This window comes from Poecile atricapillus, chromosome 2, assembly GCF_030490865.1.
Source record: "Poecile atricapillus isolate bPoeAtr1 chromosome 2, bPoeAtr1.hap1, whole genome shotgun sequence".
In the NCBI taxonomy this organism is placed as follows: Eukaryota; Metazoa; Chordata; class Aves; order Passeriformes; family Paridae; genus Poecile; species Poecile atricapillus.
In genome coordinates this window covers 29,320,512-29,601,994 of record NC_081250.1, presented here as the reverse complement: position 1 = coordinate 29,601,994, position 281,483 = coordinate 29,320,512, and the positions used below count along the sequence as shown (strand labels likewise).

The 281,483-nt window shown below is 37.6% G+C and overlaps 2 protein-coding genes and 1 long non-coding RNA gene across 5 annotated transcripts; all 3 read left to right on the top strand.

Moving 5' to 3' along the window:
• The first annotated feature begins 22,485 nt into the window (after positions 1 to 22,485).
• Positions 22,486 to 26,403, top strand: SOSTDC1 (sclerostin domain containing 1). Its single transcript, XM_058832485.1, has 2 exons — positions 22,486 to 22,859; positions 25,082 to 26,403. The coding sequence occupies exons 1-2, from the start codon at positions 22,538 to 22,540 to the stop codon at positions 25,495 to 25,497; spliced, it is 738 nt and encodes a 245-aa protein (XP_058688468.1). The 5' UTR covers positions 22,486 to 22,537; the 3' UTR covers positions 25,498 to 26,403.
• Positions 26,404 to 40,090: 13,687 nt separating this feature from the next.
• CRPPA (CDP-L-ribitol pyrophosphorylase A) lies at positions 40,091 to 148,147 on the top strand. 3 transcript variants are annotated; one of them, XM_058833144.1, is made up of 11 exons: positions 40,097 to 40,502; positions 47,350 to 47,629; positions 65,035 to 65,184; positions 79,008 to 79,112; positions 84,153 to 84,198; positions 93,896 to 93,993; positions 97,919 to 98,008; positions 98,761 to 98,853; positions 103,100 to 103,228; positions 145,671 to 145,805; positions 146,522 to 148,147. In XM_058833144.1, exons 1-10 carry the CDS (start codon positions 40,342 to 40,344, stop codon positions 145,773 to 145,775), a joined length of 1,257 nt encoding a protein of 418 aa, XP_058689127.1. In that variant the 5' UTR covers positions 40,097 to 40,341; the 3' UTR covers positions 145,776 to 145,805; positions 146,522 to 148,147. The 3 variants fall into 3 exon arrangements, with proteins under 3 accessions (XP_058689128.1, XP_058689127.1, XP_058689126.1); XM_058833143.1 differs by having other exon boundaries at positions 40,098 to 40,502; positions 145,671 to 148,147; XM_058833145.1 differs by lacking the exon at positions 65,035 to 65,184 and having other exon boundaries at positions 40,091 to 40,502; positions 145,671 to 148,147.
• A 106,926-nt stretch (positions 148,148 to 255,073) lies between these two features.
• Positions 255,074 to 264,297, top strand: LOC131576543 (uncharacterized). The gene is made up of 3 exons (XR_009277003.1): positions 255,074 to 255,159; positions 260,050 to 260,130; positions 264,093 to 264,297. It is a non-coding gene; the product is annotated as an uncharacterized LOC131576543 (long non-coding RNA).
• Positions 264,298 to 281,483: the final 17,186 nt, after the last annotated feature.

Here is a 281,483-nt window from a genome sequence, read left to right as displayed (position 1 = left end):
TTTGAAAGATATTTTAATAAAATAGTTTTTAAGAACTTTTAAAATACTTGAGTGCATACAGTGAAGTTTGAGTCTGAGAATAATTCTTTGAAGTGCCTGACAATGGGTATGTTATAATCGATTCAGCATTCTTGCTTGACTGGGATGTTCACAGGTTATAGTGATAATTCCCATGTTCCCTCAGAAATGTTTAAATAGCTTTTTATTCCAAATTTTGACTGAGAAGCAGGACATTTTTCAGACAAAGAACATACTCTTCCCTCAGCCTGTGCTATGGCACAGTGGATGTGGTCACTCTTGAAAGGTGTCTCCATATTTAACACTAACTTTTGAGACAGAATTTTTAAATGAGAACATTGTTTTTTTCATCTCAGTCTCACAAACTAAGAACTTACTTTATATCTCATTTTGTAAGGGCAGACAGCTTACTCTAAGAACATTTAAGAAAAACTGGAAATTGAATTGAATCCAAGTCCATACTGTGAGAATGTATTTTCATATTTAGATGACAAAGGCACAACTTACACAAATAAGGAATTTTAATTAAAAAATGCTGTCAAAATCCTAACTATTTGGACTGGTTTTGATTTCATACATAAAAGAGTCTTAATTTTATAGAAAAGATGATGAGACCATGTATTATTCAAAGTTTTCCATTTTCAATATAAATATTGTGATCTTGTCCAACAGTGAGTGGATTGTATTCATTTTAGCAATATTCAAAACGCAATCAACCATAGATTATGAATGCCTTTAGACAGTGTGCAATGGTGCATAAAACCAATCAATTATCTTTTTTGACTAGGCTTATCTGGCACTGAGACTGGAAACCTGTCTTATTGTGAATTGTATGCACCTCAAAAATACATAGAAACCATTTTCTTGTTTCTGTTTGCTTAATTAGTATACATGACATTCCTAGTTGATCTGGGCATGGGAATCGTTACCATCCAATTTTCACATGTGTCCTAGTTCTGTGAAATTTATCCAGGAATTAAATAAACCCAGTTTATCACCCCTTAGAACCTTGTTGTATGTATCTCCTTGTCTCAATCTCATGAGATACCTCACCATATTATTAATTTATGTGTGCAGCATGGAACTCATGGTTGTGTAGCATGCCTACCATGAGATTTTTGCTGTATTTTGAACCCCACAGGGAAATAAACAACTAAATGTGTTTGCATTACAGTTTCCTGAATAATTACTTGAATTATTCCACCAGTATAGGTCAGTTTGGATCTTTGCCACCACTGCTATTTGTAATTCAGATTAGAAATAGGCAATTGTGCCAAACTGTGCATCCTGTCAATGTGCTCATATGAAACTCAGCAGCACCATCAGGGCATTTCCTTGAATGCTATAAAGTGGCCTCCCACAGAGGAATAAAGGAGCCAAAGAAAGATACTATATTCTTCGGCTTCCCACACATCACTCTGCTTTATCCAAAATGCAACCCCCCCTTTCTTCTTGGTTAACTAAGCCATTTGTTTAAGACTTGATTCCAATCAATATTTCATTTCACCGTTATATTAAAAATGGCACTTGCCATTTTATCACAACTGTAAGGCATGGAAGTTTTCTCCACATTCCTTTCTATGTGTTGCATTTAGAGGTTGCTCTCTTCAATCATGCTATTACTGCTTTGACAGTTTAGTCATTGTTATTCATGAGGACTTCTTGATGCTTATCTGCAAGTTGTTCAAAGAAGATCACACAGCGATGACCCTGAAATGAGAATGAATGAGGCCTTTGTGTTCTATAAATCTGTAACAGTCAGCACAATGCTTGCATTTTTCTCCTGAGAGAAAAAAAAGATAGCTACCTGTGGCCATAAGCCTCTGTGCTTGTACATAATACCTGGTACTAATGTAAAATTAAATCTCTAGCAGATGAGGTGGAAAAAGCCCCCCTCAAATGAAAGTGGAAAGTATCCAGTCGAAGTTGCTAGAGCAGAAGAAATACTGAGTGTCAGAGAAGGAAACGAATATACATTATTCAGAGTCTTTGAGCAACACTTTAAAGACATTCCAGGAGAGCCAGTAGATAATTTAAAGAGCTGTAGATATAGATAAATGATAGTTAAAGATAACTAAAGGAATAAGCAAATAGCACACTGGAGGAAAGTGTAAGTATTACTGAAGCACAGCTAAATATATCAGCCTGCTATATAAATAATAGAGCCTGTTTAAATACTAAATCTTAATTTAATGAAAGCATTACATATAAAATAGTTGTTGGAAATTAGTGAGGAGGAAAGTCAAACTGTATTCTCCAGAAGTAATTTTTGGACCTATATGAATAAACAATAGGGAAAATTACCTGTCTGGCTAGAAAAGCAACTATCAGGTTGATACTATGAAAAGCTTCAGTTTTCTTTTTGTCAATATAGCACTTGAATTACAAAGTTGATGAGAAACTCTCAGAAAATTAAAAAAGGTCTTGTCATTCTGTATAAAACATATAGCTTTAAGAGGAACTTAATATGGAATTCAGCAGCTACCTTTTGTGGAGAGACTAAAAAGATTGGGAGTCTTCAGCAGTGAAAAGAGAAGGTGGGGAAGAGAAGTGATGACGTCATGAAAATTCTGGATAAGGTAGAAGCAAAATTTCTGTTCATTCCATCCTATAATATGAGAATTTGAAAATAATAGAAATCAGCCTAAAACAAAATTTAAAAAGCATTTATCTAAACAGAAAGTAGTGGACTTCTGGCACTTGCTATCACATGGGATTTCAGGACATCAAGAGGTTCCAAAAGGAATTAGACAAATGGATGGACAATATTACAATAGGATGAGGATGTACCTCTGACAGCCCTGACAACACAACAGTGTGTGCCATGGAAAGAGAAAGAGGGCTGGACCTCTGAGAACAGCTGAGTTTGTTAATCTCTGAATAGCTTTTCCTATTGACACTGATGATGACAGAAAAGTTGGCTGGATTGATCTGACCCAGTAAAACCTTTCTTATATTCTTAAAATTAAATTAAGACCTTTAGATAAATGTAAGGATTAATCTGTTAGGCATAATTAATCCTAAAAGTGAATGTAAAGCTTGAATAGTTCAGCCTGCTGTTAAAATAACTTAAGAAATCCATGTTACTTATCTTGGCCTCATAAAAGTCACAATTTGGCTTGCCTAATAAAAATAATTTCAGTAAATTATGTCCTCCCTTTACAGGAGTACTGCTGCTTTCTGAATAGTAAGAATTTGTGGTTACTTTGTTTTACAAATTTATACAACTTGTGTGTGTTAAGATTCTTTATTATATCATATAATGGGAAAGTACTACAAGGTTGCATACGCTTACAAATTTACAGCCAAACTTAACCTAGAAACCAGCATACAGAAATGTATTATAGCTTTTTAGAAAGATAGTAGTGTTGATAATATTTCCCAACACTGCTGCAATGTGGAAAAGTCCAGGCTATTTAACTTATTTGTTGGCACAAAAAGGGGTGATTGTGTGAGGTTTTGCTGAGGATGAGCTCACAACAGATCTGCAAATTTTCAGCACATCAGCTATAATTATACACAGATGCAATCCTGTCTCCAATTTTTTTTTAATATATATTAAGAAAGACACCCTATCTCCCTTTGCTTGCTTCATGAGAAATACAAACATAGCAGACAAAATGCATTTTTCAGACAAATGTATAACATACATAGTCAACAATGCTGTCTTCAAAATTCTTCAAAATTTTTTTTTTTTTGGCTACTGGTAAGTTCAGTAGAATACCCTGCTTCTAAGGAAATCTCTCAAAACATTCGTCCTATGACACCAAGGGTCAAAAAAAAGCGCATATTCTAGAAATTAATTGTTCTGAACTATGGCTAAAGAGAAAAGTTTTGATCCAGGGCTTATTCCTAGCTACTACATTACACACATTAGGTACATGCAATGAATCCTTGAGCATAGAAGGGTCTGCCCCAGTTGTGTTTCCATTTTACAGTTCACTTCGCTGGATGGGCTGAAATTTTCAGTCAGATTCACAAAGCCCATCTAGGTAATATCTGCTCTGCAGGTAGGTTGAGGTGAGTCACATGAATGATGTGTGCTTTTGTGAGCAGTGCAGGCTAATGGGAAACACATGGCATGAGTTAGTGCTGAGAATTTAACAGCCACATCACACATTTCAGGAAGGTATTTCTGGGATAGGTAGACAGACAGACAGGCAGACAGACAGACAGACAGACAGACAGACAGACAGACAGACAGACAGACAGATAGATAGATAGATAGATAGATAGATAGATAGATAGATAGATAGATAGATAGATAGATAGATAGATAGATAAATAGACAGATAGACAGACAGACAGACAGACAGACAGCCTGGATCTGTGGCTGGAGAATATTAGGGTGTGTTTTTGGAGCATATCTTGTGGATCAATCTTATCTATAAGCTACCTGGTTTCTATGCTTTGAGATTGCTTTATGATATGAATAAAAGCATGATAAATACTGCAGAAGCACAGGCTAAAATATCAGTCATTGCTGCTGTGGGTATCATCAACATTTGAAATTAGTTACATTTCAATACTTTAAGCACAAAGGTCTTTGACTGACTAAATTACTTAGAGGCCATGCTTGTATAGGATTTTCATGAGAATACTGCTCCTTACCATTAGCATGAGACTAATGATGGCTACAAAACTGTAAGATATCTGAGAAAAACCAAATTCTGTATTTGCTTGCAAATATAAACATTTATTTTAAATACATTTATCCACCTCCTGGATGACCCACAACATCCTTTAGGACCCACCTGAAGGGATGAGGAACAGTTGTGTGCATATTTCACATATACCAAGCAGATTCTTGAAATTCACAAACATTTTTTGATACTTGAATGCTTGAGGACAAATTTTACAAGTTTATTGAATTGCCATATCTGGAAAAAAAACCCATGGTAAACAGTGTTCTTTATTGCTGCATTATATTTTCCCCGTTTTCATCTTTCAACAAGCAATGGAGACAGGAAGATCTCAAGTGTCCATATTTTATTAGAACTGAAGAAATTCTGCATGGTTTAGAGAATATTGACACTGAATTAATCAATTCAAACTGGTTTAGGAAAAGACCAGGCTTATATAAATATAAAATATTCAACAGTCTACTAAATGACAAAATTTTGAAAAAGTGAGGCCACTAAAAAGTGGAATAATAGATCCTTTTAAATAACAACTCAATAGTGGAAGAATGTTGCCCATACCCATCTGTGTCCCAGACAGAGTGAAGGAGATGGTTTATCTCCTGCCAGGACAAAAGCCAGCACAAAAGGAAGATCTTACAATAGAGCATTCTGGTGAATCTTCACTTATGGTACCCCATGGAGTGTGTAATAACAATGAGAAAGGAACTGTGACAGACTGAAAAAAATTCTCAGAAAACCACAAGATGAGAATTGAAGGTTTTGTGCTGAATGGAGCTGTAGGTGTGTATTTGAGTGCAATCTGGTTGTGTTTATGAAAGAATACCAGATCACTTTAAATTCCCTACTAGCAAAACAGTAAGTCAGTAAAAACCAAATAGAAAATAAAAATAGAATCTAGGGTTCCTGTAGTGTGTCCTTCATTATGTATATGTCAGCTAAACTAAACTGTTGCCAAAGCCAATTTCTTTGTTGGACAAGTAGATACATAGTCATGGGTAAAAGAAGGCTGACTCCATACCACGTAGATCCCACACTCCCAGTTGTGATTGATTTAGTTAATTTTGAAGAGCGTCAATATTTCTTTGCCTGGTGTACTCTCCAGCATCTGCTCTGGATGAGGAGGTAGGTTCTGGAGCTATCATGGTTCAGGAAGTGGATTTACCGTTTCATGGCCTCAGTCTGCCCCTGCCCTGTGCAATCCTCCCAACAGACATCCCCCCAGCACAGCTCTACGCCTTGGCCTCATCTGTCTTTTAGCCACTTCTCAAGCATCATGATTTGTGGGGAGTGACCTCCTATGTAGAGAACTGGCCCAGAATGACAAATAAATATCAGTTCCACAAAAAGAAAAAAACCCAAAACCACCCAATCAAACTACCAAGGGCAAAACAAATAAAAAGGAAAACCCCAAAAACTCCGGCTTCTTTTGGCTTTAAGTCATAGATTTCTATGAAATGGTTGAGGTAGAACTCATAATTTGGTATAAAGTGCTTAGTGATGATGTGCAGCTACTTGCCACCCTATGTAATAGTAAGCTCCATCCTTTTTTTCACTATATTCTATCTTTGATTTTCTAATTAGTTCTCAATCCTTTTGTTAAATCATTGTATATTAGTAGAATTTTGGTTTTTTTTATTTCCCAGCGACGTCTATAGCACTTATGAAACATGAAGAGCAGTTACATGTACCCTTACATGGTTTAAAATGTAAAATGGTTTAAAATGTTCACTGCCTTTATTCATTGGTATGCACCTGAACTGTCATACTCTGGTATGTGGGGCAGCAGTATAATTGCTAAGGCCTTCTGCAGATTCATGTGTTTGCCTGATGAAATACAGAAGAAATATAAAAATATACCTCTAGGGGATGGAAATTTTGGTCAGAAACCACAGTGCTCGCCTAAACATGTAACCTTGGTCCCAGTTCACATCAAATGACACCAACCTTCATCCCACAAGTTCTAGGAAGGCATTTGTTTCATGTCCATGAAAGCACCAACTTCCCCATTTGTGCACAGCTTTAGAATTGAAGACAATGTCTGTATAACTTATTCGTAAACTAGTACAGTTCAGTGAGATCAGTCTAATGAATCTGGAATTTATACTGCAAGATGATTTGAGAGAGAATACAAAATTGGACTGTGCGGGTACAAATTACCAGCATCCAGTGAAAAATCACAACCAGCTTGAAACAGGCCTAGTTCTTGTTATAAGATCTTTTAGAAAACCCAAAAAAAAGAGGCAAGGGGGGGTCCACCTCAACTAATTAATTTTCTAGAAGTACTTATCTGCAGGATGAAGCAAAGTTTGTGAAAGGTCAAGACAGATATAACTACTTTTATCAAGGTATTTACCACTGCTCAGAATTTGACAGCACTGTTCTTATATGAGGTTTTTGTCATGAATGCCTTGATGTTTTGTACTCTGTGTATAGCAGGCCTCATACCATATTCTTAGAGACAAAAATAACTCCTTTGTGTTCAGCTGATTGAGCTTGGCATTGTCTGAGAGACTGAACAGTGATAAATGAGAGAAATAAAAGAAGACTTAGAGATCTCTGAAACCTAGTGTGCCTATACCTTTACAAGGGAAAGTTCTAGGTAGTGTTATAGCTGAGAAGTCTTTGTGGTCAAAAAAAGAAATCCCAAACCTTCAGGCTATAGATAAGATATGTATTTTTAAAAACAAGGGAGAAGGTCCAGATTAGCAGAAGGGATGGATTCCACATCTCTGAAGAAGTCTTCCTTCACATTTCAGTGTCTTTCTGAAACACATGATTTAGTCAAATACAGATAATGAAGTTCAGTAGAAAAGAACCTGGATGTATTGTATAAAATCACCTGGCAATATCCTCAGCCCTCCAATCTTAACAAACCCTTGAGAAATGAAGTAAAATTGTATCTATGCTCTGTTTACTCTTCCATTTAAGAAAGAATAACAAATAACATTTCAATACTTTTTATGTGTAGGCCAAGTATTTTGCCATATCTTTAGCCTTTAGAATTAATAATTTACATATATTTTTGTGGCTTTCATGATCTCAGATTCTTGGGCTATAATGAAAAATGGTGCTTTGTTTTAGTGACTGTCTTTTTCAGATAAATGTCCAGCTGATAGAAAATAAACCATCCTCATGAACCACCTAAAGTGCACAGGTGATTTTCTTTGGCTCTTTTAAAGATTTCATCTGAAATCAATTTTCCATTTTTTATGTTTCTCCTACAAACACAAAATCAGAAACAAGAAAAATTTGCATTCCATAGACTTACAAAAAGAATACTTCTCTTATGTTTTTCTAAAGAGTTATCCCTGAAACAAAGGTATAATATAAAAGACTTAACAATTTGTGACAGAGACCAACACACACAACTTGACCAGTAGACCACATATGGAAAGCTAAAAATGTTTTAATGAATAATAGGTCCCAAAAAGCAACGTCACTTGTAATCATTACTTTCTTTTAAAATTAAGTTGGTCCAATTTTAAGAGAATTCTACCTAAAACAAGAAGGAAGGAAGGAAGGAAGTGGCGGAAGGAAGTGGCGGAAGGAAGTGGTGGAAGGAAGGAAGGAAGTGGCAGAAGGAAGGAAGTGGCGGAAGGAAGGAAGTGGCGGAAGGAAGTGGCGGAAGGAAGGAAGGAAGTGGCGGAAGGAAGTGGCGGAAGGAAGGAAGTGGAGGAAGGAAGGAAGGAAGGAAGGAAGGAAGGAAGGAAGGAAGGAAGGAAGGAAGGAAGGAAGGAAGGAAGGAAGGAAGGAAGGAAGGAAGGAAGGAAGGAAGGAAGGAAGGAAGGAAGGAAGGAAGGAAGGAAGGAAGGAAGGAAGGAAGGAAGGAAGGAAGGAAGGAAGGAAGGAAGGAAGGAAGGAAGGAAGGAAGGAAGGAAGGAAGGAAGGAAGGAAGGAAGGAAGGAAGGAAGGAAGGAAGGAAGGAAGGAAGGAAGGAAGGAAGGAAGGAAGGAAGGAAGGAAGGAAGGAAGGAAGGAAGGAAGGAAGGAAGGAAGGAAGGAAGGAAGGAAGGAAGGAAGGAAGGAAGGAAGGAAGGAAGGAAGGAAGGAAGGAAGGAAGGAAGGAAGGAAGGAAGGAAGGAAGGAAGGAAGGAAGGAAGGAAGGAAGGAAGGAAGGAAGAAAGGAAGGAAGGAAGAAAGAAAAAGAAAGGAAGAAAGAAAGAAAGAAAGAAAGAAAGAAAGAAAGAAAGAAAGAAAGAAAGAAAGAAAGAAAGAAAGAAAGAAAGAAAGAAAGAAAGAAAGAAAGAAAGAAAGAAAGAAAGAAAGAGAAAGAAAGAAGATTACAGTTTACTTTTTGAAAGGGAAGAAGAAAATGTGTATTTTAAAGTGTTTTCTATACATGTTTATTATCTGTACCATATGAGTTGTGGTTTGTCCCTAAGTGTTTTATTGATAATTTACATAAAATGCTTGGATGAGGATGGGCCCTCTGGCAGGAGTAAGCTAGCATGGAGTACACAAACCAAAAATCTCTTTGGATGAAATACATTTTTAGTGTCTTGAGACTTTTGCCTCAATACACAAAAGTGCCGTTTCAATTTGATTTAGTATTTCTAGTGGCATGTATTAAACCTTTACTTTTTGAGTTTTAACTAACAGCATTTCAGCATTTCAAGCTACTCTTCAGCAAGCTAGATCCTGCCTTACTTATGCACAATTGCAGTTGAACTGTGTGAGAGTTCCTGCTTCTAAAGAAGCACACATTTCAGTCCTGACTTGTGTCGAGCATTTTTGGATCTTCCAAAATACTTGATGCCAAAATACAATGCTACATGACAGTTCTGCAAGCAAAGAAAAAAAGCACTCACTACATCCTCCATTTTAATTCCACTCTCACAAAAAAGCCTGTGATTTTAATATATATATTCACCCAATATTATTACTTGTATTAGTTGCTTGCATGAAGTACTTATTTTCTTTCAAAGTTACTGCTATGTTTAGATTTTTTTTTTTTTTTAGCAGAGCATATCAATCAGGCAAATGAATACTAGTGACACTCAGTTCACTCTTCTGTAGGAGAGGACTTGTGCTTGTCTGCAGCCTCACTAAGGCTTTGTACCTAACAACTGTCTAATCTGCATGCAAAACATAGGAACCATTATCCAGATATATCTGTCAAGGAAAGCCTAACACTCAAAGCATTAGCTTTAAGACATGCAGACTTTTACTGTTCCAATCCCAACCAAATAATTTCACTGCTTCTACCTTCCCAGGTACTTAGTGGACAATTAAAATATACAATCAGTTCAGTATTTTGAAAAATCCAGGATCCTGGCCATTTCATGTAAATAAAAAGTGTAGTATTCATTCAACAGTGATAGAATTTTAGTCTAGTGTCCACAGCCAAAACTTCTGTAGTACAAGGTATATGTTGTGCCTCCATGTCTGGTTGTTGCTCCCCATGCAGTTTAGTCATATTTAGGTGATTTCGATTGAATGCAGTTTTCAAAATCTGTTGGGACTTTTCAGGATGAAAAGCACTTTATAAATGTAAAATATTTTATTACAGCTGTCTCCAAGAGAGTAGCTGTATTTATCTGAACGCTCAGAGAGAAAATTTACAGAAATTTATTAGAAACTTGAATTTCATTTCCAAACCACACTCACTAGAGATTCAAACTATTTGTCTTGAATTGTACCTGTCAAATTTTGATTACATGAAATTCCCCCTCCCCATTTAAAAGAGAGAGATTGACCACAGTCATACTGCAGACATTAAAGCAACCTGCATTATTAGGTTTTCTCCACATTCCAATCTATCTGCCTTAGGGTATTAAACCCTACTTTCATCTCCGTGAGGTTCAGTATTGCCAAATCCAAGCCATAAGGGCCATGTCTAGACTACAAACTGAAGAGTGGGTTTGACTGCACATATGGGCACCCTAAGCCACATGTCCCACAATTTTTCCATCTCTACTTTCGTACATAGCCCACTCACAGCTTGGTTTTAAATAATTTACACTGTTACAAAGAAAACCAACCTCCCAGTGCTAGCTGATGAACATTACTATGATTGATTTTGCCTGGGTGCAGGCCAGGCAGGCTGCCTAAACAAAAGCTGGGCCCACACAAAGCCACTGAATATAATCAACGTTTCTGAGAGTAGTGAGAGTTTTTCCACCTCCTGGCACTCATCTAAATAACACCTCTGTATTAGTTAAAGGGTTTGTGGTGTGAATTATGGGAGAGTTAGATCTTGAGAATATTCTGAGATCCACACATGCCTGACAGTAGAGATGCAAATCCTAGACATAAAAAGCATTGTAATGGTCCCAAAATCATGAGATTAGATTGAGGAGATATTTTCAAGTACACCGCCATCTTTTGATGCTGGAGCCCAAACCAATTAAGGTTCAGGATACAGTCCGAACTTTGACCATGCAAAGATTATGTGTGCCACAAAGCTGAAGGCTAGATTTGGAGAGCAAACTCAGTGTTTCTGCTCCTCAGATGGTAATGAGGTAATAAGGCAAACAATAACTGACTTCAATCCTCTGCAACACCCCTAGCCAAAAAGGACCTTAATAGCCAAGAGTAATCCTAAAGTATGATTACATTAAGCACCCTCTGTATTCCTGGGACTGCCTTCCTTCCTTTAATCTTTCTGTGTGGGATAATTAAGATATTTTCAAGTTCTTTCAGGTATTGTAGTTTCACAAAGTACGCTAAGTCTTATGTGGTGATGTGGTAATAAGTCACTGCTGCATTACCTATTGTATCAAAATAAAGAACAGTTAGTGATACAAAAAGGACCAAATGGGAATGAGAGGATTCCTAAGCCTCTCTTTCAAGGACAGTCGCAGATTTTTTTATAGTGGCATTACTGCATGTGGCATGAGGTTGAAATTGGAGCCTCAGTGTTGAATGTCCATAGGAAGCAATGCATACTGGGGGGAAGGATATGATACAGTCACGAATGACCTCAAAATAGACTACACTTCTCACAGGAAGAATGAATGAAGTCTTCCCTCAGATGTTTGGAATGAATACTTGGGAAGGACTGCCGTCACATAATTAGCACATGTGCTGACATTAGTGTCATGGAGTTACTTTACCTTTAAGGAAAGTTGGAGTTGCTGGGGACTGCCTGCAGTCTTTCTCATGACCAATTATTGGTCATTGCTGAGAATTGACAGCAGTTTTAGCCATTGAAAAGTGAGATCAACTTGTGAACCCCACCTTAAAGTGTACAACCAGAACTCTGTTGCTCTTTTTGTTTTCTGGCTGTGAAAGGAAGCAGAGCTTCGGCCTCTCGCTCTCTGCCCGGCCACGTGGCCGGGCGGGGGCCGGGCTGGGCCTACCGCATCTCCCGGCCGGGAGATGGGGCCTGTGGGAGTTTGCTCCGAGCCAAGCCGGGCCAGGCCGGTTCCTGGCTTGGCTGCAGGTTTTGCCGTGATGGAATTTACCAGAAAACTGCTGAGTAAAGAAGGAGAAGAGCTCTAAGCCTGCTGCAAGCAGAGACGGTGACTATGCTCTCCAGAGCAGCTATGAGGAACTTTTCATCGCAGATGGCTCCAGCTCCTGTTCAGCAGAGATCACCGAACCATCTACAAAAGCTTGGGCAGGATTTTAACTCTTTCTTATCCAGATGAGACTTGCGGATTAATCTTTTTATCCAGAGAGAGAAAAGGAGAGTGATCAACATGAAAAGAGACTTTATAAACTACTAGTGGCAAGAAAGAAAAGAAACTTCAAGAAAGGTAGAGAATTAAGAAGATGCTTTAATTAAGCTGAAATATCTTTCTGTTAAAACTATGGGAATGGACAATGAAGTCCTGAAAAGAACTCCTTTAATTCATGATGGAGTATGGGGAGGAATAGAGTGTTCAAAGTGTAAATTTGAGTAAAAAGTAGAGTAATTGTGGTATAGTGAAGTGCTGGGAGATTTGAAGCCTTGAGAGGCAATGAGAAAACTGTTTTCTAGTGAAGCTCACAAAAACAGATGAAGAATACTTTTTGCCTTTGACTAGCTTATCCTTAAAAATACTATCCCTAAACATCATGACCCATAACACATTTCAGAGTGATGTAGAATGGGAAGAGTGGGCTTTGATAACAGCAGCTCTGGGCAGCTGATATCAAGGAAACAGAAAACTATAACAAAAATAGTTTTCTTGTGAGAAACTCCATAAATTAACAGAAAGGAACTTCTGTTTCTTTACAGAAACTGATGAAAAGACTGTAGAAAGAATTGAGATTGTTTAAACCATCAAAATTATAAAGTTTTTGTCTCTGTTGTCATGTGAACAAAAGAATGGTGAGCAGTGAGAAATGAAAAGGTTTTTCTAAAAGTTTATTCTGGTGTTCTTATTCTTGTAGTTTGTCAAACTTTCTTTATTCCTTTTAAGTTTTATGCCTGGTTTGCTCTTGTTTTAATCCATATCTCACAGCAAGAAATAAATAATTCTTTTTTCCCCTTTTTGTTAATTACTGGTTCAAAACCATGACAATTAGTAATAAACTTTAAGTAATGGAAACAATGAAAATATGTAAACTATTTTAATAAGCTGGATAAATCAAAATTTTTATAACCATGCTATTCATATATATGATATTTATTTTTAAGATGGAAATGTGAATCTACTGCTAATTGAGAAAAAGCTGATTGCTGCATATAAACAATTAAAGTTCACATTGGTCTTTGAGTACAAACTGGTTACCTAAGAGCTTTCTGGGCTGCTGGTGATGTGCCGTTGCTGTATTTATATTTTAGACACTGAAATTTCATGTGGCACCTATTGGAAAGATGTTTTGAGTTATTTTAAATATTTTTGTATTTTTTATACACAGATCATCAGAACATGGCCAGCTACTCCCTTGGTGAGTGTTTTACTGCATGGAGGCTCTAAACACCTCACCCTGTGAGGTGATTGAAGGATTTCCATTGACTTCAGCAAGGTTCAGACTGGATCCCAAATGCTGAAGCAAAAAGCATGCATGGATCTTCCTGGTGACAATTTAGAAAACAAATTATCTAACTTTAACAGTTTGGGGGTTTTTTAAAGTGTTTTCTGGAGTTTACAATAAAATGTATTTCATGGCCGGACATTCCTCTATCCTTAGTAGACATGATATCCTTTTGGTTTTGTCTATACTTGTTGATTGAATTAATCATAATAAAATAATAAGCTTCCTTACTTTATAACAGAGAAAGTCATTAATGAATAAATTCACTCCAGCACTTCAGTTGTAGTTATTTTCTTAACAGATCTTATACTGATACTATGTCTACAAGAATTATGGATTGGGTTGACCAGAACAAAAGAGTTTGTTTTGCGTAAGAGATCATCTTTTCTGTTCTTTATATTACAAGTTAGACAGAGCAAAAGATATTTATTCTATGCACAATATATAAGAGGATTTCTCCATGTAAATGTGGTACAGTCCAAGTAAGAAGCAGCCGTGAAAGTTTATATCAACTAGAAAAACTTTTAGAAAAATGTGAAACTTTATATCAGCTAGAGAGGGCAAAACCTCAAAGCTCAGGCAGGCATTTGAGCTATAATATTTACTGGCATCTTCTACACCTAAAAAATACAATAACTGTGCTATAACTTCTTTTACTTATAGAAGTAATTTTAAGCTAGCTTTCCATTATGTGATTTGCATAAAGAAAGAAAGCCATCATCAATGTGTTTCTTCACTGTTATAAGGAGCTCGACAGCAACAGGTACTTTCATGGAATCATAGAAACCTGTAAAATTATTTTCAAAAATTATTTTATATAAATAGGTCCAAAATGCATTGCCATCTACTAGTTAAGAGAATCTCCTCAGAATATGAAATTTATAAAATACGTCCCCAAATTGCCTCCTGGACCTGCCTGATCTACTGGCTCTCTATCTGACATTGGGCAAGTATGCAGCTTTTATATAAAAATACATAAAAATGCTTTTACTCCCTTAAAAGTTCAATTGGTGCAAAAACGTCTCTAGAGAGATATGCTCCTCTCCTGGTTGCTAAATGTGCTTCCCACACAGAGGAACCAGGTGGACAGACACGGGAATGCCAAGCAGTTGTTATCACACCTCTCACGCTCCAACAATTGCCAGAGTTTGCAATGGAAAAAGAAAAGGATGGAGTTGGCATGGGGCGCTAATTCCATTCAGCTGTGCAAGAAGCGGATGAAAATGAGCATCTGTGAGGTAAAACTCTGAAGGGAGGCTGGAAGACAAGATTTCATGATCCTACGCTCCTAAGAGGTAGCAAAGACAGCATGCAATGAGAAAAACAGAAATTAAACAAAATATCATCTCTTATTGGATGTTTATACCAAGGTGGCTTGATACATCCAGCCCTACAAAGGAAATGGGCATCTCCAAGACTTACAGGAGGCCAGTCTGGTTACCATCAGGGAAGAATCAGACCAGGAATTTTCACCTGCAGAATTTTTCATTTACAGTAAAAATTGTTTTGTTGTTCTAATTAGGCAGGCATGAATATGTGGGGTGAGAGCTACATTTTAGATGAAAACTCCAAGAAGGAAGGACACTACTCTGGTTTTCTTCGGAATGAAAATTCATTGGAAATATTCCTCCTGAAAAACAAACTCAGATGTTGACAGTTATGAAAGCTTTATTTTTCTAGCATTTCCATGCTAGGATACATTTTAGAAAAGCTACCCTTTGAAAAGCTCTGAAGAATTGCAGAAAGGCCAAGTGAACAAACAGAATGTTCTGACATTTCCTTTCTTGAATACTGTTTATAAGTCATCTAAACCAGTTTGTCATTCCAAAGACAAAAGACTGAAGTCCCAAAATAAATGTCACTCACAACAACCATGCTTTGCATTGGAAAAAGAATGTCTTCATTGCCTGAAGGTTACTGACATAAATAGAGTCAAGGTTTTGAATATTGTGTAACATGCATTTGTTGTTGAGCCTGTTTAGTTCCTGGACAGCAATGTGAGGTGCAACGGTGACAAGAGCTACTGTTATGCCCAGTTTTGAGCAGTATAGACAAAGTTTAATCTTTTGAGATGTAGTAATTTTAAAATAATAATTGCTGATTATCTCTGCTGACAGCAGCTTCATTGTTTTGTAACCATATAACTTTAACTACATTTTAATTCAAAGTGCTAATCTGTTTTTATCATATTGATACATAGAGAATTAGATGAAAACTGAAATCCCACTGCACTTCAGGCTAGGGGATTATTTTGCTTAAAACTCTGTGATTAAGCAGGTACAGCTAATAATTATTTATTACCATGAAGGCATACTAAGTGGCTTCTAGATGAGATAAATAATCCTTTAAAACCTAAGGCAGGGATTATCCTATTGCTGGTGAACTGCCACTATTAAAAGTCAAGATTAATCAAAGAAAAAATAAAATTAGTAACATCTGGCTAGATTTTCTCTCTTTACTCTTCTGTAAGGAGTCTCAGCATGTGAAGATTTTTTTTCTGACTTGAAGAAAAGATTTTGAAATCTTGACATTTATAGCTGCAAAGAATTGCCATTCTTGTTCTTCCCTGAAGTGTTTTGATATTAAATTTTACATAGAACCTGCAGAATGGGTGGAATGTACTGAATATTCATTCCCACCTCTCAACTTCATGTCAATAACTTTTTTCACACTCTTCACCAAACAGACTGCGCATGTGTTTCTATGTGTTATATTTGTGAGTGACATGACTCAACTGCAACAACAAAATGTTCTCACTATAAAAATGCCTAAAAAAATATTAGGCACTTAGCCGTAGAATTTTGGAAACTTGACTCCCAGTGTGCATTTTGCCACTCTATTAGTTAAGGTTTTGTAGTCAAGATAAGTTTTATTAAGATTTAGTTCAGTAAAAATATAATTTTAAAAGAGATTCTAGAGCATTCCACTGACATCTCAATCAGCTCTTCCTGTTATGTTTTCTTTTTACATGTGAATTCAAGGTAATGAAAATTGCCAGAAAGGAAGTCTGGAATGGGCTGTAGTGTCTGTGTAGTCATATGATACTTGGTTCTGTGTCTTAATTTCATGCAGACTGATTCATTCATTTATTGCATGAAACAATTTGGGACTTAAAAAAAAACCCAAGATGACTGAGACTAACTTTTGATCAGAAGGAAATACTCTCAGTAGCTGAGAGTAAAAACCAACACATCAAGATAGATCCTTTAGGAGAGAGACAGATTTCTATTTTAATTAAGGTTCCTAGTGTTTAAAATTGTGTCTGGGGTGATAATGTGAAAACATTTGTTGGATTATAGCAGATCCCACATCTGCAAATACGAAATTCTCAGTAGTGTACAAATGCACTATCATATTGGATGGATTAATTTTAATAAAATAGGCTCTATACACTTTGATCAACCACACTGTGGTTCACGGGTGAAACCCTGATACTGAGTGTGTGGTAAACCTGTGAATTTTTTGTGCAGGATGGGCCATTTCTGTTTCTTGGCAGGGAAAAGGATTACACAGTATTACAATTATTAAAATTCTAATTTGGGGCCAGGTTTTGCCCTCAGGAACTTCCTTAATTTCAGCAGGGAGTTCTGCATGTTTATCTGATTGAAGAATTTGGACACTATCATTCTTGGTGAAGAATGATAGTTTTTTCTTTAACAAGAATGTGCACTAGTCAAATCTAAAATCTGAATGTAGCAAGGATAAGTTTCCTACCAGGAGACAAATGTCAGTAACTGTTCTGTTTTGATAACGCAAAGCTATTTCCTTGTAAAGGGAGTGGGAGATGGAGCAGAAGGAAGGAAAGAGGGATCTTCTTCCAGATAGCTTGTAGGCTTGTTTTTAAATTATGACTTTGGATCTAACAACAGGTTTGGCAAGTGTTTGCCTAGGAAATCCTGACACTGCGCCAGATTTTCTTAGCTGGTTTGTAGTAGAGTGTGCATTTTTTAAATACACTGTAATCATTTCAGACCACATAATTAGAAACACAAAGCAGTTTACTGAAACATAGTGATATATTAAGAGTTCGGTTAATTACACATAAAGAAACAAGTCAGACTTCAAAACCTTTACTCAGTTTCTGTTTTATTTGCAACTGGGGCATGCTGATGGGACTTTGCCTGTTTAACATTGAGTAGGAGTTTCAGAATTTTAACCTGAGGGTAAAATTTTCAAAGCATTTAAGTGACTGGCTCACTGAAAATCAATAGGACTTACACTCCTTAGGGCAACACTTCACAAAATATGCAGATACCAAAGTCCAGTTCACTTCAGTGTCTATGTGTAGTTAAAAAAAAAAAATAAAAAAATCCATCTTTCCTGTACTAAAATTCCTTAAAATAGAAATGTTACATTTCAGTGTCATCTAAGAGTTTCTGAAAATGTTATCACAAATGGACAGGCTATTATTCTCTTTTTTTTTTTTTTTTTTTTTTTTCCATTTGTAAAATGTTTTGGTACTCTTTCTTCTTCAACACATGCAGAAATCATAAATGTGTTTTGTATGATAAGCCACATTGTCTTCAAACTTGTCTTAAAATCTTACTGAAAAATTCCCCCTTTTCAGTCTATTCAATGTCTTTTTTGATAAAAGTGATAATTCACCTCCTTTGAAGCCACAGCCTGACCTAAATTATTTTGTTTACATTATGTATAAGAGCAAGCAGAAAAAAATAAAATTGTAATATGGCATCTTAGGGAGATGAAGAAGATACAAATCAGAACTGATTAGTAATTCTTATGAATGAGAATATATGTTATATTTTCCATTGAATCTCTCAAATGTAATTTACTGAGAAAATTAAAAAGTGTCAGTATAGAAAACCTCAGTATTCAAAAAATCGTTGGTTTTAGAATTTGCAGCATGGGTATCTTGGTTCTCTAACATGTTTTCTGTATGAGTTTTAAAACTATGCTAACTTGTTGCACAACAGATTACAAGTTCTCAACAGTTGCATTTATTACAATTTTACCTCACTTTCAGACAAGTTCTCTTATCAAGCTCCAAATCACATTTTAGGCAGCTTTGAAGTACATTACTAATATACTTATTGCTTAACAGAAAATAGCCTGACAGTCCTTTCTGTTTTAAGGTGCAAAGTAATAAATGTCAGTTTATTTTTTGCAATCTTTTATCTGAGCCTGTGCTTACTCTCAAAGTATCTGGCTTTGAAACAAGTCAGAAGTGCAGTACTCTAATGGTCTTCTTCTTGGAACTAACAATATGAAGTACAAACGCAAATTTTGAAGCTTTCTTTCCATGATACCTTCATTCTACTTCTGGACATTTTCTGTCATTATTAAAACTGGGCAGGTCTAAGTTTTATGAAAAATTGAGGGTTCCTCTTTTTTTTTTTTTTTTTGTGCATGTTCAGTGATCGTGTGGTTTTCAAGGCTCTCTGGCAGTCATTTGTACTTGTCAGTGCATACTCTTCTATTCCCTGTGGCTGTTTTGTGCTGCTAGACAGGTGTGTGCACTCTGCACAAAACTTTGCCCTTTGGACATCATTAGAGTGTCTAAGAAACATGGAGAAATGGGATCCTGACAGACTTATAAATGACCATGAAGAAGGGAATTCTCTTTTGGGATCTTTATGGAACTTATGCCTTGTATTATTCCACATCCACTGAGAGAGCATGATTTTTCCATCACAGAAAATGCAAAAAGCAAGATTTAAGGTGCAGATAACTCTGAATACCATTCTCTCTGAAGAGTGATGGATGGCTTTACCACTATGTTTAGGTTCACTCAGAAGCAAGGCTGTTAAGATAGGAAGAGCAGTTAAGTTGAAAAAATGTGTAGTTAAATGTAGCACTTTATCCCTGGGTACAGATACAAACATTTAAATTAATCTGGTTAATGGGTTTCTGCCCTGTGTCTTCCCCACAGTCACTTTTCAAGCATCTGAATAAACAAGGGCCTTTGTACCATGCCAAGCAGCAGAACGAATCTCTCTTCTATCTTTGGGAGCAGTGAAATCCAGATTCCTGGACCCTTCACACTGAGCACTCAACCTCTCCAGACACTCAGGTATAGTCAGTATGCCCTGGCTAATCTTAAGTATCATAATGGAAGATAAAGGAAGAGAGAATTTACAGCCTAGGACTCAAAGCACATAGAGTTTTATAGATCAATAAGAACATCCTGAGTTATGCCCCGGGGCAAAAAGGAAGCCAGTGCAGACTTCAAAGACCTTGTGTAATATATTCCTTATGGCCAATATTACAGATTAAGCAGAGCAATGTTCAACACAAGCCATCAAATCTGACTAGAATGAGAGCAGACTATACACTGTGTAAGTCTGCTTTGGAGGCTAAGAGGATAACTTAGAGCCTTCACCTTTGAGAACTTATCACAACATCTAACTAATGATAGCAAAATATATTTTAAGTCTGGGAACTCATTCTGAGTTAAGCAACAAGAAACAGCTTCTGATTCTAAAGTTCACCGAAGAAGAATAACCAAATTTATCAGATCAGAATTCCTTCAAGCAACTTCTAATCTCTCTCAGGGAGACTCAGAAAAAGTGAAAGACTACAAGCTCTAGGTTTGATAAAGAAAGTAAAAATCAAATTAACTGACAGAAGCTTCAGAAGCCTGCTTACCTTTCAAAGTAGTGAGGCTGACAGTACTGCCCAAGAAACTGATATCACAGTACTTTAGTACAATATTTGTAACAAGTGGAAAACACAAATAAAATTAAAACTATGTCTACTCTGTGTCTAGTGCACTGAAAAATGAGGTAATCTGTATTATCTTTCCTGTGGCAAATTCAGGGCCAAAATTTTCCTTACAAAGGCTGTAAGAGGCTTCTCTTGTGGTTTTCCTTCTTTAAGTGACAAGACCAAGAGATGTAAGCGACAAACCTAATGGTTTCACCTAGACTAAATTTGAAAGGATGATCGTTAGCTTTCATTGAAAGCTGAAAAGGTTGAGGCCTAGCAAGCTCCTTGTAGATCCAGCCCTAAAATGACTCCAAAGTCCCATTAATTTTCCCTGTGAGAAGATTATAAGCCTTATTTCAAAGAAAACAGCTTTCAAGGAAACCTCTGACTTTCTTAAGACTTGTCTAATGTGGGAAAATCTCTCTCCTAGGAAGAAGTCCCCTGACTGATATACATAGGTATTGCAGATAACTGGAAAATTGATTCCATGCTTTTAATTACAGTGCCTCAGTTCAGCACAGAGACTATCCTGCAGGGAAGGTGAGATGTGTAAAGATCTGTGAATATGAAAAAAATGAAGTAGGACTTGAACGTCACTGCTGTTGAAAAAAAAAAAAGCTCAAATATTAATGATCTGTAAAGTTCATATTTTTTTATTATTTGCCTAAGAAAAATTATTTTTTAAGGGAATGTAAAATGCACATCTTTGCTTTTGGGGTTAGATTAGATGCTCCATGAGAGTGGAACTTGAAGCTTTGTAAAGAGTTTGCAGTGATCCCACTCCTCCGTACATTACCTTGCTGAAAGATCTCACTCTGCCTTGCAACATTCTTGTTATTCCAGAACTGGGTTGGGCTAGTCATAATAGATGCAGGCAATCAACTCAACTTCCCCACACACAGCTCTACCAGTAAAACTCACTTCACCTTGCAACACTCCTGTTTTTCCTGTGTCCTTTAAGCAAAAGTTATCAGTTTGGCACTCACAGTGGAGGTGTCCTTACTCCTGCTGAAATCCAGGATAACTTTCTTAGTGATGCAAGAGGAAAGTATTGCTGATATAGACAAAAGTGTGACTAGGTGCTTGTGACTAGGTGAAACAAAGTTGTCTTCTCTGAATGACAGATTTTGATCCTGGCAATAGATGTAACTAACCTGAGTTCCACTTATGATTTTATTACAGCAATAAAATCCAGTGTGACTTTAGATATCAACTCAGTTACAAAGAGTGTGAGATTACAGTCTAACCTTTACATAATATGGCCTTCTGCAAGGCTGTGCTTTTTCCCAAGAAAAAGGTTTCCTTTCTAGTTAGAACACCAGAATTTCCAATGTTGATCACTGGTTTTTTATCTATTTTGAAAATCTATAGAGCATTCACCATGATGGAGACAAGCATTGGCCCACTGGAAACATCTCAGTTTACACTGGTGTGTGTATCTGGGGCATGCAATTTTATGTAAAATCAAGTAAGTGCATGACACAACAAAAAAGTATACCAAAGTAAGGATTATTCTTCCAAAATTTTGAAAAAAGATTTGCGTGTTTTCTCTTTGTTTCCTTTATCACATGAAATAACACATTAAAATATAAGAATGCTCTAGGCAATGTACAAAACTAAAAAAGACTAGTTTGGTGAATGAGCATGGTGAGAGGCTATGAATATGGATACGTTTGTACTAAGCAGCCTAGAGGAGATACTTTTTATGTGTGGTGATACAGAAATACATACTTATAACTCTGCACATCAGGGAGAGAATATTCCCCTAAACCAAGTAATTTCCCTTGCAGTACTCCCTGTTGATCAAAGCTGCATAATTTAAAGCATCTAGAGGCAGCTTTAAATTATTCACAATATTTTTTTTTAAATAGTTTTGGTATATTGCAGACAGTATTTGTGTAACTAGCAGTCTTCTGTAAGTTCTATAAATTTTTGCATCTTTATAGAGCGCATCTCAGTTTGAGATGAGGGTACATAACTTTGCATAAATTGGGCAGGAGAGACTCATTCTGACACCGTGTTGGTCACATCACGAGGAAGTGTCAGGCACACAGGACCAAGGGAATGGCAGGGCAGAACCGGCAGTCTCTAGGTCTCAGCCTGAATGCTGCTGTGTGCTGGTTCCTAAGAGTTTTCTGATACCCTCAAAAGCCCCAAATAGGAATCCTGCAATTAGTGCATCTAACTCCTCCTTTACTGCAGTCTTCTCTCCTATTGGTGAAAGGTCTTCGCAGCTCATGTAGGGACCCCACCCCTTTTGTGGGTTTTCATTCTGAAGCTATCCACAACTTTACACCTGAATGAATGCCAAACCTCTCTGAATATATAAAGGAAACCTCCAAGAGCAATTTCAGTTACACAGAAGAAGCAGAAGGAAAAGATTTCATCCAGCTCTGTCAGACAGAGACTGAACCAGCCATGCTTCTCCCTGCCATTCACTTCTATGGCTTTCTCCTGGCTTGCATCTTCACGAGAAGCTACTTGGCTTTCAAGAACGATGCCACAGAGATACTTTATTCTCACGTCGTTAAACCCGCTGCGGCGAGCCCAAGCAGCAGCAACAGCACGTTGAATCAAGCTCGGAACGGAGGCAGGCACTACACCAGCACTGGATCCGACCGTAACAGTGAGTATCCCATCGGCGGCACTTCCACCGCAGCCGTGGGCGGCAGCCCCGCCTGGCCCGGGCCCGGGAGCCGGGAGAGGGAGCGGAGCCCGGCCGGAGCCGCGCATCCCGTGGCAGCACCCCGGCCCCCCCGCCCGAGCGCGGCGCTCCAGGGAAGCGGCGCCTGGGGGAAGCCGGGCCACGGGAAGATGCTGCTGGTTCCGGGCCGGGATCTGCCTCGCCGGGCGGCCCCGAGCCAGCCGCCCTCCCACCCCCGTGCTGGGAAGTCCTGTAGGACCGGCTCTCTCGGGCAGGTTACTTCCTGAGGGAGGTTCATCCAGGAATGTCGGGTTCTATGGCATCTATCCGGCAGGGAATCGAGATTAAAAAAAATGAGAGAGAGGCATTTCCAAAGAGCTCGTTTTTTTGACTCACCCCCAGTGCTGGCAGGGGAGGTGTCTGGGCTACTTTTCAACTGCAGTAAAAAACTCTGAATTTTGTTCCCGCTGTTTCGTTTTACTTCCTGCTGTAGCATTTACCCGCTTAACACCTCCAGCAAAAGTAAACAAATCAGCTCGTAATTTACCTATGATCTCTGCTCTAACTTGCCTTTTATATATCCAGTCTTTTGCTTCTGAGTTGGATGTATGTATGTCAGATACATGGGGATCTGGAAACCTGCTCACTTTATCTGTTCCCTCCCCTGCACACCGCCTTAAAATGAAAGAAATCCAGATAGAGAAACAGACACAAACCAACCCGCCCACAGCAACTTGATAAAAATAGTTATCCCTGGAAAGTGAAGGCAACAAGTGACACCGATACCTTTCAGCTAAGCCAGGTGTGTCAGCTTCTGTGAATGCTAAGGGTTTAAATGCACAGGAAACATCTCATCATTATGAGATTACTGGAACAGCCCAGTAGGTATTCATTGTCACGGAGCTGTCACTGGTGAAAAGCTGACCCAGGGAAGACAGAAAAACAGAAGAAAAGACAAACTCAGATCTGTTACCAGCTGCTTCCAGGTACATTCCTGAGTGCAGCTGCAGGAAGGCAAGCTTGAATCTTTTCTGCAAAGCAGGCAGTAGAGCACCCCTGTCATTTGTCCCTGAGATCAGCCTGCAGATTTACAGTCCCTCTGCCTGCCCACCCTGACGCACAGAGGACAGGGTGAAGTAATCTTGATGCAGTGCCTTAGTTCAGAGCTTGCTCCCAAAAATCCAAGTAGAAACAGAAGCAGCCTGTAGCTGTAATATGTAGATATACCTTCAAAGCCTTTTATGATTCACTCTAAAATGTTTCTAGTAATTACTTCTATTTTAAAAGCGTTAGTTAATTGCATTGTGTGTAGAATCTGTGCCGTAATTGTCCTTCGGAGAGAGAGAGAGCACAGCCAGTAAAGATTGCTTATTAAAATTAAGCACACTGTGGGCGTTTATTTCAAAGTGTAATTACTGAAATAAACAGTTGTGTTTATTGCAGGGTGCAGAGCTGCACATACAGACAGGTACAAACATGTCTGTATGAGGAGCTTTGCATGTTGATGCTATCAGCTGCCTGAGAGAATTTGCAGGATCCTCTATGTTACATATAATATATAGACTACTACAGTTACAAAGATGGTGTTCTCTTGAGGGCAAAACGACCCCCCTGAAATTGTAACTGCTAGTCATTCTAACTTCATAAGCAGATCCTATGTACCACCATTCTGTGGTAACTTCAGATGTTACCACTTCTTCAGTGTCTGCTCGGAGCCACAGAGTTCATGGGGTACTGTAACCGTGTAATGAGAAGAGACACACTATTTGAAATTAATTTAAAAGCATTTCAACTGTTTCCAAAGCAGTGTTTCCCCCCTTACTAATGATCCAACATAATTGTTGTAAACATCACAGAGTAGATTCGCTAGACTGAGAACAAGCAGGAAACATTTCTTCCCTTGGGGCATTTTTTCTCTTCTAAAAGGTATGTCCCTGAGAAGAAGGATAGAGAATAAAATTGCCTCTTCTACCACAATTGCTGAAGTGCATGTCATTAGGATTTCTTTATGCTGTGGTATTATCCAGCGATACCATCAGCACTTGAGGCCCTTGTGTTGAGGGACACAACAGCAAAGAGATGTCCTGTAAAGATTACAGCCTACTTTAACTTCTGCAAAACATACCTGGTTAATGTGAAAATGACTGATTAAGGAAATCACTCCACTCTGAATCTCAGTGTTTCTTGTTCTGTGCATTCTGCAGATCGAGTTCAAGTTGGTTGTCGAGAACTGAGATCCACCAAGTACATCTCAGATGGCCAATGCACCAGCATTAATCCCCTCAAAGAACTGGTGTGTGCTGGTGAATGCCTCCCTTTGCCACTGCTCCCCAACTGGATTGGAGGAGGTTATGGAACCAAGTACTGGAGCAGGCGGAGCTCGCAGGAGTGGAGATGTGTCAACGACAAAACTCGCACTCAGAGGATTCAGCTTCAGTGCCAGGATGGAAGTATAAGAACCTACAAAATAACTGTGGTCACAGCCTGCAAGTGCAAGCGATACACCAGGCAGCACAATGAGTCCAGCCACAACTTTGAGGGAACCTCTCAAGCAAAACCCATCCAACACCACAAAGAAAGGAAAAGAGCCAGTAAATCCAGCAAACATAGTACAAGTTAGAAGTCAGACATTCTCTGCTCTCTCATCTCCCTCTCCTTGTGCCAAAATTGAACTCACCTGTAACCATTTGCTTTACCATTCTGACTGCTTAAAGACAAGTCTGCCATTGCTGTGTTCTCAGTTGACACTACATGATTATTGCTTTGACCAAAATCAAAAAAGGGCATTCTCAGCATATGGACCTTTTGGGTGATTTTCCAAATGCTCAAGATGGGGAATAATGCAAGCCTTCCAAAACCACACTATAAACTTTTACAATTTCTCCAGCTATGGAAGCAAAGAAAATTTGCCAAGAGTATTCATCAAAGTCAATTTTGTAAATGATGCTTTTTTGTGTGTTTTTCTGAGAACAGTTATCACATCTATTGCCTTTTATACCATGTTTTATGATCTCCTCACAACAGCTTAAAAATACAACACCTTGTATCTGCTTTCAGATTAATTCTAAGAAAAAGTGCTTTGCATGCTCACCTTTCTCTTATCTCAGTATACCAAAAATTAAAATATGCATGGCAGCAATCAAAAAGTAAAGCTGAACAAACTATTTATTTGTTGTTGTAATTATTTAATGAGCTTTTATGTGTGTTATTTCCCTTCAAAATTTCCTTATGTTTATAGCTTTTCATATGTATCAAAGTATTTTCCTATGATTTGGGGCTGAATTACAACATACATTTTGTAGATAATGTAAAATAGACATTTTAGCATTTACATATATATATTTTAATTTTGAACATTCATAGACTTAGGTGTTATTTTGACATAGCATCATAAAAACTGTATTTTTCATTCTTCATCTTGTATTATTTTTTGTTTAAAAAGTGTGCAATCAAAGGACAGATATGACTTCCTTTCAAATTCATTGGTTTCTTTTTTTTTTTTACAAAAATAAACACTGCTAAAAAAAATGGTATTGTCTGGCTCTTTGTATGAATATGCACACATGTCAACTAGTCACAACACTTAAACTTAAAAAAGGGAAAATATTATTTGGTTTAAAAGAGTCTATCCATGAAATTTAACATTGAAACAATCTTTGTCAATGTAAAAATCTTATATGACCATTTAACAGATGGTGCTTATTAATGGTCCAAGTCAGGTTCTTATTTAAGAGTTCTCAAGTTCTACATTTCAGAAAAAGTGTACATTTGAGAAATTTTACAAGCTAGTGAGACACTGCTATTTTTTTTCTTTTCATTAGTAATGATCATGTCAGAATAATGGTATAAATTACATATGGTTTCATTTATTTATAGAACCAATAAAGTCCTGCACATATATTCACAATTTCATACAGAATGTATCAGAAAATTAGTAATTAATCTACTTTTCAACACATAGTGTATAAATCAGGTGTTCTTAATCTTTCAAGCTATATTTAAACACTGGGCAAGATTTCTTCATGAGATTCTGCTGTTCTTAAATCATTAACTTTTACAATCCATTTGCACCCAAAGTAAAAATTACACAAGAGGAGAATAATGAAAAATCTTGCCTGATAAGGACTCACCCAAGTTCTCTTTGACCTTCTTTTTATCTCATCCTATTTTGCATTTTAATTCCAAAAGATTAATCATTAAGTTCTTGGCAGAGATCTTGGTCATTAATGTAGAATTGTTTGAAAATCACTGCTGCTGCCTGCCTTGACTTAATGAATCCTAATTTTTATTGACAAAAAGTAGTGATTTTTCCTCAAAGTTACTTTCAAGAATTCACTTTAAAATTTGCCATATGTAAAAGAGAGATGCACTTTTAATTCAATTTTAAGTGATCCACATGGTAGTACAGCTAAAAGCCCCCACTGCATTAATGAACTAGTTGTTTCAAGCTCAGTTTTGACTGTGAGAATATCAAAATGATGAGAACAGAGACCATTTGTACTTAAATTCTCTGAACTCAAAGGTGCTTCTTTTAAGCATAAAAAGAGAGATGATGAATAAAGGAGTCAGCAGGGAGAGAACTGAAATGACATTGCTGCTAGGCATATCAGTTCAGCAGACTTAGAGTTTTACTATTTCTTTTTTTTTTTTTTTTTTTAACAGACAGTATAGTCTTGCTCAATCATTTCATGACATAAAATTTTTTCCCAAATGCCAAACATCTATCTGTCTATCTTTAAATTTCTATCCAGCTACTTATTCAAGATGATAAAACACAAAATACTGAGATAATGGACCAAAATATATCTAATTTCAATCCAAATAGACTCTAAAAATCAGTAAAGCTGTTCTACATATTCTGTGTTTAACTTCCAGAAATAAGAAGGGTGAAAAAACTGCACATCTTGCTTGTAACTCTTCCTCAGTGAAGTTGGACTGTAGGAACAAAATACCTGCTTAATATCAGTTTACATTTACAAATAGGGATATTAACTTCTAGATTGTCTTTTTATGCAGAAATACCCAAAGGGGAATAATCTGATACATTTCTGCTAAAATGACTTTGTGAAATTTTGTTGGACATGCTATAGAAAGACCATGGGACACATTTCTAAGTGTGGCATATTTGAGAGAACATGAGGGAGGCCAGTGGGAGCTGTGTCCATCAGAAGCAACTTAATTATGACATGCCACCTGAGTTAGCTGAGGTCTCTGGCCATGACTGGCCTTTTGTGGGAGAGGTCTGCAGGAAAGCAGCACAAGAAATATGGTAATGTAGAATTTTCTGAAGGAATACTGTTATTCTGTGATGCAACTTGTAGTTCTGAATGCTTCAGTGGCCTACACAATCTGCTTTCTGTTTCATCCTGTTACATGTGAACTCACAGGGGTCTAGCCAAGGATCAAGACAAAAGGCATCACACAAGTACATCTAACTAGTTTCTTGTGGAGAATCTCCAGCATGTAAAGTTGCAGTGGGTAGGATATGGGCCATTGCTTTTGTGGAAGTCAGTGGCCAAAGTTTCTCAAAACTCAGTGAAATGGTATTGTTTAAACTGAAATAGTTTTAGATATGATACACCTCAAGTTTGCTTCTGAGTTAAATGGAAAGACAAACATGCTAAAATTTTATCTAAAATATTAAGTCAAATAGATACAAGAAGTATGTAAATGTATTGAAAAAGTACAGTGTAGAGGCAGATTAGGCATTTTTTCATACATTAGACTATAAATAGTCTAGATTTATTACACTAAAATTATATAGAAGTTGACTTTCTCAATAATGTTCAATCATATAGGCAGATAAGAATTCCAAATGCTTTCTTAAAAAGTGTTTCAAACATCTAAAAAGTAACCTAATAATTTTACAATTTCTTTTACTTGCTTCTTTAGAAAACTAAAAGTGAATAAATTAGAAATAATCTGTTAATCTGCCATCACTATTTCATTACTTTTGAGCTGATGAAATCTGCTCCCAGCTAAGGGGTAAATTGTTTTATAATGAGTGGAAATCAATTTTCCTTAGACATCACTAGAAACAAACTTAGCCAGATGCTGATTGTTTTGATAGCATGGAGGCACTCAGAGGCACACTTCTTAGAGGCAGTGGTAGATAGTATGTGTCATTAAGACATTTATCAACTGTGGAAGTCATAAGGGCCTGACATTTGCAAGCTAGACTAGAAAGGCCCTTGTGAAGCTTATTTATTCAGTTGTTTAATAATAGTAACAAATCTGGTGCTCTCGCCTCTCCAGCAGCCTTGGAATCAAAACTACCCAATCCATGCTCAGTCAGTTTGTTTGGAAATAAACCAGACATTTGAATAACACCCTTCAAAATGCCTAACAGATTTCTGCTAGTAAATCACTTTAGTCCTTCTAACCTTGACCTTTATATCCTTCCTGAAGAAGTACAACATTAATCAAGAAAGGACTGTTCAATACATTCCACTGTGAGAGTCTTGTTGCTACAGTATTAACCTGGAGGTGTTCAGTTGAAAATTATAAGGAATCCTTAGAGTTGGAAGGTATCCTATTCTCATGATGTATTTCCTTTCCTGGAGGCCAGGCAAGGGGCTTTGATTTTAAGTTCATTGACATACATATAAACATCGCTCCAGGCTAAACCTGAAAATTCTCTAGAGATTTATGAGCTAAGCAGACATTCTGTCACTGGATTTGCTGAATTTGCCTGAACGCCGCCCCCGCGACAAAAAGCCTGTCCATGCATCTTTCTGAAAGACATCCAGTCTTTCAGCTCACTCCTTCTATCAGTTATGTGGACTGACACACTCGAAAATTGTGATTTACAAGATATATTGCCTACCAGTGAGTTAATAACGAAACATCTACCTCACTCAGTACTTCCATGACAATACTCTTATTTTTAATTAATGCTTATTGAACCACATGCCATGAAAATAAGTAGTCTCTACTAATTGCAGAGAGAAATCTTTAGAAACACTGGACTGTAATTCCATTTTGGGAGTTTGCATTTTCTTACATCGCTTTGGTTTGATCTGATAGTGAAAGAGGTGGTGTTATATTACCTGAAGTTCAGGCCTTCTTAATGCTTCTTTACAACCACAAAGAAATACATAGGATGTCTTAATAGAAACGAAAATATGGGCAACTTCTTTAATAGGGATGTTTGTGGAATATGGTATGTCTTGAATGTAATGTAAAATAAAATAAAATAAAATAAAGGAAAAGAAAGAGAAGAGAAAAGAGAAGAGAAAAGAGAAGAGAAGAGAAGAGAAGAGAAGAGAAGAGAAGAGAAGAGAAGAGAAGAGAAGAGAAGAGAAGAGAAGAGAAGAGAAGAGAAGAGAAGAGAAGAGAAGAGAAGAGAAGAGAAGAGAAGAGAAGAGAAGAGAAGAGAAGAGGTCAGCTATCAGAAAAGAAGCCTAAATTGAAATCCCCTGAAATGATAATATAGATAATATATTACCATTATAGTTTACTAAACTGCAGTGGTAACTTCTGTCAAAAAGTGATTTTTACTGCCATCTGCTTAAGTTAAAAATAGTAAATCACCAAAAAATGTTTTGAACATTGTCTATTCCTTGCACCCTGCTCTATTTTAATAGTTGTACAATAGTGTATAATTGTCTCATTGTTTAAATTCTTAGCTGTTCTGAACTATATTACTACATCACACGTGCTTTTTGATACATAAATATTTAAAATCTCTTTTTAGAATGTCTGGATGCATTATTTTTTAATTTTGACTACTAAGAAGAAAAACAATGCTCTGACTTGGCTTAGAAGTTCCACATTTGATTTGTTTTGTTAGTCCCAGTGAGAAGTGACTTAGTGAAGAAGCTGTAAAGCAACTTAATAAAAGCATAAACCATTCTGTGAAGTCTGATGTTTGGCTGGCTAAAGGAGAGCTATCCAGGCACAGTCATTAAAGTTCTTTTATATAAAACAGTGGAGAGTTTTAGAGAGAGAGGGCCTAAGGAGAAAAGAACTTGCCTAGCCCTACCACAAGAACAGCCAGTGAGAAATGCAGTGACTATGCAAAGCTTTAAAACACTGCAGCACAGACTTTGTTTTAATTGCAACTGAAGAAAGTTTAAACATATGTTGCTTGTTAGATTATTATTTTATTTATTTGCTTATTTATTTATTCATTTACTTTGGGATGGGTTGGATAAAGCCCTTTTAGTTTCCCTATGGCCATTAAGTTGGGATGGAGAACAGAGGTCTGAGTATTTCTAAAATGTAAATCTGCAAAAACTTTGGTTTTAGCAAGGAACACTTGCTTTTGGTGGCTTTTCTTTTTCTTCATTGAAAAAGCCTGCTGAAACTTTTGCTTTTGTGCATCTTTATTGCAATTTTTAGGACAGTAGCCAGAACAGCTTATAGCACCTGGGAACTGGTTGTATCACTGCACTGCATCTTTTGTTTTCAGATATTGAAATGCCTGAACCTGAGTACGTCTAGAAGAGAAGATGGATCAAAATAAGGGAACAAAATGGCACGTGGAGGACAGCATGTGCTGTGTTCATTTTCTTCTGATCCTCACAACTTTTCATGAGACTTCAAAAGACTTGCTCTGTCTGCAGATTTCCAAGCCCAACAGCCCATGAACATTGCTACCCCTGGGATATAGCAGGCAGTAAAGTCTAAATACACATGGTAGAAAATAATTTCTGACTGCCTCTGTGCCTTCACTTCCCATGCAAAGGAAAGAATGCACAGCACAGTGTGTCTGTTCCACACTTGAAGCAGGTAAGTCAGTGAGACTTTAGAACCTGCCATCTTCACAGAAACGCACATTTCACTGCAGAGTTCATATCTTCTGGTGGGTGACCACAGCCTCCTATTTCTGAGGAGGATGAATACTGCCTAAGCTGACAAGATCAATGTACAGGTTTCTTAGAAAGCTATCAGTCTGCCACACACCTGGACTTCCTTGTTGAAGAATTTCTCAAAATCCTGCTTACCACCTACATAAAATATATCAAATACCATATACATGTATAAAATTACAGTAATCTGATTTTGTGAACAAGACCATCAAGAATACACTAGTAAGTTATACATAAAACCTCTTCTAGGTGTTACGCAACTACTGTCCCCATATTTTCTTTTGATCTTTTTTGTAATCAGTTATGAATCTTGACATCTCTCCCAGAAGAAAATGTTTGCAACATCTTTTGCCAAGAATAAAGTAAATATTAAGGATTTCCATTTTTATTTGCTTAAATTAATACTCCTAGGCATACGTCCTCCATAAAAGCCTACGTTATACAGACCATTCAAGCCACTGTCTGAATCTTAATAACATAGTACTTTGTGGTACTCTTTATCTACTCAAATTCTGTGGTCCCTTGCAAATCTGTTTGTTTCTGCCCTTCCCTTTGAAACTTCTGGCTCTAGCAAAATCAAATCCTCTTTCCCATGGTGTTTCAATGACCAGGCTCATTTCTTTCCAGTATTTACATTACTTGTCCCACAATTCTTTTCTGTACACCAGCCTCCCAACCTCCCACCCCACCACACACACAGAAGGATGCATTACTTAATCCATTTTCTGAAGCATTCAGTACTGAAGAAAACAACATATGAAAAAAAAAAAACCCAATAGTATTGGCACAGGTAAGTTCCAGGAAGAATTTTTAAAGTAAAATGAGCTGGACTGCAGGAAAATAGTAGCAGGATACAGAGCATTTTTCATCAGGTAGTTGGTTTGCATCCAGCTACATTAGTATGTTTAACCTTTGATGCTCAGGAGTGTATGCTAAATAAGCCAAGTGTCTGCGTAATTGTTGGATGACAGGTAGCCACATTGCTGCAGCTGGGAAAAATCTTGATCTTTCTAAAAATTGAACAGGAACAAAGGATTGACCCTTTCCAATCTGACATTTTCATGCTAGAATTGCATAAGTCAGCAAAGATTGAGGCAAAACATTAGGACAAGACAAGCGTTTTTAGGGGCTACCATCCTGCATGTTCTGCTCACTATAAAGCAACTGTTTGGAAAGAGAAAAAAGATTCACAAACCCTACCACAAGGCAGACTGCATTTTAAGGCACTTCCCATTACCACCTACCAAAAGGGTTAGAAAATAACACAAAAAATCAAAAGAAGAGGAGAAAAATAACTACTTGCACACAATTATTTTGTCTAATGTATACCATATAAATACGCAATGAAGACTAAGTCCAGTTTTTGTGTTGGATAGTACCTTGTCTTGCCCACTGCAATTTCAGTCCCCAATGGAATAGTTAGGACCAGTCTTCATTTAATGAGTAAAAACTGATGGAATCCTTCCTGTATGAACTCTGGCAAACTGACTTCATCTATATTCCTTAGACATAGGGCCAATGAATAACATTCCTGGTATTCTTAAAGTAAGGACCATTATTAACATGACAAACGATGCAGAAACAATGCTTTCAGTGCAGCAAATAAATAGTAAAACCTATACACCTGTACATATCAAATCTGCCAATTTTCATTTGTTATTTGATTATCTCTATAACTTGAAGTTTGGTGAATTGTTTCATATTCCTTCACAAACGTTCCATGGAAATAACACAGAAGATGGTAAAGAATAAGCATGACAATATGCACACACTAAAATGAAAAGAAATTTTCAGAGTCATGAAAATCCCAACTTTATTCCAAATCTAACTTCAACTCTTATATATTTTCTAATGTTTCATTACATCATTCTTTATCACTGGCATCTTGACATCTGTGGCTCAACACCACTTACTTAACCAGTTCACAGACTATCTCTGCTTTGAATCATCTTGGGGAAAGGAAACTAACATTAGTCTTTTCTCAGAGGTAACTGTTTCTTCAGTCATGACTGAACATCTGTCAAAATCAAACATTTCTCTTTTTACTAACATGATAGGGCACTATCCTAATGGCTAGTGCCGACTCTTATGTCACAGTGACAGTGGAAAACAGCCATAGGGATTTCCATCCTTCAACTTGCACGTCTTCATTAGTGTCACCAACCAGCGCACTCCAACAGCCAAAGACCCTAAAGCACAATACCTATACACAGCACTAACCATGGTGATGTTAAAGCTGAGCAGATAGACCTACCCAAACCTGGCATTACTGAACATCTGACCAACACACCTAGAACCTACAAAGACCGTTCCAGAGCCAAGTGTCTAAGACTAGTCAAACATTTCTAATGAAAAATTACAAGGCCTCCATCTCATCGCCTACTTGCCAAAGCACTCCCCAAAGCATTAGCAGTCTTTTTATAAGTCTTTAACATTTCTGGATTTCACAAATTCTCCTGCAGTCAGGGATTTTCACTCTCATGAATTATTGGATTACATACTATAGGGTAATTATCTTATCTTTAAATTCTTTTACTTTGTGTACACAAAATACTAATTAGTTCCTGAAATAACCTTAGATATCCCAGAAGCCTAGAGGATTATCAGGTAGAGAGTGGATAAAGCTTCAGGGGAAATATAACATTTTAGGGTGAAGCTTTAAAGTGTGTGCCAAACACCAAAATCAATGTTTGTCGATTTTTTCTAGCACTTGCACAGCTCACAAGCAAGATGCTTCCTCTGTGTATCAAGTATTCATAGAAGAAATATGTCTACAAAAACCATGTAAAACAATGTCAAAAGGGTTTGCACATGTAAAGCACACAGGACACAACAGGTGAAATACAATGCATGTTTTTCAACGTATCTACAGTAACATGCAAGCATGAAAACACTCCTGTGTGTTCAAAGACCACATTCCCTTTACATTTCTAGCATTAATATTCCCTATTTACACTTCAACTATTAAAAAAATTATATATTTTGCAGAATTGCCTGTGAAGGAAACAGCATTTAGAATTCCCCTTAGGGACCTGATCTATAGGTGGGTCTATGCACACTGTATATAAGGCACGTAAGCAGTCTTTGATATTTGATAGTCAACATTCACATCATTTAGGTTATGCATGTGTATAACTCCCTTGCTGTACATGCTGTTTTGATCTCAGTTCCACATACCAATAGGAGCAAATCAATAGCACAACACTTTATCTAAGTATTCCACACATCTATAGCATCTTTCATCTAAGAATCTCAGACCAAGAAATAAACCTTTGCAGTCATATTTGTAGAAATACAAATATAAATATATACTAATGTGAAATAAGATAAGATTTCCCTGAAGGTGCTAAATATGCTTTGGAGGGAAAATATTTTTGCTCTTTTCAACACTGCCCCATCTATTATACTGCCTCAAGCTCTGTGTTTCCTATGACAATATATTGACTTAGAAACCACTGTCACCACAGAGCAAATACTTCAAGGCAGCTGCTGTGCAACAAAAATTGAAATAGTGAAGACGTAAGTCAGTCTAAAAGGACCATGTGGATGGCTGATCAGCCCTCAGACTCAGGCAACAGCTAGAAAATTGTGAAGAGCATAAAATAAAGTTGGCACATGATTATTTTTTCTAATGATCATTCAGAACTGAAATAAAATATCTGGAAAAAAATAAGCATGCTTTCCATGAAGCCTAAGGCTTCGAGATCTTGTGCAAAGTGCTACAAATAGCAACAGACATGTCAGATAAAAAGTGAAATTCTATCCTTTGGGGGACTTCCTAATCTCTTTAGATAGGCAAGGAACCTGTGTCTATTTCTGTAAACCATGACTCCTATGATTTGAGACAGTTATTGGCGACTTCAGGACAGGGAGAGCCAAGATTGCTATCCTACTTGAACACAAAAACTGTCTGAAGAGAACTGAAATTCCACTTCCTTCCTTACAGCTCTGGATGTTCATTTTATGGCTTGCCACCACTGAAGTAATAATTTATATAGCTGGATAAAATTAGTGAAATACAATCCTGCAAACACAAGGTTCTGGTTAAAAGCCTGCACAACTGCTCAGAATGCTACAGATACCATGTTAGCTTCAAGAAGGGCTCTCAGATTTGCAATATTTTTATCTTTATGTTGGCTTTCAGACATCTTCCATCTCCACAGTATATTGTGGGGTTTTTGTAATTTTGCTTTTACAATTTACTTTAACTTGCAAAAAAGTCCCCATTACATCTCTTTTAAAACACACATTAGTGAACCTTGCTGCTGGTCAGGAAAAGGCAAATTCATCATATTTTGCCTGCATTAAAAATAAAGTGCTTCAAGAGTTTTGAAAAAAGGACAACTTCTCAGCTATACCACATCTACAGAAGACTCAATTGCAATTTTAAATTAAGAAATTTTATTCTTTTCTAATTTTTGCACAAAAACCTTTCAGAATGTTATCTACCACTCCCATAACTGAATGTTCTCTGAAAACCCTATTGTGAGTTTCAGTCGTAGAAAGAGATGATTTTTTTCTCCCAGCAGCCAAATTGTCAGGTGAATTTCACTACTGTAATTTGATTCCAATTTGAACATATCTTCTTTCTTCAATAAAAAAAAAAGGAAAAAACTCCCACTTTTCAAACATATGATTGGCATATTTACTGCATAATTGCAAACTGCAACTGTGGTTTCAGATGTTATACCCATGCACAGAAATGAGAGATTTGCCTGCTCTTTACTTGCTTGGAGTAAATGCTGCCTATCCCTTTTTATCTAGCCAAAAAACTGTGCAAAATTGTTCTTCCAATATGTGTGAATTTACATTTTACCCACTTCTAATATATGAGCATGCATATATATGCACAGCAACTAAAATATTAGATTGATTCAATACAAACTGTATAATGGAAAGGGACTGAAGATAAATTATGTATTCACAAAGCATCGCTGCATTCACAAAGTGCTTCACTGCATGTTACTAACAAATGAGTATTAAAAAAATGTAAACCCCCAAATCCCAGTTTTCTTAACTCATGGTAAAACATAATATAAATAGATAAAAATGTTAAATATGCTCTTCCTTCCATATCATTGTCTAAGAAAACAAAAAACAAAAAACAAACAAAAAAAAAGAGAAATAGCAGTAACAAGTTCAGTATAACCAAAAACCCCAAAATCTGATGGGCTTCTGGAAAAATAACCAAGGTCTATCAACACAAGACAAGAATCTTCTGACTCCATAGCGACTGTGGAAAGCACGAACACTGCTGAAACATTTGATGTTCAAGTGCAGCTAAAAGCAGCTTCAAAGTGTTTTTTGGCTGGATTGTAAAATCTCACCATAATATACAACAGATTTGATGACACTGAAGTCTGCATCCACCAAAGTCCATCCATCAAACATCATTTATTCCAGATTGATCAAGTGTAATATCCCTAGCACAGTAAGAAAAATGAACTTTGGAGCAAGAACAGAACCAAATTGGCACATGTTCCTTCACAGAAGTTAGTACTGATGAGTGAAATGAAGTGGGGTAACACTGGCTGGACAAGAAAGAAGGTACTGGGCACAACATATTGTGGGTGTAGGTGAAGACATGTAAAACTATAACGTCAAGAAGGAAGAGGAAAACAGTTCTGAAGGCTGTTTAAGTGTTGGGAATGTCTTACTTACCTACTCCTCAGAACTCATGTACAGTGTGAGAAGCCATGGAACTAAAAAGAACTTATTTTTTTCCTTATAGAAAAGCAAACAAGAGGGGTAGTTTTTATGAATGAATGCATGAAGACCTGAGACAGGAATTCAGCATATGTTACACTGAAAAAAACCGAAAAATGGGAATGCTGCAGAATAAGTTGCCATGAACTCATTTGTATAGAACTGCAGGAGAAAAAATCAGAAACCAAGATGACTGTGGATACTGGAGGTGCCTAGCATAAGAAGAAAAACTACTTTTGGGCATCTAATAATAATGAAGTGATGCTGACTCAAAGTTGGAAGTCCCTAAAAAAGACAACAGAGAAATATATGACATCAGTCAGGAATTAGGTAGTGAAATACTTTTCAAGAAAACAAAATACAAGATCTGCTAAAAAAAGAACATGAACAGTTTAATACAGTTGTTGAGGCAATGGATTTTTTAAAAAAATCCCACATGCTAAACTGTCCTGAAGACAAAAAGACCAACACCTGTTGGGAGGAAGGCAGTTCAATTTCTAGATAATTCCTTATCTGGTGAAAAGTCTCCATTTCAAAAGTTTGACACCTCTGCATGTAAAGTGCCTGTGCTGTGCATGACTTTCCTGCTACTGCAGGTATCAAGAATACCTGTGAAGTCTTGCCTTTGCTAGGAGGGATCACTTCACTCCTATTGTATGACTCCTACTTATGATACCTCTACAAGCCTATATGATCATTTTACTCCAGCCCACGGCTGGCACTGGCAAAGCAGCCCAGCTGGCTCATAAACTTTCATGCTTATTCCTCAGAAAGGTCTCTGTATGTGCTTTTCTTAGCTTCTTCTTAACAGAACTGAGACAAACCTGAATATCTATAAATAAGCTATCTTCTTAGAGATATAAAGAAATTTTGCAGACCCTAAACACTTTGATCATTTTATGTGGTAACTGACAATGGTCAAATAAGAGATTTTTAAGCTTCAAGCATTAGCTTGAACCTGTGTGAAACTAAGTCACACAACTTTCTCACTCTGGCCTGAGAAATCATGAGGAATCCAAACAGTCCTTAGAAAAGAAAAACAACCTTCACAGGGTGTTGTTTGTCACCTTGTTGTTTACTTGCAAGAAATGGTCAAGAGGTAGTATTCCTAACTGTCCAATGATGGTGATGTGTTAGTTTCATAACCAATGAGAGTTTTACCTTTTTGGACCTTCTTGGAACTGTCTATAAAATAAAATCTGAAAGAATAAAACTTGCTCTCTTTTGAAACCAAAGCTAGAAAGTCTGTGTTGTCACTTCATGGTTCCTAATACAGTGTGACAATTTTAGGATAGCCTGCATATAAGACACTGAATTTTTCCTAAACACAATGTCAAAGAGGCAAGGGCCAGGGCCCTGAGTGCACCCACCTTCAGTCTTGGATGACTGAGTTAAGGAGTCTAACTTGTCAAGTACAAATACAGCTCTTCCACTGGTAAGAGCTGTTATGAAAAAGCTAGAATAAACCCTCTTCTCAGCCCTCCTTTCCTTGTTTTGCTTTGGGAGCTAATTTTAAGCTTTCTTTACTGTTGGCCTCCTATGTCTGTACCTGGTCTGATTCCTCCCTGATCTTGACCTGCACCCACTGGCTCAACTTCCTGGCTTGCCCTGGCACCTGCACTAAGGTCTTGACAGGTGATCACCAGACTGTGCCTCCAGACCCTCACAGTGAGTTGACTACCATTGAGTTTTACCTGTGGGTGCTGGCTCATAGTGAACATGAGCCAGGTGCCCAAGAAGGCAAATGGCATGTTGGCTCATACCAGAAACAGGGTAGCCAGCAGGACCAGAAGAGTGGTAGTCTTGCTACACTTGGCACTGGTGAGGCCACATCTAGAGTGCTGTGCCTTGTTTTGGACCCCTCACTTCAAAAAAGACATTGAGGTGCTGGAGAGAGAAGCAACGGGCTGAGGAAGGGTTTGAAGTCCTGTGAGGAGCGGCTGAGGGAGCTGAGGCTGCTTAGCCTGGAGAAAAGGAGGCTCAGAGGGGAGACATCACTCTACACTGCCCAAAGGAGGCAGGAGTCAGGTGGGAATCGGCCTCTTCTCCCAGGTAGCAAGGAACAGAAAAGAAAATAGCCTCAAGTTGCACTAGGGGAGGTTTATGTCAGATATTAGGAAAAATTTCTTCACTGAAAGGGCTGACATTAAACAGGATGCCCAGGTAAGTAGTGGAGTCGCGATCCCTGGAAGTGTTCCAAAGGTGTAGGGATGTAGCATTTAGGATGTAAATGTAATTTAACATTTAATGTTAAATGTAGTTTAACAGTGAATACGGCCATGCTGGGTTAACGATTGGACTCAATTACTTAAGAAGTCTTCCAACCTTAACAATTCCAGTACGATCCTATTCCAATCTCCCCCTCCTAGAATGAAGAGAAACAATCACCACATTTCAGCAGCTGTCCCCAGCCAGACTCTTGGACTCTCACGAAGACGCAGGGCCCACGGCTCGGGCTGCTCTTTCCCCGGCGTCACCCGAGCTCTGCTTATTTTCTCACTGGGACAGGATCGCGAGTCCCGTTCCGCGGCTCCCCCGCTCCCGGCGGGACAGGGCGGGACGCGCCTCGCCCGCCCCTCAGCGCGGCCCCGCCCCGCCCGCCCCGAGCCACCCGCGTGCCGGGCATTTAAAGGGCCCATGGCGGCCGTGCCCGGGCGGTGCTGCTGTGTGCCCACTCCTGCCGTCCCGCGCTGCCCCGGGCGCTCCCTGCCGCGGTCCGGCCATTCCCGCGGGGCCGCCGGGACCCGGGGGGGCTTTTGCGGAGGCTCACGTAGCGCGGGGGGGGGAGAGCGGTAGGGCCCAGTGCGCGCCGGGGGCAGGCGAGCGGGCGGGCGCTGGATTCTTTGGATCGCGGACGTCGTGGGCGAATAAAACAGGCGGGCGGGCGGTTGCGCTGTTCCTGCCGCGGGGGGCGCGGAGCGGAGCCGCCGCCGGGCCCGGCGCAGATGGAGCCCCGCAGCAGCGGCGTCGCGCCCGGCGGAGTGTCGGTGTCGGCCGTGCTGCCGGCGGGCGGGAGCGGGGAGCGCCTGGGCGGTGCCACCCCCAAGCAGTTCTGCGCCGTGCAGGGGAGGCCTCTCGTCAGCTACGCGGTGCGGGCCATGGAGAGGTAACGAGCCTGGCGCCGCTCGGCTCCCGACCGCGCCCCGCGGTCTCCTGCCGGCCTTTCCCGAGCTCTGGAGAGCCGCTGGCAGTCCCCGCTGCCCTCGCCTCAGGCCCTGGGCACTAGGGCGGGTCTAGTTTGCGTTGCGGTGTCTCTCGTCCCTCCCCGCCTGGTCAAACCGGGAAGGGAATGAGGTGTGTCTCATGGGCCCCCTCACCTGGGAAGAAGTTCCGGGCGGGAGTTGGGCACTTCCCCCAGCCCAGCCTGGCTCTAGTACCCCCATCTCGGCTGGCTCTCCGCCCTCCTTCCCCAGCACTGTCCATGCTTCGAGGCTGTGCCGTATTCCTTGGCTACTGGAGAGCATCTGTTCGAGGCCCCTCAGCCTCGAAGCTCGAGGGTTTGTGTAGCTGCAGTGGCTGCTTTGGTGAGCTATGAGCCCACCGCAGCTGTTGGAGACGGTCACAGGACTACCCATCAGCCCTGAAAAGAGAGCTGTTCTGCCATTGCCATTGCAGATGGTCTTTATAATGTCCAAGGGCTTTGAAAAGTGATCCACTCCTCATAATAGGATGAGTGAACTCACTGATGTACAGCATTGCGTTATGCTCCACTCTTGCCCATGGTAAAACACCTTGCATCAGCAGGAAATTTGAAAGAAAAATGTTTTAAGTTATAGTTGCTGGACTAGAAGCTAACGGCTTATGTAGTATAAATGTGCACATGTAACTTTCCCACGTTTATGTTGTAGTGATACCACAACGAGAAATGGGTACAAATTGAAGTTGGGACATTGAGGTTAGGTATTAGGAAGAAATTCTTTACTGTTAGGTGGTGAGGAACTGGAACAGGTTTCCCAGGGAGGTTGTGGATGCTCTAGCCCAGGGGCCCAGGTAGCATTCAAGGCCAGGTTGGACAAGGCCTTGAGCAATCTGGTCTTGTGGGAAGTGTCCCTGCCCGTGCCAGGAGGTTGGGGCTAAATGATCTTTAGGGTGCCTTCCAACCCTTAACATTCTATGATTCTATGTTGGAGCAAAGGATTAAAGTAATGGGATTTCTTAGCAGCCAGGCTTTTCCTTTCCATAAGGCTGTTGAGTTCTAGGCATGTGATTGACAGTTAATATATTACTGTCAAATGTTAACATAATGTAGGTTTTGCATCTAGTGTCACTTGAAACACCCCAGGTAGGAACAGAGTGTCAAGGGAATTCTCGATGTGTTTCAGTAACCTTTAGATTTTTAGAGAGAATAAATGGGGAGGAGTGGAGATTGGTGAAAGAAATAAAATTGCCAGAATCTCCTGAAGTTCTTAACACATGGAAATCTGTACAACTTCAAAACTGACTCTTTTTCCATTCCCACCCAGAGAGGCTTCCCTCAGGTCGCTTGTTACTTTATGAAAGAAATACTGCTTGTTTTCTTTATTTAATTTTCATTAATTCAGCCATTTCATTAAAGCAGCCAGTTGCAAAGCTAAGCACATCAGTAAGCAAAGCATCCAATCCAAAGCTTGCCACAGCTGTAATTTCTGCCAAAATGTCATGGGAATCTACAGAGAATAATTATATTCTCACTCAGTGTATTGGAGACCTGGAAAAGAGAACAGAGTGAGGTTTGGGAAGGAAATGTTATGCATCTAAAAAAAAAAATTAAAATAAATATTTTTACTGCCAGTAAGCACTGAAAAAATAGCCATACTTTGAGCAACAGTATTATATTTGTCCTAAAGCTACAGAAAATTAGGTTGATTTTGAGTTGTACAGTTCAACCAAGTTGATTGTGAGAGTAACAACATGGTGCATTCGCTTTGGAGTGCAGTAGCCCCTGCCAGTGCTCTGTCAAGCAGAACTTCCTGCTGCCTCTGCTGAATTGGAGTGTTGATTGGTATAGATGTGTATGAGGAGCTGGGAACAGACTCCAAAGCTTGGGATGGCTTTCATTTTCATCTCAACACTTTTACTTCTGGCTCTGAAACTGCGAAGTATGTACCTTGTTCTTACTTTGCGTGTATGCAGGCACAAGCATGTAATATTGAGGAACTGCACTTTATCATGCAATCTACCCATAAATGGCAGATTTTGTGTGTAGCTTGATACTATCCTCTCATATTGTTTAGCTGATGGGTCATTGAATCATTAGCCTGTAATAACTTCTGTTGAACTGGACATCTTGACTGTGTGTGGCTATTTTGGAACTTTTCTAACTCTAGAAAAGAGGTAGCAGTGTACAGACAAATACATGAGCAATTCAAGGATGTGCAGCTGCTTTGCATGTGCTTTTCAAAGATCAGTAGCAAAAGATTTTTATGCTGTTCAGCTGAACGTAGTGAGACTCTTAAATATCAGTGTGGAAAAACCAGCAGATGAGACAAGAACAGACTTGAATGAATAAGCATTGCATCCTGTTGTATAGGATAATAGCATGTAGAACACTGGCCTGCCAGTAATAATCACAGATGATACCCTGAGGAAGAAGAGATGAAGAAAACTAGGGTAAGGAGAAATCGTTGGTTTTAATTGCCAATGCAGTGGCACTGATAGGAAGGTCAGGCCCTACCTTCAGGCTAAAATTAAAGTGTGTTAGAAAACTTAAATGTCTCTTTTTCCCATTGGATTTGTTCCTGCTTTTGTTGAACTATGCAAGGCTTTTGCAACAAGTTCAACTGACTTAGAATGGCATTCCTTGTTTTTGCTTCTGTAACAACTAGCAGAGTTTTTCTGTCATTCGTTTGTTTTGGTTTTTTTTCTGTGTATGCATATTTGTTAGAATAGAACCTTTTCTATTCTTTTTCTGAAACAGGGAAGAATCTTAGTTCTGTATGCACATGTGCATGCATATTTTACTAAATCTGTAGAAAGGAGAACAAACTAAGGTAAAGATTGATTTAAAAATTGTTGTGAAATAAATATGCTGCTGCTATTCTTGCTGTGCTCATATTTCACCAGTTGTTGCAAGTATCATGAGTAGTTATAAAAGAGGAAAGCAGAGTTTATATCTTCACTGGCAGAATTAAAATTTTCCATAATGGTTTCAGACAGCTTTGTTTTCTTTGTTGTATCTCTAAACAGGGGGAGGTCTCTTAAAATTCCCTGGGGAAGCTCCCAAAGGAGCACCTCTTTGGAAGTGTCTTGCACAGTTATTTGCCAAATATTTTTCTCCATTGACTGATGCATATTCACTGGCTGTATAAGTCACAAAGTTACAGTTTTGTTAAATGGATCATCTCTGATACTTCTTTTTGTCCAGTTGTCATTAGGTTTTTTAATTTTTTTTTTTTTTTTTTTGCTTTAATAGTTTATTAAAAAATAGTTACAGCAAATTTTCTGGTGGTATCTTTTTTATCATGTCTGACTCATAAGGAGCATTTTATTTCTGGAAAACATTGAATGGTTTCTGTACATGAGATCCTCCAAACTTTCTTAATATACCATAAAAGCTTCCTTTTTCCAGTTTTGTACTGTAAGAGATAATTTGTATTAATATATTTTTTCATATATCAATAAATTAATAACAATGCTTTTATGGAGCAAAAAGAAGTTATGCTTGCATTCTGCAACTGGGATTTTGTCCTTGTTGCCTCTTATTCTCATTTGGTTTTTCATAATGTTAGCAAAAGTAATATAATGATTTATCTTACACCTCTGAAAGTTTTTGTGACAGTGAAAGATCCTGTCTAACACTGCTAAAGCCATCTCAGCAGCGACTGCCTGGTTCTGGCCTTGTTTTGCTGGTCTCAGTAGGTTATATTGAATAGGTTTTTTTAGTGGCAGAGTGAGAGTTGCAAGAGATTGATTAAGCCTTATATCATATTTCAGCACTGGTTTCTGTGTGAGTGAACTGGTAGAGGGTTAAATCTGGGTCACATTTGTACCTCAGCATGCCATTTAGGTGATACAGTTTCAAAGTGGGTTTGTTTCATTTCCTCTGCAGCCTGTGTTTTGAAGAAATAGCTTAATCTGTTGCTGAGGTAATGAGCTCCCCTACTTTCAGTTCTTGCTCAGCTAGTAGAAATGTTTGTACTTCTGAAATTTACTGGAACGATACTATTTTTACTAGGCAGTAAGTCTATATGTAGGTGATGACGAGAAGGATAGCTGCAGGAAACAAACATATAGTCCTTTTCTGCCTCATTGTTTGCTTTCTGCTAGTATTGGGCTCCTCCCAAGGCAGTTGTAAAGTGATTGTAACTGGGTTTGTCTTTTTATTTCGTAGAGTCAGACTTGATTTTCCACTTTAGAACCTTGGCCTGTGTTGTATGGAAGCACTACAGTTTTGTGCTGTTAAAGCACATTGGGGTACAGCATTGTGATCTTTTTCATGCATTGTGCTGATTCTTTCGGAAGGTTGATCCAATATTACAGTTATAAAATTGAAATGGTGTTTGAAATGGTGTTTCAAAACTGGATTTGAGCATGTCCTGAGCAGATTACTATTTTTGTATGAAATCTTTCTGAAGGAAAGGATATGGGAAATCCTTTCTGAAGGAAAGGAAGTTGAAGGAGGGGAAAAAAGATTTATTTACTACCAGATTGGGTGTATACTGATATCCATCTAGTTCTTTAAAACACTTTGCAACATTTCCATAACCAGATCTGCAGAAGAGATAGCGAATTTTCGTGGTGCACAGCTTTCATTCATTAAAATTTGTAGCACACTTTACTGGATTAGTACTTTTCATGAGTTTTAGTGGGACAAAACCCAAGCTGTTCTGTATGTAATCTAGACAATACCTTTATGCTCTTACATGAATATGTTACATCCCTAAATCCCAGCTCTAATTATAGAATGTGGGTCCGGAATGAGTTTAAGGAGGACACACTCAAGTTTACAAATGTGTTTATGCAGACACAGGGTGGAGCTGTGACCGCATCCTGTCACTTTCTGGTTGTAATCTGGCCTCAGTGATTGTACCACTGGAGGCCTTGAGCTATTCCACCCTCTCTGTGCAGAGATTTATCACAGGCTGGCCAGTACTTGTGTTCTCTTCCCTGCTTCTCAGAAGATGCTGCATACTACCCAGTTGCCGCATAATCTGTTTCATTTGACTCCAGAAATGGCAATGTCAGTGCTCTTCTTACACAGTCACAGTGACTGTGCAGACTGTCCAGTTTCTGGGTACTATGTAAGGCTACAGTCTTTCTGCAAATTGAAATGCAGAGCTCTTGTTCTCATTTAGTGTGAAATAGCTCTTCCTGAATTTTGCTTTCTTAAATGACTGACTCTCAGCATTTAGTGAGTGACAAGTTGAAATGAAACTTGAAACCACATGACTTCAGATTTTACATTTGAGCAACTTCAATACTAAAAGAATGCTGAGGATATGTTGGTTTGGCTGTGTTTTCCTCCTTTGCTAATAGGAAAATGAGCATAAGGACAAGTATTTTTCTTTTGAAGAATGCTAATAGCACTTTATTTTATTTTAAATAGTTGTTTTCCAATTCTTTGAAATAGTTTTCCATAGATTATTATTAATTACAACCCCCCCATAACCCCAATACATAAAGTGGAAGATGCTCTGCTATTTAACGTAGTTCTAGTTTGTAACACAGCTTAATTTGCTTTTGAAGTAAGAATAGTTTCCAGGCAATGCCTTCTAGTGTGTCATTGCAGAAAATCAGTATTTTGAGCCTGTGTATTTCTGAACTGTAAATTTTGTACTACTATTTTCAAACTGGAAATATTTAGTTCTTAGTACCTTTGCTCTTCTTCTGTTCTTCCGCTTTCTTCTTCTTCTTCTGAGATATTAGTTTCAGCAGCTTTACTAGTTTTAGTTGAGACAGTGTATCATACTTGTCTCTCTCCCTAGTTGGATGTATAAGCTACACATGGGTAATTTTAACATAGTAGTTTGGTTTTTTTTAATCATTGCTCATCTGATGAGTTCCTTGTCTGGCATGCTAAAACACTCTTCTGACATCTGTGGAGACACAGAAAGGGAACACAATTATTTTTTTAATGTTCTCTACATAGGCATGTAGAAAATAGGACACTACAATGGATTTGAATTATGGTGTTTCTGTTTTGAAGTACAGTATGCCACATATGACTAGAATTTGTATTCTTAGATACTTTGACAGAAGTATGATTTCAGCCTAGCTTCGGTTGTGATTGGTTTTAATTCTTGTGGTCTGTGGGTCATTCACTTCCACCCCCAAAACCCATCAGTTCTAGAGCTAGACTGATACCAACAGTAAAATCTTGGAGATCTCTAAAAGTGTATTTTTGATATGGTATTCTTTACTAGGACGGCTATGTTTTTACATTTTTCTAGCTTCCTACGGCAGAAACCTTTGTGTTTGTAAATGTGTATATTTTTTTTTAATTACAGGTATAATGTTTCCTGTCAATATTAAAGTGTTACAGTTCTCATTCATTACCATTCTGTCAATTACTGTTCATGCCTGTCTTGATAGTGATCTTTGTTTCAGACTTTTTCTTGATTGTCTTATTCTCTTGTACACTGTGTGCTTCACTGGAACATGGAGTATTCCAGGCCACAGGATTTAACAATTTATTAAAAACTGTCACTGTTTGATTTAGAAGTTCTGTTTGAAGTTAGGAATAATGCTGGAATAAGAAATGTTTTCAAGGCTTTTGAAGAGTTATCAGAATGTGCCCCTCTGCAAAGTGGTTGTTGGAAGCAAGTCCCTTCCAAGAACTCCAGTGTTATTGGTCTAAATATTCTGTTATAGCTCTCCCTTAAGGAGTAGAGTACAAAAACACAGACTTGGGTTTATTGAGAGGTGCTTTATTTAGCCATCTTGAATTTTTGTTATGAATTTCTCTTTTTCTTATATCTCCACTTTTATTTAGTCATTCATGTCTACTTTCTTTGGTTTTGTACTGATTTTTCTAGGATAAATTGGATATCTGACATTATTGTGGTGGTCTCTCCTGAAAATATCGAAACAATGAAGACTATAATTGAAAAATATGGCCACAAAAGAGTTACAGTAGTAAAAGGTGGAATAACTCGTCACCGGTCGATATTCAATGGACTGAAAGTATTTGCAGAGGATGAATTTTCCTGCCATTTGCTCCAGAAGCCAGAAGTAGTGATTATCCATGACGCTGTGAGGCCTTTTGTTGAAGAAGATATTGTTTCAAAAGTGGTTATGGCTGCTAAAGAACATGGGGTATGTACTATACAGCAATGTAACTCTTTATACTGTACAGCTTAAAATAGTGATTGATAAATTGGAATTTTCTAACAATTTTATTAATGTGTGATGAGGTTTTTTTTAAGTAGAACAGATCCAGATTCCCTATTATGCAGAGATGTCAGGTGGGGAGGTTGACATTTTTAAATGCTGCAGGTATTATTTTCTAAGAGAATAATTGTTTCCATAGAGACTGTCAGTGAGAGATTGAAGCAATCAGCAATTTGTTAGTTGAAAGGTGGGTTATGTAATGATAGTTTACCTTTTTTTTCCATGCAGAATTATCACTCAATGCTAGAGCAGTTCTGTTAGTGATTACTAATAATAGCCAAAGAGTGTGTGCACTGCATTGGTTGACTTGCAGACTTTGTGCTTTCGTCTCAAACTTATATGCAAATCCTGAATAAGCAGCAAAGGAGCTGTATCTGTATTAATACTAAATTGTTCTAGAAACTGCAAGCATTGCAAACTGCTGGGAAACAGGGTAGGGGGAAGCCTCCAGCTGTAGGTTGGATAGTCTCCTCTTTTAACACTGCATCTGATGGCTGATCACAGAAACCAAAAAGATTTCTGAGAAAATAAGTAGTGTATGAAGGGGAAGAGTTGGTAGAAGTTGTGTTATGCAAGTAGAAGGATAGAAGAGGAATGCACTGGCAATAAGAGGAACTGGTAGATGAACTGCCTAAGTCAGAGATACACGAAATCATGACTTAGCCACAGTCTTGTTTGCAAAATGTGTTATCTTTAATTTGTTCTTGAATTCTCCATGAATAATATTCATACTACTTCCCTGCTTCAAGAACATGGTTTGTTTGCTATCATTAGTGATAGCAGATTGTTTGGGTACTAGAAAACTAGGAAAATGTACCACTGTTTTTCTTTTCCAGAAAATGTGGTAGAAGATAATTTACAGGTGGTTCACAACTTTGACAGTGGAACAATGAGTCTGAAAAATGAACCGTGGCGTTTCCACAGTGCTCCTACATCTTCATAGTGTATAAGGGGAATATATAGCTTGTTAAAATATTTATTATGAAAGTCAAATTATGTCAAGTTTCTCAGAACATTATGTTGCAAATCTTAATATTTTGTACCTCTTCTTAGTAGGCCTGTAGTTTTGTAGATAGGCGTAATAGGAAATGGCAATAAAATAGAAACTCTGCACAATAGTTTTCAGTGATCTAGAACATAGGTTTCCAGGTATTGAAACTTAAATTCTGTTAGGCCAAAAACTTGTTAAAATTATTTCTTATATAACACAAAATAACACTTCAGAATTGATTCTCTGCCAAAGACTTTAAAATAAATCCTCTTTGTAAATCAGTTCCAAATGTGCTTCTTTGAGAGTGGTAGAAAAATAGAGTTAATTGTACTGGTTTGGGGTTGAAATGGGAATAACTTTTCTGAATGTGCTTGTGTTGTCTTTGCACGTTAAGGTATATCATATCTCATTTGAATTTAACTTGTTCACTTTTTCTTGAAAGTTTTGTGATTTTAGTATAATATTTTCTCCTGATTTTCTTTTTAATTGGGTGTAAGGTATTTAAAGTAAAAAATTAGGGGGAACCAAGGCAATCTCCATGGACCTTCTCAAGTCAGTGTATTTTAGTTCACCTGAACTTCTGACCGGTAAATATTTCCTAACCTGGGTCACTGAAGTGTCATTTGATCTCAAAAAGTTGATTGTATACATGTATAATAGTCTATTCCATTGCATAACATTTCTCTGAAATGTGTGTAGTGATCATTTGCTCTGTGGTGGCTTTCTTCATTGGCTGAGATGCACTGACTTCAGCAAGTCTGGGCCATCAGAGAGATGTGTGCTCAAAGTCTTGAAGAGCTTGGTGCTATTGATATTACCTGACAAAGTAATTGAATTAAGGAACATGAGAAGAATTTTATTTTATGTAATAAATTGGAAAACTACCAAGAGACAGGTGGGTGTTTCCAGAGAACTACAGAATTCTGAAGAACTAAATAGAAAGTTATGACTTTCTCAAAACTGGTATGCATGATTTTGAATATCAGAAAAAAATTGATCGAGAGCAGCTATGATGTTGAGTTCTTCCTATGGTCAAATTATTTGCATATCTAAAAGGATGTCAGTTCTTCAATCTTTCAGTACAAAAAGTATTTACTTCCTCTTTTTGTAGAAAGGTACAAAACCTAGCAGAAACATTATATTAAATGACTTGTGATAGTAGGGGTAATGCTGTATTGTTATATGTCTGCATACCATATAGATAACATAATTATGAGATGCTTTAATGTTCTTTAAAATGGCAATTGATCAAATAAGTTATTTCACTTCTAGCTGCCAATTGTCAGACAAATAAACTGCTTTATTACACTTACTAATCAGTTTGTTATTTGCCTGTGGGAATAAAAATGTGTACCTTTACCAGAACTAATAAATTATGCCTTAAACCCCCCAAACAACTCCTTGATTATGTCAAAATATTACTTTGTAACCAATTAAATTCCATTTATGTTTTTGGGGTAATTTTGCAATTAAAATTATATGTTTCTAGAAACAAATTCTTTACAGCTAGTAAAAATTGGGAAATGTGGAAGCTTCAAGAGGCATCAGTCCAAAGCCTCTAGCAATATATCATTGCCAACATTGCATTTTAAACAACATAACTAAAATGAAAAATGAAAAAGAAATCAGGAAGGTGGGAGGGAACTTGTCAGTTCTGCTATTGAAAGTTTACAAAAAGAAGACACATCCAAAGACTTTTTTTTCTCTAGTTAACATAAACTAGATTTGAAAGTACAGTATGTTATGTTGAAAGGACTAAGTCAAAATGGCATTCTTAAAAGTCGGTTTCTGGAAACTGTCTAACATCATTACTTTATTCTGAGCTTTAGCAATGACCTGAACAAAGCTTACATGCCAATGCAGCTGTACAGTGCTGCATAGTCTCTTGGACTCCTAGTCACAGAGGCAGTCGGTCAAAATAATAACCCCAGACGGAAAACACTATGTGTTGTGCTCAGTCTGTTCCTCTCGTGCTGCCATTATTGTTTGTACTGTAGTGGAAGGCTGGAGCAGAAGGCATGGACCCCTGTGGATCCTGTTCTTTCACCCACTTATTTTGCTATCTATGCTTGCTGAGTTACATTAGCAAAACTTGGTGGGTGGCAAACCACAAACCACCTCTTTTTCTTCACTGGCAGTAAAGGGAGACTTGAGTGGATAAATAAGATGATCTGGTGTGGTGTACTTGAATGAGGACAGAATGCTGGAGTGGTTCTGGCCCATCTGACCTTTCTTTGCATTTTTTCTCTTGGAACAATTAACTTTTTCTTATCTCCTATGGTTTTGCCATATATAGAATATTTTACACATGGTCTTTGTCCTCTTAGTTATATTTGAAGACTGATTTTAGCCAGCTGCAAAGGCTGCATCAGTGACAAGACTGTTTTTGATTCATATTTATACACTGGGTCATCTGAAGTTATCCTCTACCTGTATTCTCAGAAGTTTTGCTTTCATTGTATGCTTGGTGCTTTGTTGGGCTGTCCCTGTCCTGTCAGACCCTGTGCAAAAACAGAATTGAGAACTGATGGCATATTACTATTATCATCTTAACATGAATGGAATAAGTTTTGTACTTTAGGAGAGTGATTAATGTAAATGTAAAAATAATTATTAATGAATTGTAAGGGTGTTATTCATCAGTTTGAGAACAAAATAACATTTTAAGGCCTACATGCTCTTAGCCTATTAAGTCACATAGAGGATAGGGAGGGGATTAGAGAGCACTATTACAGCTTTACCAAGGGCAAGTCCTGCTCAACCAACCTAGTGGCCTTCTATGATGGAGTCGCTTCATGAGTGGCCCAAGGAAGAGCTATTAATGTTGCCTTTCTGGTCTTCTCTAAGGTCTTCGACACAGTCATCCACAATCTCCTTCTCTCTAAACTGGAGAAAGAAGGATGTGATGGGTGAACTGGTCAGTGGGGTAGGAATTGGTTGGGATGGCTGCATTGAGAGGGTAATGGTTAAAACTTCAATACCCAGCTGGAGATTAGTGACAAGTGGTGTCCCTCAGGAGTTCATACTGGGACCAATACTCTTTAATTCCTCACTAATGCAGACACATAGGGATCAGGTGCACCCTGAGCAAATATATAGATGGCACCAAGGTGAGTGGTGTGGTTGATATGGGGGGTGAGTGCCATGCACAGGGACCTGGACGAGCTCAAGCTGTGGTCCTGTGTGAACACAGGTTCAACATGGCCAAGTGCAAGCTCCTGTATCAGTTAAGGCTAGGGGATGAGAGGATACTTCAGAAAAGGACTTGGGGTACTTGTGTATGAAAAGCTGGTCATGAGCTGACCGTATGTACTTACTGCCAGAAAGCCAGCTGTGTTCTGGGCCAGGAGAGCTGTGGCCAGCAGTCCAGAGAGGTGTTTGTGCCCCTCTACTCCACTTTTGTGAGAACCCACCTGGAGTACTGCATCTGGCACTGGGGGCTTAAGCCCAGAAAGGATGAAAGAAAGATGTGGACCTATTGGAGCAGGTCCAGCGGAGGGCCACAGAAATGATCAGTTGTATTAAACATCTGTGATGAAAGACTGAGAGAGTTAGGGTTGATTAGCCTGGACAAGAGAGCTCCAGAGGGACCTTCTTGAGGCCTCTCAGTAATTGAAGGGGTCTTACGTGAAAGATAGGAACAAACTTTCTAGCAGGGTCTGTTGAAATAGGACTAGTGGCAATGATTTTAAACTAAAAAAGAGTAGATTCAGACTAGATAGAGATAAATATTTTTTTTTACAGTGGGGGTGGTGAAGCACAGGAAGAGTTTTCCCAAGGAGATGATAGATGCCCCATCCCTTCAAACAGTCAAGGTCTGATTGAACGAGGCTGAGCAACCTGATTTTACTCAGAGTTTAAGGCATCCGTGTTCATTGCATCAGGGTTGGACAACGTGACCCTTAAAGGTTCCATACAACCCAAACTATTTTATGATTCTACATTATTGTAAAGATCGGGGCACCTCAGAAACCCTGAATGTGAGAAGAAATAAAGTGTGGTTTTGCTGTTGTACAAAAAACAGTTATACAATGCATTTTTCCTTTTTAATGGATAACTATCAAAAGCATAGTGATGTTTCCATAGCTTATGGCATTTTTTGGTCCCATAGAAATTAAAATCTTCTTAGCCAAGTTGTCAATTGTTTTCTGTGTTGAATGGAGAACTAATGCATTGTTAGTAAATACTTGTAGTCTAAGTCCTAACGAGATGTAATGTTTGATGGTGGGAGGGCATGGTAAGTGGAAAAACAGCTCTGTCATTTCCCAGTCTCAATTTGAGTACTTTAGATGTTTCACCACCTTTATTATGAAGGATGCTACTCACCCAACTGAAATACATAAATCATAGACAGAAACTTAATCTCCCTGTTTTCTTGGCAGCATTTGTGTGTTGTACTAACAGAACCAGCCTAGTACTAATACAACTGGTATTTTTAAAAGGTGGCTTAATCTACCACTTTTTAGTTTCTAGAAGTCTACATACATTATTTTTTGCCTTCCTTTTTTTTTTTTTTTAATCAATAGGGTTAGTTTATTCTGAAAATAAATTCTGAACATAATTCCCTGTACTTAAATGGTTGTTGGGGTCATTTTTATGTAATGTCTATAAAATATTCCCCTTTAAATTTAGAGAAACTACATATATGGTACGCCTGTTTACTTGAGGCTAGTTAAAATCTCAATGCCTTATCTGAGAAAACAATATTACGTTTGGGAAATGAAGGAGCCTTTAGCAACGGTAAGTCTATTGAGCACTCAGATTTCTTCTTCCTGTAGCAGATAAAAGGTTTAGAGAGTAGTTCCTTAAAATAAGGGAAATCTTGTCCAGCATGTGTGAGAAGCTGAATAAAGGCTTGGATCATTCTAGCAACTTCTACATGGCAAGATCTGGAAGAGGTTCTTGGCCATACCTCTCTGACTAAGCATTAGTCATGTAAATTTTGCTCCTTTTCACCAAATGTTGCATTGAAAAGGAAGATAGTTTTCAAGCAGAAATGTTCCCAGCTGTATTTTGACTGAGTTTGTAATCTGGGTGGTTGTGGCATGGACAACACCAGCCCTGCAGGTTAGGTGAGGCTTCTGAAAGCCAACTTGGCCTGTAATTGTTTGCTGGACTGGTTCTGTGCTTATCCTCCTATTTCCAAGAAGTAAGTGGCCTGTAGTACAGAAAGAACTAAAAAAGCTTTGAGGAGCCCTGGAGTGTGTAGGAGAGAATTTGTGAGGTATCAAATCCACACATACAGGTATTAAAGTCACTATTTGAGCGAAACTGACGTGGTAAGGTGAAACGATCCATTTTACAAGGCCCTTGATAACAGAAAGTGTTAGATGAAGCCTGTATAAAGAGGTGACTTGAAATTTTGAATTCAATGGACTGTAAGGGAAAGAAACTTGAGACCAAGGTTTCCTGTAAGGAGAGGCATAGGCAGTTCTGAGAGGAGCAGCTGAGCAAGCTCACGAGGCAAAGACATTTGATAAGCAAGTGCAGAGTTGCTTAGGGCACTGTGTGACCACAAACTGTAGTGCCTGTGGGGTTTGGTTGTTCAGGACTGTATGCGTGGGAAAGGAGTTATTAATTAAACATTGCAGTTTTGCATTTGGTTGATTAAATTGTGCAAGAGTCTTCCTACAAAACGTTGTGATTTTTTTTCTTCTTCATAAAATGATGCAAATCATGTGTTAAATGGTATGCAGTGGATCAGTAGCCTTCACATCATGATATTGATTTTGTAATGATCTGTTGCTGCATGTTGTCTGCAGGTAAAATATTCTTCTTTAAGTATAAACCCCCTAAAAACAATTTCAGTTCCTGTGGCAGTTGCATCAAGATTTCTGCTCCACTGAATTCAAGTACTAACTCATCCTTATATTGATTTACTGGAATATGCAAAATCCGTTATGGCAGAGTGCATGCTCACTGATAGCTTTTTGCAATGGAAAATTTTTGGGGGTATGAAAGATGTCTTGCTGACTGTAAATTTGGCTTCATTACTTGTTAATGCAATGTAATACTATGCAGTCAAAGTAAAATAAACAGTCTTGTTAATTTTAGTGGCAAAATTTATTTTGTTTTTGTGTTTCATTAATTTCTTAGAGCAGATGTTTTGTTTAAATTTTGCCACCTAGGTTTGCAGTATAGCACAAGTTAGAATAAAAAAGTGCTGGTAGCTCATCTTACTGTCAGTTATGTTGAATGAATTCCAGAATGTAAAGCTGTAAGGATGATTTAAAATGCTTCAAAAAATATTGAAAACTGATGGTGGGTTACTGGCCATATGATTTGCTTTGAAATATTTGAATTGCTGAGACCAAATTATACATGTTATAGAATCCACTGTAATTGTGTATAATGTACAGTTATTGCTGACAACTGAAAAGAATAAGTAGATAGTAAATAAGTCTTGAAACTCTGCACCAGCAAGCGCTGCTCTTTAGGTGAGGGATGCCAAATGTGGTATGTATCATATACTTAATATAGATCTTTAGTAGCATTATACAGACTCTATGCCAAACTTTAAAATATTTTTTTAAAATGTATCTAGAAGGAAAAAAAACCCAAAAAACCTTGGTAAATGAGAGCATGTTCCATAAACATTTCCAGTTCTTGCACTGTGACCAAAAAAAAAAAAGATGTTTAATATGTTGACTAAGGTGGTAAGAACTTTTCTGGCTGATAATAGGACAAAATATATTTTAGGTAATGTACTGTGCTATGGTATCTGTGGAAAACACTAACTTTCTTGACCGTTCTTGAATTCTCACAAGGAATGCACAGATAAAGAATGCACTAGAAGAAATTGTATATAACTTGTATGACACATTAAAATGTATATATTGGTCTAATCCTGTGAACTTTTGCAATTTTATGCTTTATTGTTTTAAAAATTTAAGTCAGTAATTCATGATACAAGAGCAACATAAATGGCATTCTCATGACTTTGCTTTTTTTAAAAAATACAATTTTAACATGAAATCAAATGTTCACATAAATGTTGTGTCATTGTTTGCACTCTTCTCTTTCCCTTAGTGCATTTGTATTTGGTTTTGCTTCTTATGGTGCATTTTTGAGCTTGTTTTCAGTGCTGTGTGTTGAAAAATTGCAACCTGTGATACATTTCTTTCAGCTTCTTTCCTCTACTTTAAAAGCAAACATATATATATATATATAGTTTATGTATTCCTATTGTTCTGTCTTTTTGAGGGGAATATTTTCTATTTTCTCTGAGAAATCTTATTTGTTCCACAGAATAACATTTAGAATTTAGCATGTGGTTGATAAGATTGAAACAATATTTACAGACACTAGAAGTAAATGCTTGAAATACAAAAGAACAGAAATTATGTAAACTAAAAAAGAACATGTGCCATCTTAATTTTTGAGCAACAGTTGCTGTTATCTTCCTTAGTTTGTTCTTGCTAATTGGGGCTCTGACATGTCTTGATGTACATGCGCTATCCCCAGTTACTCAGATAGTATATTCTGATAAAGGTGACCTCATTAGAAGAAATGTTTTCTTTTTCTTAAACAGTGTCATAAATATACATTACATTTGTTTAAGGCATCCTATGTCTTTGAAGTCATTTCAATGTACAACATAGTGTCAGCTCATTAACATTGGATCAAAGAGTATATTAAATTTCTGATTAAACATCCCCTCTCTTTCAGCTAGGAATAAACACAATTATAACTTCTTCCTTCCTGGTGTTGGTTTAAGATTAACATGTGCCCAATTTTAGTGAGTTTGACTGTTGCTTCCAGCCAGCTGGGTAAACAGACTTTTAAGGAAATTAGGTGAAGTTTAGCATACAAGCCTTTTTTCCTAGTGTTCAAAACTCCTTACATGTGTTCTAATTAACCTTCTTTTTGTCTAGCTGTTGATTAGGTTTAATATCTGTGTAAGAGTAGGCCTGTTTAACATTTTAACCAGTTCTGTCCTTGGGCAATTAAAATCTGCCAGTGAAATGTGTCAAGATAGCTGAAATTGCATTGGCTGGTGATACTGCCTCTGTAAAAGAAATTCAAGTGCTCACTAATGAGAATCAAACATGCCGTAGCCATAAGGATTATGAATTTTGTTTTTTTTTTTCCCCCAAAAAATTCAGAATAAGGGAATTTAGGATTTATTCTCTTTGTTAAAGAATATTCAGGCAGAAGATGCCCTTGCAGAAAGAAGGTAATCCTTTTTCTTCAGACTTAGTTTCTGATGGATGCACAGCCCATGTTGTAGATTGTGCTTGTTTGTCAGTAGAAGGAATAGGTAGAAGGAATCCTGGCTCCACCACAGCACAGTCATGTAAGTTATGTCTATGCTACATGGGAGAGTCTGGGTGTGAGTGTGGGTGAAAGTATGTGATGCCCTGCACTCAAATTTATGTTTCTGCATGCTAATGAGAGTATCTCTACCTTTATTGTGGTGCACTGCTCTTCACTGAGTCATCTTGCTTGTCCTGTAGTCCTGACTGTCTCCATGCTGTATCTGGTCCTTCAAGAGAAGTGTGCAGCTGGTTTGGGGAGTCTTTTGGACACAGCATTTACAGAATGAGTTACGGGGGCAGAGGGTGACAGGTTTGAATTGAAACCATGTAACCAAGCTGCTACCTTGCCTTGCTATCCAGAAAGTAGGTGGTTTCTGGGTGAAGAATGAGGTTATGAACTCTGAGGACTATGTGCAGGCTTGTATTAGTTCAGTTTGGAAGCTTGGCTAGTTTGGGCTTGAAGAAGTGTTCACACCTAAGTTTAGAAAACTTTGCTCGCATAGCTGAATAGTTGTTTTCAACTGCCCTTCTGTATAGGCATGATGGTTTATGGTTTGTGTCATGACTTTGTTTCTGCCTCCATCTTGTCCACTGAAATAGAGTTGTTTTGCTAGGATTTTTGTAGATTGAAGAAGGAAATACCCTAAATCTTCCACCTCTGCACTGGAATCATAAAACTTCTCATAGATTAAGACTTTTGGTTATAGTAGTCCTAGATAAGAGCTGGATACAAAATACAGAAAATTAAAAACAAAAAAAAAAGAAACATAAGAAGATAAAGTTAAGATATGGTATTTTAATGCTATACCTTACATGTACATTAGAAGTAATTCTATAATTGCTTTATTTTTCAAAAATGGTTATATGCCTTTCTTTTATTAGATATAGAAGAAATCTGAAAAGAACATCCTCTTAAATATATGAAATATTTTAATCCTATAATTAAGTTTTTGAGTTCTGCTTTGAAGGTTCTGTTTGATAAATTTGAAATAAGAGATCTTTCAGTAGAGACAATTCTTCTAACTTAATGGTAATTATTGAGTGTGGCTGAAGTATGCTGATTACTGTAGATACAATTAGTTTGAATGCAAATGTCTGAACAGAAATACAGGTTTCTACCTGTTTCATGCATCAGAGATACTGTGTTTATTTCTGTATTTTTTTTTTGTACTGTGATGGCTGTGAATGCCCTTCCTGGAAAGTAGTCTGATCCATATAAAAGAGTACTTTCCCTGTAGTAACATGTGGAAACAGTTTGATGGAATAAAATGAGAAGAAATTAATCATAGTTATTCTGACCTTCTTCTGCTGGTTCATAGCCAGACCTAATTTAGACTGAAATCCTTATGAGATGGTAGTGTTTGGAAACATATAAATAGTCTTTCACCCAACAAAAAACATTCCAGGACATATTTGTAAACTGTTAGATACCTAGCTTGTCTAAATTAACATTGATTGTTATTGTTATGTAGTTCACCAGTGTCCTAATGCAATCCTTGCCTTCATGGAAAAGCAAGATAAAATTGCTTGTAGGTTTACCAAGTTCACAATTATAAAACTGACTTTAATGGTGTTCCAGGATGGATATAGTTGTCCTACTAAGTGTGACAAGCTCCACCATCTCCAGCATACAGTTTCAAAGAAGTTACCTACTTTGAAATTATGAAAATGTATTTCTAATGTACTTCTATTTTCAGTGTATATATGCAAGCCAAATTTATTTTTTCTAAGGCAAGGTGGCTAAATTATTTGTGAGTTTTGCTTTAGTTCTATTTTACTTGTCAGAGTTGAAAACAAGTCTGAATAAAGAATTAAAATTTATAAATATGAATATTGAGAAAACAGGTAAAAGCTTAAGAATAGGAATGTTCTTTTAAACTTAGCATTCAAAGGCTTGCTTTGCTATGTCTCATATCAGGCCTATTCCTAAGTAATATTCAAACATTGAATTGTTAGTTGGGATGATTAAAATATTAAATAAATAAAATACAAAATATACACTTACTGCTACTAGACAGCTGAGAAGATGGCATAGGGAAAATGAATTTCAGGGGAGACAGAGGCTATGAATGGAGAAGAAAAGTATTGTTGGTGTAATTGAAATGTGAAAAGAGGTCACGTTAGAGAGATGGAAGGCTTTGCTCATTTATGACTAGATTCTGTAAAGCTTTAGGCTGTCATTCCCACTAACTTAATTTTGAGGGTTCCAGGCTGGCTGTGTGAGTGGACTTTGTGGGTCTGCATTAGTACTTGGGGCTTACTGGGGACAAGGTAAGTATGGCAAAGATATAGCATACTTTTATTTTAGTATGCCAGCCTGGAGGATCTGTGGTGGTCTGAGCTTGTTACCACACTGTTCTAAAACAAAAGGTATAGTAGCTCTGACATTTTTTTCTAAGGATTTTGTTGCACTACAACTTTTTTTTTCTTCCTAGTCCATGTCATTCAACTTGTTGATACTTGCAGCTATTTAGCATTGTTCTGTTTCAATATTGGCTACCCAAAATGACCAAATCAGTGATGTGTGCTGGTTTTTCATGCTCCTTTGGAGGTTTTGGCTCTTGGATAACTTGTTCTTTGTGTGTTGTGCTGTAGGTGGGGAGTGTGGTCTTGGCTGAATGCTACACTGCGTTTTGGATATCTCTAAGCTGGAGAATTTGTTGCTCGTGATAAAAGCTTCATCTCCCTCCCTAATCCTTATAAAAAATTTAATGGTTCTGTTTGGATTTTACTACCTAATATTACCTTGTTATAAATAAAATGACAGTTTTAATTATTTATGAATATTCAGAAAAAAGTAAGTTATGTTATGTTAGCCAAGTTGTTATGTTGTGTGTTAGCTTCTGTGATCTAAAAATTCATATTTAATTTTGTAATAAAAGATGTCATTAATACTGTTTGAATTCAGCAGTCCTTGAACTGATTGTGTTGTCTGATATTAAAGTTCACCCTGGTTAAGGATTCACTGAATACACATTTAAACTTCTTGTTAGAGTGGAAGTATGATAAACTGAGAAGAATATGTTACTATTTAGTGAAAAGGTGGGTTAGTACAACTTAGATCCACTGAAAACACGTGTGATGCCTTGTCATACTGACCTTCCTCATGCACTTCATTCTCTGCTTTTTTTCAGTCACCATTGAATCTTTAATTCTTGAATTCATGTTGTGGTCTAGGCACTTATGCAAAAAAATGAACACAAGACTTAGAAACTTTTTGTAAATATTTTTGATTTGTGCAGTTTAAAATGGGTCATAAAAGACACCTGTTGTTTCTAAAAGCATCTGGAGGTGGATTCAGTTTCACCATATCAATAGATGAGCTTGCTTCTGAGTGACAGGAGTCTCTCACTTGCCCTGAAGTTGATAGAATTCTGCATTCTTAGGACATTTTTGGCATTGTTTTAAGGAAGTCATAGATTAGAAGGTTGTTTTTTCTTCCAATATTTTGTCTGCCAAAGAAAACTAACCAGTTAGTGGTATTTGTTTCAATGTCTGTTATGCTATGAAGCAGTATTTTAAGAGCTTGGTCACTCATATATGGATACTTAAACTGATTTATTTAACAAAATATGCAAAAATGGGGGAAAGAAATGCATTTCCTGGACACGCCAAGGTTAGTGCTTGACTGTGTTTGAAGGAGAGCAGCTTGAAGGCTGTAAAGTGGACATTTAAAGAAATTAAATTTAATTATCTGTTGAGTATCCACTTCACATTCAGGAAGGGTGTATGGTACATTTTCTGTATGACTTTGAAGGCAAACCTACTTGAGGTCTGGCTCAAAATTATTAGAAATTGGAAGACAAATGCTCTTGAGTAGGGAAATGTCAGTATAAGACCCATGAACTTGCTGTAGACTCACAGGATTTGTATTTTGTGCTATGGTAATTCAAAGTGCAAAAAAGATTTTTAGAACTACAGTGACATTAGCAGGTACTTGTAATTTTAAATGAGGATAGGTTTTCTTTGTTTTATTAATTTTTAAGTTCATGTCTGAACCTCGCCTGAGAGCCGGGCCAGATACTTGTGCATTCCTGACATAAAGAGCAAGTCAATGCTTCTCAAATTAGAACAAATAAAATTCAAATACCCGAAACTCAGTATATACTCTCTTTTCCTAATATGGAAATATTTTTTTTTGTTACTGATTTTTAATCACAAAAACCAACATGGAAATCCCTTGCAAAGATTAAAATGCTTGCTGTTGTAACTGAATAGATGTGGTCTAGCTAAATGATTGTGTTCTTCACTTACACCCCACAATTACCAGGGAAAAAAGTCCCTTTAGCTGCAATACTGCCTTATTGTATTATTGTCCCTACTGTGCCCTAATATTTAAGTTTCTGAATAAAAAAATATAGTCTGTAGTCCTGTCTTAAATTCCTAAATTCCCCATTCAGTTAATTGCAAAGCTGCTAGGTGGTATTCAGAAAACCTTTGTGCTTTTCAGAGTGGAGGTTTGTGCTAACCAGAAAGAAGTACTGCAGAATGAGCCATACGTCTTAAAAGTGTGTCCCTCTTTGGCCTATATATAAGACAAAACTCACAGTGCAATTATTTTGATTTTACATGCCAGATGTTATGCCTAGACCATGAATGAAGATACAATGAGCCAGTTTTGGAAGCAGAAGCACGTGTGGTGGGGTCTGTGTAAGCCAGCATGGGTTTGGCAGCTCTGTTGGCTTATACCAGCTCAGGGATGTTGCCAGCAGTATTGCAGATGCAAAGTTTCCTGTGTTTGGGACTGAGCTCTCTTTTGCCATATGAAAACAGTGCAGGGCCACAGGCCAGTGTTTTCATTTGCATGGTCCCAATTTCACACAGTCTGAAAGTGACCTTAGGAATTAATGTAGTTCATGCATCACTGGGGTGGTAAATGCAGCCTGTGTTGGATTTCATCATCTGGTTGAGAGAGCCCACGTGTGTTTGTGAGATAAAGGTCCTGCTGAAAGTGAGCCAAACAGACAATCAGTTTCTGTATCAGGATTTTAAGGTATTTATTCAGTGCTGCACCTTAGCAAGTATGCTCAAGTTCAGCTTTTGGGGCTTTTGGACTGCAGCTCTTTATCATATGAAGGTTTTCTGAGCAGTTGAAACTTCTTGGCTTTGCTAACTACCAGAGCTCTTCATTCTGCTTTCAGTCACAGACTGAGTTGTCCTTTTCTGGAGTAAAAGATGAGGCTTTCTTTTGAAACCAAATGACTTATTATCCTGTTTCTGCACACACAGAATTTCTCTCCTTTGCATGATTGGAAGTCAGCCATGACTCTTATTCTTTGTATTAAGTTTCATATTTTCAATCAGTGTCAGGTATTGTTTGAGTGGACCTGCTGCAGAAAAAAATCTTATTGTGCCCAACTTGTGATTTCTTATTGAAGTGGCAGGAAGAGAGAAGGAAATCTCAGCCTGCCATGCGGGACTGTTATGAGGTATTGTAAAAGAAAACTGAATTTGTTTCAAAAATGCACTTGTTAAATGTTAAGTGCTGTGAAGCTTTCAATTACATGAGAAGTTAATTGCAGAGTTAAAAAAAAAATGTTGCATTTGGGTTTAGTAGAAATTAGGTCTTTCTGAATTGTTTGGAAGAGCTAGGCCTCGTCAGAGCAGGAGTTGTGGTTCAGTATTGTCACAAAGATACCAATACAGATATTCATAATTTTTTATTGTGCAATAAACCAGATGGCAAGAAAACAATGTGTTTCAGAGTTCTTTTAAGAACATTATTCTGAGTATTCAATTTTATTTAGAATTGCAGTTTGGTTTTGTGTTCCTCAGAGTGCATGTTTCACTTGTGAGATTTGGTTACGCAAGTCACATTGTATTCTTCCAGCCTGTTTTATGCTGAAAATGTAACATGACAGGATTGTTAAAAACTCTAATAAAATAATGGATCAGCCTAAGGAATCCTCTTTTGCTAAATGGCTTTCTGGAATGGTAACTGGTCCAGAAAAAAAAAATTCAAATATATAGTTAATTACAGAAAAACTCTGGGTAGCATGCTGCTCTCTCTCTTTTCCCATGACCTTCTAATTTTACAATTTTGTGTGTGAGTGTGTGTGTGACCAATTAAGTCACACTTAAAGACCCAATTAAAATATGATGGCAGAGCAAAGTAACATAGTCCAAATGCCCAGCAGCTGGGATATAGATGTAATAATCCATGTCCTTGAATCACAGGAAATAGAGAGGGGACAAATTGCAGATAATTTAGTCTCTCTACTTCTGCTATGCACAGCTTTTACTCTAAGTACATCTGTTAAATTTACACCTCATTTAATACACTGACATATTACTAAAATTATAGTGGTGTTTAGTTTTCTCAGTTTGTCTTTTCTATTACAGAAATAAAATTGATTCTGCCTAGGACAGAAAGGTGGCCTAGATGACTTCTTGAGATTCTTTGCAGATAATTCTTATGTGATTACATAAATTCTACTGATCTTTCTGTACCACATTTTGCCTTTGAATGATAGTGTTTTGCTCCATGTAGTTTTTATATAGGTATCTCTTTCCATGTATTAGTAAGAAAAAGTGCTTTTCAGGTTTTTAGAAGGTAGTTCAGACATTTCTTTTTTCACATGTATCTTTTCAATCTTTTCCTTCACCCTGCCCTAGTTGGTCATGCATATCAGAACTCTTTGGGCATGAGAAATTGGTTCACATCTCTGTATTCATTCTGTAAAAAAATGAACTGAGAAACTGTAGTTTAGAGCTCATAAAGTGCTCAACACCCTGACTGCATTCAGCTTCGTTTTATTTTTTAGTAGTGTAAAAGGGGGAGGGAAGAGAACTTGTTCTTTCTCTTCTGAGAGGGAAAAACTTTTTTCATCTTTTTCTGCCATTTTATGATAATCTGAGGTCAGAAATCTAAGAATGGACAGGACTCGTGTATTAGGGCAGGATTTGCCAACAGAGATAAGTAAAATCGCTCATATATGATAAGGGACCTTTTTTTTTCTGTGTCAAAATTCACTAAACCTCAGAAAATCTGTAGCTGCAGTAAAAAGTGTGAGAATTCACCACTGGAAATGATTTTCTAGGTACACTGTTTTAAGATATTGGATAATTCCACATATTTTCAAACAGCATCAATTATTCTTTTTTTATTATTCTTAAAAATTGATAATAAGCAGTACAGTGTGAAGATGCTGTTCTCAGTGGTTAGCATTGGTGGGGAGCATGCTTTTTCTCTGTGACTTGGTAAGTGTTCTGCCACTATTCTTTTCTTCATTCTTGTATGGACCACTCTTGTCCCAGTTCTCTTAAGCTACATCAAAAGCACATGAGTGTTTGATAAGTTACTGATGAAGTGGATAACTTTCTGGTATCAAAATGCCTAAAGCCACATGGGAGAGTTCTGTTTCAGAGATGCCACAGATCCTTAATACTATATATTGATTAAAAAAATCAAAAGTATATGTTTAATTGGTTTCAAGTCTAAGCAAAACTAAAACTGAAATATAAGCTTTTAAATATCTGTTCTGCAGCACAGTGCTGCTGGATATTAAGTACTTTCAGATGTATGTGCTGTGGTCCCTCTGATTTCATTGGTGTGATTACGTGGTAGTGTACCGGGTGAATTCAACACAGAGGAACAGGCTCAATTTTATGAAACTTTTCTGGTAGCTTAGTTCTGATGAGTTTAGATCTGTTTAGATCAAGTTGAGATCTGTGAAAGCAATAGGTGATGTGGATTGTCAAGACTTCTCAGGTGTGTCTGCTTCTGTTTGCTCTCTGAATAGGCCTAGAACTGTCCTTATAGAAACTGCTGACTATGTATAGAGAAGAAAGTCTGAAGAATGAACGTCTCCGATCCGTGCATGTATTTGCAGTAGATGTCTATGAAGGGCTTAAGATTTCTTTATTTTTTTTTAATAAATTGTCCCTCCAGGTATTCTTATACAATCTTCCATTGCTACATTAATCTTCAAAGTCTCATGCAGACTAAGTAGTATAACTTATGGATTATGAGAAATAGAAAAGAAAGAAGGAAAAAAATAAATTTCAAGCTTTTTCAACTAAAGCTTTGTGGTATAAATTAATATTGATAACATTTAGGTCTCTCGTGGTTTGTTCCACAGGCAGCAGGAGCAATCCGTCCTTTAGTTTCTACTGTTATTGCCTCTGCTGCTGATGGCTGCTTGGACCACTCACTGGAACGTGCCAGGTACAGAGCGAGTGAAATGCCTCAGGCTTTCTTGTTTGATATAATCTATGAAGCCTACCAACAGGTGAGACATTAAGACCTTCTTTCCATTTGCTTCAGTTAAAAAGAAAAAAAGGTAACTTTATTTCTCTTCTTTCAAAGAAGAGAGCTTCAACACCTATTTCAGATCACATCAAACTGTATGCATACTACTTCTGAGTCTTTAAAAAAATCTTATCATTCTAATTTATTTGAATTTTTGATTAGTTAACTTTTGAATACAAGAGGAGGTGATGGGTATAAATGGATGGAAAGAAAAATTTGCTTTAATTTTTTATTGTGCATTAAATAAATTACTTAACTGAGTGAGTTTATATGTTTGAAATTAGGTATCTATATAAACTATGTGTTGTTGACTGAGAATATCAAAGGGTTTTGGATGCACAGTGTAATAATGACATTTTGTAGTAATTTAGTGAGATACAGGCTGTTCTAAAATACTGAGGTAATATAACTTGCTGCATCTTGTTTCTTGTTGCATGTGTATTATACATACTTTGACTAGAGACTGAAAATAACATTTACTTGTCTCGATTGTAATTTTTCATTTTTTCCTAATATGGTGCTTTGAAATGAACTTTATTCAGGAAAATTAAAACTGTGGGTAATGTATTAAACCTTGACTTTTTTGCTTTAATTTGCCCTGAAGACTGCTTTCATTTGCTCCACCCTGCATTCACAGTTTGTTGGAAATATTCCAGCCTTTCCCCTTAACACTACTTCCTTTTCATTCATCACCTTGTGGAAATTGCCTGTCCTCCAGGTATCTTCCAGACTGACTGGAAGCAGAGCATTTCTTCATTTGTCACTTGGAAGGAATTATTTTTCATGTTAATTCTGACAGTCATGCTTCCCCATCAGTCTTTCAATTCTAAACAAGCCCAAGTTTCTGATACTCACTCTCAGAGAGTACAAAGCTTAGAAGTCACTAACAATAGAAAAATGTGAGGACAGGCAATAAAGAAGCTGTTATTTAATTGTTCAGTAATTGTTTTCCTTAGAAATGTTGGCACAAAACCATGTCATATCCTTTATGCTTGATACTTGAAGATACTAGATGCTGACGATGAAGAGCTATCCAAAATTAAGAGCTACTCAAGTGATTTGACTAGCTTCAACCTTTTTGTTTCTGATAGGAAGCAGGGGATTGTTCTTAGTATATGACACACAGCTGATACTTCTGAGATTCTACCTTGAATGTAGTGGGTATACTCATAAGAAATGCAGCCTCTATGTGCATAAGAACACATCTCAAGAGACAGCTGCTACTGTTGGTTATACAATCCTTCTCGATGTGTATCTTGAATCTTTTGGCAAATTGCATGTTTATGTGTTGTTTCTTGCAACCACTTCATCCCCCATCCCCTGAAGAACCCAGTACTTTTCCTACTGTGTTTGCTTATAATTTGCAAATATGGTAGAGCTGTCAAATACATAAAAAGCTCTTGCCTTAAATGCCTCCATCAAAAGACAACTATATACGCTACTCTGAATAGAGTTTTTTCTCACATATGCATTCCATCAGTCTTCCTTTTTGTATTCCTGCTCTTTCAAGAACAAGCCACCAAAGTTGTTAGAAGCAACCAAGGCTATGGTTTCTTGTCCCCAGTTTCCTTTGCTTTGGCTAAATTCTGGTCATTTTAATACTCTGTGCCTGGACCCTTGGGAAGTATAACACTTTGCTAAAATCTCTCAACTCATATTGTTTCCTAATTATTTATGTTTCAATGGTGTCTAGCTGTCCAAGTCAAGGATTAAGACCCTATTGTTCTGGGAACTGTACAAACAAATAAAAAAAGACAGATAATCGTTGTCCTGAAAAATCTAGTCAAGCTACTGTAGGACAGATTTTTGTAGAAATGGATGCAGCTTATGGTACATCCTAAATATTAACATATTCATAATCAATTCCCACAGCCTGGTGAAGGTAATTATCATTGTACAAATGAACAAGGAAGAGAAAATAATTTTGTTACTCATGTTGCAAACCATTCATGAAGCTGGAAATGGAATTCATTTTGGCTGACTCTGCCTGGGATCATGATCCCATGCCTGGGTATTTTATACAGTTGTGACCTTTATGCAACAGTAGTGTGGAGAAAAACAACAGTCAAACATGCATTCCTTGGAAAGAAACTGTCCATTTGAATTAATGCTTCGAGTAACACAGGCTTTTCAGCTACACTGTGGATAATGTGGAATAGTGCTTTTAAACTCCATCTCTATTTAAATGCACTGTCTGATGTGAGTAGATAGGTTTAGAGTATTTACTTCCAGATGTGTTTGTGAATATAAGATCTCTAAATATATTGACCACAAAGTTGCAAAATTCAGTTAAAGGTCAGTTATCTGACCCATACAGGTTTGCTATCTGCAGTCTTTTTTCTCTTCCTGTCTGGCTGCAGTCTGGGCAGAGCTGACTAGAGATCCTTCTCCTTTTATTGCTATTTTAAATTTATCTAGAATTAGAATAGTGTAAGGTATTAACACTATTAAAATATGAAAAAATATATTATGTATGATCTTTACCAAGTTAGTAATTTTCCATTTCTTGCTCAAATGAAAAAAGGATAGTAATGATTTGGGGAAAAATATGTGCCCTGTTGAATCTCCTCTAATTAATTTTATATACAAATACCAAAGATTGTTTTCTAATAATATCATGAAATGTACGTGTACTACAGGGAATCCCCTTTACATTTAGGTCCAGAAATCCAGGACAGATTTTGAGGAATTCAGCCAGATTGTTCACCTGCATTTAATTGTGATGCATTTAATTTAGTTTTCAGTCTTACATCTTCCCTGTTGCCTAAAACATGTATTCCAAACAAATCTTTGTTCAGATATATGTTACTTTCTGATTTAACTGTTATGGTGTCAAGACTTTTGACTTCATAACTATTAACTTTCAAATTTGTACAATTTATATGATTTATAAAATCTTTAAGAGTTACAACTTTTGTTTGTATGGTGTGTATCTGGCTCAGGGTGGACAAGTGACCAGTGCAAACAACTGCAAGGTGAGATAGAACTGTACTTGTAGTGTGTGTGTGGATCTTGCAGGTGGGAGGCTTTATGTTAGCCAGGGGTTTTCCTTGGGATTTTAGGTAAAAGGATGTATAAATTTGGTAAGGGGATAAATGTGATGTTGCATCACTGCTCTTAGATCTGTTACATCATAATTTTTGAGTTCTCAGTTTCTGCACAATGTAATGAACAACAGTAAATTGACAAATTTAAAAAAAATTAAAATCAAAAATACAACTAGCAAAACCTCTGGAAAAGTTGTAAAAAAATGGCAGAATCCATGACTTACTTCAATTCTGAACTACCTGGGACAAAATCAGCCAATTTAATTTTTTAAAAATTATTATTTATTTTATGTAATAAATTTCTTATCTTAAAAAATATCTGTTTCTTTTATGTTTTTATTAATCCTAAGGAAAATTAGGAAAGTTTAAGTGTTAATTGAAAATCCACCCTTTCCAAAGATAGCAAATAATGGACAGATTCCTTAGACCAGACTTGTTCGTTTTTGCTTAAGGTAGTTTCATGTTTCTGTTCCACTTCTTAATTTAAATAGGAACAAATGTGAAGTATGATACTGCAAGCCTGGGAGGAGGTGGGTGGGGGAGACTTCACTTACCAGAAGTCAAGTGTTCCCTGGAGCAGTACCTTTTAAAAGAATTAGAGTATCAGGAAGTCAGGTAGACTACAATTTTCCTTTAATCAGAATAGGCTGAGACTGATTTCTGTAATACTTGTTTTTGATATATTGTAAAATGCACAAAGATCTCTAAGTTGGTTTTTTTTTTTGTCCTTAACACAAAGCATCTTGTTTTGTCACATCATATGTTCTGTACAAAGTAACACAACCACACTATATAAAGGCTGAAATACTCAAAGCATTGGACATTTGAAATATATCTGCTAAAGCAAGAAATGTAGCAGGAACATTTAAAAAGCTTTACCCTTGCATGATCTGGAAGAGAAACAACCAGAAATGGAAGCAGAAGAGGAGTGGTAGGTAGAGGATACTGACCAGCTTCTATGTCAAATATGCAAACAGACGGCCCTGGTAAGATGATGCAGTGGTTAAGGAGTTGTCAGCATGAATGTGGGGAATACCAGAGAGTTGCTCACAAGTGCCACCAGGCCAGGGAAGCTGAGAACCTTGAGAGAGGGAATAGCTATAAACACCTGGAAAAAGAGCAGGACATGTTAGGATGCTATTCTGCAGGAATCCTTCATACTTGGGAAGTATCGCAAAGTCTGGTCACTAATTCAAAATTAAGGGATAGCTTTTTAAGAATCTTATTAAAAAATACACTTTTTTCCTGATGATCATTTATACAGTATCTTACAATTTTCCTCAAGATTTGTGCATGTGGAAATTTGCTGCAAGAACTGCACACTTTTTGGGGAGGGTAGGGTGTTTGCATTACTTATATAGTTACTTTAATCATCTGTTGATAGTAGACCTTTTGCAGAGTATGGAAGTTTATATTTAGCTAATGAGAACAATGAAGCTGAAGTAAAAAAAAAAAAAATAGGAACAGGAAGCAGGAATACTCATTGAAGGAGAATGAGCTTCAACATGTTTAGAGACATTTCTCTGATTCATGTCTATATCTGTCCTTACAGATATCCACACAGATCAGACTGCTCTTAGGGATTCTGTCTAATCTGTGTAGAAAATATGTAGAAATTAGTACTTTTTAGGACTACACTATATTAGTGTATCTGTTCATAGCCAACATTAACCACTCCTTGAGTATAACATTTATTTATGGGCCATTACAGCATCTGCCTGCATAGGAGGGAATGGCTATATATAAACTTAGTAATGACAAGATGCAAAACAATAGTGTGTCAAAGAGAATCATGCAAATACTTTGATGCTGAATTCTGGGAGGCAGATGTTCTTCCACTCCCCAAAAAAATCATTGCAAGATGTCCACAAATTGCGTGGAGATGGGGAGAAGAGATAGTCTGTGAACTGTCCAACCTGGTCATTAGTAGAAGAAAAGGAAATCCCAAAATGGTTCTTCTCTAACAAGCCTCTGGAAATGTCCAGGGAAGATTTTTCCAGAGTGAGAAAGGAAGTTGGCTATTGTTAGGGCCATTGTAAAAGTATTTGCTCAAAGTATTGTCTTTTCTGTATGTAAATAATAGGGACTGTATTCCATGTGGATTTTGTAAACTTCTAAAGTACTTTTTGAAAGGGCACAACATTACTGGGATTCTTTTTCAAACATGTGTGAAGCATTTTAATATCCTCTGTAGCAGAGAAGTGGAGTCAGCTGTAGGAATTTAGCAATATGTTGGCATAGGTCAGGCAAAGTCCTTCGAGGCAAAATGTCTAGACTGATTTGGGGATTTTCCTGTGGCTTCATTCTTTGTTAAAAACATCAATGTCTGTCAAATGATTATTACCAGGAGCAACAAGTGATTAGATTAACGGTAGCAGACAAATTGTTGACTAAAACCTTGGCAACTTTGGGAGAAAGGGTCAGATTCTGAAAAAGGACTGAAGGATCAAGATATAAGTGATTTAATTCTAGTGCTGGAATCCCGAAAAAAACATTGCTCATGCCCTTGCCAAGACTTAAGATATCTGAATCTTCAAGGCACCTCAACCTTTATTTTTAACATTCATCAGACATGAAACTTTGTGTATTTCAAGGCATGTAAGTTGTCACTAAGGCTGACCAACTTAATATTTTATCTCCTGTAAGCATTCACTTGGAGGTAATTTTTTTTTTTCTGATTCTATTCCATCATGAATTACTGATGTAGGTCAGAGTTGTTAATTTTTGTAGTGTAAAAGCACTGAAAAAGAGATCACCGTTGTTTTAAACATATGACAAATAGCATATAAAATATATGGGCTTTATCATAAGTTGTACTGGTTGTTTCTTGGCCTTTTTCTTTTTTAAAAAAGCATCAGGAGTCTTATTATTAAGTGTATTGTTGTAAGGATGATCATTTAACCTCATTCAAATGGATTTTGCAGTTTCTGTATGCTCTGTGTATGTGTAGGAAGGTCCACTTCCTTTTCCAGACCCCCAGGCTCTGGTTGCCCACTTTACTTTTGTAGTCTCTAGTTATATATTCTGGTCTTATAAATATATACCATGTAACATCATTATTGTATTTGTCCTAATTCTGCATTCCAGTTTGTGTCTATAGGTTTTCTTCCTTCTCATTAAAGGTATTCTGAAATACTCAATCAAGAAGTGATTAATGAATTAGGCAAGAGCTGGCTAGACTAATATTAATCTTGTAGTATGATTTGTATGAAGATAGTACTACAAATAAATGTTCTTTGTATGGAATCTAAAGGCAGCATTCTTCCATCTGCCTATATAACAGTTAATTAGTGTAACCACCTACCTGGTTGGTCCAAGTAAGCTGGATACTCAGCTGAATAGTTTTTCAAATTCCTAGCCCTAATTTTAGTTATCTGTGTAGTACTTGTATGAACATGGCAAATATCTGTGACTTTTTCCATGTACAACCTAAGCACATGAAATAACAAAAGGAAGCCTTTCTGATTTGTTTGTAGGTCATTAGAATTTTAGATATGATGATTTGACAAGGAAAACTGTGTACTCTTAAATGTTAGAAGAAAATCTATTTCTTTTTACATGAGAAATTTCACATTATTAATAGCACCCTTTCATTGTTGTGGTCCATTTCAGCTATGATTTTATGACTCGTTTTAGTCACATTTAAAAGACTTGGAACTTCAATAGAACCTGAATTCTGTTACATTTAATGCACATTGAAAGCTGGTAATTTTTTTTCTTGTTTTGATGCAAAATTGCTACAGCGCTTATTTTAATAATGCAGTTTTGTAGAGGTTCTGCCTTTCTCCATTCATTGTCAGGCTGATGCATGCAGACTGTTGTTTAACTAGAGGGTTGTCAGCCTCACCTAAATGAATATCCTAATTTGTATAGTCTGCAGGTTGTAGCTCTGAGACTTTTTCCAAAGAGATCTTATTTCATTGGCATCTTTTTACCCTGACAACTTTGCCCTGAGGAGCAGGGAGGAATAAATAATTTTTCCTATCCTTAAAGCCTACCCAATTCTAAAGAGTAAATATGCTAAAAGAAATTTTCAGGGTAAATATGCTAAAAGAAATTTTGTCAGTAGTGCTTTCTTTTATTCAAAAAGTGAAGCTAGATTGGTGGTCTGGAGAAAACTCTGCTAGTTTAGATAGCTCTGTACTTGATTAGTTCTTTGGCACAATGGTAGAGCCAGGATATTGTCTGAATCCCCACCTTGCCCTAATTAAATTCTGCCACAAGAATGTTTGGAGAAATTCAAATGCCTTGCACAAGAAAAAAAGGGTTTTTGCTAATGGGATAATTACTTCCATTTTATGTCACTCCTCGTCATGTAGCATCTCAAAGAACTTTGCAAATTCACATATTAGCTCTTGGAACTGTTTCCTGCAGTGGTGCAAAGCTTCCACTCCATGGATGAAGTTTGGCATCTCTATGGCAGTGAAAAGGCATTTTGTCATCAGACATAATTTGGAAGGTGTATGTTAAGGAGACACAGTGCAAATATTCAAGTTGGAAGTTAGATTGGATTATGAGAATACTGTTGTGTTACTGGATTTACCCTGGTAAATGTCCTGTATCCATGAGAATCACCTGTTCAGCACAGGCTCAGAAAATGCTGAATACCGAGTGAGGGTCCTGGTATCCCGCATATGGGAGACCACCCACCTAAATTGTTATTTGTTGCTTGTTCTGAGATGGTAACAAAGAAGACAAGGTAGTGAAGCTAGAAGTTTTAATCTCTTGTTACTGGCAGTTTGGTTTATTGAAAGGTAAGGAAAAGGACAATTTATATTCTTGCATAATTCAAGAGGTGATTTTTCTGAAGTAAATTGTTCCAAGAGTGAATAATCTTATTTGTTAAAAAAAAAAAAAAAATTAAAAATGCATTGTAGCTTGGCCTAAATTTGGCTCACCTCTGCTTCCAACCTCGATTAAATTATCTGTTGGTTTCTTAATTTTATGACGTGATGTATTTAGAAATCTCTTTATTGGGAGAATGTGAACAATTACTTCTTCAGATTTTCTTTGAATAACCTAAATAATCTTTATTTTCTACATTAGGGCAAAATTTTTCTCTTTTCTCTTTCCCAACCCTTTCCCAAGTATTTTTCCAATTTGCAAGATAATTTAAAAAGTGCAAACAATGAGTGTTTTGACTACTACTCTTGTACATAGAATATTATCATTTTCTTATTTCTTCATGTTGTAACTAAAATATGAGTATTTAGTGTACTTGGAAGCAACATGAACCAAAATATTCAAATGACAAATCAGGAAGTGTTCAGGGGTCTAATGGTGGATTGCCAGGAGATCATGGCATATATGGAAGAGGCACTTGCAGTTACTGCATTCAAAGGTGTTGGGATATGGATACAGATCTGTATAAAAACAGGCTTGCTTAATTCTGTTGGGGATTAAAATGCTCTTCTCTTCACTACTACTGCATCTGGATATATGTCACAGCAGTCTTAATAATTAACTACAGTAAAAATAGTTTCAGAGATGAGATAAGCTGGTTTTGCGTTGATCTCAGTGTTTCCTCATTCACGTTTCCTCCTTCTGTTTGCTGCTTCTGCTGTCTCTCATTTGGCATATTGATGTAGGCTGAGTGCTTGCTGCAAATCCACTGTTGGATTCAGCATTTTTTTTGTTTCAGGGGTAACGAGTGTGGCAAAAAATCTTTATAAAATATGATAAAAATAGGCCAATTCAGGTTCAGTGAGAGCTTGTGTCTACTTCTTTTCTTAACTCAGTAAAATGTTCCTGATGTTGAATGTTCATGATGTACTCTGGCACTTCAGCAGTGGAAACTTGGTTTTCCAGGATCTGGAAAAGCCCTAAAGCTCTGCTATTGTTGATTAGTTATGCATTTTAAGTGCAAGTGTTCTGATATTGTTACTGAGTGGATTTACATGGGAGAATAAAATGGAGACACTGCTGACACTTGAAAAAGTGCTGAAGATTACCCATTCAAGGGTTAGAGAAGTGTAAATGCTGGCTCTCCACACAGGCTTTAAAGATACCTGTGTAAAGGAGCATCTCTGAAAATTTTCTTTCAGTTAATGCGTAAAAGAATATTATTTTGTATCATTATAAACTTTGGAATGACAAAAAGATAAGAAAATAACAGTATTGAACCTTTTTTTTATCTGTGCTGGATGTGTTGTATGGTTACCAGTTCCCATATAAAGGTACAGTAAATTAGTGTTCAAAGTATTATATTGGAAATAAGTAAGCATATGGACTATTATTAAATACCAGGGAGACACAGGCTGCATAGGTGCTCTTTTCTCTAACCTCTTATTCTATGTTTAGATACAAGGAACCTTACATTTTAGGAAGTAGTACTATTTTTCAATATGTTTTCAGACTAATTTGGGGGAAAGAGGAGGAAGACTTTGTGTAATGCTAAAATCTGTACCTCATTCAACTCATAGCACTTTATTCAAACATCCACTCTTGGAGAACAAGCAAAAAAAAACACCCACAAAAAAGACTCCCCAAAACTACCTATTCGAATGCCTTTGAATATTCAACAGTACAAAAGCATTTGTAAGTAACATATTCACTTCTGTGTCATTTAAAGAGCTAAACTATTATGTTTTCTTTCTTTTGTGAATATGTTTTGTGCCAGTATTTCCAGCTGTTTCCATCATTTCAAATCTGTGGTCTGAAACTTAAACTATGTCTATTGTTTCACAAAGCTATGTGTGTATGTCAAGTTCAGTTAACTGTACACTGTCAAACTTATGTTAAAAAGGCTTTCAGTAATAAAGGGGCTTTAGAAAGAGTAGGAGTTTTAAACGTATTTTTTACTGTAAATTTAATCTAGATGTACACTGAATTACACACAGAAGACTTAGGATAAGAATGGTTGTATACCTGGGTCAGTAAGAATTTTCTTCACAAACATTCTGGAATTTTTGTAGAATCATAGAATATCCTGAGTTGGAAGGGACCATAAGGATCACCGAATCCAACTCCTTGTCCTGCAGAGGACATCCCCAGTAGTCCCACCACCTAAGAGCACTGCCCAAATGTTTCTTGAACTCTGCGACGCTTGGTGCTGGATCACTTCCTTGGGGAGCCTGCTCCTTCCCTCTGGATGGAGAACTGCTTCCTAATATCCAAGCTAAACTTCCACTGATACAATTTCAGGCCATTCCCTCAGGTCCTGTCATGGACCACCAAAGAGGAGAGATCAGTCTGCCCCTCTGCTTCCTCAGGTAAGGAAGTTGTAATTGCAATGAGGTCTCCCTTCAGTCTCCTCCAGGCTGAACAGACCAAGTGACCTCAGACATTGTGTATATGGCTTCCCCTCAAGGGCCTTCAGCATCTTTGTTGCCCTCCTTTGGACACTAATAGTTTAGTGTCCTTTTTATATTGAGGCGCCCTAACACTGCCCCCAGAACTTGAGGTGAGGCCACCCCAGCGCAGAGCAGAGAGGGACAATCCCTGCCCTTGACCTTGGCTGGTGATGCTGTGCCTGATGCAGGACCTTTTTTATACATGCTGTCTAATAATGCTTAATTTGTTAACTGAATTTCTTAGGGCAATATATATAGAAGCTGTTGAATTCTGTACTTTAAATACAGATTTAAAATTTCACATGTGAAGATGTTTAGCATGAGATGGTATATAAACAGCTGGCCTTGTGCTGCTACTTCATTTCATTGTTCTCCTCTGACATCAGTGTATCAGACTTGGAGAACAGTACACTCTGACAATATGTTTAGGTTGAAACAATTATGGATAATTAGAGTGGTAAATGTCATGATATACAAGTGTTAGTGAAATATGGGTTTAATTATTACTTTGCTTTGTATCATATTTCATCCCTTGCAACAAGCAATATGCTCAAGATGCCTTAGCTCATTTATGGAACTTCTCCACTCCCTACTGATTATCTGTGATTAATACCTTGCTAAAAAGTTAGAATTGCTTAGTTTTGTCCTAGTTGTATTAATTATCCTCTATTTTAAAATGTTACCTAATTTTATTTCAAAGTAAATTCTTTCATAGCTAAATTTCTTTCTGAAATTCTCTCTTCCATTCTGAAGCAAAAAAACTTACAAAACCCAACCAACCAACCAACAACAACAACAACACTTTTTTTTTTAATCTGTCTGTTATTCACATTAGTGGAAAATAATTTGTGTTCTACCAGAAAAGTTTCCTGAAAAACAAAGTGAAAGAAGGAAACATTTTGGTAATAAATATTGGGAATTGAAAGTTACTTGGCCATTTCTGGTTTTACTGGCACTTTATCTCTTTACTTCTTTACTTCTGAGACTGCTGCATTTTTATGTGTTTTTGGAGATGATAGTTCCGTATTCCTTTATCTTTTTAATTGACCTTTTTTGTATCCTGTTTATTTAAATTTCTGCCTGATTTGAAAATGTTCCAAAGTGTTTTTTGAAACCCCTTTATTTTTAAGTTATTCTATGTTCTTGTGTCCATTTTGTTTTGTAACACAAGCTAAAAAACTGTAAAGAACAATAACATTTAAACTACTTTTCTAAGTTGGCTGACAAACTATTATGGCAGAATTTACTGATTTAAATAATATAAAAGTGACAGCCATGTTTTTTTTCTAGGATGTCTGTGCTTATGAGTATTGCAATTCAGGTGTGTAATGCCAATAGATTCCTTCAATTTCAGTGATATGTTAGAAAACAAGAATAGAAGCTAAAAATTTTCTTTATCTGTTTTAATAAACTTCCTCAGGAACTTAATAAAAAGAAAGGCAGGTTGTATTGCAGTACTCTCTTTTGGTTCTTTAATCCACTAAAAATTTTACATGCTTGACAATTTCGGTTTCTCAAATTGGAGGGGACTGGAAATTACTGAGCTAATATAATTATCTTTGAAACATGAATTTGTAGACACATGGTTAAATTTGACACCAGATAGTAGAATTGTTTGTAAAGGAAAGCTTATGTATTGCAGAGCTAACTGTCATTCTTTAAGGATTTCATTGGCATCTTGTTTGAGGTTGATTGAGGTGATAACAACATTAAGTGCATTAATAAGATGTTCTACAGAAGCTTTTGCTGAAGACCCTTAAAGGAAACTTAAAGATTTGGGATAAGAGAAAGGACTTACCAGAGCAGATTATTTGTTAGAAGGTAAACAAGGTCAAGTGCATGACCAATTTTCATTGCAGTAAATCACCACTGGAGTTTCATGATGGTCTGTACTGAGACCTGTGCAGTTATTTTGTTCATAAAAAATTTGGAACAGAAAGTGGAGGTACCCATTTTTTTTCTGTGTAGTAAAGATGAGTGCTAACAGAGAAGGTTTGTAGAAAGATATGATAAAATTCCTAGGTAAGTGTAGATAAATGGAGGGCAAAAGGGTTGATCAAAGTTTTTAAGTAGTTTCCACACATGAAATGACTGAATAGATACTGATCTCTTTATCTGTGGAAAGATGTGAGAAGAAATGTGGTGCAGCATTTCTGAAGGATTGAGAAGGTGTTTTTTGTGTCAGAATAACAGAGCATGTGATGAAAAGAGTGATGGATGAGATACTCCCTGCTACAGTTGTTAAAAAAATACTGCTATTCACAAAAATAATTGGGTGAATTTAGGATTCCTGTAATTCACTGAGTGCTGTTAAGGCAGTCACTTCTGGTTGAGCATGTCCCTCAGGGACTTTTTATTATAGGGATTTCTAAAGCCAGAATAATAGCTTTATATGAGGCAAAGTGAGCATTCTGGGAATGCTCATTTTTCATACCATTGCCTTGTTCTTTCTTACTTATTGTTGATAATTCACTCTGAAATAGAGACTGGATAGTGTGGTAGCCAGCCTGTAAACTTCTCAAATGCCTCTTTTTTAAATAAAAGATGCTATCTTAAGTTATCCTTGTTACATGGAATTTATGTTTCTGGATGGACTGGTAATTTAGCAATATGAAAATAGAATAGAGCTTTCTTATCTTAGTTAGGCTAATTAATCTTGAGGATGTCCTGACTGATAAGCTCCCAGTTACTGCTTTGCTAACTATGTTTTGGCTCAGAAAATTCTTCTCCTTACTCAGTTTTTCATTAATGAGGTTCTTATAATCAGTATCAATAGGAAGTCGAACTGCTTGGAAAGGGTGTGTCAAGAGAATAATATCTTTTCTAGATGACTAAAAGGTAGATAAACCTTTGTTTGTTGTGTGGTTTTTTTTGGTTTTGTTATTTTTTTAAATCTGTAAGGATCGTGGAACAGCATGAGACTGCTATTTTCTGTGCAGCTAAGTGGAGAAAAAGATGGAGGGAATCAAGAGGGATACAGAGGTTCCTGGTTACTACCATCCCCTTTTTGATTCTGCAATAACCAAAACAGCATTTGAAGAGTCATGTTTCCACATCTGTTAAATTTTTCTGGTACTCTGAAGGTTGGTCACTGGAAAGTCAGTGGTGTCTATTGTTGAGGCATCTCAACTCCATCAAGATTTTTTTTATACATGTAACTTCTCATTAATGTATTTAACAATGTAAAGGTTTAGCAAGGTATTTGCAGCACCTAACTTAATTAATCTGTGCTTATAAAGTTTTTATTTACTTCTATAGGACTTTGCTGAATAGCTGCAATTTGACATAAGCTGCTTGGAACTATTTTATTTCTGATCCATGCTGAACCTATGTGCATAATACAGATGTATTAGTGTGGATAGGACTGTTGAGATGTAAGGTTTAATTAATGAAAGAAAATGTGTTATTGCTTAGAAGTACCTAAGACTAATTTAGGATATTTTTTTTGTTTTTAATTACTACAGTGTACAGACTATGACCTGGATTATGGAACGGAATGTTTGCATCTGGCTCTGAAATACTGTAAAACAAATGCCAAACTTGTTGAAGGAACAGCTGACCTTTGGAAGGTAAAGACAATAATAATATCTAGTTTTATATATATATATATATAATTTAAAATTAATAAAATTTGCATACTACCATAAAAATTCAGATGTATTTTCAGTTGTAATTTAGGCTTTTCTATTTCATTTTTCAGAATTGGTTTTGTCTGAGCTCTTTCTAGAGCTCATTGTTGTAGAGAGACCTGGGCAGTTAATACTTGAGGTAATCAATAAAGACTGAATTTTCCTGTAAATAGGAAAAACATGCAGGTATTTGAATGACCTCAGAATCTGGAAAACTATAAATCTGTAATCTGCAAAACAAAGAATTCTCTTTTATGAGATGACCTTTCTCCTGGTATTTCTATCTCGCTTGTCTGTTTTCCTCCACTTTTCCTATAAGGACATCACTTATTTTTTCTGATGCCAAATACCTGGCTATCAACAAGTTGACTTTTAGAGTTGTTCATTACATTCAGTAACACTGTAATATTTAAGACCTCTTAAAATAATGTTTTAATTTTTTCTAAACATAATTTATCTTGTCTGGTAATCTGGTAGGTTCCTGATGACTAGCAAAGCAGCTGTGTGTACAGGGGCCAAAGTATATGTCCCTTCTACTTCAAAGTACCACATATCACTGTTTAGAATGGTGAGACATTTGTTTTTAGTAGCTGTTGTTTCAAGCACTTTAAATTTTTTTTATATTTTAGTTTATTTACCATATTGAAGGATCTGGAAGCAGCTCAAATCACTGCATCTGTCTTTGACAGTAAATTTCTTCAATGAGACATTATTTCTATTGGTATAACCATAAATATCACAAAGAAAGGCAATTTCCTTAATGTGTGACAGTTTAACAACAAAATTTACTTGTGCATTGGTTGCATACAGAACTTCTTTTGATATCTTGTTGGGAATATACAGTTTTTCTGAAACAGTATATGGTCTGTTTTCCTATTTAGTCTTCTGAGGGACAGATAATGTCATAGATATTTCATATCATATACCAAGAACTGATGTTCTCTCAATGGCTCCAGTCTTATTTTTCAGCATAAAGCAAAAAGATATTCCATCCAGATAAAGAAGAACTGAAATAAATAATTGTTGTTCAGTTGAGGTTTCAGAGGATGTGTAAAAGAAGGACTGCAGTAAATTTACATTTTCTAAAGTTTGAGTATTAAAAACCAGTTTCATCCTATGTGGACCTTGAATCTTTAAAGAACAGATAAGATACTCATAAAAATTCAGTTTATGCATGACGTGCACAACCTATATAACATTAAATGACTCAAAGCTGTGGGAAAAAGTTGTGTGTGTTTATATATTATGCTCTTGAATTAACACAAATTATTATACCTGAGCACTTGTACATTAGGAAAAGTAACATTTCAAAGTCATTGTTGGAGCTAAAGCAGGAGATATTTTGTTTATTTTCTGGGAACAAATGACAAAATTAAAATCATTCTTTGTAGTAAAAACAACCAAGTAATTCAAATTACTTCAGTGTTATAAATATTTATAAGTTCTGTTTTAAAGATAGTTCTTATATAGCTGTTTGTAGGATATTTGGGATCAGGATGTCACTAAAAAGAAACAAATTCAGAAACAGATTTTCAGTTTCTCTGTATTTGATACCTTGGTAGTAAAATTTTCTTAAATATTCTGGGGCAATATTATCTTGAAATGTAAAATCAACTAACAGAATGTATTTGTTGTACTCTGATATATCTGTGTGAATTGTAGTTAAAAAATTCAGTATAATAACACGTTTTTAAAAATCAAGACAGATTTATAGACAATGTTGAAAGAGTGCAAAATCCTCACTATTTCTAAAAAGCAACAGATTATTTTCTAATCCAACAAAAGTATCCCATGCAAAGGAGATCTGTACAATGTCTTAGTGTAAGGGGGAAAAACTTAATTAAACTGAAATGCAGTACATTTGTGTATGTGTGTGATCATAACTTCGTTGTATTTGTTTTGTAACAAGTTGTATTTTTGAATTTAATGTACATTTTTTTTAAGTCTGAGCCATTCATCAAGCTAAATCAGTTTTTAAACATCACATGGAAGTAATTTTGGGGAATAATTTCTAAAACAACATCTTCCTAGGTACTGAAAACTTTTAGTCTGACAATTAACAAAAAAGGCACACAGGAAAACAAGCCCATCTGATGATTTTTGGGGCTTTATTAAGAAGTACAATAGATTGTCTATTATACAGAAAAGTAGAGATATTTAATAAGTAAAACTGTTCTGCCTCTGCTATAAGCAGGTCATGTTTTCATGTTCTGTGACTGTGAGGTATTTATGTTGAGTTTTAATATTTGGCCTGGTGATATTCTGGATTGCAGCAATAACATTCTGAAAATCTTGGGCCATCAGATGTTCAAGAGAACAAAATGGAAATTAATATTGTTGCGTGAAAAATGAGAATTTGAGTCATTGGGAGCCTGTGAGTTTGATATTGATCAACAAAACAAAAGGGTGTGCTGCTACAGGCAAAACTTGATCAATAAAGAGTCATATGATTAAAGCAATTAATGTCAACCAACATGGAATTTACTTATTTTGTGAAATTGACTTCAGGACTTTATTACAACACTGTAATCTTGGCTGATAAAGATGGTAGTGGTGACACAACATAAAACTGGAAAAAGTTTGACTTGTTACTACATAACATCTTAATTAAAAATAGGATGACTGTAATTGTACTAGTTCTTATTAAATAGATGAAAAATTAGATAATTGATATATTTCAAACGATGATTCTCCTCATGTCTCACCAGTTTCTGCAGAAACTCTTACTGTCTCTAAGGTATTTAACAGTTGTCTGATAAAGTTTGCAGACAAAGATAATATTTTTTTTATTAAAAAAATATAATTGATCAGAAGCAATTTATAAATAAGGATTACTTAGCAAATATTTTAAACTAAGCGTATGCTTTTCATTGCAGCCAAATATGTAATAATAAGCACACTGATTTTAGAAACAAATGAAGTATAGGTTATATTTAATGAATTGTTCCTGGGAGGCAGTGACTTGAATGTGGTGTAAGAATCACAGAGGATAGAAGATTCCACTGTGTGGGCAAGATACCATTTGTCAGCATGGGCAGAGAAACAAGAATATGAAATTAGGAAAGATATGTTCTAGTATTACAAATGCATCTAGAATGCTATGGAGAACTCTGAGCTCGAGATCTGTGCAACTCTTATAAATAAATTCCCTATAAATAGGGAACTTCCAGGGAATTGAATTTAGCATCTTAGTGAAATTGAAAGAGGTGTAGAGAAACTCTCCCTCCTTAACTGGTAAGGGGTGGTCACAGATGGTATCTGGAAGGGTTTTCCAGTGAGCTCTGCAATTTTCATGACACTTACAGGAGCTTGTGTCTGAAATTACGTTATAGGAACAAAGATTATGAAGAAGCACATATGAAGCATGTGATATGGTCTTCAATGATTTATTTCTCTAGGAAACAAAGCGTTTGCTGATGTCTGTCTCAGAATTTCAGAAGAGATTTTTTTAAAGGTTCATTCTTTTTATTCTCCTGTGCTGTTTTCTTAGACTGCAGCTACCATATTTTAGATCAGGCTTTTTAAAAGTACTTCTGCGCCTCAGAGACTGTAAATGTTAGAGTGTGAGACCATTTCTGACAGACTCTAGTCTTGTTTCTTGAAAGGTTTTGGGATTATAATCTGTTATACTTTACTGAAAGTTCACTATAAAGGACCTCTAGAATCTGGTGAATAGAAAGAAACTTTGCAGCAAAGTCAGTCACTCAACTGGTCACTCTATCCTTAAATCTAATTTCAGGACAATGATTCTTCCCAAGAGTAAGTAGAAATGTAAATGTCTGTATGTAATCTCAGACTCCTAAGATTTATCAGGATAGATTAATTCTCTGGCTACATCTCCTCTGGGACAAACTCTAGGGAAGTTAGTTAGTTTTTATTTGTAAAATAATATAATGCATTGGGGAAATCACACAATGTTATTCATCTGTATCTGACTATAATACAGAGCTTAGTTTATGACATTTAAAGGAAAGTGTTTACAAGAATCATTTTGTTAAAATCAAATAATCACTTACTTGGAAACTAAGATGTTGATACTGTTAGTAGTGTCCTGCTGTAAGATTTACCTTGTAGCACTAAAGCTTTTGGAATCCTGTTCAGTTCATTTAAAAAAAAAAAAAAAATTATTCAGACTCTAGAAAAAAAATTCAGAAAGTCCAGTAAAATTTTATTTGGCATAAAATGAATTTACAGTAAAAGCAAATATAAATATTTAAGAATCATGTCAGTTCAAGTCACTGCTGATCATTGTGAAGATATTGCTACCAAAGACTGTTAATGTCTTGGGTAGATGCTGACTTTAATTTTCTGTTATTTGCAAAGCCTATTATTGTGACTGTCAGCCACTATGAGGGTACAAAGACACATATGAAGGGTGTTTTTGCAAGTACCAAGTAAATATTCAGCATCTTATTTTTCATCTAACTTTATCTGATTAATGTCTTCAAGAAGAATTTGATGTTAATTAATTCTCTGAAAGCTCACACAGTCTACTTGTAGTCTCACTGACTCTGACTGGTTAATTGGGCTCTCATTAACAGTAATAACTTGCACTACTGAAAAATTGCACCTATATTAGTAAAAGCAAGAACAAGGTTTCTCCCTGGCTGTCATTTTTATGATCCCAAGTTCTGTTAAAAATTAGTCTATTTGCAATAAGATTAGATCAGAATGGATGTGTAAAAAAATAGATGCATTATCATGTTATTATGATTTTTCAAAGGATTTAAAATACTTTCAGGTTTCAAATGAGTTCTAGGCAGCTCTAAGTGTATGGAAAAGGGGTTTTCTCAAGTCTCCAGTAGTTTCTGCAACCTCTGTTCTCATAAATTGCCAGTGATATTTTACCAAAATTAAGAAATTGACAATATACTTGTTTATGGTGTTTAAAATGTAAAGAATTGCCTTTAGGGCATTGTTTTATTAGTTTTACATTCCTTCCTGCTGTGTTAAATCTAATAAGGCTTGTCTGTCCTTTAGGTGACCTACAAGCGGGATCTGTATGCAGCTGAATCAATCATTAAGGGTAAGTGTTTGTCCTTGTGACTTCAGTTTGCATATTCCCCATTGTAATTAAGTATTTTGTGTGTGATTGTTCGAAATGTCTTTAAGAAAAGTTATATGATGGATAAAATGTGCTTAGGCAAGTTGTTTTAGCTTGTTTACAAGAATCTTTGTATGAGGCATATTTGTCTTTATTTACTTCTCTCAGAATACAGAACCTTATAAAAAGCTGTGTATATTACAGTCAAATAGAGATTAATTTTGAGGGACCTTATAATGAATAAAAAATTAATTTTTTTCTTTAATTTGCAGGTCAGTTCTGAATATGTTCCATCTTTCTATTCTATGTAGTAGAGTAAAAATTAAATATTAACTCTTGAGGGCTCTTCACTGTTTTACATAAGGGCAGTTGTTGCCTAAATTGATATAGCAGTTATGTGATATTAAGGTATTTCATTGATTTATAAATATTTTCTTGAACAGTTGGTTAACCTCTTTTTTCTGGTAGCAGTGGTTTCATACCAGTTTAAGAGTGGATTTATCTAGGTGGACTCACTCTAAAAACAATGTAGGAAAGGAAGAATTCTCAAATACTATATAATGAGATGGTTATTGTAAAGTGATAGGCAGTGATTCAGGGGACCCTTGCCTGACTCCTTGTTGAGAACTGAGGGATAAAACCCCAGAAACAGTTGAAGAGAAAGTGACTTCGCTTTGGATTAAAAACTCCTTTCCAGAGAAAAGAATGCAGTTTCTATGTAAGAAAATCAGAGCAAAGCCTGTGTGCTATTGTGGCATGGTGGGTGACTGGCTAGTTGCTCACTCTCATTATTACAGTGGGCAAATATTTAATGTTGGATGTATTGTTAGAACTACCTAACTGAATTCTTCAGGCACAAATCAAAAAGATAGATCTGGGAAGTCTGGAAATTTCTGGTTCTGACAGGTGATGGGCTCTCATTTTCATAGCTAGAAGCCTGGGATTTTTGAAAATCCTACTTTTTGTAGGATTCTTAGAAGTTCCACATTCATAGCTTTCAGACTTAGGATTTCCAAACATTTTGAAGGAAAGAAGGTGGCAGGGAGTAGTTGACATGAATTTACAAACCAGAAATTATGCTTTACCAACACAATAGCCTTCTAAAATGAAATGTGTAGTTTGGTAGATGAGAGGAAGGCAATGGATATGGTTGGCGTGATTTCAGCATGGCTTTTTTCACTAACTCCCATGACATTCTCATTGACAGTCTGATGAAGCAGAGACTAGAAAAGTGGATGTGGATTGATACTGGCTGAACTGTCAGGCTCAAAAGAGCAAAGTCCAGTTGGAGCCCAGTCATTAGTGGTCTACCCTCAGGGTCTATGACAAAAATCTTCGCTAATGGTCTGAATGAGAGGACAGAGCACCCTCAGCAAGACAACAGATAATGTGGTATTAGGAGGAGTAGTTGACAGGCTGCCGAAATGGGTAAACAGGAGTCTCATGGATTCAGCAAGGGGAAATGCAGCTCCTGCCCTTGGGGAGCATCAATACAGGCTGGGGACTGACCAGCTGGAAGGCAGCTCTGCAGAAAAGGCCCTGGGAGGTCTTCGTGGACAAGAAATTGAACAGTAGGTGGCAACACACCCCTAAATTGAGCGGGGTCTGTCAACATGCCCTTATGGCAAAGAAGGCCAGCAGCTCCCTGGACTACAGTCAGCAGAGCATTTACCAGCAGGCTGAGGACAGTGATTCTTCCTCTATGTTCAGCGCTGGTGAGCTCACATCTGGAGTGCTGGGTCCACTTCTGTGTTTCCGCATCAGGGACCAATGGTCATACTGAAGAGAATCATGCAAAGAGCCATGACAATGATTAAGTAGTGGAACATCTTTCAATTGAGGATATGCTGTGAGAGCACGGACTGTTGTGTCTGGAGAAGAGAAGGCTCACAGGGATCTTAGCGGTGTGTATAAATGCCAGATGGGGCACAGTGAAGAAGATGGAGCAAGACTCTTCCTCAGTGGTCAAAAAATTACAAACTTGAAACAAAAATAAATGATCCAAATGAATTTCCATGCTTCTGTGTATACAAAGGCTTCTAATCTCCCATGTCTTTAAAGGAGATTACTTGTTATATTAGTTTTATGTATATATGTGTGTGTGTAATGTTACCACTTTTTTTTTTTTTCCCTTAAAGCCAGTACAAGATTTTTCAGCTGTTGCTTATTAAAAAAAGCCTGTGTAGTTTAAAGTAAAAATGAAGACCATCATGATGGTCAATCAGGTTAATCCCTTTACTTATCTAATGTCCTCTTGCTGTGGTAGCATGCAGTATATCTGCTTCAGTAGCAGCAGTAGTCTTATTATGGGGGTCTCTATGAAATCTGTACTTTAAGATTGTTGAAGTTTAGATTTGCTTCTTGCTGCATTGCATGAGTTCAGGAAGCAGAAGCTGTATGTGTTCTTTGCTCATTATGCAAGTAGTATAATGAATCCTTCATAGCAAATTAGGACACTGCATAGCAGAGTTATCTTACATAATTAATTATCTTTTATGGGGTTTTGAATTGGCACTGTTAGTCCTCCAAGACAGCAGTTTGAAAGTTGTGCCTTATCTATTTTGTGCCCTTCAAAAAGCTGAAAATCTCAGATCTTCAGGTGGCTATAGCATGAATTATTTTGGTAGTGGACAGCTGAACCATGTAAATTAATATTAGGCAGATGATTTATGCACAGTTCATTCCACACTTAAAGCATATTTGAGGGGAGAATATATTTTTGTCCTTTGGAGCATCATTTTGGTGTACCCCTGTACGGCATCATTTTGTCTTATGGTTGATAGTTTTACAGAATAAATCTTATTAGCTGTGTTCTGCTGTGCTGTGCTGCACCTATGGGAAACCTTCAAGGACAGTTCACCTTAGAGAATGGCAACCATCCTTCAAGCCAAGGCATGCTCAGTTAGGCCTTTCCTACAAGCTGGGTAATTGACTGTATCACAGCGTCTGCTTTTCTGAATTCAGAACCCACTATGAGTTGCTATATTGTAGAATCATGGAATCATAGAATGGCCTAGGTTGGAAAGGACCTTAAAGATCATCTAGTTCCAAGCCCATGGCTACCAGCAGGGGCACCTTTCACTAGATTGGGTTGCTCAGAGCCCCATCCAACCTGGCCTTGAACAATTCCAGGGATGGGGCATCCACAACTTCTCTGAGCAACCTGTTCCAGTGCCTCACCACCCTCACAGTAAAGAATTTCTTCCTAATATCTAATCTGAATCTAATCTACTCTCAGTTTGAAGCCATTCCCACTTGTCCTATCACTACATGCTCTTGTAAGTGATCTGCTCCTGCTTATCACTTTTTGTGCCATATAGAGTGCCTGAGGGGGAAGTCCTACATGATTGTCATGTTGAGTTGCAAGATACCAGCCCTCTAAATGCCACCTTGCATGCTGTCAAGATCCTCTGGAGATATCCCAGAAGCTGAAAGTATGGGCTAGTAGTGTGCTGGGTGCTAAGGGCTCTGGCCTCACAGTACTCCCCACCGCTGTTTCAGTCTTCACAGCTGATTTGTTTATTATCAAGTTACCCATTTACTGTGCTGGATGCACATTTTATCTCTCGATGAATTCAGTAGTGACGAAGAACTATTGAGTGTACATGTTTAATTTTGTGACTACAATTCCAAATTTTATGTCATCTGCAGTTTATATTTATTAGTGATCAAAACTTTTGCTTTTCTTCAGGAATTCAACAGATTTCAGCTTGCTAAACTTGACTCAGGTGGAAGTAAGAAAAACATATATCCCTACATGCATTTGTTTTACCTTAGATATTTACATGCTTGCATATCATTCTTATTCAAGGCAACACAAAGAAACATTTCACTGATGTAAATAGACTAGTGAGTTATTTTTCTTTTGAGACTCTTTTCTTGAAACATTTCTTTTTAGTTTCCTAACTTCCTCAATTCTCTTTTATAACTTTTATAAAAAGCAAATTTAATGCTTTTCTTTAGTTAAGCAGGTATAAACTTGTAGAGTATGCAGACAAGGTGGCACACGCCTATTTTTAATAGTCTTGAAGTAAGAAAACATTGTCTTACAATAAGGGTGACTCATCTAGAAATGTAGTTAAGATCAGGCTAATACAAAACATCCTAAAAAAATTCCATTAGGATTACTGCCCTCGAGGTAGATAACTTTGAACTCCAGTTGCAACATGTAAACTTTAAATGGTGCTTCTCAGAAGAAGTTTGTAACTTACAGTTTGACTCTCTGTCTTCCTCCCCCTTCTTGTTTTTCTTTTCTCAAGAGCCTTACTTTATTAATTACTTTTTCACAAGAGCATGCATTTTCAGATTGGATAATTTGCCTTCACATTTGGCTAAAGAAGTATCTGTTGATGTAGATAAAATGATGATTTTTGCGAGTGCCAAGAAAAATACTGTAATGCCTTCAAACTGTTTCTAGCTTTTGGGAGCTATGTACTATGAGTTGTGTTCTGTGCAAAAACCATGCGACTTTATGTAAAAATAAAAATAGAGATAAGCCTTGTTTAGCAAAGGGTGAAGATCTTATGCGAGGTAGGCTGAGCATGCTTATGAACCAATGGCTGTTCTCAGCTCTGAGCCAAAGAAATAGACTGGCAGGCGGGGAACACTCCTTGGACTTGCTACTGCCAGGTGAAAACAACCCTCTTTTCTTGTCTTCTACTACAAAATGTTCCTTTCTTTCCTGCGTACTAATATTGGTAGAGTGAGTGTCAAGTTTGATTTTTAGTTTTTGTGGCTATAGAGACATGAGGAATGGGTAAACAACAATAAAAAATAGACATTTTTGGTTACCTATATTATTAAAATAACAATTTCAACTCATTCTCTTGAGCGTGAATGAGTGCTTGACAGTAGTTAGTTAATTTTTCTTCTATTTATAGTAGTAGCATCTCATAACAAAGACATTTCTAAAGATGCCAGTGAAAACCATACTGAATTTCTAGACCAGTCAAACCATTGCTATGTAGAAAGTGCTAATAGAATTCTGATAAATTAATTTACTACTTGGAATTGATTGCAAACTTCAAAAGCATTTTGATGATTAGGATGTGCTTCCAAAATAATAGGAAATGTGATAGCAGACTAAGAATGGTGTGGTATGAGCATGTTTCCAAAAACAAGTGTATGTACACACATATATGTGCAATTAAGAGAAAAAATTTATGTCTGTAGGCTAAAACCTGTTTGCCATTCAGATGCATTTTTTTTTCTTATGATATTAGTTCTCTAGGATATGATATTTATTATCTTTAGACAAACAAAGTATTACTTTAATTGCTGCTTGTTTGTGGCATGCTCTTCAAGGTAAACTTCTAAGTCTTCCATTAGAGTACACTTAATACATCATCTAACTATAGTAGCTCCATAAACATGCACATGTTTTAATTTATAATTGGGTATGATCCTAGGATAAAGACTGTGGCAGGTGTTGCTGAATAATAATGTGATCTAAAGCTTTCAGGATATCAAAGGAGGGTGTGGAAAAATTGAAAATCGAGTTTTCTGATGTAGAAAAAAATGGGTTTAATGGAATAAATTCTGAAATCTTGTATCAAAATTAGCTTTAATGAAAAAAACCACCTGATAGGGAAATTCAATGTTTAAATTTTACAGTGTAAAGTTATAACTATTTTTTATTTCATGCAAAAAATATGTTCTGAGTGTATGTTCAAAGTGTTGGAAGGGATCAAATGTGATGCATGTGTATAAAGAACACTACATTATCAAGTACAGCTGGAACGAAGCTGGTGGTAAATGGGTGATATGTGTTGGGGAGAGGAAATTTCCAGGGAAATAATAAATTTAAATAAGAGGAAGCCAAAGCAAGGTACAGAGTTTGATATGTAATGTAATAGTGAGAAAACAACTTAAAAAAGCATTGGGCAGATGAAAAGGAAATTATGGCAGAAAGAAGTTAAAGAACTTAAGTAGTTAAGTAATAGTGGTTCATTGTGGGAGGACAGGAGGAAACATGAAAACCCAGCCAGGGGAGGTTCCAACTCGATAAAAGGAATAAGCTCTTTCACCCTTGACAGACAACCAAGAAGTGAACAGGTTGCCTGGACTGACTGTATGCTAAAGCAGTAAGGGGTTGAGTGGCCAGGCCTGAGGTTGTGGGTGATCCTGCTTTGGAGAGTTTGAACAAGAGACCTCCTGAGGTCCCTTCCAGCCTCAATTATCCAGCGGTCCAATGGAAAACAAAATGTTTTTAGCTAAATATTAAAATTCTTTGTGATGTGGCCATGCTGTGGCTTTCCAGAATGACTATTTTGTTCACCCAAACAGAATTCTGAAAGCCAGGAATGAAATGCTGCACACAGTTTTACTGTCAGGCAGCAAAGCTCATGAAATCTGTGGAGTTATGAGCCAGCACTCCAGCTGTGCTCACAGGGTTCAGTGTGACTATGCTGAGTGACAGCTCCATCAGCTTAGCAGAAATGGGACACGGGCAGTCTTGAGGAGGAAGTCTCCACTCAGTCTTCCTTCCCACAATGCAGAAAAGGTGCAGTCTAAATTAACATATGGATGTTTTTTGACCACTTGAAATAGTTTGGATTTAAATGGAAGTTGAGTTTCAACTCAACTGGAACAGAACTGTTGCTTTACTATGATGACTTTATAAATTATAGTTTCCTAGACTTCCTTTACACATTCTCTTGATCATTTAAAAGCATGCAGCATCTTTTCAATGTGTGTATTACCATTACTTTAAGGTTCTCCTACTTTTTAAACATACTTTCCCCTTATAAAATTATGTTTATTCTCCATATAAAAAATACAGTTTTCCACACTTCATTGGTTTTTCTCTCTTCTTTATTAAACTTGGCCTGCAAATCTTAGATGCTTTTTTTGTAATTGCCTCTCCTTTCCCATTTATATTACAGGAAATTAGAGATCTAAGAGAGCTGGAGAGAGTAGTGAGATGAGTTTTTATAGCTGCAGCCTTTGAACGATCTTTTGTGAGAATACTTCTGACACTTGCTGTTGATTACAGACTTCTTTTTAAAAATAACTGTTTGAGCCTAAGTTATGGTGCCTTTTTGGATTCCACAGCCTTCTTCCACATGTGAATTTTCGGAATAGCTCCAATCTGACCTTCTTCATTAAATTATGTGGTTCAATAGAGTCTGAGTTCTTGAAATCTGATATGCTAGTCTGGTTTATTATGTATATCTATCTTGTATCTGCACTTTGTGTACAGTACTAAATTCAAGTGGCTCTTGCTCTGATTTCAATCTACCCATTAGTTTCTTTCTGCTGATAAGAAATGAATTCAATATGGTTTTCCATTTTTTCAGACTGCAAAGTTATTCTCTATTAAGTAGAAGCCAACTGTGATGCATGTTCAGTATACTTCTTTGCCCAGTGAATCTATGGGAAGATAATTTCTCCCACAATTGTGGTATCCTCTGATTTCTAGTCCTGTGAGAACTGGCCATGCATTTTTTTAATTCTCACTTCCATCTGGTTGAGATGGTTTATAAGCAGATGTTTATTGTTCTCTCCCTTTCTTCCTCTCTCCCCATACTTGTTAACTTAATACAAAGTCAGTTGCTACCACTATTTTTGTTGTCACATTATAAAAATTGGACATAACAAATATCCATGATTCAAAAAATCATTCTAATTATCTTTTGGAATTCTCAGTGGTTAATTCACTTTTCCTGCTCACAGAAAATTGCCGAAAAATCACAAGTCACTTTCCAATAATTTTAACTCTACACCAGGTTTAAAATTAATTTTCAGGTCTTTATGTCTATTTTTATAAAGAAGTCTGTGAGTTTACAATAGAAAGTGAGATGTTTCTGCACTACTGAAGTTATGCATCTGATTGAACTTATTGTATGTTATGTAATTATAGAAATAATTTTCCACATGCAACAAATACGTGTTGTTTATATCCAGATTTGTTTGAAGACCAGTTAGCCCATATTTTTATAATTTGCCTTGTCTTTCACTCCTAATTTATTTTGTGGAGGTGTTTGGTATATTTCTGTCTCTGGAGTTTCATTGAGTTTGCATTAAAAATAATTAGACTTTACGTGTGTGAAGTTCCTAGTAGCTTAGGGAACAGCTACCCCAAAAACATTGGAAATTTTATGTTTTGTTCTGCATGTGTCTCGTTTTTAGAAGACAGATGTCTGCTAGGGAGGGCAAGGAGCCTCCCTTGGAATGAAGGAGTGTAGACGCCCTCCCTCTGAATTATTATAATTCTGAAATCAAGGGGCTTTCAGGCAGAGATCTGGGGATAGGAATAACAGTTCTTTACTAGTATGTATAACAAGGCAAACAAACAACAATAACTACAGCATTAGCAAGAAAACAGAACCAAGGGCCCCGGGACAGCTTTCTCGGCTGAGATGGGATGGAGGAGAGGCTTTGTTTTCACAAACCCCTCGGGCAGTCAGTCCCGGTGCTCCTGCAGGGCTCTGAGGAACAGTCGGCTGGAACAGCAGGGATGAGCTGAGATCCTGGGCTGGTGGATGAGGTGGATCAGCAGCTCCATGGCGGTGCATGGCACTGCCACACGTCCTGGCAGGACAGGGGGTGCGAGGCCACCAACAAAAGGGAAGAAGGAGAAGAAGCAGCAGCTCCGTCTGGGTGATGGCGAAATTCCCCTCTCCCCACCACAACAGCTCTGCACCCAACGTGTCCTTCTCCGAAGCTGAAGAAAGCCCGCCAAACTGTTCCCACCCTCCTTTTTCCTGCCCCCTTCCCCCCCTGGGCCCGGCCAAACTCTGTCTTTTGTCAAGCGCCCACCAAGTACCCACAGTTAGGTTGTCCCCGCAACTAATGGGTAAAAATTCCATGGGCAAGCCAGAACTAAAAGAAAAAAAGGGCACCTAATCCCCAACAGCATGTTAATTCAGCATCCAAAGGATAAAGTCCTGAGTTAGACTTGAGAGTTTCAAACTTGAATACTTGAATTTCAATTTGTTGGCTTAAAGAAAGGAAAACGTTCACTAAATCTAAAACCTGAAGTCAGTAACAAGAGAAATGACTAATTTTCTGAAATACTGTCTATGTGGAACAGATTAGGCAATAACTTTAAACTGTTGTTCCTGGTAGCAACAAAATACTGTATTTTGCCCCACCAGTAAAAGATCTTGGAAGTTGTCCAGGCTAAGATCTTTGTCACAACTTTGCAACTTCTTTGCTATTGAGGTGCATAGTTACATCTTCTGTCTCCTTAAATGATATAATAAATTTTTTTGGCAATTTTTTAGTTTGTATTGTTTGGAATAGGATTTATGTTACCTCCTGTTTTTGTTTTTTTTTTTTTTTCTTTTTTCCCCTTTATTTACTCAATATTACTTACACTGCATTTAGCTATCTGTTGAGGTGAAAAGAGGGATTAAATTTTCAAAAAGTTTTCTTGATTGTCATCTAGTGGACCTGTACAAATATCTGTTAATAGATTTAAATGGGCTTTGGGGACAGGCCTTATGTAATGATTTCAAATTGTACAAAATAATATAAAATATAATTTGAATTTTGAGACATATATTCTATGAATTATGTAGTTGCATTAACTGTACATTGTAGCCTTTAAATTTACAGCTGTTGAAAATGTTCTGTCAAGAAACAACAATATGTGGATTGAAGACAATGTTTAGCAGATTAGTAATTTGGATTTATTTATTTTTGTGTGAATACTAAGTTTTTTTCTTGATCACAGACAACCTATCACAACAAGTTTGTGTTATCACCAACGTGAAGGAAACTCTTGCACAAGTAGGTTTTCTCCTTCCTGAATCTCTGAAAAGCCAAATAAAAGTAAGTACAACTCTATGGCTCTCAACTGACTGATTAATTTAGTGTTTCTGGTTGCTACTACTCCTAAGAAATGGTCTAAATAATGTGAAAACAGAAGCTGAGACTTCCTGTGTCATTGTAGTATTTATTACAAGGGATTAACACCAGGTGTGGAAGTTACCAAGAAGGAAGCATCTTTTGCCCAGTTGTGCCATAGAGGGGCATCTTACAGATCTACTTAAAATGTCCATATTAGATTAGAGGAGAAATTGATTCCAGACAACAGAGAGGCAATTTTCTTTAGATTTTGTGGATTCAGTAAGCCCAAATTGTTACAAATATGATACAGAGGAAATGCTTTTGTTACTTTGAAGTCTGACTTGGAGTCTGAACCAATTAAAGAGTAGGTTGTTTTTCTTCAGAGCTGTGAATGCAAAATTGAATTAATCAGCCTTTTTGTAGAGTGAAGGGGCACATTTCCTTCACAGTGAGTGCTCATAGGAGCCTGTGCTTTAGGATATTGATGGAATGTTCTACTGGCATTTAACTATCTTTTCCTTTTTCATTATTCTTTCTAATAGAGCTATTATATTTCCATTTTCCCAAAGATGATTACCATTTGGCAATTGCTTAAATTTAGATTGGTATTGGGGTGATTCTTAAATATCTCTTGCATGATGATATCACTAGTTCCTTTTACCTAGAGAGACACGGAATAACTGTTCAAAAATTACAGATTTTCTGATTTGCATCATGTTACTTCTGCAATGGTTTTATTCATCTCTGTCGATCTTCTGCATGGTGTGTTAATTATTAGAAGGATATGTTTCTCTACCAACCTGTATTGCTGCTTTATATCTGGAAATGTCATTTGACATTGCACATTGTTTTTGTTCTGAAAGAATTGTATTTAGCATAGAATCATAATTTATATCTATTAAGTGTCTACATCTAAAAGTGAAAAAAATTGTCAGACTTGAGTAAGATCTTTCCTTGTCTGAATTTCTGTATGATGGGGCAGAAGTATATTTCCATTTCACTGACACCAGATGCATTATTATTTCTCTTTTTTATCTCTGTGTAAACTATTCTGCTATTAGTAGGAGGACATAACTTATCCATATACATTTAAACAATAAAATCTCTGAGTTAATTCTAACCTTAGAAAGAATATATGCGCTAGCCTATTTGTTCTCAAATGAAGCACAGTACCTTGTTGAGGGAGATTTGATTTTGTGCAAAATAACTATTTTAAGCAATATAGATATACCACACTGAAAGCTGGGCCTTTTCAAAGGGGATAATTGGAAGGTAATTGATCTAAATAAGAGACCAACTGGGAATAATTCAGTACGTATTATCTGGGACCAGTATTTTGACATTTTAGGTACTTTTGAGACTCCAGTTCTTAGTAGCAGCCATATTTGTTTGCAGGGTATTTGTTAACTTCTACATAATGTCCTTAAAGAAGAATTAAAAAGAAATTTTCTTAGAAGGATTTCTGAAAGAGGCTCTAGTTATATGATAATATCAATAACAGGGGGAAAAAAGACCTAGAAATTGAACTAATAAGATAAAGAAAACAAAAATATTTTCTAAAAAAATTTAAAGGCTACAGCTGTTGCTTGTGAAGTATTTTAAGAGTACTTTAGTCAGTGTTATTTTAAACAGTATGACTAATACTTAGATATACATAAAGATATACTGTGAAAGACATAACTTCAGTTTTTCCTCAAATTTGTTACTTAGCCATTTACTGTGAAGCAAAACAACCTAAATGGGAGCTGACAGTGTTTTCTTCTGTGACTGGAAATCATGTACTCCTGTTTATTTAGTGACAAAATGCTGCTGTCACATGAAATGGAATCAACTGGATGAAGTTGTGTGTCATTTTTGTGACTGGATAACTATCCACGAGTAGGATATAAAAACATTTGGTTGTTTTCAAATAGAAAAAGAATTAGCATTTCACTAGTAGAAAATCACCAAATTTTTAATGATTGTATTGTCCATCTGCTGCATTGCTGTTAATTGTGATTTTAAATTCTGATATACTTTAAATAAATTTGCAGGTTCCAAATGTCCTGGTATTAGTTTCTGTTTTTATGGAAGTGGATATTGAATAAACTTTAAAAGTCAGTACAGAGCAGCTGATAACTATAAAACATTAAAGTATATCAGCTATTACAAGGACCAGAGGCAATTAAGCAAATTCATTTATTCCTTTTTATTTAAACACTGAAACATTATGTGAGAATCACTTTCTATCAAGGTGGTATTTTTAGGTAATTTTTTTGCTCTTTAAAGTATTTGATAACATTGATTAATTTTAATTTTAACGAAAGTACTATTGCATAGGATATTAAATGGGAAATAGAATTTGTATTAATTTAGTTAATTGATGATTTGTTGAAGGTTCTACTTAGGCAGTTGTACTCACTTTTCCAATAGAAATTTTGATTTCATCTTTGCTGGGTAATATGGGGGTCAAAAAATGCTAGTGTGCTACTTAATAAAATGGTTGAAGTTAAATTAAAATTCTGATACGCTAAAGGAATTTTTAAGTGTTCATCAATGCTTAAGCCTCACGTATTGTAATACCTCAAAGATAAAAATAGAGGTGGTCCTTCTGCCTTGGATCATGTTCCAAATGCCTTCTGGGGTGTCAGTGTCAAAAGACACTGGCTTGCAGTAGGCTAGTGTTCATTGAAGTACATGCAAGGTTGTAAAGGTACCAGGGATTTCTGATTTTACATCTTCAGAGGTTCAAGCCAGGTGACCCCTGGAGTATTGCATTTTCCAAGTATTTTTAAATAATTCATCTCTTCTGTGATTTTTTTTTTTAAATCTTAAAATATTAAATGTCAGCAATTTGTGCTTATGCTATCAAATTTTGAGCCCAAAATGTTTCTAAACTCTTTAGAGCATAACTATCAACTTCTTGGTTTCAAACCACCTTCCTTTGCAAACAAGTTAGCTCCCAATTATTAAAAAAATTAACAAATACAGCTTTACATAACACTGCAAAGCCTTTTTAAATGTTGTATTTGGTACTTTTGTTGGATTGTGGATTAAGTGGCATTTTGGGGGAGCACAGCAGTTTATTACTTCTGTTGCTTGCTATGATGCTTAATATGTGTTTTGGGGAGAAATGAAGCTCAGTTGTACTGTGAAACAGTGGGATTTGCTAATTTAATGGAAGTAAAGTGAAGATTTTTTTTCTCCTGAATTTCAAGATTTTTTTTTTTTGTTTCAAAGTGTTATCTTCTCTTAGGGAACAGATTCACTCTCTGCTACTGTTTTATTTAAGGCAATCTTGAAGCTGATAATGCAATAGAGTCTACTTTTTATTTTAACTGGGGTAAGATAGTTACTTAGCTTGTGTTAATGGTTGGAAAATAATGTCTGTGCCTAAGAAAGTATTTTGAAGTATTCATTGAGGAAATTATTTAAAGGAGAAACTCTAGATGAGTCTTGTACTCCTGTTCTGGGCAGAATCCTGGAATACCGGTGCGCCTGGTCTTTCATGTATGCTTATTTTATTTTTAACTTCATGAAGACAAAATATATATATTTATATTTGTATTGTAGAGGTTTTCTCAGAATTAGAGGTCTAAAATCATTAGGTTGTTTTATGGACAGTATTTTCATCTCTTGAAACAGTTGAGCATTCTAAGCCAGGTAGCAGTGCTCATGTCTGGTGCTTCCAGGGCTGTTTCTGGAATGGCTGCCCTGAGCAGTATACTTCCATACTTCCACATATGTTGGGCTCCATGCTTCACTGTTGAGTGCCCCAAAATTTTGAGCAATTTTCAGTTTTTGTAATGGAAATGATAGTTGCCTGTTTAAAATCATTTAAAATCACTCAGCCACAGTGGTGGAAGGTTTAGCAGATAATTAAGGCTGAATTACAATTTTTGACTTTTTTCTTTTTTTTTCTAATCAGGTTGAAGCTATTTCAATATCTTTAAGCAAAAATGATAGCCATCTACAAAACATCATTTCAGGACAGTGCTACAATTTTGTTTGTGTAAATGTAAGTAGTGAGGATGCATGCTATTTATTTACCCTTAAACTTACTAGTAATGGTAAATAATAATTAAATATTTGAGTAATAAGTTGTTTGTTAGTTTTGTCCTCATGTACTGTGTCCATTTCAATGTTTAGTGTTTCTCATGTGCACTAAACTAGACCTTTGAGATACTGGTCTGTTCATTCTCCTTTGGTTTCACACTTCTTTCTCTGTGGTGCTAACCAGCTGTGAATTCTTGAACGAGTGGGATAAAATCTGAAGTAGCTTAACATTTCCTTTCATAACAGTTGTATAGAAGTGAATTATTTTAAGGAGAGGCCTGTCATACATGAAGTTGTCTAACTGTGCATTCAGTGCTACTGTGGTCTAAACTAGTGTTTCCCATGGAACATGTGCATGCCATGTGATCTGTATTTGGGTCAATGTATGAGAACAGGTTGGTTTTAGATGAACCATATTTGAGACCAATCAAGACCCTTAATATTGTTTGTTTATATATATATATATATAAGGGTTGTATATAAAGGGTTATTAATATTATTAATGTCATTCTTTTTCAAACATCTATAACTTTACCAGACAATACCATAAAAGTATATTCAACACAATCAGCTAATCAACCAAACCCCACACCCCCCAAAAACCAAAAAAAGTTATGTATCATCTTTTTTTTTTAATAAATATCAGATCTTCAAATTCCATTTTTATGTCATAATTGTTGTTTGCAGTAATTCTAAACATTTATTTTAATTTAGGATAAAAGATGTGCCATTCAAGAAACCCAGGAACTAGTGGATATGTTGGAAAAATCAAATATTCCTCTCTTATATCCAGTGGTCCTTATTTTGGTAGGTAATTTCTGTAAGTTACCGTATAAAGCATTTCATTATTTTAAATTAATATTTAATATAAATATAAGTAATGTTTAATATAAATATTTTAAAGATAGACTAGATTTAAAGTGCTGCTAACTTAGACTAAAATTGCAATTTAAACTGTAAATTGGTCTCTAAAGAAGCTCATTTTCACTTCAAAAAAGGTACTGCATCCTGACAGGAAACAAACTGACGCTAGCAAATGACAGTTTATTAGTTATATATTTCTGTGAAGGGCTCATCGTGGCTGACTGATTGTACTGAACTGTTAACTCCTGCCTTGCTGTTGTGCTCTATCTCTGCTGGGGGTGCTGCAGGGGATGTGCTGTGCTTGAATGCTCAGAAACAGAAATTAAAGTGGCTTTATTTTTTTCTGTGCATGTGTGGTCCTGATGGCTGCACTGTTTTTAATGCAGGCCAGGATGCCATTGGCCTTCTTGGCCACCTGGGCACATGTCGGCTCATGCTCAGCCACTGTCAACCAGCACGCCCACGTCCTTTTCCACTGGGCACCTTTCCAGCTGCTCTGCCCCAGCCTGTGGTGCTGGGTGTGGTTGTTGTGACCCAAGTTCAGGACCTGGCACTTTGCCCTCTCAAACCTTACACCCTTGGCCTCAGCCCATGTGTCCAGCTTGTCCAGATCCTTCTGGAGCCTAACCCATTATATCATTTATATCCCCACCTATTATATGCTGTTCTCTTGGAGTGAGTTACTGTGATTCTATGAACATCAATATTTAGCACTTCGTTTCTAGACCATCTTTTTTTTCCTTGACCCTATTTCTGGGGAACTTCAGGGTAAAACTTTATTTTACTGAATTTTCAAAGATAAATTACTTTTGCCCTTCATAATCAGATCAATTACATGTCTCCAATTCTGTTGTTCAGGACACAAGGCCACTGGGTGTGCAAAATGCTCTTTTCTGGACTGAAAATGTTTTCATGAGTCCTTTATCAAGAAGGAAAAAAAAAATTCTGTCTGTGTTGAATGCTGAGTATGAAGATAAAGTTGGAATTGTTTATCAACTAGTTAATGCTAAGGTGTCAAAAGCATGCTTATTTTGTGCCTGATTGATAGCACTTTCCAGTCTCAACTATCAATGAAATACTTTTTTTAGTGTGATCCTAGGAATGTAAAAATTTGGATTTAGTGGTTGTAGCTATAAACGTTCTGGTATGAGTATCTCCTAAGAAATAGGAGTACAAATAATTTTCACACAATCTCCCCATGAAACTTGGGTTTTGTCCCCAAGATACTAGGCCTTGAAGTCATTGTAGAACCCAGAACCATTTTTAATGAAAGTTTTGAGCAGCCTGAAGCATGCACAAATTATTTAGGTGGACTCCTTTTAAAATAGCCTTAGGAGAAAATAATACCTTTAATCCCTTTACTATACTCCAGATCCATCAGTTGTTTCTGACAACTACTTGAAATTTCTGAGAACTAGACAGTGGAAGAAAATATCACAGCTAGGTGTAAAAGTTGCTAATATGTAAAACACTGATAGAAATACATTTGTTAGAAGTATGTTGCCTAATTGCACTTGGGCATCTGGTGGAAGTACCACCCTATCTTTTAGAAATATGAGAAGGGAAGAAAAAGAGATCAGGAAGGTATGTTTTAAGTGACAAGAATTAGCTTAACAAATCATCATATTGTATTAATCACTGGGAAGTATTGAAGTCCTTTAAACTTCTGATCTCTAAAACTCATTACAGATGGTATGGGGGACAGAAACTTCCTTCAGCAGTCTTTAATTAAATTCAGTGTTAGGTGTCCACTAAAGCACACGAGTGGAATTTTCCTCAAATTTATTATTTCCTATATACTTTTTTGACATATTAACTGAATTCATGAAAAATCCTATAATACACACTTTCTTTCAATGTAAAAAGACATATTAATATTTCTCAGACAAATGTGAATCAGAATTTTAAGCAGTATGATGACATTTAAGTGTGTAGGTCTTAGGTACCAGCTGTAAGGGGAATATTGTTTTTCTACCCTCAAAAGTAAAACTCTTGAAAGAATAAATAGGGAGAGCAGCTAACTGCTTCCATTCAAAACTCATGACGAGGATCAATCTAATGTAATTGGATTTGGGTAATTGGAAAGTTTTTGTCTATTCTTTGATTTCATGATAAAAACAATTTTTCATAATAATCTGATAATTAAGGAAAAAAAAGGGCCTTTTTTCCTCTTCCAATAGTCATCTTTAGTTGTAAAAAGGACAGGTGTTATTATTGTGCCAGATTCTCTGTTTAACCAGTCCAGTGAGTATTGATCCAATATAAGGATGAACTTTCACTGGACACGATGACTTCTGTCCATATTCCCACCTATCAGTTGTCACAGATTCAAAGTCTATCCATGATCCTGGTGCCTGATTGGATTGTTTCATGGCATCTGTAAACTAAAGCAGCAATTGGATTACTGTATCTAAACAAAAGGGAAGATTAATGTTACAGGAGAAATAGGCATAACAGAGGTAAACTTCAGGCAATTATTTGTTTGCGTCAAGCCAGTATCTTCTCTAATTATGCTGTAACCAGACAAATTGTATTCTTAAACTGACATTACTTTTATGAGCAATACATTTTCATGTTTGTTAATGGTATGAATGGATTTGGTTTTTATGTTGTTGCTCTGCTTAGGGTTAGAAAGAAAGGAATGCTAGTACTTCAGCTCTGTAGTTGCAATTATTTGCATTTCAGTACTAAAGTTAGTTTGAGAAAAATCTCTGTTCAAAGCTGTTAAAGAGGTTAAAGAGGAGCTAGGTTCAGTTCTCTCAAAATAATAGGTTTTATAATTTCTTGTAAATAGCTGTAAATGAGTCGTACTTAGCCCTGTTTTGGGTAGAAAATAACAAAATAATGAGTGTGTGTGAAAATTAATCACAGCTTGTGTAGTAGAAGACAATAGCTTTGCTTCTGATGTGTATGCATTTAGGCAAGAAACGGTTTTTTTTAAAAAAGTGTTGCAAGGGAAAATGACTGAGGACCTATTTTCTGTCAGTATAAACATAAAATGGAACATAAATGTAACATAAAGTACAAAAATGGAACATAAAGTACAAAGAGAACTTGAAATAATTTTCCTAAGCACTGATCTCTGGAGTGATCTCTATACCACTACCTTTGTGTAGTAGTCACAGATAAGTTTTATATGATGGAATTATTCAGCGAGAAATGCTTTTTCTTTCTTTAAAGGATAAAGGTATTTCTACTAGTAACAGGCACTGAAACCTTATATGTACAAATCATTCTTAATTTTAGTTTCTAAAGCTGATAACTTTTTTAGGGAAATTGATTAAAATGTGGAATACATAAGACTTGGGAAATCATTGTGCTAGTTGAGATCTCCCTTGAAATACCAGTTACAGAAGCACAGAATATTCTGAGTTGGCAGTGACCCACAATGTTCATTGAGTCCCACTCTTGACCCTGCACAGGATACCCAGGAGAGAATTCATAGAATCATAGAATGTGCCAGGTTGGAAGGCACCCATCAGAATCAGGAAGTCCAACTCTGGGCCCTGCGCAGGGCACCTCAAGAATCACACTATGTGCCTGAAAGTTTTGTCCAAACACTTCTTGAACTCAGTTCAGGTCCTTTAAGACCTGCAATGTTTGTGCAGCATTCCTGATGGAAATGAGACCTGCCTTTCCTTGCCCAAGAGCTCAGGATAGTCATAGCCCTACCTTCTTTTGAGGTAGTTTCTGCTTTTTATACTTGAAGTATTTTCTTGAAATTAATCCAATTTAGGCAACTAATATGCTATACTGAAAGGATAGTTAATTTCAAATGAAACTTTAAAGAATTCAGTTCTGTCTTGAAAAACTTCAAGATGCTTATGAAAGACACGTGTATTCTATAGTCTTCTGATAGTAAAAAAAACAAAGAAACCAAAAAGCCTCATCTGAAAGTTAGTCTACAGCTTATAAAAGAATATTGTTTGTTTTCAAATTTAATTGTTTTTAAGATGCATGACATGTTCTGTCATATTGATTTCTTCTGCTTTGAAAAAAACAGTTTTCTTGTCCCTAAATATGTAAGTAGTAGAATTCAGTAATTAGAAGCTATCTAAGAAAAGCCGTTTTTAGTCTGTATTTTTATGTGTGCTTAACACATAAAAATGAGATACTAAAAACCATCAGTCTAAAATGGCATGCTATGGAAAACATGGATTTTGGGTTTTTGTCATCTTTTCTTTTGCAGGTGCACTTGGATAGTTCAGAAAATAATTCTTTCAGCATTGGGATGGAAGACCTAACTACAATCAAGAAATTTGCAAGAGAAACTAAAAAGAAGAACATTTTGGTTTATGGTCTCCTTATTCAACATAAGGTATGTAATTATCATTCTGTGTGCAAATTATCTTCTTTTGCAATTTATATGATTAATGATAGAACCTTCATTTAAACCAAAGTCAAAGGGAAATAAATATGACATGAAAAGGATTTTTTGGGAAGATTCTTGCCTGTTCTTGTTCAAAATTCAGACAAGCCTGTAGTTATAGACAAAAATGTAAGCTTTTGATTAGAGAGGAATAAATGGTAAACATTTTTTAGAAATACATGAAAACATCAGGACCCTCTTTTGCTTTTCTGCTTGGGAACTTGATTTTTCCAGCACTAGAAAAAGAGAAAAAGAGTGAAAGTACATTCAATCAGTGGTTCTGCACTATTTTATGTCCCTCATCAAAACAGGGTTTGGTACTCAGGTGACAGGAAGGGCATGGTGTATAGGTGTTGAAACAGTGTCTGTAATAGCAGCAAATTGCCTCAGCTGGAGGCAAAAATAGTTAGCACTCCAACATACTTTGTACTCACAAAAGCTATTTAAAAATAAACCACTTGCCTGGGAAGCATATTCTGTCAACCAGAAGAGTGGGCTGCCTTGCCTCCAGTGCAGATATAGTTTTGCAGCTTCTTAACTCAGTAAACAGTGAAGGAAGAAGTAAGCTAGAAATTTTAATAATGAGGAATAAATGTAATCTTAACTGCTTTTTTTTTAGGTTGAATTATGTGTTTGGGTTTATATGTAATTAATTAAATGTGGCTTTAGTTTTATATCGTTTTCTGGTATACCAAGCACTTGATTTTTCCCATCACATTCTATTGCTGTATTAAGAGCTGTATCAATACCTGTCAGTTTATGCTTTTATAGACTTTTAATGCCAACACAATATGAATATTGCTATTATATGACATTAGTTCATCTTTTGTTCGTAAAACACTGGAGGATCTGCAACTGTTCAGTTTTCTTTCTGCTGCTATCAAAACCCATTTTTTCAGGGTGAATTCTGGCTTCTTTTGGTAAAAAATAATTTGAATAACTATTGAAATATAGGTCTAAGAGTCGCCTTATCATGGTGAAAAATAACATTTCAAATATTGCTTTAGTCTCACTGCAGTTTTTCCCTTTTATACTATAGATTGTGCATGTATGATTTTGTATGCAAGAGAATCAAATAGACATACGTGGATAGTAACAGTTAGAAAAGTTGACTGGAAGAAAGAAAAATATTTTATAATCATCATGGATTTTGATGTGCATGGCACCAAGACATTTTAATATTAACAGGCACATATAAAAGCAGTTGAGATCTGAGTGGGAATTCTTCATCTGTGGTGATAAGAGGCAGCTGACTGCTGCCTCCATTCTTTGAAAATAAAAAGCTGGAATCATTATGTAAGATCACTGCAGGCAGAATCATCACTTATTAGCATGGAGAAAGTCATATAGAGTAAAACACTTCACAAAGTAAGTAAACTGCTTCTAGCTATCTTGTTTTAAAATGGCTTTAAAACATGTCCCTGCTCACAAAGACAGGTATATAGTCTTGAGTTCCTGCTGTCTGCTTTGATCGATAGCAAAAGAATAGGTTGTACACATCATTTGTATATGTATGATATATGGATCAAGTTTACTTTTGGCTGCAGATCTATATAGAATGTAATTGTTTCTAGGTAAAGACCTATGGAAAGGCTTGACATATGAATCTAGAAATTGCATAGCCCCAAATTTATTGCTGGTCTGAGTGGGACTCAGAGAGTATGAACAAAACCAATTTGTTACATGAAAACATCTTTAAAACAGTTTATTTATTTTTTTTAAATTTTAAGTCCAGAGCATGATTTGAGAGTCACCACAGTATTTTACTTCTAGTAGAAGCCACTAATAGATGTACCTGTAGGTGAGTTCCATGCTTGAGGATGGAATTTCATGTAGGCATGATGTGGAGTCCAGAAGAAGTAGAAACATATAAAGCATCTGTGCTAGTGCAGGGTATTAGCACCTATTATTGCAATAACGTCTGTCGCTAGATGCTTTCTAGAACTCCCAGCAAGCTGTCGTTTATTTCAGGAAAAGAGTGATGACAGGTTACTTCATGGAGCTTTACTCTACCTGACAGGTTTATATCATCAAAGTAGAATACCAGACATATACAGTTGATAGATACACATTTCTTAATTTAAAAAAAAAAGGGAATTTATTGAGACATGGCCATGGTAATATCCAGGTGAAATTATGTTATGTTTTGAAGGAATATATGAATAGGTTTGTGTAAGGATATGTTGATATAAAAGAAAATGGGGGAAGTCTTTAAGATTTTACATTAGAAAAGCAAGTTTGTTGTAATAAATACATTTTGAAAATAATGGATTTTTTTCTTTTTTTATGTTTTGGAAGTGGAAGTTATGCTTTTAGAACCAAGGAGTTCAGCTTGATAGTACTGAAGGAGCTGTGAAACCCTAAGAAAAAGTATGAGCCTTTATTTTCACTGCTTAAATACAGTGTTTGTTTGGTATTTAGAAAAAGATGTGAAGTATTTTTATGACTATTTGATACACCAAGAAGCTAATCAGGAGAATTAAAGGAAACAATTTTATTGTGCTGTATTAATGACCTGCTTTTTACCTTTCATTTGCCTATAACAAGCACATGGTTGCAGCTGGTACACAAATAGTTATTTCTCTTATAAACATCATGCATAGGATACCACATTATTTCTATTGATACGCAGATTCGATCCACTTCATAAAACCTCTAATTTGAATCCTGAAAGTACTGTTAATTTAAATTGCCTGTTTTTGTTTTGTTTTGTTTTTAATAAAACAGTTCTGCAATGTTAGAAATAGTTTACACATTCGAAATATGAAGGGCCAAAGAGTATTCAGCATCCAGAGTCTGAACTTATGGAATTAGTTTTGGACCCTTTTCCAGATAATTTGAAGGAAATAGTTGATAAGTAAGGTGAATTAAAAATGAGGAGAAAGGTCTGTTTTTTGTGGATGATATTACTGGCAAGTGATGAAAATGTTAGTAAAATTCCAACTTCTTAATTTAATGTCAAGTTCACCTTGCAAATAACAATGACTGGCATAGTATTATTACGTATTAGAATAAGAATCTTTGTTTAATAATAGTCAGGTAGGATGTAATGGAGAAAACAAATTCTGAATATTAGGAGGGAAACCTATACAAAGAAGCCAAGGTATTCTTAAATAAACAAAGTTGTACTTAGAAGGAATCTTAAGAACTGCTAAAAACCCAAAGAATATGAAAGCTAATGTCAAATCATTGCAGCCATGCAGGGCTAGATATATATTAAAAGTACTGATTTATATCATTTGAGCCACAAAATTTGGGAGGATAGCTCCCAATTTTAGAACTTTTTAGAACTGTTGTTCTATGTTTTGAACAATGGAATAATACTGAAATTGGGCCTAGATCACACACACACACACACACACACACACACACACACACACACACACATTCGTACATTATTGTCTTTAAACATATTCTAAAAAAATAATCAATAAAATGATCAAAAGAGAATATAAGGAGTGTTCCCCAGCATGGGAGTTCAAATTCAACAGCTTTTAAAAAAGCTACAGGAATAAAATCTTGGTCTGTAGTGTTACCTCCCTCTCTCTTTTCTTTGCCTCCTTTGGGCTCAATTCTCTGTGGATACAACTTTTCTCTAGTTTCCCAGCCTCCTCTGGGCTGAATTCTCTGTAGATACAGCTTTTCTCTAGTCTCCCAGCCTTCTCTGGGCTGAATTCTCTGTAGATACAGCTTTTCTATAGTTTCCCAGCCTTCTCTGGGCTGAATTCTTCTGGGATCCTCCCTCGTGGGGAGTTCCACTTATCTCAGTCCTTATTATTGGAAGAAAACTCCCGAGCTCGTTAGAATCTTGTTTCTTGTGTTTATTGAAGGATCCTTACAAAACTTAACAGGTCTCTCTTGGCTGGTTACAAGGTTAATCTTTGCAATTTGGTACATTTCTTTCTTCTGATGGTACAAACAAGGCCTTGTGGCACACTTCATGTCTGATACACAAAATGGCCCCGAACTACGCAGTTCTTTTATCTTTATACTTATTTTTACCCAATTAACAATAGACACGTATATTATTTTTCTTAATGACCCAATGACCCATCACCTCTGTGATGCACTGCGGCATTTTCTATCCAATTACTTACTATTACCCAAAAACCTCTAGGAGAAGAACATGAAGAAGAAAGAAGAAGGACAAGAGACAACACCCTAAATCCTCCATCTTGTCTCCTGTTCTCTAAACTACTTTTTCACCCAGTGATTTAAGAAACTTTCTAATTTACACACTTACCTTTCTTATCTAACTTTAGCATTTGTTTTCATGTATCACTATGAAAACATGCTCATGAATTTCATATTATATGAAATTCAGTGTTTCTTTGAATCTCAGAACTAAATATTAAAAACAAGGGCACACAGTCTGTATTTCAGACTCCAACATGTAGGTTTCACTAATGACTCTTTTACTGTTCATAGGGAATAAAAAGGAACTGTAATTGTCCAAAATAAAGCACACTTGGATGGACATAAGAAAGCTTTAAATTAAGAAAGTAATGTTAATATATCTTGGTTATGGAACTGTATTAATTCAAAATAATTCTTCTTTAAAGGAGCACTGACAGAATGTTGTGTAAGAGCAGCAAATATGTGCTAAGGCTTGCCTAGGGTAAGGTGAGCCCAAATACTTTTGCCTCCGAAACGCCTATTTGGTTAAGATAAAGGAACAACTGACAGCCAGAAAAATCACAGTACCTACACTAAAAAGAGACAAATGATGCAATAGAATAATTGTTATAAAGCTGCTTGAAACTAAAAGAAACCTGATCTGTGGGTGATTTCTTATGCAAACGTACTGGACACTTACTGTAGCCTTAAATACTTTTTGAAGACAAGAGGCCCATCTGCAGTGTGGTTGATGGCTCAAGAAATACTTAGTGTGCTAGAAGTGTTTTATGTCTATCTTGGTAAACCCCAAAGGTAAACATTTATGATTTCTTTTTCATCAAAGATCCCTTAAAATAGTATTATGGGCAAACATTAAGGCAGTGTTTCTCAAAAGAGGGATACACACCCCTCAATGGGATAATCCACAAAGTAGAAGGTGGTTTGGCAACCAGTAGTGAGATAATGAGCCTCGAGGGAAAATGAAGTAAAATCACAAAATAAAACTTTGGAAACTCATTAAAAACAAATAGGTTCTGCCCTACATGACCCCTTCATGCTTCTCAATTCTCTTAATAATCAGCATAGAATTGATCAAATTATTGCAATTTGATTAAAATGGTTGGGATGCTGCATGGAGACCTCACTTTTCTCAAAATGATTTTTTTTATTTCAGCTACAATGACATAATAGATTATTATGAATATGGAAACTTACATTTACTCCTAGAAATCATTAAGGCCAAGTAATTGCTGTTTAGTATTTTCAAGAGGCAGATGCTGAACTTTTAAATATTGTGGTTCTATGGACTATTAACTCTTTCATCGAGGAAATTGTGCATATTATGTGATGAGCCAGAGTGGTCTTGTTTCCACAGAGTTTGGGACAGAGGAAAACCAAATCAGTCGAAAACTTTCTATATGGATTGGCTCATAGAAATCAGAATCTCTAAGTTTTTTAATACAAACTCATAGCCAGTCATTCACCAGTAAAACCAGAAACTGATATTTATGGAGGCTTGACACATTTTTGTCCTTAATTATTAGTATTATCTGCAATCAGTCATGAATGCATATTTTGCAACAAGTGGAACTGACATGATGAGAAAGATTTACAAACATGGCTTTGCATTGTGAACTGAAATCTATTTGATCAAACTGGCCTTTTGCATCTGCTTTGTACCATTCAGAGAATGTCAAGAAATTAAAAAAGAGCATGTCTCTGACACATTAGTCAATTAAGAAATGTATGAGTTCAAATTTTTCCAAAATGTTAGGGGAGTTTTGAGTCAGGAAAGGTCATAAACACAGAACTTTGCAACTTCACTTCTGTTTGCACCACTCTGGTGTGTGACATTTTGGGAAGCACAGCTGCTTGGCTGTGTTGCTACTCATTTCAGTAGATATCCTGAAGCTTAATACTGGATAATATTGATCAAAAACTTGGAACTGCTATTCTTTTATTTCAGAGTTTTAGTGTATCCACCTCGAATGCATGCATACATGCTCTTTCATTTTCTTGCTCTTTTTCTCTTGATACCTTTCACTGTTCTCTTGTTTCCCCTCAAGTCGTCTTCCTCTTCTTCTCCTTCTCCTCTTCTAGCCAAAACAGGTAACAAACCAGTGGATATTCTAAAGATTTGCAAGTCTTCTAAAAGCACTCAAATGAAGATTTCCACAAACTAATTTCTCATTCCCAGTCTGAGGAAGATGGGCTTTTAAGAAAAATAATTGGTAATCTTCAGGGCTTTCATTAAATAACTGTGTAGGTTTTTATCAGAGAAAGGTCAGACAGTTGCTCAATTTGTCTCTGCTATTACAAGTTCTGGGAGTTTAACAAGCTGCACAGAAAACTATGAGGTTAATATTTTATGCCTTTTACACATGACCTCTTTAGATTTTTTTCAGCTATTGATCTTATAATTGGAGGAACCAGAGTTCTTCCATGAACTTGTCAGCCAAAGTGATTAAGGGATGTATCCTAAAAGTATGTGTATACTATATCCTTTTAGGATGTATATCCTAAAAGTCATGGCTTCATAAAATGGCCTTTAAACATCCTTGCTCTTATCTCAGTTCAGCCATTCTGACAGTGTTAGTCAATAAAGGTTACCAGTTGTTTCCTTTGTGGATATTTTAACTGTATAAAAGATATTCCTCTAAAATAGCTTCTTAGTATGAAGAATTTGGGGAAGAAGTGGATTTAAGGTGAACTACCGATCTCTCTAGTGGAAAGGAAAATATGTGATATACAATATAGGAACTTAGAAAAGTATGTTGCTATCAATTATTCTGGATACTTTATTGTAATAGGAAATAAACATTGAATTGGAACCATTTGCAAAAACAAATACTATGAGCATCAAATCTGAGTTTCATCTCAAATCTGATAGTATGAGTTATTCTGATTTTTATTTCTTATTAAAGCTTTGATGTTGACCTCTTATCTCTTAATGGAAACATAAACATGTATGATGAAAGGTCTTTGACACAAAATTTTGTTTGCAAACAAATGGCTTTTAACTTTTTTTTCCATTGCTAGCCTGCCTGACAGAAACCTCTGAAGTCCATCGCATCTGTTTAAGGACAGTTGCACTTTTGAATTGTTAGTACTGCAATTCTCCACTTAAAGTGATGTTTGTACTGTCTAAGTTGGGCATCAAAAATTAATCTTCTCACTTGGCTTCCATGCTGTCCCCTGGAGGCATCATTTAGCAGGTAACTAAAATACCTATAGTACGGAATACTTCTGTTTTTTCTGGCTTAGCTCTGATTACATAAAACAACAGTAATAAAGAAGCTTGCTAAAATTGTTCCATGTGCTTAAGAGGCATTTTGAAAATGTTAACAGGTTATGTTAGTTTTCTAATGAGCTTTTGTATTTTGAGTGCACGTTTTCAATTAAAAAATATGGCTGAAATTCTTCAGATAACTTTCCAGCTTCAGTGCAGAGGTTAGCTTTTTAGTGAAAGTATGCAAAGGTTGTAGCACATTTTCATCACTATGTTGGGCCAGGAAAACTTAGGAAACTCTTCAGCCTTCAAGCTGAAATCATTGTAGTGATTGTAACTATTCTGCAGGCTTTTGCTGCAATCCTTGCAGTGTGGTAATTCCTAAAATTTGTGCAACAGAGGCAGTAACCATCAAAACTATATTTGGAGTATTAATTTCCTCTTTCATCCTCTCCTGCTATATACTAGCAGGAGTCAAGTAATCCAGCCTCAGGCTAACTTTGGGGTATTTCTTTAGAAGGGCTGGAAGACCTATCGTTGGTGTTTCTGTATGTGTTTGAGACACTAAGCCCTAAATCTTATTTGTTGCTTATGTCTGATTGTTCAGCGAAAGTCATCCATTATGGATCATATCCAGTGCTGAAGTATTTAAAAATAATACATGATTTTACACATGGAAAATAATGTCAAGCATGAAAAATGTCCCAGCCTGTGCACAGCCATGAGATCCCAGTGATACCCTGTCTATCCTAGTAGCTGCTTTGTGCACTTGAACCTTTTTCAGATTTGTCACCCATCTCCTCTGAAAGTATCTGTCCTGATACATCCCAGGTTTGGGTTTCACTGCAGTGGGATTTATTATGCTGCAATATCTCACCATCAAAGATGGCCATAAAGGACTAGATCAGAAGTTTATCTAGGTCATGGTCTTGTGTCCAACAATATCTGTAAGGAAATCCCTAGGAGAGAATCAGGTCAGCGAAAGCATATATGGCACAATTTTCTCCTTACACTAAATAATTGCTAATTAAGTATTTCCTGAGCCAGAGAGGTTTTCTGTGGAAGTATTAGCCCTGATGGGTTTCTGTTCCATGCTCATCTTCTGAGATCTGTGTAAACTTTTACCCTCCACTGTGTCCCCTAATGTACAACTACACCAACTGGAAAACAAATAAAGACAGGTGGTTCTTCACAAAGTAGTGTCCTAAGCACAGCGGATTGCTTCTGGTCTGCTGAGATCTGATAATTTAAAATTTGGAATATGGATGAATTGTTTTACATTCACTTGTATTCAGCTTCATTTATCATTTTATTGTCTAGTTACTCAGTTTATAATGAACTTCCTGCTTTCCATGCCAGTCAGCCACTACCCTAATGGACTTCTTATCATAAGCAAACTTGTTTTATTACTTACTATTTTTTACAATTCGTTTATGAATGTTGAACAACATAGATCCTGTAACAAATCCTGCCTGAACTATGTGGGGTCTCTTCTGAGGACTAATCATTTTCTCCTACTCACTCTACTCAATCTTTTGAGCAAGGATTTATCCCTGGCAGATCTTCTGTCTTATGTCCTGGAACCTTGGTTTTCTTAAAAACCTTTGGGGAGGAATTTTGCTGAAAGTCTTGAAAATCACAGTAAATTCAATTAATAGTCACACACTCCTTTGAAGAAATACAGTGAGAATGCATATTCAAACTTAAAAACAAAGACATGTTGACTTTATCATCATCTTAACTTGCTCTCTGCTATTACTGATGATTATTTAATTGTTAAATTTTCTGGTACAGAGTTACAGCTTTCTATTCTGTAGTTCTCTGTATCTTTTCAGAATTTTCTTGTTTTAAATTGGGAATTAATACCACACTGTTGTGCCTATTAAGGCAATTTTTAAACTAGAGATGATGCACAGCACTGGGAACCTGTTGCTTCTGTTCATTAATGATAAGGCCAGAACAATCACAGTGCATTCTGGTGCTGGCTTGTGGTTGCTGAAGGCTATTTATTTTTTAACATTCAGAGATAACACGAGCAAATCTCGAGGCAGCTTCATCTCACTAATGTTAAGTTTCTAAACATTTCATTTGGCTTTCATCTAAATATGTTTTGCAACATCTGAATATGAAAATATGTTCATATCTCAAGACTATGAGATGCAGAACGTTTGAAGTTAAATTAAACTGTTCTCTTAAGACATGGAAAGGCATGGATTGAGGCTTAACAGAAGTTAGAGAAAGATCATAGGAAACCTCCACTGGGTAGTGATTTTCATCTGGATTTTGTTGTAAAGTATTTCCTGGAAGTTATTTTCCAGTTGAATACTTGGATTGAATAAAAGTGGAAAATGTCACCATTATAGATTTTCCAGCATTTTCAATCTGAACTCATTAAGTTTGATTTTAAAACATTATTTGAGGAGTTGCTTTCCTAAGCCAATTTTTATTAATTCTCCTAACTAATATTTTAACCATATTCCAAGCCTTACAGTGTACTTTCTCACCAGGTCAGATGTCATATTTTCTATTGAGCATCATGGCCCATTACTTCGCAATGTACTTATATAAATCTTCTTGATTTACAACTGTTTTCCCCTTTGAAGTTTCTACCAAGCAGAATATTTTAAAAAATGGGATTGTTTACATTTGAGTTTTATTCAACCTGTGTGGTACTGGCAGCAGCATGGAATGAACATTTTTGGCAGAACCTCTGCCTTCAACTTTTTCCTTGACTTAGTCTTTCCATTCTTATGCAGCTATGAGCTCAAGTGTCTTTCCCTTGATTATTTAATTCCAGTGTTCTGCGCTTAAATTTAGCAGACCAGGTCTTGATTTTGTAGGAAAATTTTAGCAAATGATATGAAAGATGGAGATAATGTGTGATTTCTACTTAAACAACAGGAGTATAATGAGATATGCTTTGTACACACCAACTTTTATGGTCACTTGCTCCCAGAACTGTGCAATTTTAGATGTTTTTCCCTGTCTTGTGAGGTCTTTCATTATTCAAAATGAGGTAAAATGGGTTCAGAACTTTCCTTCTACTAGGTCAGATACCAGTTCCATAGTTCAGCTTTTGATTTTTGTCCTCAAAGTGTGCTCTATGCTTGCCATATTCAAGGCACAAAGATTCTTCCATGGAATTATAGCATAACTATGTTTACGAGCTCATGGAGTTCATAAACCAGAATAAATGATGGTGTCAAAAGGGACAGGTAAGGACATGTGCCTTTTCCTCTGAAGTAGAGGGTGGACTTTCTCTCTCTTTTTGCTTTGCCTTTGGAAACATTGGGTGTATTAGCTCCTTCTGTAAAAGTTAAATTTCTTCCTTCAAGGACTTGACAGGGTCAGGGTGAAGCTCAGTCTTTTGTGCAGGCTCCTGTTCTTGTGCAGCTTTCTCTCATTCTGTAGATAATAAATTTCAATCTGAACATTTTCCTTCTTTCTCTACTAGATGTATATAAATCTATCTATCTATCTATCTATCTATCTATCTATCTATCTCAACATAACTTTGATGTCCTTGTTATATATACTATGGGGAGACTGGGTGAAACTTGATGCAGTTACCCAGAGTAGAGATAAAACAGCCCGAATTCTGCTTCTTAAAAGTAGTGGCAGTAACTGAGCTGGAGTCTGGCTCTTTCAATATTAAAACTGAAGCAAAGGTATTCATGTTTCAGAATTTGCATTTATTTTGTGTATTTTTAAAATCTTCCATAAAATGCTGCAGATGTTTGTGTTAGTCAGGACTGTAGCTTTTGTTTTGCTTACTGATGAATAATTAACACAGTGACATGAATGTTGCCTAAAAATAATTATATTTCATCAAAGATACTGAAATATTGAGGTTCTGCAATTTGTGATTTTTCAGAACCTGTTCAGCAGCAGTTGGTGTGAAGGGTCTAGTTACTCAAAAACTTGTATGGAAAAGGCTTCCGGAGACAAGTTTGTGTTTAGAGTATTCTCTAACTATGTAAGCAGAGATGATGAGTTTGTTATAGATAAAATGTTTTAAGTTGAAAACATTCTTTAAGCATTGTGTTATCCATCAGGAAAGAAAGAAAAAAAGTAATATAATTAGAATCCCTTCTGAACAACAATCTCTGCTTAGTATTAGTGGTGTGCCAAAATTAAAGGAGAATTTTGTCATTGCCTTAGGTATTGGCTCAAGTGTTTTAAAGGTAGTTTTCCCTGCTGTGTCTTGCAATACAGTGTAGCTCAAGAGTAAATTCAAGCCTATTCTCGTAAAGCCATATCAAATCACTGTTATATTGAAATTGACAGTTATGCTTCTACACCCTCTACACTCTTCTTATGAAGACAATTTAAACTAGGATTTCTCTAGAAGAAATAGTGTGAAGAGTTAATTTTTTATGGAAGTATATGTTCTCTGCATGTACTGTTTCAAAATCTTTTGGAGAGAAGATGAGTCTGCTTTGTTTATAAAGCTTCAAAATCTTTTGGAGTGATTTACTACACTCTGAAGTTCCATTAAGCATGTTTTTTGTTTGTATGTAAAAATTTCACTTTGTAAAGGTTACTCCAAACCAAATTTTAAGTAGTTAGCCGTTGCTAAATAAGGGCTAACCATGCATCTGCATCTAGTTGATGTAAGATTTTGTTGATTAACATCCACTTGATATCAGATTTTGCTGATTAACTTACTAGTAACTCTTACTGGCATGTCACTTTTTCAGATTTTACATAAAATTTGCAATAAATTGAAATTTTGGACAAGATAACTGTTATCTGTATGTGCAGCCTTTTAGTTTTTTAACATTCTACTAAAGCTTGTTTGATATTTATTTAGGTTTGTTTCCCCTCATGATAAAGTGCATTTTACTGCCTAGAATCATCCAACAAATGTTAATTATGATCTTTCTAGAGCTTATTGAATAACTGGCCTAGTGAACTTAGATGATTTCCTCATTTTCCTTAATTCCTTATCTGACTGATCCAAGTTTTGCTACAAGGTACTTTACTACCCCACTTTGATCAGACATGAATTGGAAAAATCTCTCTTTCTATCCTAAACAATGTAATCTCTTTGCTGAAATAGTTCATCCCAAGAGTGAGAGTGGGGATGAAATTTAGTGGTGTACGAAAATAGCTGCTGAAAGTTTTCATAGACAGGTTGTGTGTCAGTCACAGCAGTAGCAAAGGTGAGTTGGCAGTTCTGCCAGCTGTACTACTGCTTTTGTTAACAGTGTTTGCATTTCTAGTGGAAGAGCCAGTGTGGTTTCATGTGCCAGCAACTCGTTGTAGCCATGTCTGTAAGAGCTTGAAACTGGTATGTTTCTAAAGAGATGGATTTCAATGTCAGTGCGGAACAAAACGCATGGCTAATAATGTTGCTTCTTCTTCAGGCATAGAAAAATAGGAATTAAGTGACAGAAAAAGTGATCATCCAACTCCTTCATCCTAAATGCAAGATTATTCCTTTAAGCAAACATTTTTGTCTTCTGTATTGGTTTTAGTAACTTTTCCCATGTTGCCTATGTGACTTGATAAAGCTCATCTGCAACACGTATTTATGTTGTATACGGATCTATTTCAGCTATTCACTGCTTGGCAAACATTGTTATGTAATTAACTCTGTATATTTTTCCTTTTCTAATACTTTATGGTATGAATTAGGCCATTCTTGCCTTCTATTTGACAAAGGCATATTTTATACTAATTGATATAACAGCATTAAGAGAAACTGCTTGGAGACTCACTGGCTCCATGCCTAATTACCACCTACATATTCTTGGTTAAGTGGGACATGAGTAATATCTTTTTGAACACAGAGATATAGAAATGTTCTGAGTTATTATTGAAAAGCAACTGCCCAAATCATTGTAACATACTTCTCTCTATTCGTAAGTCAGGATATTTCTTCATGGTGCCTTTTGAAAATAATGTTCACTCTTGCCTCAAATCAAAGACCACCACAAAGTAAAGTGCTACAACAGGGCAGAGCTAAGGTAACCTTTTCTTTACAGAAAAAGAGAGTGGGAAGCTTATTTTAAGATAAGAATTTTTTCTTAAAAACTGTGAAGCATTGGTGAAACCATCAAGGGTTGGTTTTGGTTATTTTCCCCAAAGTTTCTGTTTTAATATTCCATTTTGCTAGAAGCAGTACAGCTGTGTTGAAGAGCGTACTTGCTGGGATAATTAAGAATTTGAAGGATCAGATTCACTTGGGATGAGAACACTGGTCAGAGGACCTAAGAGTGCTAATTTACAGCATAAGCTTGCACCAAATTGTGCCAATATGGGAATCATAGTCAGTGTCCACCCTAAAACTTTGTTAATTTCAGGCAGCATTAGTTTAGTATGAAATGGAATGTTTGTGCATGGCTGTTGACATTGTTTCCATACTGAAGTGAAGCAACAACTTTAATTTTAATCCTTGGGCAAGTGTTTTGCAGGAAAAAACCCTCTGTATCCTGATTATGTAGCAACTGTGTCTCCTTGCTACTGTTTTTCAGCCAAAGAACACAGACATTCAAGTGTACAGGCAAATGTGATGTTATTGCAGAGGAGCACTAGAAACTTAAACAGTTTTTAACTGAAGGAGAGTTTTTAGATTAAATAAAAAGTTTTTTACAATGAGGGTGATGAAACACACAGGTTGGCCAGAACCTAGAATCATTCACAGTCAGGTTGCACAGGGCTCTGAGCAATCTGATCTAGTTCAAGACATCCTGACTCATTGCAGAGGAGTTGGACTAGATGACCTTTAGAGGTGCCTCCCACCCAAACCATGCTGTGATCCTATGATTGTGTACTTTGGTATTGGGCTAAGCTAGTACACATCAATGGTATTGGGCCAATGGCTCTTTTTGTTCCTGTGATTTTTATCATCGATACCAGCATGATTAATATTTCTACAAGCTTTAGTAAGCACTGTAACTTGATATCCTTACCAATTGTGTTTACTCTAAATTCATTTTATCTGAAGGATATGACTTTATTTGGTAATCAAGGTAAGTACAAGATGAATGTAAAACTGAACAAAAGCTTTCCATTTAAAAAGAGGATGCTTTTTTGGGTAACATTAAGAAAAACTCTCTAGTTATGCATAGAGGTGGTTCTCCAATTAAGAAAGGAATGTTCTTGTTTGTATAGTTTTCTTAACAGATGAAAGTGGATTTACTCTATGCAATGTCTTTTGAGCTTTGTGATTTGCTTACTTATATAAAAATACTTGTAGTCTGTCCTAACATTGTGCTTTGTGAAAAGTGAGCAATATCTTGGTTGTATATGCATTAGGCATACTTTCTTTTGTATCTGATGAACTTCTCCTTCTGTGCAGCCACTGTAGTGCCCTAGCTTCTGTCCATTCACAGTGATCCTTGATAGAGTTGCTGCTAGTGGAGACTTGGTCCAGTCTGAACAATGAGCCAAGGTGGGATTCAAAGCTACAGAAAAGGAATTATATTTAATTTTAAATTCCTCTTTCCCACTTTTCTTTGCTGAGGAGGGTAAACTGCATCCTGGTAGGGAGAGCCAATATAATATTAGGAGTATTTTTTACTCTTTTCTTGTGAGACAATGCTTTCAGACACATTTTGGGGGTTGTCCTCTGAGTTGCACTCAGTGAACCTAGTGGGTCCCTTCCAACTGAGGAGATATGATTTGATGATTAATCCAGATTTAGCCAAGTGATTCAACTCTATAAAATGTTCTCTCGTGTACGTACACTGTTGATGCTGGTGAAAACTACAGCTGTGAAATTTGCAGACATTCCTCTGTATTCATCACAGATTATTGTCCATGGGTTTCAACTTTCTTTATGGCTGCCCTTTCCACAAAGACTTTGAACAGACCCCACACAGGTTTTGACATAACCACTCCCAGCTTGGACACCTGGGAAGAAGAGAGAATAAGGGGTAAAGAGACATTTCAGTGGGAGGGGGAGGAAAAAAGTCAAGACAGGAGGGAACATTGAAGGAGAGAGAAATAAAAAAGACTGGGAGCAGGGCAGCTGCAATGAACTTGGCTTTCTATGGCGTGGGTGGAGTAGACAGTGGAGTCTTGATCATTTTACCAGTCTTGGTAGTTTGCCACACTTATTAGTGCTGTCCCCAATGGGTCTTGTGGGGCAAAAAGTAAATAATCATATGCTAGTAAAATGCTTTATACAAAAATATCCTAAAATAGTCTGCAGAGAAACTCCTTAAATATTTGAGTTCTGACACTTGAGTTAACCTTTGTATTTTAAAATTGAAAACTGATACAGTGAACACTTTATTCCCTCTCTATCTTCTCAAAAAGGCATCTAATGTAAAATTATTTATAAGCTGGCTGAATTGAATGTAAACCACGGTCCACAACTCTTGCACTGAGAGCAGGAAAAGCATTACAATAACCACATCATCTCTGAATGAGGGAAAGCTCTTCTACTTCTACTGACAGAATCTGGAAACTCTATCAATACGTACTTCATAAATATAGATGAAAGTACCACTCACATTTTTAATCTTTCTAGAAGATCTAAAGCATTTAAATTTAAATTTGCAGTTCAGATGATGTATCCCCACTTGGCAACTGTAAAATAGGTCTTCTTTTTAATATTCACTTCAGGGATATAGTGAGCAAAATAAGATTAAAGATATGATATTAAAATAAGATAAGAGGTTTCTGAGGGTTGTGCTTTGTAGGCATGTTTGGAAATATTTGCTCTAATCTACTGAGACAATGTTTTACTACATATGAAAGATATCTTGAAGATGTGATTTAGGACAATGAGCATGCATTTTTCATAAACATGTTTTATCCAGTGAAGACCAAGTATTGTCTTGAATTGATGAGTTTATCATCATGACAATAATATAGATCATAGTAAAAAGATAAAACAGCAGGGGAAAACCAGCAGGATTAATCACTGCAGTCCAGAGATGAGTTACTTTATGTACCAATGAGTAATTATTTTATATACCAATGAAGTTTTATAATGCAGACTGGAATTTTAACTGAGAATAAAAAAGTGTTAATTTTCAATCCCTGCAGCATAAATAGTACATTTCCTCATCAGTCAGCAATACTTTTATTACTAAAATTATAGTCAGAGGCACTAGGATTTTAGGCACCTTTATCCAGATTATGATTATGTATTTATTACTAAAGTTTCTACTGTTTATTTTAAAACAAGACGTTTCTAAACATGCTCATCCATGCAGGAACACTCAAGGCCTATCAGGAGTTACAAATGCACCCTATATTGAAACATGGCATGCTATTGTGTTAATGAACTGTTCATCATGGCATAGAGAAGGCTGAGGTGCTAAAGTGGGAGCAACTGCAAAACTGTTTTCTTATGCTTGATCAATCAAATTTAAATAAAAGTACCAGCGATGCAGATAATTTTCTTGGTATTCCATCTTTCCCACGTGTTAGAGATTATCAGCCTCTTTCAGTAGAGAAGAAAGTAGGATGCAATGTTTTTAGTATAAGCGAGGAAGTAGAATGAGCTGTACTGAAAATTCAAGTAACAGAAAAGGGTTGTAAAAGTCAGAAAATAGTGTTCTCTGCAAAATTCCTGTGAAATTGGCCTACCATGATCCTTAATTTCAGTGCTTTTCTCCACCCTAGAACTGACATCAGTATCAAGTTAGCAAATACTTAGTGGCTTCAGCTGAAGCATTTTAGCTCCACTGCCCTTGTTGAAAACACCATGTGATGATGAATAGCAGTTTTTGAAAATGAAGTGCAGTTAATTCGTAAATCTCCACACAGACACCCTCTTTCAGACGTATAGTAGCCCCAGGCCAGTATCTGCAGAGGAGTGGAATGCATACGGATTCACAGCTTTACTTCACAAGTTTTTTGTGTGATTCTACATTTTCCTCCCCACAGCATTTAATGTCTTTTAAGTCTATTGTGTCTCAGAGTTTTTGAGCTGTTCATGCTATTAGTTTTTTCTTTCCACACCCTGTGATAGGTGAATAGCCTTCTGCGTAGATCTTTATACATACTATTGCAATTATTAATGCTTTCATTGTAAGTGAACATTATTTATGAGATACTTGTAGAGTGATTTATCTCTTTTCAAGTATCAACAAGATATCAGGTTTAGAAATAAGCACATTTATATTAATTTCTCTGCATCTGTGATTGATGACATGACCATTGATGCTATGCTCTGTGTGGGGGAACACATTCTAGGGAATGCGATGTCTGGCCAGATCCGGAGATACAGATCTTAGTCTCTGTCATCTTTTGTAAGAAGGTCTGGGAGGAATGAACATACTGGATCTGATTTGAGAGAAAGAATAAGTGGTGAGGCATTCTCCAACATAAGCTTGGAATAGAGGAAAGATTCTATCTCACTCTGAGCTTTTAGGCTGAATAGTGGGGGTTTGGTATGTTTTTTGTTTTGTTTTGCCTGGTTTTTTTACCTTGTAAGATTTTAATTTATTCCATTGCTTTGATATTCCACAATTATGGTGTTTAAGAAAAACACTTATTTTAATATAGATTCTATTTGTGGCATGCAAATTAATTATGCAGTATTTCAGAATTTATTTAGTATTTATATATGTTTATAAACAATATGGGGTTTAGTTAATTATATTCAAGGAAACTGAATTTAAAGTAGGCTGGATGGAAGCCGGGAAGCTGTGAGTCCTAGGAGAATGGAGAGTTTGTCTGCATGTCTAATTGCGAGAAGCAGGGTTTAGTTAGTGTTACAGTCCATGTTGGCATTGTAATGGTACTTCAGTTTTTCAGTATCTTGATTGTGGATAGCCCAGGAGCAAGAGTTTGCACAGGAAAGTTGTGGAGATTTCCTTCAGGTTTATGCTTTTATTTACAAAAATGGAATTCATAACAGCTACTCAATTATGAAAATGACTGTGCCAAACTACTCTTCATATTTCCCTGCATATGCATATTAAATAGCTTTCCTCAATGACTGATTAAGACATTCAGTAGAGACCCAATTATCATCTGAGTTGCTGAGGGAAAAATAATTTCAGTGTCAATTAACTGAGTTCTGCAGTGATTCTGGTATATCCTATTGAAAAAAACCCAAAACCCCACTGTTCTTGCAGACTGGTTGATAATGCTATAAAAATTAACATTAACACAGTAAAACTTACACTTTGAAAGACAATGGAAAGTTTATTATTAATGATGATAGCATTTTAAAGTAAGATTATAAAAGTGACATAAAGCAATGGCAGGGCCGTTTATTCCTCTGGAACTGCAAAGTAAAATTTAACCCCCAAAATAAATACACAAATTTGCTAAGACTTGCAAGAATAAGAAACTACTCCCATAAGACTTGTAGATATTTTCTGGACATTTTAACTGTAAAATTCTAGTTTTATACTGTGATTCACTAGAACAAACTTTGAGAAGCTTTGGAGAAGCTTTTTAGTTATTCATTGCTGCTTTTGGCTGTCAAATTAGAAATGTTTTCAGGCTGTGTCAATACTTGAGCAGTAGAGAAGGAAGAGCCCCAGGTGGATCTTCCCAAAGTGATCCTCTGGTATTAGTGTTTTAGTACTGTAGCATAGCTGACAAATGTTAAGTATTTTAATGGAGTTTTGCCTCATTTTTTTGTTTGTTTTTTGTTAAGTTGTAACACTAGTATAACAGAGGGAACCTCTGTGGAATCATACTATATTGTAGTGCTCCATGTGGAGTATACTGCTGAAATATTCTGCTCATACCACAGACTAATGAAACCTCATAGTCTTTGCCACTGACCATTACTGTCAGTGCTCATTGTCCCTCCAGTATCAGTTCCACTGGAGTTTTCATGAGTCATGTGAACATCTCTAGGTTCAAGATTTGTTCATATCATACTGCTTCATGTGAGGAGAGATGTTCTCCTTATAGAGCTATGTATACGCTTTCAAAAAATATGCTTTGAAAAATGCCCCCAGCAGTCTTGATTATATCTTTGCCTACTGTAACTGAAAAAAAATATAGGCACCTGTAATTTATTATGAGCATGGTGAAATCGCAGTGCCAACCCATAGCAGAAGGCTATGTCTGTAAACCTTTGCATCCTGAAGTTCTGCACATGCTGTATTCTTTCTCCCCTATCCCTGAATGATGCAGTCTCATCCAGAGATTCTGATGCCTCCAGCTGGTACTAGACTAGAGACAAAGCAGCAGGGGTGCTAGAGACTCCTAAAAACCATTCTCTCCTCAGACTCAAGTGGCTCCATGAAGTCAGTTCATTTGGGGTATTCTCACAGACTTATCTACTACAGATGGAAGAGTAGGAGAGAGAGGGAACTTCTGATGGCTTTATGGTGGCACTTCAGTGTAAGGAAAGGCAGGAAGACTCAAAGCAGAAACAAAGATGAACAGAAAGGGCTGACTACATGTAAAAGAGGCTTATAAAGGAGATGCATGTCACTGCCTCTGCCACCTGGTGTTACCGTGTCTGACAGACAAAAGGATGATGAAGGATGGTGAAGTGCTTCACCAAATAGCCACCTGATATATCTGCTCTTTGGAAACCAAAGATTTGTGGGATAACTATCCTTGCTGGAGTGAGAACACTTGATCTGGGCCTCAGATTTGAATTAGACTGAAGTAAAAATCCACAAAATGAGTACTGTGTAATTAATTACAAGGTCCTCAGCAGCATCATTGCATTTCTCTGCCCTTACTGTGCTGCTCTACCTGGTGAAGATAGTTGTATTTAGGAAACCCCAGGACATACTCTTTTCCTGGATTCTTTGGGTTAAAATATCAACCTGGGCTTCAGTTTCCTGTCCCTCCTGCATTGGAAAGCAGCATCAGTTCTCCTCTCCCTACAACAGCTGCTTGCCTTTCTGTCTTGCTGGGCAGTCTTCCCTTCTCCTTTCATCTTTTTGATGCAAGAAATTCTCTTTTCCTTTCACCCGAAGCAGCATCATCCTTTTTATAATCAAATATTCCCTGTCCCTTACTCCCTTCAGCAACAGAATGACCTGTTACATTTATTTACTCAAAATTGTCTTCATTTCACTTATTTTCCAACTCCTGTCCAGAAGTTTCCACTCATCTCCTATGTTTTTGACTACTGGTAGGGAGCAGAAGTGGTCTGGAATGGGTGTTTGGCTCAAGTCAAACCCAAAGCCTGGATGCAGCTAGTATAGAGGCTGTGCTTGAGAGGAGACATCTCCCAGCCCAGTGAGACACCCATCTGACTGACCTTTTATTCTCTGTGCCCCTCACACAAGTAGTCTGTCTGCCTTGAGAGCATCTGGTGCTTAAACAGATGTTCTGTGACTCTTCCAAGGGATCCTGTGCCAGATGGCAGGATTCACAAAATGGATCCCTGTCTCTCTCACTCACTATTATTGGACTTGAACACAAGTACAATCTAAATGAAAACAGCATTAAACACTTTAGCTAAAAGGTACACTATGCAATTTATTCTTTTACTAATTGGATGAACTCTTGGAATCAAGATTTTTATAATGTAAGTAATAACTGCCAACTCTTATTTTTATTGTTTTTTATTGCCTCAGGCAAATGTATTATTTTGATATTTAAATAATTGGCAACAGAAAGTTGACAGTTACTAGAAAAATTATAACCATGAATCATCAAGTCAGACAATAGCTTTTTTTTTTTTTTCTTTAACAGTGTTGGGTGATATAAAAGAGTTCCAGATGTTATTTTGTTCATGTCCCTCATCAAAAGAGAATATTCTGAGCAGGCTGGCCTGAGCAGGTAGTATTTCTCAAATACTGATAATTAGAAATTCTTCCTGACGTAACCCAAAGTTCACTGAGCACTCTCCACTGGCTGTGTGTGGTAATCTGAATCATTCTGCCATCTACTCAAGAGCAGCATGATCCTAAATGGAGCTGGTGATTCCATTTCAGTGCTGTTCATGTGCTTTTACAGTGAGATGAGCAGCCTACACAGACCTGAGTTGCTTTGGGTGATGGATATTCAGGATTGTGCTTGGTACTATAGTTATGAGGAAGGCAATGCAGATAGGGAAGGTAATGTGTGCCTAAAATTGAATGCAAACTGTGATGGGAAATTCTTCATGAAGTTCAATTCATAATTTACAAAAAAATTATGTACTTAAGGATCTTGTCTCAGTAGGAAGAGACTTCATAATCTGCTTTATTCACAGCAATTTATTTTGATAGACTGAAGATGAAAAAAGTGTGAAAACAATAAGCATTGTTATTGCTCAGTAGTATTTTGGTCATTAACTAGAGAATGTTTTAAAATTTAAAAGTGGTGGGAATGCAGTTACCAAAAATGTGTTTTGTCATAGTATTCAGGGACATTTAAAGCCAGCTGGTATTAACATAGCAACTTTGTACAATTTTACACAGCCTGCTTGTTCACTCTAATGCTTAGTTCAGAATGTGTTTTTCTCTTAGTGTAAACATCTATCTCACAACATATACAAGGCAGCTGGTGACTTTCTGGTTTGATGAACAATTATAAGGCTCGTCTGTGAATAATCACAGAACCATTCAGGTTGGAAAAGACCTCCAAGTTCATTGTTTCAAACCTGTTATCCAACACCACTTTGTCAACTAGACCCTGACACTAGGTGCCACAACCAGCAGTTTCTTGAAGACCTTCAGTGATTGTGACTCCACCACCTCCCTGGGCAACCTTGTCCAATGCCTGACAACCATTCCTGAAAAGAAATTCTTCCTGGTGTCCAACCTGAACCTCCCTTGGCACAGCTTGAGGCCATTTACTGTTTTCTTGTCACCGGTTGCCTGAGAGAAGAGGCTGACCTCCACGTGGCTACAACGTCTTTCAGGTAGTAGAGAGTGATAAGGCCCCACCTGAGCCTCCTTTTCTCCAGGCTGAACATCCCCAGCTGCCTCAGCTTCTCCTCACAGGACTTAGACTCCAGATACTTCACCAGCTCTGTTCTCTGGACATGCTTCAGCACCTCCATCTTTCTTGTAGTGAGGGGCCCAGAACCAAACACAGGATTTGAGGTGTGGCCTCACTTTTGAGGCCACCTCACCACTGCCCTCACCAGTGCCTCACCAATACAGGCAGAGGAATGCTGCCCTGGTCCTGCTGGCCACACTACTGTTGATACAGGCCAGCATCAATAATAGCCTAGTAACCAACAGATAATGTGTTCTGTCAGGTGTTTGTTAAACACATGCTACGTAAATGCCATTTAAACTTTGTTGCTATTGATAGAAAGGTTTGCTGAAACATATGCTCCAACTTAAGCAAGCAGGACTGTGCTTGATATGGCATATAAGAGTAAACACCTCTATGCAAAATAATATTCTAAAAATTGTAAGAGAAGTAGGTAATTCCAAGAGGTGTGTTAAGAAGGCAGTGAAGTCTTCTTAACACACCTCTTAACTTAAGAAGTTAAGTCTTCTTAACTTCTTCTGCAGGGATTTCACTGGTGCACTGAAATCTGTTATATAGCTGAGAACAGTGCTTCTTAGAAAGTATAATAATAAAGTACATTGTGCTTTTGTATTGGTATTTTGCCCCAGTTTTGTTTTATATGCTGGTAAATGTTGAGTTATACCTACAGGTTGATGCCTGTTACAGCACTGTCAGGATTCTTTTTTCAGGTTGCGAGGGATATCTTGAGCTCTGAGCAAGGATTTTAAACTGAGGAGTAGGAAAGAAATCACTAGCCAGTGAAAGCAAGGACAAGTAACCTTGGCAGTGTACAGGGATGCAGCTTGGATGTGTAAGGATAGGATCAGGAAAGCTAAGCACAGATGGAACTGGACTTGACAAGGGATGTAAAAAATACTTCCTGAGAAATGATTCAAACTTTGAAGTATGGGGAAACAAGGCATGGCACAGGAAGACTCAAGTTTCTTTCCTCCAGCATGTTTGCTTCCAATTTGAAAACTTCAGACAACTTGGAAGTGCTCTGTTGAATATAGATTGGTAGCAGGGGTTGAGCAGATTGAACTAGAAAATATTTTTTCTTTAATAATTGTCTTTTCCTGAGTGGGTATGATAGGTACATCTTGGGAATAGACTCAATAAACTCATACATGTATAGATAATGCAGCTGGAATTTTTAGAGCTCCTTTGTTTACTTGTTAAAATGAACTTTTAGGTGAACAGGCAGTATCTGTGAGTTACATACAGTATGTGTAATTTATCTGTTGCTTCACTGTATACCTTCCATGAATTAAGCAACAGTATCTGGCAGGTGCGTTTCATTTTCTTATATACCCTGTCATTCATTTAATAAATCTAGGCATTTAGCAAATGCAAATAAGATTAATACTAGGTTGACCCTCTCTGAAGCTTATGGAGCTTTTCATCTCAATTATGCTCAGTTAGGTGTTAAGACTCTTAAAAATTCATATTTAATTGCTTTACTTTACCTGGGGGGATAGGTGTAGTAAATACCGCAAATGGAGACTTCTAATGTGCAGAGCCACTCTTTCATTGACCATAAGGAAGAATGGAAACTTTTTCCAGTTTAAAGATTTTTAATTTATTTTATCTCCATCCTGTTATTGGAATATTTCAAATTCTGCTGAATTCTTACTAGATATATGTATCTAGATCTGGGTTTTCAGTTAAAATTTTTTCTACATACAGGTTACAAAAGTTGTAAAATTAACACAACAGAATATAATTGTAAATATACATTTCCTCTAAGAATTCTCATTTTTAAATGTACACTAAACCACTGTATATTTGAACTTAATGCTTTGCATTGTAGAACCTTCTTTGCTACACTGAACTATCTTTGGAATCAAGTAGCCTGAAATTTGAGTTTCCTTATGTTTGCGTAGTATACAAAGATTCTGAACAAGTTAATTAAATTGAAGACAGAAAATCACAGGTCTTTAAGACTATATCTGTTACTTAACCTGTAGAACTTTTAGTCAGACACTCAGTAAATGGGAAATTGGAAATAAACGTGCAAGAGAAAGACAAGCAGAAAATACAAGGCTGTTTTAATGAGGAGCTATAGCAACTGCTCTGAAGTACAATTCAAACAAGCTCCAGCCTCCTCTTAGGTATCATTTATAAGATTTTAAGTCTATCAGGTTCTATTGTAATTTTCAGTTCATGAATGACAGCTATGTCAACTACTTGACTTGGAGGTATCCTTGGATTTTGGAAGTTATACTTCTGAACTCACACACCCTTTTTCTGTCCAAGATCTATTGAAAATCATGAAGTTTTTCTATGAATCTGTGTCTAATTTTGATATATTTTTGGATTCTGTCATCTGATGTAGCACTGAATTTTGCTAACTATGTTAAGAGCTATACTACCATTGCCTAGTTTTGTGATTCTTTCTTGTGGATTGCATCAATTTGGTTTTCGAATTTTAAAGAAAGTTTTTGTAGCTACATCTCTCTTCCATCCCTATAAGTACTCAGAGCTGTATATGTTGTACAGAAGGATATTTTAAAAGCACTTTATTTTAAAGAATTTTCCATATACATTTGATCAAATTATTATGTACAGTTTGTTAGGGATTATCTGCAAATTGTATCAGCTCTGTGTTAATCCTTTAACTGTTTAGTTGTTTGCCTTCTCGCCTAAACTATTGCTAACTATTCTGGTTTTGGGCCTGGAATAAAAATTAAGAAAAGACTCCCTATGAAATAAAGTTGATCTGTGTTCCAAAGTTGACTTTATTCTTACTTCTTATTCTTCTCAATTAATTATATATTAACCTGTAACACATTATATTATCCTTACTGGTAAATTTTGCTGTCATTCAGTAAGTTAATAGATGTACCCCAGAATTCTGTAGTTCACTGTTACTTTCAGATCCTTTCACATTAAATAAAACATGAAAAAGTACCTCTGACTCATATACAAGCCAGATTTTTCACTTTTTTATGTTTCCTTTGGAATCTGATTCCTACTTTTATCTATGCAATCGAATTCTATAGAATATATAGAATATATATATAGAATAGAATATTATATATATATATTCTATTTCCTCATTTAAACTTCACAATAGTGTTCCACCTTCTGGTTTTCATTCTTTACTTTCCATGTGATATCTGAAGCCACAGCTGAAAAGCAGAATTTGCCAAAGAGAGAAAACAATAGACAGGTAGTGGAAGTGGTGAGCAAAAGGTACTTTGGGTGAACATGTTGTTCATGCTCATTTCTCCTTCTGACGGCTGGCATTTGAAGGTGAAGTTGAAATTTTTTATAGTAGAAACAAAGGTATGCATTTTAGATGTTTTATCAAGATGGATTTAAACTATATCTGAGGTACAGATACTTGCTAATAATGCTTTGTCTTAAAACCAGTAAGATTTAGAATCCTAGATTAAGTACACTGTGGATGTATTTGTGACAAATGAACAACGCATATCAGAAATAGTCACATCTTTCCAAGAAAGCTACTGCTCTTGGGATGCCACCAGAACCTCGCAACACACTGGCCAGAAGCCATCCTCAGTTATTTCACCTGAAGTACGTGGTGTTTGTTCTATGTGGTATCAGAAAGTATGTATCTACCCACTGTAAGGCTGAGTGAGTTTGTTATTGCCAACAGCCTCTGCTGGAACTTGGTTTCATCCAATGAAATAAATGAAATCAAGTCTTGATGATCTGTTGATGTTGAGTCTTGGGTGTGTCCCTCTACCTAAGATGGGACTGGAAACCTGGGCAGTAGCTAACTTACCTATTCTGATGATTTGTGGTGCTTTTTATGTTTTTGCAATTCTTTCAGGAGGAGGAACTGATTCCAAAATAAACTTTAGAAGATTCTACAAGTTACAAACCTTAAGTATAATTGCAAGTGACAAAGCAGTTTGAATTACCTGACTTAAATACAAGGATTCATGGACTGTCTTTTGGATACATGCAACTAAGCTTCTTGAATTTTGACTGTTTAACTTAACTTGATTTCATAACTTAGAATCTGAAAAAAAGATTTTTAAAAATTCAGATATATATAGAGAATAGCACTATTTTATAAATATATGAACTTTAAAAAACCTCTTTTTAGGATTCTAAGTTATGAAATCAGATCATATTAGTGCACGACCTGTAAACAGTGGGTGCAGGCAGAATCTCACAGTTGTGCTATTGTTCTGCTTTGTAATGCTGCTTATGAGACTTTTCTAGTTCTTTTCATCTGAGCTGTATTTCTCTTTGCCTAGCACTTTAAGAAATTGAAAAGTAACTGATACAGCATTTGCTGTTATAAATAGCTTTAGTCTTCTTGATAACATTAATGTCCTGGAGCTGGTGTGCAATGACATCATTCACAAATCAGTCTATTGCTTGTTTTCCTTATTTTGAAGTTTATTTTCCATTTTATATCAGTAATATAATCCAGGCATTTCAGTCCAAAACAGTACTTCTTGGGTGGTAAAACTCAATAGGTATTTAGTCCCATGCCTTATAAATCGACCAGAGGCAAATTATAATTGTCTTGAAATACAATGCTTGTCATAACTTATTACAGTTTATGTATTATCTATTGTGTAAATACAGTATTGGTTCCTTTAAGCACATACCAAAGTCAAAGCAGAATATAACATCACAGTGGCCAACACAAGGACCCAGAGAATTGTCTTGGGTCCATGGCTGCTTTCTCAGAACATTATTGACTAAGCACAGTAAAGGATTGCTTCTACTAACTGATTTGGCTTTAGAGTTCCTGGTATTTACTGACTGCAGGATATGAATGTGGTTGCCACATATTTAGATATTAGAAAAGAAAATGTTTCACTGAAAGAGTGGTCAGACACTGGAATGAGTTGCCCAGGAAGATGGTGGAATCACTGTTGCAGAAACAAGGATTCATATACAATGCTTTTAAAATCTACTTCCCTGAGTGCATCCTAATAAGATGGAATGAATCTAGAAATGTTTTGGAAAAGATGATTTTTAGCATAATTACAGTTTATTTTATAAATAGCTCCGAATTTTAAAATATGTTCTTTCTGATATTTAGATTGATGCTTAGAGATGTCTTGATTAATCATTTTAAATGTCATTGCAAAAGTGTAATGCCCCTAATTGATATTTATTATCATTTTGTACAACACTATTTTTTTATTTTTGAGTTTGCTTGAACAAATTAATTCTAGTGTATCTTCATTAATTTTTGAGATTGATCATAAAGAAATACGCAAAAATTAAAATTGACACTTAAAATTTCCATCCTAGTATTATAATCCTATAAAAATATATTGAAAATATTAAAAGGAAGAATATGTCAGACAGTTTACTCTCAATAAGAATAATACTCTTGGCATATTTATGCATTGCAACTATAAAATATTTCAGTAGTGATTTTTGGACTTAATGACTCTCTCTATAAAAGCAAAACCTGTGTCTTGGAAGTGTAGATTTTGGAACTTATTGCTTATATTGTCCAGGATATTGGTAAGAATGCAAATATTTGAAAAAAATCAAAAATTTCAGGGAAGTGGAAGGCAGGAAGTTTTTTTCTACTGAATGTTTCTATAATACTGTCTAGTTTATATACTGTAAAAATATGTGCTGAACCATCAGTGCTACAAGAAGAGTGAATCACTGAGGCATGGACACAAGAATATTTTTTCAGGTGAAGATTAGGCTAAACAATTCAGGAAATCCCTTCTGCTAATGTCTGATCTGGTTATAGGAAAGGATATGCAGAAACCAGTGGGAAATCAAAATGCAATAACTTAGAAAGGATTTTTAAGTTCCATCTTTGAACTGGAACAAATTCACAGACAACCTCAAGCACAAGACAGCCTGTGTTTTCCTAATGGACCTTAAAAGAAAAGTGTTGCTGTTATATTTGTTTGACTGGGAGAATGGAATCTCATTTTGAGCATATAAAAGGGTGTTAAGCAGCAAAAGTTAATGCAAAAGTTTTTAGCAGGTAAGCTTCAAGTAAGTAATGGAAAGATAATCTCAGTAGTTATTGTGAGGGGAACATTGTGGCTGAGAACAACTGGGAGAGTCAAGAGAAGAGGCTGTGGCATGTCTGTACTGCTGCAGACATAATTCTGCTGACTGAATAGGCAGCAGATTTATGGAAGCACAACATGCAGGGTAAAAGCTGAGGCCAAGAGCGGGCACAAGGGAATACATTTTGTTGAAGACAAAAGAGATATTGTATCAAGAGAGGATTTAGTGGAAATGGAGTCAGAGATTACTTCTTTTGTCCAGAGGAAACTTTCAAAGCATGTCCATGAAAAGCCAAACCACACATTTGTCTAATCAATACAGGCTGAGGAGATGAACAATGTGAAATCAGTGCCCATGTAAAAAGATACATGCACTTCTAAATGCAGCTGTGAATTTGGAAGCAAATACTTAAGCTGGAAGGAAAAAAATAAAAGTGAGTCAAAGTCAGAGAAAAAGTAAAAGTTGTGCTTTCTAGTTAAAGCTAACACCTAAATTATTTGAATAGCAGAACATAGGTTTTTAATTCTGGATAAGTCTTAAGCAGAGCTACATTGCTTTCCTTTTTTACCAAACAAATCTATGACATAATAGCTCTCCAAGCTCTCAAAACTGAGCTCACAGGGTGAGTGCTGGGATTCGTATCTGTGCCATCCAGTGCTCCCACTTGGCTAACTGACCTTTTAATGAGTATTATTTCCTTGATAGCTGTGGATGCCAAGACCAGAACTCCACAAAATTAAGCTACTACATTTCCCTTAAACATAAATGTTGTTATTATTATACCGTTTCTATAAAAAAAAAATAAAAATTGACTTTTGAAAATCAATTTAAAATTCCTCAGTATCTGTAATGGTTAGATGCTGTCAAATTTTTTGCTGTGAGAGTGGAGGCAACTTAGTGTTCTGTTTGCTTTCAATTTTGACTGTTATATTCAGAGAATAATCCAACAATTTTGTTAAACCCTCTAAATTATTCTTCAGTTTGTTTTAAATATTGTTCAAAACTAGCATATTTTAAAATACTTTAGACATGTTGCAAATTAATTATACAAGCCTCGTGATTATCATGATTCTTACATCACTTCTAAATATTTGCAACAGTAATTTAGATGAATATTCCATTTTTATAGGGAAAGGTGAAAATCAAAACCACTTCCCATGCAGGCAGTCTACAAGAGAGTCTACAGTATCACCTCTTCTACCTTACTATTTTGGGAAAATGGCAGTCCATTTGCTTATGAAAAATACTAATGTCATCCATCACCGTGAAAATAAGATTGGTCACTTGTTCAGTCCATGGATTTCAATTAGCTTTGGATGACCCAAATTTTAAAGTGAGGACTGTGTGATGTGATAAACTTTTACATATCATGTTTCATCATGCCCTTGGAAACTTCCATACGTGGTTTCCTAAATGCCTAGTACAGAAGGTACTAGGGAGAACCAAACTTAGCTGTGCAACCAGTCACAGAAATATTTTAAGTTGCAAGTAGGCACAAGATGATTTTAGAATTTTTGAAAGGAAACTTTTGGTATAACAGTTTAATTTTAAGTGTTAAAAGCTGTAAAACATAGTCTCTTCTGTTATGCAACTCAAGATACAGCATACCTGAAGAACAGGCTTGACACTGAATGCTAATCTCATAAAAACCAGATGTGTTCATAGCTAACAAAATATTTCATATGTCTTATTTCTATAAAAAAAATTTCTTAACTATAGAGTAAAATTAATCCATCTGCTAAAGCAGGACTCATACCTTTTTATTATTTTTTAAATTCTATTTCATTCTGTTTCTTTTTAAAGCTTTAAAATAGCCTTTCTTCTAAAAGCACAATTTTTGGTTATTTTACAAGAATTTTATCACTTGGATATATTTTCATTTTGAGTGCTTTTGTTTGTATATAGTCAGGCTATTGTGTTACATGATTTGGACTGATACTTGTTGGCAGAAAGAGAGAGAAGTCTGTCTTGGCAAACCCTGATTTTTATGTAAAAGAACATCTGTGAGTTCTATCTTTGTGGTGTATCTGGACCCTCATAGCCTAAGAGAAAACTAGAATCTAAAAGCAAACACATCTGTCCCCTTACAACTATAAGGATTATACAATTTGAGTTTAAGGATAAGGATTTATTGGTGAACCCTGAGGAATGCTACTAACTGCTTTATCTGTTTGCAGTGTTTTGCTGCAAGGAAAGTTATGTGCTCTTTTCTGCCTTCCTATCACTGGGCTTCAGTCAAGGGTTTTTTTTTGGAAACTGGCTACTTACCCTCCAGCTATGCCATGGTTTAATCAGTAGCTAGTGGCAGGAGAGATTCCTCCATTTGATTTAACAGTGGAGAGATGATCAGGTGGGGGTGAGACTCAGAGCAGCCATCACAGTAGGAGTATTAAGCTTGGAAAAGACCACCAAAATCATCAAGTCCAACCTTTGGTAGAATGCCACCATGCCCCCTAAATCATATTGCAAAGTGCCACATCTACTAAATTTTTGAACACTTCTAGAGGCGGTAACTCTACCACTAGGGTAGAGTTCCACTTGGGTAGCCTGTTCCAATGTTTAACCATTTTTCAGTGAAAAAAACTTTTCCTGATATTCAACCTGAACTTTACTAGATGCAACTTGAGGCCATTTCCTCTTTGTCCTCTCACTGGTTGTCTGGGAGAAGAGTCTGATCCCTGCTTGGCTACAACCTCCTTTCAGGGAGCTGTAGAGAGCAAATGGCCTTACTTGCATCCACACTTCCATGGGAAGATACAGAGTGTCGGGTGTTTGCCATTCCTCTTGGCTACTCAGTGAAAACAGAGCACTTTTCCACAGTGGTTCCCTAGTGTCTTTTTATACTTTCCTGCCCCATCTGTTGGATTAAATGCAGAGTGTTCAATGCTGCTTTCTGAACCTCTGTTCACACCAGATTTTAAGACTCATCCTTCCTTTGTGATTATTTATTCAAAATTCATATGCTCCCACGATTCCTTAGCTGAAAACTTTAAGGACAGACATTCTATTTGCACCGGCTTTAGGCTATGGACAAAGGATGAAAAAGAAATAAAGAATAGAGAAACTGAGAGTTTGGATCAACATTTTCAGAAATTATTATTATTATTTCCTTGTGCCTTTTGAGTTCATGAATGTGCCTTCATGAACTTCATTCATTTCATGTCCTAGAGTGCTGGTCAGATAAACTGTTCAGTCTTAAGTGAGTAGCTAAACATAATGTAGGCAAAATACTTGAAGGAAAACAATAGAGTGCAAATGCACTTTCTCCATTTGCAGCAGTGTTGAGTGTATTTGAGCATACCTGTGCTTAGAGGTACTTTGGCTCATGGTGTTATTCATGCTTGCAAGAAATTTAAATTCCTTTTTTCTGCTTATTAAATTCACTGTGTGAAGACTGCTTTGGAGCTGGAACAAGTTTGTGTTTTGTGCAAAAGAATGTTGAGAACAATCAGAATTACTGCAAAATTGATGTGTTAAAACCTAATATTGATGTGAGAGACAAAGGGAATAAATCTTATTACTAAATTCTGTTGTAACTTGTTTTACCCCTGCTGACTCCTCTCCTTTTACTCTCCAAGGAGAGATGTCACCTCATGTCCTTGTAACCTTTTGTCTCATTTCTGGATGCTTTTTTATCAGTCTCTGTTGGTTTTTTGTCATTTTGGGTTTTTTTTTTTGTTTGAGTTTTTTTTTTGTTTGGTTTGCATTCTTTTGTTAAATGTAAACTAGCTTGGCCTTACATAAAAGTATTGAATTGCAAGTAATTTATATTTTTGCATTCCAGTAGGGTGTAGAGCCTCAGTTATAGAAAGGAAAAGACAGAGATGGACATAAACTGTGCCTTAACATCACAGACATGCAGTCAGAGAAGTAGAATCTGAGTGATAAGATGAAAGCTGTAGGATGGACATTCAGGTGTGATTCAAAGATGTTTTCGTATTTCAGTGTGTAACTCACACACAGTTTTTATGATTTATTCTGCAATCAGTCCCTCCTCGCAGGATGGATAAGATGATGCAACTTGAGAGCCACTTTGCATGCAACTAGCTAGATTCAATTAAAAGTATCAAATTAGGGAAATCTGTGATATCAGATGACTAACAAATGAACTTCTGAACAGCCACTCCCTCTGTCTCACTGCCCAAAACACTGACATTTGAGTCACTTTAAAGCTGCTTCTGAAATTTTGAGAGAACAGTTTAAAACCAATTACGTATTAGATCTCCTGTAGCAAAATACAGTTTAAAGTTGAAATTCAGTCTCTGCAACTGCAGAGTAGCCAGGCTCATAATACTGTCATTACTTTGGTTTGTATTTCTATAACCAAGATTGGAATGCAGCCTTTACCCCACTGAACTGATTTTATCATCCTAAAAGTTTGGAAGCCACAAGGCTGGATGTGAACAATAGCCCAGCACATGTCTACGCATACTTTGTCCCTCAGTATCTCTTGGGTTTCATTTACTTCTTTCCCCAAAGGAGATTTTTTTGTTGTTGTTGTTTTTTAGAAGACCAAATTTTTTTTTCCTCTGAACCATCTCAAATAAATTATCTGTAATCCAAAGGAATATTTCCAATCAATTCGATACTATAGCTGTGTGCCTGTATTTCAGATTATTCACAGTCTGTAGGAGTTGTATAATGAAGATTTTAATGACTGAATGTTAGCCTGTGTCCATTTTAACAAATGAACACTTGCCTATTCTTATTTTGGAGATCTGGATGTTTATTATGCCTAATATTACATATAAAGTTAGCACTTATAGAAGGAAAGAAAAATATGCTTTCGACTTGAAGAAAGGAACAAAAAAATGCTCTCATTTCCTCTGCATTGACCTTTAGCTTCCCCCAGGAGATTCAAATGCATCACTCATTCTTTCCAAAAACCATACAATTTTGTTAGTCACTAATTAAAAGTTGTCCAGTCTTCTTATACAACACTGATAGTCACAATCACAAATTGTATGTCACAAAGTATATTAAACTGTTGCAGCACATTTGTATGCAAAGTTCTGTAACTTGTGATAGCTAAAGCATTTCATGTCTTGTACTACATATTATCAACTTATATGTTTGTGAACTACTGTGCTTGTTTTTTCTTGAAAAGTGACACAACCAGTCAATGCAATATGGTAGAGAAAGGGAAAACCTCTAATATTGAAATATACTGTGTTATATATACCATAATTGTGTACTTTTAGCTTGTGCTATAAGTTTATTGAAGAAGTCCTGTGTTGTTTCCTCTGTCCCCATTACGTAGGTTTTGGAAATTTTAGGAATTTATTTTTTTTCTTTTGTAATACAGTTACACAGATGAACCCAGATCTTACTGGGTAGAAATGTCCTCTGTGCTTTCTTGAAGATTTTTTAAAATTATTTATTTCACCTGCAGTATATGACACAGTTTACCTATCAGACAGAGCCTCTGACATTAATATAATCTCACCTGACCTTTAGCAGTGGTTTATTTTTTTTATTTTCGGGGTTGAGATGTGTATTTAAACTTTTAACTCTGTGTTTTTTCTTTTTCCCTCTTCTGACTTGCTCCCCTATCACTTCTCTCTGTCTTCTCTACATACTCACTTTTGCTTTCCTTCTTATTGCCAGCTAGGGCTAGAACAACAGTCATCAAGTGAAACAGGGCTTGAAAGTGCTGCATTTCTGTTTATAATAGGAGAAAATCAGCTGAACTGTGCTGAATTGCTTTTGCTCTGCTACTAGCCCCACGTGTTAAATGCAGTCATACAAATCCATAGCTGCTTGTCTTTGCTTGGTGCCTGGAGAAGTGCAGCGGTCTGTAAATGCTTTGCATTATCAGGGTGTTATGTTTTGCAGGAGGCCAGTACCTCTTAACCCATTTTTGCTCTCTGTGTGTTTGGTTAGTCTGCTCTGTATTCCTGGCTAGTTGCAAAACTTAATGCTGCAGCCCATTGAAGTATTGATAGACTCTCACCGTGGAAGAGACACCAGAGCACCCACCACACAAACACACTGAGGGGAATGCTGTTAAAACATCTTCATGAGGGGAAGGGCAGGGGCAGGCACTGATCTCTTCTCTCTGGTGACTGGTGACAGGACCCAAGGAAATGGCATGAAGGTGTGTCAGGGAATATGGTGTTTTTTGCAAGGTTGTCAGAGTGACACCTCATAGAGCCTGTAGGTAGCACAGTAACATAAATTAACATGAATATATTTAATACTATAGAATTATTTGGTAATATGCTGTATTAAGAGACAACCTCTAAGAAACCTCAAACATGTAATATAGTTTTGCAGGCAACAACATCTGTTAAATGGTCTATTTCTGCCAGTACTTTTTTACCAGTCCCATACAGGTGGCAGAACTGGCTTTTAGCTCAAGCATTAGGTAGCTTTTGGAGCAGCTTAGAGGGCAAGATGATTCACAGGCATTGTGCTGTCACTGCTGGCACACTCACTGTTGCAAAGAGCTTCAATCAGATAGTGGTTAAGTGCTGAATGAAAACTCTTGCCTAAGCTGCAGTGATTGAATCTACTTGAAAGTGTTCTTCATAACAAACTCTTCAGAGAATTTTTTTGGTCCAGGAATTTTTATTGATCATTCAGCATGATCACGCAAACAGTGTTTTTTACAGGGGAAAAAAAAGATTTGGAGAACTGAAGGAGGGAACTGAACCATGGTTACCTACATGCTGTAGAACAAGTAGATAGTGGAGCAGCTTTAAACCTGCTGATCTAGGGTGAATCTGTCTATTCTTATCATATATTATCAAGAAATCCTATATGAGTTTTTGTTTGTTTGTGTTGTTTTGTTGGACTTTTTGTAACAAAAGAGTGAAGTTTACCTTCAGGTTCAAATCTGTGAATCTTACATGAAAATATAAAAGCAAAACCACTAGAGACTTAATCCTCACAGACTCCAGAAGATTTAAAATATTTGTTTGTTCTCAGTAAATTCACATTTTAAATGTTGATGGCTCTCCATTTTCTTTGTATAAGCTATAAGAAGCATGGCTGATCAAAAGTATGAGAGTTATAGTACATGTAGTACTATATATAGTATACTTATATACTATACTATAGTTATATACTATAACTCTATAGTATAGTTTCATGTATTTAAGCACTATTTATCCAGGTTTGGCTTGATTAGCGTGAATGCATGACCATTTAACTGCAGGGAATTAACTCAGATCTATCAGAGTTCACTAATTAAGTGGTCTGCTAAACTACATTACCACAGAGACAACTTGGTTCCTCCAATGCCACATCACTTTTTTTCAATCCTCATTGCATCCTCAGTATCTAGATTGCAAAATTATTTATATTTTGAGGAGTACCCACTAATGAAAAATTGATTGCATTTTCTTAGTTCAGAAAGGAAGGCTGTGTGTACAGAGGTTCAATTATGAACCTGCTCTAGTAATTTGGAACCCAGCTACCTATCTGAACTCAAGTGCTACTTTAATTACTTATGTATTGTTTAAAAGAAAACCTAAAAATATTCAGAGAAATACTTTTCTTATCTTTTAGAATGATCTGCATAGCTATCTTCTTATTAAGATAAATTGTTGCATTGAAATTGTGTATGAGATGACACTTATCAATAGATCCTTTGGCACATGGATTAAAAATTTGATATGGAAGAATTTTAAGAAGAAAGGATACCTCAGATTATTTTTTACTATTACAGAAATTGAGGTTGCTTTAATATGCAGATGCATGCCAGTACATATCTTGAGAGGGAAAAAATGCTTCTTTGTGAATCTACTGATGAATTCCTCATGGCGTGATTAAACAACAAACCATGTTAGATCATTGATTTCTGGTAGTGGAAGAACCTCAGTCCCTCTTCAGAACAACTGTTTCAATTAAAAGTACTAATTTAGAAGAAAATGTCAAGTCCTGAGGTTTTTGAGGCTAGATTCTCCACTCAGTTTCTCTGAGAGAGAGCAAATAAAACACTCAGTATGTCATGTCAGGCAAGTTTTGGAGGGAGCTGGTATAGCCTTAGTATAAATTGCAGCATTCCGTGGAGTTTTAAATTAGCGGCAGCTCCTCTTGTACTGCCAACAGTCTTTTGCAAGATGCTTCCCAGAACAGAGACTGTTTCAGCACTTTTTTCTTCTGCCCATGTCTCCTGGTGTACCTGGTGTACACCCATATCCCCAGTGTGAAAAGGAGCAGTGGGCATGGTTCCTTCTGTTGGCGCCAATCCCTAAGCTGGCAAGAATGTGCAGTACAGCACAGTTACTGTCCTCTAGTGTGGTTCATCCCTCTCTCCTTCCTGTTTTAGTGGGAAAGGTGTCTACAGAGTAGTTAGGTTTGTTTTTTTTTTAATGACTGTGCTTATGTGGTAGCAACATGGAATTTATGTCTCAGTCTGGGGGGCACTATTTAATTGTGGTTGTATGTATTCTTGATGTATCTGGTAGGGACAAAAAGGCTCAAGTGTCACTTCCCAGTGGTATGTAGGCTGTATCCATACTGGTAAGTAAAACAAGCCAGCGATGGTTCTCTTGTCCTAGGGCTAAAAGGCACAGCATGCCTCATCTCCATATGGCTACATTCTTGCTTCCCAAAAGAGGGTGGCTTCATTCAGCCTGTCCCTTGGGAGCATTCATTGGCCTGTGCTGTCCCCTGAACCGTGCCCAGCCATTGTCTGGAAACATGTTAGCTGTCAGGAGCCAAAACTGTGTCAGGGAGCAGGCTTACAATGGAACAGCAAGGGCAGGAGCATGCCCGCGTGCCAGCACATGCTCTGGCCCTCTTTTTGTTCCTGGAACAAACAACTGTGTTAATACTGATATTGCCTAAGTTTAGAAGTGTCTTTAAATCCCGTTTTCAGGCTTTCTGTCAGCCATATAATCAGGACTATACAATTCTATTAATTTTAAAAAACTTTATTTAATGGAATGTCAAATAATGTTACAGCAAAACAGAGTGCAAATAATGGAATACAGCAGTTTTATTCTTTTGGCAGTACAAGACAGAGGTAATACCTGCAGAGGCTTTCTTTTTTTGAGCTGAAAAGGGTAGGTGTGTTTTTCAACGTATTCTTAAACTGTACTAGTACATATGTAAATTGAAATGCATATATGTGAAGTTCCAGTTGGGGAAAAAAATAAATCCTAAACAGATTGAAGCAAGGAAATGAATCTTAAGGGAAATGTTACTAAATATTCAGATATTCTCACAGTTTCTTAAATAAGTGCACATTTGTAAAATATCAGATTACATATTCCAAACACAACTTTAACCCTGTCCCTGTAGCCATTCCCGGTCTTAGTCTGCTGACCAGAGAACCCCTACAGTCAAAAAGTCTACATCAAATAAATTCCAAGTATGAGTTACAGCCATCACACAATATGGTTGCGTTGGAATATTTTTACTATTTAATAACAGAGAAAGTAGATATTTTATTTTGGAATCAAAGTGCTGTTATGTGGATTTATGGTTTATAACATTGGCAGTGTTTCTGAATACTTTCTTTTCGAAAGTAATATAAAGTGGTAAAACTTTTTGGGTTAGCTTATAAATGTAGTTAATAATCTGTTCAAATAATAAAAAATTCTATTTATTAATGGCCAAGAAATGTTTGGGGGGGGGGTGGTTTTTCTTTTTACAGGAGAATCATTTAAATCAACTGGGTGAAATGAATAGACAGTGAATATCACAATGGTTTGGGGGGAGTTCATGGCACACCAGTTGATCATGTGGAACTTCAGTTATTAATCCATTAAAGTCATTACTGCCTCCAAGTCTTCTCTAAAGGTCACAGTCTTTTTTAAGGATTTTGTTAATGAGGCAAAGAACTATTCCTGTTTGTTCAGTCCAGTGTGTGCAGGGCTGTGCACTCAATGACTGGCGTGCCAAAGGATGTTCTGTGTCTGGAATTTGCAGTGCTGAGCAGTGGGTGGGCAATAACGTGTGAGAGCTCTTGTGGCTGCATGAGGATTTGTATTGATCCTCCTGTTCTGACATCCTGGGTTTTATCATGGTTACAATATAGGCAAACACGTCAGGCAATTAAACAAGTGAAGACATGGTTCTGCTTGATTATTTGACTTCCTGCAACTAATAATGAGATTTTTGAAAGATTTAGTGCTATGCCATTCAATAGAAAAGAAGTTTGGAGAAGTTTGCAATGGAGTTAGGTGTGGTAGATTAAGTTTTTCCTGGCATCCTTATTGAAGCTTCCCTGTAGGCACTATCAGCTGTAATCAGCATTGTTGCCAGAAATAACATTGCAGCATCAAAACCATGGGTGTTTTAAGGGTATAGTCAGAGTACTTGAAGTGTTCATTTACTTGTTTAAATTAATAAAGACCCAGAGGATTTTTTCCCTTTCCTGGGTTGTTTCTGAATCCTGTAACTTTATTTCTTTTTAATATTCTTTAGTAAAACTTCTGGTGTTCAAATCACATTGAAAGTATCTGTTTTCAGGCAGAGTAATGGCCTAAAATAAAGTCCTGGCAGGATTTGGAAGAGAGGAAGTGTACCTAAGATATAATTTTGCTGTTGTCATTGTTACGCCTACACTTTGAGCAATGTGTTGCCTTTCAGTTGCCGATTTTTTGTTTGTTTGTTTTTGTTTGTTTGTGCTTGTTTTTTGGGAGGGGGAGTGGTTGTGATAATGATTAGAAATTATCAGCAAAAATTTTAAATTATGCCCAGGCAGTGACCATCAGATACTATAATAATGATTCCTATCATAAGAGTGAGTCTTGATTCTCAGAAAGATACAGGATAGACAAATTGAAATTCCTGGAGGAGTCCAGTTCATCCTGTTATTTATTACCTCCTTCCAGTAAGACTGTGGCTCGGAGAGTAAAGCAAGTTAAAGTCAGCAGATACTTGACCTTTGTGGCACTGATTTCTCCTGCACTCAGAGTCTGGCTCCTGGGCCCAGGTGCTGGACACCCTTCAGTGAATGGGTGACCCTGAGATTAGAATGGAATAATGTTACTGGGAAGGACCATCAGCTCAAATCTATAATTAGCAACCCTTATGACAAATGCTTTAAAGGACTGCCTTATTGAAATCCTCAGTGTATATACTTCATGCAGTAAGTTAAACCATCAACTGGAACTGTACTTAGAATAAGAAAATATTTTCCATTACATTTGCTATCCTAAATGAGATTATATATATTCCCTTAAAGAAAAACACTTCTGTTTATTTCCAAAAAACAGACTTACAATGACCAATCCTTCACAGGGGCCAATAGGTTTCCTGAAGAGTTCCTGAAAAGATAGTATTAATAATTGGATTATTAGAAGTGAAGTAACTGTAAAGCTTGCAGTTCTGATTTGTGTTGCTTACTTACTATGTTTCTGTTTTTGAACCAATATCAATTCACCAGTCAGTTTCAGTGATTTTCAGACCACTTCTGCATGCAGGTTTCTGTAGACATTACTTTGCTACATTGCCTGCCTTACAAATATTACTCATAATTCTTTGCCTGTCTTTCCTTCAGAACATGGAAATTAGAACTAAAGCCTTAGATTTTGCTTTAGAAAAGGCTTTTTTCAGTCTAAAGGAATCTCATGGTGTCACTTTCAATCTCTCCTGTGAAAGTTAAATTTCTTTCTCTTGCTTCCTTTTATGTTCAGAAACTTGAATAATTTATTACTGCAAAGGAATGTGTACCGAATCCAGTAACCAACAGAGGATGTGGAAAGATTTATTGGGAGAAACATTAAGAGCATTCCTGGCCAGGTGTATTTTATTTCTCCCTGTGAAATGGAAAAAAAATATACTATACACCTCCAGCCAACTTCAGATATGGCTGGAAGCCCATTTGGAAGACAGTGTCTGTAATTGTGAAGTGCTTCTTGAGATAAACTGAACAAAAAGTGATGAAGGGCAGAAGGAGATTTGGCATTGCTGAATAGCAAGAACTGTTGCTCGATTTTGAAAGCAACTTCAGTGTTTGCCATCTGAGTGGGTGTGTGCATGACTTCCGCTCTCCTTGTACTTTATCCAGCAGTTTATACCCATGGGAAATGAGGAAGTTAACACCCTTCTGAACCGGAGCAGTGAATTCTGAGTTTGTCTTTGCACCCTTCATCCATGACAAAAGGTTCTGAAGGAGCAGGACCTCAGTAGACTTCCACACTACTTGCTTAACTGAGAAGGTGTTACTCAGTGAGCAGCAAGGCACACATCATGAACATTTTTATTCTACCACAGGTTTTTAGAACTCAAACAAATAATTTTACTGCATACTGGCATATATAACATGAATTTGTGAGTGTAATCTTTTGCAAGGTTACAAATTGTAATTTACTTATTTGATGATAGTTAGGACAAAATTCTAGGCAAATACAAAAAACATTTTTTCCAGAATGATAAATCAATTATACACTAGATATTTCTAATTTGATCCAGTTACTTCTCTGGTATATTTCATTTACATAAGTAACAAAGTTAAGAAGAGCATTATCATAGAATCATAGAACAGTTTGGTTTGGAAGGTTCTTTAAAGGTTATTTGCCTACTCCAACCCCCCTGCAGTAAACAGGAACATCTTCAACTAGGTCAGGTTGCTCAGAGCCCTGTGCAATCTGACCTTGGATGTTTCAAGGGATGGGGCATCCACCACCTCTCTGGGCAACCTGTTCTATTGTTTTACCTGCCTACTATAAAAACTTTCTTCTCTATATCTAGTCTGAATTGACTCTATTTTAGTTTAAACCATACCCCTTGTCCTGTCACTACAGATCATACTAAAAGGTCTGACCCCATCTTTCTTGTAGGCCCTTTTTAAGTGCTGAAAGGCTGCAATAAGGTCCCTCCAGCACCTTCCCTTCTCCAAGCAGAACAGCTCCAACCCTTTTAGCATTTCTTCATAGGACAAGTGCTTCAGCCCTGTCATCAATTTTTGTGACTCTCCTCTGGACCTCTTTCCACATTGAGAATATTCCAGGGACACCGTTTCACCTTTGCCCTTTCAGTTTGTCCTTCAACTGAAACTTTGTAGTCTCCAGCTCCCCTCTGAGCTGGTTGAATTGGCAGGTCCTTTCAGCATTTGCCTTGTTTATTAAAGAGCAAGTTTTGATATTCTGTTTTTGTATAAATTGTGGAAATGGTTTCTTCTTTGTCCATTAGTCCAAATTTCTTAAGTGTTCTCTACAAATTCTTCCTTCGTTCAGAATCTTAGAAAAAGAGGCGAAAAGATGTGGAATCAAACTACTCCATCATCCTACCCCAGGCAGGAAGCTCTATCTGTATCACATTTTACATGGATGTGAGTCACATGTTATAGGACCCTCACAATGAGTTTCCTTGATCTGTTCCATAATCTTTTCCATTGTATACTAGTCCTTACCCATTGCTTCCATCATGGAATAAATGGAATCAATGGATAGATAAAACCTATCATTTTATCCACCATGGCTACAGATAACAGCTCTTGATTTCTCTGTAGATTTTCCCTACTCTAGAGTTTTGTAGACCTTTCTTTTTCTCTGTTGCTTCTCAGAAATTGTTCTCTCCTATTTCTAGCTCCAGGGATATCTCTGTGCCTGATTACACCTTTTGCTATTTTCCCAGTGCGCAAATGGAAATCTTACTGGTAGCAAGAGGCCAACCTTTTGTAGTCCATACAATTTAGAAAACTTGGTAATTAGACAAAAGAATCTTTCAAATGTGAGCTGGTGTGCTCAATTAGAAGCACAGAATCAACATCTCATTTTATTGCTGTTTCCTGTGTTGGTTTCTATACTTGCCTATTAAAACCAGACTACTTTTTGAAGTTATTTGATACAAAAGTCAGCCTAAACCATTGAAATCTTAGTGCTTAAATGCCTTTGTGAATTTAAGTAGTTGGTAGACTACAGATGGGATTCAGTAGGTGCTTAAAGTTGCAAGTCTTTAACTCTGCTACTCAATTAAATCCTTTTGTTCCATGTTTTCAACCCCAAAAATTTTTACTGCCTTTTCAATTTTAAAATTCAGTTAGGAGCCGGTGACAGAATCAAGTTATTTGGTGGTCTCTGAGTAGATAGAATTCTAGTAATTTTGCATCAAGGAGGTTGGAGAAAATGGTTATTACTATGAAATTACACTTCCTTAAAATAAAAGTTTTGGAAGTTCTTCTTCTAATAAATAGCTTTGTTTCTTCAGCAATCATATGGCAATTTTCCATAACAGAAAATTTATTTTAAATATTTACTTTTTTCCACTTTTATAAATACGTTGTTTACTCTACTCCCTCTTTATTTCCTTTTCTTTTTGTTCCAGGACCCTTTGCTGCTTCAGGAGACAGTAAATTCTGCTGCTGCTCTTATCATGGCGTTAATAAAGGACAGAAACCCGGAGCTGATTGGCCAGCTGTTGGTAGCATAAGACCATAAATCATATGTAGCTTTTGGAAATGTTAGTTTTTCATCATCTGTTCACCAAAGGTCTTAAGCCATTTTATTCTTTGTTGAAAACTCTGGATTTATGCCGTTTATTAAGATATTTTAACAGCATATTTTTGATATTTAAAATACAAGTCTAATATTATGTGTGAAGTAAAAGGAAATAAAAATAATTCTGAGATACACTGGGTATATACTGTGAGAAATTATACTGAAATGTTTTTTTAAGGTACTGATCATTTAAAAAGGTGCACAAAGGACACCAAAAGCATTCATGCAGAATTGTCTTTAACCATGGTTGTGTGTAGTACTCTGTGACTACATGACTTATGTTTTATTTCAGATAAATTAATCCTAAAGCACAGCTCATCTACTTTATGTGAAATTATTTAAAAATTGCTGCTGTAATACCTGTTAGTGGATGTAGACTTCCTTACAGAGCGTAGCTTTCCTGACATAAAGAGAAACGCATATTGCAGGAAGTGTTGGAAATGTCAGGTACCCGTTCTCTATGAAATGAAGGTAACCTCCAATCAAAGAAAAGATATACATGGGAGAAACAAGGTGCTAACCCCCAGTTTTCCAGATGCAGTATGCTCTGGCTGTAGCCTCCTTGGTGCTACACTTCTTCCAGTGCCCATGTGCCATCATTCAGAGCTCCTGTAGCTCCACTGAAATAGGAAGAGTCTGTTAATTCACATATAAAAATACAATTCTCATCTCTTGCAGGTTAGCAGATGTATGTAATAAATAGCAGTAAGGAGAGCAAGCATTATGAATTCAAAGATACGCTGCACTGACGGTCAAGAGTGGGTGGACCGTTGGGACAGGAAGATGAAATGGTGAATGATTATTATGTGGAGTATCTCCAGGTATCACAACTACTAAGAGCAATACAAGCAGTGTCCCTGAAAACATGTCTTTCCCTATGCATCAGACCCAGGAATTTTATCTCTCCTGCCATTTGTGAAGGGACTAGGTTAGTGTCTTACATACTTGATATGGCTGAAATGAGGTCTTGGAGAAGTATCCCCACCAGAAGTGTCCAGTGAGTCCCTGATTCAGTCTGTCACTGTCAGTTCAGCAAATTTCCCTCTAAAAACAGCATCCCTCCCCTTACTCCCACCATGTTCCACTCCCTCTGGTGCTCAGACAAAACTTAGGATAACAAACTCCCTGCTTGGTCCCTTTCCTCTTTCCCTTCACGACTATTTATATGTCTGGTTTAAATCCCTTTTAGAAGCTGATCTTGGTCCCAAACTTCCTGCATTGCACAATAAAATAAAGAGTTGTTAGCTGACGGTTCTCTATCCAAAGCAGACATTTTCTTCCACATCCAAGTCATGCAAACGTAACTAACAAAGTTCTTGTGCATCATCTGCTTTCTTCTTTGCTTCTTTCATCTCTCTACTTTGATTAATAATTTGTCCTTTTCTGACATTGTACAACATAAGTATTCACATTAGCTCTGTGTATGGCTATACAATAGGCATATTTTATTCATACATATATTCATGTCTGATCATATGCAGAGCACACAAATAAATGAAGAACTAAAGAATTTATTACTGGTATTCATAATTTAACAGGACAGCTCTCACAAATAAGTTTTCTGCAATGCTTTTACATTAATAAAATTGATGAAGGAATTTGTCCCACAGGCTTTTTAAAGACATGATGAAAGATGTCTCTTTGACAATATTTTGTTATTCTTGTTTGCTTGAAGACTAAAATGCAATCTGTGATGTGTTTTCCCCAAATAATAACGTGAATTTAGAAAATCCTTCCTGCTTTCTATCCACTCTAATTTATATATTGTGATACTACATTAACATTAGTTTGTGTGCAACATCATTTGTATAAACAGTGCTTTTAATTTTTAGGGTTATTTTACTTACCTCATTCTCCTAAGAGGATTTCAATTAAATTAAAAATGATACCACAAGAACTGCTATAATAAAAAATAAAATAAATTATAGTTGTTTATGGATTTATTTTGAAAAGAGAACAGACAATGCACAAGAAAAAGTAAGTTTTGGGTCAACCAATATACTTAGTACTAATCCTAAATGGAAGATAATAAGTTTTATTAATGTACTGTTAATCATTGCATTATGGGTTTTTAATCTTTAGCAATCTTTTACAATAATCTGAAAACACTGAAAAGTCCATTTTGCTGGAAGCAAATACACAAACAACAGAACTACTAAAACAGATCACAAAATACTAAAACTGCAGTAAAAAAAACCAAAAAGAAACTGGACTGTGATTAATGCTATTGTGTATCCAAACCAAATTTAAATGGTTTTTTGGGTGATTGTTAGTACTTACAATGGGAATAAAGATATAAAATGAAATTAAGAAACTGGCTGATTGTTTTTTGTCTGTGCATAGCTTCTCACAAATAGCAGTATACATGAGAAACTTGGCAGCCTTTTGCACACACATGCTGTTTTGAATTTAACTAGCGAATCAGTCACCACCCATATTGCTTTGAACATTTGGACAGAGATAACAGAAAGTAAATAGAATCTCAGACTCTGCCAGCCTTGCTTACCTTACTCCTCAAGCACTCTAATTAGTATTCCTTGGGTAGTGTTCATCAGAAAAGAGAATGATGAATGTGGCACAAAAAATGCTTTTCTAAACTGCAAAGTTGAGTGAATTAGATTTGTATACTGAAACTAACCCACTTCATGCAAAATCTGAAATCTGTATTACTTTGTTGTCAGCCAGTTAGGTAGAAGATTTTCTATTTAGTCTTTTTATTCTTTAGCTTTTCAGACAACTTAGCTTAAAAAAAAATTACTTGATTGTCCTCTGACGAAGAAGGAAATGAAAAGGATATAAGATGGTGGCACTATAAACAAAAAGCCTCAACACCCCAAAACTATACCAAAAAGCAGAGAAAGATGGTGAGATATTACTTATTGTAATCAGTGGCATAATAGAGTCAACTTTGGTTGAGCTTATCTTCATAACTAATGTAGGCTGCAGAACAAAAATTTTCTGGATGCCATGGAGCCTTTGGTGTATTCAAATTTGTATTTCTGTGTGACACCAAAGTCTCATCATCTCCACAGTGCTGTTCTAGATGCCATCCAATGAGAAGCTTCCAAAGACATAAAGTTTCCAATTAATGCTTGGCAATTTCTGAAGATACAGTAACTTTTCTTGTCTCTAGGTAATTCCACCAGAGAAGGGTTGTACTTTGGTTGCTTTGTTCTCCCTGCCTCGGACACTTGTCATTTCTCAGTGCTTTTTGTTTGGCTTTTGTTTCTGAAGAACACATTCACTTTGAGACATTGAAAGGTTTTGTTTTTTTCCATTTTGTTTCTCCTTCCTCTTAATCTGTAAATTTAATCTGAAAAATTCTGCTTTATTTTATCAAGCATCCACCACTGTTGAAGACAATCCCTTCACTGCTATTGAGGAAGGTTTGGGGGTTCAGGGAAAGGCTTATGTTAGCAGTATTTCCTGTAGGCTAGAGTTTGGGGCAAGATTATTCCTGCCCAACTCAGTCCAGTTTTGCACCTGATTTTGAATAATTTGTAAAGCCACACAGTTCAATGACTAATGCCCTGTTCTGGATGCCTACAGTGATATACCAAAGGCAAAATGTGAAAATGGGTTCAGATCTTTGTGCCCCAGTGCCTGCACTTTCAACTTGAGACTGGTAATTTTTTATGACATCTGTCTCCCTCAGCCCCTTTCCCAGCCCAGTTGTTTACCAGAATTCGGTTTTTCTTCAGCTTCTGGCAAGCACCAAGGAAAAGAAGCAGTCACTGACTGCAGGTTTTCCCAGTATAGGTTGATTTTGATTGACAGGTCTGTAAAGCACTTGTTAAATATACGTTTTCCTTCATTATTTCTTCCAGGAATATTCAATTAGTTTAGCGATCTAAAAAACACAATTTCAGCACCTGTACTGAGGAAACAGTCCCAACTGTGAAAATACTTTTTGTGACAGAATAAAGTCACTTCTCTTGCATACACCAACCTGGGGAGCATAGTAGCATTTCTTAATATATTTATTCCAAGGTTAATTTAAATATGCTTTCAATATTTAGATTGAAATGGCTCTTGTCCTTCATCCTGCACCTATTCCTGTCTCAGAAACTAAAATTATAATTCAGTGAAAATGCCACAACACTGAATTATAACACAGTTACAAAGATAAATGAGAGAGCAAGAGACTTGGACAAGAAAAAAGTGATGTGAATTTAAATAATGTAGAGAAGCAAGGAGGCAAGAGAGAATATACCAGCGCTTCACCAGATGGCAAAACCTGCAGGGGAGACCCCTTGAATGGCACCATAGGCTAAGGACTGCAAGCAGGAATGCTTTCCAGGTTCAGTAGCATTTCAGATGGCAGCTCAATAAGGCATTTCTCCCTTCAGCAGCCATTTTAGATAATTGTCTCCTTTTGTAAGTGGTTTGTTGTTACTTCTGCATCTCTTTCATTACCTGCCTCCTTCTTTTTGATTTTGTGCCTCAGACTGGTCGCTTCAAATTTTGTATTTCCTTTTTATTTCAGCTGTTCCTGTTTTCTCCTGTGCTCTTTCCCCATCCTTTCCCCTACTTCTGCTGCTTATTCTTTCTCTCCATATTTGTCATTCTTTTTCCATTCCTCCTAGCCCACCATCGTAGAAAGAGACGATCCTCCCCTCCCTTCTCTTGCAAACCAGGCCGTGGTCTGGCATCAGAAACCCTTCCTCGCTCCTGGATCGAGAACTGAGGCGTTTGGGCTTTGGCACCTCCGTGCTGCTCACAGCTGGGACTGAAAACAGATGTCACTTCCGCTGCCAGCTGCTGGCAGATGAGCGGCAGCTGCCCGAAGGGACAGACCTCCTGCATGGCAGCTGCTGGGCTGACACTGAGTGCCGCCTGTTAGCTGGAGTCAAGCTGTAAGCACAGCCATCCCACTGAGAGGGAATAATCCGCCCCAAGGCCAGACCCCCTGCTTCAGTAGCCAAACTAGGGTTTGTAAAGTCAGCACCTAGTAAAGGAGCTAGATTTGCAAATCTATCAGAGTGGCAGAAACAACAAAAAGTGACAGGAAAAAAAAGCCAAATCCAGGTATGTCTTACAGTCCTGGTGGCTGGAAAAAGTATGTTTTCACTTAGTAACCAGTGGTTTTGCCAGGAGTTGCTCAGAGACAAAAAGCAAGGAACCCCACAATGCTGTGTTAAGCAGTTCCTTTCCACAGCAGAGACATGGTCTCACTGAAGCCCCACTGAAGTCAGTGGGACTGAAATTTCCTTGCAATGCACTCAAGAATGCACAGCATCTCCTCCCTCCGGCCATCTTCAGCTAACTCACACAGCCATGCTGGTTATGCTAAGGGCTTATTACTATTATCATCATCATTATTTTTATTGTGCTGCAGTTCTAAGTGTGTATTTATGCTGTGCTCAACTCCCCTGCCATTTGGTAGGGAACATTATGGTCTTGATTAATGCCCACTATGTTTTGGAATTTAGTTGTGACTCCAGCTTAAGCACCCACAGGCCTGTGGTACGTGGGGTTATAGGGACACTTTTGAAGGGCAGTTCAGAATTTAAAATATCTCTTTGAGTACTCACTCTGAATCCAATGACAGCACAATGAGCATAAAAGGATGATTTTGTGCAGAACTAGAAAAAGACTTGGCCTCTTTTGGACACTGTATTTTGTCCCTCTTTCCTGTATGCTAGCATTTAGGGTTGTGCTGCTATGTAGAAATTCAGACAAGGAAGCTGAAGAGCTGTTACGTGTCGGGATACTAACCCTGCAAAAAGTGGCTAGCTCTCAGCAGAGTCACCAGGTGGGATGCATTTGGGGAAGAAGGTACATTGTGATTCCTGCCGTAAAGGGATGTGCTGGAGGCATGTAGGGCTGCAATAGAATCACAGATTTGCCTAAACCGTGACTCAACCATGGGGCACTGCTTTCTTAACTTTGCAGTTTCAGGTCCTGCCTATGTTGAGGGCAAGATGAGTGTTTGTTGTTGTAACACTGTTGTGCCCCTTTGGCAGACACGGGCATATGTACATGGGTGATGTGCCGCAGGGCCAGACGCTGAATGTGGCTCCTCTCTTTGGCTGTCATGTGCAGTCTTTGTGAGCAGTAAACTAAGCCTGGTTGTGTGTTGGGACATGCAAACCTCTCTGAAAACGATAAATCTGAAAATGCTCAGAGGTGAACTGCATTCCAGACTGGTAGGTCAGGATAAAAAAAGGAAGGAAGGAAGGAAACGAGGTGTCTCTCACCCCTTCTGGGAGTGGCTGCTTACAGCAGATCAAAGAAGTACTTTTATGACAGATATTTCAAGAAAAGCTGCAAAATGCCTTGAGTGCACAGCAGAATTTACACATTACTTCTCCTTGGTTGTTTGTTTTTTCCTTAATCTTTAAAGGAACTGGTTTCACTGACTTCAGTTTTTAATCCTGCTTCCGATTGTGCACCTTTGTGTAGGCGGCTCCACAGCCTTGGAATGTGCAGGATTTGTCCAAAGCTTGGCTGCACCATGGTTACTTATGGTTACTTACAGTACAAGAGTGGTAATTTCAGTGGCAGCAATGCACCCTCTGCTGGTGTCCATCAATATTTTATTACAAATCCTCCCCAAGTTAGCTACCAACAAATACTGCTGATGGCAGAGGAAGGGCCAATATTTTTCTTTCCATCTTCTCTGATTCTCAGCAGTGATAACCTAAGGTGTTGAGATGGGTTGAAAAAACTCTGGACATGGTGTCAGCTACAAAGCGAAAAACAAAGATGCAGCTACTTTCAAGAGGCAGCTGGAAAACACCCTTAGCATGTGGGCTAATGGAAAAATGGGGATTCATGCTAATCAGGTTGTGTGGGTGGAGGATGGCAAGGCATTTGTTATCGTCTGGGACAGCTCCTGCCAAAATGTATCTGCCTCAGGCTGAATTTCTGGTAGTAGTTTTTTCAGACATTTTTTATTCCTCTCAAAACCCACACTGATTACGATTTGTTTCAGCTTTCTGGAAAACTGAATTACAGACAAAATGAGCATTTGAATAATTCTCTGTTCAAATTATGAATATTCATGTGGGTTTTTTGAATGCTATTTTGTACTTTAGTGAAAATCTCAAGGTCTTTTTCTTTTTTTCTTTTTATTTTTATGAATCTTAACGGAAATTTGATAAAAACCTTAGAAGCATCAGAATAAACCTAGAAAATATTAGCTGTACTGCAGTGATAGATGTGGTCTGTGACTCAAGTGAGCATGAATGAATGGCTGGGCATAGTGGCAGTAAGTGGGAAACAGGTGAATGTAAGCTCAGCCTACACTACCAATCTTGTATGCAAATTTAAAAAAACCCTGTTTTGAGTGTGAAGTAAAATGGGAAGGAAAATCTCAGTAAGAAGAGACATCCAGTAGATTCAGTGAGGATAACAGAATGATTGCTAGTCCATGATTATCATAGAGAAATATCCTTTAGAATAAATCTAATAATTTATGTTCTTTATTAGGTTTGTGTTTTTCCACAAGAAAGCATTCAGATGATCCTCGGAGGATCTTTTAGGATAAAAATGCCATATTGTAAATATTCATTGTGGAAAAATACTTGTAAAAAATCATGTTGCAGGTAATAATGCCTTGGAAATAAAATACTCTGCTCTTCAGTAGCTCTTTCATGCCCTCTGCAGTTAGAACTGTTTTGTTTCTGTACAGCCAAAGTGTGTTTTTCCTGGTTGCAGGACTCAGTACCTAGGGTTAAGGAAAACTGTAAATACTACTGGAAATTTTTTTGGGTTGCCTGTAGGCTAGGTTGTGAATTTTATTATACACTCCTATTTTGCAAGCATTACAGTAATGCAGATGATCCTGCACTTTCACAGTGGTGTCTCTTACACAGCAGGAACTGAGAGCCCAGGAGCAAACAGAGGTGCCCTCCTATGTGAGATCTTTGCTGGTTTCTCTACCTGCAGGCATCCATCTCCTCTCAGGTCTGGAGTTTCATGCGTATTTGCTGTCAGGTAGAATGTATAAACTACTTTAAAGCAAATGAGAGTCTCATCATTACATGTAACTTTTTTTAGCATCACTTTCAGAAACACCTGATCATATTTTTGCATGGAAATCATCTGAAGTGATTCATCCTACACAAAACAGTTATAAAAGCAGGTAAGAAAAAGCATCTTATTTCAATTGATTGTACCTCAGTTGCCTTCAACTAATTTCTAAGTGATGTCTAACTTTTTTACCATAGCCCTTCTACTTACATTTGAGGAGAAATATGCAAGAGTGCATAAAAATTTCATCAGATGAAAGAAGAAATGGTCAGTTTCTACAGTGCCAAAGGTCAGTCCTGAAGTATCTAGAACAGACTCTTGGGGAGGAAAGAACAAATAAGATATAATTAAGCCAAATAATTAGCAGCAATAATAATAATGATTAAAGGAATTTAAAGATGCAAAAGTCAGAAATGCTGAGAAGGTGATCTGCTATTTAAAACATCAAAGATATCTTATTTTTCATACCAATGATATTTTCAAGGGTGACTGCTCATTACTGATTCTGTCATGAGCTTCCACTATGTACTAGAACATAGGTCCAAACAGATATATTTCATATATGTAATTGAAACAAGAATAACTCCTGCAAGCTTTCTGGGCTATGGCTCTCACTATCACTGCTCTCTTCATTATTAGAAAAAAAAAAAATTGAACTCAGACATTTGTCAAACAGAAGTATCTCTGAAGAACATATTGCTATACAGTGAATACATTACCTTGGGTTCCTGATCTTCACTGAGACATTAATGCGCCAGCCACTTTTAAAACAGTGACTGTTCTCCAAGGAACTCCACAGCCTAAACTAACCACTCAAGGAGAGAGGCTGGACACAGATGCTGTGGGAAGGCCAAGAACCCGGGCACTGCCTGAGGAGACCAGGATGGTGAGGCTAATGCCAGATCACAGAGACCCCTTAGGGCCCCACTGTGTCTTGCTGCCCTCTTTTGTCCCCATAAAAGAGGAAAGTGAGTATGGTGCACATGGTCCCATGTTTCAATAAAGATCAAGGAATCTGGTTTCCTGGGCAGTAGTCCTGCTCAGGGAAAATGAGAGCTGGCAGGTTGGTAAACTTCACTATGCTTCAGCCTCTCCCTCTATGCAATATGAATAATGGCTGCTTCACAGCAGGATTTCTTACAGTGAAGGTATTCATATTTATGAAGTCTTTTGTAAATTGAAAACCATAAATGCTTGAAGGAGCTGTCTTGTAAAATTTATTACTGCTGAGATGATACTCAAGTGCTGAAAACAACTCTGTGTATTAGGGAACCCTTGATTAACAAGTTGAACCATAGAAATCTTGTTTTGCCTGCATTCATTTTTCAGTGGCTCTAGAGATAATAGGTGGTATTACTCATGTACCTGAAATATAGGTGAGGACCTTGGACCACAGAATTTATCAGTGCATTAGATTTACTCAGCCATGTTTCTCATTTGACTCATTTGATGGTGTGCAGTAGATTTACAAATGCTCATCCCTGTTTATGTTATTTATCAGCAATATGAATTTAGCTGAAATCCTTCTTGGACAGACCCATTGACACTATGCTGTTAAGAACTGGGGTTTTTTGAAAGCATTTAATATAGGTCTGGACTTCCAACTTGTGTGTGCAGTGCTAGGGGGGCAGGGCTGGCCCGTGTGTGTGTGTAACCCTGCCAGCCCAGGCTGTGCCACTGCAAACAGAGCTGGGGCTGGCAGGGGAACCTGAGGAGAGGTCTGGGGTTAGGCAGCTCTTTGGCATTCATTTCCAGGCAGAGCCTTCTCCTGGATCCCTGCACAGACTTTGTTGCAGGTACATTGCAACAGCATCAGCCCAACTCGGATGCTGGCTCAGCCCCTTCCCAGCCTAACAGGCCTGGCAGGGATGGTGGCTGAGCTCAGGACCATGCTTCCCCAAGGGACCATCAGCAGGCCCCTCACCCTCTTCACTGCTGACTGCTCTCTGCCTAGGGCTGAGGCTGACATTTGGTAGGATGAGGAGGAGAAAACACTTGGGAATATTCCACCTGCATGCATTTTTGGGAAAGAAACACGTCTACTAAGTTGAAGTGATCTCAGGAACCTAGTTGGAATAAGTCAGGGTTTTTAGCTCATTTAAAACACATAGGCTTTTATCAATTCACCATAGCTATGGCCTAGCGTTTCTATATTTCTATGCTGGCTTCAGAGGAGAGCAGATCAGGCTCTTGTCCCCAGCTTGCAGCTGTCCTCTGCCAAGTGCCTGAGGGACAACCATCTTCTTCTGAAGCACTGAAGCAAGCTGCAGGTGTAAGGAGGAAGTTGGACAGCTCTGGAGTCTTTGTGAAAGGTATTCAGCCAGGAAGACCACTCCATAGGCAAGATGCAGCATTAAACAGCAGAATATTCCACCCATGGGGCAGTACACTAATATATGGAAATGCAGTTTAACAAAAAAACCCAAACAAAGCAAAGCATTTGAAACAAGCTGCACTTGTTTGCCAAACTGTTTTGCTTTGATTGAAAATACTCAGATGTTTCAAAATTTCCCTTTTCTCTCACTACTCATATGAAGAAAAAGAAAAAGCCATTTTCTGGCTTTGATGTAAGTTGAAGATAATAAAATGTCAGACTTCATGGAGGGATAAAAAAATAATTTGTGCTCCTCAGCTTTGCCACAGTGGCAATGAGAGAGATGCTGGAGAGGTGTGCTGGAGGCAGCCATGCAGGAGGAGGGGGCAGTACCAGAAGGGGAGGCACGGGGAAAACAGCATCTCTGGAAGCACCTGAGAACCATAAAGAAATGGGCCGAACCCCTAAAATACTGAGCAAGAGGAGAGAAAGAGAGCGATGATGAGGTTAAGACTGCTCCTGCCATAGAAGTACAGTGTTAGGTCCTAGCAGCCTTTTGAGCGGGATCCCCTGCTGGACGCGGCGGTGAATGGTGGCTGAGTGCCGGGCTCCGGGAGCAATCGCAGGCGGGGAGCGGAGGGCTGGCCCTGCAGGGGGAGTCGAACACCAGGAATGGGGAGCGGGCGGGAGCGGCGGCGGCTCCCGGGGCTCCCGCGGGCGCTCCGAGCCCGGCGCGGGTAACGCAGCTCTGCACCTACTGAACCCCTTAGCGGCTTAACCCTACCAGCCAGGATTTATGTGCTACATGCGATAAAGGTTGGGCGATGGGTTTAGCTAATAGCAAAAGCTATTAGCAAATAGCTATTAGCTATTTAGCAAAGTGGTTTATCATATTATGAGGTGGATGTGCGTGTGCGTGTGAAAGGGCTCCCTCCTGGCATGTGCCTAGGTTCAGGTTGCCGAATTCCAGCCAAGGAAAGACAGCCTAAAATTTCTGCCCTCTGATGTAGTCAGCCAGTCCGAGGCTCACGGGTACCTCCATCAAACTTTAAGTGTATTAAGACTTAGAGCTTACAAAAATAAATTATATTGTTCAGCAAATACTACACAAAAATTTTTTAAAATTACATTTGTGATAATTCATTATCTTAAAAATAATGTCATGCTACATATCACATATCATTAGCTACAGATAGAATCAACAAAGGCTGAAGATAAATATCTGTTCCACACCAAAGTACTTATTCTCTGGTTCTCACTTGCCCTCTTTCTTTAGGATAGTGCGTGCAGGAGCTGTGGGCTCTTCCCAAGTGGGTCCAGAGCAGTTTTGTGAATGACAATCTAGAGCCAAGGGAGCTACACCTGGTATGTAGTTTGGGGAAACAATTACCAGCTCCTCAACAACTGCCAGAGCCAAGCAGGGCTTGAGGGAGCTGCAATAGCTCCCTATGATCTTTGTCTGGCAGACACCGAAAGTACGCGCACATGCACAAAGGCACGTTCAGAACTGCACCTGCACACGTGTTAATTTATAGGTCCAGTGTTTAAGCCAGGGCCAGTCAGTGTTACTCTCAGTTGTCATCAATCTCTTTATTCTTTTGCACTGCTTCTTACATCCATTTATTTTAAGTGCTAGTGCTAGAGGTGTAGTTAGTAAGTGCCTCACCCCGGCTCAGAGAAGGTTCATAGCTCCAAGTTAATTGGACTCCTTTACTCAGCGTCAAAGTTGTCTAAAGACCTGTAAGATGTTTGAATATCCTATACATACCAGATCTTTTTACATATTTTATCCAACCTAAGTGCTGACTGTTATCAGAGCAATATACTGAGACAATATTCTGGCTGTATCAGCTTGCTGTATTCTTGATCTTTCTCATTAGATCAGATACAAGTGCTAATAAATGACAAATTCCCTTTCTCTGTCTGTGAGCATATCACACTTTTTAGCCCATATTTTTTAGATTTCACATATTTTACCCAGTTTTCCAATTATTCTGATCTATTTGAGACAGACATCAAAGTTTTCCACTAGTTTACTGTTAGAATTAGCTTAAACAAGTACACAATAAAAATTAATTTTCAGTGGCTTATATGTTACATTTTGCATGGCAAGATCCCTGGGTCCTTTATAAACATTCATTAGAGGTGACAGCAAGCAATGTGTGATAGCCAGGAAGAGGTGTTCCCATTTTGCTGAGAGACACAACTTCTGAGTCTTGATTTACCCATAGCCTTGACAGTGAGATAGTGCAATTACACTGCTTGACAGCAGCACACCCTCAAGAATTGCTGCTACCTCTGCCCCCACCTTTCCTTACAATGTGACCCCTCTCCATAATAGCTCATTCGCTATTTTTACAGAAGACTGTGACAATCCAGCTGTTTTAAAGGATTTATCTAGGTGTTGCATAAGAAAGTAACACAACTAATTTTGGTTCACAGGTACTCTAACTAAAATCCATAATGTCCACTTTGAAGATCAGGAGCTTACTCCAGATAGAACTATAAAGCAGCATATGGTTTAATTATCTCTTTCTGTATGCTACTCATAGAAAGAGAAAACAGCTGTTGAAATTGCAACTCTTCCTTGTACTTTCGGTACAGTCCAGTGAAGCTCTCCTGAAGTTGGCAGTTTTAACCACCTGGAATCAAGTAAACAAATTGTTCATGGAGTGCCACTGGTCTCCACGCTAATACAGGGACATATTGAAAGCAACTGAGGAATCTCAGCTGTCTGTGTGAAAGGCCAAAAAGGATATCATTTAATGTAATGGTTGCATAGATGAGAAAAATAAATGGAAGCAGGAAAAAGGCATGCTTGGATAACCCCCACAGTAACCTAGTGGTCCAGCCATACTTTAAAAGGTGTTGCTTCTGGAAATTGTAAACATTAACTCCCCCCAAAACTCAGCTTCCTGCACTTTGTTCTGGGCTTGCACTTCTAAGCAAAGATTTGCCTTCTGCAAATCTTACTATCTCACCTGCAACACAGGCCTGGCATGACTGTCTTAATTTGATTCTTCTATTAGTCTGGCTTCTGTTTCTTGTGATTCCTCTGCAATATATTCCTTTTCATAGCATAGAAGGAAAAGGTGCAGATACCAACAAACAACTTGTTGTGAAATCCTCAAAAGTCTTAGGAGAGTCCTTGTGGGGAGGTAACTTAGAAGGACACTGATACAAGAAATATCTGGGGGTTTCCTTCTCAGGAAAAGAGGTTCAATCCATTCCTTATAAATATACAAAACAGTTTGAGTGAGGTATTGATTTCTGAACCAATTTCTCCTCTTTGAAACAGTGCAAACTCCTTGGATGTTGGCCAGTTTCTCAGGTCCTAAAAGATAACAAGAGCAGAAGTTTTGACAAATTGTCCGAGGTACTTTATCAGATTTCTCCTGAGGAATGGAGACCAAGAAACTGTATAGCTCAGTAGTTGCCAGAAAAAACATTGTACTCTTATCTTCTGAAGTGGAACAGGATTTAAGTCACACGTACAACCTGTGGCAATCTCCTCGCAAGTTACTATAAGGACAGCAAAATTCTTAAGATAAAGGCTCATGTGTTGTTTTGGTTGTCTTGCCACACTGTAGAGATTTCTATCCTTTAGTGATCTGTGTGCAGTTCAGGGGTAGAAAACAAAGTAGCTTCAGGGAGGGACAGAACCAGGAGCCCACTGCCAGCACCTACCACTGCACACACTTCTCAGAATGGTCAAGGCTTTCTGGCAGCTTCTGGTCAGACTCCTTTCCAGACTGTATCTCAGCCTCAGCTGCATGTCCTGCTGGCCACACTCCCTTTTTGCTACACCAGCAAAGCTTCTCTTCCTTTCATAGGCAGCTATTGTCAGCCTCAAATCCAGCATCTCCAGGCCCATATTATCATGAGCTTCATGTGGTCTCTTTCCAACTTTGGGTTACTTTTTCCTGGTCTTCTTTGAACTGAAAAATCTCATCGACCCTGGTTTCCACAGGAGATCGGAAGTCTGTGTATATCCCTCCTCTGTTTCCTAGAACAATACTACCTGCACCCTTTATTTTTTTCCACTCCTGCTCTATAATATCAGAGACAAAGATTTTCTCATTTTTTGTACTATCTTCTTCCTCCTGGTACAGCCACTAAGTTACCAACTGTACATGGAAAGAGCCCTCAAATACATGGTACTCTGAAACTCTGTGCTGGTCTGCTGTCAACAGAAGTCTGTTCTGATGTTAAGTAAGTCTACAGAGATATTAATGGGTGCTGTTATAATTCAGAAATGTTCCATTTTAGAGCCAAATATTCATGAAAAAAAAAATATGGTCAAGGGTTGCCTATATTATATATACATCTCATGCACTTTATAAATAAAATCTATAATCTATATATAAAAAGTGTCTGGATGCAAATATATGCATATATGTATTTGTTTGCATTTTAATACCCATAGGCCTAGGAGAAACATATGTAAACAATATGCAGTTTGGGGAACAAGAATAGATCCTGTCAGTATTTAAGATGTTAATTTAAAACCAGACTGCAGGTGAGTAATAAAAGAGGCACCTGCATCAGATGTGTTCACAAATATAATGATAACCTAAATCTGATTAAGCCAGAAGTCAAACATGAAAGAAAAGGCAGGAAGCTTCAAGAAGCTGAGAATGAACATGAAGAGATGGATCTGAAAGGCCATGAAGAGCGAACTATGTTGAAAATGAGATGGCTAAACCTGAGTTACACTGAGTAAGCTCCAGTTTCTTATTTGAATGCATTGTGGGTGGACCAACACAAAATGTTTACTCTCAAGACTTGGCAGACTGTTATCTTTCACCTAAGAACAACTTGCTGAGGCATTTAAAAACAGTACTGAACACTGAGGAGACAAAGTTGGCGAACATTTTTCCCCAGTAGTAGTTTTTTGGTTTTTTTTTCTCTCACTAGTTCGTAACGCTGTCATAGTATTTGCAAAATGAAGAGGTGTGTAGTGCGGTATGGCACAGTACTCTGTGTAGTATTATGGAGTACTTTTTACACAGAATTATGGAGTCTTTTTGAAAGTTTCATGAGATTAGAAAGCCATATGCCAGGTGCAGTAGCAGACAGCTGCATGGCTCTGATGAGATCTGCCTCTGTACCCCCATATGTGCTAAAATCACTTATTTATCATACACAGCACTATGTCTTCCTCTATATTCCTTTCCATTCATATATGTAACCTTATAAAATGACAAATACTTCAATTAATATTGAATACATTTTAGCAGAAGTGCAAAGTAAAGGAAAGTTTGACTTCATTGAGTTTTATTTCCTTGATTAGGGGCTTTCTACTGTGCCTATATGGGGGACTCAATCCAAAACCCCACCTAAGCCAGTGGGAACACTTTCCAGGTCTTTAAGGAGTAGCAGAGCATTTCACATGGTGGGTGAGATGATTGGCCTCGAATGCGATGTTCTTGTACAGACAAACATTATTTTTCAGTTCTACTGTCTTACAGTGAAGAAATGTCATTTAGGACAAAGTGCCTTGTTCAGCTGCTAAAGTCTCAAAAAAAAGAGCCCTTTCTGTTTAAACTGACTCTGTGTTTCTCATGTACACTTCCAGATGATTCTTTGTCCCTGAATTACCCCAGAGGTTTGGTTAGCAGGAGGTACTGCAGACCCCTGTTAGCACAGGTGGTGTGACCCCAGCCTCCTGTGGCAGGAGCCACATTGCTGCCATGTGATGCTGTGGCCACTACAAGGAAAATGCACTACTGGGAGATTTTTGCTTAAGGGGAACAGAAGAGAAGGCCAAGCACAAATGAGGACACAGAAAGGCAGGAAGAAAACAAGAAAATGCTGAAAACTTCTAAGTGCACTTACAGAAACTTCAGAATGGGTTAATTTCAAATGGTGGGCTCTGTAATCTAATTCATTCACCTCAATAGTTATTATGCTGTCACCATGATTTAGATAATGAGTGAATACCTTTTTTTCAGCATTTGTCTTAATGGTCTTGCCCAATTTCAACTAGCTATTTGCTAAATCCTCTTTTTTTGAACATAATAATCGATCAAGATAGGATCTGCATTTGAAACAATTGGAGAGCCCTTTATGTTACTTAAATAGTGTTATTTTGTAAGTGTGATTTCCTTAGATGCATCCTGACATATTTCAAATCTAATCTGAGGTCTGGATGAGAACATTTAAGCCCCCTCCCCACCTATCTCTCACTGCCAAACTGGACAACCTTCATCTCATTTTAGGAGTTCAACTTTTTCACATACCACTAATTAATCCTAGTTATTAGTTAATAAAAGCTCCTCTTCTCTTATTTTCTACCTTATGTCTATTCACTAATTTATATCAGAAATAGTATAACAGAATGATCTGTCACAGATGACTAATTGAAGAAAGCTGGTTGATCTACTCTAGAAAACTGAACACCAAAGGCCTTGCATTTCTCAAAATCTGAGTAGCAGAAAGTCAAGGTGGAAAGGTCACTGGCTTCACAGGTTTGTGCATCAGAGCTTACTCCCAGATGGCTGGAAGCCTCTTAAATCCTGGCCCTTGGTTCTGATTTGTCCCCAGTGCCTGGGGGCAAAAAGCCTGAAAGTGTTTGGCTCATACAAATCCTCCCATGGGACTGGAAGGTGGTTGGTTCAGGAATTCCTGCCAGGTTGCAGGTTCTTGCAAGGAAGCCCAGAAAGTATCAGTTAAACATGAGATTTTCCCTGGAATACCTGGTCTGAAACCTGATGAGCCAGCACAGCTATTAGTGAAAGTGATATTTTTCTCAGTTTTATAGTTGTTAAAATAACAGCTTAAGCCAAAGGAAGAATTTCTTTAAGGTACACCCCCTCTGTAACTGTTTCTAATGCAATTTTTTATCATATCTGACTCAAGAGAAATTTGAAAAATAATAATTCATTTGTATTTGAGCTGAATCCAAGTTCTTGAAAAGTCTTGCACAGGCAGAATCCTGGATTTTGGCCATTTCTTTCTGGGTGGTAAGCAATAATCAAATTAATGATTTCAAATTAGTTAAAAATCATCTTGAACCAAAACCAGCACAATTACAAGCAGATGGATAAACAAGAACAATGGGAATTCACACAGCAGCTAGTTATTTTAAAACACCTCTGGTAAAGGAAAAACAAACCAAAAGACCTTTAGGGTGTATTGAGTGGGGCAGTGTGATTACATTAGTTAGAGGCTGTGAGATCCACCCCATCAGTGACACTACTGCAGGGACTCAATAGCTTCCATGATAATCACAGAAACAAAACCCTGTCCAGTTGTAGCTGCAGAGGGGAGCCTTGAAAATAAATTCAGAGCTTTATGATTTGTGCTTTTTTTAACAAAGAAAATTGTCTCTGACACAAAAAAACCCCAAACCCACAGCCCTGTCTCAAAAAATGGTAGACTCTACCTCTCCTTAAAATAGTGTCTTACTGGTGAGAGTTGTCCAGGCCTATGAATGGACAGCTGAGACATTCCCAGAGTGCTCCCAGGAGCCAAGGCCAAGGAGTACAGGGCAGCCAGCTCTGCTCTAGTAAACACTCTTATCCTTCAAAACCATGTGTCTGCTTACAAATTGTCTTTGGGGAATGGTTCTGGAAATCCCCTGCTTCTGATTTGTGCCTGGGAGTGGTTTGAAGGGTAGCTGGCAGAAGCCTTGAGGCTGCTAGGGACGCCTAACTCTTTAACACTGTAGATGATCATAATTCAGTACTCACAACTGTTCCCAGGACCTGTTTATTTCACAAGGATACACGCAGACTTAGAAGAAAATGGAAATGAAATATTTGGTTTGTTGAGAATAGAACTGCCAAGTTCTACAGGGCATCTATTACAGAGATGGATTAGACCAATGTCATACTATTGCCTGATGTAGAACTAGTAAACTCACAGAAGAATCCTTTTAGTAGCACTGGTATTACTTCAGAAAATCAACTTGTATTCAGGGATACTCCAGCACTCTTTCAATCGGAATTTTGCCAGCATCAGCAAAGAACCAAATTAATCTGCAGCAGACTCTAATGTGACCTATGAACCTTATGAATTGGGTTTCATCGGCAATTATGGCCCAAACTGGGAAGCATCTGCTAATTTCTTCTCTTACTTTGTACATCTGTTGTCAGTCCCTCGTGTTTTTGGGAGCTGGATTTCCTTGCACACATACCAAAATGCTCACTTCAATCTCCTTCATACAGTTTTCTATGAAGACCATGATTAATGCAGAAAGGGCCAAACCTGAAGAGAGACGAATCACTCCAGACTGTTGCTGGTTTCCAACAGCTGAAAACAAATCTTTTAGACAATACAGAGAAAGTCAAAGCCACAACACCTATTTTAAAGATTATCCGTCAGTGTCAGCAGCGGAAAATACATTCACCTCCACAACCCTAGTCTGTAATTTTGTCTGGGTGGGTGAAAGGCAAAGAGAGTACAATGGTTTCACCTCCCCTAGTTCATAATGATCCTGCCTTCCCCCAGTCAACCTACGCAGAGACATTTACAGCCATCAAATGTACAGACTGCCAGACCTAGGTGTGTTGGACTGCACCTCCAGGGATCTCAACCAGATGGAATTTTAGGAGAGGACACAGTTCATTTCAGAGCAATCCGAACGAGCAGCTTTCTTTTCTTTATTACACCATTGCATTTGGCAGCAATCCACCAGAGGCAGATTCTCTGCTCTCTAAGGAATGATCTGCCCACTCTGTCCATTTAACAGGATGTTCAGCTCAGAAAATCCAGTCGCTGATCACACATGTGGAGCAGATGTGCGAGCATGCGTAGCAAAATAAAAAATAAAAAATCCCAGCAGTGTACTGGGAGAAATGTAGCGTAACTACTGAAAAACAGTGACACAAAGGCTCTGATTCTGAAACAGTGGTTATTGTTGTTGTAAGGAGGATTTTTCTTATTACTCTTTCTTAGGGAGGAAAAAAAAGTGTAATAAATCCTTTATTATTTTTCTCTTTGGAGGTCGGGGAGGATTATTCATGTTATACTAACGTGGCTTCTTTGTTTGATTTCATAGACTTCTCCTTACAAAGATATGATTCTAACTATTTTGACCAGACTATCTTGGGGCCCTACCTCTCAGGAACTGAGTGCTGGAAAACTTCCACTGGAAAAAAAAACACAGCCTTTTAAAAGAGAGGATATCAGAAGTATACATCTTTTATCCATGCCCCCACACTTGCATGTAAAGGGAGAGCACCAGCTGTTTTTCTCATGGTGAATAAGGGTTACTTGGGGAAATCTGACTTCCTGTTTTTACATGGACAGCTACATTGTTGCATGGCCAGTTAATTTTGGTTAGGTCAATAGAGCAAGTTTAATTATTGGAACCTACCTTATTCACTCAGGCTTCACACTGTACAGAAGAAAGAAGAATTTCTAGGAGCTCCAAACTGCACAGAAGCTGAAAAGCTCATCTTAATTGCATGGCCCCTGCTCAAACATGTACTTTTACTTAAATTTTTTTTTGTGAGGTTTTTTTTTTTTGTTGTTTTGTTTTGTTTTGTTTTGTTTTTGGTGAGGGGATGGGGGCTGCAGGAATTTGCTGAATAGTGCACTTTGGGACTGCAGACAAAATTCCTATCTTAGTTAAAAATATACTGAATAAAAATTGTATACAGATTTATATTTTTATATACCTATATATGTGTATACATGTATATATATATATAATAACCCAAACCACAAAAACTCCACAAGCTCCCAAATTAACATATTTAAAACATTGGGGGCAGCATAACTACTCCTACAGATGTGGTAGGAAAATGGTCCATTTTGTCCACAACAGCACAACTCAAAACAACAAAAGCTTGCACAGTGTCAAATACAGAGAGCAATCCCATTCTCTTGCAGGAGGTACTATGAACACACATCTCTCAAGCTGTGGTTCTCATAACCAGGACCACTGGTGATGGTGGAATGAAATAGCAACTAATCCTGGGTACAATTCCCTAAGAAACCAGGAGTATTTTTGTCATTCTATGATGTTCATTTCTAATTTACTTTAACTGGAATGCTTAGGGCTTTTTGTTTTTTTTTTTTCTTTTTTTAGTTCAGTCACTGGCTAAGCCCTTTCTTCCATTTCATATGGTGTTACAAGCTATGGTGGATTTCTAAATCTTGGTCTTGGTTAATGCATCAAAGGACATATGGGCTGATTTCCTTCAGTTTCTCATAATATACATGTAGCCAGCTGCATGTTATTACATAACTTTAGACTTAAAGCAACCAGATCATTCTAGATACCATGATGTATTTCTGTGTTTTTGATACAGTAATATTACAGTGGGAGAAACTCACCAGTGCTGTTACAAAGAAAGTTTGGGGTTTTTTTAAAATTCATATCCTTGTTCTTAATAAACATCCCAAAGAAAAATATTCAACACAGCAGCAGGCAGTAATAAAGAGGCAAAAAATGGCAAAACCACAGTACTGAGGAAACCTATGTGAAAACACTGGTTGTGTCTTCCTGGTTACAGAAAACAAATAGAACTGTTCAAAGTGCTTGCCAATAAGGGCCTGCCAAATAAAATATTGTTTTATGAAGTCAGGAAAAAACTAATTTTAAAGGTTATTGTAGGTTATTTGTGGTCACGTCTTGTGTTCATAAAACATGATGTCATCTTGAACCCTTCACTATTTTTATTTCAGCCCTATAGGTCTTTGTCTGAGGCACTATGTCAGCAATTGTAGAAATTTAGAAGTTATTGGAAAATACTTACAAGAGTCTGTTCTACAAATTTAATAGGAATAAAATAAATTAGACACAAGCCAACTGAATGCAAGAAACCATCACTGCAGCTTTATTTTAGGTGTGTTTATTTACCTAATTCAGTAATTTGTAATGATGAGATCACACCAGTAGCATTAAATTTGAAATGAGAGGTTTGGAGAATTGTTTTCCCTACTTTTGTTTGTTTCAAATTAGATTAACACCACAAAACTGTGCATCATGGCATTCTTTGCCTTGTCCCTGATACACTGGGGGAATGATTATGAAGGCCACTAGGATAAACGTTATGTTACCTTCTGCTTTTTTGGTGGAAAGAATTTATTCACCTCAATGAGTGAGTCATCCCAGAGCGAATCTAAAGTATCTAGACAAACTGAAAGCTGATGGAGAGGACAAAAGTTAATGAGATGGTCATTAGGAGTTACAGACTTTTCCTGGCCATCATTAAAGCTTTTGCCTCATTTCTTTCTCTCTGTTCTATCTAGTATTCCCTGACCCATCATAACGCCAGATGGAGCACATGAGATTTTGGCTTTTTTCAAAACAGGGATTCCTGTAAATGGTTTCTCCTACTTGAAGCTACCTAATTAACAGCTGACTCAGGCTTGAGCACTTCCTTGAATGTTGTGGCCACTTTGGGGATTTCTTCTTTTTAGCCACTGACAGCCTCTTCTCTGGTGCTCTTACTGCTAAGGCAGTTTGTCAGAGCAAAGAAATGCTTATGATATCCCTTGTGCCCCTTTGGGCTTATGTGCCTACTAATTTTTTCATTAGGATAAGAATATCTCTCTAGTTCTCCTTCTTCTTGTTTCTTTTAGGCTTTGTTTTATGGTCATGGGAAGTGACTTGACATGAACTGAGTCTTAAAGTATGAGATTTTAAGATAGCGGATGAATTGTTCTTCATCTTCTTTTTGAAGCCCCTGACTCTGTGCTATTCCAATGATGGTGGAAACATCCTGCACATGGAAGAAGCTGTGTGCTGGGACCTGGCCCAAAGGGAGCAGTTCCTTCTGGCTTGGCTTGTTGTGGGAATGCAAGGAAATTCATGGTGAAATGAATCATGACATTCTCATGGGATACTAGAGCATTTCTCCTGGTACAATTTCTCTATATTAGTCTCACTACTTTTCTCAAAATATGCCTGTCCTTCAATTTAAAAGGTACTCTATGTGGATCTTAGAGGCAGTGAGGGGTGGCAGTCTATGTCACCAGCTAAAGAGAACAGGACTCCTACTCACATGGGAGGGAGAAGTACAGGCAGTTTTAGCCCATTTCAGCCCTCTCTCTACCCTAGGCTGCTGCAAGCACTGAGGCAGTCTTCAGATTTTTTGAGGAATTTATGTAGCCCAGAGGCCGGGTCCAGTGCTCTGCTGGTGACAGCGTTGTTCAAGGTCCCTGAAACACACGTGGTTTGGCTCTGCAGCCCCATCTCCAGTGGGTGGCCTATTTGATGCCTGGGGTTGCCACTGACTTTTGGAGGGACAGCTAAAAAACTTCCTCGTGGCTTCCAAAGGAAATCCTCCTTCAGTTGCATCTGAAATTTCCAGAGGCTGTTTTCACCTCATGAACCTTTTTCCTGCATAAAAGAGCTGCAGTCATAGGACAAATCTCACTCAATATATCTTACCTGTAAATGACTTTTTTTTTTCTCCTAGATCAGTTTCTAATACCCCACTGATGTTTGTTTTTCTGTTATGCTGCCAGCTGGAATTGCTGATGCTATTTCCATAGTGCACTATAGTATTTGTGGAATGAATCTCAAGACCACAATTTTTATTGATGGCTTTATCTTTTGTATTTTCTGGGCAAACTCCTTACTCTACTACAGTTGAGTCAAACTTCTATTCCCACTATCGGTTTCACTCCCCTCAGGTGCCTCCTATCACCCAGATTATAAATATTTTTCTTTCTACCAAATACTGTGGAATTCATGTTTGGGAAACCAAGAAAAGCTTTCAGACAATTTGGGCTGAACTTAAAGATTCTTCTGTTCTTGTGATTGATCAATAATAATCAAGAGCAAAAGAGGAAAACAAACTTAGGCAGAGGTTAACATTTGTTGTGTAATAAATTATGTTTTCTGGTGGTAAAAAATCTTAATTTGCTTGTTTTCCTCAATAGCTAAATTAAAGATAAGGCAGAAAATGTGACATGTTGAGCCACCATATTTGTGTGTTTCTTAAAAGAAAATTGAAGGGTCTCTATTACCATTTGGCTTCATTGGCTGAACTATTTCATCTCTATCTAGGAACATTTCAGCCAGCTAGTCTATTGCATTAAAAGTATAATTCCTAAAGCACCAGACAATCACATAACTCAAATCTGGATTCAACCAGCTTCTATCCTTAAGCTATCCTCTACGTTTACAGAGGGACTCATGGGGTTTTTCCATGGGTTTTTTGGTTAGGGTTCCCCCACGTGTTTTTATGAGTGTGTGTGTGTGTGTGTGTGTGTGTGTGTGTCTGTGTGTGTGTCTGCTCACAAGATAAAAGAGATGATCTGTGCTGTTTTTAAAATGAGGTAAAAATAATCAGTAGGAGGTCTCAGAATTGTAGACAGTTGTGCCATAAGGACAAGGTAGGGATGGGACAGGGAGGAAAATAGTCCAGCTGCCTAACCATTGCTCTGTAATGTGACTGGAAGCATGTATTGTATAACACTAGAGCATAAAGGAGCCACAGCCCTTGCATTTTAATATGCACTCATGCCATAGCTAATAAAAAGAAACCATACAGTATTTACCTTAGGACATTAAGAATTGCCATCCTGGTGTGCCACAGAAAATTTGGTCTTGATGAACTATTCATGTGATGGGTACAAGTAAGAAATGAATGCTCCAGAATTCAAGCAAAAAGCCTGGCATTGATGAGAAAAATAATTCAGCCATTTCTCAGATGAATTATGAGAACTCATCTTCTATATTTCTAACTCTTTACTTTTCTGGGGCAGTTCCCTGCAGAGGCTTCTTAATGTGTAGGAACTGTATAGGAGATATTAGTTGATAGGAAATCTAGCAGTACTTTCTGCCCCTCTTCAGAGAAAGTATAGATCTTTTAGAAAAAGGCCCCATCTTTGATGGGGTAGGATGGGTAGGACTCCCTCCTGGATGCTACCAGGAACTGGCCTTCCTGACCACTCCTATGGGAATTTTCAGGATGAGGACTGTTATGAAATTCACTGAGATGGGCCCACCACTGGCCAAGGCTGACTCAGGCTGTGGCAGTGAGGATAACAGATCTCTGGGATAACAGATTTCACAGAATCACACAGTGGGTAAGGTAGGAAGACATCACGGGAGGTCATCTAGTCCAACCTCCCTGCTCAAGCATGATCCCCTAGAGCACGTTGCTCAGATTTGTGTCCAGATGGATTTTAAATATCTCCAGGGAAGGAGACTCCATAATCTCTCATGGCAACCTATTCCTGTGTTTAGACACCCTCACAGTAAGGAAGTCCTTCTCACATTCAGGTGTCACTTCCTGTGCATCAGTTTCTGCCCTTTGCCTCTTGTCCAATTGATTGGCACCAACTCAAACTGGAGAAACTACATACCACTTCTCTTTTGCTTTTTCTTCCAGAACTGCACAAGCAAATCGTGTGGTGGTTTCAGCCTCCTGCATACTCGTGAAAAATTTGAATCAAAACCTTACATCCGTAATGCTGAATGATATGACAATATTTTTTGAGAGCTCAATATTTCTGCAAGTAAATTGCAGCAAGAGAAATCCTGAAAGCACACCACTCTAGTTGGAAGGGCAGCATTGAAAGAAAAGGGTGATAGCAGAGTCCTGACAGCAACTTCCTTTGACTGAGTTGAGCTAATTTTCCATAGATCCTATTCTGAAGGGCAGTCCTGGAGATCATCTTTTACAGAAAAACAGAAATCCCTGCCACGTCGGTGGTAGGACAAAGGGAAATGAAGACGCAAGGGAAAGTTCTGCTCCCATCTCAAGTCAGTGGGACAAAGACAGTGAAGGTCATAAAACTGAGACATGACAAAATGTATGGAACTTGATCTTCATTAGAGCTTAACAGCCCTCAACAGTCTCCTAAGAAAGACTGTCCTGCAGCTCACACACACAGGTGCAGTTACAGTCTTCTAGTGGAGGCATAATTTCATCAGGATAGACAAGGATACTTTAGCCACCCTGCATTTGGTGTGTAAGAGTGTGAAGGACAGAAGCTCTCTAGCTGTGGTCCTGCTGCCACCACAAGGAGACAAATGAAGAGGCTCATCATAGGACTGGTCACGGTGGTGAGGCAAGGATGCACCTTTGCTGTGTGAAGTGACTGTTTCTACACAGCAGCACAAATGCATGCATCTGTCTTTGAGGAGGGGGTTTTGTCTAAGTCTGCTCTAAACAGCTATTTCACAATGATATAGTGAGGCCTGATGTGTAAATATTGCTCTGAAGACAGAAATCCTTTTGACAATTGCTTTTACTGTTATAAGCAATAGTTAGACATTATGTAATAAGAAATCCTTCTTAAGAATATTTCACAAGTACTCAAAAAGAGACAAAAGCACACAAATTTTAATTAATTCAGTTTCAGTAGCATTAAGGAGGAATTCAACTCAAGTAGAGATTATCTATCTATCTATCTATCTATCTATCTATCTATCTATCTATCTATCTATCTATCTACCTACCTACCTGTCTATGCGGGTGTATATATTTCTCAGATCAAAGACATCTTTAAAATATTCAGCCAAGAATGTTATTTCTGTTATTTGACTAAATCACTGATTGTTATACAGATGTAAATATAATTGCATCTCTATGTCATTATTGTATATTGAGAATTTGTTTTTGCACCATTTTCATTCTTCACTGGGATTTGTATGTGTAGCAATGAAAAAGAATACTTGATGACTCATGAGTGATAATGGGATATTTAATAATTTTGTCTCTTCATTACCATTCTAACAAACATCTGCCAAAATGCCTTATTTGTAAATACTATTCTGAGACTGTGTGATGAAATCTGCTTTGTTCCTGGTATTAATCTCCAACACAGGTCATACAATGTGGCAGGAGCAGAATATTTGTGTGTCATAAATACAGTCATGGCACAGTGGAATTCATCAAAAGATGCTCCTGATTTTATAGATAATTTCTCTCAGTGTATTTGAGAATTGTTCCAATACTGTAATGTTACAAACTCTTGATGCAATTTAAGGTTGCCATAGGCTTTTGCCCAAGGCAGGTTGGAGTTGGGTCAGTGTTGGGTGGGTCAGTGTTGATCACTTGGAGGGAAGGAAGGCTCTGCAGAGGGATCTGGACAGCCTGGATCAAGCCCAGAGGCAAGAGCTTCAACAAGGCCAATGCTGGGTCCTGCACTTTGGTCACAACAGCCCCAGACAGTGCTACAGGCTGGGGCCAGAGTGGCTGTAAAGCTCTCCCATGGAAAAGGACCTGGGGGTGCTGGTTGACAGTGGCTGAACATGAGCTGTCAGTTCATGTTGTCATGTTGTCAGCAGCTGGGCACATGAGCACATGAGCCAAGAGAGCCAATGGCAACCTGGCCTGTGTCAGGGATAGAGTGGCCAGCAGAGCCAGGGAAGTGATTCTTCCTCTGTGATGGATACTGATGAGGTCAGAGGTTTAGTTTGGATATTTGGAAGAATTTCATCACAGAAAAGGTGATTAGAGATTGGAATGGCCTGCCCAGGGAGGCGGTGGAGTCACTGTCCCCGAGACATTGAAGGAATATGGTATTTAATGCTGTGGTCTAGTTGACATGGTTGTGTTCAGTCATTGGTTGGACTCAATGATCTTGGAGGTATTTTTCAACCCAATTGGTTCTGTGATCCTATGATTAGGACAGTCTCAGTAACATGTCTTAGCAAGCAATCCATTCAATTTACTTACTGCTTGCTGCATATTTTAGCTCAACACAGTCTGCTCCATTTTAAGAGGACTTGTCTGAAGATACATTCATATATTCGTGTATGTGTGTATGTGTCATTACCACTATTCTGAAAGTATAGGTGTTAATCCCTAGCAAGTAACATCCTGTACAAGTGGTTTTGTACAACTTCTGCAGCTCCTTTGTTTCTCTTCAAGTTGACAGAGAGTCGTGGCACAAAGTAGGAGAATTATCATTGCCATATTTGTAAAGCAAGAAATACTTAGGGATTTGTAATATTTAGAGGCTATCTACTAGTAAGGATCATATTTTTAAGTCATCCAAAGTGAATCTAGTTTGTTCTATTTATTATGCAGCTGAATACTTAGCCTGTGGACAGATGTTCAATTTGCAGACAGCTGTGTTAGTTTAAGATGTTACTATCCCCAGCTGTTTGCAGCCAGCCTGTTACTGAAGGCCCCTGTCCATACAGTTATGCAGGGCTTTACTTGGATTTCTGAGACTTGCAAGGGCAAGGTCATTTGGGCTGGTTCAAACCATCTGCAGTAGCCATTGCTGTTAAGAAGTGCTGAAGGCCATGAGCTATTACTCCTACGGTGTCTTTATTGTAGCAGAGAAGTGATTTCACAGTGGTGAACCCCGAGTCTTCTGGGAGCATCTTTGCTGGGCAGACCAGTCCTTCATGGAAAGGCATCTGTCCCGAGTTTCCTACACATAATCAGTTACATATAGATCCTGAATAATCATCTCCATTGTGGGTCTTCGGTGGGATGAGGTATTTGGTATGTAGGAAGCAATTCAGGTACCTAAAAAAATGTATATCTGATATACATACACCTATAAATATCTAATGCCATTTCACCTTTTTTTTTTTTTTTTTTTTGGTTGCACTTTGTAAGTCTTTCATATCTTAAGGTTAAGATGGCAGCAGACACCTATTTTTAGTAATCAGATTTTTCCCCCTCAGTGTTGAGTAGCTCTCACTGACCAAGCGTATTTGTTTTGGAGAGCTACTAAAAATTTTTATACAGCATAGTCTGAATCCAGTGACCTAAAAAGTCAAGGATTACTTTAGTGATGTTTAAATAATTTTAAATTCTGAATTCTTTGTGAGGAAGATCCTTATAAGAGAGTATTATAAAAACAATGTCTCTATAGACATAATAAAATATTGCATTAACCAGACCTTTTCCTAGAGGAAGTAAAAACAGTCTTTCTTGGTTAGAGCCCTGGAGATCTGTTTCTCATAATGTGATATTTAGGAGCAGCTATGAAATGTCAATATTAATGCTTGTATCCTTCTAATTTTACAGATAAAGAGAAAAAAACCCACACCACAAAACTTGAATTTTTTTCTCATTATCTCATACATGACTGAGAAAGTTATGTGCCTCATAGCAGTGTGAAACAGATCCCAACAAATTCCTCTGTTCCTAACAGAGGAATCTTGAGATTGTCATATAAAAGCAAATGGCCCCTACATTACTGGTCTACACTTCTTAGATGTGGGATTGGGTCAGTTCTATTGCACAAAACCCTTTGCTCCTGGACAGAGCACTTGTGACCTTTACTCTCTGGTTTGGACCTGTAATGGTGGAATCTTCTAGTTGCACTGGAGTTTGCATCAAAAAGTTGATGAAAGAGGTGTAGATATTACACATTTACTGACCACTGTGTTCTCTAAGCAAGTTTTCTCTACCTGAATTTATTTCACAAATCTGAGGGATACTTTACAATTTCAAGCAAACAACTGAGTTTTAACTAAGTGATTCCACATGCTGGTTGAGAAAGATCCTATATTTGCCCTTCAGTGCACAAAACCTACAAACCATATTTGTAAAACCTTTTCTTTCTGTTTTTGACCTATCACTTTAAATTCAATGTATCTATTTTAGCTGCAATTTAAAACAAATTGTCCCAGCCTGATGAAGACTACTTGCTTTCAGTGCCAGAAAAGGGCATATGTCACAAGAAATAGTCTGCACACATACTTCACTGTTGCTTATTTGACAGATGACCTTGATATGGATCTCCACTGGGGGCTGAGGCTGCTTATGTCCATGTTTGGTTCAGGTTGTCTTGTTACTATTTCCTTCAACTAGGGCAAAGATACAAAGTTCCTCTAATTTTTGTCTCAATGCTCCTCAGCAGCGTCCAGAAAGAACAACTTAGTTTTTTAAGGGAGGAATCTGAGACCAGAACTCCCATTTGCTGTGTACCCATTTTCAGTGAGTGCACCCGGAATCCAGATATCTCAGCCTGTATTAAAATGGAATGAGATTCATGAGGTACAGAGAGACTGAATAAGCTACTGTATATTTCCCATTATCTGGCTATGTCCCTAAAATACTTGAAAAAAAATAGAAATAAAGGTTGGTATTAATATGCATACAGTTTTTGGGTCCCAAATGTTTCTCACTTTTGTCATAATAATGAAATAATATTATAATGAATGACAGTTATATAGTCCATTACAGAGAAGTGAACCAATTTTTAAAGACACATGTTCTAGTGTCCCTTCTGCTTTAGGCATCATGGGACATTGAGGGACTGAAAAACTGAGTTCAACAAAACCATGGAGGATGAGTGAGGATGGCTGTGTTACTGTGGGGTCACAGATTATGGCTGTGGACCAAGAAGAATACAACTGAGCTTTCACTATAAAGCCACTGAAAATACTTAATATAAAAAGTCCCATGTATTCTCCTTCATTTTTCCTGTCCCTCTCTGCTCCCTGCCTACGGACTGTCAACACTTGTGAGTAAGTAAAACAATGCTTCTGAGTATTTTGATGCAAATTGATAACCATGTGACTTAAATTTAACTCACCTAATAGTTAAGACATTTTTATTTGAAAGGCATGAGCAATGCAAGTAATAGAGAAACACACCTCTGAATTAATTGTTTCATGTCAAAAATGCTTTATTATTTTCTTGCCAATGGCACCTATAAACTGAGGATATATATATTTATATATGTGTCTCACCTATAAGCAGGACAGCCAGATTAGCAATGTTATTTTATTCCAATCATTGTGAGTTCAAGTCTTTTGGGGGAAAAATATTCTTTTTATATGCTAAAATGGTTTAAACCAAAACTTTCCCAGTTGCTTGATGTTCAAGAATCTTGAGTCACATGGTATTTTTGTTAATTTTTAAGTAAACCCACATTTTCCACAATATTTTAAGATGCTTTTTCTATGATACTGTGTGTATGGTATTTCATACTGGGATGACAACATTAGGAACACATTCAGTGGCTGTTTAAAACTTTATCCAGACAACAGCTCAAAATTATGCATTTCACACTATAGAAAAGGAGTTACAGAGTCAGAATGGGCTTCTTAGAGACCCACTGACTGGACTAAAATACCTTTTTAAAGATTACCCTTAAAGCAAGAATACATGGCACTTAATGTTTTGTATATATTGTTGCTAAGTTTTTATTATAGAGGTAGAAAACAATATTATTTTCTTTGATTATTAGTGTTTACTCTGTTTCCATTTTCTTGCATACTTTTGCCATGATTCAGCCTCTAGAAATAGACATATTCTTCTGGGCTTCTAACGCACTAACATCTTGGCTCTCACAGTGAACAAACTTATTTAGCACCAAGTTGCTCTACCTACAAAAATTATTTTTGAAGATTTTATGATTTGGAGTTGCATTAATCTGAATGATAGGCTCTCCTCAGCCTGCTTAGCATTATACCTCATTCAATAGACAGTTTAATGGATGATCCACAGCAGCACATTACATTTTTGAGCTCTGGGAATTACTCTGCACAGCTCAAGATTTGGGACTGGATTTGGTGGCTGAAATCCAAAAGCTTTTTCCTTTTTTTAAGTACCAAACATTGCCTCTTGCCAAGTGGGATCATTTTTCCATCTGTTGAAGGGTTTTCTGCCCTTGGTAACAATATTCAGTCTTTCTGGCTCCTTTATGCTCACACTAGTATAAAACAGAAGTAACATTATTTAGCAGTAATGTCAGTAAGCAACTGAAGTTAAAGGCATCAGGGAATCAGACCTGTGGGTGTGAAGGACCAAAAGAAGGCCTGTCTGCATCTGGAAGGGCTTAATATGACCTCCATTGTTTCCCCTTCCTTTTAGTAGATGATGTTTCATTTAAAAATGGTTGAGGACTCTTCTCCTGTGATGCTTTCTTGACCAACACACCAGCTGCCTTTGGCAAGTTGGGAGAAGGATAAGCTGTGACTGAAGCCTTTGAGAGAAGTGTTTATGTCACATCCCTAAGGACTCCTGAATGTAAACCCCTAGTTTTCAGTGTGGAGAGTGCCAGGGACACAGCGTGCCCTTTAGTACTGCCCAAGTACTGCAGCTTGATAAGCCCTGAGCTTCCCAGAGTGACAGAGTGAAAGGAGCACAGGCTGTAACAGGATGGGCTGGTGACAGCCGAGCTCAGCCAGGCACAGCTGGCTGCCCCAGAGGTGGATTGGCATGGCGGGACACCAGGAGCACCAAGCTGACCTGCTGGGACTTGTTGAGCTGCTGAACTCAGTACTGGACTTGCCACAATGCAGTCCTGAGAAGACTATTGAATGTTGGATCCTGAGAGTTTAAATCTCTGCTGTGGTAGAATATTCATTAAAAAGAGATAATATGTATAAATACGGATACACCAAATATAATATGTGTTAGTACTTTAAATGCACAGATTCCAAAGAAATTGCTCCAGCTGTTACTCCCTGATAACTGGAAAATATATTTGAAATGTCATTTTATGTGGCTATTTTTGTCACAACACATTTCAGAACAGCTGTCATAACACTGGGAATTTACTTCCACAAATATATTCCAAAAAGTCCCCTTTATCTGGCAGCAAAAGATTCAAAAGCAGAGACTACAGTGCACCAGAGCAATATTCCAAATGCACATGATAAAAATACCCAAAACCTTCTGGTTATTACTGGGTTAATCAGAAGTCTTCTGGAAAGTACCAAAAATTGCATGTAGATGTTTCAAAAATCACGGACATATTTTGAACATTTCCACTGGGTCAAAGCAAAAATAACTATACATCCTTTTTAGGTGATTATATTCAGAAGACTGATCTTGCTAGAGTGACTTAACACATCCATTACTGCAATTATAATTTAGTGATAATTACTCCATAGAATTCCAATGTTTTATTACCACAAGTGAGGGCCCATGGCGGAAAACAGCATCTCCAGGGCCTTGGAATGAGTAACTGTGATTTTATAATTTCCAGACTCATTACACTTAGTTTGGGAGAAGCTATACATGCATTGTGTAGGTTAAGAGCCCTCTCTTTGCTGATTAAAATGAAGCACTGTCATTGACTTATCAGATCCAGTATGTCTAATTAACATGGAAAATAAGTTTGACCTTACACTGGTTGAGACAAATTACTTCCTTACACAAGTTTTAAACATTCATAGGCATTAAGCCAAAGCTTAAAAGCAATTTGTGTCTTATGAAAATCTATTTAAGGTTCCCTTCAAATAGAATAAATCAAAACAAAAAAGCAGAAAACAAACAACCTCTTCACACAGTTCATGTCTTCAGAGTTAGAATATCAACCCTCTGTGATCAGTATGTGACCAAATCCATGCTGACATACTGCTTTGGGGATGTAGCCAACAATGCCCCAGAGACCACAATAAGTGCAGTACTTCAGAGAGTTTTAGGACGAGAAGACACAAATATGAGTTATCAAAACCTTCCTTCTTTTTATGTTTTGGTCTCTCAGTGTGATCGTCAAGGCATGAGAAGCATTACATTTGTCCATAAGCAGAGCTAAAGACATGAATATTGTAGGGATATGTTACTTCTCTAAGATGTCTTATGGCTGTGACTTTAACCAGCTTTTGAACCAAGAAAAGGCACAAAATAGATCACATAAATATCTGTAATTGCTTTCACAAGAACACAAATCAGCCAAGTACTTGATTTCTCACTTTCTTTGTTTTTTCACAAGGAGCTAGGACCTAGCTGAATACCTTCACTTTCCCTCCTGCAGCTCTTGGCAGGAGGTGTGAGGAGGAGGACACACTTGTCAGCTTATTTGATGTAATCTGTGGTCTGGTTTTGCCTTGACATTTGCTTGAAATGACAAAGATTGGAAGCTACAGCTACTTCCCAGCTCTTGCAGGCACAGCTGCTAGTTCATAAGGCAAGAACTACACAGGAGGAAGAGGAAGGACTCTTACTATCATGACAGATGGGGTAGATGTATACCATAACATTATAAAAGGAGAAGGGTTGAAAGAGAAAGAAAAGAGCTACTGCTTTTAGAGATAGTCACAGAAAATCTGACTGAGTCTTTTCATCATGCCCTCATTTTCACCTCAAGGGAGGATCTGTTTTGCTATCTTTATGAATTTGGCCACCCCAAGGGGGATGTTGATGGTCTCATTGTGTTAAAAGTCAGCCTTGTCTGCACTGATAGAGAGATCTAAGACAGCTCTGCAACAGACCTTGATTTCCAAAAAATATTGAGCTACAACACTTAAAGGGCCTTCAGGTTATCCAAAAATAACTAATAATTTTTTTTTTTCAGATGTTGATGTGCCTTTGTTCAATGACAGTTTTCTGGAGGCAAACGTTACAGAGTAAACTAATGAACCATTTCTTGCAACACTTTCAGTTTGGGTTCAAACCGGAAAGCACAGCTCCAAGTTCTACTGCCTTGGGGATATTTTTCAATGTGAGGTTTGGATCCAGCCCACTATAAAGAGCCTCTATACATGCAAAATTTTGAGATTGCTGTAGGTTTGGACTCTATCCACTGTCAAAGTTCAAAAGGTTTTGTCTGGATATTTTGACGTGGGCCTATCTCCATTTTAGTTTTGGAAACAAAAAAGCCCCAAATACACATATGAAAGAAAATCCCCTTGCAAATATGCAACTTGCCTATCATATGCAGAAACAATTTCAAGACTCTCAGTCCTCCAGGTAGTTACTTATGCACTGACACCCATTGTTTTCAGTGGACTCCATGGGTAAATAATTATGCACCTGGGAACAGCCATTTGCAGGATCAGGCTGTTGTAAAATAATATGTTGATGAAAACTTAAAAAGTAGCTGTAACACTTGATTGGATTGGTGTAGACTGTTAGTAAAGGCTGTCTGGATGCAGGCTATTGTTATTCTCATTTTAGGAAGTAATTTTAAAAAAATTACATTTCTTCACCCTTAATTTCCAGGGCATCTTCTGCTTCCCCTTCTAGGAGGAGACAGTTTGCGAGTGCATGTTAGCAAATTCAAATGCTACAAATGAATTTTACAGTCCTCAGTACTGGTTATTCTCACCTCATGAATCCAGAAGTGTCTATGAATTTGAAGGATTGTTTTGGGGGGGATGATCTCATCTCCCAGCTTTACATATTCTCTAGTTTCGTTTTCCCCTGCAACTCATTCCATGCAGTCAGCTAGCAAGCCAGACTTTCCAGAAAAGGACAAACTGCTATTGCTTTTCTTCCTGTTCCTTTATGTTTGCTGGTTCTATTCATCACCTTGCTGTGAGGCAATAGTTTTTGTCCAGGGGTAGTAGTTATTTCTTACGTTTTTAAAATTTAATGCACTTTTCATGTTCTCAAAAGCAGTTTTACTATTCCACAGATCAAATCAATTCCAACTTTCGGAAATGATACAATGAAAGCTTCAGCTTCAGAAGCACAGCTGCAAATGAAGTTTTAATTACCACTTTAGATAAAGGGCTGAAAATGTCTAGCTAGTGAAAATGCAGTAAATTTGAGAGGTCAGAGCCATAGAGAGTGTTTCTGTCTTCCAGTATATCACATAAGGTTAGGAGACATTCCTGTGAAGCAGACTGTATGTGATGTGTGACCAAACATGTTTCTATTTTTATCAGAGAGATAGTGAAAAGTGAACAATACTCTTTCCTTCTGTTATTAAATCCTTTCTGTCTGACTGTTTTACCTTCTTTAGTTATTTAATAAATAATTTTTTTTCTGGTAAAAAGAAAGATTTTTTTTTTTTTAAATGGTGTGAATTCTTTCAAACCTTTTCTGTGTGATGCTCAAGAAAAATTTGCAGATGTCAGGAACTAGTTCTGAAAGTTCACAACAATTGATGGATCAATTGTAAAAGACCATGATGAGAGTTACAAAAAAATCTCAGAACTTCCTTATAGGCCAAGTTTCATATTCCTGTTCCAAAGCATGAATGTCAGAAAGCTTCTCAACATGTTCATCAGGCCTTATTTCACAGGAACAAAACAACATTTTTCTTCCCAAGAGCTTTTCTTGGAAAGAGAGTGTGTTTGTAAGTTTGGAATAAAAAACAAAAACCCAGAAGTGGGTCATAGGACAACAGAAAAAAACATGGAAAATTACAGCCCCAAACAGTTAAAGATTTACAGGTCTACAGGCAGGTGGCAAGAGGGTCAGATCCTGGAGTAAGTTAATGCAGTTTCAGTAATAGGTGGTACTATTAGCTCAGCCTGTAACTGGTATTCTTATGGGATGTCAAATATGGGAAGTTACGGAAATATTTCATTATATAATGAATGGGCTTCTCTGAACAAAATCTCTCAACCTTTTGCCACTGACTCATCAGTTGTTTCTGAAACACTGTGTCTCTGACATTGCTACAGAGACTGCCAAAAGCTGGATCAACCAGCTCCAGCTGGTATTTGTGATACAAATGTATTCCCGAAGGGCATTTGCTTTATTTTAGTTTTCACTATACCCCAGTTATGCACTCGTTCAGGTTGTCTGTTTTGTGCACTTAAGGGCAATGCAGTTCAGGAGGGTTTTGAAAAGAAGTGTCTCAAAAGTCAAGATAAGTAATTATATTAAGAAAACATTATCTGGAAATTTTGCTGTGGCTTTTTACCTACATTTAGTAGTGATTCAAGAAACCCCCCAAAAAGCCAAAAAGCCAACCAATCCCAACCACTCTAACAATAATTTTGTTTAATTATAACACAGCAAAGATGCACAAACTGTTTTAATGCTGATTTTATGAACAATAGAGCATACAATAATATTCTGTGTCCTATTATATTATGAAAAGCCTGTCTGATAGTTCTCTTACTCAGTTTAGAACAGTTTGGAAAAGGACAGAAGAAACAGAAATCACACGGACCTATAATATTTCCTAGCATCCTATTAAAAACTGTCAATATATAACTGGAACTGTCTTAGAGGCCAAATGACTCAGAGGCACACACTTTTAATGACTGCCAGCCAAAAAAGGCAGAATAAATGACACAACATTATGGCTGTGCTGGATCAGTGAAAGAAGTAATGCTTAATTTTACAATCAGTCTTTGGGATTCACTGTCACAGAATGCCAAAACTTTACACAGGTTAAAAACCAGAATAGTTCATTCAGAAAAGAAAAGTCCAGCAAGAGCTACAAAACACGAGAGTAAATCTCTACCTCAAGAACTCCTTAATGTCATAACATAAGGAAAATGTTGTGTGAGAGTCTCCTGGTAGCATGCTTCTCCTGCTCTTACACAGGAACAGGAGAGGGGAGGGAGGGTGCTCATCTTCCCAGCACTACTGGTGCATATATATACACATATAACTGTATATAACTATATCTGACTGTATAACTATGTATAACATGTATAACATGTTCCTATGAATCAGAGGCTCAATAGCTCATAACTGTGTTACGAGAAGAGAGAGGGAAATCATTGCATGTTGGCACTGTAGTGGAATAGTCAAGTCCTTGGTGTGTTTCTTGATTCTTCTATCCCATTTTCCTAGATTAGATATACCAAGGTCTCTTGACCTTTCCATGGTGCCAGTCCAAACACTTTAGTATGGAAAATACTTCATTTGACTCCTTTCAGTTTGTACCTGTGTCATCCTATTACAATTCCCGGTTCTATTTCTGTTGGTATTTTATTGCTGGTTAGGCTCCTGCAACAGGAGATATACACAGACCACATCAAAGAAGAACAAAATGTTACTTGCAAGTGGGAACTACTACTCTAACAGTAGCAATGACTTTTTTAACATCTGTTGTTTTTCAAAGCATGCTGTGCATTTTTTACCCTACCTATCTATGAGCAGAGACTGGTTTTTCCTGAAAATTCCTTCACCACAGCAAAGCCAGCAACATGCAAAATAACCTCACAAAAGGAAAATAACAGGAGATTCATAAATAGGACTGCACTGGTGTTTTTCAGAGATGGCTCTGAAATGTTGTGCAGCTCATCACTTGGGCTCCTTTTTTCCCATTTCTTCCCCATGCTGTTTGCTGGGCTCCCATGCCCACACAGGCCCAATATACATGCTCAGATAAAAATCGAGGGCTCAGCACTGATGAGCAACTGCTAATTTCTTTTGCCATCTGATCACAGTTTAGCTGATACTGTATACTGTTTTCTGCCAGTCCTTAATAAAGAAATCCAATCAACAACAATCATTCTGCACATTGCCTACGTTGACCAGGTCTTCGATGAAATAGCTGACCCTGTATTTCTGAGAGAAGTTATTTTCAGTAATAAATATCCCATTTTCTGGGAAAAAATGGGGAACTGGAATTGGCATGATTTATTTATTTGGAAACAAGTAATGGTTAATAAGTGAAGATTTGAGGTTATTGTTTAAAATGTTCTGATATTGGTGTTCAAATGTATTTTACGTGGTCTCCTCACACTTCCAAGTAGTTCTGTAGCGTTTTTGTGACTGAGTGTTGCCATTCACTTCTTGAAGTAGGTAACAAGAATTGTGCATTCCTTCAAATAGAAGAACATCCCCAAAGGCTTACTTCAAGTTCTGCTTTGAATTTAAACCCGAAGTTTAAAATCTGATTATTGCATCTTCTTTTTAAATGTGCTTTTAAGTCTGTTCACATGTGGAAAATATTTTCAGTTAGAAAAACATAGTTAATGTATTTATTCCTACAAACAGAATATGTGACACGTGGTACAAGAAGCTTTCATATGTATGAAAGCTATCCATATGAGTTTTATTGCTCCTGCTGTTTCTTATGTAAGTCTGTTGCTGATGTGGCTAAATAAAATTCGGCCCATCCATCAGTTAGCAACAGACAAGGATTTATGAATGCATATCACTTCCCATAAGCTCATAGAAGACCCTTTTTATAACCACTGATATTCACTTAAGAACCACATTTTACTGCTTTTTGTTGCTGGTGTTTTGGTTTCTTTTTTTCCTTATGTGTGGCTATTTGTTTGTTTTCTTGGTTTTTTTTTCTTTTGTTTTGTATTGTTTTTTTCCGCCTTCTGTGTCCTTAATGTTAGTTTGTTAAAGAATCTGTTACTGTTCATGATATTGGCCAAAGTCTTATTCCATTTTAGAAACTGCAAACTTCATTTAATTCCTCGGGATTATATGGAGCTGTTTCAAATTTATGGCAGTAAATGGAAGATGAGAATTCTGCCTTCAGTGCTCATCTGCTCTGTATAAACTCCCTGAACTTGCAGAAAAAGGTCTTAAATGAACATTCAGGTAACTGAATGCTATTGACCCTGTTAAGAAAGATTATTATCATTATTGTTGTTGTTACTATTTCTTATTCTTATATAAATAGAATTTAAAATAAAATTATAAATTAAAACAAATAAATATAAATTAAAAGAACTAAAGTTATAAATAGAGTTAAACTGAGGAGGACATGGTCACATGCTCTTTTAGGCTACTGACTTCACAAAACCTGGTAAGTGGATTAAGGCAGAGTAAGCAAGTGGAGTTTTCAGACTAGTGCTAGGAAGAATTCAAGGTCAGGTCTGTTTTGATGAGTTCATCTTGGTTCCTTCAGTCATCCTCACTGTGGGTGGTAACTGTCTGAGTTCCCCAAAGTGTTTACACTTGAAGTCATCTTAAGACAGGTGGATTTACTCTGAGTCCTGCCAATTTGATATTTATTTTCCTTGAATTCCACCATAGGCCAAATTGTCCTGCTGTTACCTTATGAAGAGAGATACTTGCCAAAAACCTCCCCTTCCAGTACCTCTGTCAGACATTTCTTACATTTAAAAGGTGTTCCTTATTGATTCCTGGATTATTTATTAAAAAATCCCAAAATCCACAACCACAAACCAAAAACAAATAAACAGCCTCAAACAAACAAACAAACAAATAAACCCTGGCAAACCCCAAAAGTTTTGGCTTATCTGTATAGGGTAGTTCTCATGTGGGGAATCAAATCTCTCAGACAAGATGGTCACTTGCTGCCCTGTACACAGCAGGGACAGCTTTAGATGTATTAGGTGAGACTTCTCAAACTGTGAAGAAAGTGGTTCTACAGGACTCTTAAGCATATCCACAATATATTGGTCCTGATGAACTACCTGCTAAACATCTCCTAATTGTCTTAATTAAGACATGATCATTTCTTCAGCTGCAGTTTCTCCCATCTCTCCAGCCTGTCCGTGGTCTCCTGTCAGCCCGTTGTTCTTACCTCTATGGGAGAAGCCCTGGGCCCAGGCAATTACTGAGTAAGTGCTCTGGGACAGCACACAGGCACAAACTTCATACCCAACTATACCACATTTACCACAGGGTAAACTTGAATTCAATCCTTCTGTCACATTTATAACTTGAATTTCAAAGCCCTCGCCACATTAGAAAGAAAGTGCTTATTACAGGATTTCTGGTAGTTTCTTAGGGCTGCTTTATGGCTTCTCTGATGGGGTTTATGCAGACAAAAGAAATGATGAGCATCTCTGCAAGGGACTGTTTTGATACAGTTGGGAATTTTAGCTGTCTTTGTGTTAAAATTTGGAGATGGCTCCTACACATTCTTCTCACTGCCTAGAAGTTAGGCAAAGAAGAGAAAGGCAATTAAGCTTTAGAGAAGAATAAAGACAATAAAAGAACCCAGGAAGAGATTAGAAAATAACAGAAACGCCATTTGAGAGAAAATGAAAACAGTTGGTACATGACTTGAAGGCATTTCAGCTTCTCAACGGGTTGCACGTGTAGACAGCTTTGACACAAACATTTGCTTGCTTAGATTTATAACAAAATGTACCCAAAAGGGTGACAGGCATTACTGTAGACTTGGGCACTGAGGTAACCCAGCCAAAATAGCAGAAATACAGGGAGTTCTGGGATCACATGAGGAGTACATATGCACTGCTGTGCTTACCCACTTTCCCATCTACACAGAAACACACATACATGGAATTCAAGTGTATGTACCTTGGTGTCTTTCCCAAGAATCTCACATTTTAAATGATGTATATACACACCTAGATGTATGTACGTGCATGCATATAGGTAATTATGCATTTAATGTGCTGTACACTCACATGTCCTATATTTGGCATTGGTATATTTCCCAAAATGTATCCCTCTTGGACCCAGAACGCCTCTTATTGTGCGGCAGGGGCAGCAGCGGCCACCAGGATTCAGCCACAGCTGCAAGTGGTGTTCTTCTTTCACCAAATAGTACCCAAGGGAGAGCAATGCTGCCATGCTTTTCTGTCTTCAAGTATGAAAAATCCTCCCACTTTCTTCTGGGGCTGGGGTCAGCTGCGAGTCATCATCTGGGGAATTTAGAATAGCATGTATAATTTAATGAAATTTAAAGTAATTTAAACTCCTAAAACATGCAGGATGGAAAGTGACTTTACATATTGGATGTGTACATGATCTATGGCTTGCAAGATACAAGTGACTGGGTGTTTGCAGGACCAGGAGGGCTCGGAAGGCTGGCGCTGGGGCTGGAGGTGGGCCAGGCACCCAGTGCGGCTGCCACAGCGTGGGGGAGTGTTTGTGTCTGGGGGCTTGGCACAGCCCCACGGCGAGGGCTGTGCCAGACACAAAGCACAGCTCCACGTTCAGCTTCCCCAGCCACTGAGCTTTCTAAATCTGGAGTTTTGTTTCAGGGCTGCCTCTTGTAATGATGGGAAGATTATCTGCTGTGGTTTATGCATGTTTGTCTATTGACACAAAAAAAGATTTTTGTAATTCTGTAGATTGTTTCTGTTTCTCTTTTTGCTACGGTCTTTTGGCTTCTCTTGTTTGTTTGCTTTTCTTTTAAATTTTTTTTGTGTGTATATCCTTTTCCTTTCATGCTTTTTCATTTTCTCTTTTCTTCCTTTGCCTTGCTACTATAAGGGTTGAAGTGAGTGAGACTCCTAATACTTACACCCTAAATTTGAGGTCACTTAGTAAAATATTTACTGAGCCTCAGGGTCTGGTCTGTTAAAAAACTTCTCTATCATGAGAAGGACTTAAAGCACAGATGCCAGTATGATGTTTATTAAACTTCCTCTTGAAAAATTTAAGATCAATGTAAACATTAGTCACCTACAGCCTTAAGTCTGGCTGGCAATTTATTTCATGAAAAGTTACCTTAAAAAAAAAGTTGGGTTGATTTCATCTCACCTTGCTTAAATCATCTACTGTGTAGATGTTTACCCCAAGCTTGTCCCCACAGCCTCCTTTTATGGCTAATGCAGTGAAATAGGCACATTCTTCCTGAGATTTATTAGGCTGATTTCAGACTAAGAAATTGCACCCCAGAAGATCTTGACTATTGCATGACTTGCTTCAAGATGACTTTTGCTCTTAAATATTATGGCTGCACCAAACAGAAATTGAAGGACATCAGTAGTTTGAAATCCAGTCCTTAAGAGTGGGTAATAAAATATAATTCAAAAATCGGCATTGATCTGATTACCGTCACGTACTTTGATTATTTAATGCTTGCTGACAATAAATTCTACATTGCCTTTTTGGGTTCCAACATCAGCTACAGAAAGATATCATCTTTCTCTTAACTCCTTCTTGCGGTAACAAAATATATTTGGATTCATTATGCTCGCTGAAAAAACCTCCAACCTAAAAAGCATCAGTTTCCTGTTAGATTCACTTATAAGGAATCTTAACTGAATAACTGTTTACAGTGATTTATATTTGCAGATGTTTGTCTACTTAACTATTAACTCCTAAAATCTCTCACTGAAAACAAAGCAGGTTATATCAAGAGGTGTGATTCATCAATAGCGGTTTCAAACCGACAGATGTTGGTTAGACTGACATCTGTCAGGAATATTAATTTTCTTTTTTGCTTGACACTCTTGCTGCTGTTTTCCTACATTTTTTTAATGAAATTTTTGTATAAATAAAATCCATATATTTTTGTCATGTTTATGAATGCACCTCCTAAGGAAGACATGAAAATTAGCTAAATAACTCACTAACAAAAAACGAGATTTAAACTCAAATGATCCAGCATACATATGCATAAGAAAACCTCTGCTCATGATTGGAGCTGAGAACCTTTTGGCTCCTATAATAGATAAAAACCATTAAAGTTTCTTCGAACCTTAAAAAAATTCAGACTTTTCCCAAGCGTGTCACAAGTGGTCTCTGCTGTGGCCCTGTGTTTAGCCACATGGAACTCGTGGTGCCTTGCTGTTGGACAGCTTCAGACAAGCTCTAGCAGTGCAATGAGGATGTGCTCTGGGGAGAACCCCCAGCCCGCTGTGGCAGACAGCTCTGGTGATAACCATGGCTGCACGTGGGATGCAGGCAAGGAGAGCTTTCAGCTCATGGCCTCTGAGATGGAAATTTAATGTCCTTCAGCAGCACCCCTGTGTGAGATCCTGAAGATGCCCTGATTGTTAGAGCTGGTTGAAAATTTTCCAGTGGAACGCTTCTCTGTTGGAAAATGCTGATTTTACAGAATTGAAACATTTCACAGGAACATGTTGATTCCATTGAAAGCTTCAATGGAAAGCAGGCAGGCAGGCTGTCCAGGAAGCCTGTGCTCCTGGTTGCATGCCAGCCTAGGCTTCCCTGGCTCCCTGCTCCCCAGGCAGCTGCTCCTTCAGCTTCCTGACACCCTGACCAGGCCTCTGCCTCGGCAGTGGGGTGGCTGGGGGGAGGGAAACATAAAGTGGGGGGCACTGCTCCCCTCACAATCACTTCTTTCCACAGAAAAGAAAGCCTCTTTTCTAGGCTGATCTACCAGCAAGGTGGTACTGACAGTATTCACTTTCTTTTTGCTTGCACATCACATACTTACAAATATGACCATAGGCAGAAAGAATTCAGTATATTCACACTGAAGTTAATGATGCAGCTGTTAGTGCCAGAAGCATTTATTCCCTATGATATGTACTAACAAAAAAGACAATTCATTGTGCAGACTGTCATAATGGTGAAAACAATTCACATTTTGTCTCTGGACATACACAGAGTTGTCCCAGTAGAAACCCACCAATCAAAAGAGATATCTGTCAAAATATGTGTATGTGTGTGTGTGCATGCCTGTGTGTGTATATATATATATATATATATATATTTTCTTTCTTCCTTTCTTCCTTTCTTCCTTTCTTCCTTTCTTCCTTTCTTCCTTTCTTCCTTCCTTCCTTCCTTCCTTCCTTCCTTCCTTCCTTCCTTCCTTCCTTCCTTCCTTCCTTCCTTCCTTCCTTCCTTCCTTCCTTCCTTCCTTCCTTCCTTCCTTCCTTCCTTCCTTCCTTCCTTCCTTCCTTCCTTCCTTCCTTCCTTCCTTCCTTCCTTCCTTCCTTCCTTCCTTCCTTCCTTCCTTCCTTCCTTCCTTCCTTCCTTCCTTCCTTCCTTCCTTCCTTCCTTCCTTCCTTCCTTCCTTCCTTCCTTCCTTCCTTCCTTCCTTCCTTCCTTCCTTCCTTCCTTCCTTCCTTCCTTCCTTCCTTCCTTCCTTCCTTCCTTCCTTCCTTCCTTCCTTCCTTCCTTCCTTCCTTCCTTCCTTCCTTCCTTCCTTCCTTCCTTCCTTCCTTCCTTCCTTCCTTCCTTCCTTCCTTCCTTTCTCTCTGTCTGTCTGTCTGTCTGTCTGTCTGTCTTTCTGTCTTTCTTTTCAAATTTGCTCTGGTGAGCATAAATAACCTATTTTTTTCACCTGATTTAGGGGTAAAAGAAAAACTGTTTGATTAGAAATGTATTTTATATATTTTAATAGGCACCATAGGAATTTCTAAGCCCACCTGAAAGAACTTTCCATAAATTTTGATTAATATGCCTGCTGACTTGAGCTTTGCCTTAATAGTCATAACTTGAGCTTAGAATTCTGTTTCGTGGTATGTGTGGTATGCCAGGCACCTGTAGAAATCAGTTGTCTCATCACTGCTCACACAGACTGTGTCTTCATGTAGGTTCTATTGGCATGTGCAAGCTAATTGTCTCATCACCTTTATACAGCCAGTAAAACTACTAACATGGAACTAATTGTTTCTGAAGTATTTTGTGTGTTTTGGATTAAACAAACAGAAATGTCCCAATGTATGTTCTGCTTGTTACCACCTGTGGAGAAATATACAAGCTAGGAGTTTTTATGTGCACACACGTACAAGTTTTGACTTGCATTGAGGTGTCACACTGCTGATCATTTCTGTGCTATTTCCTCGAATTTGGTAGGTGGCACACATACAGTACAGCCAATCAGTGAATCAATAAATAATGAAACCTGTATATTAAGAAAAGTTAACAAATAAGTGCTCATAATGAAAGTCAGTGTTGTGGGCTTTTTCTCCATGGTTTCAGCAGCAGTCAAGCTTTTGATCTGAGAGCCGTTAGAAGCTATTGCACCACAGATGAAAGGAGTTAGAAAATTCCATATCATAATGCAGTTAGATCAGTAATTCATGGAGCAGGTAATTCACAATGACTTGCTGGTCCTTTGATTGCACACGGTTTATGACTATTAGCAGTTTCCCCTTTCAAATTTGTATGCTTCCATACTTCCTTTCTGACCTCTTTTTCATCATTTATAGTCCAATTTGGTAGTGAAAAAACATAACTGGTGCTCAAGTGCATGGCTGTCATTCAAACCTCAATGCGTTAGTGAGCAGTTTGACATTTGTGACTATGAAAAAAAAACATTAAGCAGGTGTACAAAACACTAACCAGGTCCCTCGAACAATGCTTTATGGGATTCACAACTTGCCTCTAGGCTATAAACCTGATTCAGCCTGAGTTTTCAAAGTAGATTTAATCATGATATTTACACTCCAAATGTACCTTACATTAGAACAATTGCAATGTAAATGGTAGAAAAACATTTCAAATGGAAGGTCACAGAAAGAGACATGGTACTGCAGGAGATTTGCAATGATGTGTTCTTTGGGGTTTGACAATTATCCATCTTCAGTTTGTAAAATCAAGGGCTGCATCTTCAGCCTCAGTAAACTGGTTTGCTCAGAGGGGTCCTGGCTCTTACGATTTCTTGCTACTCTTCTAAGGGAGCAAGGTTCAAATTAAAAGAAACACAAAAAACCACTATTTAATCACTTTTAACATAGTCATCTGCTGTACAGGTGTGCACATATCACATTTTATTTCAGTTATACTTGCCAGGTTTCTGGGAACTGATGTTGCGGCTTTACAAAGGTAGAAAGAGTTCTGCAAGTTGGATGAATAACATCAGGTAAACATGTTAAAAGAAGTTACTGTTTTGTCTCTAAAGGACTAATGTAATGTTGAAGTTGCTAAAAAAGGGCCCCAGAAAGAACATTATAAACATTTGAGTAGTCAAGTAGGAATAAGAACTGTGAGCCTGAGAAATAAACTGTTCTTTAATGTGTTCAATTAAAATAATATTTATATATATATATGAATATAAAAACTATGCCAAAGTTCTCCCATGGAGTTCCTCCCACCTTCCAGTAGGCAATAGGTTAGGCACTTCCTTCACCAGAGGGCATCCGGATCACAGCGCTTAGTAGCCATTGATAGACATATTCTTCATGAATTAGTCTAATATCCTTTTGAACCTTGTTATACTTTTGGCTTCTGCAGCATCCTCTAGTAAGGAGTTCCATGATTTAATTGTACATTGTAATGAAAAGGGCTTCCTCTTGTTTGCCTAAAAATTGCTGCTCAAAGTTGTGAGTGGAAGCACTTACTTACTGTATCTGCTCTCTTTTGTTTAGAAGACAGAGCTGGTTACTCTGTTAAAAAGTCTTATCCTTTTGTTTCTTGTGATAAAAAAATCTATAGCTAACAGAAGGCAGACATTTTGAGACTGCTTCAGTACCAATGTATAAGTACCAAAAAGCAGAATATACAGGTAATTCAATTGCAAATATTTTGATACTGTGTCTGGGGTTGGTATGACACTTGGGAATTTTGAAAGCAGGAGTAACATAGGAATGCTCTGACAAATGTTTTCAACACATGTACATACACATGTGGATGTACATTATCAGACTGTTTCTAAAGTGATGTGTGCTCACGCCCTTTGTGTAGCATTTTTTTTCACAAATATAGAAAGATTTTGTGGGCAAAACATGGCAAATTCATGAAAAGTGTGGACAAGACTACACAGAAAAACCATTTGAAAAGTCAGCACGGGCAGGAGCTCATGAGCAATAACAGCAAAAAGGAAGTGGACTTTTGCCTCCTTCTCACCACCTATTTTGCTTTGGACAGGGTTGTCAGGTGGTGTCCATGCCCTGTTTGAAATGGCTGACACAAGGACAGTCATTGTATGTAAGATGGCTTACATATTTTGCTGCCTGTGTCATGCTATGAATTTAGTTTTGCCTTTTTTGCTTCTTGGAAAAGATGACAAAAGTTTTGTTCAACTTTGTGACTGAAAAAAGTATGTTGTTTTAGGATTACAGTATATTTTTTAGATCCAGATGAAGGCTTCCCTGGGTATGCCATTCTCTCCCCCTATGAATAAAAAAACCTGAAAAAATAATGAATCTACTTGTTACAGTACTTGATGTGATATAATTAGAAACACAAATAATCACTTCCAACATTTATCTTTCAGCTGAGAATGAATCCCTGCAGCAAGTAGCCTTCATTCAGTTCTAGGGAAGCTTATTACTGTCATGGTTCAAAACACAATATTTTTGAATTTGGCCATCAGAATGCTGCTTTAGTCAAATACACTAGAAATTAGGAGTTTTCAGTCTTATTTCTGAACATAAGGAGCTGCACAAATGGTTTGGGGTTCCTTTTTCTGTCGAAATGAACATTTTTCGGCAGTGAAATGTCTGATGAATTCCAACTATCCAAAAGGCCAAAGGTTACTTACAAAGTACAGTTAAAATTCGTCTCTGGGTAAGAAAGAGGCCATCTTCAGGATGCAAATGAGTGACATTCTATTGAGTCTACTTACTGTTTATATTATTTTATTGGGTACTTTCTGGTTTATCTTCTAACAGAAAGGGAAGTTGAGGTTTTCAATGAATTATTATTCAATGAATAAAAATCAAATTATTATAGCCTCACTGACAGAAAAAGAAGTAAAAAAGCAAAACAAAAACGTTAATTGCTTATTTTTCCTGCTAGTTTGTACTCAAATTTCAAATGGTTTTGCATATTTGATGATGAATGTATTGAAAATTGTCTTCGAATCCGAATCTACTGTTTTAGATGTGAGAAAGAGCAGACTCTTATAAAAAAAAAACCTTGAAAAATCCTCAGCATGAGAGCTGATGTGATTAAGAATTCAACTTACAAAGATTTTGAGGCATTTTTAAGATTTCAACTTAAAAATAACCCCAGTGTTTTATAAAAATAGCTGATTTGAGGTTGTAGTATGAAGACTATCAAGACTTATAAAATGGGAGCTGAAACAAAACATAAGCACTGTCTTTTTTCCTAGGTACAGGAAACATTTACTTGGTTTACCAAAGCAGCTTTTGGAAGCTGTTGGAAAAAAATGCCCTGTAGCTTAGTAAGGCTAAAAAAAAACAATTTCATAAACATAGATTTATTTTTTGTTGCTGCTTTGCAGGGCAAAAAACCCCAGAAGGATTAGTCTTCTGTTCAGAATATTTGTCTGTTTCTTGCAGGTGTTTAGTTTTGAAAATGTTTGGGCAGAACACCAATAATTTGGTTTATAGATTACAGTGTTGCCCAGTTTCCTGCACATTATTGTGATGTGGAACAATACCATTAAACCACCCCACATCTGCTATGAACCTTTTCTGTTTTGTTTTTTTTTTTTTGTTTTTTTGTTTTGTTTTGTTTTTTGTTTTTTGTTTTTTTTTCTTTTTTAAACTGTGTCTCTCTTCAAAAAAACATTTAAGTGTGTCTTGGTTAGTTACCTCAGCTGTTTACCCAAGTAGCTACAGGACATCTCTTTCAAGATAGCTTACAGGCACATCACATTTCACCTTCCTGAAGGGGAAGAGGAAACTTAATTTTGAAGGTCAACATTGCCAAAACTTTCTGATTTCCATAAAGATGCCAGACAGTGACATCACATCTTCTCTGTGTTCCTATGCTTTATGGCTGGAACTTCATTGCATGATGGAAATGTTGCAGGAGAATGACTGATCTTGACTTTCACCAGCGCTGTACTAGGCAAAAGTAACAAATGGTGTCATTGCTGAAGCCTGTGAAACAATATTTGTAGTCATGGTTGTAGCTGGAGCCAACGACAAAGGCACTGAACCAGAACCTACATAGAACCCAAACCTTGCCAAGGTCACATGTTATTTTATTTATTTGTTTTAACTTGACTAAGTAGGGTTTTGATCATTTAACCATGGCCCCTGTTCATAAGAGTCCTATGGGCTTGTGGGAAAACAACTCTTTGGTGCTTTAAAATATGATTTCAATTAAATATTGTTATTCAGAACAAATGTTTTCACCTACCACATCATGCAATTGCAATCTGTGCTTTTGCTTTCAAGTCTGTTATAGTGAACACAGATTAAATGACCACATAAAATAATTAAGTGGCCTTGTGTAAAAACAAATACATTCAGAAATAAGACTTGAAAAATCCTAATCTGTAGTGTAGTCAACCAAAACAGCATTCTGCTGGCCAAATTCAAAAATACTGTGTTTTGAACCATGACAGTAATCTTCCCTAGAACTGAATGCAGGCCACTCGCTGCAGGGATACATTCTCAGCTGAAGATGCATGTTGGAAGTTATTGTTAGTGTTTCTAATTATATCACAGCAAGTACTGTAACAAGTAGATACATTATTTTTTCAGTTCCATTTCTCAGCCATTCATTCTGTATAAAGATGTGGCTGTGTTCTGCTCAACACCTGACACATGCTTCTCAAAAATGGCTCCATTTCAGATGTAAGTGAAGTGATCCCTACACAGAAGGCCTAATGTACAAAATTATTGAACCCTCATGTTTCTGATGGATGACAGGGTGAGTTGTTGCTTAAAAACCCTTTCTGGACATTGCCACCTTATAGTGGCAATTGTTTGGGTAAAAAAAGGTTATATGGTACATATATATTATCACCCTTTTTTATTCTTTATGCTAAATCACAGTGAAATTCCTAATGAAAAAAAAAGCAAACAAAAATTCACCAAGGAATAGTGCAACTTATAAAAGAAAGCTTTTGCTAAGTACCCTCAGTCTTCCCAGCTTTACTAGAAAAGCTGCCATGAGCCATCTTTAAAATAACTTTAGGAAATATAATGTTACAAAGTTACAAACATTTATAAAGGCCCACTAAACTTTATGTCAGACTTAAGTGTCTGACCTTTTTAACCTCAAAACTACAGACGTTTTAACCAACCTGCATTCATAAAAAAATATTGATAGACCCTTAACTCTTGCAAATCCAATGATTACTGACATAAAGAAAAGAAATAATACATTTTGCAATATGTTACAATAAATCTGTATACAACATAGTTTATACATTTTAAAGTTTTAGATTGTCATGATAGCTTTCTTTGTTTATCAACAATATTTTAAAAAGCCCCCCAAAACAGTAAGCAAACCTGGAATACCACAAACCAATCAATAAAGTTTAAAAGTTCCAGTGAAGCTAACCTATAACAGGTCCTTGTTTAGAGAACATGCTCAAGAAACACATGTGCCTTTAAGAGGTCTTGAAAGAATTTACACCCATGGACCATTACCATTTCCAAACACCCTGCAGCTTTACCAGCCCAACATGTGCTGACTGTATATCACCATGACCCTTTCACTAAAGCTCTTTTGACTGGAGTGCTTTTAATACCCACTTTCTCAGCTGAGCTCAGGAGTGATTTGTTTTACATGCCACATTAATCCTTTCCACATTTTCTGGATGAGGCAACCACAATTCCACTTGTGAGGTGTTTCTAAAACATAGTTATAGGAATAAAGCAGCAGGGTCCCAGACTTGACAACTTCCCTTCAGGCGGCTGACAAAGTGGGCTATCGTGGCTGGTGTGGGAGCTAGCACTTGTGCCCAGCAGCGAGGGTGGCCTGCTCTCCATGGTTAGTCGGAGGCCCAATTATTGTTGGCAATTCAGCCACAATTAAAACCCTGTAGGGATCTACACAGATTTAATGTCCGATGAATGCTGATGCAGATTAATAAAATGCAGCTCGTCTTTTATAAGCTTAAGATGAAATGCAACAGAGAGAGACAGAACTGAAAGTATAAATTGCAGCTCCGTAAAACCCAAGAAGTTTATGCCTCACACCTACGTGATTGGAGGAAAAGAGCGTTTTATAAATGGGCAATTAGTGTTCAGTGTACTGGCTTTTATTATGTGGTAATTTTACAGTTTTCACTTTAAAGACACCCAGAAAAAAAATCAAAGGCCAAATGAATTTCTGTTGTATGCATTTATGAGCTTTCTGCATTTATAATGTTAGCTCAATCTTACTAATGTAGGGGTATGAAAATTTAGTGTTGACAACAAGGCTAACGGAGTGGACCAACCAATTATAAAACTGTTTATACATGTCAGCGCTGTGCACATTTTATTAACAAGTTAGTATTATACTCCATTTTTTATGCGTTAAATCGAACTGTACAAGTAACTGCAGGATAAAAATTATGTTTCTACGCAATTTAATTTATTGCTCTTCCCCCATAAATTTTACTTACAAGTTCAATGGTCTGAGCTGAACTATAAATTAGAGTGAGGTGAGTCTTATATATAACTTGATTTACTCTGGTAATTCCTGAAGGAAGTATCTGAATCCACATGCCTGTCTACAATTGTCTTTACAGCAAGATGAAGAAACAGTAGAAAAAAAGCAGTGGCTGATCCAGAGTTTTCTGTTAAAGGCTTTTACACTCACACACAAGGCTGTTCAACAAAACTTCAAATAAAAAAAAGTAGCTTCGTGAGCCATTCATGCTGTGTGGCAGGTGTCAACAGATGGTGCCGTTTCAATCTTCTGGACTTTTTTTTTTTCCTTTTCTTTTATTTAAGCATGTAAATATTCACTCCTGGTATGATATACTATTTTTAAAATTTGTGTTATTAGAGTTTTGTGTGAGGAGAGCTGTGTTATTGGAAGGTGAGGTTACTATTTGCTTTGATCTCATACTAAAATCTGTTCTTCAGGTGGAATTGTTGCTTGTAATCCCAATTTTACTGATGAGCTGAGACTATTTAACAAGAGGATTGTATGCTGTCTGATTCTTTCTGTTTCAGTACCTATTTATATGTGTAAATAAACCAAGTTATACTTAGAATACAACCAGAGGCCACATACTTGATTTCCCTGATCTGTGAAGACACCTGCAATTTCTCAGCAGGGGGACAACAAAGATGTCTGAACAAATTTTCTTTCTTTAACTTGCAATGAGATATTTTTTGATCTTTTAAGATATACTAGTTACCTGCAGCTGGATGCTGGGGGCATGCAGATTTTTTATGGGTCTCCTGGGCATCAAGTAGAACCTCTCTGCCAGCTTTGCCAGCTGTACATTAAGACCTTGTTGACTACACCTTTTCTGGGTTTTCCTCTTTTCTCACTGTATGCTGGTGGAGATCTCAGAGGCACAGAAACATCAGAACATCTTCTTCACATTTTCTTTTTGGGAAAGTATTACAGGTGTAGAAGCTCTGATCCTGCACTGGCACTTCCCACCTTCATCTGACGGGCTATTTCATATAATTCTGAAAGCTGTTGGGCAAGAAGTATGACTGAGCTACTATTTGTTGTTGGTAGGATACAGAGGATACAATCTGAAGGATTCAAGAAATAAATTTTTCTGTCATTGAGGAGGTGTTGGATCTAGTAAGAATTAGTGAGAAGTGAGAACACGCCATTTGTGACACAATGCTCATCATTTCCCCAGCACCTGGACCATGTTCCAGTATCACCTGTGACCTCAGCATGGGCATTCCCTCCAGCAGGGCAAAGCTGATATGTTGTACCAAAAGCCCAGGAGCACTCTGAGTCATTCTAACTTGTGTCTGAAGCTTTTTCTAATACCCTGCATTTGTGAGAGACTGCATGGATAGCAGCAGTCTGCACTCCAAAAAGAAAAAGGACCACCTTTCATGGAATAACCAGTCAGCTGAACATTGCCAGTCATGAAGCAACCCCATTTCACAGAATTAAAGAATCACGGAGTCACAGTTTGGGTTGGAAGGGACCTTAAAGATCATCTAGTTCCAACATCCCTGCCATAGGCAGGCACATTTTTCACAGATGTCTCAGTGGCCCATCCAATCTGGCCTTGAACACTTCCAGTGTTTGGGGCATCCATAACTTCTCTGGGAAACCTGCTCCACTCCCTCACCACCCTCAAAGTAAATAATTTGTAGAAAGTATCTAATCTAAACCTACTCTCTTTCAGTTTGAAGCCATTCCTTCTTCTCCTGTCATTACATGCTCTTGTAAATGGTCTCACTCCAGCTTTCCCACAGGCTCCCTTCAGGTATTGGAAGGCAATTAGGTCACTCCAAAACTGCCACCTTTCCAGGCTGAACAAAACCTATTTTTCTCAGCCTTTCCTCATAGGAGAGGTGCTCCATCCCTCTAATTAACTTGATTTCCCAAACAGAAAATCAGTGAAGTTCTGGAAATGATTCCTGTGGGAACAGAATAGACTGCATGGCCCTTGGATCACCGTGTTCCTTTATGGCTGCACATGTGCTGCCCTGGACCCCTCTGGCAGGCTCCAGGCAGACAGGCACAGTTCTGCAGGACATCAGCTCTGTGCACTGATACTCTGTCCAAGCCAGTGGAGCTCTGGTCGTAGGGCACTGTGTCCACACCTTGCTCACTTGCTCAGCTTACACTGAGTGTTCAGCTGGCACAGCATCAGTCTGTCTCTTGGAGCTGGCTAGTTCAACAGGAGCTTGGCTTCTCCTGCCAGAGCACAGGCACTGCCCTCAGCCCTAAAGGGTTGGTGTCCACTGGTTTGACCACTCTACCTTTTCCCATATCCGTACCTTTGGCTCTTCAGAAATAACTTTATTTCCTGAATTTTCACTGACATTTCTTTCTTTTTATTAGTCTCCCTTCCATAAAAAAGTGATTTTATACACATTGAGGGGAATGGGCCCCCCCCACCCATCCAAATAGGTCTAACCTATTATTTGTAGCTACTTATACATGGTAACATCACTTACTTTATGTCACAGAAATTAGTCACGGAACATTCTGGGCTGTAAATCCTATCCAGACAAATAGCTTTTCAAGATGATAATCTAGATTGAACAGAAGAAAACTTCTGATTCCTTTAGCAAGACAACTTCGTGAAATTTTGAGTGTATGTGGTTGTTTTTAATATCTACCCAAAATGGGAATATTTTATCAAACAACTTGTTTTGTAGAGCAAACAGAAATACATCTTAATCTGCTCATCTTTGGAAATTATTATTTATAGGCTTGGATTGCTTTTATTTTTATTGTTTTCAGTAGCTATTTAATAAGAGCTTTCTGATTACTTGCACCTTAGGATACAGATTGTGATTATAAAAAGGACAACATGAAAATAATAATCATTCAGATTTTTAAAAACCTCAGATAGCATTTGGTCACTATCAAGATCACATACTTGCAAAATTCTTTTATATGCCAGTTCAAAAATCAACTCAGCTGTATTTTGTGTTGGTATATAATCTGAGCCACAAAAAATTGCCTACTTCTCTTTTGCCTTTGGGCAATTTTTCAATCTTAGCTAAACCAAGTCCATAATGTACGCCTGCTGGCCAACATTCCAGGTAAATGAATAGCTTTTAAGGAAAAATTATGCTGTTTTTCAAAAGCTTGACATTTTTAAAATACAAGTCCAGAATTGAAACCTTCAATAATTTTTCCATGCTTATATGTTGCAAGCAGAAAAATGTTGCACAAATGAATACATCTGGGATTATTTTCAAGCTGTTATTTCCCACTAGGGAAAATATTTAGAAATAAAGCTCAATTTTTTTTTCTGTGCTGAAACTACAAAGAGGCCAGCCATCTTGATGCTTTTCCAGATTTTTTTAATGGTTTTACTGATATTGTATAGTGACTTTACTGCCCTGTTTTGTATGCCCTTATATTCACCAATAGCAAGCATTTATGTTGGGTTTATTCCAGTTTTTAAATCTGTTTTGTGGCATTTATGACTTAAAGCTAATAAGGACATTCGGTATTTTCTTGTAAAATATTGAAAATACCTTTTACCATGAAAACAAGAGGGAAATGTTTTTAAAATAAAAAAAAAGAAAAGGAAAAAAAAAAAGAAAAAAAGAAGGAAAAAAAAAAAAAGAAAAAATAGAAGGGGCTTAACCAAAGGCAGGAATGGAACAGCTTGCATTTTAAACTCAGGCTTTGCCATAGCAGTAAAGTGGTGTTTTCTAGGCATCAAGGAACAGGTAGAAGCTCATCAAGTGCAAAAGGAGACCAGCAGAGGTATGGCAATAGCCAGGTACAAAGTTGTATTACTGGACCAGTCAGGTGAAAAACTTGTAATAAAATGGATCTTTATAAAAATGTGAGTTGGTTGAAAATGAAACTTTCCCACAGAAAAAGGTTTGGATCCATTTTTTGGACATTAAAAATCTGGAAGAATTTTTCATTGATCAAAACTGTCTATTTTTATTCTCCTTGTAAAATTGTGTCCTGCTTCTCTGCCTTGAAATTACTTTGCCCTTTTGGAAACCAAACAAACTGAAACATAAAACATGTAAATAGTGTCACACAAGAAATCTTTTAGGATGTAATTAAGCACAATGCTGCTTAGGAGGAGACTTTAAGTTATAGAAATAACTCATGATTTCAAGTTGGGCTTTTTCCATGGTCTGTTTCTCCCTCAGAAATGTGAATTTTGCTATGGAGCAGAAATCTGGTTGCTTCCTAGTGTGTTAGTGATTTCATATCCTTCAAGTGTCTTTTTTAGGGCTTATGTAAGGGCATGATCCTTACGACTATTTTACAGACTGGAATCTGAGCTGTAGAGCTGCCCTGCTAACCAGGCTGGTAGCAGAACTATTGTCCTTGAACCCCATTTTTAAAGGCAAATATTGGCCAGTGCTTCCCAGGTGATGTGCAAGACCTGTCCTCATCCCTGCTCTATAAATGCAATGCTGTCAATTACTCAAGCAGAAATGCTTCCTCCTGGCTAATATTTCCTCTGTATAATACAGGGTTAATTTAAATAAATGCCTTATTTACATTCACAACTGTAAAAAATTGCTTACCAAGACCCTAGGTGCCCCAGCGTGCCACTTGGTGAAATCACAGTAACATTGAAATCATTATTCTGACAGGAACCCAGCCAGCCAGACGCCTACAGGAGCGCTTTTCCTCTCCTTCGCTCTGGGAAGCACGGCCCGCAGGCCTCTCCAGAAAGCTCTCCAGCTCCATTCATTTATTTATTTGCTGCATCGCCAGGTCACTAAATTCTGGTTTCTGCGGCCCAGGGCGGGGGGAGCGATCTGCTGGGGCGGCGGGGAGGCCCTGCCAGCTGCCCCCTCCTGCGGAGCCAGCGGCGGGGGGGAGCAGCTGCAGCTGGAGCTGAGCCTCTCTCCGGGGAAAGGGGGGCCATCGCCACACATCCAACACCACCAGGGCTTCCTGGCCAGCCACCCCGTCCCAGTGTTTACAAGGAATTGCGTGCATTTTAAAGGAAAATGGGACAGCGCTGGCCTGGCTCTGTATGGGTCTGCTCCTGCTGCTTCATGTGTGATGGGTAGGATTTGGGAAGAATTGGAGCTTTTTAAAATTTTTAATTTAAAGTGTCATGGCGTTGCGAAATAGGAAAAGAAAGAAGAAATATGTGTCTACAATGAAGATCATTCCGAAAGTCAAATTATCTACAAGGCATTTCTAGCCAGTAGCTAATTATTACCCAGCTCTCCTTCCACCCTGCTTATTAAGAAAGTTTAGATATAAGTTCCCGTTTGCTGTTCAGAATAGCACAGATGGAAGGAAATGAACATGCCATTTGCTTTTTGTGACCTCAGGGGAGTGGAGCAAAATATGGATGTGAAAACATTGCCAGAACCCTGAAAGTTATATTCTTTCATTCATTAATTTTCCTGCTTCTCTATTCCATATGCTCTCCTTTCCTTCAGCTCCATGGAAAAGTATTGACGAGCCAAACGAGTAATACAATTAGAGCTTATATATGACCTGAATGGTGCATGTGGCTTGAGTGGCCCATTAGCCAGGACGGCTGCCGTGCGGCCAGAACCACTGACAGCAGCACCGACTATAGGCGTGAAAGTCACAACTCTCATCCTCCAGAACATCTTCTGACATTTTATTTGTGGATTAGTGCATATGAACGGTTCAGTACTGCAAGAAGTCACAATGAATAAACAGAAAGGACCAGATTCTTCATAAGGATGTACACATGGTTCTCATTTTAAGGCCTGAACCAATCCACTTAAGTTAATGTAAATCCTTCTCCAGACTTCAATGGGAATCTAGCCTTTCTGGCTAGCTCTAGTAAAGGACTTAGGCACCTAAGGCAGGATGTAGGTGGAACAGCATCCAAAAGCACTCTCCAGAAACCCATGCTTGGCTGCTGCCTAATCCTGGAGGCGCCTAGTCTTGCAAGGCACTTCCCTTTTTGATTTTAAAGTTTTGTAGGTGACAATAGTCATCCAGATTTTGTCCAGATCAGCCTGGTCTGAGCAGCTCATCAGCCAGTTCTTTCCTTGGACTGGTCTAAAGCCAGGAACTAAGCAGAAGACGCCTAAGACTTTTGAGGGCCACATCTGGTAGGCATTTTTGAAGCATCCTGGCATACAGTGATAGATCAAATGCTCTTCATATCATTCTGCTTTAATACTGGAATGTCAAAAGGCATTTCTTCCCACTCAAACCTGAGAAGAACAGAAGAGCACTTTTCTGTCTTTTTGTGAAGGTAAAAAGGGCAATATGAGGTAGACTAGAAATATGTATACTTATTCAAGGTATCTTCATATCCTTTTTCTTTTTTTTCTCTCCTCTTCTATGTGTTTAAAGGGTAATTTTAACCCTACTATTACTGCAGTGAAAAACAACCATCTAAACAGTCTTGTGCCTAGCAATGTCCACATTCCTTAAATCAAGGTGAATGGAATAAATGTCAAATGATTATATATGGATAACTTTTTTTTACATATGAGTTTGGAAAACAAACCTTCAATCTGCATTAAGATTGCAACTCACTAACAAAAAGGAACACTATTTGCAGAAGTCAGCTGCTTTTTGCACAGGTAAATCACACTGCTTTTGAGGCATGGAGGACTCCTGTGTACATGAAGACTTCAAGGTTGAAGCGTTAATTCTGTGTCAGATATTTGGCAAAACAGAAATATAGTCACAGAAATAGAACATTTTCAACACATCCTGCTTTGAAAATCAAATATCTTGGCTTCTAAATGGTATTTTTTCATTAAAAAAGAGGTTTTGCTGTGGTATTTATGTGTCAGGAGGAGCCCATTAGTCTATGATGATTTTCTTTTTCCATTGACATTATCTTTTAATTATATCATTCTGAGCCACATCACTAGTGGAGGATCGATTTTTACAGCCCAGTTTACATATCGCTTCAGCATCTAATTCTGAGGAGGTGTTACACACTTTGAGGTTTCTGCTTCCCTTTTTTAAAATAATTTGGAACTCATGACTGCTTAAAAAGGCATCAACAAAGGTGCCTGTCTTTCCTTTGAAGTCATTTTTTGCGGAAATCACAGTCACTGACCAAAAGGTTTCAAAAGATTAAATTGTGCTTATTTTACGACATTTTAAAACAGCAGGGTTAAATGCTGGGCCAGCTGCCAGGCAGTCAGCAGCACCCATACTTTCATGTTCAGCAGCCAGACACATCTACAGCAGTTATTTCTGAGTAGTTATTCCTGAAATATGTCATTCAGAACAGCAGAGGGGTTTTAGTATTTGTGCGCTTTGATGACGGGCTAATGAAAATCTATTATGTATATTTTTTGCTATGAGTGTAATGAGTTAAAAAAAAAAAAGAGTTAAAAGAAAAAAACAAAACCTAGTGGGCAAAATAGACAATTTTAATTCCCTTTGTCAACACTGGCTTCTCCCTGTAATTGGAATCAACTTGGAGAGCCACAAAATCATGGCTACTGGACAGCCACAAAATCATGGCTATTGAACACTCGTGTCCCACAGTGCATTATCCACATGCGGCAAAACACTTTACTGCTTGCAGCTTTATGTGGAGGCTGAAATGCACTGAGGCTAGTTTAAACTCACAGAACTATTCAGAAAGGGATACATAAATCTTGACATCATCTTTGATGAGAAACCTGAGGAGAGGAAGGACACTCAGACACTGTCTGTCCTTTGCAGCAGTGCTGTGGGCTTAGTAGATCTTTTTTGAAGTTCAGCTCTGTTGCAGTCAGGAAGTGATTTACTCCATTTTACAAATTTTCATTCTGTTTTTTTCTTTCTAATCCTCATGCGATGTCTGGTTTCCCTTGCCTTGGTGTGTTTTTTTTCATCTGCCTTTTTCCATTTTGAGGACTCACGGGCCAGACTCTCTGTGCTGGTTTCCGTCACTTTGTATTGTGCAGGTGTTCCAGAGCACTGCCTTAACTGGGCCCTGGGGGATGTTCCCTATGTAAGGAACCATGCAGCCAGTGCAAGGTGGTATAAACAGCTCCTGTGCCAACTCTTCTCCATGTGCTGGCACATGGAGTGACTGAGAGACTCTCAGAAGCAGGACAGAGTGCTCTTGATTCTTAATGGGTACAACTCAGGGACTAAAACACGAGCTTATCTAAGTTCTGCTGTGGCTAAGGCTGACACAGGAGCAGCTGTAGAGCTGTGTGACCATAACCAGCTCCTCATCTCCTGCTCTGAGTGGATCTTGGCACGAGGAAGAATATGGACCTTTTATTCTTGTCCTCCTAGCTGGATGAAACCCCACTGTCTACACATCAAAGGGGTTTGATGGACTGCCAAAAATAGTAACCTATACGTAAAACATGTGCTCCATTTATAGCGATCATTTGGAAAGTTTCCTGCTACTGCAGAAATTCAGATTACATTGATTTACTGTTCAGTACTGCAATATACTGAGAGGCTTTTCAATGAGTTCTATTGTATGCATTTGCAGAAAGGCTGGGGAGATTTCTTTCTTCCTTCCTTCCTTTCGCTTTGGTATATAATACATAATCATGTGAAGTACATCTTTCTGAGGTTTTGCCTAGTTCTAGTGAAGTGGGTTAATATCTATTCTACACTTTGAAAGACATTGTCACCTGTGCTGATGTTTAGCCTTTGAAAAATGAAGTGCTGTTTCTTTTGATGTAAAGAGCATCTCTCCAGTATTTATGGAATAATTTTATTTTACCTCTCAGTTTACAGCCTGTTAGCTATGGAATATGTCCTGCACGTTTTTTACAAGCACTTCAATGTCTTTTGTGGGAACAGGGATTAACATAGCAATTAAACAAAAATGAGAACAGACACCCTGTGTCTGAGCACAGGTCTGAATTAGCGCTTGAGCCTATCTGTGCTGTGGTCAGCACACTCTTTCTAAACCCCATCTATAATCTACCTCCTAGAGTCCTTCCTAGGGGAGTCTTAATACCACTGAACAGCTTGCATTTATAGATAGCCCAGGCATAGGTTTTTTCCAACATGAAAACATGATCTATTTGGAACTGATACATATTAATGATACGGATTAACTGATGTGGACGCTTAGAACTAAAACAGGGAGCATAATAGTGCTACATCCTATGCTGAGCTTACACAGATCCAGTCTCTGTGTTAACCAAATAGGGTTTGATATTTAGCTAATAACCAAGGTTGATAAGAAAGGAGAGCATCTGTAGCTCTTATGACTCATGAGGAGGGCCATTAATCCATGTACTCATACATGTATTGTGAAAATCTTGCTAATATAAGAAAAGAATAAAAACCCAAGAAACAAGCAGTGACAGTAACTGCTGGTCTACAGTGTTTAATACTATTTGCAAACAGTGGTCCTCTTTGGTTGATGATAAAGAAGACAAACTTGGCCTCATTTCATGGCTCATATTATGGAAGGATGGCATATTATTCTCTCAAATATACAGAAATGGCCTATTTCCCTTTATGGTCTTATTTTTATAAAAATATAATTATATTTTATAAAATATAATTTTATCTTTTTCTTCAGACCCTAACTGCTGCTAGGCACCATAAGAATTAATTATTCTACCTCTGGATACTATTAAATTCACCCCAATTCACTCTTCTGCTTCCCGTCTGTTAACATCTCAGCTTTGGCTCAAAGCTCAGTATAACTACTTGAGGCCAAGAGTTCAAAATACTACCATTCGTATTATTACTTAACAGGAAAGCGTGAGTTACTTTTCCTCCAATTAACTGCTACCTCTCTGAATTATGGTGTTTCTTTATCTTCTTCATCTTCTTTATCTTCTTCTTCTTCTTTATCTTCTTCATCTTCTTCTTCTTCTTCTTCTTTATCTTCTTCTTCTTCTTCTTATCTTCTTCTTCTTCTTTATCTTCTTCTTTATCTTCTTCTTCTTCTTCTTCTTCTTCTTCATCTTCTTCTTCTTCTTTATCTTCTTCTTCTTCTTCTTCTCCTTCTCCTTCTCCTTCTCCTTCTCCTTCTCCTTCTCCTTCTCCTTCTCCTTCTCCTTCTCCTTCTCCTTCTCCTTCTCCTTCTCCTTCTCCTTCTCCTTCTCCTTCTCCTTCTCCTTCCAATTAATTCAGGTCTTCTCATTCTATAGTTCTAATCTCAAAGTTTATATCAATCTCTTTTCATGTATCATTATGCTGGAATCATTTGAAGGAGAAAAAAGTAAGTCAATTAAACATACCAAGTAAGGAATCTTTTCGGAAAGAAGCATGGATTTAGGATGGCAGCAAGAAAAAGGAAAGCCTTGTGTTTGCTACTTTTGCTTTACTTGAGAATTATAAATCCATTTTTCTTTTAGAATTCCTAGCGGTGTTTGAGACCTGAGGGATTTCCAACAAGAAGAGGCTGTTTTAATCAGCGTCTAAACGGGACACGCTCCGTCCAGGCTTTCCCTGAGTTTCCGCCTGAACCGGGCCGGCCGAGCTCAGGACTTGCAGGACTTCACGCTGCGATCGCCTCCATGCCCACGGCCCCAGTGCTCTCTCCACGCCGCCATTCCCCAGCGCTTCCCAGCTTTCCCCCTCCCGCCATCCCGGCGCGGCACGCGGGCGCCTCGCGCTCGGGCGCCCCCTGGCGGCTGCGCCGGGAGGCGTCACGCCCCCAGCGGTGCTGCGCGCGCCGCGCCCGCCTCAGCGGCACGGCCCGGGCTCCAGCGGCCGGGAACCGGCCCGGCTGCCTCGGGAACGCCGGAGCGCTGCTCCCGCCTCTGCGCTGCGGCCTTGCCGAGGGGCCGCTGAGGGTTTGCACAATGGCTGAACATTGGTTTCAGCAGGCCCAGGGGCGAGGGACCGCCCCAGCCTATTGTAGGTGACCGGAAGGGACAGAGGAGCTCGGTACAGGAGAGCGCGCCGTGGTCAGAGCCCGGGCGTCGCTGACACGGCCCCTGTGGAGGGCAAGGGCGGAGGAGCTCGCAGCTTTAGTTTCAGTGACAGCTCCAGCAGCACAGAATTAATAATCAGGAATTCGCAATCTCTCAACGCCTATACTCAAGGTGGGGTCTCCTCTGGAGTACTGAATCCAGCTCGGGGGTCCCTAGCACAAGGTGGACATTGACCTGCTGGAGTGACTCCAAGGCCACCAAGTTGCTTAGAGGCATGTCTCCTGTGAGGAAAGGCCGAGAGAATTGGGGCTGCTCAGCCTGGAGAAGAGACTTCGAGGTGATCCAATTGCAGCCTTCCAGTGCCTGCAGAGAGCCTATAAGAAAGATGGAGAGGGTCTTCTTCCAAGAGCATATAGTGACAGGACAAGACAGGAAACCTTTAAACTGAAAGGGGGTAGGTTTAGATTAAATGCTAGGAAAGAAGTGAGGGTGGTGAGACACTGGAATGGGTTGGAGGAGTTGGAGATGTCCCATTCCTGAAGGTGTTCAAGACCAGGTTGAATGGAGCTCTGTGATACCTGGTTTAGTGGAATGTGTCTCTGCCCATGGCAGGAGGCTTGGGACTAGATGATCTTTAAGGTCCCTTCCAACCCAGGCAATTCTATAATACATATTTTAATATATTACATCCCAAAAGCTAATTAAAAGCCTAGGCTATGTAATTCTGCAACCTTCGTATCATGGTTGTTTCTTCAATATTTCTTCAAAAATAGGACATTGAAATGTAAGGTGAGAGATTGCAAATTGTTAATTAATATTTCTTGTCTGCTGGCGTAGTGTTTGTCCATGTCAAATACCTACCTGAGTTAAGTTGTATATAAAACTAAATCAAATGCCTTTGATCTCACCCAAAATGCCCTCAGATGAAAAAAAAAAAAAATTGCAGAAATAACTGCACTTTTGAGGTGATGCTGCTCAGCTGTGTAGAGGGACTGGCAATGGCTCCAGCTCAAGGACTGACATGTCACCCTCCACAGCCCACCACTCCAGCCTCCTTCCCTTTCCAGTTCCACCCACAGCACCAGCCCTTTCTTTTCCCCCTTGTAAAGTTGTTGCCTGTGACTTTTTATTAGCCATTTAGCCCCGCTCAGCTGTACAGCATGAAGAATGCATATTTTTCCTTCTGCTTAGTGTTGGTTTTATCAGTAAAATTTGGCTGGTGCTTGGTGTTCAAAGGGGTGAAGAATTGATGGGAGGGGGTGTAGCCCAGGCCAGCTGTGTGTATACTGACTGCTCATTTAAGCAAAGGTAAGAAAAGCAGCCTGGCTGCAAAAAGTAAAATATTACAGGCTATATCACAAGGTTTGCATGTGAACATATGTACACAATACTTCTTTCACAGGATTCCTGCTGTAAACTTTGTCCTTTAGTGGCTGATTCAATCCTCTGTAATGACAAAGTTGCCCCACTATGAACTTGCCTGACTTTTCTTTATTTTCAGAGAATAGTAACAACAGAAACTAAAACAAAAGGCAGAAGAAAATATACTCCAGCGTGTGCTAAAAGAATCTTTCTTGGAAAATGAAAAGCCATGGTACCACTGGGATCGGCCATTCTTGGAAAATCAAAAGCCGTTGTACCACTGGGATCGGCCCTTCAAAACCTCTGAAATTTTGCCACAGCCTCCACATCTGCTACAGAAATTAATTTGATACAGCGTTGCATTCCCTTTATGGTTAATTCACACTTATCCGGTGGGTGACCTCTGCGGCTCACAGACAGACAGGGCAGTAAGTGTGAAGTCACCTGAATCCAGGAGCAGGAGAGCTATGTTTGTTTCATCTGGATTCCCTAGTTCAGAGAGGTGCCATATGAAGCATCAACTTTTTATCTCTCCCTGCCTGATCTGATCTTGTTGCTTGCTGTAAAATGAGTGCTGCCCTGTTTAAGTTTTTGGTTGTCCAGGGTACTCTATTCATAGCCCTGGGTAATGGAAGCCTAAGTAAACCACAGACACCAGGCACCCATGGAAACACCTGGTGATAATCCTTATCACATTGCTGTTATGCTTCCTAATTTACTGCTTGTCTCAGAGACATTATTTCTCTGCTCTGTGCAAATCTCCTTCAATAAGTATATCTTCTTCTTTCTAGACCTTTGTTTACAAGGTATGCATGTATTAATGAATACAAATTGCTCCCTAAATTGTTAACTACCTTAGGACACTTCGTACTCTGATGGAGTCCAGACTGTCTTTGATAAGCATACAAATTCCTAGAAACTTGATGGTCCATGTTTTAATAATGAATATCATCATGTGACTTGACAAACATCTACTTTTTGAATGAAATTATTCTACCTTACATATACAGATTCAGGAGACCCCAGTGATACCATGGCTTTTCATTTTCCAAGAAGGATTCTTCTAACATGGTAACTGTTCCTGCTACATGATACAACCCCAGGAACACTCCTAGAAACCTAGGGAATTGGAAGGTATTCAATCAACATATCAGTTTATTGCTAAAGCAATATCATATTGCAGTGGAGAGAATATGAAAACCAATATACCAATAGACCACAGTCTTTTATTAACTACTGAGTGTTTTAAAACACAACAATGTGCAAAGTCTTTGTGCAAATTGAGTGCCAGGTTTCACTTTTGGACATTGAACGTTACTATTTTGATAGATTTTAAAAGATTCGGTCCAGTAAATGCAAAATTGACATATGTGCACCAGAACAGCAAATTCTAAAAATGCACATGGTGCACAAAGAGCCCAGAATATTTATTCTTCAAGTATACTGTGTTTCGTATGTTGTCTGATAGCTGTTAGGAATGCTCAAAGAATTACTTTGTAATTACACTCTCACAGGATGTCCTTTTGTTTTTCAGAGGAATATTCCCCAGTGTTTCTCTTTTCATTCAGATGCCTTGAGCACGATCACAGGAAGACATAATTTCCCCCTTACCATACAGGAATATGTATCAACATAAGATCCATGCCATGCTTTTACACTAACAATTGTTCAGTAATTTATTTCTCTCTTGTTTCTCTCTTTCCAGTGGAAATACGTGATCCAAACCTGAGCAAGCTGACTGCAGACATTTTTGTTTACCTTATAGGCTTTGATTCAGAATCTCTGATACAAGAGAATCCGCCGTGCAGGATGGGGGTGTAATTCCATCAAGGACTTCTGGTGACCTCATAAACCATGAGAGCTGGCATGGACTTTAATGGGCACCACGTGCTTAAGTTGCCATGCATCATTTTGAAAATGTAGGGCTTCATTTGATACTGCAGAAGGATACCAGACCTACCATGTCAAATTGTTTCTCTTTCTTCTGAAGGAGCCACCCGCTTTAAGTTACAGTCAGTCCTCTTTGGTAGCAAATGAAATATGCCATTCTGGAAAATTAGTATTTTCTCTGGCAAAATGAACTTGAAAAGTGCGTTTCATAGAAAAACACATATTTGGGTTATATTCTTTTAAATAAACTTTCTAAAATGATGGCCGTAAATTCAAGTAAAGGTGCGGTTTGTGCAGGATTAGCTTTGCTTGCAGATTTCTAAGTAAGAGACATTTAAAAAAATTAATTCATACATCAGTTAGAAAATATAGGAATAGAATTGTTATGGGTCAGCTGAAAAAATGTAGACCATGTTAAACCCAGTTTAAGTCAAGCTAGGTAAGTTTGCTCAAATTGCTGATGGCGAATGACCTGAGTTAAAAGTTACTTGACCTAAAGTAATTTAACTGTATTTAGTACACCAATTCTAGGATTCTGTTGTTAGGAATTTCTGGGGAGTTTCAATCAGTGAAATTTGTTCTATCACCTTCGTACAACGCTTGGAGGTTTTCTCCTACCTTCTCTCAACCTAGATTTTGCCTGCTGAAACCAATGTTCAGCCATTGTGCAAACCTATACAAAGGTGATGGTTATCAGCCTAAAATGAGGTCTGGCAGTGTGGCAGTGTGGCAGGTAAATGTGGCAATAGACGCATGACCTAAGTGTGTCAGCTTAGCTTATCTATTGTATGTGACATCTGTCTTTAACAAGGGGATGCTCTGAAAATTGCTCATCACGATGAGTGCATACCAGGAAGGGCTCTGTCCTTTTTAATGCCGAGATTACAGGTCAGTGAACTGCCTAGTCTCTATTTTTTTCTCAGCATTCTAACTAATTTTATTCCTATTTATTGGTTCATAAATAACAAAATCTTTGTGGCATGGCTAGATGATGTTCGTGTATTATATACATACTGGGATATGTTATTTTTTATTTAGCTCTAGGTAATACATTATCTTTATAGGGAAAAAGGATACCTCCTAGAAAGAATATCCAAAAACTACTTGCTCTGGCCTTTCTGCCACCTTAGTGTGAAATACCTGCTGTTTGTCATTCTCTGGGATTACTGCTGAACTACATGCATCACTGCTCCCTATGCTATGTTGCAGTGAGTAGTACATTTTTTCACCATGTGCATGGCTTATCCATATAGGGCATGATGAGTACACACCTTTTATATATTCCATGTCTTAGACCCAGGTAGAATAATTACATTTCTGAAGTTTAGTTTAAATCTCTTCTTAAAGAACTGCAAATGTGGATGTACAGGAGAAGGCTGGTTCTCTGGTCTTGGTACCATAGTACAATATAGGTAGATTTGATACAAGAAGTTCCCTTTGACACAGAATTGTTCCAGTTGTAATCTCATAGCTGAGATAGTTAATAAATTACAAGCATATGGAAGACTGTAACAGCCTTGGGATGCAAGTTGTACTGTTAGGTTAGATAGTTTGTACAGGAGGAGGATCCCTAAGGCTTGTTGAATAAATAGATGCATCTTCTCAGTACTCCATGAAAAATGATGTATGTTTTTGGTTTGTTTGTAGTACTTTCTCCACATGAAACGTGTGTTTGGTCCAACAATTCTGTGGTTTCCTCACTTTGTGATAATAATTAACACCCTTACTGAAGTCTAAGCAGTGATGACATTTGTTTAGGGGCCTGACTCTGATTTTTGTTGCTGCTTTGCCTTATGTTACTTTCAATATGCAATTGAAACCATTTTTGAGAATTGAAAGGTTCAGAGACTGTTGTTTTCTTGGTCTTACTGACCATTTAGAAACTCTTTCATGCAATATATCCTTCAGCTTCTGTGGAAACGCAGCCTCTCCAGCCATGTGGGTCTGGGTTGATAGTGGCAAGCTCAAACTAAAGCCAGCAATGCAGGGGTCTAAAGTTTTGGGGCTTGGGGTTTTTGGGGGGCATTTTTGGCTTTTTTTTTTTTTTCCTTTCCTGAAGAAACAGAGAAATGGATATAAGCAGTAAGAAAGTAAAACAGTCATAAAGTATTGTTTAGGAGGTAAATGTGTTAGGAGACAAAAAAAGAAAGAATATATTAAACCTTACTTAAAAGATTTCTGAAGCTTTGGGGAAAATTAATTTTAAGAAATATGACAATGGTTCTCTACTTTACCCAATAATCTTATAAAAAAGATTAATAGCTTTGGAGTAGATATACATATTTTGAACTTCCTTTCTGGACAGAGCACAAAGAAAACCTGGCTTGTTTGTGGTTGTAGAAAAATCATAGGTGGCTTTGTATAAGAAAGGCAGGTAGCTGCCAGGGACATCCAAACCTCCTTCCCTTTCTCTGTTCTTTTTTTCCATAATAAATTTTTAAAATATGTTGTCATCTTTTTCCTGATTTTCTTAAATAGAGTGAAATGTCTAATCAGCAGAGAATCGAAATGTATTTATAAAAAAAACAACCAAAAGGGCATCTGATGTTTTACAGACATTCCAACACCTTCAGGAAATTTGAACTCACACCAAAGGGTCTGATATTCATTTGAATCTCCATCTGTGCTGAAGCACATGTGTGCACACAACACACATTGAACCACTACAGTGGAAAAAAAAATCCCTGCTCTTAAATTATAGCAGCTCTCTACAATTCTTCTTTAACCACAAAGGCTTTGGTAGTTTGGAGACATTGCAGTGGCTTTGGGTGATCTGATCACAGAGCTTAGTTTTGTTAAATCCCTTTGCTGAAAGATATGGAAAAGCTGTAGGAGAAACACAGGGAGCTGCAAGTTCACAGCATGAGGGTTTGGAGTAAAGGGGAAGGGTTCAAGAAGCTGTTGTGGCAGCAGACACCCTACAGCCAGAGTTAACGCTGGAAACACTGCAGTTTTAGTTCCCTCACCAGAAATCCCCATGCTCGCAGGAACGGATATAGTCATTAGTCCTCAATGGGAATATGACCTTTCCCTTTAAGTATCTGTGTGATGCTTTTGATCCTTTTGACTCTCTCTAAGGGATAGATTAAATATGTGGCACAATGTCTACTCCTGAGTGAGGATTAAGCCTGGCTTTTGGAAGTAGAACTATATTGCCTAACCCATCACCATTTATCACATTCTCTGGGGACCTGTTCTCCATTTTTCTTCCCCTCCCCCTAAACTTTTAGAAAATTTCCCTTCTCTGGGGTTTAATATTGATCTCAGCTGCGTCAGCCTTGGCTTTGCTGTAGTTACTTCTGATTTTACACTGAAACAGGTCCTATGTCTCAGATATCTTGTTAAACAAAGTGCTATTCTGAGGCTCAGCTCTTATGCAACCTGCACTTTCTTTAATGTATTTTTGTGTTTGAATTTTACTGACAAATACCTTAACATGATTTATAGTTTTGTATCACCCTGTATTTCAGTGGAATTCCCCGAGGATAACCCTTATCTTTTCATACTTGTATTCTGATTTAATGATGCAGTGAAACATAAGATTACCTTCAGGACCTGTGTAAATCCCATTAACTTCAATTAAGCCCAAGAACATGCTTTAGTGCTTCACTAACCAGAGATGCTTAAGGCTAACCTCCATATAAACGCTTTGCTGAATCAAGTTTTAGTGTTTTATTAATTTTTATTCCTGTTTCTCTTTTACTCTGTCTCATGATATAATAATTTTACTCTTGTAATATCCCTGCATGCTGCTTCCAAGTTAGAAGTTACACTGAAACTGAAGGTCTCATTCAGGAGAGGATAAAATTAATCCATTCTGCAGCTGTGAACCAGAGAAGTCCCAGCAAGCTTCCCAGTAAAATGAAAAAGTGATGGTATGCCACTCTGGCTCATAAAAATGTAATTTAAGCATTGCCCTCTCAATAAAAATATCACATTTAAGACACAGTAATCCCCTTCTGAACCTTATCTTACTTTTCAACAGCTCTTTGGACTCTTAGAATTGATGCACTTTGAATTTCCTGTTGGGTCAGGTAGCATGACTTTCTTCAGCTCCCTCCCACAACCACAGCTTTGCGCGTCATTCTAAGCAGGCAATATCCAGTCACAGGCAGAAAGCGGAATCGGTGGTCTAAAATTCAGTAAATTCAGGAGCTTTAAGGTACTTAGTTGACAGACTAAGTTGACTTTGGAACTACTACTTCTCAGAGCTGTGGCCTTTGCAGTATTGCACCAAAGTGACTGAAACTTCAAAAATGCTTTTCAATTGTTTTCTCAAGACTCCTGCCAGAATCTTTACCTTCTTTTAATGCTTTTTTATTTTAATGAGCACCTGATTTATGACAAGAAATCACCAGACACCTAGGTTCTTTGGGCTTATTAAAGCAGACAAATACTTCGGTGTTAGAAAATCATCATAAGAACATATATTTTTTTTCCATATTAGATTGAATCATTATAGGCAAGTGCCCCAATCCTCCTCGCAGCTATGGTCTGGAGGTGTTTCAGCATAAGGAAAAAAATAACCCTTTCCAGTTTCTGGCTCAATAAAGCAAATGTTTTCACTGGGGAAGAAAGTTGATTCCTTTCCCGTCCCCACAGTATTCTGCATTTTACCTATATCAAACGATTTGCTTGCTCTGCCTTAGCATGTACAGTGTAGTTTATCTTCCAAATAGAAGTCATCTTTCCAGCTTCCATGTCTGAGTTGCAGTGGTGATTTATATGCTCACTGTCTGTTTTCACAATGTCTTTCCTGGCTGTCTTGTATCTCTCCCCTGTGGAGCACTGGGCCTTAGAATCATTGCAGTAAGGACAGGCAATCAGTCTTCTTTAGATACATATTGGATTTTACTGGTGCCTGAGTCTATAGAACGTGCCAATGTCTTTTGTGGTTCTGGAAGGGAAACCTCAGAAAAGTGTGGAGTTTTGGTTTGGATAAAGAGCCAGTTGGTTCTTTTTTAAATGAAATGTTCTTTTCTTATTGTTCTTTTCATCAGATAATCCTGGGAATAGATGAGCAAGTTTCAGAAGGAGTTTTGGAGCTGCAGGGTGGTGTTTCTGCTCAAAATCACAGAGCTGTATGTTAGCTTTGGACTCTTTGGAAGCAGCCTCATTGCAAAACACAGCTCTGCTTCATTCAGATAAGGGATTTAAGAATATAGGGATGGCCACATCAGGCAGCCCAAATGCTTCTCCAGCCCTGCAGCCTGTCTCACAATAGCCAGTGGTGTGTGTCTGCCAAACATATACTGAAATTTTCTGTGCCTGTGCAAATTGGAGTCAGTCATGTGACATGTCTGTAATTAATAGTCCTTGATTTTTTTCTCCCCATGAATATTTCTAGCCACTTTACACAAAATATAAAATTGTAGCACCTGCAACATCCTGTAAAAATGATTCACAGTGCTTGTGTGTACCTTGTGTGAAGTGTCTTGAATGATGGATCTCTACTTTGGTCTTGCCAATTGCTATTTTATTTGATAATCTCTAGTTCTTATATGGAAAGAATCCATGAGCTGTTATTTCTATTCACCTTCTTCTTGCCATTCAGAGTTTTATTAGACCTATATTACTGCTTCTCCAACCAGAACAGTCCTGATCTGCTCAACCTTCTTCATACAGAAACTATTTCACACCTTTCTCCTTCGATGAAATTTATCTGAAACAATTCCAGCATAGTCTCCTGTCTGTATCATATCAAATGTACATGGTCTAGCCTCAGGCTACTGAGGGAATTTTTTGGTAAATAAAGACTTAAATGTTATCTGAAGCAAGATTTTCCTTGTGGTTTTAGTAAAGTTGAATGCTTCTCTCACAAAAGATGTGGATAGTCTTTTCCTTTCAGTGCTTCAATAGATACTTTTTTTAAAACAAAAATACTATTATTTAATACCCAAAGAAAAGATAGCAGGGTCTGAGATCACCACTGTAGTCAAAAACATTTGGCTTGGAAATAAAAATCTTTGGACTGTCTGACCTGCCTGAATTACCAGGTTATTTCTTTCAGTCTGAAACAAGGCTTTCTTTTTATTTCCTCTCTAAAAGGCCCTTACTTCATCCCACCATAGCATGAGGGGTGAAGAGGATAAGAAGAGAAATATAACAAGGGATGGCAAACCCCCATCTCTAACCTCTGCAGTGACAAGTGAGACACAATTACACAAGTTTTATATTTGGTCTGAAAACGTTGTCTTCAATTCACTTGCCTAAACATGGATGGTAGGCACCATTTGAGACAAAACAGGCTACCTGGGACACCAGATTATCTCTTCACACATAAGGAGAAGCTGTGTCTTTCTGGAGTGACAGCTAGCGAGCTGACTAGGTATCTTCAGGATTTAGAAAAACCACAAAACACATTTGGAACTCCACATCTTGTTTATTTCATTCTGGTTTTCTCTGTCTTGTGCCCTGCATATTTGTTTTAATTTACAGGTTTAGTACAGGTCAGGTACAGCACCCATTTGGGTACCGTTCTGCTCATTTGTAAAGAACGTGCACAAAATCCCATTCCTTAAAAAAACTAGGAACAACAGATAGTGATTGTATCTTACTTGCTTTCAACACTCAGGTTGATGTTCCACATTTCTTTGGAAGCCTACATTCTTGTTACTGTTTCCTCTATTTGTCTTATTTGTTTTAATGATCTTAAGACAGCTGTTCAGCTCTGCATTAGATTCAGGGATTCTAGGTCCATTTGATTTTGACTAGGGTTAGACATGCCTGTGTCCTTGGGTGTTGTTCTCTGCTGTTTCCAGGTATGTCTATACATAAACATATCTTTCACTTAACTTGCTGAATCCAGAAACTTTATATACCTCAGTGATAGGTTATTGGTGACAGCCTTGCAAACCTCCCATCTTATAAGATTGACTCAGAAATTCAGAGGTTACTAAAAACAGAGGTTACAGGGGAGTCAAATGCCTGCAGCTGAACAAAGAAAAAAGAGTAAGCAATCCAGTAAGATACACAGATATCCTTTAATATTTGTTAGTTGCCAGTGCTATATGAATCGATTTCAAGATTCACTTATATTTTGTGAGTTAATTGGACCAGATTTAAGTTCTCTCACCAGCTCTTCCTTTTCTGCTTATTAGACTCCATATAGGCATCCATAACATCGTGTGGGTTGGAAGGAACCTCTGGAGATTGTGTAGTCCAGTCTTCTTCCAGTTAAAGCAGGTTGCTCAGAGCCTGGTGCAATCACCCTTGTTGTATCACCAAGGAAGAACTCTTTACTGACTCTCTTGCCAAGCACTCTAACATTTTTGAGTTTTGTTTTTTCTACATGTAGTCAAAATTTCCTGTGTTCCAACTTGTGTTTTTTGTGCTGTGGCCCTCTGAGGGCCACAGTGTCCTGCAAGAGGCAGAGCAGGTTACTGTCTGGATACCTATGTGTGTTACAGGGTGATTTTATTACTGTAGACTTGAATGCAGATGCACAATTTGAATGTGTATTACCTGTGTAATAACAATTTCTACCTTACCTTCTAGCATTATCCTTTAAAATGAAACTTTTGAAAGAGAATCACATCTTATGTAATGACTTGAACTTAAAGACAGATTGATTTGAATATTAGTAAAGTCTTGCTTGTTGAATTTGTATTCTATGTTCACTTGAAAGTTTTTGAGAACTGGCAAGCAAGAAAAACAGACTGATGAATGGGGAAACAGCACTATTACTACTGTTTTATTTTTGGAAAATCAAACTAAAATGCTATTTTTCCTTTCAAAAATATATCTTTAAATCCATCTCCCAATAAGAAGAATCTTAATGAGCATATATTTTTAAAAAATTTATTCTCAAGTGCAAAAGTGGTATTAGATTTTGCAGTTTTTAAGGATATATGTATACTAGATAATGGTATTCTCTGGTATGTTATGAATGCCTGAAAATGTTGTCTCTACTGCCAAGCTGTTGGAAAAGTCCCCTGAAAGTTTTTGTCCTGAGACAATTACTGGTCTCCCCAAGAGTATCTGGGCATTATTTGGAGTCTAGCAGAGACCATGGTTCATTCTTCAGTAGGGATAGAGATACTAACTCTATTCCATGTTAGCCTTAATGGGAAAGAATATTCATTTGTCTGTTAAATTCTGCTTGTACATTCCTTAGACATCTTTCACCAGATGGAAGTAAACCAACTCAATTACTGTAATTTATTATAGATAAATAATTTATTTCTGATAGATCTATTTTTGAAAGTCTCACAATTCCCAATACAGAAGGAAGACTCAATTTCTGACCTCAGCAGTTTATGGAGATTATTGCAGGATGGTGATGTTTAATTTACTTTTTTCTCTTTGCCATAATTAAAAGTCATTTTTTTTTTCTCAAAGGTCTTAAATTCTTCTCAACAGCTAACAGTTACTGATTCATTTTCTTTGCTGGAATAGGAATAAGAAATAGAATTATGTTCGTGGAGAGTGGTAAACAGTTGTGAATCCAACATAATCATTTGATATCACAACCAATTTTGCATTCATTCGTGCATTGAGCAGATGTATCGCAAATCTAAATGCCTAGTCTTTGGAGATTTAAGGACCTGCAACCATATAATCTGTAGCATTTAGAGCCATCAATCTTTTTGGATCTAAATTCCAGAAATTTCAGTAGGTTAAAATTATAATTACCTGTAAGAATTTTTCTTCTTATTTATAGAGACTAACTTGTCCCCTACATTAGGTGTCTAGATTTCCATTGCTGTTTCAAACCAGTATCTAGAATAGTTGACTAGCTGACCAAGGAAGCACCTAAAATCAAAACGAAAACAATGAACTGCCTAGAGTACAATAATAGGTAGTACCCATTTCCTGAAGAAAAAATGATGTCTCTAAACTATTTCAAATGGTATGAGCAGATTCAAAAGAGTAAAATTAGAGGATAACAATGCCTGCATTTTATACATTATTAGAGCTGCATTAGAACCAATATGCATCAAATAATGTCAAATCCCTGTGAGAAGAATTATTTCCCAAGTGTTTCTGTTGGGACTGTTGAAGACTGCATCTGTTACTGTATTTTTAGGAATATGTGTCTTGCCAGCCTTGTACTAAGAGAAGCAGCTGGGTTATATCCCACAGGACAGGAGATTTAAGCATACCTCTGTGACACAGATGTGTGACAGAGTGCAGCTAACAGGTGCAACCAGGAGATGCAGTGGTCTGTGTCAATTTGAGCAGAATGAAGCACAGAAGGGGGCCAGAAACTATGGAGGGTGGTGTACACATTCAACAGTGGTGCTGACTCTCATGGGGCAGAAACTAAAGCATTTTCCTCTGTCCTTAACCTGAATTCCCAAGGGTGAATGGAGCTTTTCAGGTTGATGGGTGCAGGGATGCCTCACTGAGGTATCCTGCTTTCAGATGGGAGAAAACTAATTTTCTTCCTAGTGGCTTAAATCCAAATTCAGTTTTGGATTTAGTATGAGAATAATGTTGATGACACACTGAAGTTTCAGTTGTTGCTAAGCAGTGTTTACACTAAGTCAAGGACTTTTCAGCTGTTCACCCCACCCAACCCCACTGGTGAGTAGGCTGGGGGATACAGTAAATTGAGGGGGAACACAGCCAAGACTAGTAAACCCAGCTGACCAAAGGGATATCCCATACCATATGGTGTCAGCACATAAACTATAGAGAAAGCAGGCTGCTCAGGAAAGGGCCACTGCTCAGGAATTGGCTGGGCATCGGTTGGCAGGTGGTTAGCAAATGCATCACTTATTTGTGTATTCTAATTATTATTCTAATTATTCTTACTACTATTATTGATTTTTAATTTCCTTCCTTCCTTCCTTCCTTCCTTCCTTCCTTCCTTCCTTCCTTCCTTCCTTCCTTCCTTCCTTCCTTCCTTCCTTCCTTCCTTCCTTCCTTCCTTCCTTCCTTCCTTCCTTCCTTCCTTCCTTCCTTCCTTCCTTCCTTCCTTCCTTCCTTCCTTCCTTCCTTCCTTCCTTCCTTCCTTCCTTCCTCCCTTCCTCCCTTCCTCCCTTCCTCCCTTCCTCCCTTCCTCCCTTCCTCCCTTCCTCCCTTCCTCCCTTCCTCCCTTCCTCCCTTCCTCCCTTCCTCCCTTCCTCCCTTCCTCCCTTCCTCCCTCCCTTCCTCCTTCCCTCCCTCCTTCTCTAGTTTTTGGGGTTCTAGACTCTGTTTTGGGGTTCCAGGCCCAAATTTTTGGGGTTCCTACTCGAACCCTTCTCATCCCAAATTTTCTGGGGTTCCAGGCCCAAATTTTTAGGGTTTTTATCTTCAATTTTTGGGGTTCCAGGCCCAAATTTTTGGGGTTCCAGGCCCAAATTTTTGGGGTTTTTATCTTCAATTTTTGTGGTTCCAGGCCCAATTTTTTGGGGTTCCAGGCCAAAATTTTTGGGGTTCCAGGCCCAAATTTTTGGGGTTCTCTACCCTAACCCTTCTCATCCCAAATTTTTGGAGTTCCAGGGCCAAATTTTTGGAGTTCCTACCCTAACCCTTCTCATCCCAAATTTTTGGTGTTCTCATCCCAAAGTTTTGGGCATCCTACCCTAACCCTTCTCATCCCAAATTTTTTGGTGTTCCAGGCCCAAATTTTTGGGGTTTTTATTTTCAGTGTTTGGGGTTCCAGGCCCAATTTTTTTGGGTTCTCATCCCAAATTTTTGGGGTTCCAGGGCCAAATTTTTGGGGTTCCTACCCTAACCCTTCTCATCCCAAATTTTTTGGGGTCCCAGGCCCAATTTTTTGGTGTTCTCTTCCCAAATTTTTGGGGTTCCAGGCCCAAATTTTTGGGGTTCCTACCCTAACCCTTCTCATACCAAATTTTCAAGGTTCCAGGCCCAAATTTTGGGCGTTCCAGGCCCAAAGTTTTGGCTTCCTACCCTAACCCTTCTCATCCCAAATTTTTGGGCTTTTAGACGCAGAATTTTCGAGGTTACATACTCCATTTTTTTGGTTCTAGACTCGGAGTTCTGGGGTTCCAGACACAGAATTTTCAAGGTTCCATACTCAGGTTTTGGGGTTCTAGGCTCGGGGGCTTCGGGGTTCCAGACTCGGAATTTGGGGTCCCAGACTCGGATTTTGGGGTCCTAGACTCAAGTTTCGAGGTTCTAGACTCGAATTTCGGGGTTCTAGACTCGCGTTCTAGGGTTCCAGATGGGGTTCTAAGGTTCTAGATCCGGTTCTAGATCGAGTTCTAGATCAGATTCTAGGGTTCTAGATCGGCTTCTAGGGTTCTAGATCGGGTTCTAGACTCGGGTTCTAGGGGTCTGGATCGGGTTCTAAGATTCTAGATCGGGTTCTAGATCGGGTTCTAGACTCGGGTTCCAGACTCGGGGTCTAGAGTTCTAGATCGGGTTCTAAGGTTCTAGATCCGGTTCTAGGCTCTAGATCGGGTTCTAAGGTTCTAGATCCGGTTCTAGGGTTCCAGACCGGGTTCTAGATCGGGTTCTAGGGTTCTAACTCGGGTTTGGGGGTTCTAGATCGGGTTCTAGGGTTCTAGATCCGGTTCTAGAGCGGGTTCTAGATCGGGTTCTAGACTCACGTTCAAAGGTTCTAGATCGGGTTCTAAGGTTCTAGATTCGGTTCTAGGGTTCTAGATCGGGTTCTAGACTCGCGTTCTAGGGTTCTAGATCGGGTTCTAGACTCGCGTTCTAGGGTTCTAGATCGGGTTCTAATGTTCTAGACTCGGTTCTAGATCGGGTTCTAAGGTTCTAGACCGGGTTCTAGTTCGGGTTCTAGGTCGGGTTCTAGACTCGCGTTCTAGGGTTCTAGATCGGGTTCTAAGGTTCTAGACTAGGTTCTAGATCGGGTTCTAAGGTTCTAGACCGGGTTCTAGGGTTCTAGACCGGGTTCTAGACTCGCGTTCTAGGGTTCTAGACTCGGGTTCTAGATCGGGTTCTAGACTCGCGTTCTAGGGTTCTAGACTCGCGTTCTAGACTAGGGTTCTAGGGTTCTAGGTCGGGTTCTAGACTCGCGTTCTAGGGTTCTAGATCGGGTTCTAAGGTTCTAGACTAGGTTCTAGATCGGGTTCTAAGGTTCTAGACCGGGTTCTAGGGTTCTAGATCGGGTTCTAGATCGGGTTCTACACTCGCGTTATCGGGTTCCAGATCGGGTTCTAAGGTTCTAGATTCGGTTCTAGATCGAGTTCTAAGGTTCTAGATCGGGTTCTAGGGTTCTAGACTCGGGTTTGGGGGTTCTAGACTCGGGTTTGGGGGTTCTAGACCCTTTATAATTTTGGGGGGAGTTCAGGGCCAAATTTTTGGGTTTTTTATCTTCAATTTTTGGGGTTCCAGGCCCAAATTTTTGGGGTTCTCTACCCTAACCCTTCTCTTCCCAATTTTTTGGGGTTCCAGGCCCAAATTTTTGGGCGTTCTCATCCCAAATATTTGGGGTTCCAGGCCCAAATTTTTGGGGTTCTCTACCCTAACCCTTCTCATCCCAAATTTTTTGGGTTCCAGGCACAAGTTTTTAGGGTTCCAGGCTCAAGTTTTTAGACTTCCTACCCTAAACCTTCTCATCCCATATTTTCTGGGGTTCCAGGCCCAAATATTTGGGGCTCTCATCCCAAATTTTTGGGGTTCCTACCCTAACCCATCTCATCCCAAATTTTTTGGGGTTCCAGGCCCAAATTTTTAGGGTTCTCATCCCAAATTTTTGGGGTTCCTACCCTAACTTTATTAATCCCAAATTTTTGGGGTCCCAGGCCCAAATTTTTGGGGTTCCTACCCTAACCCTTCTCATCCCAAATTTTTGGGGCTCCCATCCCAGATTTTGGGGTTCTCATCCCAAATTGGACGCCGCCAAAGCCCTTGGAGCCGCCGTTCCCAGTGGTGCGAGCTCGGGAAGCTCGGCCTCAGCACAAAGGCATGGATACAGCCCCGGGAATGCCATCAGGATTCCGGGAAAATGGGGAGAGGAGACAGGAAAAGGGAACTGGGGACCCTGGGACAGAGGGAAAGGGATGAGGGAACGGGAGAGGGGATGGGAAGAGATTCCTGCTGCAACCGGGGGGAAATCCATTGAAATTCCCTCTGAAATGGGGGAAATCAGTGAAATTCCCAGTGAAACAGGGGAAATCCAGAGAAATTCCCAGTGAAATGGGGAAAATCCAGTGAAATTCCCAGTGAAATGGGGGAAATCCAGAGAAATTCCCAGTGAAATGTGGAAAATCCAGCGAAATTCCCACTGAAATGGGGGAAATCCAGAGAAATTCCCACCGGAACGGGGGAAATCCATTGAAATTCCTCCCAGCATTTGGACATCGCTTCTTTGGACTTCCAAAAATTCCCTGAAAAGCCCAGCGGGGTTTGGGATCTCGGGCTGTGCCGGGCGCAGGGAGGAGGAATTCCTGGGATTGCTCCAGGTAGGATCCAGCTGATTTCCAGCTGCCACCGCTGAACCCCAAATCCTGGGAATTCCAGGGATCCCGGCCCTTTCCCACCCCACAAATCCCGGGATTTGCAGCTGGGCTGTGCCCGCAGCTGGGGCCGGATCCCAGGAATTGGGAGATTCCCTCTGGAATTCGGCTCCAATTCCCTCAGCTCCAGCCCGGGAGTGGGAAAAGGGAGGAAAAACTTCCCCAAATCCATGAAATCCGCGGGAGAGGATGGAAACCTCCAAAGCAATGACGCCACCGGCCTGGAAGAGCTCAGTCTCCCCCGTGTCCCACACCCGGGATTAACTAATTAATTAATTGGATTAATTACCCAGATTAATCACACCTGAAGCAGCACTGGGACCGATCCCGTTTTTCACCTGGAAAATCCATCCCTGCCTTTATCCCAGCACCGCTCGGGGGGGAGGAAAATTTCTAGCCCGGAAAATTCCATATTTTTCCCACAGAATTGGGGTTTTTCCCTGCCCTGCTGGGGGCTCCTGTCCCCCCCAGAGGGTGCCCAGGATTTGGATGTTTTTCCCCAAGAAAATTCCCAAGATTTTCCCTGAATTCCCAGCTCAGGGAGCCACCAGGCCTCGGACAGATGCTTTCCATAAATCACCAAACAAGGAGCACACGGCAACAGGGAAAGCAGATCCAATTAGGCCAGAGGAATTCTCTGGAAAAAGGCTGCGCTTTCATTATCAAAATACCAGATTTTACCTCTGGATTCCAGGGTTTTTTTCCCAGAAAAAACCTGGCAGGGAGCGTGTCCCTCTCTCCCTAAATCCCGGCCCAATCTCCTCATCCCAACCCCTCAGAAAAGAGATCGGGAACAACTGAGCCAAAAAAAAATAAACAAAATAAAAGCAGGGAGAAAAGGCTTTTGCCAAGGGGAGGGGAAAAGCTCCGGAATTCGCTGGATTTCCTTCCTTCCTTCCTTCCTTCCTTCCTTCCTTCCTTCCTTCCTTCCTTCCTTCCTTCCTTCCTTCCTTCCTTCCTTCCTTCCTTCCTTCCTTCCTTCCTTCCTTCCTTCCTTCCTTCCTTCCTTCCTTCCTTCCTTCCTTCCTTCCTTCCTTCCTTCCTTCCTTCCTTCCTTCCTTCCTTCCTTCCTTCCTTCCTTCCTTCCTTCCTTCCTTCCTTCCTTCCTTCCTTCCTTCCTTCCTTCCTTCCTTCCTTCCTTCCTTCCTTCCTTCCTTCCTTCCTTCCTTCCTTCCTTCCTTCCTTCCTTCCTTCCTTCCTTCCTTCCTTCCTTCCTTCCTTCCTTCCTTCCTTCCTTCCTTCCTTCCTTCCTTCCTTCCTTCCTTCCTTCCTTCCTTCCTTCCTTCCTTCCTTCCTTCCTTCCTTCCTTCCTTCCTTCCTTCCTTCCTTCCTTCCTTCCTTCCTTCCTTCCTTCCTTCCTCCCTCCCTCCCTCCCTCCCTCCCTCCCTCCCTTCCTCCCTTCCTCCCTTCCTCCCTTCCCCATGATTTTTACTTTTTCTCTGAATTCCCTCCCTGTCCTGCTGTGGGATTGGGTGAGTGAGCAGCTGTGTGATGTTTAGCTGCCTGACTGGCAGCCTGCATTATGCTGGGGCTGGAGGAGATGGTGTCCTTAGCTGCAGGAACTGTGCACTAACAGAGGATCTGTGTCACCAAGTAAAAGAGCTGCAGGAGGGCTACAGACAGCATTGCATTAGAGACAAGGAAAGGAGTTTGATGAGATACTGTCCAAGACCTTGTAGCTGCAAGAGCCTGAACTCATTATATGAAGGGCAGGCAGAGCCAGAGCTGGGAGCTTTGCCTAGAGCAGACCCTGAGCTTGCACAGCCTGAGCCCCAGCAGCACAGGAGACAATCACTATGCTCAAACAGAAGAAATTACATTTAAATGTAAGAAAAAAACCCCTTTCACTGTGGTCAGTGAAACTAGGACAGGATGCTTGAAAAGTTTGTAGAGTCTCTGTACCTATGTATTGCAGTTGAACATGATCCTGAGCAACCTGCTCTAGCTGCGCTTGCTTTAAGCAGGGGATCATAGTAGATGATCTGAGGTGACTTCCTATCTTAGAAATTCTGTTTGTCATGGTGGAAGGTTGTGAAGACAAATCAAAAGAGGATAAATAGTCAGTAAAGAGCAATAAATTATGAGCTTCTGGTACCCAGACTTTTTCATTAAGAGCTAGTTGAGGTACATATGACCTGTGTATTGCTGTGCAGGCATGTTCATATGTGGAAAACATCTAGTTTCTTGATCCAGATGGAACATAAGTCCAGTCAGGGTATCCATGACCATATGTGGGATTCAAGAAACACAACTGAATATTGAAAATTAAGCCAGTTAGGGCATTTAGACACCACCTGATTTAGGTATAAATCAGGCCTTTGTGTATGTTGGTTTGCTTTTTTTAAAATTTTAATTACTGAATTTTCTGTATATATGTAATTTTGTTGCTCAGGATTGTTATAGGTTTCCACCTTCAGGCTTAACCATGCACAAGCAAGAGAGGAGTGAAAAAGTTCACATCAACCTCTAAAAGAGAAAACAAAAAGAGATTTTTGTCTTTCTGTACATTCCTACCTTTGAGGCCGTATCATTGCTGATGGTCTGTGCCAGCAGCCCTGCATTCTTAATTTGAATATGTATGTAAAATGGATGACCCTCACCTTCCCACAGCTGTGCATCTATTATAACTTCAAATAATGTTTTACAGCTGGGGCACAGGGCTGAAATACTACATGTGGTTACTTCTTTATATATGGTATCCTTAAGTTCCAGTACGTGTTTGCTGCTCGTCAGTAGGGCAAATATTGACATATAGTATTTTGCTCCCCTTTAGCTCTCACACTTCCCTTTTAACCAGATGTACCAAACTCTTTCCTAACCTAGTCTGTCTCTACTATTATGTATGTTGACACCAATGGACTTGTGAGTAAGTGGGCCTGTCAGCAGTGGATATTTTTCTCCTCCACTGTCATTGGAATTATGACATCTCTTTCTTTATATGGTTTTGTATCCTACAACTCAATAATCCAGGGCAGACCTCACTGTCTGACTGCAAGACACCAGTCTGTAATTCGCCTAATAAGCCTAAACAAAGGAAATCCCTAGATTTAAGGACAGGAATGTGTCCTGCATTCTTTGTATACTGCAGATTAGAGAGCAGAATTGCTCTTCTCTTTAAAGTCAGAATCATTACCCATACCTGTACGGCCAGATTATTTTAAAATGTAGCAAACAACATTATACATAATTATTTTACAACAGCAAAGATTTTATTTGCTATTTTAAATGTTTTCCCTGTTTTTTACTTTAAGAGAAGAAGAATATAAATGTTCTAGAAGAATATATGCTGAGGATAGCTTTCAGCTGCTGTGCTCTTAACTTAAGCCAAGTGCCTTGGAAGTGCAGGTATGTTTACATCTGGGTTTTATTTCTGGCCCACCTCTAATAAAGATGCAACAATGGTAAAGCAAAACACAACACAACATGATAATATATGGCACATAATAAAGAACTGCCATAAGTACACAGGGGGCTCAATTTTGCTTTCACTCTATCTCTGCAAAACTCCACTGTTCATGACTAAACCTTTACAATTGTCAGAGTTCCTTGTGGTTCAAAATGAGACATTTTCCAGAATAATGAGGTCACTGGTTCCCATTTGCCATTCCACAATATTCTGTTTATTCCTAGAATCCCTGTTCTTTCAGCAATAGCTGATGCTCTCTGTAGCTGTTACTCCTGTGGGAATTGAGACTTTAAACATTCATTAAAAAGTGAATTGCTATTGTTGACAAAATACAGATGGCCAAGCATGAACTACTGACACCTATGAGCACACTTTCAGTGCAGTTCATAGAGATGTGGCCATGTGAGTGCTCTGGTTGCTTTTACCAAACCAATGTGTGTCCTTTGTTACCAGACTGGCCTCAGTGTGTGCTTATATTCCTTTTCCTAAATATGACACAAGCTGTTAAAGTCATTTCTTTAAAAAATGAACTGAACTTATTTCTGCTTTTGAGAATGAGAAAAGATAGGCTCATTCACAGCAAACCTATTAGTGGACAATATTGGTACAAGGCTCAGCTCACAAGATAATTACCCCGAGTCAAAGCTCTGCTGCAAATGTAGCACTCGATGACTCCCAGAGGCTCTGTCTAAGCGGTGGGGTGTGCTCCATAGCCAAGTCCTTGATCAGCCGGGGGGGACCTGGCTGGGCCGGAAACTGGAGTGTGGGGGCGAAGGCCTGAAGGGAGTGAGCAAGAAACCAGGGTGCAGCTGGGGCACACACAGATATACAGGCACACACATGGCTGTAGGAGCTGGGAGGCACACCCGGCTTCCACGGGTTATACTCAGACATTGCTTTAAATCAGCCATGTATTTAAATAGTTTATTAAGCTGCAGCTGACAGACTTAGTCTCTGAAGGCTGCAGTTAGATGCTACACCTGGGTGTAGCATACAGCATTACACTTGCATGATGACATGTACTGCACTCCAGGTTAACATGTGGAAAAAACTGAGGGAAGGCTCAAGTATTTAAAGTTTTCAGCTTTGGGAATACTGTGTGGCAAGCTAACACTGAGACAATAACATGAAACTGGTTGGAGATTTTTGCATCTTTTTCAACACTTCTAGAGATAGAAATTTTGGGCAGAGAGGTAGAAATTGCAAAGCTACATTGAGCTTTAAGTTATTGTGGCTTAAGTTTTTTCTATTTTTATTTCTTCTATCTTCTTCTTATCACCACTATAACTTACTTTTTTCCCCCTCACCCTTTTATATATGAGTAACATTTTTTTCACTGTTTTCCTACTGATATATTCAAACTCTTCTTTTTTCCCTCCCCTTTATTTACAGTTTCGTGGTCCTCTTTTCTCCCTCATAGTCCTTTTTTAAAATTTCTTCCCAGTTCTTTCCAAGGTGTGGAAAATTGCAACTTGCCATTGTTTTTCTTCAAATGGTATTTCCCATCTATTGTGTGTGCGTGCATATGTGTGTTTGTGTGTGCATAAGAGAGAGGACAGGAGATACTGTAAGGCTGCCAACAAAAATCAAAATTGGAGGAGACAGGAGAGCAGAGGGAATAAGAAACTGTCTTATTGAACTTGGAGAGGAATGAGGCCCACCTGGGGCTGAACCAGCCATTGGGAAGATTAAGGAAATAAAATAATTATGGAAAGTTAGTTCTGGAATTGTGAATGGGCCTGAGAGACCTGGCTGAGGCTCAGGAACTGGGAGTGGTGGCTGCCTGAGCTGAATCAAATGCTCAGTCACTCAAAAATGGAACAAACAAGGAAAGACTAGACACACTGAGAAATTGTACTTTTGTACTTTGACTTAACTATTTTAGCCTTATGAATTGAAAGATAATTACTTTCTTTTCAAAAGAATGAAATATGAAAAATTTAAGCCCAGGTCTGTTTGGTGAACATTTAGAGTACTATGACCAAAATAAGAATACCCAGAAATAAGAATAGTCTGTAAGAAATCACTCCTCCTATCTTTGACCTTTCAAATCAGAGCAAAGCTCTCAACACCAATACAGTGAAACACAAATGGGGTCAGCACAGTTAAAACTGACATAGCTGTGAGCTTAAGGTTCCCACTTCTCCCTGTTTTTTCATAAAGAAGACTTAAGGTAATCTCTTTCTAACTGAGTGAGTATTGTCTGCTTCTGAAATGCATCCCAAAGCTAATGTTAAAATGTAAAGAACAGGACAGTAGCTTGAAAATTCATTTTTTGCATAATCATCCAAATGACTCTAGTGTACACCGCAATGAGAATTTAATGCTTCATCTTTTACTCTGCGGTTTTTGGGCTCTTATTCCTTTGAACTTTAAAAAGTTCATAGAAAAAAATGCACTTTAGTAAATAAAAGTATCTTCCAGTATGCACATTTCCTTAAAAATAAACCCAAATTCTTTAAAAATCATCTGGTTTACCTTCCTAATATACTTTTCATAATATCAAATAGATTTATTTGGTAGGATGTGTATTATTAAGTCTAAAGTGAAGTGTGGCTAGAAATTTCAAACCAATTCCTCAGCTAGCATAAATGGTCATAGTCATCCAGATCAGAACATCAAGTTCTGCTTATGAGCAATAGAAGTAGACTGCTTGAAAGGTGCAAAAACTTGGTGAACGAGATGAAAATGAGATGACCAGCACATGTTTCATTAGCTTTTGTCTGGATTGATATATCCATTTGAATATATAATCATGCTACTTATGCTGTGTTTTTCATATTTCTTTGTAAATATCCTTTAATAGCTTATTTATTGTTAACATAATGACTGGACTTACAGTTTGATGTTACCTATGCAACTCTTTTAGTATTGTGGCACATAAAAGGTTTGTGAATAGAGGGATCTTTTAAGACCGGTCTTGTATAATAATATGGTAGGTAGTATGAAACTTTCTAATGGAAGGGAAGCAAGTTTAAGGCAGTGATAAATTAAATAGAAAATTCTTGTATTCTGAATCTTGATGAATATCATCAACACTTTATGACTGAGGGATTTGAGAAAAGATGGAGGAGGAATGGGTTAGCAGTGATCAGAGTAAGATTTTTTTTTATTGTAAAGAAAGAGAAAGAAGTCATAAAAAGAAAAACATCTCTTTTAACCGCTGTATGCTACTTTTTTTCCTAATCGCAACTTGCACCAGAAAACAAAACTGACATGAGAACATGGCATTATGAGATGTCACAACTCACGCTAACAATTTTTGTAGGTCATACAGTCCTTACCAGACCGCTGCAGAAACCATACAATTTTCAAATGCTTGTAGGGGCCCACCAGATATTAACTTAAGAATTATTAGTTGTGGGTAGAAATAGGCTGAAGGCATTTCCTGCTATGAACAACACTTGGAAGTTCTCCTTTTGCAGTACTGTAGAAAACAATGGCAGAATTTATGCAGCATTCATAGACAGCAGATATCCCCAGACACTTCAGAAATGCTATCAAATTAAAACTGCTCTTCAGTAAGGCTTCATATTTTGTTTTCGTTGGCTGTATAACAATGTTCAAGTGTGAATGTAAAATGAATCTTATTTACTTCATTGTTGAAGTGTGGATATTGTGAGATACCGAAGTGAATTTTTTAATGTTTATTTTCTGTTCTGGTGGAGGTGATAAAGACGTTCTAAATTATAGCTGATGAAAATGCAGTCAGAAACTGTGGACATGGCCTACCCTGAAATCACAATCAATCCTCTATGTCTCTCTGACCTGACTTATGACCAGTTGCTATTAAACCTGTGTGTTCTCTTTTTCTGATGGATCCAGTTCTGTAAATCTTGTCAAACACTACTATACCCAGGAGGTGCAATATGAAAATCCCAGGTTATATATTTGGGAGGAGTTATCTCTCCAGCCCTGCATGTTTGTTGATGACTTCATACCACTCAATGTGAGTCCGGATCATACTTTTACATACTGTGGTATCTTTGACTTTGATGAATATTGGCCTGCAGGCTCTGAAGGGAGTTTGGCATGTCAAACATGCTGTCCTAACCACCTTTACATGGGGAGAGACCTAGAGACGGACAAATATCAAGGTTTTCCTCATGTCTACGCAAGCCCGGACAATAGCATGTGGGCATCACCTGGGTGTTTACTTTCATTTTCTGTCTGTCACTGGAGGCAGGAATTGGTTTATAGCAATAGGAGGTGAGCAAAGATTTTAGGGAAGAACCATAACAACCACCTGCTACAAATGAGCTGACATGAAGGTTAGTATGTTGACTATTCAAGGCAGAGCAGATTAATTGCTTATGGATAGATGCAGGATGATGTGGATCCTTCTCCCTCTTCTTGTTTGCCCTTGTGAAAAGGTTACTCTGAGGTCCCTCTGGCTTAGGGCCATGCTAGTGAAACAGGTTTACCCCTCTGAGTTATTATTTACATTTGCCTTTAAGTCCACAGATGTGGTTGCTTAAAAGATTTTGATTATTTGAATCTGAATGTATTTGAGACTGAATATTGTGCTCCATTATTGTGGAAAGGTGCTGAGAAGTACTGTTGTCTGTTTGACATATCATGCTATTTAAAATAAGTGGTGTAGGCTTCTAAATAATTTTTAATATTATTATAAGACATGGAGTGGACTAGGCTCAAGAGCAAATGGGTACTATATGGCTGTCTGGCTGCAGAAAAGAGGGTTGAAAAATTAGCAAAGATTGATTTAATGATTGGCAATTTATTGAAGAACCAGCAATGTCAGTCTTCTTTTTCCTTTTGTTTGAAGACTGAGAAAAGGAGGGATTTTCCTCTTTCTGTATGTTCTGTATGTTCAAACAAATTTGTGTACATGAGGTAAGAAATTCTACATAACAGCTTTTACTTACATCTAGGTGACAGTGAAACGTCACCTGGTTTATGTTAATGAGAATTGTGTACAGGATTTGGTAGACTCCCCATCTAACCCCAGGAGAGTACAAAGCTCCTCTAAAGACAGACTTATTTTTTCACTAAGCCTAAGAAAAATGTGACTACATTATTAATCTTAAAATATTCTCTGTGTACAAGGAATAAAATGCTTAGCACTTAATTAATTGAAGCTGGGTATATTACTGGTTTTTGGTACCATCTAATTAATTTTATTTTAACCACATTTATTGGTTACTATCAATTTGCATAACACTAAGCAGGGGAAGAAAGTAATTGGTAACATACTTCTAAGAAGTCATTAGAATTTACTTGACTTTCAGGATTAGCATGGATTTAGATTTGGTTGCTCCTAAAGTTGGAAATAAACTAACCTTTCATTTTCAAAGTAGAGGAAGCAAAAAATATTCTCTAAACTCTATCTTAAAAGTGGAAAAAAAAAATCCTTGTGATTAAGAAGTACATGCAGTACTTGTATTGATTTTGACCAAATGGGGCAAAGCTTCTTAGGTAGATAAAAATGCAGTGTTTTATTTGCAGGGGAGAAGGGGAAGAGGAATGATTGACTGACACTAGGCAAATTTATCTTCTGTCTTTGGTTGTAAGTAGGACATAATAACATTTTAAGTTATGGAGCAGCTAGAGAATATTTTACTAGAAGCAATTCTAAGTGGGGGCTGTAATATGCTGCATGGGATCCATATCTGTCCCAAATCTCAATATGTGATCAAGCCCAGTCAGTAAAATATTTGGATGTTCTGGAGTTTGCCCAAGTACAAACCCTACTATGAAAGCCAGTGATTTCTACTGGTTTGGGGAGTTTTTGTATCAGGACTTTACAGAGCCTCAAGTAGGACCTGTTGTACTATTTGAAAGTGTAGGAGGGAATGAAGTTTGATGTGCTGGATATTTTATTTAAAGAGTTAATGAACTGACATGTGTTTATACTTACTACTGATAATCTTCCTTTGGAAAATCCATCTAACTCCTCAACTGTACAAAATTGGCATCCTATATGACCTAAATTGGATTTGAAAATGCTATTTGGATAAAAATCAAAAAAATACATCCTACTGGTTATATATGATTGCTTTATTACGTTTGATAACAATGAAAAGCCAAAGGATTTGACAGTCCCAGAACCTGGCATGTAAAATGAAATTCCTGAATGTAAATTAGACAGATTAAACTATCCTTTAAAAGACTCTTGATGGAGAGAAGGATATATTTAAAATCCAATAAATTTCAGACCTCCTTAAAATGGCTTAAAATGAGGTCCCAAATGCTTGCTAAGAAGAAACTCCACTGGTTTTGATTTAATAAAAAAATTGTGGATTCTAATTTGAAAAAAATGCCGTCACTGTATTCACCTTGCAGACATAAATATGAAACCATATGGAGAAGCATATGTATTCCACAAATGTATTCCTACTTAAGATGAATTAACTGTACATTCTACTTCGTAATCAAACAACAACAAATTTCTTGTATTTCTCTATAATTATTAAAGAAAATAACTTCAGCTTCTGTATGACTTCTCATAAATGCTCAAAAATAATGTGCTTTTGATAGAAGTTCTAAATGGATATCTTAATAATTTTTTTGTAAGATATAGGTGTCATAAGTAAGGATGAGTTATTTTTATGTTACTAAGTTGCATATGTGATTGGCTGTGCTAGTGAAGGAGCACAAAAGAGTCTTTGTTATACTCTCAGTAGAGCTATTTATACATTGTGACTTACTGTGTCCAAGGACTGCTTCTTGCTTCCGTTAAAAAGCAGTCCCTCCAAATAAAATAAAAGCCATAAACCCTGACATTACTCAAGCCCTGTCTATTGAAACAACAACAGAAAACTCACACATGATTTTGCATTGCCCATATAGAGTTCTCTTGAGTTTACTTAACTGCAGTTCCAGATGAAGCATACTGTGAACGCAATGCCTTCCATACCTAAAGGAGCAGAGAGACATTTGGTTTAAAATAATGATGGTCCAAGAAATCAGGTGCATCTACAGGGTATAGCTGAACCTGGGGAGGAGTGCAGCAGTTCTGGTCACTGTATAGACCATAAGCTCTGTAGTCAGCAATTAATTTTTATATTGTGCTTGAAGACCCTGGCAGGAGACCTGATACATGCTTTGGTCTTCGTGAAGTTTTAATGTAATCAAAAAATATAAAAAATAACTACATCTGTATGTCTTCCCTCCTGGTCCCCCATGCCCATGGTCAACCACAGCTCTTTCCTCCATATCTATATGTGCTCACTTTGAGTTTCACTTTGATTTCATGGTATTTTTAAAGGTATTATGCCAGGTTTTCTACAGCTTCTATGTAGATCTAGGAAAGGATCCCCAAAGCAAACGATCAAAAAAACAGAAAATAAGGGAACAGTCAGATAAGATTTCTGTTCTTCTCATTCTGAGAACACACATGACTTTTTGTAGCCTTATAGTATTGGGCAATAACCTTAGTCCAGAAAGATATAGGAAAAATCTCATCCCTTCATACAGAGTAGTGCTCAGTATAGGCATAAACAAGAATTCTTAAAACCATGAATATTAGAAAGTTTCTTTTAAAATTTTCGGTGTGGTGTAAAAATTTTTAATAAGACTCCAACCAGCTATTAATGTGACTTTTTTTATTGGGAAGGAAGAAATTCTACTTTGCTACAGTTACCAATCCTCCCCTCCATATTGCAAAGTTTAATATAAATCATGTATATCTCTATATGTTACAAAATGTAGAATTTGCTGCTTCAGATATCTTTCTGACTTTTTTTCTCCCTCAATACATTCAATATGGCCTTTGATTTTTCTGTCTGTGATCATTCTATAGTGTGCCAGGGAGAACTCATTCACCATTTCCTTGCCAGGAATAATCTATGCAGGCGACAGGTGTGAATGGGAATGAAGTGAAAATTGAAACGATTTAACTGCATCTAAACTGACTGTTATGTACATAATACATGTCTCTGTCCCCAGAGAAAACTCAAATCCCTCATTTTAAATGTGTTAATAGCATTTATAGACTAATTTTAGTTTAATTAGTGGTATTTCTCTGTAAAACTAAAACAAAACAGAGTTGAGCAGAATCTCTGAAGAGCCTTTATTCCTTTACACACACTTCTCGACTGAGGAAAGTAGACTTCATTTACCCCAAACCTTCTACCATTTGCATTGAAATACCACAATGATATTTAATGAAGAAAAGTAAAAAAATGCTGTTGCTTATATTTGCATTATGTGTTTTTTAATGTAAGTTTCTAATACTGTTCCCATGCTTAAATAGCAAAGCATAATTAAACTTTAATTTTCATTGTAATATTGTATTCACAGATATTTTCACCCATTTCAGGAACAGCATAACATACACACAGAGACATATTTCAAGTGAGTGGTAGGGTCCTGCCTGATTCTTGTGTGTCTTAACCAATTAAACTAGATAAAATGTAATTCTTCTGGTCAGACTGTTTGGAATAATTAAAAGAGTGCTCTGTATAGATTCATTAGTTTTGCCCTCACACTTCATAATTATTATGCAACAAGTTAAGTTTTATTCGCAGTTTTGCATATAAATCCTGAAGCTCTTGGTTATTTTTTCCTTGTGTCAGAATGAGCTCCCAATAATGTGAATGGAAGTTCAACTTGAGTAAGGATAGAGTAATAAAAACTGGATCCGGATCTCAGGATTTGGCACACAGACACTGGATCTATTAAGTCATCTTGTCCATACTCCTGCCAATGCAGAATTGTTCCCTTCAGCATAATCTCCAGTGCCTTATTCAGTCCAATTTTAAATGACTTGGGTGAAGTGGTTTCCATTACTTCACTTGGTTGCAGTATTACTTATTCCACAGACTAATATAATGCTTTTCAAGCTGCTTCATTCTCATGGATCACTTCCCAATCCCAACATTTCCCCCAGACAAACGTGTATGAGTAAGGGTAAGGAAAATGTGTGTAGAGTATAAAGGCCAAAAGGAAAAAGTGGCATGAAGTCCTTCCCCTCGCTCCATTTTTTAATGTCTTTCTCTTTGCTTCATATTTCTGAAGTCTGCCTCTTCACTTTTGCCTGTGAGACCTGGACCAAACTCCCTGAGAAACAGATCCATTGTAAATTTTCCCCATTTTTCTTTATGTGAATCATTAAAAAAATGTCCCACTTTCCCCCTCCCCCCCTTCTCTGTTATATACTGTTATTTTTACTTTCCTCTGCATTTTATTTATTTTTAGTAAGGCACTGACTTTAACCAGTTATTGCTGACTCTTCATTATTCATTATCTGTCACTTAACTCTTAAGGTATTATTCTGATTAGAGGAAATTTTTCATAGGGGGTCCATGGAGTATATTTTTTGCAGGTAAATATGGGTGTGTGCAATCATAATTACTATTTAAAAATCATCAGAAACAGTAAAAACAATTGCAGTAGTAGATAAGATTGATAAGAAAAACACTGAGAAAGGGAACAAAGGTTTGTGGGCCCTGTTTTGTAGTATATCACATGTAAACAGATAGTTAACGCTTTAAATCACAGTGCATGCTAAATAAGTTGAAATACTTGGTACTGCAACTGAAATTCTGTACTAAGATCTTTGTTTCAGTTTTCATCTAAATATACAGTAGATGCTGCAAGAACAAAGACTGAAATTGGCACTTTATTGAGATGTAGAAATTCAACAGCAGGAAATAATCTTCTTTGAAAGAAACCCCTATTTCCGTCCTTTTTTTTTATATCCTTTAGTAGCTGATCACTTAAAACAGGTGCTGTAATTCATGATTGGACATTAAACGTTTACGATGGATGGTGTCTGTGTTTAGAGACAACTTTATGTACCACTGCTTGTAAGGCACTTCCTTTCAGGAATCAAGTGGAAATAAGATCATGTAACACTCTGGCAGATTATACATTCAAATATTACAACTGCTTGAATTATTCATTAGAATTCAGTTACTCAGTTTATTTTAATATATGTAATTATTCAGAAATGAAACTTGATTCTTACAAATATGTTCTTTCAATAGATGTGTTCAATAAAGCAATAAGAAAGGATACCATATGGGTACAAATATGCCCAGGTTTCTAGGCTGTGACAGCTGTAGTGTGAACATCTGGAAGAAGTTGCCAGTCATTCAAAAGAGCAAGCATGCTAGGGCAAGTCTGGCCATGCCAGTGAGAAATTCAGAGCAGGGTCCTGAGGCCATGATGAGAAATGGTGCCTGATCTCTGAAAAGCCTTATTGCGTCTTTGTTTGACTAATTTAGATTCTCAGATGGAAATGAATTGCTACTAACTGCCATCCATGTTATTCAGCTTCATGCAGAATGATTACTGTCAGAGGTATATACCAAGTTCATTGGTTTACAAACCATTCTCTTTACTGAGATATCCATATTTGCCTCCAAAACATCAGCATCTGTTATTTCATCTGTGTGGAGATGAGGATTCACACACAGCACAGACCACACTGTACTGAGTGCAATCAGACATTTAATAACATGGGTAGAGGTGTTTTAAAGATCCATCCTTAAGCTCTGGCAGGATGCTGGAGACAATTGTCTCATGGTCTGGTTGAATACATGGAGTTGTGCACCCCTTCTCTTTTCTCTGTTCAGATAAAGGTTTCGTCTGCTCTGATACTTGTGCAGTTGTAAGAAGCTTTGAGGTGCTTGTCATGTAGAGAAAAAACAGGGTCTTTTCCAAGTAAAAGACACACATGAACTTTGAAAGGGATCCTGCAGCATGGGGATTTTCTTCCATTGCCTTGTGAACCTGGAATACACAGTGCAGAGACAAAGCTGTGATGAGATGCTTTGATATCTAGACACATTTTGTCTGCTGGGCATAGCATTGCTCTTTCTTCATGTCACTCCTATTAACTATTTCCTTCCATCTGGCAGTGATTGTTCAGGAGCAGCAAGGGACCTGCAGCACCTCCTCTGGGTACAGCAGAGGCAACTTCACCTGGCATACTGGGAATAGTTGGGTGTCTTTGACTTTCCCCCTCCAGAATATGTAGGTAAGCACCCCTCTCACCTGTCTTAACTCTGCATAGATATAAACTGTATGAATATAAAATACCTAGGATGGAGAACAAAGAAAACATGTATTCTTAATCCTTGTCTCACATGTATGAATACTCACAGTGAATCATGCATCATTAGCCCGAGATATACCAAGCAAGAAAAATCTTAATGCCAAATATCTAAGGTTTATGTAATAGATTTTTTTTCTCCTGTAAATTAATTATTTAAGGGACTCCTTTGCATTTAATTTCAATCCTGTCAGATTGGTAAATTAATTTTTCTGCTCCTTAGCAAAGGAGACAGAACATCCATAAAAACAACGTTTTCCCAACACATAGTATAAATGGTCTGCTATTCTAAGGACAAAGAGCAATAAAACAAAAATGGGATATCACCCAAGAAAAGATTTGAGAGGCAAATAGAATCTGGAAAAGAAAGACCACAGGAAAACAAGACACAATACAGAAGGTATGTCATATAGGAAACATTACATCCTCCTTCTGGAGACAGCTATCGTCACACCTGCTTTTATCAAAACAAAAGCTTCTTTGACCATAATTGGTCATAAAGGCATTGGATCTTTTTGAGCTAGTCCTGTGTTAAGATGACGTCTGGATTTTTTTGTAATTTTTTTCATCAAAACAGGCCTTACCAGTGGTAAGTTTGTTCAGAATACTTTTATACTGCCTCCAAGCTGTTATTCACAGGAGCATATGCATGGGAAGAAGTGTGGTGAACAAGGCTGTAGCCAGACCTGTTCCCATACTGGTGCACTGTCATCAGAATACAGATTAATTAAACATGTTCTCAGAGAAAAACTCCTACTGAAATATTTTATAAAGTCACAAGTTTATTTGGGATTTTATAAAAATCCCAATTTAAATCAACTTAAATGTTGAGAATATGAGCCCTGCGAACAGGCTCTTTAAGCACATTCTTATTCACTACCAAACTACCCAGGGTATTGCCATGTGTTGAGCTCATTCAGATGTAGTTTCCCACTTACCTGCTCCAGAGTAAGAGTGAATTGAGCCAAGGTTTCAGGAATTATTACCTAGGCTCTAGTTAATTGCCCTTATAATCACCTTCAGGAACACCATCTGTAGGGCAGAGCCTTGGCTCCCCAAGATTTAGCTTGCTGACAAGTATTGACTGACAACTTATAGCACAAGCAGGGACAGCGACAGGTTCTCTTTGACAACTATAAGAAAAGCCCCCAATATGTTTTTCATCTGATTAGGTGTATGGAGATTGCTGCTTCATTTTGCAGTAAGTAAACATAAGACAGAGCTTCTTTGAAGAATATACTTTAGAAGCCTTTAGAAAAAAAGGAAAAAAAAAAACAACGAACGGAAAAGACTAACAACAGCTCCTCAAAATGTTTTCATGCTAAAATTTGAAGTGCAGCAAGATCACTATGGAGAACTCTGTCTGGAAGCCCACTACAAAGCCCGCTATTGAGTGATGTACTGCAAAAGAGCTGAAAAATATCTTTGCCTTGTAGATGCTAGAGTGCCTTCATGAAATCCTGGATACTTTGCAACAGTCTGTCATAATGAACAAACATGAACTCTAAAGTACAAAAAAGATAGTAGAAAGTGGTAGCAGATGAAAGAATATTTTAAAATTGTATACAAGTGTCTTGGACCTGAAAAGCCTTACAGTTCTCTTTCTCATTAAAGGCAAAATACTATTTACACTTTGGATTAAAAATTCACAAATTATCCTTGCTTCAATGCACGCCTTTGCTTGCATGCAATGAAGGATGCTGTGTGGTGGGCAGGAGGTTTAGAGAACAAACAGGAACCTTTGTTTCCTTTCATTTAAGGAAAAGAAAAAAAAGCAGAAGAAGCAATGCTGAGCAGCTATCTTTGTCTCAGCTTCATTATGCCATGATCCCTAAATTGATTTTTGATAAAGTATATAATACACTGGAAGAAAGCACCAAACTATATCTACAGAAAGCAGTTTTATTTAGAATTCACACTCTCTGATGAATAGAGATAGCAGTGTAAATCCTACTAAGCAATTGCTGTGCTTTTTGAAACAGAACTTGTAGTCTCATATAGTACCTAATAATAGAATTAACAGCAACTACGATAAGGCAAATGCATGGTTGTCAAACTCCACTTACCACCTTTTTCATCGTGTGTGGAACAAAGAAATCATGACAGTACAACATACTGGCAGCATGAGAATCTGTGTCATTTAACATTGTGCTACTGTTGTCAGTTGGGAGACCACTTACTCAGTTTGGTGAACTCCCCTGAATACCCAGGATCATTTAAAGTTGGTGGAAATGTGAATGCTTTGTAGCATCTGCTTTTTACATTGTAGTGTTCTGCGACCTTAAAAACAGATGTCCGAAATAGTTTATTGTGCTTTTCCTCAAATATTATACAGCACTGGTATGTGCAGAGCACAAAGGATTATCTCAACAGTATTGTGTAGGTCTTTGTCTTTAGTTTATGGTCTCTGTGATCTATTGTATGTAAACCTTTTTATGAGACTGGGAAGGGGTGGTAGCCTAAGTAAAATTAAACACTGTACTGTGACCAAAAAAAAAAAAAAGTCTCTCCTGCTCTGTAAATGGCCACACTGAAAACCCAAAATAGAAAGTCTTTGGAAAATGAAATACTTTCTTCAAGTAATTTTGACCCAGAGAAATATTTAATGCTAGAAAAGTTGTTGCATTTTGTGCTGGCAATAATAGTAAACTAATAATAAATAAATAAATAATAAATAAAATAATAATAAACTAATTTTCCCAATGGATGGGGGAAGTGTTCTCTCCACTCTCTCACATTTTGAAATTCCAGTGGGGAAAGCTTAGCTATTTTTATCATGTCTTCCAGTTCCTGCATCACTTTCGTCTGTGAAACAGTCAAGTACCAGCACGGCTACAATCCAAAGAGTACAAGATGCTTCCAGGAGAAATGAGTGATACATATAATGCTTTGTTCAAACATCTGTACCATTGTTGATTTTAATACATTCTTGTCTTTATGCCTAAAGAATCATGCCAGCATGAAGTCCTTATACTGAATAAAGAAGCATGCTACTCTGTTAGAGGAAAATGCTAATCCAATCTGTCTAATTTTCAGCTTGGTTTAATGGTCAGATCACTACTGGAGATCATAATAACGTGGAACCATTCAGTAGATTGGCCAGGATGTGAATGCTTACACTTAAACTCACTGAATGGCAGGATGTGATTGGAATTGGGTGCTAAGGAAAATATTCTCAAAGATACAAGGAGACACACTGGCTTATTTGAAAGGCACTGGAGAGCAGAAGTCCATGGACTCATTCCCTTTCCCAGCATTTTATCTTTATTGGTAGCTGGGGAATAATGCAGATGTATGGTCTTCTGCTCTCATCTGATGAACCTCATCTTGATACATCTTTAAATGAAGAGATAGGAATGTGCAGTGTCACTTTGCTTAAAGATGGAATGTATAAATTCAACATTTCACAGATGAGGAAAGGGTTTCTCTTAGGCTTCCTGTACTGTGGGAGTGCTATAAACATTGAACTATAAATAAAATATAATGTTTCCTCTCACAGTAAGGATTTTTAAGAAGATGGCCTTGGTGCTGTGCCTTATGAGGAGTTCAGTCTTGTGCCAGATTATATGTTTAAGAAAGTAATGCTAAATTGAAGTGGCTTAGTAAGCTGCAAGTAAAGATATTCTGCATGGCTCAGCCATGTTAAGATTTTGGTGTTTTACATCAACAAAACTTCAGAAGTCTAAGGATCTTCCATGTTGAAGTTATTAGTACCTTAGCTCTTCTAAAATCCTACTCCATTATCATAGGCTACATTCAAAAAACGATAGTGAATTTCTTACATGGAACTGAGCTATGTGAAACCTAGAGATTTTCTCTTCCTTAGTGCCATCTAACTCAAATTGTGTAAGTTCAGCTGCCCTCTCACTATAGATTTTAATTTTTCCCTGGCCTATATTCTTATTGTCTCTATTGCTGCATCTGTCTATCTCTGAGGAAGTGGTCACTCATCTTCCTCCAAAGCTTCATCAGAAGTATTAAACAATAAATTCTTTTTTGATCTTGATAGAGCTCAAGAAGCATCTGCACGATGCTCTCAGACACATGGTATGACTCTTGGGTGTGTTGTGTGCACAGGTAAGAGTTTGACTCAATGATCCTTCTGGGTTCCTTCAAACTCATCGTATTCTGTGATTCTGTGATCTCTTCCAAAAGGCTCAGTGTGGCAGGCAAGCATGTAGGAAACTATAACTTAGAGAGTAGTACTGTGGGGCAGCATCCACATACTATATTCACCTCACTTGAAGCAATTTATTGCCACCCACCACATTATGGAGTCATCTGGATGGAAATACTCACCTTTGTCGTGTCCTTGTTTTTCTCTTTTGAGCACAGTGAAAGCAGTTGTAAGCAATGTTGTAAGCCTCACTAGAATAAGGCTGTCATTTGTCACACTTTTCCTCATTATAACTTCTTTTTCTACTGAAAATATTGTGCAGAGCAATCCAGAAATCCCAGATGTGCATTTTGCTTGTGCATATCAAATCTTGCCCACATGCACAAATTGTGTGCAGGGCAAATACCGTAAGTTTGAAGCTTCTTGGCGGCATCTGTCTTGCTGTGACAGACATACATGTTTCTTGCATGGAAAAGACAAGGCAGCAGCTTTAGGAACATGTGATAAATGTGTGAGCATGTACAAATATGTTTGTCTAGATTAAGCAATGTTATGTTCCAGGCTCATGCCTGGAGATGTGAGTGCCATCAAATCTCCAGAGAGAGATAAAGGGCTTCTGTCAGCCTCTTGTTCCTTGGCCAGTACTGGGTGAGCTCTACACACTGGGTCTTTTCTGTCCCTTTCTAAAGCATCCAGCTCTACACTCTTCTAGCCCTAGATGGCCACCTGTATTTTCAGATATTTTTGATAAACTCTGAAAAGCTGGTCTCAATACCTTGACAAACTCTGATGAAACCCCAGACTATGTAAAGGCCTAAGGCAGAGTGATTTGACTTGCAGTTCTTCCAATAATGAGAGCTGCAGGTCATTCTGCAACATTATTTAAGTGCTTTAATAGGGAATTTGGTTTCAAATTTTAGTCATCAGGAGTTTAATGTTGTGGTCATGGTTTGTGTGCATATTGCAGAACTCGTGGGTAAAACACTGAATAGAAACTTTTTTTATCCCCTAGTTGTCTTGGAAATCATGTTTCATTAGAGCAGTGCAAAATGTTCACAATGAAACACCAGACCACACAAAAGTCACCTGGTGTGGAGTTTCGTTACAAACTAGTAACGCAAACCATATTTATCAAAAGATTTGCTTAGCATTGTGCAACTCCTGAGTGACCTGAACTCAATTTTAAGCATATATGGTGTGTGGCTTTGGATCAGAATCATGCAAAATTCATAGCTTTGCATGGTTTTGATGTGAGGTGTGAATAAACACCAGGTGAAGCACAGCAATTCCAATTGAGTTCCAATTTGATCAGGATTCAATCCTCGCACGGTGTTAATCGGTGTAGCTCCATTGAAGTCAGTGATTTGCCCCATTGTTGAGCTACATGAATTTACTGTAGCTGAGGACCTGATTGAAATTTTTAGTTTGTTCGAACCAGAAAGTCAAAGTCTAACTCAGTGGGTGTGAAAGTATTTGGATCAAAATGAAAGAAAATGTTTGGACAAATATTCGTGAAATAAAACTACTTCTATATTTTGCAGCTGTAAGGTCGCAGCCCTGAAATATAGATTCCTAATGATGTAACCATAAGTTTAAGTTCTTCCTTACCTTTTTTTTGCTAACCAGAAAAATTGCTTTTACTATATCTACCTTTTTTTAAATGGAAAAAACAGTATTTCTTCCCAGGTCCTATTATGATCTCAAATCAAAAAAAGTTTTAGAGATAGCTAAGAAAACTCATGACCTTGAGTGCAAAAGAATGCCTGAGAAATCTGTATATTGTATTTATGCTTAAAATATAACTGTAAAGGCAGCAAAGACATTCAAGTGCTACAGGACTACAAAGATGATCCTAAAGATAAACGTTTCCAGGCCAAGTCTGGAGAAAACTGAAAAGTGACATCTTTCACTTGCCTTTCAATTCTGCTTCCTTTTTTTTATTGTTTCCTTTCCAAAAATTAATTCAGACAGCTTTCTATTGACTTTCCCTTCTCCTTGAATATACTAAATAAAGAGGAAATAGAGCTCTAGTAACACAGTATCTCTGAAATGTCATGAGTGTTTTCTGTAGAAACAGAAGTGTGATGTCACACATTCATTATTAATGGTCGGTGTGGCTTCACTGTCTACATCCATGCTCCTAAGTCAAGGCAATGTTCCTGGGTGGCGGGAATTGATCAGCTATACTGTTAAATTGCTACATCTGCCCTAACATGATTTGGTTTTAGGCCTGGGCCCCTTAGCACTGCCAGACAAATTCTGGGCACACTGACCATTTCCATATCAGAAGTGCATCCCCGTGCTTGCAGGGTGAGAGAATTAAACAATATGGCCACAGTTCAGGACATGCCAGTTATTTATAGCTATCAGGATTGTTCTGGCATTCTTAAATTACTAGCCTTGCTATATTTATCCAACAACTTCTGGTCACCACGTGACATAAGCAGCATCAATTCAGATGTCATGTATGTTTGTTAGTAAGACAAATTTTAGGAATCTGCAAAAAAAAACCCCAAACAACCAAACAAACACTTCTCAAGAGACTGGTGCTCCTTGCTGGTCACACAGACTCATTCATGATACTAAATATAAGTATTTTTACAGTACACTATAAAAGAAAAATGAAGGTGTATTTCTAGTATGAAAAGAATCCTCTTGACAAAATGTATTAAAACTAAGAAAGGATGGTGAGTAAATGTACTTTTCTCACTGGAACAAGTGAAAACTCTGTTAGAATTGACTGGTAAAACATGCTATCACTGCTTTGTCACTTTGTCAATGTTTTTATTCCTTTTCCCTTTCTTTAGGTTTAAAAGTGTTTAAGGTGTTATGAGCTGAATCTTTAACAATTTCTTGTCATTGCTTTTGCTCAATAATAAGAAATAAGAGGACAAACATATGCAAGTATAAAAGCTTTTATGAGAAAAGTAGAAATAGATACCAAAACCTTCCCAAAAATTTTGAAATCTGAAGCATGTCTTAGGTCTACAAATGGCTTCTAGAGAACTGTTGGTTTTGGTTTTTTTTAAATAAACAACTCACAGCATTTACCAAAACTGTACTGTTTTATGGCAAAAGGGGTAGTTTGGAGGGAGCACTTAACTAGAATGACTTTTCATGAGTGTATTCCATTTGGTCACTTTTCATTGGAAAAATAATAGTCAAATCTTTCCAGAGAATGCTTCCTTTAGAAAATTTAGAAGATCCTGTCACAGTCACAGCCTGTACAGAAAGAAATATCCTTTAAACTGAGTGCAGAGTTGGGATGACGATGAGGTGGGAGAGCAGCTTGGTGTGGGATCATTTCCAGGTGTAGAACAGCTTCTATTTTTTCCCCTATCTGAGAACACATTAGAAAAAAGTAACAAGCTCCCTTTCCTCCCGATTTAGTAATCCTGTTCATGCCTGGCAATGCTGATGCTACATGTCATGATTGTTAAACTCTAGTAGGTTAAAGTGGTCTGAACGTTGCAAGTTTGAGCAAGAAATCTGTTGTATGGCTGGGAAGTCTCAAACTCCTCTCTTTTTCCCAGAGTCAGGGAATAAGGGAGAGCCATAGCTTCTGGAGAGGAGTGGAACTAAGGAGTAGGCCTAAAAGACTGAGAAGAGTGTTGAGAGGAATTGCCCAAGACATTCCTGTAGAACACTAACCACTGGAGAAGAGGGATGGTCCACTGGGTGACGAAAGGTCCAGACTGAGCACTGGGAAATCTACAGCAGCCAGAGGTAGTTCTTGAAAGGTTGGCTGCTTGCCTGTCTGCCTGAGGTTTAAGCCCCAGACCTGTCAAATTCTGCATACAGCTCTGTGCTGTTTTGTGAGTTGGGACCTGGAGTTTTGACTCAATGCCAAGGTCTGTATGCTCTTTACCTACTGAAATATTTGGGGTATTGTCAGGCATTGTAAACTTTTTCTTGAGGTGCATTCATACAGAGGTTTTCTTGCATTCCATACAAAAATATAATTTTAAGAGGTGTTGTGAAAAAGATCACTGGCTGAAAATTTAATTTCCTGCCCAAATGGATGACGCCTGCAAGGTAAAATAAATGCATTTAAAGAAATCGGCTATCTAAATCAGTCTCTTTCAAAAAGAGTTTACCTCTGTCAATAAGGCAGAATCTTGTGAATTTACACACTTCATAATTTGCACATAAAGTTGGCAGTTTTTCCCCACTTTTTTGGCAATGATTTAGTAGCTGTAGCAAGGGCTCAGATTACTTGGATTATATTATATTACACAATATACTGTAGCATATCTACAGAAGAACCTTATTAATTTGTATTAATATGAACCTGCCCACTGTAGTTAACTGGGTTTTTTGGGTATTTTTGTTTATTTGTTTGTTTGTTTTGTGGTTTTGCTTTGTTTTGTTTTTTTAATAGCAGAGCAAGGAGAATGTTTCAATCCAGCATCCTGAACAAGTAGTGACATGGTGTGATGGTGGAAGTGTGGAAGATGGGAAGGGACCAGATATGAGAAATCTTCCTTTTAGATCCATATGAGGTCATTTTCCTCCATGCTGTTGGATTAGGAGTCAGACCAGTGTTCTGCTCCTGATTAAGAAATTTATTTTACTGTTCCACTAAGTCATACATTTGCTGTGTCTTTCATAATTCTGCAACAACCTGTGAAATGGTGGTAAGGCTTTGATGCTTTTGATATCCTTTGCTTTAAGGTCTTGTGTACACTTTGTTGTACATGGTTGGCATTGTGTACTTTGAGTTGGCATTATTTGCTTTTAAAATGCATCCTGTGATTGCTTACAAAGGAGTTTGGTTGGAATCACTGAAAACTAGAGTGGTTTAAAATACCTTTGCATAAGGTATAAGAATAATGAGATTTTGGTTCTTCTATCTGAATGACTGGAATTTCAGGCCAAAACCATTATTCAACTGTTGTTAAAAGCTGTTGACTTTAGCTAAAACAAATTGGTTCAGCTATGAAAAATTTGTGTTCATCTGGACAATGATTAAGAATAGGAAAGAACAGAACCTGCCCATGTATTTTATGCCCTAATTTTAATGAGGATGTGATATTTATTCCATCTAAAAAGGTGTTTCTGGCTAATGACATGATTAAAAATTTGGCTTGACATTATCTGAGCTTGTGCAGCAAACATGACCTTGCATTTTATAGGATTTTAAATAGGATTATTATGAAGGAGAGAGCAACTAATTAGAAGATGGCAGGTTTCCAGTTTCCATTTGATGACCTGCAGTTGCTGCTGCTTGTTGCTGTCCCCAGAGTGAGCACAGCAATACGATCCTCCGCTTCGGGATGTACAGAATGTTCTGTGGTGTTCAAGTCAGGCGCTCTATGGAAACTTAGCAGGATCTTGCATCCTCAGTGCTTTTCATGCACTCGAGCTGGGGAAATCTGCCAGAAAGCCAAACCAAACATTTTTATGCGTTTCCTCAGGCCCTACCTCCACATCTTGTTGAAAAATTAAAGCACACAATCATGGGTGTGTCTGTTGAAGCAAGCAGGCACTATTATTCCAGGTTTTCAAGATTGTTTTTCAGGCTATGGATTCAGTCAATTAAGGAAGAGCACGTCTGAATTCTTTTCAGAAATTTCTTATGAAAAACCCTAGTTAAAAAACACTTTCTGACTCAGTGACTACAACAAGAAATCATGGAAGGTAGAGAATTTTCTGGAAGCATAAGTATGCCAGAAATTAAGCAGTATAGTTTTATTGATGAAATGGAGTTTCAGATTAAAAGATCCAGTAGTACTCTCACTTCCCACTCCCTATTTCACTCCCACTGTTTGAATTCATTAAATACTTAGAACAAAGTCTTGTCATAATTTTTCTGTCATTATGGCTAGATAGAAATTTAAATCCTACAAACAAAGTGTTAGCTGTGGCAGCTTGGAGTTCAGTGCAGCTTAGCCACCTAAATATTTGCCCAAATTTTCAGATGAAGTTTTCAATCCACACTTTGCTCTGTTAAGGCTATATGTTTATCATCACTGGGACAGCTAGTTGCAGCTTGTGCACACATCCTCAAACAAGCTTTAAATCATACTTCTTCGCTGCCATGTAGACATGTCTTTAACCTCTGCATAGCAATGCCAAACAGTAAGCTATTTTTTCTGATGCAATTTCATTGCATTCTTTCTGAATCCTCATCTTTGATCTAAAAAGAACATCCTGGCTGAATAGGAAGTTAGTTCAGGCTGTATATTTAGTTCATGTTATAAAAATTAATCTTAAACCTTTCAAGACATAAATACCTAAGACCAATTAAAGGGATTTTATTTCCATGCTCTTTTGAGAGGTTAAACAGTAGATGCCAATTGTGCCAAAATGCTTTTCTAGTACAAGCTATCCAGAAGCCAAAAATTACAGGACATCTTCATACAGAGTCATTGCCAAGTGCAAGCATTCGAAATAAAGCTGTAGCATGATTGGGTTGCATGCACCTTTTAATCTGAGGACACATTTGCAGAATTTCCTGGCTAAAAGCCCTGAGCTACATAGTTCTGCATGGAACGAATGTCTGAAATTGCTGGGATTTGAAATCCTATTACTTTTGGGGTGAGTGAGACAGAGGGGTGGATTTTATTTCTTTTGTACCAAAGCCCCTCTTGAACCTAAATACTTCACAGTTCTGAAATATTTATGATAAATTATAATAAATTAGTCTTTGCACTCTTGTATACTGTGACTTACCAATTTTGACTTGCTCTGAATCATGGATATCCCTAAAAGATCAAAACTGCAATTCACTTGCATGCTATTAAATCAAGAAGGGTCTCATAATTACATATAAATACATATAAAAACATTAAAATTTGAACCGGAGGCAGTGAGAGAGCAGAATAAAATTATTTGGTTTTATTTCTGCATGAGTAGGAGGAGAGATGGTCCAAACTTGGTTTACAAGGCAGTCTCCCTAAAATATGCTTTATACTATGGGCTGAGCTCTGCCCATATGAATACTTTAGAACCCTCAGTTTGCAACTACCTAGAGGCTCCTGGAACTATTAAAGTCTCATTTTGTTCCTTCAAAGTGGAAAAAGGAGCCTGGCCCAAATTAAGCAAGGAGTGCTGCTCCCAAGACATACCAAGCTTTATGGGACTTCAAGCATAGTATTTCAAACTCTTAATTCAGAAGTATAGGGGAAAGCAATTGCCACTATATTATGCCTCTTTTTCTAAACAATTCAGTATGTTTTCTTTTTGCATAAATGTGATGCAGCTGGTTCTAGTACCATATTTACAGTAAATATCCTTTTTGGTAGACTAAGGGCTTATTGAGGCAGTGCAGTAATAATGTGCTAAAGGATTTAATCCTCTTTTTGAACAGTTACTAAGCATATTTTTTTTTAATGAATGATCTGAGCATGTTGGACAAAACTTAGATCAGAAGATCAGAAATAAGCCAATGTTTACGTTTTTGATTCACTGCATATGAAGGAATTGTGGGTTTTGAAGGAATCCTGACTTTGCTTGAATTTAGTGAAGTAAGATCTAAGGGGTCTTCTGTGATGAATTTCTTAGGAGTTCAAATGAAAATATGGAACTTTCAGTCAGAACCTATTGCTTAAATTTAATGAATTAATTAGACACAGAAAAATGTTAAAATGAATGGAACGAGAAAGTTTCTTCCCTGCTTTAACAATGTTAAGAAAGTGGACTTGTGTTATGGTTTGTATCATTGATGCAATCTGTTTTAAACATCATTGTATCCTGGTTGATCTTTTCTGCATCTTTTTGTATTAAACAATATTCTTCAGTAGAGATGATGGCTGTTGTGGTCTGTTTTCTTCAAAGAGGTTTCTTGCATATATCCCACCATGCAGAATCAAGTAAACTTAGAAGAAAATTCCTCTAGAACACTTTCTGTGAGTCTGCCTAACTAAAGCCAAATTCATTTATATGGCTTTTGATTACCTGTGAAATGTGTTTGTCAGTGTAAGTAGAAAACTAATGTTAGCTTACAAGAAATCTTTTAAGTCTTTTAAGGAGACTAAGAGTGTCTAAAACAAAAAGTTAAGCTCTTAATTAAACACTTTTTCACTCTGTTGAGATCTCACTGTGGTCTTCAACATGCTCATGATGGGGATAGGAGGGGCAGGCACTGATCTCTCTTGTGACCAGTGACAGGACTCAAGGAAACAGCACATGGAGTGATTCTTGGGGTCTCCTGTGCAGAGCCAGGAGTTGGACTCAATCATCCTGATGGGTCCCTTCCAACTCAGCATATTCTCTGATTATTGAGTATAGATGCTAAATATGAGCAAAAGCAGGCAACGCAGTGCCTGTAGAAAAGCAGGCCGCATAACTTTCTCAGTCTTGTCTGAGAAAGTGACCTGAGAAATCATAAGGAGGAATTAAAACAATCCTCAGAGATAGAAAACAGCCTTGCAGGTGCTGTTTGTCAATTTCTTGTTTTCTTGCAAGAGAAGGTCGTGGGGTGGTGAACCCCACTGACCAATGATGGTGATGTGTTAGTTCACTAACCAATAAGTACTTTTCTGTACTTTCCATGTATCAGTCTATAAAAGAAAATCTGAAGTAATAAACCTTAGAAGAACTCTCCTGTTCAACTCACAAGAGAGTCTGTGTTGTTCTTCTTGCCATTCCCAATAGAGCAACAATTGAGTTCACCTTAACTTCTGGCATATCAAGCACTATTTCAAACAGCTTGAGGGCAATTTTGGTCCTCAGATTTGTACTGTCAGGTCATGGAATTTTAGCTAATTTTAACATTAGTTAGATGGTGAAGTGGCATCCTTTTTGGTGTAAGTCTGCATACACATCTCATTGAAAATAGTCAGCATATATATTCTTTCGTTCCTGCCTCTAATTTACAGATGACTTTTCTGTCATAATGAAAACACTGGTTATGATGTAGCTCTTCTCAGAAAACTTGATGGGCCTCTAGAACCTAAAGTTGTGTCCAGCTGGGCATTTATACTTCCAGATGAATATATCAGACAGAAACAAAGGAATGCAAACAAAGCCTTGCATTGCCTGTTCAAGTTTTTAAGTAAACTATTCTTTATTTTCAGTTTGTAAAATGTTTTTCTGAATTTTGCCTCTTTCCTCTGGAGCACTTCATCTTTCAGAAGTTATTGCTATAATGGCTAGACCTCATCTTTCAGTTTGCAGCCTCAATTAATTTCTGACCAGTGCCTGCGGTCTTATTATTGTGCCAGTCCTGTCTGTTTGCTTATATAACTATTCTGCTTTCCTGATGTTTATTTAACCACCAAATTAATTTTATAAAGCTGCTCCAATGATAGGTTATTAAGTCCTCTGCCTATCCTCGTAAGTTATTTTGTACCTTTGCTAATGATAAACTCATTTTCCTTGAAGAAAAAGCTCTATGTAGTATTGCAGATGAGGCCTCACAAACCTTGCCCAATTGGACACTAAGAATTTGCCACTTTTCCTCTAGTGTCATCTTAAAAAACAGTGCTCATGTAGACTCCTGCAGTTGTCTGGTGATTCCAGAGCAACTTTACTGAATATTCCAGATGTAAGTTTTAGTTCTTAGCCTTCAGTGGAAGTTTTGATATTTTCAGTACTGTGTGCCATCTCATTTCAATTCACAAATATTCAGTTGTCTCAGTAGGCTTTCATGTCCTCTTGTATGTTTATGTATATCTCTTTGGATTGCAATCAGTGCACTCCCATGTTCTAGACCCAGTGTGTAAATCAAAATAGTAAACAAAATCAATCCCTAGTGAATTTGTTCATAATGCCAATCCCCTCCTGGCCCTTTGTTTCAATTTTGCACACTACTTTCTCCATTTTTATGCGTTGGGCTTCATACTAACATATGCTTTATTTAGCCATTGCACTAGACTGTTTACTAGACCCAATGACAGAATCAGGATCAGCTTCTTTCTCCCTGGCAAATATTGAGCAAAAGAATGGAAAGATCCACTGGCATACTTCTTATATTCTTAATAATGCCTAGCTTAAGTAGTGCATCAGTTTTCCTATTAGTTGTAGCTACAGAGGTGAGATCAGCATTCATGGCTGGGGTAGTTGTGGTTTTGGAATGGGGATTTCATTGGTTTGCCCATAAATAATTTGGTGTTTGTGTTTGTAAAATGTCTGGTTTATTTAGCAGTGAGAAAACATTCAAAACACATCTTCCAATTAAAAATTATGCTGAGTCGCTCAACAATATACACAGATGTTCCATATTATGATCATGTATCATCCCAAATTTTGATGGACAACTTAACAGTTGACTAAACTGCAAGACGGAGACTATCTTGTTCTATACTGTCAGAGTAGCCAAGTCCAGGGAAAAATGGGTTTTCCTTAATTGGAATACAATTTTTTTGTTGCTGTTGATTGGTTGTTGAGAGTTCTTTTAAGGCAGGAGTGTATCAGTGAATGACAGCTTAATAGAAAACCTACAGAATTTGGGATATTGGCTCTGTCACACCCGTAATGAGTCTGCTTTGTTTTATGGTCATGTCTGTCAGAGTGTACAAACTAGTTGGCTACAGCTTAGGTCTTTTACCCAGAGCCACACATGGAAAAGCACCAAAATCAGGTCTAGCATCTGAAAACAAAAAATGATTATTACATCATTCTTCACCTCTGGAATCCAGCACAGTGTGTATTGCTTTATTTATTAATACCTCAGGCATCCCAGGCAATACAAACAGCACTATTCTTAGCCTCATCTAAAAATGGTCATAATATCAGGCAGAGCTTCATAGTGGAATCCTGTCTGCAAGGAAGATGCATCTCATGTAGGCCAAAGTTCTTCATCCTTCAATCACATAAACCAGCCAGCAGCTCCTCTCACTGGCACAAACAGCATTTCCCACCAGGGCAATGAGTCTTTCAGACTCGAGTTTTCCTGCTTACGGTTAAGCATTAGCATTTGGATTGAGGCAGCTGGATCTGAGCAGGTTCCAGGGCCCATTAAACTTCATCATCTTGAAGTTCACTGGCATCACTGTTATTTAAAAAAAGCAAGGCACACATTCCACATGTGCTAAGTATAACTTTCATCACTACAAGTATTTCAATATTCAAAAATGTGAATTTATATTTGATTTGTGCTTTATGAAAGAAACTACTATATGAAGTTTCCATTTTGGCTGAGTAAGTGCTGTTTAATTTGTAACTTCTCAGAGGATTAATTACAGAAAGAGAAACAATAATGACAAATGTAAGGATTTGTTTATCCAGATTGATTTAAAAATAAACAGGATAATAGGGCTAGCCATTAATCTGAACTGGTACTAAAGGACACAAACCTCTTTTTCTGGGTGGATAGGTGGGTCTGGTTAAAGCTAGCATGTCAAAGAAACTGTAGGTAAGATAAATAAATGAAGTCAAAGAATTAAAGAATTCATTTATGTTTTAAAATATCTGTCTTGAATTTGGAGCTCTTCAAAGATATTCTGCTCTTCGCACAACCACTTTGGTATTTAAAAACAAGATAAGGCCATGTTTCTATCCACAAAAGTTGTGGTTTTGAATGAACATAAGATCTATGTTTGAATTTACTAGCCAAATCCTTAAAGGACTTTTTGGAGTGAAATTTTCATAGATTAAGTTGGAAAAAGCTTAGGTATGATTTAATTGTATTGCTAAAAATAATTAAACACAGTAGTATTTTTGTTCACGTCTTTACATTCTATACCATCAGCCACCCCAACCTTCCCACCCCCAACCTGGCAAACTGATTTCAGTTCTGATCACCTTCCTGTTAACCTTTTCCCTGAAAACTGATTATTAATTCTGACTCTTTGTTTTTGGTTTCTTAGCCTATTCTAATTCATGGAAGTATTTTACCTCTCACCCCAATTCAGATGCTGTAAGGTTTTTTTTATGCAGTAAAGCAAACGTAACTTATGAATTGTGAAAGATTCCTAAAGGGAACTTAAGAAGTACTGTATTTTTATTTTTTTTTAGAAAGGAATTATTATAAAAACATATTTGCAGTGTAAATTTAGAAGATAATGATACAATGAAAATATTAAATTTTCTGTGCTGTACATTTCTGGAAATATATCTATTATAGCTCTGAAGTAGCACATGAAACCCTGAAGGTGAAACAGAAAATGAGACTGACTAACTCTGGGAACCCAGCCAACCACTGATTGCAGGGAGTTTAGATCTAAGGGGGAGTTAGGTGCTGAGTGGACATACTAAACATAGTGATTAGAAGAGGAAAGAATTAATAAATACAGAACATTCATAAAATGAACCTCTAAGGTGATGGATAGTGCAAAATGGTAAGCTCTTGGGACATCAGAATTCTTAGTCATTTACACAACCTAGTAAGTGAAAAGATATCATAAGGAAAAAGGCAACATGACTTCTAAAGCATCATAGATATTTGCAATATTCACAATATCCCTATTTATAAATGAAGAGGATGAAAGACACATATTGAATGCAGTTTGACATTTGACCAAAGATACAGCACATAAAGATTTTGCACATCAACTGATATTCTTGGATTCAAAAAAGCAATTTTGAATTGGTATTTCCTGTGGCACAGGAACTTGGAACAACATGAAAGCAAAAGTTTTGGAACAGCAGTCAGTCTAGAGATAGAAAGTGACACCAGTGAACATGAGGTGGCATACATAAAGGAAAAGGAAAGGTAGGAGGGAGCCATTTTGTGTTCTTACTCCCAACAGGTACAACTACCCAGACAAGATGAAGGAGAATGAGGCAAAGCAGAGACCGGCTGAAGCCATCAGCACAAGTATTGACAATGAGCCAAATTGTGAAGGTGACTCATTATGAAGACGTAAACAATCCTGGTCGGTGACTCAGTGGTGAGGAAGCTTGGCTAAGACATCTGTAGCCCATATAAAGAAAACAGGATGATGAGATTTCTCTAGGGTATGGTAAGATAAACTATGGGACAATAATACTGCACGTGCCTATGATAGCCTGAAGAAAGTTGGGACATACTTACTCTTTATAGCTCATGAAGGAATGTACATATCACCAACAAAGGAAGCTTTGATTGGCATTTGCCTGGAGAATCTGAGAGGAGTGCTGGAAATGGATATAGTGTGAATCTTCTGAGAGTCTGTGGAGGAAGGAAGAGGGTGGGTGATGAATATCATCATGTAGGGAATGAATTCTGCAATGCAGAGAATATTACACAGTTTGATCTGTTAATTTCTTATGGTTTGGAAACCACCATCTGTGTAGAAGGTCCATCTCCTTTCCAATTTTAAAAATTGCAGTGTGTGCCTGGGTCAGTCTCAGCAAAGCAAGAAGAACACACATTTTGTAGGAGTTATGCTCCATAGATGATGAGGATGTTTTTCTGTGAAAGGTGAATATTATGCATCTGTATCGGACTTAAAGAAGCATACTGAACAAGAGAAAAACACTATCATTGTTAAAAAATTGCATGGTGTCTAAAGCAAAAAAATATAAAGAATCATTAAAATATCTAGAAAGCAAACAAATTGCACATTGCTTCAGTCTGCATAAGAGAAAGCTGTAGGTAAATATTTTTGAAAAATCACAAGCTTTATGAATTATATTGAAGTGAAACCCTTCAGTTTGTGATGTGCTACTGAAAAACTAGGAATCGATGACCACAGGAAAAGCTATAAATTGGCTCTTGTCATAATTTGTAGACCCAGGCTTGAAGAAAGACTTCATTTTGATAGATGCTGTGGAAATACACAACAAATCAAAGACCCTTAAAAAAAATCCTATAATTTACAGATGAACACAACTAAGAATTTAGCACCCCTGTGAAGACTAACAGTCATACAACATCGCAGGTGTTCTGCAGTATATGCCACAATGAGATACTACTTTTTGAGTAGTTTAAGAATTTTCAGGCAGTATTCTTTGATTCTGAAGGCTTTTACTTATTTTCTTTCCCTAGACATCTCTTAGAGAAACATTGCTTGACCTTCCACTACTCCTATTTTTCAAAATAGTTCCTCACACTGTTGCCATTCTATCACAAAACTAATTGACTTTATGTCACAGACATTGCTTCTGCAGGAATAGATTTAACTGTTGTGTCTGAATTTTGTGGCCACTGTTGAGGGAAGTGTGTGCGTGGCTCATTCCCACACCTGTTTCCTCTCTGTGTTTCATTGCCAGGGAGGTTCACTGAGGTCTGTGGAGGAGCCTGGGTCAAACGATTCTTCCGTAAAATGTTTCTCTTTATGTCTATCTTCCTCTTTATACACATGAGAGAAAGAGAAAGAAAATATTGTTAGGAAGTCTTTAATGAAGAAAAATAGAATTACAAGAGGTATTTCTCTGCTGAGAGGAGAGCTAGTGCTCAGTTATCCCCTTGTCATAACTCTATTTTTTTCTGTTCATTAAAATTGCAATATTTTACAGTTTCTAAGGTACTATTAGGTAAAAAGCTAAAGTTGCAAATGATGCCAGGAATTCCTCTCAAGAGATCAGCAAATGTTACCTTCTTGGCTACTGCAGTGAAACCCGAAACTTTTGTTTTGGAGTTGCATTTTACAGACTCCAATCCTATCTGGTATTTGGTTAATGTATCAATTTGTCAACTAAGCACTGGCCTTCTGCAGCATTTTATCGCAATGAATTCCTATGAAAACTAATGCAGGGAGGGTAAATTCCTGGCCATCATGAATAAGTGTACCATAGTTTGGTAAACTAAATGAACTGGTAGCTATGTACTTACAATCCTTCCCAGCTGCTGACAAAGACCTGACTGAGCTGGCTAAGCCAGCAAGGAAGCAAAGAACTTAAATTCTCAAGAGCTTGAATCATGGAACACAACTTTAAAGAAAAACATTCACTGGGGGTTTTAAGGAACTGGGGAGATTTTGACTGCTGTTGCTTAACAAATATGCCATTGTCTGTACTCTATCTGCTTTTATAGAATATATGGATTTCTAAATTATTTTTAATATGACTTAGATAAAAAAGTACTTTTGGAATTGCAATGCATACTGCAGAATACTGATAACATTCTCTCTACCTTGACAGAGTTATGGATTTCAGAGGTGGGGTTCTTTTGTTGTCAGTTAAACATTTGGAACAAAATTAATTTGACTATTTTGGCACAGCCTTAAGTTCTCAGCATCTGAGAATAAAATTAATTGGGTAATTTCAGCAGAGCCCTAAGTTCTGGGAGAGCATCCTGCACTGTCTATTCAGTAAAAAGCATTGTCTGGAATGGTACTGCTCTAAGCTGCGTGGAACAAAAAAAGCAAAACATCTGGCAGGATTGGGATACCTTAGGAGGACTTTCTACTTGCATTCATCCAGCTGGCAATCAACATTGTACCACCTGTAAGACAGAAAAAAGCAATGAATGCCCTCATTCATTTTTCCCAAAATAAGATTCCAACAATATGAGGAGATACATTCAAAACCAACTAGGATTAGAATTTTCTCTCAAATATGGTGATAACTGAAAAGAGATGCTGGAATAGCACTGAAGGAAAAAAAGGTGTCTCATTAAAAATAAGAGGCAACTAGCTTAATTCTAGATGTACCCTTTGTGGTTTTAACTGGTCCCAAACACTGTTTAGGTTGCTTTCTTAATCATGGGAAGCAAACAGTTATTCATCTGCTGAACAGATTCACACTCTTCAATCTTACAATTAAGAGCAATTATTTTTGAAATTCAGGCCCAGGATCTCCAAAGCATCTCAGTGACTTTGCTTTACTATTAGGTAGGCTCCTCAGGTATGTTAATAACAAATGAGAGAAATGTCCAAATCACTTAATCCCTTCTGAAAAGGCCATATCCAATGCACATCTGCCTATCTCTAAAGCAAATTATGTTCTATTCCCATATACAATAGCATGATGGCAAACACACAGGATATGGGGTTGTCATGAGTCACCATGACAGCTTCTCAGGGGGCCCAGACCATGAATAACCCTCAATAAGCTAAATTAGGTAGCAGTCAGGGAGGACCCTTTAACCTAGTCTGTTGCTATGTTTCAAACAATCCAGTGTGTTTCTATGCTTCATGCACATACTCCTTGTTAATACACTGGGCCAGCTACATATTTCACAGTTAGCATCACAGAGGAAGTGCACTTACTAATCGGATGTTACTCTCTCTGTCCCTCTTGGGTAGCTGGAAAGAAAGAAAAGGAAATTTTATATTGTTAACCTCTCAAAAATTTTACTGCCTGCTTCACTATCAATACACTAAAAACTATGAAATCATAAAAAAATTAAAATAAATGAGCTATCCTTGGATTTCAGCTTTCATCTGCAGTGTGTTGAAAGGCAGGACCTTGTATGCTAATTGCAGTTAACTTGTAATTTGTTTTTATTATCAGTCCTCCAATGTTTCTGTCACTCACCATGTTCTCATTTGGACTAAACTAAGAACTCCATCCAGTTTTCAGGATTGTATCAGAGATCTATCTATTTGAAGACTTTTGCATATCTTACAGCCCTTATGACCAGGAAAATGAATATTTTTAGAGCAAATCTTTCCCATATCATGCAATTTCTATCAGTGTTTAGATGATGATCCATTTTGCACTGTTTTTATCAATTATGAACATTTGCAAGGCTGTATTTTAAAACACTAGTATTTTTTTCTTTCCTGGCCCCAAGTGCTTGGTTTCTTAACTTCAGTTTTGTTCCAAGCTATTTTTGAATCCCTTTGCATATTTCAATGATATATTACTTATGAGATAATATGAACACATAGAGTTTTAAAAATATCCCCTTTGACTTGTGGGTCATAAGGGGCTATTTTTTTTGTTTTACTTTTTGAGGGAAGTTTCGGTTGTGTGTTCTATTAATGGCAATTGCCTGAATTGCTGTGCTTCTGCCACATATTGGACTTCACATCTCTAGGCTGACACCTGTTATTTTTTGCAATAGCCACTTCTCACGTTCTTTGAAGTTGTGACAGGTGTTGCAAAACATAGAGGGTTTTTATATCATGTTGGCTTAGTTCTTATTAAAACCAGAAAATATCTTTTTTCAATTACTTTTTGTGCTTGAAAAGGCCTTCTCTTCCCATGGTACAAAGGAAATGGGTATTTGTTTCAGGGTTCATATGTTAAAATTAAGAAGAAGCCAGGTCTCATACAAACAGAGAAGTAATGACCCCAACCTTTCTTGTGGTTTATTCCATAAACGAGTTTTTATCACACAGAAACATGAGAGGGGAGACATTGTGTCTTTGTTGAGAACACTAGTGGACAACAGTCTTTGGGTTAGTAAACATTTTCCATTTCTTTTGCACTGTACACTTCCATCACATCTGTCACAGCTCCTGCAAATTCTCCTTGATTAGTGCTGAGCTGATGAGATTCAGCTCAGAAACCTTTCAGTGTTCTTTTCCCTTAGCTCAACCCATTTTCTTTCAAAATCAGATTGGAAAACAAAGGGGAATGAAGTTGTTTTGACTCTATTCCTTCCTCCTCATGATTAATAAAGACTGATGTTTCTCTTTCTTTTTTGAAATCATTATTTTATTTGCTATACATTTGATAGAAAGAACAGAGTACTAGTTTATGAAGAGGAGTGTTATCTGTGGTGTGGAAGAGTTAATAAGGAAAAGTTTCTTACGTATTTGAAGCAAAAGTAACATAGAGGTTCATGTCCTTGGCTATGAATTCATAAGCACATCCTTGGGGACTGAAAGACATATGACTTTTTTCTTTGTGATTTCCTCAGAGTTCTACCCTTAAATCCAGCCTTCTCAGAAGCATGGCCTAGTGCTCCCTGGGTGCATTCCCTGGTGCATTTCCCTTGCTTGTAAGTTGTTGAAAAATCACGCCAGATCATGTTGCTATAACATTTTAACCTTGCTCCGCTTGGGAATCAATAGCTTGCTCCAAACACCAGTTGACAGATATTGGTCTTCCTGTTGACTTTCTAATATTATGAATTACTCAGATTTCTGTGATAACTTTTAGAATATTTTCAGAATAATTTGTAGAACAATTGCATACCTTGCAACTGCAATTTATTTGAGCAGTAATGTTCCCGTTTAGCACAGGACTTAAGCATATACTTTAATTTAAGCTTTGGCTTTATTCAACACATTCAGAAAATGCTTAAATGCATGTCTAGGTACTTTACTGAGCTAGGGTCATTGGGTGCTATTTGAACTGGTAAATTCCCACTACATATTAAGAAAATGCAGGATAATATATTTTGGTAGTACAAAAACCGTCAGTAAAGCTGTTAAGTGTTCTCTGCTTCATTTACTTCTTCCACTTCATTTTTTGGCACATATTACAAATGAGGAAGTATATCAGAATTTTTAAAAAATGCTAGTCACTTGACCTCATTCATTTTACAAATCCAGTCCATGTTTTTAAAAATTGTAGCATAATGTTCAATGAATGGTGTTGATCTTTCCTCTCTGGTGATCACGGACAGGACCCAGGAGAGTGGCATCAAACTGTGTCAGGGAAGGTTTACACTAGATATGAGGAAAATGTTTATCACCCAGAGGGTGGTTGGGCACTGGAACAGGCTCCCCGGGAGCTGGTCATAGCACCAAGTCTGGGAGAGTTCAGGAAGGGTTTAGACAATCCTCTCAGGCAAATGGTGTAATCCTTGGAGTGTCCTGTGCAGGGCCAGGAGTTGGACTTCGATGACGCTTGTGGATTATCCATGATTCTGCAATATATTTTTAAGGCCATTTGTATTGCTATACCTGTTTGCATGTTTGGTTTTTTAATGTGAGAAGGAATTAAGAAATATATCATTACTTTCTTCAATTTTATTTCTAAGTGTTCTTCATACTAAACAGCTTTAACTAAAAGCTCGCTTCAGAAACTATTTGGTAGATTCTTATCTAGCATGTTTGAAGGCTGACAGTGCCCAGGACGATAACTGTACCTCTCAGAGAACGTGCTTGTGGAGTTTTGGGCTGGAGCTGGGTTGCAGCCGGGACACAGAGGAATTGAGGGAACTGCTTGCACCTGTCTGCACAGGCATATCTGTAATTTCACTAGGTATAATTCACCTCACAGGGCTGGAAAAAAGCCCACACATTTTTCAAATCCCCCTGGAACCTTACTTCGAGGACTTAAGTGATAAAGGGGTCCCCTGAGACCCGTATATTCAGTGATAAATTTTACTCATTTATGAATGCATATACTATGCCTGCATGTTTTTCTGAGGTGCTACCATAGGTACTGCATTTCTCTGATAGCTAAAGCTATTAAACTATTAACCAACTGAAAAACCCTAGATGCCATTTAAACAGATGTTGTACCTTTCATCAATAATGCTTACTGTGTTTTCAATATACTGAAACTTTAAGTGTTTCCTGCAACAGGTGATACAGGGCAATCACAGATGAAGCTTTTATAAACTTATATAAGAAAAATCAACATTTTAGATCTACATTCCTCATCTGAGGAAAATGTTTTATGATTTAAAGATAAAAAACACATACTTGTATTTTTCTTTGGGGTGTACATACCTCGTGGTTTAAGTTGATTTTTTTATGTTTGGATGCCAAAGTATCTTTAGAAAGACTAGTACTTGTGAAGGAAAAGCTGTGTTTAAAATTGCCCTTGAACTTAATCCTGTGAGGTGTTGAGCATTTGTAATACATATTAAAATTAGGAGGATTTTCAGGGTTAGGCTACCATTCATTATGTCAGCTTTCACATTGCACTAAGGTTTTAATCAGATATAATTTGTAAGTGGAATTTCTCATGACTGAATTTCTCTTGCACTGCAGCCTCTCATATTGTCATATCCTGGTTGGGATATTCAGCCAGGAGCTGCAGTAATTTCACCTTTGTCTGGAGCCACTTTCATGTATCCAGACAGAAAATCAATTCAGAAAAGTACCTTTAGCTTTGCATGGAAACCAAAACTATTCCAATACAGGAGTCTTTTACTGACTCAGGGCATGTATACTGAGAACCAAAAAACACATCTTCTGTTTAGTTGTGTAGTGATTTCCTCTGGCTTTTGCTGTCACAAGCAATGGTCCAACCACTACGGGCATCTGTTCTTAACCACTACCTATCTACTTCTCATTACTGGCAGGAGAAGAGGTCTTTGCTTACACATAACCTTTACATGAGGGAAATTGCTAAAATAATCATGTGCCACTGAAAGCAGAAGCCTCCTTTTGGAGAGTCAAAAGAAGAAAGGCAGGAACTCTTTCAAAACTCTTATCTGTTGTTTCCTACAAAATGAAATAATAAATAAATAAAGGCAGAAATCTCTATACTCCAAAACAGTCGCTAGAAATGAGCAGCTTTTGCTGCACCTATCCCTTACTGTTCGTGAAACAAAGCTAGATCTTGTATTTTGCAAATACTGTAAGTATAAGCTATCTTTTCATTTGAAAAACAAAATTTTCTAAGACAATACTTGCTAACAGGAGAAAAGGAGTGAGTCTGCAGGGACAGGGAAGTATTTTCATACTGTTTTCATTTTCTAATACAATGCCCTTGGAAAAAAAGGCAGAGGATGACATAATAAATTTGGAATTCCAAGGTCACAAACAGGAATTCAGACAACAAATGGGAGGGTTTAGGAATGTACATTGTAAAATAAATCTATCAAATAGAAAAAGAAAAAGTTCGTATTGAAATGTGGTATTTCTAGACAGATATTTGTATGGTAAATTCAGCTCTTTCCCTAAAGATTTTCCCTAAAGATTTTCTGATTTGTTTTGTTATATTTAATATTATGAATGCAAATATTAAGAGGTTTTATAATTGACTAATTTTTTCCTCAAAAAATGACCACTGGTCTCTCAGTCTTGATATTTATCACTCCACAGGAATGCTTAATTCAGTTTTCAAGTTCCATATGACACAGTAGAATTTTCTGCATCTATGTAGGTAGCAGCCAGGGACATATATGTAGCACTGATAAAACTTTATAGAAAACTGTATAACAGGAAGCTTTTGAGGTGGAATTTTGAAAGTCTTTTCTGGAAGGGATATTAGTAATTTTTTTTTCTCTCCCCTTGTACCTGGGGTTTTGGCATTACGATGACCTAAACAAGAGTTGGAACTGCTGCTTCTTTAATGAGATTTTGCTACCTTATTTTCTGTATTAGCTTGCCCAGACTAAAATCATAAAAATCTACTGTACTGTATAAACTATGTACTGTTGTTAAAAAGTGGACTTTTGCTTTGTAGGCTACCGTACCTATTTGTTCCTGTTTCCTTAATATTGTTTTCTCCAGATGTTGGAAGTTAAAACACCCTTGTTATTTTTTCCAGTGTCACTGTTTGTTACTTTCCATAGGCAATGTTCACCAAAGCCAGGCAGTAGAGGAAATAACAGATGTGTTACCCTCAAATTATGGGCATAAAAATAACCTTAATAAAATAGGTATTAAGTGACAGCACTTTACAAAAATCCAGGTCTAATTTACTCTAGCCTAGAAAGCAATAACTTAAGGGACCTCAGACATGCATCCACGGACTTCAGAGCATTTGTAGCAGAGCGACAGTAGCTTGGATGATGACAATCCCAGCTTGCTGTCGATGGCGCATTCCAGGAGAGGCTGACAGGGTGTGTTTGTGCTAGACACTTTTCTGCCTGTAACCCTATTGTTTGCTTGTAATTAATATTCCATTATAGACCTTCTAATTCTGCCAGAGAAACCCTCCCTTCTCTTTAATAATAATAGTAGTAACAACATGACTAATAATAAAAAAGTCAGCCACATTCTGACTTTGACTGCAGACAAAATTGTCACCCTGGGTTTACTCTCCTTTTACCAGGCCTTTGGTTCCTGCTGTTCACAGAAAGATGCAGATGGCTGCCTCAGCAGGAAGCCCTTCCCCCTTCCTTAATGGAACTCGTGGGAATGCGGGGATCCTGGAACCAAAGCCCTCCTTCCCTTCCAAACCTCCTCTCCAAACCCCTACTGAGTAAAAGGAAAAAAATCCCCACATCCCTGGAAACATTTTTGCCAGCCTGTTTTTCAGTAAAAACTTAAATTAACCACTTCACTCCTGATTATAATAAAGATTTGTTATTGAAACAGCTTCTCTTTAATGTACTGAATCATTTCCACCCGCTTATTGAAGTCGTCCATTTGGGTTGAATTATAGCGTCCCACTTCCATTATGTAATAATTTCAAATAAATGAAAACAGGTTTGAATTCTCCAACAATTAGCAAAGTTTTAGCACATTCCCCCTCCCCCCACTCCTTCCCAGACACCCCTTCAAAAAGTGAGATTTAAAACCTCAAAATTTTGGCGAAGTCACATCCTAAGTTTTCTTCTCTTGTTAAAATCTTCTCCCAGATTTCCTCAAAGACATCATATGGATTAAGTTATGGTTTCCCTTAATATTTATTTTCAAGTGAAAAATAAAAACAGCTTAAGCATTGTGATTTGATATTAGAAATGAAAGAGTTAAATGCCTGAACAAAGCACTCCATTTATAATTTTTGTGAGGAGTTCCACACTGAGCATTAGAGTGAGGTGTGTCTTATAAAGAGGGTGTTTATATTGGATTTGATATAGTTAAGAGATTCAACTTACATATAATAGTCTCCTCTAAGAAGAGGCATAAACCAAAATGAGTTCAGTGGGATTTGCTGAAGTATAAAACATAGTATAAAAGTCTAATCTTATAGACTAGTATCAAGCACTGAGGAATTCATCCACTACAGAAAGGGAATGAAAAATATGGGGCCAAATCTGTAGCTTTTATCTTTTGGAGGACTTAAAGCCTCCAGCATGGTCTGTGCTTGCTGTTTTGTCTAAAGGTTACACGAGTGACTCAAGGCAGTTGAAAGGTGTCCATAGTTCAAAGGATTTGAGGTGCTTCTTATAAAGAAATTTATAAGATGGATGATTAAAAATCACCCATTATATATGTGATGCTGCCACTAATTCAAATGGTTGGCTGAGGCCTGAAGAAAATGTGGAAAAAATTACAATGCAGAATGAGAAATAATAAATTTCACATAAATTTCACATGAATTAATCTGCTATAAAGAAGGTTGCTTGTATCTATTGCAGAGCCTTAATAACCTTGAATTCAGTATTTGGAGGTTTATAGTAACTATGCTGTCTAAATAAACAATCGCTGGAATACAAGAAGGGTTTTGGATTAGAATGGTGAACAGCCCAGCTTAAAATGTCAGACAAGCCTGTTAATGAAGGCCATCCTGTACAGCTCCACTAATTGAGAAGATGCTGAGCAAATGGGAAAGGGTGGATGAAGAACTGTTCAGCATCTGACTTAGGCTGTTTGGCTTCAGTTCCACCTTCAGTCTGATACTGAATGTTTTCATTTCCCAACACCCATAGAAAAAGCAAAACTTCTTAAATTGGGATGTTATAAATACTGCAGAAGTAAGGAAATAAAAAGCACACAGAAAAGAATTCTTAAATAGTAGGGACCATATGATGTACCCTGAAGGCCAGCAGGGATTAAAGCAATGGTTTCATTAGCTTTGCAGTAAGAAAAGTTCAGGGAGGACTGTAGAGTGGAAAAATAAATATACATCTGCGCTTAAATACTAGTCTAAAAAGGGGAACATATGGTAACCTCTGGATGCCAGCTTATCTTAATGAAGGTTGCAAAGCCTGTTACATTTGATATAAAGTCTGAATGAAGACATATAAATATTACACAGCTTCCTAGAACTGATGGTATCACACTCCAGGGTTGTTACTTTTGAGCTCATTTGCTGCCAGTAGGGCCGTGATTCAAAATACCGTCAAAGGTTGAAAGTTTCCAAAACTGCATCTGTGTATGTAATTGCTAAGGAATCTTTAGAAGTACATATTAGGAATGAGAGGGCTTAACAGGAGGAATGGATAGCTTTTGAAAGCAGTTGACACTGCATGTGTCAGCTTGGAAAAAACAAAACCAACATTCCTGCAAAGCTAGTGAGTTCTGTTTGGTGACATATATTAGGGCAACGCCAGTAGGAAAACAGGAATGAATAGAAACATCATTAAAAATAGAAGCACTAAAAGGAAAAACAGCAGATTATTTTTTTTATTTGCCAAATATGAATGCTATTATCTAACCAATAATGAGAATTAAGTGGTGATGTCATCATACTGTATTCTTGTCAAATGGTCAGCATTTGGGCTTGGTGGTTTTCAGAGACAGATTTATTGCTCAAGATGAGGGGAAAGTTCTAGAAAATCCACTCCATAAAAAATGGTTTTTTGCATGATCTCATTCATTATGACTTTTACTATACAGCAGAATAAGAAGTGATCGTAGTAGAGATACTTGAAAGGTGAAGCGCAACCAAAGTTTCCTTAAATATAATAGATAAAACATGAATTGCATTTCAGGAAAGAAACGTAGTTACCCTGGAAATACTTTAAATGTTTGCATGTGTAATGGTTCTCCAAGACCCAGCACACTAATGATGGGCCATTGCACTGAGCTGAAAAGGAAATCCATTCTCGTACACTGCCTCTATCCAAGTCCATTAAGAAATAATGGTTATAAGATGAAAGTCTTGTTAGGTTTCACTGAAAATGTTTGGCACACCAGGATGAAAAGTCAACAATCTGCTTTTAACGAGAGACACTGGAAAAACTTTGGTTAACATACCACTGAAAATATTAATTCTCCTTAATGGCAGGATGCAAGACAGCTTTTTATAGTTTTTGATCCATGTCATAAATTTGGCCATGACAAAGGGATACTCCAGCTTTAGCTCACTGGCAGAAATGCTAGCTGTTTCCCAACACTAAAAGGTTAGTCCTTTGGATTCTCTCTGAAGTGCCAAAGGGCCAAATTCTTTGCGTGGAAATAAAATTACATTGGCCAAAGAATGAGTAAAAAAGATTCATAGTGTGTAAACTGCAGCAGATTTAATTCAGGACTTACTTTATACATTCACTGCCTTGCTAAGAGGTGTAAATAAAATACAAATAGGAACAGGTATTTTAAGATGAAATGGAGAGGGATGGTGACAGTATAAATGTAGATGTTTAAGCAGTTTCCCAGCTATTTCTGGTCAATAATCTAGTTGAAATATCTAGGTCTCTCTGTAATTGGATATTATAATGTAGTAAAAGGGGAAGTTTCTTTTATCAGTTCTGTGCAATGAAATTTGGAATCCTTTCTGAATCAGAATCTCTCCTCTGAAACAATGTTTCATTTGTTCAATTTATGAATGTAGAGTTGCCTGTTTAGTAAAACTGATGTAAAAATTTGATAATTTATTACCTCAATAGCAAACACACCTACTAGCTAATACTACCTTTGGTCCTGGCACAACATGATCTATTTTCTTTACAATAAATAGAGTGAACAATAGAAATTACACACCATAAAAAATCTCTTGTTCAGCCACCTTACAAATATAGCATTGTTCCATACACAGTAAAGTTCAAGTACAAAGACCTGAAAGTTTGACGAAGTGTGACTGATCTATGTGTAAACTAAATTTCATGTCTAATGGCTTTGTCTATAACAGGAGTAAGTCTTCATGCTGAATATTCCCTTTAAAATCTCAAAACTCTTACAGAAAAATTCTGTTCTGTGATCTAGTTTTTAGATCAAGAAGCTTAGACAGTCAAAATAATTGTTTGGCAGATAAGTGCCTAGAATTAAACTGGGGATTCCATGGATCCCAGCACAAGGCTGCAGTAATTTCTCTTTCCTTGTGTTATGTGTCTGCTGAAATGTCTTTTTCTGTATTTTTCCTAAATCACCCTCTTGGTTTTTTGTCTTATTTTTTACCCATAGAATTTTATATCCTCCAATTGTTTCCAATCAGTGAAGTAAATTATCAGCTTTTTTGTGCCAATCTACCCTGCAATCTGCTGAAAAGTAGAACACATGTTTCAGAACTAAAACTAGAAAGTGACTTGGTAGTAGTCAATGGATTCTGTCCACCACAGGTCTCTAGCAGTTTGAGATTCCTGTGAATGTGGTTGTTGCTGAAAACCTCACGGATAATCCTACACAATCTTACATAAAATGGAAAATCTTACACAATCCTAGAATTTGAATATCTGTTGGTAACTGTCATGATATCAAAGGACATGAATATTAGTGCCATTGATTAAACCAGTCTTTATTTTTTTATTTTTTCTGCCCTGGGGCTTGGTAGCACCATCTAAGCCAGCCATTTGTAGAGACTGTAATCACCATGCATTAAAACTCTGGGAGTAAAGCATGCTATCATTTCATGTTTGGTCTTGAAGGCTAATCTTGATTCTACCCACTGTTTTTTGGAAAAGGCTAACACTGGGAGGCTTTGTGGTTCTGTCCTTAGGATAAAAACTCTCCTTTATTTCCCAAAGTATTGATTCTTAACAATAAGAAAATCCCTGTAATGTACAAGAGTGTGATAGATAATATCTTGGGTCACTGTGAAAGATCTTACCTGTCACTGTGAAACTTCTCCATGTTCGAACTTAGGCACAAAATTGTTTGAAATTTAATGCTCATGGTCATTTTCCCCCATTATTTTCCTTATGAAGTAGCATAACATTGAAATCTTGAATGTGGAAAAAAGAAATTAAGATTTCCCTATTAATTAAAGGGAAAAGGAATAACAATTAATTTCTGTGAAATATTGAGATTCATACTTTTTTGTTTTCAAATCTTCCCTTTTGAGCCTATGAAATTAATTTTGTAAAGCAACAATTTCAGTTTGAGTGGTATTGTCTAAAATTTTCCCTGTGTTTCAAAAAAAAGGAATGCAAAAGGAAGAGAAGGAAAGAGGGAGAAAAAACTTGAAAGACTGAGCTGAAAGTAGGATCATTGAACTATTCACAGCCATAATGTTTATTAATGAAAATGTTATCCTGTGCTTTGAACAGAATGAGGAATTTACATGTCTTGTGACCTCCTTGCAGGCTTTCAGCTGACATTTTCTGGAAGCTATGCTGATGATGCTTGTAAGATTGAGGGAAGTGCTCTAAGGAGTGAGAATATTATGCAATAATCAATAAAAGAAGTTGAAAGGTGAGTAGGAGCCTAAGGAGATATCTCCTGTCACGTACTGTTATTTATATGTATCTTTCCAGGTATCAGCACTTTCAAACTTCCTGTGGCTCCCTGTGATTGCTTTCAAAAAGTTATCAATTAGGAGTCCTTCTCACACTTCAGCTGTGACCTTTTTTTTGCTTTGTCTTCTTAGAATATTAAAGAAACAAAGAACATTAGATGAAAAAAAAATTAAAATAACTTCACTGTTTCTGCTGTAAAATCTGTCACATTTTGCCAAGTAATTCACTTTGTGCAGTACAGTATTTGACTTTGCACAGAGATTATGAACTTGAATGATGCCTAACAGTATTCTGGAAAAAGTTTTCACTGAATAGAAAAGAACTTAAATATAGTTTATTTTATCACAAACACTTTTTTATGTATGTTTTATTTTAACAAATCCCTTTAACAAAGATAGCTAAGGAAGCATAAGTATTGTTGTTCTCTCACAGTAGTGTCATGCTCATTGGTCTGTATCTTTGAGCTGGAAAAAAAGGGACACTACCAAAACTTAAGGTGCTCTTTCAAGTCAAAAGGGGTCCTGGAAAACTGCAGTTGTCTAGGGGGTTTGGGAATTTTTCTCAGTGGATGGGGCCTGTGTGGATTTTCATTGGCAGCTTCAGCTCCTGGAGGCCAAAGCTGAAGCTGAGATTTCATAGAGTGGTAGATTTTAAAAAATACATTTATTTATCTATTTATTTATTAAAAAAAATTAATTTATTTTTAGTTTACACAGCAGAACAGGCCACTGGGATCAACGATCAGCAGGCATGATTTGGAACTGTCTGGGCATTGTAAATTAGGACAGAGTTGGTCTAAGAACTGACAGACCATCACTGGTTTCACAATCAAATAATTTACACCTTACTGTTTCAACATCCTCAATAACTGTTGAGTTATTGCCTCCTGCTCACAAACACAGACTGGCTGACTCAATTGAGCTTTGCCATGTCCAGTTTCTCTGGTTTAAAAGAAGCAAAGTGAGGCCTGCAACCTGCATGACTGCAGAGCTGAGAGAGGAGACATGCTTAGAAGGTTTTTGGTTAATTGTACAGGTTTTAAAAACTGCTGGCAGAGCAGGTTTTAGGGCAAGCAGGTTGCCCTAAAAAAATGGAGGAAAGAAATAAACTGCTTTTCACAGCCAGGATCTGTTCTTTAGACTACTACAGGAGGGGCTTAGTATCCTGTTTCTTTACTTGGCACTCCATCTGGCAAGGATGCCTATGTTTTCACTCACTGAATTTATTTCTTTACTTGGTATGAATATGGTTGCATTGCAAAGTTTGCCTGATGACTTCTGCAATCAAGCAAGTCAGTCACTAATCACTGCTACTCTGCAGCAGCTACATACAGACACTCAGTTTTATAAAATGGTAGAATTGTTTTGGATTCAGCCCATGCTAAAAAGACACATGGAGGAATTGCTACCAGCCCTACTGCACTTCACCCATTTATGTGGACTTGCTCTGACTAATCCAGAGAGAAAATTTCTGGGTTTAGCTCAATTATGTCATTACTCAAAATGTATCTTGAATTGTGTGGGACAAAAAGATGTGTGTAAAGGGACAGGGAGCAGAGCAGGGTAACGAATTATTTATTCTTGCCCTGCCAGTGCTGACTGTCATTGATCTCACCTGCTCCCTCACAGAAATGGCACAACATGTTTTGATTCTCAGGAGCAAAGCTGTGTGAAAGAGGAGCTGCACAAACAGCAAATCACAGAATCATAGAACAGTTTGGTTTGGAAGAGACCTTGAAGATCATCTAGTTCCAAACCCTGCTGCGGGCTGGAACATCTGTAAATTTCTGAGTCCAATCCAGCCTGACCTTGAACACTTCCAGGGCTGGGGCACCCATAGCTCCTCTGGTCAACCTATTCCAGTGCCTCACCACCCTCACAGTAAAGAATTACTTCCTGATAGTTAACCTAAACCTACTTTATTTCAGTATGAAGCCATTATCCATTGTCCTGTCACTATATGTTTTTGTAACAGCTCCAAGCTCTCTTGTAGGCCTTGTTAGGTGCAGTAAGGCTGCTGAGTGCCCTGAAATTATATAGAATTGATTGGATTGAAACACCTGGATGGATTGGATTGAACTGACACATGCTACATAAATGTCCATGTTGGAGTGCCTCAGGACGCTACCACTGGACCCTGTGTCAAAGCCCTGAGGGCACTGCTTGGCTTTACTGTCCCTGATAAGCCACTCCCAGAGCTCACTCTCCCTTAGCCCCCAGCTACAGTCTGTCCCTGCTGAGTAGGAGGAAGTTGACAGTTTGGAAAAATTAGCAGGGTAAAAAAAAAATAAAAATAAAAGCATGTAAAGCAGAAATTAGATAAATCTTCCTGGTTTTAATGTGAAGGATTGAAGCCTCCGAGCATGGAGATGCAACATCTACAGCTGTACCCAAGGTGAGGGGATATAGGAGATACAGGTACATCAGTTTGGACATCTAAAAGGATTGCACTTCCATTTGGCTTAGTTTCCTCTCACTACCTCTTCATCTATATCAACATATTTACCTGTGGAATAATATGCCAAAGAAATTTTCCTTAAAGCTGAATGAGAACAAAATTTTTATTTGAGTTACTTTCAACCTTGGAAACTCAATACCATAGTCCCTGACTTTCTCTATGTTTAATCATCTTCACTAATTGCCATGTTTAAGAATTGAATTTTACTGTTAGTGTCGGAAAAATGAGTCCTGAAAAGTCCTTGCCAAAAACGCTGAAAGGCTTCTTATTTTCCAGAATTTCTCCCTGTGTGTGCGCCTGTAATCTGTGCTTGAGCTTTTCTGATAAGCAGCCCTCCTTAAGCCTTGATTGAGAAGACTTGTTTTCCAGGCCCTGTATCATTTCTGTGACCCTGCTTTGAACTCCACGATTTGATATCCTCCCCAAAGAGCAGACACAAGTATGGCCAAGTACTTGCCTTATGAGTGTTGAGAACAACAGCAGTTGGATTACTCCCTTCTCATGGCTTAACAGTCTCAGGTTTACACATCTGAAGAAAGTTGGGGGTTTTTTTTTGTCACTGCATATCCCTGACCGTGAGCTTTTCAGAATATCTTTTGTGGTAACAAAAATTCCTAATGATCTCATTAAGGCACAGACTTTATCCTTTGTATTTACATGTTAGCAAGTCTGCAGTTTTCCAGGTTTACAGTCTCACGTTCACCCAGGGAATGTTGGAGCTTCTGTTACTTTGGACAGACAATCTCATTAACTGTATTTTGAAATCTCTTCAAAATGGATTGGAAAGAGAAGTTCCAGAATACCTATCCCAGATCTTCCAAAGGTGCACTTTACTCATAGAATGTTGATATGTTTGGAGTTTCCCTTCTTTTTTTTTTTTTTCTTTATGAATTTCTTGCTTTCTTTTCTTCTACTCCAAGAAAAGAGGGCTGAAACCCAGTAAATGCAAGAAAAATATAAAACTAAGAGCCAGAAAAATAATCAATATCACAACTCAGTAGGGGTAGTTTGGATGAGCTGCCAGGTCAACCACTGTCATGCTTATATACAAAGGGAGAAAGCAGAAATGGGACTTGATTCCACCTTTGCCAAAACTCTGTGTTATAAACCTCAGGGAATAACTGATGTATGTCTTAGATTCTCTGTGAGTGGCAGCTGATAAATTGTTTGTTAAGTACCAGGAGAATCACTGTCAGAACACGCATTGAAATTTTCTTTATGCTTTTTTGCTACAGCATAACAGTATTTTTTTATTTTCAATAAAACCTTCCAATTTATGGCAGAAAGAAATATAATTTCAATCTGAATCTCAAAGAAGCCCTAAGCCCCACTAGCAGTTTTGTATTTTTTTGCAGCATGGCTGTCTTATGGCACCTGTTTTGCCTTTGTATTGTCATTTTTTTAATTCACCCATATGAATAATATGGTCAGTATGGTGGGACTGAAAAGCACATTTTCAGCCAGCATGCTGTAATACATAAGGAATAATCCTATATATTCATGTGGAACTGGGTGGGTCTGCAGCTTCGGAACTCCAAACTTCCAGGGATCAATAACAATCCTCAGTAAGACTGCAGATTCACTACCTTGTTTCACGTTTAGCTTTGAGATCATGCAAATGTCTATACTGACATGTTGGTGTTTTGAGAAAGAAGTCTGAATCAGTACTTGCCACTGTTGTAGAATTTTCTCCAAACTGTTATGCAAATTATTTCCCTTCACTTGAATGGATTGCTGCTTTACAAGACAAACTATGCTGTATATTATATACATTTTGCACGATATGCTGCAGTTAGAGTTCCTAGATCTTCCAATATGGGGCAGCAGTTGCCAAATCCTGGCACAAGAGGGTCACTTATTTCCATCTGTGAAAATATAGTCTTCTTTCTCTATGTAGGCAGAGAGAAGTTACTAAAATAAGCCACTGAAAATTGGAGGAGATGGAGTTTGTTTTATTCTTTCTTTTTTTTTTTTTTTTTTTTCTGTTTAATTTGCTGGCAGAGCAGAAGCAATGTGGTCCAGGAATGTTTCCATTTCTTACATTCTTTACTATGGTGAAACCTACACATTAATCTTTCATGTGATGTAGTTTCTGGTCAGAACTCTGAATCATCCTTTAATTTCTGGAGGTGTTTTTAACTTATCTGAGCTGTTTTTCTAGCTAATTCAGTGCTCAAGACCACATTTGAATTTCTTCCCAATTGAAACTGATGCTTTGCTCACTAGATGCCACTACGATATTTTAAAAGTCTTCTGAAATGTATAATTTCTCCTCTCTCTTTGTGAACTTTGCTCCACCCTTGGATCATATTTATCCCACACTTGGAATTATAACAGATGTATATGAGGCTTCTGTATCTGAAAATACTGTTTTTCAGTATAGCAGTTTAGCAAATTTGCTCCTACTTACTGACAAAGAAAACCTAATAAAACAAACAATGATGATTTTGGCTGACTTGATCCTCTCACTAAGCAAATAGACTGTTAGCTTCAAATTTCCCCTGTTTCCTCCCATCCTCTGACAGTCTTTTCACATATGCCCTTATCTTTTATTTGCATTATTTTCTATGCTCAGTTCTACGTCCCTCCTTAGCTTCATTCTTAACTACTTAGTTCTTCCCAAACCGGAAATGCTGCATGCCCCCAGTGCTGCATTCTGGACTCTCTCTTCTGCTTTGATTACAGTAAAGGGTCTGTCTTATGCTTAATATTCATACATTGCCTATTAGAATAAACTATAAATAATAATACTAGTCCTGACAGAGTGACTGCTTTTGGACAAAGCACCGTTTTGTCTTTTTTTTTTTTTGGCTTTTTAAGTCTGCAAAACACATTGCTACATTTTCCACAGGCTCATCTTCCGCACCTATCAAACTTCAGCTGTTATACAACCAGTGTCCATTTGGTCAGCCAACAGTAGAAATGTTTTTGCTGAGACCTACACTGAACTCAGCATAATAGCAAACAGGTGGTCAAATTAGAAGAAAAACAAGTTTTAAAAAAAATTCAGTGAGTGAAGCAAATAAATATTCAGGATCTTAAATGGTGATCAAAGAGTAATTAAAAAACAGCATATATGGATATGTGCTCAAGGAAAGAGCCATCAAAGCAGTCCATGTCTTATGGGAAAGGACACTAATGATGTCGAGGGGAAAACTCAGCAGATAATTCAGATGAATATTATTTGGTAGTTTCCTGCTTTCTGTTTACCGATGGAAATGATGTGAACTTTGGTAAATGTATATAAATGTATTTAGTTGATAAAATAAAATACAAGCTGCGGTGTGCTGTTTGAATTTGGAAACTCATACTGTATAATAGTGTTGCTTCTTGTTGAATGGCAGAAGAGTAGCATGGGCTTACATCTATCTTCCACCTGGGTGGGAATTGTTGCCGAAACAGAATATAATCATGAACAGTCTCACTTTTGCAAAACCCTTTTACAAAACACTTTTACAATACGCATTTCATCTGACTGAGCAAACTTTAAACTTTTTTTCTACAGGTGCTGAATGGCATTAAAATTAGAAAGGAAAACAAATATTGCACAAAATAGTATTATAAATGTAATGTATATATCCCAAGTAAGAACATTGCAGAAGCATAATAAATGTACCTGTAGCAGATCCAAGATCAAGAACCAAATCAGTAACAACTGGAAAGAAAATGCCAATTCAATAATTTCTAATGGCAACAAAAAATAAAGACATTTCCTTTTTCACAGTAGAAATAATTATAAATTCAACATACATATAAGATTATTCAATAATTGTATACATTTTTAAAAAATTAAAAATCATCCCAAGGGGTTGGGAAAATTGAAAAAATTCTCATTTACTCTAGTATGGAACCATATTAAGAAGTTGCCATAAAACTGAACCTTCACAAAGCTTCACTGATGTTTGTTTACATAAGAAACATCATGAAAAGTGCTTAAACCTGATGCTTTGGCTACAGCAAACAGACCTACCTTATGTTCAGGCTGAAAAACTTATTATTTATAAAGACCAGTGATAAATGCAGTTAGCTATTTATTTAAATGTTAACATTAGAAGTGTTTAACAAAAGGAGAGGAATCAGGAAGCTCAGTTAAAGTTGCATATCTGTTCTGAAGTCTCAGCATTGTTCCTTTTATTTTTCTCAGCAGCATGGGTTCAGGATGGAGTTGTTAGGTTTAAGTTAGAATTTCCTGGCTTTTCTTTTGGTTTGTGTTAAACCTCAGTATTTTTAAACATACTTTCACAAGGGATTCCACTGGTCAATTCTTCTCTCTTTTTCCTTTTCCCCCAAGGATTTTTTATGTGTATGTAATCATTTTACAGATGGCATAGCATAATTTGAAAGGAGCTCTTTCCAAGATATCCATTCCAAACTAAAATAACTAAATATTATTTTCTGTATTACTGTTCCAGTGATCTTTCTGTATTCAAATCATATTGGACATTTTGAGGAAAAAATAAAAGAAAAAATGAAAAAGAAGTATTTTTTTTCATGCTTTCTGGGAGATCCAGCTCCAGACTCACTTCTGCAGATAAGAAACAGTATCTGGCTTCCTCTCTCTTCTACTATCTGCCTGCTACTGCTCTAGTATTGTATTCCTCACCTTCAGTGGCAGCATACAGCTGCTGTTTCTCTTTCCTCTGAGATCCACTATTGTAAAAGATACTAGCTGAAAATATACAAATTATATTACCACAGGATATTGTCCTATTTTCATTTCAACAGAAAATTCATTCTTAATTGTAAGAAAGTGAATATGAAGACTCAATACCAAAATGTAGCTGTTGAACTTGAGTCAAAGTTTTTTTTTTTTTTCCTTTTTGTAAGAAGATAACTAATTTGATTATTTTTTCTTTTTTAATTGTACTTGTTTGTTTGATTTTCTTATCTATTCAGTTTTTATTTCTCCAGCTTGCCAGGATAAGCTATAATGATGAGCTGGAGTTCCCTCAATTTCCTTTTGCCAGCCCAGACCATACTCCTGTGATATGTTGGGCTCTTGTGGTTGAGCTATCTTAGAGCAGTCTTGCAGTAGTTTATGAAATCAAAAACTGAAGTATAGGAGGGTGACTCTGAAATTAGTCAATTACAAACTTTGTATTTCTTAAATAATGTTTCTGTTTTCAGTCTGTTTCAGAAATATTGTCAAAATAATGGAATTGGGCTTACACATACTCTGACTGCAGGAGGATACACTGTCATTACACTTGTTTTTCACAGGCCTCACTTTGAATTACGTGCATGAATACTCCTTGACACTCCCCGGTGCTGTGATGGATGGTTGTCTTCCAATCACCGTTCAGGAGAGGGCATCTCTCTGTTTCCCATTTTGTTTCCAGCATTTATTCCATTTGTTCTGATCACCTTTTCAACCAGGTCTCCTCAACTGTAAGAATTAGAGAAACCAATTGTAGCCTCATGGAAAATCCTGAATATTTTGGACTCTACTGAAAAAATAAGATTTTAAAGTGCCTCAATTCCTATGGTGTGTGATATTCGATAATTTGCACTATGCATTCAAACTTACAGTGGGAACATTATTTTCAGTGGTGAATTTGGGGCTAAACTCCCTTCTTCTGTGGTACAAGTATGTAGACACCTCCTAGATGTGGTTTTGAAAAACTTAATTTTCTTTTCATATACAATCGTAAAAATGGAAATAGACCTATTTTTAATGGCTTCTTGACTCATAAGGTATTCTATTATTCCTTTTTTACTAGCATATTGACTGTGAACTCTAAAGCCATACATTATTTAATGTGCCAGTATTGTGTAACTTTTTCTCAAGAGAAATTTAATGGTATATATTTTTTAGAATTAGAAGTAAGCTCACCATTTTGTTCCAGCAGCAGTTTTCACTAGAGAAGTGTAAACATATTCCGTGGTTACAGCTTCTTGATAAAAAAATATAAATATAAAGCATTCCTTTGTGGAATTTTCTTGCTTTCTATCATTCTGGGGTATGTGTGCACCATGGGGTCTCTGCTTTGCAAATAGAAATTACCCATCAGATAGATGGATAAGATTGTCCCCAATTCCTGTTAAAGGGAGCTAAGCATGCAGATCCTTTGGATGTTTTCAGATATTTCAGCCAAAGTGGGTATGTGGTCTAACTTTATTACTGTGGGAAAGCCACAGGAAACATTCTTAGTTGTGTAAACTGATCCAGTAAATTCAGCTTTGCTGATTTATGTTAACTGATGATCTGACCCAATGTTTAAAGGATATGAAACATATCAGATGTACAATAAAAAATAATCATTGATTGACTGTTTCTTACAGAATGCAAACACAGAGAATGGGCATTTAAGATTTTTGTAGTCATTCAAGATTTTAAATGATGGTTGAACGCAATAGAGCTATTCTAATCTGTGCCGGCTCAGCATCTGACAAAGAGTTCTGAATGCTGCTAAGATCATTTGGCTGTTTCTGTTTACTGTAGTATAACACAAGAGCAATGGGACAGTTGGCAAACTTAAATCACAACAAGATTATTATAAATTAAAAAAACCCCACGTTTTCAGAGCACGTAATTGATTATTGGAGAGTATCATGCCCCCCAGTATTTTAAGGCAAGTAAGTTAGGATTATAAAATTGCTTTGTCCAGGATAAAAATAAAAAGCAGTCCTGAATTCTTCTGTTTCACTTCCTGAGCTGACCGCAAGTTTCTGCGTGCTAGGTACATGCTTTTTGTTAGGCATAGTGTCGCTTTGTTTTCATTATGGATGAGCACAATGGTGCTCAGAGGAAGAAGATTCTGTTTTTCTTTGAAACATTTGACACTTTTCCCTGTCAGAGGAAATGATCCTGGCTCAAAGGACTCATCAGTCTGACCAGAATTAGCAATTTCCAAACTATTAGGTCAATGAAGGGATTTGCTGGATATCAATTCCTCAGCCTTTTAGGCAGTTTAAAAAGAACTCTGTTCTGGCATTTCTCCAAATTTTATATTGTGCCTGGAATTTCAGCCTCCAGCCTTTCACTCCAGTTCACTGGAGTTTACCCAGTGATCATTTGATGTTGATGTTTTGCTTTGACACGGTGCTAACATGATGTGCTGAGGATGGAGAAAATATCAAAGAGCACAAAAAACTCTTTTGCTGTTTAAAAATATTTGAAACCAAATCTAAACTTTGCTGATAGCTGAATCCTTTCTTTTTGTGATTTTTGGAACAGATAGGCTTTTTATACAAACTATTTATCCTAATCAGCAGTTGGAGGAGAGGAATGTTAAATAAACTATTTTATTCTGATTCTTTCTCTGGATGTTTACCAGGCTGTTGACAAAGGCCAGAGAATGTTTAATGACTTGGTGGGGAGACTTGAAACAGAAGTGGGGATCACACTGGATGCTCCTTATTTGCTTTCTTTCACAGTGCAACAAAAGGGAAATGATGACAGACCACCTCTTGATACCCAGTTTGATTAAGAAAATTTATCATGTTCCTTGTCATGAGTTCAAGTCTCCCACATTGAATAATATAAACATTCTCAAACAGAGCCAGAAATAGGCAGATAAGACTCAGATGTCTCTACCAGAGAATTGTATTCGGTCTGGAAACGTGAACATGACCTCAAAATAACTCTCATGTAGAACTAGGGAGTATTTAAAAAGACTTGAAAGCCTTCTCCCTGTGCAATCAACACAGGACTCCCAGTTTGGTGAAAGGAAAAGTGGTCTCTTCCATTTCTGAAGTCTGTACATTCCTTGAGCTGACAGTAATCAGACACATAATCGGGAACTCATTATTTCCTGGAACTTTGAATTTATTTTCATTCTGTCAGTTTTCATATAGAAAATTATCCCCCAAATTAGAACAGCATTCTGGCAGTCACGTTAGAGAATGTTACAAAGGAGATAAAAGTGGCATAGAACAAAAAATATATTTCAAGACTGTGTCAGCAGCTTTATCTCGCAAAACCAAGAAGATTATTTTTTGACGTTAAGAGCTACACATAAACAAAAAATGTACACATTTGTTACTCAAAGAATTTGCTCTGTTTGTGATTTTGCACACTTCTGAGCCTGCACTGCAGGACATAACCATAAAAAGATTTTTTTAGTGTTTTACTCACAGAAATCATGCATTTTAGTAGCATATTCTGAATGCATTTATGATAAGCAATAAACACCTTTAAGAAAAAAAGCTCAAATTTTGCTCATATTTGTATTTATACGGAGTATTGAATTCCATGTTTGTATGAATTTTCCAGGGAAGGAATGAAGAGGAAATCTGAAATTGGTTTTGTGTCATCCAAATTTGGGTTGCTGTAAGAATGCTGTAGAATGAGGATATCCACTGTCTCAAGTCATAACAATGCCCACAAGAGTGATATAAGGTAGAATTTTTCCAGCTGAAGACAAAAGTTTTTAGACCTTTGGTATAGCCAAACTGTGTGCTGAATTTTGCATAACCAAGAAACAGAGAACGGATTAAATTCAGTGAACAATGTGGAGGGGCAAATAGTTTTTCCAGTCCTAGAATTAAGGTTTAGTGTCCTAGCCCTTCATCTCTGGAGACCTGATTCTCATTCCAGGGTAGGTAATAAATAATGTGCTTGTTTGGTCAAGTGGTTGTCTTCCGTTTGGCAACTTTTAGAATTCTTACTGTGTACTGTAGACTGGCTTTTCACAGGTTGATTATATTATGCTTAGAGTAAATTCCCAAGAAGAATTTTCAGCACATTTTGGTAGCAGGATAATCTTTATAGGTGGGTGGTAGAAAAATAACCTTTATTTTTATACAATACATGTGGTGGACATGTGGCAGAAACCAAAAAATGACAGGGGATTTAAAACACCATCAGAGCAAATCAAAGGCATAAATTCAAATTAAGCAGATGCACTTATGGTGTTAGTGAGAGTTGATATGAATCTTTGGATAAAAATTACATAATAATTTTGCTTACTAGATGTCTTCTATGTTAAATATAGGTTTTTTACAATAAAAGGCCCCTGAAAATATCAGGTGCAGTAAAAAAAGTAATGAAATGCTTCTTTAGACAAAAAAAAACCCTGAAGGATGGGTCATAGCTGAAATCTAGGGCATATAATTTGCTCAGTAAAATGACTGATAGTGCATTCATACAAAAGTATGTAAGAGTATTTGAAAAGGTATTTCTACACATAATATTGAATTGTTTTGTTTGGAAACTTTTAAATCTGTAACTGTTCAGAACTTTGACCTAGGGGTGAGAGGTCAAACAATAAATATGGTTAAGTGGTGGGCATTTCTGGTCTATGGATATTTCACCTTGAGATGGTTTTCTTGTAGGAATACCTCTATATGTGTATCCTTTCAGATGTAGTTCTTTTATCATATTCCTTAATTCAGTATCTGAGCACCCTCAATAAAACCTCAAAAATGATCAACAGCATGAGGGTTTGGGTTTTTTTCAGATCTTATTTCCATAGGGAAAACTATGTTTAGATTTGTTTTAGTAGAGCTTCTTCTTGTTTGTTCTTTTGTGTTTATAGATACAGTTATGGTTTTACAAGTCCATCTAAAAGAAATGTTCTTTGACCTTAGAGCAAAAGGTGGTGGGATTTCTAAAGTTTATTACTTGGTGAGTGGGCCCATTTCACAGTTTTGAAAGGTCTGTGAGAAAATCATGTCTTTTGCCTAGATAAACACTTTTGTTACTGTAGAGTGCTGTGCTGTTCCAGACAGCTTTTAAATACAGTCTTCACTCCAGACTTGAAGCA

Coding starts and splice junctions, on each gene's coding strand:
- SOSTDC1 (XM_058832485.1), top strand. CDS start 22,538: ATGCCAAACCTCTCTGAATATATAAAGGAAACCTCCAAGAGCAATTTC. Junction 22,860..25,081: donor CACTGGATCCGACCGTAACA/GTGAGTATCCCA, acceptor TGCATTCTGCAG/ATCGAGTTCAAGTTGGTTGT.
- CRPPA (XM_058833144.1), top strand. CDS start 40,342: ATGGAGCCCCGCAGCAGCGGCGTCGCGCCCGGCGGAGTGTCGGTGTCG. Junction 40,503..47,349: donor GCGGTGCGGGCCATGGAGAG/GTAACGAGCCTG, acceptor TGATTTTTCTAG/GATAAATTGGATATCTGACA. Junction 84,199..93,895: donor AGCTGAATCAATCATTAAGG/GTAAGTGTTTGT, acceptor TCTTGATCACAG/ACAACCTATCACAACAAGTT.